This window comes from Lutra lutra, chromosome 4, assembly GCF_902655055.1.
Source record: "Lutra lutra chromosome 4, mLutLut1.2, whole genome shotgun sequence".
In the NCBI taxonomy this organism is placed as follows: domain Eukaryota; kingdom Metazoa; phylum Chordata; class Mammalia; order Carnivora; family Mustelidae; genus Lutra; species Lutra lutra.
In genome coordinates, this window is record NC_062281.1 from 96,282,899 (window position 1) to 96,571,256 (window position 288,358).

Below are 288,358 nucleotides of genomic sequence, written 5' to 3' on the forward strand. Positions count from 1 at the left end.
AGACTTTAAAGACCTCTGAGGCTCTCTGTCATAAAGTTATATTAATACGTAAACTTGACCAATAAAATTTCTGATTTAGTCATTTGTCTCAGATGGTGATTTTTGGCTTCGGCCAAACGCCAATGTTAGCTTCGCCATTTCACAAGCGTCATTTCCTCAAGTGGTACATTTTTAAAGACCTTGCTTGTCCTGAAAATGTCCTTATTTGAGCCTCATGCTTGACAGTGTGGCCAAATGTAAAATTCTAGGTTGGACATCGCTTTCCCACAGAATACGCTGGAAAGCAACGATCCATATGTTCTCTCTTCCAGGGTGATGTTCAGGAAATCCAAACCCATTCCTGGTCCTTTTAATATGACTTTTGTACTCTGCCTCTCTTTAGAAGCTCTTCAGGTTTTTTTGTTTGTTTACAGTGTTCAGAAACGTCGCAGTTTCAGAGAGGTAGTCTTTCATTTTTGTGACAGGCGCCGAGACCATCCTCTCAAATGTGTAAGTTCGTGTTTTTTATGTTGGGGAAATTTTTTCTCAGGAAAAAACCGGGGCCACTGGGTCTACACTGCCCACTGGGGCCTACACTGGAGAAAATCCGTGAAAATCCAAATGCAAGGTTTTATGTTTATCTCAAACTGTTCCTTATTTGTTGGGTGGGGAGGAACCCTTTACAAAAAGAAGTAGCAAGACTGAGTGGGAGGGGGACGATGGAAACAGAGACTGGAGTCAGCCCCATTCTCTTCCACTGACTCCCTCTTTTCACCCAGACAAGCTCATGCCTGCCAGCAGAAAGAGAAACCGGCCCACACCCCACAGGCCGGCTTCCTTGCCCTCAGCTTTGGGTGAACTCCGGCGAGCCACGTCAGTTTCTGGGTCGCTGTCTCCTCATCAGTGAAAGGAAATGTGAAAAATAATACCCGCCCAGCCTACTGAAATAATAGGACCGCCTATTATTTTCAGGTGAGGTGTGAAGAACTTTGGAGAGGAGGGACTTGGAATCAGCCAATCTTGGTTCATGTGGGAGGAATTTTTATTACAATAACAGTGGAGTCGGTTGTTTTTAAAACACTGTGTGTGTGTGTGTGTGTGTGTGTGTGTGTGTGTGTGTGTGAGTCTCCAGTGTTCATTTAGTTCCCGAGAGAGCACAGCCTCAAATGACAGTTGCCAAGAGGTTGGTTTTCAGCGGGAGAGACTGAACAGCCCCCTCCCTTGATGGCAGGATCGGAAGGCCCAGACTGCCTGGGGCACACATTATGTCACTTGTGCGGAAAAAAGCCCAGCCTCTCACAGTTCCAGAGGCCTTGATGTGGAGCTCTGCGTTCTGGCCTGGTTTTGGCACAAGCACTATTTCCTGGTTTGAGATCAGAGGCCTGTTGCTGGAAGGACATGGAAGGACATGGGCACTGTTGGCTTTCTGTCGGGATGACAGAGAAGACCTTTTCATCTCCACGGCCTGCCCGTCTCTGGTCACTGGTCCCTGGTCCCTGCCACAGCCCCAGCTCAGACCCAGAGCGTGGTGAAACTTCCTGCCCCAACCTTCTGGGTGCACCCTCCACGCTGGACAACCTCACGTTCCCCAAAGCTCTGGTCTGACCCACCACTATCTCATGGTAAACCCCTCCATGGGGGTACTTAACTTACGCCTTATCCTTTAGTCTCACCTTGCATAAATAGCCCATCCCTGTTTTAGTTGAAACTGACCATTCCTGTCATTCCTCATTCCGGCCTTTAGAAAAGAATCAAGCCGTTCCCTTTATTTCCTATTTTTCTGTCTCTCCACATTTGGAATGCTCGCATGCTATTTCTATGCTTCTGGTAGTTCCCTTCAAAGTTTACTATACGTATTTAACCCAAAATCTTACGACGGGGGTGGGGGCTCAACCTTCCTCCCCATCCACCCCATTTCTCCCTCTCTGAACCCTCACGCTGCTGTTCAGAATAGTTAGTTCCAGGGAAAAACCTGTTTTGAGTTTATGGATATAGTGACCACTTACTGGCTTACCGTTTTTTCTGGTTATATCATACCATCCTGTTGGCATCATTTTCTTCCTTGAAGTTTATTCTTTAGAATGGTTCTCTTGGTAGTAAATGCTCTCAATTTTGCATCCCGTAGATACTTGGCCCTTATTCTGGAAGAGTCCCTTTAAAAAAAAAAAATTTTTTTTTTTTTAAATTTATTTGACAAAGAGAAAGAGAGATAGCAAAAGAGTGAGCACAAGCAGGGGGAGGGACAAGCAGGCTCCCCGCTGAGCAGGGATCTTGACCTGAGCAGAAGGCAGACACGTAACAGACTGGGCCACCCTTTTGCAGAGGGCACAGATCTAGGTGGACAGCTCTTTTCGCTCGACGGGTTATGGTCAGTCTCCCGGCTTCCATTGTTCTGCTGAGAAGTTGGCTTCCTTCCAGCCGTCCTTTTCAGGGGATCTGTGTTTTCTCCCTGGTGACTTTCAAGGTCTTCTCTCTGTCTTTGATGTTTTGCCATTTCAATGCGGTGTAACTAGGCATGGATTTGGTTTTCGTTTATCCTGCTTCCCGTATGTTATGTGTCCTGGATCTGTGGGTTCACAGATCATTCAGTTTGCGTCATTTCTGGGATCTCCTCAGTAGCGATCACCTCTGCTCCATTTTATCTTGATTCTCCTTCCAGGACTCCAATCAGGCATAACAGGCCTTATTCTATCTTCAATGCCTTTAACTTCTCTTTCGTTTTCCCCATATTCTTGTATTTCTTTGCTGTGCTCGGAATAAATTCCCTTTCAATGTGTCATCTCATCTTCTGTTTAATTTAGTGAATATGGTTGTCATTGCAGTGGTTACACTTTTTATTTCGATAATTTCCATGTCTTTGTTTTTCAGATCTGCCTGTCATTTTTGTGGCCCTTCTGTAGTAAACTTCTCTTTGTAACTGCACCTTGCCAGGGATAAGACAGGAAGAGGGGGTCAAAGAATTTCCATTCACAATGGAAACTGAGAAATCCTCAGAACGAAATGACGGTGTAATCACCACATTTTAAAACTTGTGCAATGCTGCATGTGGGATGTTTGGAAACTTTTCTACCTGAAACACCTGCCTCAGAAAAGAGGAAAAGGTGAGAATTACTTAGGTGAGACTCCCTCCATAGCAGAACAGAACCCCGAAGGAAATAGGAGGTAAATAGAGATAAGCGTGAAAATTAATGAACTAGAAAACAAGGAAAAAGGGAATGAGGAAAGTTCAAAGCTGGTTCTTCTGGAAGCATGATCTATCCTCACTGTCTTACACCCACGATTTGGTTTTTACCTCATTAGGCTCCTGATGTTGCTCTGGCAAAGGAAGTCCTAATAATTTCCTACAGACCAAACCTGAATGAACTCCTGGGACTGCTCATCCACCTGGCCTTCTGCCTGGCCATGGTGTTTCTGACTAGTCCCTAAGGTTCAGATCCAACTGTCTGCTCGGTGTCTCCACTCAGGTTTGTCTAACAGGCACTTGAAATTTGGTATGCCCATACCCGAGCCCCTGACATCCCCGCCCCGAGCCTCACTCCTCTTGCTATTTCCCTATATCGGAAAGGTCAGCTCTATTTTTTGTTCCTCAAACTGAAAATACTCCCTAAGTCCTCCTTGCTTCCCTCCTTGACCTTTTACGGCCACAGTAATCTCTTCAACACACAAAGTCAGATGATCCAAGTCCCTGTTCAAATCCTCCCCTGGCCTCCCATCACTTTAGAATGCGACCCAGACTCCTCCCCTGGCCTCCCATCACTTTAGAATGTGACCCAGACTCCTCCCCTGGCCCCTCTTGCCTCTCCACCCACCATGCCCCTCATTCACAGGTGGCTCCTGCCACCTGGCCATCCGTCATGCTCCTACCCCAGGGCCTTTGTGCTTGCTCTCTGCAGGCAATATTCTTCCCCCCAGAGTTCCCAGGCTCACTCTCCTGCTTTATTCAGGTCTTTGCTCAAATGTCTCCACCTCAGAGAGGACTTCTTTAATGCTGTACTTGAAATGGAACACACAGGCCTCCCCTGTATGCAATCAGCTATGTGTCCCCCGCACCTTATTTTAATTTAGAACACTCACCATGGCCCATGGCTGACATGGCGATATGTTTATCCCCCCGTTGGCTGCTGTCTCTCGCCCATCCCCACCCAGTGGAATGCCTACAAGCACTTGGGACTAGATCTCTGCTGCTCTCACCCCTGGACTCTCAAGCCTAGCACAGTGCCTAGGACACCATGGAGCTTAATAAATATTTGCTGAATGTGTGCATGGATGATTAAGAGTGAATAAATAGACGTGCTTGGGATACGACAGAGATACAGAAGAGGGTGCAGGGTTGGGGGAGGAAGGGTTGTTTTAACTCTATAAGGCCACCTCCTGCAGAAAGCCTTCCTGACTCCCAGCTGAGGGGTCTTACCCTCGCTGCTCCCAGCACGTCATGTCTTTTTATGGCATTTACTCTACCTTTGGATGTGTTTTGACTGGGATCTTCTTGAGAACAGGGACTGACCTTGTTCCGCTCCGCACCCCTGGCGCCTAGCTGCGCTACAGGACAGAAGCTCGCTCAGTGCTTGCTGCCTCAATGAAACCCATACTGGCTACACTACGTCTGCTTGAACCTGGCTTTCATCTAATTGTTAGCCGAGGCACCTGCGCCAAAGCAAGCCAGATCTAAAATTTATTGACAAAAAGACTAGATGGGATAAAGCCCTTTCAAGGGTGAGTTCCCTGATTCAGATCATCTGAGAGCAAAGTAGAAATGGCAATATCATGATAGGTCCTCGAGGCCAGGGACTAAATATAACAATCTTTGTAAATCCTCCAGTAACTCGGCATTAATGATGACACAGTGTGCTTTGTCAATAAGCAAAGGTTGCATGAATGAATTTGACAAAATCTTCCTCTCTCTCTCTCTCCTCTCTCATTTTTTTGTGTGTTTGTTTCCTATTTGCAAATTGTCTCCAATGACAAACTCCAGGACCCCTTCAAGTTAAATTTTTAAAAAATTCTAGTTCCTTTTTAAGTGGAGGCTGTTGGTTCTTAGGCCCAAGGTGAGAGCTAAGGGAAGCTTCAGTCGCCCTGTGGCTAAATGGTGCTGGGGGGCTTTGTCCTTTGCAGCCTGTGCTCTCCTGATATTGCTGGGAACCGAGAGATCTCTTTTGGCATCTTCCGGCTCCTGGAGGGACCACAGAGACACAAGACTCCCTATCTTACTCTACAGCCTACTGTGCTGGGTAGCAAGCACCTGCTGTGGGCTCTTGAGGGCGCTGGTGGCGGACCTCTCCAGACACTCTCCCTGGGGCCCCACAACACATTGGAGCTGAGCCCATCCTGACCTGCACTGGGCTGCCGCCGGGGAGGAAGAAGGAAAGGACTAGAGTAAGGGAGGAGTAACCTGTGCTATATAAATCACAGGTGTTTGCCAAGTGGAAAAATACCCAACCCTTAGAATGTTTCATTTTATGTTTCTTAGAAACATTTCATTAGAGGAGGAAAATGAAACCATGCCCGCGGAAGCCAGGTGTGACCTGCTTCCCTCCATCCTGCAGGCTCAGGGCTGCCTTTCCTGGGCACTTGGGCTGAAGGGCACCAGGCCCTGAATGCCCAGGGCAAATGGCACGCCTTTGTGTCACATGCTGCCCTTGTCAAGAGGTTATCCTTGACGTGCCTGGGAGGCCTCTGGTCCTCTGCTCTTTCCAGAGCTCTCTGGGGACCACATTGTGTTCAGTGTAGCTTCTAGAAGGCTCCTCTTTTGTTGCTCCTTCCTCCAGGCCCCAAAGGAGGCTGTCTGAGCCGGGTGTCTGAGCTCTTGGCTGGGCAGCCCAGAGCTCCAGCAGGACTCCTCTAGCCCTGGCCACACACTTGGACCAGGATGGGGAAGAAGGGGCCCACCCAACTCTGAAGGAAATGGCAGGGTCCCTGTCACCTTCCCAGTGGGCACTGGCTCTGGGGGCAGGTTGGCTTCGTGCTGTAAGCTAAGGTGGCTGGAGCCGGGCCCACAGGCAGGCTCTGTCAGCCATCGTCGAGGTGGTCCCATCTAGTGGTTAGCAGTACACGCTCTCATCTCAGAGGACCACGGGGAAGTTACTTAGGCAGAGTCTCAGTTTCCTCATCTGAACACAGGAGTGACCCTAGCACCTACCTTGTGCTTTGTTGTGAGGATTACACAAAAGGATGCCTGTGATGTGATTATCGGGGTGCCCCTCATTTCAGAAGGCCATGGGATACAAGGGTATAACTGTCAAGCTGAATAACAGGGGCGTGAGTGACAGAGGGATTCCTTGTCCCCACAGGAGGGAGGCGGCCACCCTGGCCTGGGAAAGCTTCAGGAGGTGAGGAGTCTGTTGAGCAAGGCTGGGGCGGGGACTCGTCGGCCTGGCCTTGGGATGCCATGTGGGACAAGCTATTTGATCCCCACGGCCAACCTCTTAGAGGTGTATTATTATCCCATTTCTCACATGCAAAGATACCGCCTTCGGAATGGTAGATCCGTGGCCTGTGGTCACACAGTGAGTGCGTACCGGACCTGGGGTTTGAAACTCCAGGGTCTGACTTAAAAGATTATTGGTCTTTCCTATTGTTGCTGCTCCCCACACCCAGACGGCATTCCAAGTTTTAGGGAATCCCTTGAGATGTGAGTCCCAGTGGGCAAGGCTCCTTCTCCCTGCTTAGTCAGAGTGAGCCACTGGACCTCTCGTCACTATTTACCCCAAACACAGACTTCAAACCCCTCATGGGGTACCAGAGCAAGGGGTCACGAAGAATGAGTCGCGGTGGCCCCACAATGCGGGCTGTGTCTGCCAGGGGGCTCTTGTTGGGGGGTTTCAGAGCCCTGGCTTCCTGAATGCCTGGTTCCCACCCACTGTCCTAGCCTGTGCCTCCAGCTTCCTGCAGGTGGCCTGAGTCCCTGCATATCCTTGTCAAAAATATCCTTTCATTTAAGTGGCCAGAGTCAGCTCCTGGTCCTTGCATGGAAAAACACTGACGGACACAGGCCCAAAGCCACATCAGGTGGCTCTTCGTGGACGTCTGCCTACCTTGATGAGGAAAAGGAGTAGGGGCTGCGTCAGGCCCTCCGTGTAGGCCAGGGGTGTTGTTGGCTGCCTTTGACCTCATCCTTTCAGGCTGGAAATGCCCTTCACTAGGTGCAGGAGTGAAGGCGTTCTTGTTGGGCCCTGTACCCTGAGCTTCACTGCAGTCAGGAGACATGGCAGTTCAGGGGGTTAGGAACCAGCCCTGGACACCCACCCCCACCGCCAACAACCCCCTTTACCATATATATACCTCATGCTCTTCCACACGCACAATACCCACTTCCACACATCGTCTCCTCCATCCCCAGGCACACACTGCCTGTGTCCGTTCCAGGGCCCTCTGGCTCCTCTGGCCCAGGCTATTTCCCTGCCCTGTCAGCCCACTGAACTGCCCATTCTGGGGCCAGTAAAAGTGGGAGGGGTGAGGCAGGGCAGGGTGAGTGAGAGGCTGGAAAAATGAGCAGCCGTGGCGTGGGCATGGAGGGGCTTTGCATGCCCTGCTGAAGTCTGGCCTGTGAGCACAGAAAGCCTCTGAAGTGCAAGGTCAGACATGAGACCCTGGGGTGCCCCTGCCAGCTCCCGGATCCCAGAGGTCAACAAGGCAGAACCTGGAAGGCCCCGATCCTGCTTCCACCTGAGCCTGTGCTTTTCTTCCCCCTCCTCCTTGGGATGCCCCAGGGCTTTCTGCTTCCCCAGGGGATGTGGGGTTGTGAGGGGAGTGGATGAACCAGCATCCTGCGTGTTGTATTCTCTCCTGGACCTTCAGAGAGGACAGCCTGAGGTGCCCCTCCCCAGCCTGGGGTTGTAAGGAGAGACCTTGCCCTCATCCTGCCTCTTCCGTGCTCAGGGCAGCGCCCAGCAGTGTCCCACAGATGCGTGGAGGACTGAGGGGGAGCCCGAAGGACAGGGAACCCAGGTGGGCAGCTGAATTTGATGCCCCCTCCAGCACAGCGGAGGAGTGTCCCAGCTATTTCTTCCCTATCACCAAATGCCCTGCGGTCAAAGGCGGCCTTGAGTGTGGGCCTGATTTTAGGGTTTCACGCCTCCTAGATTTGGGTCTGATGATCTCCTGCTGGCTTCCAGTTCCCAAATGCTTTTAAAAGTGATTTTTCTTTCCTTTTTAAAATTCCACTCAGCATTTTAAATGGTCGCGGGTGTGAGCACTGATGGAAGCCAGCTGATGGAGTTGTTACCATAGATGATAAAATGAGGTGGTTTCCCTAACTTTCCATGTTCCCCCTTCTCTGTGAAACTATTTCTTATGCTTTCTCTTGTCTCCTTTCTCCTTAAATCCCCACGCCTTCTTCCCCATCCCCAGTCTGACTAGTGGCCTCCAGTCCTGGCTCACCGGGAGAACAGAAGCAGGAAGAGGACAGCCCCCACCCGCCCTCGCCTCCCAGTCTCCTGCCCACATTGCCCGACACCCCTGCCGCGCTCCCCACGCAAAGACCGGACTCCACCTTCTCCTGGGAGGGAAGCTGCGGCCTCCTCCTGCGCCCCTGACCGCACAACCGTTGCCCACCTAGAACCTGGCTGCATCAGAGTCTCCCTCTGTGGGGATGTTTCCGTGGGAACACGAACAAGTCGCAGTATCTCCTTCTCAAAGAAAATCTGTCCCTGATCCTGTCCCTCTTGTGTCTGGCTACTTCCTGCTTTTAGGCTCCTCACTGCAGCAAAAACTCCTTTAAAAAGTTGTTGACGCTGTGTCCTCCTCTTCCCCTCCCACTTCGTCTGGACCCCACCCCCGAGCTGGCTTTTGTTCCCCCCCCCCCCCCCCCACAGACGTGGTTTTGTCAAGGTCACCAATGATCTCCGTGCTGCTGAGCCCCGTGGTCAGTTCTCAGCCCTGGGTTTTCCTAGAGCCGCCCGGGGGGGCGGTGGGTGGCGTCTCACCAGCGGTGTTCCCTTGCTCTCGGGCTCTCCCGGGGCTTCCCGGGGACCCCAGCCCGGAGATCTCAGTGAGCACACAGCCCTTGGTGAGCTCAGCGCGTCTACCCGGCGCTGCGTGCACCACGCACGGGGACCAAAGTTCCGCACTGCACGCTGCCCCCACCACCACCCCCAGGCTCCCGCTGCCCACCATTTACATTCCCCGTTCCCCACGCGCTTCCATGTCCAGCAGGAACTGCATGTGCGCAAGAGTAGAGGCCTCGGTGTGCGCATCCCAGATCTTCGGCTTTCCCATTCAGTAAGTGGTAACCCCATTCTGCTGGGTGCTCAGGTCACATGAGCCGACGTTGACTTCTCCCATTCACCGTCATCACCAACGAGTGAACAAATCATGTTGGCTTCACCTGCAGAAGACTGACCAAATCACGGCCCTCCCTGCGGGTCTGAGTCGCCATGGTTCCTCACCAGGATTATTTCAGTAGATTCTTAACTGTCCCCAACGATGGGTTATCCAGGCTGACTCTTCAAAACTATAGAGCCATCCCGTCTCCCTCACTCAGTCATCCAGGGCTCCATCTGGCTTGGAGGAAAAGCCTAGCTCTTTGCAGTAGATCGAAGGTCTCAGGTGATGGGCAGGAGGGTAACTGTGGGGTCAGCCCCATGCTCACTGCCACAGACCACCAGGCAAGCGCACTTCGGAGGTCTGGTAGCTGGAAAAGTCACTCTCGTCCTTGCCTTAAATACGACCTTGTCTGAAATACGACCTTCCCTTTCCCTAGAATGCCTTTCCCTGTTTGCTGCAGCCAGACTCCTACCACATCCAATAAGCTTCTCCCTCTTCCAACTTCAGTCCAATGCTTCCTCTCTGTGAGCGGGAACTAGGGTGGCTTGGGTTCCTCTGCACTTCCCTGCGGCCCTGTCTACTCCCAAGGGTGGGATTCCTGCCCTCAGACCTCCTCCTTGCTTAGGAAAATTCACTTCCTTGCTCACGGACCTCCTTCGCAAACCACCCCCCCCCCCCCCCCCCCATCGCCCCAGAAATGCTCTCTTCCAAGCTCCGGTGGCAGCGGGTACACAGGTTTGCTAGAAAAACATGCTTTTTGCCTTTCTGGCGCACCTTCTTCTAGCCCAGCAGATCCACCCGCGTTAGAGTTGGTGTGGGATCTCCAGAGCCAGACATCGTTCTTGGCACATACATGCTCAAATGTTTCAGGAAAAAAATAATTCCAAAAGGAGTTAAGTGGAGTTGTATAAATAAGAAACATGGTGAGCAATTATCATATGACTTATAGAAGGTCATTACATATACTATTCTGCAATGTGTCCTATGGGAGCTAAAATCACTAGTAGGGTTCAAATTAGAATTTTTCTAGGTCTCTCTTCTGATCGGAGATATTTCCCATCTTTCAATAACTCGTACCTGTTAGGTCAAAGCCTTAAAGGAAGGGAGGGGTCATATTTGGCGGGAAATGTTAAAGGTTTTTTCAGGCAACATCTATCTTCTGTTTGGCAAACATTTCGTGGTGAGCTTGGTGTCGGTGGGGCATGAGCTCCGGGGCTGGCGGGACTGTGTCGGGGCCACTGGAGGTCCCAGCGAGTCCTTAGTCTCACTTTGCCCTGCAGCCAGGAGCTGTGGCATCCTCTGTTAGCCAACATTAAGGTGTACTGAAAAACATAAGCAAGAGGTTTCACCACAGCCCCAGCCTCCCAAGCTCCAGCCAGCTGAAGAGCAAATGAATAAAAAGAAAAGAAATTGAGATGACTGCCCTCTAGTGGCGTGCATTTCTGGCTTTCTACCTCTGAACTGTTTCAAAACAACCTGCCCACGCTCTTTTAGTTTGGAGTCATCCAAAGTTTTGATGAATATTTTTGAAAGCTATTTCCGGGGGAGTCCTTTAACCACTTCCTAAATACATTATTTTTTTTTTCTTTTTTTTCTCTCCTTGCAGATGGCTGAACCCAGGCTTTCAGAAGGGAGAGCCCCTGCCGGGACCTTTGGTGGGGGGGTCCCCATGGGCCTATCCTGGGCCATGTGCAGAGCAGTCTCGGGGTCTGAAAAGGACTGCAGGACAGGAAGGTTTTATGGGTTTTATGGGTCTCTGGGATATGCATGTCTTTTCTCAAGTTCGAGGCTAATCTTCCCACTTTTGAAAAATCATACCCCCTGGCTTCTTCAGCTATCTTTGCCTAATCAGATAGCTCCTTTCCCCCTTAGTTTCACTTCAGTTTAAATGTCAGTGACCTGAAGAAACGATCTTGACCATCCTCTCCCCTCCAAGCCTGTCCTAAGCTTGACTACACGCTCCTCCTACCACACAGAACACACAATGACTTCCTCTACTGGAGCATTTGTCATAATATTAAGCAGGCCAAGTCCCTCCCTAGATGAAGGTGATTTTAGTCCCTCCCTAGATGAGGGTGATTGATTGATTGATTTTTTAAAAGATTTTATTTATTTATTTGTCAGAGACAGAGAGCGAGCGAGCACAGGCAGACAGAGTAGCAGGCAGCGGCAGAGAGAGCAGCAGACTCCCTGCTGAGCAAGGACCCTGATGTGGGACTCAATCACAGGACACTGGGATCATGACCCGAGCCGAAGGTAGCTGCTTAACCAACCAATAGGGAGCCACCCAGGCGTCCCTATTTATTTATTTTGATTTATGTATCTTTGAAGCTTTTTAGAGCTCTGGAAACAGTGGGTAGAAGCTCGATAAATGTGTGTGGAATAACCATACCAATTATCTTATGCATCACATTCAAATTTTCTGGTCCAGCGTCCTGCTCCTGCTCCCTTCCGGCTCCATGTGGGTGCCAGTTGTACCAGAGGCAGGGGAAGCTGGGAGCCGACACTTGATTTGGTGTGCAGAAAACATGCCCTTGGGCATTGTTAGAGACAGAAGCCACCTCAGTGGCGAATGAATGGGAAAGGTGACCCTGCTAGCTTGAGGTCTGGGTTCTGGTTGGGACAAGCAACAAGATGGCAGGCACATTGGCCAGAAATGTCCCAGGGAGATGGATCCAGGGAATCTATACTATAGCTTGCCACACATCCCGAGCGGGCTGGAAGGAGGGGCACAAAAGCCATGCAGAGCACACATTCAGGGGAGACCAGAGGGAGCCCTGGACATTCATGGCTGAGTGACACAGGCAAAACACACATACAAGGGCCCAGGGTAAAAAGCTAGGGAAGACTTGTCAACTGCCTGAATGTTGAATGTGTTCCCCAACCCACACACAGATCCGGTGGCAAAGGGTAGAAAACCCTTACCAGCTAAAGGTATTTGAGGACAACTTTTGTTATGCAAATTGTTGACCGACCCCCAAGCTATGCTGACACAGAGATGACTCCAGGAAGCCAGATCTAAAAATACAAACAAGATTTAGGAGCGCTGGGTGGCTCAGTGGGTAAAGCATCTGCTTTCAGCTCAGGTTATGACCCCAGGGTCCTGGGATGGAGCCCTGGTCAGGCTCTCTGCTCAGCAGGGAATCTGCTTCTCCTTCTGCCTCTCCCTCTCCAATAAATAAAAAAAATTTTTAAATAAAAAATATATATAAACAAGATTTAAAAATACAAAACTGAGCAGAAACATAAGTGGCCAGGAAAGATCATCTCCACACAATTAGTCCAAGGAAATCATTGAACAAATAAAAACAGCAGTAGCAACAAGCACCTCCTCCTCAGGTAGAGAACAGAGCAGAATCCAGAGTTGCTACAAAATATATTACCTAAAATGTCCATTTTTTCCTTTCTTTCTCTCGTTCTAGGATTTTATTTAGTTATTTGAGAGAGAGAGAGAGAGAGAGGACAGAGGTAGGAGAGAGGAGCAGAGCAGGAGGGACAAGCCAACTTCAGGCTGAGCGCAGAGCCTGATTCAGGGATCAATCCCATAACCCTGAGATCCGCACCTGTGCTGAAATCAAGGGTTGGGTGCTTAACTGACTGAGCCACCCAGGCACCCTTAAAATGTCCATTTTTCAATAAAAAATTATAAGATATGCAAACAAACTTAAGAGTGAACTATTATGGGTGGGGGGGGGAAAGAAAGAAAGAATACTACCTCTGCCCCTGACATCCCTCCACTATGCCAGCAGCACTCCCTCTCCCCCACAGTCATGACAACCAAAAACACCTTCTAATATTGCCAAATGTCTCCTGGGGGAAGTAGGGCAAAAGCAGCCTGAGTGAGAACCACTGCCCTAAAGCAATACTAATCAACAGAAAGTGGTACTGGCACAAGGAAAGACATAGATCAGTGGAACCAATATTAAGAATCCGGTAATAAAATCTTACATTTATGATCCATTGATAGTTTACAAAGGTGTCAAGCAATTTAATAGGGAAAGAGCAGTCTTTTCAATAAATAGTACTAGGATAATTACTCACATGCAACAGTGACTTTAGACCCTTACCATACATGAGAAATTAACTCCAAATGCATCCTAGACCTAAATGTCAGAGCTAAAATTATAAAACTTTTAAAAGAAAACGTTAAATCTAAAGTTTCTGTAACCTTGGATTAGGCAACAAAAGGACAATCCATAAAAGAAAATCTTGATAAACTGCCCATTATCATAATCAAAATATTTTGTATTTCAAAATACACCCTTAAAAATGAAAGGACAAATCACAATGTTAAAGAAAATAAATACGGAATATATAAAGAGCTCTTACAATGCAATAAGATAAACAATCCTAGTTTTTAAGTGGGCAAAATATTTGAATGGACGTTTTACAAAAGATACAGGAATGGCTAATAGCATAGATATTCACTCATTAGTCACTAGGGAAATACAAATTAAAACGACACTGAGAGACAACTTCACACCCACTCAAACGGCTATAAGGAATGAAAGAGAACAGCAAGTGTTGGTGGGGATCTGGAGAAGCTTGAGAAGCTGGTGGGAATGTAAAAACAGTGTTGAAGACAATCTAGCAGTGCCTTAAAGAGTTATGGGGCGCCTGGGTGGCTCAGTGGTTAAGCCGCTGCCTTCAGCTCAGGTCATGATCTCAGGGTCCTGGGATCGAGTCCCGCATCGGGCTCTCTGCTCAGCAGGGAGCCTGCTTCCCTTCCTCTCTCTCTGCCTGCCTCTCTGCTGCTTGTGATCTCTCTCTGTCAATAAATCAATAAAATCTTTAAAAAAAAAAAAGAGTTATACATAACTTTACCATATTACCCACCAGTTCCATTCCTAAGTGCGTATCCAAGAGAAATGAAAAACTATGTCCACACAAAGACTTGTCTGCAAAATATTCATAACAGCATTATTCACAATAGCCAAAAGGGGAGACAATCCATGTGTTCATTCATTGGTGAGTGGAGACACAGTGTTATGTCCATACAATGAAGTTACTTCCAGCAATCAAAAGGAACACTGATAAAGTATAAATCAAGCAAGCAAGCACGCAGGCTTGAAAACTTTGTTGCGCTAGGTTAAAGAAGCCAAGTGCAAAAGACCACATGTGAATGATGCCATGCATATGAGATAGCCAGGAAAGGCAAATCTATAAAGACAAACATAGATCACCGGGTGTCAGAAGCCAGGATAGGAATGAAGGCTGACTGTAAGTGGGCATGCTGGGTCTTTATGGACTGAGAGTGTTGTATACCTCTGTAACCTCACTCAACAACCACCACTTCCCACTTGCGGTGGGAAAGCCTGATGTAAACTGCACCTCAAAAATGCTGGTATTAAAAAAAACAAATAAACACACAAAAAAAACCGCTTGTATTTTTTTAAAAGAAGCAAATATCAAAAAATGAATTCTTATACTCTCAACCCACAAAGATAATGGCCACGTTCAGTGTACATTTTTTGCTGTGTGTTTTAGGAAAAAAAAAATTATTTCTATAGTTTTTAAACTGCTTGGTTAAAATAAATAAACTGCTTGGTTCATATATATCATGAACATATTTGGTTGTCATTACATTTTTTATGACAAAACTGCACAAGCTTATTTCATAGAATCCTGAATGATAAAACTGGAAAACCGTCTTAAAGATTATCTAATGCCTTCATTTTACCCCTCTTTTGGTTTCAATTTCCTTATGTATAAAATAAGGAGGTAGAACTAGATGGTTTTTCTTGGGTCTCTTCTGGCCCTAACTGCCCTTCCCCACCTTTTTTTTTTTTTTTTTTTTTTTTTTTAAGTAGGCTCCACACCCTGAGTGGAGTATAATGCTACAACTCGAGGCTTGAACTCATGACCCTGAGATCAAGACCTGAGCTGAGATCAAGAATCAGACACTTGGGGTACTTGGGTGGCTCAGTTAAGCATCTGCCTTCAGCTCAGGTCATGATCCCAGAGTCCTGGGATTGAGCCCTGCATCAGGCTCCCTGATCAGTGGGAAGCCTGCTTCTCCCTCTCCCACTCCCTCTGCTCTTGCTGTGTGTCTGTCAAATAAATAAATAAAATTGTGGGGGAAAAAAAAAAAGGTCAGACTCTTAATCAACAGAGCCACCCAGGCAACCATGCCTTCCCCTCTTCATTAAAAATTTTTTCTATTCCTTTAGAAATTATTACTCTGATCTGCTAATAAAAATAATTAGAAAGAGTAACAGAATTTGTGAGCTCGTACCAGAGCAGGCACATGGATTTTTCTCAAGTGAAAATTCTCCTGAAAATCTTATATTATACTCTTTTTACCAACAAGAAAATTGTGATTTTCTGGGTTGTTAAGAATTGAAATTTTTGGACGGGGAAGGGAGAACAGGTTTAATGGTTACAGAGATGTGTTGGAAGTGATGAGGAAGTTTTGGAAATAGTGATGTTCACATAACATCGTTAATGTAACTATTAAGGCCAAGGCACTGTACCCTTAACACTGGTTAAAATAGCACATTTTATGTTATATTTTATCACAAAATTTTAAAAAATTGTGTTAGGTCGGCCAACAAGATGCTCTCATCTTACACATTATGCAATTCCATCTCAGTAAAGCTTTTTAAAAAAAGCATATGAGTTCCATGCTTTTTAAAAAACAGCTTTACTGGGGCACCTGGGTGGCTCAGTCGTTGAGCGTCTGCCTTTGGCTCAAGTCATGATCCGAGGGTCCTGGGATTGAGCCCCACATCGGGCTCCCTTCTCAGCAGGAAGCCTACTTCTCCCTCTCCCTCTGCTGCTCCCCCTGCTTGTGTTCCCTCTCTCACTGTCTCTGTCAAATGAATAAATAAAATCTGAAAGAAAGAAAAAACAGCTTTACTCAGATAGAAATGGCATAAGTGGGTTCAAACTTAGCTGCCTATGATTGATATGCAGTATGTATTGTGCAATGACCAGCACAATAAACTTAGTTAACATACCCACCATCTTACATACCTTTTGTGTGTGATGAGAACATTAAAATCTACTTTCTCAGCAAGTTCAAGTATGTAATACAGACCTGTCAACTGTAATCACCATTCGTACATTACATCCCCAGAACTTACCTTACAGACGTCTGGATCCTGTGACCAGTATTTTCATTTCCCCCACCCTTACCCCAGTAATCACTCATCTATGATGTTTCTATGACAAACCCATTCTCTTAACATGAATGTTATCTGCATGTGACAGTCTTTCTAACCTAATAAATTGTGATGGAAATTTCAGGTATCTGGCAGAGGCCCAGGTTTTATCAGTCCCAGAGACCTTACCCAGAGACCTTCTCTTTTTTTACCTGGTCCTGTTTTAGTTGCTCTTGAAGGGGTAAGTCTGCAATGAATTTGATATGGCCACAATGTATATTTCCTTGTTTGAAATTTTGATCAAGCTGAATCCACTGTGCTGGAAAGAACGAGACCCTGGTTGTAAACTAGTTGTTTCAGGTTTTACTGCCTACCTTATTTGATGCCACATGGGCTCAGGGTTTTAGATATCCTGTGTCTTTACAGTATCGAGAGATTAAACCACTATAGTCTAGCTGATCCTATTCCTCAAGCCCCCCCAAAGCCCGTCTTTGCTCAAGAATCAGGTCAGATTTTAATGTGACGGAATGAGATCCAGTGATTAAGGGAGCATTTAAACTTGATGACCTCAGAGAGCAGACTGGATCTTAGCGGTACCAGGCACGGTAACACTGGAAGATTGTCCGTTCTCAAAATCAGATGGGGTAAAAACTACCCCTTACAGGGGCGCCTGGGTAGTTCAGTCGGTTGAGTGTCCAACTCTCAGCTTGGGCTCAGGTCATGATCTCAGGATCCTGGGAATGAGCCCTGCGTTGGGCTGGCTCCCAAGCTGGGAGTCTGCTTGAGATTCTCTATTTCTCTCTTTCCTTCAGCCCCTCCCCGCCACATGCACTCTCTCTCCAAAACAAATAAATCTTTTTTAAAAAAATCAATAAACCAATAAATGTTAACGATTAGCTGAACCAAAAGAAATGCTCTCTGAAGCTAGGAGACTGGAGACTACCAGTTACTATAAAAGCCAAAGTTGTCACGCAAGTAGGAAGACTGAACTCTGTTGACATCAGTGGGTACGAATGAAGAGTAAACAGACTTTCACTTAAGGAACATCTTTATTTGATCTTTAATATACAATATTACCTTTAATTTATAAAATTACATATGGAGGACATGACTGGAAATCAGTTCAAGAGCGGCCAGTGGGTACCGATCTAGGGGGTTATACTCACCCCTCTTACTAAGGGAAAAATTTTATCAGTGAATTTGAGACCAGTGAGATTGAGGAATGGCATTTCAATTTCCAAATCCAGTAATTAAAATGGGGGATACCTTATTTAATTAATCCAACAAAAACTAATTTGTTTTCTAACAAATAATTTTTCCCAAGAGTGAGCTGAACTTCTCTCCATGGAATGTCCCGGAAAGCAATTTGCCGTAGAATTCTGTAGAATTCGGTAGCAGCAAGACATTTGCGATAAAAACCCTGTGCATATTAACATGCATAGATGTGGGTTTCTGTGTGTGTGTGTGTGTGTGTGCGTGCATGCGCGCTCACACTCACACCCATGGAACTGAAGCACTCTGCACAGGCTGGACCTAGAAAGGCAGCTCATCTACAGGCTTCCCCTCCTCTAGAATTTCCAGAGTTAAATGCCTATTTGATAAACCCATTAGTGAAATATCTCTCTGTCATGGTGGCTGGTGCACTGCAATGTATATACTAGTACTATGGTTTCGTGTAACTTGGGAGTAATTTCAGGAGCACTGCCGGGCTCAAGCAAAGTTTAAAAGAGATGAGCTGCTCAGTCATGGAAATAGACTGACGCTGAGGGATGCTTTCATTTAGATATGAGGCATACTGACATTCTGAAATAATGCAATGGACTTGTTAAGGATCTGAGGCAAGTTATCCAGTAAGAGAAAAGGGAACTCTCCTTCTGGATTTATCTTTCCTCTGCACTCAGATTTAGGCCGTTCTAGAGGGAACAGGCAGCACCATTCTGCAGTCTGAAAAAGGAAGAGTGGCTTGCCAAATGGCAAGTGAGGCACGTAACCCATTTTCTGTTGCTTCAAATTTTTCAAGATTGGCTTTTGCAGCACAAAGGTCAGAGATTATCATATTCCCCTTGGAGGGACCTGAGAGTCCTCAAGGGGTGGGGGGAGCTCTTGCATCTCCAGCAAGCCAGAGTCCTGGTCCAAAGGTCAATGAGCAGGCCCAACTTGAAGAAACTACAATATTTTGACACCAGAGACCCTCCTTATCACATGGGGTGTCTGGAACTACAGCATTAAATGACAAGGCAAGGAAACTGGCTGACAGCACACCCCCCAAACACCACCACCAGCAACAACAACAAATGCCTCTTTCACGATGGTCATATCAGATTGAAACCTGAACAGACGCCACAAGAGTAGATCTACTTTCAAGACAACAAAATACATAGCTTTAGGTTACACAAACCCATACAATCATACACACACACAGTCTTTTTGCTTTGAAAATGAATGTAACTCAGAGAAAAGATGCAGATCAAAGATTACATAAGGATCTTACAGAAATTAAACTTGGGATCAAAGGTTAACAACTATGACCCATGGGCCAAATCCAGCACTCTATGTTTTTATAAATATTTATTGGAACACAGCTACAGCCCTTCATTTACGTATCATCTATACCAGCTTTCATGTTCCAATAGCAGAACTAAGTAGTAGAGCTAGGCCACTGTATGGTGCACAAAGTCTAAAGTCTTTATTATCTGGCCCTTTACAGAAAAGCTTGCTGACCCTTTATAGATCAAAGAATGTTTCCATCATGACCTGAATGAGCTGAAGTAACAGAAGATCATCTTCACCTGTGTTCTTGAACCAGAAAAGTACATTAAAATATTTCCAGATCATATTTGGCTACTCAACCATTCTGCTTAGAATCTGTGTAGCCAAAACTAGTTAACAACTGTGTTTGTTAGTGTTTGTTAACAAACACAGACAATATTAAAAATCTGTATATAATTGTATTTATGTATAATATCTATGTAAAGAATGGAAAAAATAAGAGCTAGAGAATTTGAAGGAAAGGAGACCTAATGAAAAAGAAGAACTCAAAATACGATTACTAGAAACCTGTTATTTGGAACTTAGACATATTTTAGTATATTTTTCTTTATATTAAACAGCACGGGACCATGACCAGGACCCTCAGAAAAGCAAGAACAATTTACAACTGTAGATTTTACCCATGACTTACGTGACAAAATTTTTTGAATAGAAAATAACCAGCATTTCTATAAAACATTATTTTTTGATTATATAATTAAAGAGATATAGCAAAATAAGAATGTTATTTCTAAAGTAAATATTTTAGTCAATGTTGCATCAGAAGTATTTCTTTGACATTTTTCAAGAGACTTTAGTTATTAACTACAATTACAGTTGTTAGTATTATATAGTGACACATTGCTTAAAATATATTATAAACCATTTTTTTCCTCTTTAATTTAAACGAAATATAAAATTAAGGATTTTGTGACATAATTCATACTGGAAAACATTTAAAATGGTATGAATTACTCTTATACAGAAAATGCCAGCGGAATCACAAAACGTTCTAATGCTTGAGAGTGCCTGGCACGACGCTTGGCACAGGCCGAGGGACTCCATGTTTGTTCACTCATTCTCTCATTCATTCATGCATTCATTCACAGAAATTCAGGCTGAAGGAAAAACTGCGTAACGAGAATGGCAAGCACAGTCTTATCAACAAATCTGTAGCTTGGACAAGGACTTTGGCAAAAGAGAGTGGAGATGAGAAGCCGATGGTCACAGTTCCAAACTGCTTGGTTAAGATCTACCAAGGGCAGCCCAGGGGTGCCTTAGCTGACATCACAAAGAAATGAGAGCCGACATTTCCACAAAAGGAACACATTCCTCCAATATCCAGGCTTCACTTTTACATACAAGTAACTGCTCAAAGACAGGCGTTAAGTGGGTGTCAGACACAAAACAGTACATACATGCAACCCACCAGAAAACAAGAACCCTCTGACTGGGGTCTTACTTTTCTGCAGAGATGACTTTTTGGTTAGGGCTGCATTTGCTTGGCTTAAACAACTTTAGACCGGTTTCAACAAAAAAGTATGACTCTAAAATTGTAAAAGAGAAATGCAGGAAGTAGAGGGGGTGTTCAACACCTCTATTTTTCTTTTCTTTAATGTACCAACTGATCTATCTACTTAGCACATTTGTGCCAAAGGCACAAAGTGAGGTGTCAGCTCTCTGAAGAGGCACCCGGAAAGGAGCATCTGTAGGCTCTTTGTGAAGGTCTTATACATGTAACAAGTATTTTAACCTGAGTAATAGGTCTACAAAATGCAAAGGATGGTAAGGGACTGTAGAAAGTAAATATACTCTTGGAAACTAAGTGGAATATGGGATAAGGGTTGATCCTGCAGGAAATAATTTTTTAAATCTGTTAAAAAAAAAAAAAACAAAAAAAACAAAACATGACACTGGCAAGTCATTTGTAGCTGACTTTAATTGCCTTTGGTATTCAGAGAAAGAAATAATGGAAACATTGTGAGAAGTGCTAGTCTTCTCTCATCACAGGGAAGGGAGCTGGCGGTGGAGAACACCCATCCCCTGCCCCTCTCAGACTTTTCGCTTGGGCGAGGACTGGCCATGCTCTGGCAACTCTTCCCCCCCACCCCCCTTAAGCCCCAGTCAGCCCAGACCTAGAAACCCAGCACTGGCGGGGAGGCGGCTCTCTCTTCTCCTTCCTTGAGGGGCTCCTGGGAGCCCAAGGAGGCCCCTTTACTCTGCACACTTCTGAACAAAGTGTGGGTGGGCTCCCCGCCAGGCGCCCAGTGGCTGTTTGCTACCTCAAGTTGTTCACACTTTTTAGGGACTCGTAAGTGGACTTGTGCTATTTTTAGGAGGAAGGCCAACACATTTTGAGAAAAAAATACTCTCCCTTTCTCAAGTTAGTCATCTACCCTTCTCATTTAAAAATTTCAGTCTTTCAAATAGTAAAAGATATAATTTAAAAATGTGTGCTAAAATTTAACTCTCTTAAAAACATAAATAATGCATTGACTCCACATCCTTATTTTATAGATATACTGAGAAAAAGGGACATTTACCACTTACGGGTCATCTCCTAAATCGTGAGAATTGTTTGACTCTTGGTGGCATAAGATGATCACTCTTAGAAAATAATTATACTAATTTATTAAATCTTTTCTCCAATTTAAATCTAGTACATCCTAAAAGGTTACACAGAAAAGCTATCAAAATAAGAAAATATGTCTTCAGATTTCCAAGGTGGGCTTCGTCCCTAAACACTGTTTCATGAAATCTCCAAATTCAGAGTAAATATTAGACTAGTTACACTGCTCCCAACTTTTATTGTCAATGGAAGCTGTTTGTGTTAAATGTAAAGAAGAAAAAGTGTCTTGCACCATGACATAAACTCAAGGGACAGAAAATTTATAAGCATACTTATCTTACAATACAGTTCTTGAAAAAATTTAAGTTCTTCCCCCCCAAATATAAAGAAATAGTAATTTCTTTAAAAATAAGTATCACTGCAAAATCTATTGATGGTAAGAGAAACTGCCTTAGGTATATCCCGAATTTAGTTAATATGATTAATTATACCACATTTTTTTTCTATTAAAAATTACTTTGAAGCTGTTCTTTGGATTTCTATAAATACCCTTGCAGAAAATAAAAGCTGAATTTCATTTTTTACATAAAGTATTTGTGAAAAGCTCACTCATCTGATAATAAATAAAGGATCCCCTGTTACCGTTCCAGATAGAGCATTTAAGCAAGCTTCATTGTATTTTGTTTTTTGATTTAATAGGTTGTAAAAGAAATTTGGGTAAATTTATGTGTAATAGTATGGTGAATTTTGCCAAGCCACGTAAAGTCGTTAAGTTGAGGGATTTTACTAAATTTATAACAACGTTAGAGTGGATAAAGTTCACTTGGTAGATTTGCTGGTTTGGAAAAAAAAAAGTCTCCTCCCAACAAAACCAAGGCTTTCTCTTAGAACAGGTTTCAAGGCGACAAACTGTAGCGACCCCCACTTTTGGTCATGCTACCAACACTAGACTGATCAACATGCACAAAATCCCAAACCCAGGCTCTTAAGTAGTGGTTATGATAAATACCAGTTTCAATGATTCCATATGGAGACAAAGACTTGAAGAGTATTCTTTGTGAGATCGTGCCCCCAGAGAAAATTAAATTTAACCAGGAAATTTCAATGGGATCACTGGGATCTGAAATGGTTGCCAGTCTGGTCGTCCAATGGGGAACTTGAAAATTGAAACAGGGACAGGTACTCGGGTTTCTTTTTCCAGTCTTCATTGCTCTCGATGCTGTTCCACCGTTCTTAGTCTGTTCTAGTTCCTTCCATTATTAAAAATGGAGAAAAGGGGGAAAACCGGTAAGTAAATATTTGATTTGAAAGCTGCTCCGCTTTGAAAGGAACACATTTAGAATTGGTTCCCAAGGCCATTTCTCACTCCCACAAGGTGCTCCACATTCTTGGCTTATTCTTAGGCAGTCCAGACTCCAGACTCCAGGACTCTAAAACAATATAGTAATAACAGGCAAAATTTCCCTTGTGACCATCTCTTTACGAATCCAAGCACACCAGGTCTTTGTCTTACACATACCAGAATATGTTTTGGTCAGGTATAAAATGGAATCATTTCAAAGTTGAGATATCTACAAGTTGAAAAGTCCTGTGGGGCACAGTCATGTTTCACCCTGCCATGGTGACTTACGAGGTCCAGGTTTCCCAAAGCCCCCTCTCCAGACTAATTTCTGTAGTGGTCCATGTAAACAAAACACAGGTGAGAATGGTCTTTCTGGAGCTGCTTTCATCGAACAGCAGGATTTCCTGAAAGTGTGGTGTTGGCTAAATGTAACACAGGCAGAGGATGAGCCTCTGTATTGAATACCCAGTGGTCTAAAGGTAAAAGGTCATCACTGGAGAACAGCAGATACAAGTATCTGAAAATAAAAGGGAGAGAAATGAGCTTCAATTAGAGTTCAACAAGATCAAGTGAGCTAGTTACCGCAGCAGAGGAAACCAAAAGCCTATTCTGAAGAGCTCTAAGAAAAACACATCACAGAATGAAACTCACTCACACAATCTAAAACATAGTAACAACATGTTCTAGAATAGTGAGGTGCATAAGAAAATCCAGTAAGATGCACCCGTGGACTGCCGATGTGAGACAGTTAACAAAGTCCACACACCTGTCGGAAGCACATCAGACAGCAAAGCTGTAAGTTGGCTCCCTCGTGAACGAACAAACCACTTTGTGATTTTTCACAGACATTCTTTTAAAAGTCACACATAAGATCAATCATCTACTTTGGCAGCTTACAGAGCTCATAGTGCAAGTGAAGTGATTAATTCGCAATTATTAACAGACACTGAAGGAAATAACTAGCATATTATCTGGACCTAGCAGGGATTTTTATATACTGGTACGTTAGGAGTTTTTGTAGTCTTTCCAGTAGGTAATGCAAATTGTTTAATGAAGGTTTCAGAAACACTATGGATTATAAGAATTTTGTGCTTGCTCTCCATAGGTAATAGCATTGTGTATTCGAAGGCAAGGATTCCCAACCTCCCCATGGGCACTGGAAGCCACGGTGATAGAGCTGACACAAACAATAATTGTTACCTATAATGATGGGCATATTCCAATCTAAATTCTATTAAAGGGGTTTTTAAGGTGAGCATAAAAAAACCAACTCCAGAGAGTCAGGAAATCTGGGTTCTAACTCCTCATTAGGATTTGGTGAAGAACTCCTTTACAATGATTTTGCTGAAATTCCTTTATCTTAAAAATAGCATATTTATATCTTTTCTGATTACCATTACAGTTCCTAGATGACCGAGTAAAAACAGACAGCACTAAGGCAACATTGTAACTGGTAAAGCTGGAATGGAGAGTAACAGGGCTTCCAACCTCCCTGACCCTAGACCTTGAGACCTGCTTGACTCGAATTCATTCACCACGTTATGGGCGGAGAAGCTGTAACTGAAAAAAACAGACTTGGCTGGAGGTAGCAAGAGACTGCTGGGTCTACTGTAGGGAGGCCGGAAGCACAAGCTCTTGGAGTTCTGGGCACAAACATATCCGGAAGCGCTATGTTCTGTGCAATCCCATTTTTCTTGGTTAAATACGGGCTGATGGGTCAAGCTTGCTCTAATTTCATCACTTCTTGAAAGAGAAGAGAGAAAATTCAAAAGTGTCCCACATAATGATTCCTTTCCATGGGGGATGCTATGGAAGTACCGGATGTAAACACAAACACTACAAAAATTAAGAAAATAATGAATGTGCAGGCTTTAGATAATAAAAAGGGACATTATTTTAGTTTTTTAAGGATTATTAGTTTTAACCCATCATTTTAAAAAAGATCCTAATTAAGGGTGCCTGGGTGGCTCAGTCGGTTGATCCTCAGACTCTTTGTTTTTTGCCTTGGGTTGTGATCTCATCTGGGTCAAGGGATTGGGCCCCACATTGGGCTCTGTGCTCACCACAGTCTGCTTGTCCCTCTCCCTCTGCTCCTCCCCACAGCTCTCTCTCCCTAAAATAATAATAAAAGGAACCTAATTGAATACTACTGTAGTGGGTTGAACAATGTGCCCACCTCCCCCATTCACATCCATCTGGAGCCTCAGAATGTGACATTATTTAGAGACAGGGTGTTTGAGGATGTCATCAATTATGGATCTTGAGAGGAAATCATCCTGGATTTAGGGCCTACCCTAAATCCAGTAACTTGAAATTTGCAGGAGAAAGGAGAGGGAGATTTGGACCCAAAGGCACACAGGGAGGAAGGTCATGAGCAGCCAGAGACAAGGATTAAAGCTATGCTGCCACAAGAGGGAATGATCTTCAGACTTCAGGTCTCCAGAATCAGGAGAGACTAAATTTCTGTTAGCCATCAAGTTTGTGGTAATTTGTTAAGGCAGTCCTAGGAACTAACACAACGTCCAACCCGACCTCCAGGATACCTCTAGACCTTAAGCACTGCTGCTAGGTCCAAGGGGCCTGGAGCAGGACTAGAGAGCAGGGGTTAGACATACGGGGACACACACATACCATACATTCCCACAGACACACACACACTATGCACACTCTCTCTCCCTCACACACACTCCCATAGAAACACACAGAGCCCCCCACACACATTCCCATAGACACAAAGACCACACACACTCACACATACACACACTCCCAGACACACACAGACCACACACTCTCTCTCTCTCGCACACACCACACATTCCCAGACACACGCACACCACACCCTCACATACACATACCCACAGACACACACAAGACCACACACTCACACACACTCCCATAACCACACACAGACCACACACTCCTGTAGACACATACATACCACAACACACACTCATACACACTCTCACAGACACACACACACTCACATAAACACATACCACATACATATTCTCACAAATTTATAACAAAATCAATGTTTGAAATTAAAGTAATATAGCTAAATAACTCTTCTTAATTTTGGATTCCACATTCAGAAAAAGATGTAGAGGACATGGTATACTATTAGTGATTTAAGACTTTTAACCTGGATTTTAAAAGTAGAACTGGAGAAGTGTGATCTGTGCTGTGAAAGCTGAGAAAAGTCTATAGTCTAAATTAGCTACCGCACTACTCATTTTTCCTTTAGTATGAATTTTCTTAAAACTAAGGTTTATAGATGACAAGTGGTGCTGACAAAAGCCTACAGGCATATAAAAAGATGCTATTATGGACCTCAGTCTGAACAGATGTGTAGCTTACTTTTTAGAGCTATTTAAAAATGTTGTGCATATATGTCTCTCTGAGCTTTCTCTCATCTAAAGACAAGGTATTTCAAGGTGGTGATGCCAGGAGTCATCTCAACACAAGTGTTGGTAGTAACTGAACAGGCAAGTTTTCAGCAAGAGAAGTCAACCAAATCTGAGGAGAAAAATTTAAGTGTCAACACAGAAATGGTAAGGCTGAGAGAACCAACTGCCAAGTTAACATGTACTTACTTACTTGGGCCTCTATGCTCACTTATCAAACAAGCCTTGGTGACTCATTTATTCTTCTTCACAACTACCAATGGCAATGTTCCGTGTATCACAGAAAGATGTTACAACTCTAAAAAGGTTTGCATTTACTTGTATATCTAGCTCATTAAAAAAAAAAAAAAACCCTTAGATTGTTTGAAAAATAACTTACTTAAAACTTCCATTTCATTTATACTTCTAATGTTTAAACAATGTCTTTGGAACAGACTGGTTAGAAATCAAATTAAATTGAAACGTACTCAGTGGAAATTAAGTTCTAAAAGATGACACACTGGGACACGTGGGTGGCTGCGGTGGTTACACTTCCGGCTCTGGGTTTTGGCTCAGGTCATGATCTCATGGCTTGTATGATGGAGCCTGCACTGGGCTCCCCGGGCTCCCCGCTCAGCGAGGAGTCTGCTTGAAGATTCTCTCCCTCTTCCCTATCCCCGCCAAATAAATAAATCTTTTAAAAAAATTGCGTTAAAACATACAATTTTTAATCTCGCCAAAAGGACCTGCCCCTCTCTGCTTTTCCCCACATCTCCTCTCAAATCTTAAAGTGTTTTTTGTTTTGTTTTGTTTAGGGGAAGAGGTGGGTAAAGAAGAAATCTTAAAACTAATGTGGGTATATTACAAATCCAAATGCAAAATATACATGCATTTTTTTTAAAGATTTATTTATTTATTTATTTGACAGAGAGAGAGAGAGAGAGAGAGAGATCACAAGCAGGCAGAGAGGCAGGCAGAGAGAGAGGAGGAAGCAGGCTCCCTGCTGAGCAGAGAGCCCAATGCGGGGCTCGATCCCAGGACCCCGAGATCATGACCTGAGCCGAAGGCAGCGGCTTAACCCACTGAGCCACCCAGGCGCCCCACATGCATTTTTTTTTAAAGATAAACTGAAGAAAGCAGATACTTCTGATTACTGCAATGGTTTAGGCTTTGTCTTGCTGATATAAGGGAGCTGGGAGGGATTCATTTTCCTCTGCCCTTAGGGGCTGAATAAGTTAGGATGATTTTGCCTGCAGGATACAAGATACCTAAACTACCTGAACAGTGGGTGTTAGCTTCTACAACAAAAGCCCAGAGGTAGATGATAACAAAAGCTGGTTCATTTAACAGTAAAACACTATCAGAGCTCTGGGTTTTATAAAGTTTAATAAAATACTGAATTTTTCCTGGTGCCAAAATACCTTATCCTTCCTTCCCTCTTCTTAGCCCGCTGCCTTGAGAAAACCGTCCCTCTGAAATGTACATAAATCTTTTTAAAAGCTGAATATACTTCTTGCAGGCTGTACCATTTAGTTTCTCCTAGTGGCCTGCTTTTGCAATGTAATCATCAAGGAAGATGAACCCCAGTGTCCCTATCACTGTGGGACTCTAGCTCAGGTGGCTTTCTCTCTAAAGCTCGTAACTAACCCTTATCAGAGACAGAAGTGTCAGTTGTCCTTTGAATAAAGACAACTGATTAGCACAGATGGTCGCCCCAATCACCCCAACGTGAATTTAGAATGAACTATGTATAGCAAATGGTGCCGTGCAGGAACTATTCTTACATATGGACAAGTTACAATTTATCTTCAGAACACGTATATAAGGGATTGTATCTGCCTGGTTATATGGAAAGGTGAAATTTCTTTCAGCCTGTGATGCAAATTGCAGCCTGGTTTCATGCTTATCCAATGATAAAAATGTTTTCTAAAATGTTTTCTTTCTCTGCTATATTCATGAGAGGATTTTCTGGGTTGGCAGAAGATCTGGTTTCCAATTTTTCCCCCTGTCCTCAGGGTCTTCAAGATTTTCTTGACTTCTCAGAATTAGAAGATGCTCCATACCTTACATCTCCACTCAAGTCCAAAGCAAAAAAGTAAAGGGAGACCTGTCTGCAGGTGTGGGTCTATTCTGATAGTCTAATACATGTGTAGTAAGTAGTATTTCATTGTAGTTGCAATTTGTTCTAATCATGTCTAGCAGTTTTTCATGAGCTTACCTGCCATCCTTATATATTCTTTTATGAAGTATCTGTTTAATTCTTTTGCCAGGTTTTAAATTGGGTTGCATTTCGTCTTACTGCTGAGATTTTAGAATTTGTCATATCACCCAGAATTATAGAGTTTGCAAAAATTTTATCCCAGTCTGTGCCTTATCTTTTCATCCCTTCATTTTCTTTCATTCTTCTTCAAATGTCTTTCAGAGAGATTTTTTACAATTTTAGACCAACTGATCAACTCGTTCTTTTATGTATCATGCTTTGGTGTATATCTAAAAAAATCTTTGCTTAGCCCAAGGTCCCAAAGATGTTGTTCTCTGTTCTCTACTACAAGCTGTACTTTCAGGATTTTTGGTGGTTTTTTTTTTTATTTTTTAAGATTTTATTTATTTACTTGACAGAGAGAGACACAACGAGAGAGGGAACACAAGCAGGGGGAGTGGGAGAGGCAGAAGCAGGCTCCTTACTGAGCAGGGAGCTTGATGTGGAGCTCTATCCCAGGACCCTGGGATCATGACCTGAGCCGAAGGCAGATGCTTAATGAGTGAGCCACCGAGGTGCCCCTGTACTTTTAGGTTTTAAACTTAGGTCTATGATACATTTTGAATTGATTTTTTTGTATATGCATATAGAAATCCAATTATTCTATCACCTTTTGTTGAAAAGCCTATCTTTTTTCATTGCAATGCCTCTGTACCTTTGTCAAAAATCAGGTGTCCAAATATATACCAGGTTTTTCCTCTCTGGACTCTCTATTCTATTCCATCAATTTATTTGCCTAGCATTACACCAACATCACAATGTAATGATTATCACAGCTTGAAATCAGGCAGTGTTACGCTTTGAACTTTATTCTTTTTCAAACTTGTTTTGGCTTTTCTAGGTTCTTCACATTTCCACATGAAATTCAGAAACAGCTTTCTAATTTATGTAAAAAAGTCTCTTAAGATTTCAACTGGGACTTCACTGAATCTATAGATCAATCTGAAAAGAATGAACAATACTTAGTTTTCAGAACCATCAACAAAGTGAATCTCTCCATTTAATTAGGTCTTTAATTTCTTTCAGCAATGATTTTTAGTTTCTAGTGTACAGGTCTTTCATGTGTTTTGTCAAGATTTATCCTTAAGTATTTCATAATGTTACGGTACTGTGTTTTTCAGCTTCAATTTCAGTTCATGCTTAATACATAATTAATTTTGATATACTAATCTTGCATCTGCAACTGTGCTAAATGCTCAATAATTCTAGTAACTTTTCAGTAACTCCACAGGATTTCCTACTTTGATGACCACAACTTTTATGAAAAAAAGATAATTTTACTTCTTCTAGTCTGGATGTCTTTTATTTCTTTTTCTTGTCTGACTATACTAGCTAGAACCTCCAGTTCAAGGCTAAACTGAAGTGAAGAAAACAGAAAGAAATCCTTGTCTTATTCCTGATCTTAGGAGGAACACATTCAGTTTTTCAGTATGAGGTTAGGTGTAGATTTTTCATTTATGCTCTTTACCAAGTTGAGAGAATTCCTTTCCATTCCTGGTTTGCTAAGAGTCTTATCAGGAAGGGATGTTCGATTTTGTCCAATAATTTTTCTGTGTCTACTGAAATGATCATATGGTTTTTCTTTTTCAGTTCACTGATTTTCAAATGTCAAACCTCCATGCCCAGAGTAAATCTACTTGGTCATGATGTGTTATCTATTGAATAGGTTGTTAGATTTAATTTGCTAAAATCTTGTTTAGCTGCTTTATGCATATTTGTTCACGAGGGATATTAGTCTTGTTTCCAATGAGAACCCTGCCATCATTCTTGCATGTGTTGCTTTCTACCTAACTCGTTTTTCTCCTCTGATGGCTTTTCAGACTTTTTATCATTACCACCGGTTTTAAGCAATGTGATTATGATGTGCCCTTGGTGACGTATTCTTCATGTTTCTTGTCCTTCGACTTTGTTCAGTTCCTTCGAGTGGGTAGAAGTTTGGAAAGATTTTGGCCCATATAAATATATTTTTAATCCTTTCTTCTGTCCTCTCCACTTCAGACTTCACATATTTTAAGCAACCTACAGTTGTCGCACAGCTCACCGATACTCTTTGCATTTTTATAAGATTCTTTTTTGGCTCTTGTTTTCATTTTGATTTTAGCTGCAATGTCTTCAAGTTCACAAATCTTTTCTTTTGCAAGTTCTAATCTGCTATTAATCCTCTTAAGGTGTATTTTTTAATTCAGACTTTGCAGTTTCCATTTCTGGAAGTTTGATTTGGATTTTATTATATCCCATGTCTCTCTTTAATTTTTTTAATATATGGCATTAATTATAATTACTGTTTTAATGTCCCCTGCTAATTCTAACAGTTATACGAGCTCTGAGTCAGTTTCAGTTGATTATTTTCATTACTGGTCATCCCTTCCTGCCTGGTATACCATACATGGCATCCTTGGCTCGATGCCAGACATTAAGTTTTACCTGTGGTTGCTAGATAATTTTGTATTCCTATAAATCCTGAGTTTTGTTCAGGTATATAGTTAAGTTACTTGGAAACAATTTGATACTTTCAAGTCTTGCTTTTGTGACTATGCAGATCCAAAGCAAGAGATTATTCATCACCACTGAGGAAGGACTATCCTGAGTACTCTACTCCATGCCCTGTGAATTATAAGATTTTCCAGTCAGGCTCCTGGGAACAGGCACTGTTTCGGACCTTGTGTGGTCACCATAAACTGTTCCCTTTAATTCCTCATAGAGGATTCTTTCCCCCACTCAGGTATAGTTTCTTCCCTCTGCTAACTACTCCCAGAGGGATTCTCTGGGGTTCTCTCTCTGTGTAGCTCGCTGTTCTATGCTACTCTCCTGTAGACACCAGCTATTTTCATTTCCTTGGACTCACAACTCCGATCTCCTCAGGGAACCTGCTGCACTCAGCCTCATGTCCCCTTCCCTGTGCTGTGGGGAAGCTCTACCAAGGCAGCAAGCTGCGGCAAAGCCAGGGCTGCTGGTTTGTTTCCCATCTCTCAGAGACCACATTCCTTCACTGCCTCCTCTCCAGTTTTGAAAACCATTGTTTCCTATATATTTCATCTGTCTGCTTTGGGTAGAAGGGTAAATTCTGGGCCTTGTTACTTCATCTTGGAGGAAGAGTTGGTTCTTCCATTTTGAGATACTTTGTCAAACAATTTGCTGAACACCCTGTATTTTCATGGAATCACTTAATTCTCTATTATTAAACCAATCCAAAAAGAACATTAGAGTTAGTCCAGCAAGAACTTGTTCTGAGGAAGCCTTTCTGGCTCTTCTTGATCACTAATTTTTCTCCAAAGTCTTCCTATCTTCATATCAAAGTCTTATGACTTTCTAGAACTTTGTGAAAATGGACATTAAATCCATCTACTTTTATTTTTCTCAATCCAACTTTTCCCTTCTTTAAAATTAGCTACCTATTCTGTTTTTTCTCTGCATCATTCCTGAAAGAGTATTAATTACAAAATTACATGTATAGTAATATCTTGATATAAAATTTCTTAGCATCCTGGCAATCATTTAAAATAACAAGTTGGGACGCCTGAGTGGCTCAGTTGGTTAAGCAGCTGCCTTCGGCTCAGGTCATGATCTCAGTGTCCTGGGATCGAGTCCCACATCGGGCTCCTTGTTCTGTGGGGAGCCTGCTTCTCCCTCTGCCTCTGCCTGCCACTCTGTCTGCCTGTGCTCTCTCTCTCTCTTTCTGACAAATAAATAAATAAATAAATAAATATATCTATCTTTAAAATAACAAGTTACTTTTCTTCCTTTGGGACTCTAGTTTTCTCTCAGCCATACTTGTATTCCTTTAGTTTCCTTTCACCCCAGGTATAAGTTATAGGGGTTGGAGGAGGGGGGGTGGGATGGGAGTTAAAGTGTTGATGCTTTGCATTTTATCTTATGATTCCCTTTTGAGGAATGCCATTGCTTCTCCGATTTTTCATTGTGGTTAAAAAAAAAAACATAATATAAAACTTACCCCCTTAATCTTGCCATTTGTGACAACACAGATGGACCTACAGGTTATTATGCTAAGTGAAATAAATCAGAGTAACACAAATACCGTATGATTTCACTCATATATGGAGTCTAAAAAATAAATGAATAAACAAAAAGCAGAATCAGACCCATAAATACAGAAAACAAACATGGTTGCCAGGAGTGGGGGATGGGCAAAATGGGTGAAGGGGAGAGGGAGACATAGGCTTCCAGTTATGAAATGAGTAAGTCACATGTATAAAAGGTACAAAACAGGAAATATGGCCAATGATACTGTAATAGCACTGTGGTGACAGAGGGTGACAGATGGTGGCTATACTTGTGGTGAGCGTAACACAGACCGAGTTATTTATCAGTATGCTCTCTACACCTGAAACTAACAATGACACTGTGTGTCAACTATAGTTTAAAACAGAAACAAAGAAATTTACCATCTTATTTTTAAGTTCGGTAGAGCTATGTATGTTCACACAATTGTGAAACAGATTCCTGAACTCTAATCTTGCAAAACTGAAATTCTACACCCTTTCAAGCAACAATTCCCCTTTTCCCTTCCCCCAGTGCCTGATAAACCACCTTCTACTTTCTCTTCCTATCAGTTTGGTTAGAGGTACTTTATACGAGTGGAATCATAACAATCTTTTTGTGTCTGGCTCATTTCACTGAACATAATGTTCTCAATGTTCATCCATACTGTTGCTTCCCTGATTTTGATTCTAGAAGCCTATCTCCCATTACTTCTAATGAATATTCTTTAGTAAGTCCAGTTTCTTTACTGTCTTTTTGAAGAACAGTAGCATTTGTTTTCTCAAGCTGGATCCCTTTTCATGAAATGACTTTCTGCTTTACCTCACCTATTAACATGTAGCATTATCTCAAACTTTTTTCATGACTACTCCAGCCCACACCAAAGTTCCCTTCTTTGAATCTCTAAAACATTTATATTCTATTTAGCACTTGACTATACAGTTTGTACTTTTACTGAATTTGCCCAGGGCCAGAAATAAGAGATTTCTTAACTAGACTACAAGTTCCTCTACAGCGTTATGTTTCATACACTTTAATTTCCAAATAGCACAATTCTGAAAAGAGAGCAGTTACTTAATAAATACTTATGGATTTGACTTAGTTTGCAAATCAGCTGTCAGGGGAAGGGTGCAGAGAACAGCACAGAACAGGAGATTTAATGCTACTTTTCCAGCTGGAAAAATAGTCATTTTCTCATGGTAGGAGGTTAACTTTAGGATCTAGTTACAGACAAGATAAAAGATGAAAGATAAATGGAAGGGAATAGTGGCTTGGTTTTTCCAATCTTTCCTCCCGAACTGTTTTTTCCTTGGCTAAGAATCGTCACTCCAAAAATCTCATTGATTCCTCCCTCTCTCCCAAATATATTACTTGGACACTTTTGATTACAAATTTAGAAGTCATGCTACTCTTGATGCTTTACTGACAAAACTATTATCAGAACTGTCTTTGAACCTACTTCAAAACCTTCTTCACTAGGGGATTAGCTTTAATAGTCTGAGAGCTGGCTAACTGTGCTTTCATTTGCTTATGCTGAGAATAACTTGACAGGCAGGGGCAGATAACAGGGGCTATAAAAAGGAGAACCAGAACTACTGGAGGGCAGGAAAGCAACATCAATAACAATATCTGTCCTGGGCAACAATTTACTAGCTTTCCCTCTTCCCCTGCCCTAGTATTTTACTATAAAACCTTCACACCTCAGAAACTTTAAAAGAATTTTATGGTGAAACCCATACATGCTTACCTCCTAGATGCTACAATTAGCATTTCGGTATAGTTCTTGATTACAGGTCTATTACCCTTTCCTATTTACTTTTCTTGTATTACTATTACCTTTTCCTATATTACTAGTTTTCTTTATCATACTAAAATATTCCATCTAGAAAGAACAGCTAATTAGCAAACCTGGCCAAGTATCAAGAAAAACTTGGTCAATAAAATTGTTTGCAAAGGGAAAACTGGAAGTCTCACCAGAACTTGTTATAACAACTTTAGGCAACAATATTTACTTAAGTTTTGAGAGGAACACTGTTGCTACAAATTTTGGCTCCTATGGTTTCATCTATGCCATCTCTACTTTAAGAAGAAGATCAGAAACATTTAGAATTTTATTTAAAAATAGCAAATTATTTGGCAGTAACTATTTGATAATAGCCAATGAGGTACCATTACTTTTAAGGGAAGAATTAAAAACTTCCTGGAAAGAAAAAATTAAGAGCAAAATACTTACAAGTAGTCAAATGGTAAACAAACATAATTCCTTTTTTCCCCCTGATTCCTTTCAAAAGCATAGGGCACATGCCATCAAAAAGAGAATAACAGATACACAAAACATGGTATACCCTTACAACAGGATACTACTTACCAAAAGGAAAAAGTGAACTACTGATACATGCAACAACACTGACTAATCTAAAAAACATTATGCACAAAAGTAAGTACATACTGCATGATTGCAATTACATGAGATTCTAGGCAGGCAACCTACAGTGACCAAAAGCAGCTACGTATTTGGAGGTGGGGCAGAAATCACTCACTGCAAGACTAGGAACTGAAGTGTTCCAGAATAACTGGGATGCTAGTTACCCAGGCATAAATATCTGCCCAAAGACAATAAACTGCACATTTAAAGTACTTCATTAAAGTGGATTAAAAAAAAAAGACTAAAAGGAAAGGATGGAAAAGGAAATTAACCCCATTATGTGTTATTCCTATATGAATACAATTTGGATTGTAGCTCCCTCTACTGCAGAAAAAAAAAAATGGCAAGGATATTTCAAAGTAACAGGCTTGAAACTAAAAAAAAAAAAAAAAATGCTTTTATTAAAGAGTGCCAGTGAAATTCACTCTGTGTATGTGGGCGTACCTACCATTTAATATTTGGATTGCACTGTGACACTGTGGTGAGTCCTAAGAGGAATTAAAAACCATGTGGACCATGGTTTTGGTCCTCCAGTGGACCAGCAGTTGAGGAGACTGGACAACATAACGCAGCTAACAGCAATGATCTGCCCACCTGACCGCATGGGGTACTGGCTATCCCTTGTCAGCATAGGTGATTCCTTGACCCCTAGGTTCTGCCATAAATGGTGCAATGACTCACAGGGGTCAGCAGTTCCTCAAAGACCAGCAGCATAACTTTTTACAAATGCAGACTCTTAGACCCCACTCAAGATGTACTAATCAGAATCTCGGGTGATGGAGCCCAGCCATCTTGTGCTTTACCAACATTTCCGGGTGATTCTGATACAAGCTCAAGCTTAAGAACCACTGCCCTAGGTTTACCAACTTTATCTATCTTCCAACACCAGCTAGTTGGCACTATTTCTGCTTTTCTCCTTCATGTGGGCATTTGAACCTCTGATTCTACTGAAAACAAATCCACTGTCCTGACTCCCCCACTCTTCACAGCTTGCCTTGGGCGTTTTCTTCTTGCTTCATAAATTTCCTCACCTATTCACTGATAGCAATCTTCTAGCACAAACTTAATTTTGAGTTCAAGCCCGTAGCTTCAACCCCCCAAAATAGGTCTATTATTCTCTTCGCCCTCCTGCTCCCATTTTTGCAAGATCTTATAAAACAATTTTTTCAGCTGTCTCTCTTGGAATCAAATAATTCAATCCTTTATTCAACAAATACCTAATTCTGAAACAAGTATATGTGTTCCCTCCATAGATACTGGAGATACAACAATAACCAAAATATACAAAACACACTGCCCTCATGAAATTTATGTAAGTTGGGGAACGCCTATGGAAATTATATAGTATGTTAGAAGTTGGGTGCTATGGAGAAAAGTTAAAGGGGAAATGAGAGGGGGGAAAAGGGAGCAATCTGAAATTTTATATAAGATAAGCAGGGAAAGCTTTAAAAAATACAGTTAGAGGGGCACCTGGCTGACTCTGTTGGAAAAGCATGTGAATCTTGATCTCGGGGTCATGAGTTTGAGCTCCACAATGGGTGTAGAGATTACTCAAATAAAAACTTTAAAAAAATACAATTAGGGGCACCTGGGTGGCTCACTGGGTTAAGCCTCTGTCTTCGGCTCAGGTCATGATCTCAGGGTTCTGGGATCGAGCCCCGCTTTGGGCTCTCTGCTCAGCAGGGAGCCTGCTCCCCTGCCCCTGCCTGCCTCTCTGACTGCTTGTGATCTCGGTCTGTCAAATAAATAAATAAAATCTTTTAAAAAATACAATTAGAAGTGACAAAATATGATTAAAAACTACTTAAGAGCTGAAATTGCAAAAGTCCTAGAAGAAAACAAAGACAAAGAGCTCCTTGACATGTGTCTCAGCAATGATTTTTGGGTATGACACCAAAAGCACACACAACAAAGGCAAAAATAAATACATGGAACTACATCAAACTAAAAGGCTTCTGCATAACAGAACAAACAATAAAACAATAAAAACAATAAAAAATGGAAGACAACCTACAGAGAAATATCTGCAAGTCATATATACAAGGGGTTAACATAGAAAATATTCAGTAACTCATACAACTCAGTAACAAAAATGAGACAGTTCAATTAAAAAGTAGGCAGAGGAACTAAATAGACATTAAAAAAAAAAGACATAGGTGCCTCGTTAGCGCAGTAGGTAGCGCGTCAGTCTCATAAAAAAAAAGACATTACAGGCACATGCAGATGTTCAACATCACTAATTATCAGGGAAATGCAAACCAAAACCACAATGGTATCAACTCATACCTGTTAAAATGGCTTCATCAAAGAGAAAAGAGAACCATGGCAGAGATGCAGAGAACAGGGTAACACTGTGCACTGTTGGAGGGAATGTGAACTGGTATAGCCACTATGGAAAATTGTATGGAGGGTCCTCAAAAATTTAAAAATAGAACTGCCACATGATCCCGCAATCCTGCTTCTGGGTATATATCCACAGTTAATGACAGCAGGATCTTAAGAGATACATGCATCCCCATGTTTACGGCAACATTAACTAAGCTACACAATAGCCGAGATATGGAAGCAACCTAAGTATCCACCAACAGATGAATGGATAAAGAAGATACGGTGTGTACAAACGCACATGCGCACACGTGCACACACACACACACACACACACACACACACACACACACACACACACACAATACTACTTGGCCATGAGAAAGAAGGAAATCCTGCCATTTCCAGCATGGGTAGACCTTGACGGCATTATGCTGAGTGAGATCAGTCAGAAAAGAAAAGACAAAGACTATATGATATATGATATCCATATGTGAAATGCTCAAAGGCCATACTCGTGTAGAAACAGAGAGCAGAATGGGGATTACATGTGCCGGGGGACTGCACAGATGTTAGTCACGGGGGATCAAGTTTGAAGGTAAGTTCTGGGGATCTAATGTACAGCATTGTGATTGCAGTTAACAATGCTGTATTATATACCTGAAAGCTGCTAAGAAAGCTCCTACACGCTCTCACAACAAAGAAGATGTCAGCTGACATTGCAGGTGGTAATCACACTGCAATACATAAATGTATTAAATAATCACCCTGAAAACCTTACGCTTACACAACATCTTACGTCAATCAGATCGCAATAAAGCTGAAAAACAAACTACTACTTAAGAGCGTCAACATACAGAGGCAAACAGCCAACTTTTTCCTTACGTAACACTTATTTATTGAGTGCCTCATACACTGTGTGCTAGGTGCTAGGGAGGTGAGAGTAGTTAAAAGCAAAAGTTCCTGCAGTTATATGCTTACATTCTACTTAATGGGAGAGACAGATAAAAAAAATAAACATATGTATCAGGTGGTAACAGTGCTGAAAAAAAACAGAGCAGGGTAAGGGGAGAGCATAATGGAAAGTACAGATGATATATACACAAAGGGCCTATTTTTATGGGCAGGCACTCAAAAAAACTTCTAAGTTCCTTGACGTCAGCTTTGTTCTCTCCTATATTCAAGGATGCATCCCCAGCACATAAAATAGCAAAGGCACATATGAGGCACTTTAGTATCTGTTAGATGAACTACTTCATAGTACATTGTATCATTTGTATATTCTGATCACCATTTACTTAGTAATAAGGGCAAAGAGCTCAGACACACCTAGAGCAAAGAGGTGGAATTAAGGATCCCAGGAAATGACAGCTTGAAAGAGTGAGAAATGCTGAAACTTGTATCCCCATTAATTTCCTAAGAACCTGTTTATCTGTGTTCTTAACCTATAGAAAAAAATTTAAGTGACTTATCCTCTTGTCTGAATTTATTATGAATCATTTAAAAATTCAAAATAATTTAAGATTGATTTTTAAAAAGCCTGCTCAAAGCTTACTTCACCTATCAAGTAATATCTAAATGTTTTGTTACTTCTCAGAATATTCTCTTGATTCTAACGTTTCTGATCAGCTAATTTTCTAAAACATTTTCCTCCCTGAACTTCCAAAGCTATCTATGAGAAATTTTGTGAAGTTAGCACTCTAAAATGATCATAACTCAAATGCACATGCCCCTTGACCCAGCCATCTTTCTGCTAGGAATCTAGCCAATATTTACATTCGTACAAACAGCAGAATTATATGTAAAAGGGTGTTCACTTAAATGTTTTTAACAGCAAAAAACTAGAATAGAACCAACTTCTATATCTAACAATTACTGATTAAACAAATGACAATCCTCATTGGATTTATGTGTCCATATGGAAACCTTCTCTAAGTAAAGAGTAAGAAGAAAATAGCAAGTCTCAGAACAGTAAGTATACTATGCCTCGGTAGGGGGAAAAAGGCTATTAAAAAGATATACATTATAAATATAAATTTTTATATGTTTGGTTATATCTGGAAAACTCCTAAAAGGGATACAACAAGAACAGCTTTTAATAATTATCTCTGGGAAGTGAAACTGGATGTGGAAATACAGAGAAACTTTCCTTTTTCGTTTTTTATGTTCCACATTAATATTTAATTCACCATGCCATATCCACATATTATTTTTATAATTAAAAAATAAACTATATTAAAAACAACAGTAGTCTTGATTTTTGAGGAGCTGCACAATACAGAGGAGACAGATGTTTATACAACCAATTATAATATGGCAAGAATTAGCTGTTAATTCTGTACGGTTTCAACAAACATTTGTTGAGTGTATACTCAACCCAAACATGGAAACCAAGCCCCGAAGGTGTTAATGTTTCCTGTAGACTATCGGAGCCAGGGAAGTATTGTGAGTATACCTAAGGATGAACTAATTCTGCCTTAGGACAGGGCTTTTGAACAAGGCCTCAAGAAAGTAATAGGATTTTGTTAGGGATTTAAAAAAAAAAAAAAAAAAGGAATGAGCACCGCGCACAGAAGGGACAGCAAGAGTAAGGACACGGAAGTGAAGAGGCCTAACAGGCGGGCACAGATCACGCGCCTGGGGAAAGCGGTCTAATAGGAGATGTGGCCGAGAAGGTACATTCGGCACTTAATTATTCAGTACAGAAGCAAAGGTCAACGATGTGGAAGCAAGGAGCACCTTTTTCATCAGTCTTCCTCATCTGGGGGAGTACACCTGCAGGACATTTCTACAACAGAAGTAGGACTCCTGGAGCAAAATTTATGTGAACTTAGTATTTCAATAGGTTCTTCCCCAAAGATTCTATCACTCACATCAAACAACACACACTCCCACCTCCTGGGTAAATGACTAGATCTTTACATCCTTACCAACACCAGAACACAAATTTTTAAAATCTGAAGTGGACAGTAAAACATGGCATCTGATTATTAAGTTTACATCATTTCTCTGAGTGGGTCAAACATTTATTTTTCAACTGTTCATGCTATTTTCCATCTATATTTTCAGGGAAATGCCTTTACTTATTTTAACTTAGTATTTTTCCCTTAATTTCAGATTTTAAGTTTACCCATTGACTATCAAATGTTTTGCAAGTATATTTTCCCAGTGTGCCATTTTTTACTTTACTGATTTTTTTTCCCCCTTGTAGATGTTTTCCACTTCAAGTGGCTAAAATATTTTATCTTTTCTTCTATGGTTTCTGGGTTTTGTGCCATGCCATCTTCACTCCCAGAGTTGGGAAAAAAAACTTCCATTTTTTTTAATGATTTTATTTCACTTTTTATATTTAAAGCATGATCTATATTAAGATCAGTTTTGTTATTTACCAGGGATCCAGCTGAATTCCCAGGACTCTTTCTTAATGAACAGTTTTCCTAACATCACCTATTAACTAATCTGACTTTCCTTCAATGATCTGCACTGCTTTTCTTCAAAGATGAAATTCCCACATATAAGGGGGCCTATTTCTGAACTCTGTTCTGTTCTACTGTTCCATTTATTCTTGTACCACTACTCGTAGTTAGTATAGCTTTAAAACAGTTTTTCAATGGTCTTTTATATACAGATATTGCATACTATAGGATATAAAGTAGGTTTTAATTTCTTTCACTGTCTGGAAGGGCTTGTCTCCTGCGGTGATTGCGGGCTTGGCCAAACACAGCTAAGCTGGAGCTACAATTGTCAGAACCACCTTCTCTGTGTGGTTCTAAGTTAGGGCTGGCTACAGCGGCTCGTGCAGGCACGTGATGTGCAGGCTGCAGTAAGAGCGGCCTGCACTCTGCGTTCCGGGGAGTGCAGCACAGCCATGTGCTGATAACACTGTGCACATGCTGGGGATGGCCTGGCTCACCTTGGAGGGTGGGGCAGTGGCCCCACCTGCAGCACCTGCAGCTCCTGTTGGAGCTCCTCAGCAATTTTTCCGATTCCTAAGCCAGGCATGGATAGCCCTCTGGCAAAAGGTGCCAGCTTCTTCTGCAAATTAGCTGCTTATCAAAGCTGGAGTCCGTGAGACACAGATATGGGATCTTTTGTCCTTGCAAGTTCCAGTTTGTCCTTGTTCTCCTTTGCTTCACATCTAGCTTTTTTCCCTGGCTGCCAGCCCTCCTGTCCTCCAGCGACTTTCCACCTGCTATGCTGTATTTTGTGCCGGGTATAATTCTAAATGCTTTGCTATCTTCACCTCCATAACAACTCTTTCAGGTGACACTATTACTAATTCTCTTTTTACATAAGATAAAACTGAGGCAGAAAATTCAGTAACTTGTCCAAAGTCACACAGCTACTAAGGGGAAAAGCTGGGATGAAACAGATAAATATGTACTGGTTGAGAATACGTGGTTAGATGTTTGTATCATATAATTAACTGGGTATATATAGAGAAGACATATTTATTAAATCCCTGAGTGACACAAAGCTAGAATAGCTAAAACATTAAATGAAAAACTCAAGAGTTCAAAATTTCAACAAATTAGAGTATGTTAAACCTAACAAAATAAAGTTAATAAGGATAAAAATAAAATAAAATAAATTTCAGAAAAATTAACCATTCCAAATATAAGACAGAAAACAATTATCTTAGTTCATGCATTCCCTCCCTCCAACCCCACCCTCAAAAAACCTACCACAAAATTTCAAACTACACAGACAGGGTTAGCAGAAAATAGAAAACAGTATTATCTTGCACTAATGGGAGTATAATGGCCACAGCAGGGACTGGTAACCCGCCCCGGTTTAACCACATTTTAAATACAGTGTTCAGTCTAGAAAACCAAGCACTCATCTCCAGAGAAGGGAAGGAGAACGCTGTCATAGAAAGAACAGGACACAAACTTATAATGTTTAGCCTGGCAAATACAAGTATTTTTAGTGAACATTTATGCGGAAGATTGTATATTTCCAAAGGGCAAAACATGGATCACTGAATGGAACTCACAGTGAAGCAGATTTTAACTGAAAATAAGAAAGATTTTTTCTAATAAAAAAAGCTTTTGAACAGTGGCATGGGTTGGCCTTTTGAGGCAGCAAGCTGCCCATCAACTGACAAGACTGAGAAAAGACTTTATGACAAAATACTCTGTGTTGTAAAGAGACTTAGCATTGGGAATGTGTGTGGGAGGAAGAAATGGATTGTGGTGGTTTTTGTTGGACTGAATGACCTCTAGATTTTCTTGTAGCTCAAAAAACTTTCCTTTTGATTCTAGATACAAAAACAGCCACTAAATCTGATGCAGGAAAACTGATGCAGGCTGCAGCTTAATTTATTTAAAAGACTTTTTCTGATTACAAAAATAAAAACAGAATGTTTCTGGTATTAAAATACACATGGAGGGGCGCCTGGGTGGCTCAGTGGGTTAAGCCTCTGCCTTCGGCTCAGGTCATGATCTCAGGGTCCTGGGATCGAGCCCCGTGTCAGGCTCTCTGCTCAGCGGGGAGCCTGCTTCTCTTCCTCTCTCTCTCTGCCTGCCTCTCTGCCTACTTGTGATCTCTGTCAAATAAATAAATAAAAATCTTTAAAAAAAAAAAATAAAAAATAAAATACACATGGAGTTATTTATGTACACATTTTATTTATACCTATGTATATGTGCACATAATAGCCTACTTAATATCAATAGCCTTAATGGCCTACTTAATATTCTATTATGAGTTCATAACTGGCTCCCTAATATCCATGTGGACGTGCCATAATTTATTTAACTGTCCAACTACTACTGAACATGTAATAACTAATTTTAGAACAGTAATAAACACCCCTGTACATAAATTTTTTTCCATAGCTTTGACCAAGATCCTTGACATATTATATAGTTTTCCAGAATTTCGCTATTATATTCAAAGTTTGAATTTAAGAGATAGGAAGGAGGGGGAGTGCACAAGCCAGAGTCAGAGAAAGGCACACAAAACATTGTTTCTGTCCCAGATATTTTGCCAGTGGAAGCAGACAAACTGTGGTAGTAAACTTGGTCTTTATGGTATTTCTCTTTCAATAACAAACTTATTAAGAGGACTAGGATTCCACCTAACCTGTGATTTCTCATAACCATTTAATGTCAATACATCCGAACTCAGAAAAACAGAAATGTATCTTCAACATGTATACTTTTCTCAATTTCTGAGACCTTCCAATACAGATGCATCTCACCAAGATTCGGTGAGAGCTGAGTTAGGCCTAGGTTAATGGATGTAGATACTGAGGTACAGATACGTCTCTTGGATTCTTGTAGAATAAGGGACTTTGGATCAGCTCCTATTATACCAAAAACCAATGAGAAGAAAATTCTTGGAGAAAACAAGCCCATTATCAAAGAATATATTTCTCTTCCTACAACCAGACAAATGCAGCAGTGGTATTATTTACCTATTTTTGTAAAACAATCCAGACTCCAAACAAAAGCCTTCAAGTTAAGCAATTTCCCCTTAGCTGAAAGCTATTCACGGCTTTTCCTTTCTTACACAATTCCTCCCCTCACCTAAAAAGCAGACTGCCTTGTATTTATTACTAATAATACACCAAAATTTTCAATTGTCTAAATCTACTTTTAAAATATTCAGATAGAAACATCCTATAAATTTTAATCTGGAGAAAATCCCTCTGGAGCCTTCTGTCACATTCAGTCTAGACCAATAACCCTCTTGATCTTCCTTTCCTTTCACTTGTTCCCTACATCCCATGTCTTCTGTTTTGGTTTATACTCAGTTTTGATAGCATATATCCTCCAAGGCATTAACTTAGATAGTAGACCTTAGAGACTTTGCATGACTTAAAACTTGGCATTCTAAATTGGAATTAATCTTCTCTCATAATTTTGAATGAACCGATCCACCGCTTCTAGCTTTCACGACTGTTCTTGAGAAGTCTGAAGCCATCCTGATGTCAGATCATTTTCCCAAAACTTATTCTCCCTCTCTTTAGAAGCCAATAGATCTTTCCTTTACCCCAAGGGGTCTGAATACAGCGCTGTGTCTTGGTGTGAGTCTGTTTATACCCACTGTGCTGGAATCTTGATGGGTGCTTTCAAACTGGAAACTCATGTCCTTCACTTCTGGGATATTTTCTCAAATTACCTTGTTGTAGTCATATTTTGTTTTTTAAATAAACTTTAAAAACTCTAAGTATATATAGATAAACATCAGGCTTGATGATATTTCTAAGTCAATGTGCACATTAATATTTAAAAGCCAGGCCCCTAATGTGGATTAGAAACCGTAGGCATGTTGGCATTTACTGGTGGCTGCACCACTGGGGAACAGAGGAGGATGTGGCCATTTTTCTGTCGGAATCTCATGTAGCGTAGCTCTAGTTTTTCTTCCTGTAGGCTAATTCATTTCCTAGAAAGGAACCCTCCAATCTCCTGTCTGTTTTCAGCTGTGCGTGACATCACTAAGTCCATAGCCTCTATGATTCAACCTCTTCAGACAAGAAATCTCTAGTTTCATTCATGGTAGAGATGAAGCAGGGGTGAACCTGGGGTCTAGCTACTCCTTACATAAATTTACTTAAAAATTCTACAGTTGTCAACCCTACCACGCACCCTATAGTCTCTGGTCTTTCCAAGGTTCTGAAGCACTCACCAGTTTGTTTTCATTAACATCTCCCCATGCAGGTACTTTAGCTTCTTGTTTTCCATCTTCTAAAAGCAGACATCTCTTGTCTGCTGTTGATTTCTTTCTCGTTTATTTTGTGCTTGTTCTTTACACCTTCTTAGCCCTCTATAATCATTCTAATGGCTTTCAAGAGAGAGTGGAGATAAATGCACTCTACCAGGCTAACCTGAAACACCTCCTTTGTTACACGTAGGCATCTTCAAAGGATCAGATATATGCTTTTTCTCTACATCCTTAAAAATCTTCCTGAACTTGTATTTTTAGCTCCAGACCTGTATTTTCAAATGTCTCCTGGGAACACATGTCAAAAGTAACCCATTATCTTTTCTGGAAATCTATTTATTCTTGCAGCTTGGTGTCATAATCCTTACAGTTACCCACACTGAAAACTTTAATGTTATCTCCTACTCTTCCTTCTTTCCAAATCTCTGTATCTCATAAGATACTAGCAACCGTCAGTTACACTAAAGAGTGCTTATATCTCATCCTTAATATTTCATTGTCTGCCTTATAGCTACTCCCCAAATATGAACTCATCCTACTCTATTCATCTTGCTTTCAGGTCTGGTTTAAATGCCACCACTTTCAGGAAGTCTTTCTTTATGCTTTCTAGGTTAAGTAAACTCTTCCTCCTCCAGAAAACTTGGTTCACTTTATTAACATTTCTCTTATGCACTTACTATTTTTAACATTTTTTTACAAATCTGCACGTGTTTTATTTCCTCTAATAGAACGTAAGAGTTTTAAGGAAAGAGGCTTTGAAGGAATCTATCTCTGACCTTACTGATTACACAGTTTTTATTGTGCCATCAGTATATATGCTATAGGAATAAACAAATTGGCAACTACTAAGGGAAGCAATGAAAGAGGACACAGCATCTTATCTTCTGGGGGAAAATGTCTACCTACAGCTATAGTCCATCTACATATAGTATATCATCCCAGGTTAAATGGCCCTCAACTAGGTCAAGACCACAGGCTTTTACACTTAACTTTGCCACTGCCAAGCTAATCAGCTGCCATCTCTGGTAGCTAAAACTAATGGATTATTGCCCTGTAATGAATTAACAATAAATCTGAGCCACTAGATAGAATAGCAATCTTCAGTTAACAGTTACTCAGCTTCTGACAAAATCCTGTTTAGTTAGCATTTGAGAAAAATCTAGGAAATCATACTAGTCTTCATTGCTCTATAGAGTTTTAAGCTCTATCTTAATAGTAAGAAAACATAAACCTATATTAGTCTTCACAGAAATGTCTTCATTCAAATGCCACAAGTTTTTATAAAGAATAAGTCACATTAAGAGTCTGACATCTTCTATAACATCAATGTTTGAAGACATTTGGCATTTTGTACTAGGTTGAAACAAGTAAAATTCCCAATATTCAACTCTTTTTGACCTATAATAAGAGCATTTTTATGTGCTCATCTAGTAGTTTATGTGTCATCTAGTAGTTCAGTCTTTAATAATGAGCTATCAAATTAAGTCATCTTATAATTTAGCAGTTAAAAAAAAATTCGGTCTCATTTGTTACAGTAATACATTCTCCCAACTCACAAAGATGAGAATGACACTGAACAAAATGCTTTCTTTTTGCTTTAACTACCAAGAAGCTTGGTGCTGAATGTAGTACTCAACTGTGATAATTTCTTCAGTCTAGAAGTTATAATTACCTGTAGGATTGATCTTGTTTGATTTTTTTCATTTTTATTGATCCAAACATATATATGTGTTTTTCTGGGAGTATTATAGTTAGTATTGTAGTTAGTACTGGTGTGTGTGTGTGTGTGTGTGTGTCTATATATTTATTTATAAACAAACAAACAAACTGGTTACCTAGAGTGCTGTGTTCAAATGGATTCTTTCTGAACTTGGCAGTGAAAGTACCAAGGTGGTCAACTGGTGATCTGGAGATATTCCATACACGTACTGGAAAGGGAAAGGCAGCATGGCACAAATTTGCAGCCCTATCCCATGTACTAGAGTACTCAAGGTCTATATTGATGAGGAATCAGAATTATGAAAGCCAATCTGTAACACGTGAGATCTGAATTTAGAAATAAGAGAAGGGAATTGATAGAAATCGTAAAGATATTCCTACCAGAGCCAATGAAATATGAAATAGGCAATGAAATGCAAAGGAATATATATATTCCATATGTATATTCATATATATATATATATATATATATATATATTTGACTATAGCTTGATTTAAGGATAGAATCTATAGTAAAAGAAATGAGAAATGAAGCTAGAGATGAGCTTTTTGAGCTGTGGCTTTTTGAGCAGAAGAGTGATGTGAAGAAAATGGTAAACGAATGTTGAAAATCAAGTAATTTCTTTTTAAGACTAGAAGAAGCCTCAAAATCAGCATTTGACCACTACTACAGTAATAGTTCATTGAGTAAGATGCTAGTAACACTGGGTGAAAGACTATTGGAAAAAGGATATTTACCCAGTCAGGGAGTTACCAACCACTCCACAGATCACTTATTACTCACAAATACAAGAAAGATTCTTTTTTTTTTTTTTTTTTTTAAAGATTTTATTTATTTGTTTGACAGAGAGAGAGATCACAAGTAGGCGAGTGAGGCAGGCGGGGGAGGGGGGGGAAGCAGGATCCCTGCTGAGCAGAGAGCCCAATGTGGGGCTCGATCCCAGGACCCTGAGATCATGACCTGAGCCGAAGGCAGAGGCTTTAACCCACTGAGCCACCCAGGTACCCCAACAAGTAAGATTCTTTACGTTAATCGAATCTAACCTTATGATCAAACTTGGGAGTCACCAGTAATGGGTTAACCTGTTATCACGTGCCTCTTTGGAGGATGCAATGAGGACACATCATCTATACAATATCATGCCCAAAACATTTAACATAAATCCGATCACGAAGAAACAAAGCACAAATATCTAAACTAAAGGACATTCTCCAGAGCAACTAGCCTGAACACTTATGTCAATGTCACAGAAGACAGAAGCAAAACGGAACACTGCTCTAGGTTAAAGAAAACCAGAGAGACATGACAACCAAATGCAACAAATGATCCTTATTGGATCTGAGATTGAAGTTAAAAATAAACAGTTGTAAATACATTTTTTTGAACAAATGGAATGACAGTTTATGAAGCATTCAGGAATAGGCAGACAGGAAATTTATGAAATTTACTTTGCAGGTCCTTAGGGAAGCAGACACATTTCAAGTCTCCACCTTCTTCCAGGTCAGTTTATAGAGCTCTGCCTGGAGTTCTGAATAAACTCAAGTAATAGCTGTCTTCCCCCCTCCACCCTTCCTTTTATGTATATCTTTAGAGGAAACCTCACAGGGAGGATGCATGACTATGATCATATATCCTCTAGACCTTTAAAACTCCGTGATTATTCTGAACTGATTTCATTAGCCAGAGCAGGGAGTTCAGGTGTGGTCCCAGGACCAGCATCGTGAGTATCAGCTGAGAATCCATCAGAAATGCAGATTCTTAGGTTTGGCCTTACACCTACCAAATCAGAAACTCTGTGGGTATGGCCCAAGTGATGCATGTTTTCAGGAGTCTTCCAGGGGATTCCAATGCACACCACAGAGCCAAGGACAAAATGAAGGTACTAAACTCTTATTTGACAAAATATCCACCTCATAGTTAAAGTCACTCTTCTTGAGATGCAGCTAAAAATTTAAGACCCAATTACATAAAAAGATATTTGTAATAAAACCTAGTGTAACACACCACACAGTCATAATTCATCATGTAGTGATCATACAGCAAAACCAGCCCACAATAAAAACTTTTTAAAGGCATCTACTTACTTTAATGTCTCAGCAAGAAAGAAACTCTGCTGTACATCATCATGTGTGGGAGTAGAAGAATACACATCCTTCACCCCAGAAAAACCACCACTGACTCGGCAATACTTTTCAATAGCCTGTGAAAGAGATCAGACAAAACAATCAATTCCACAGAATATCAAGTTTTGAAGGACAAATTAAGGAACCGTAGTTAAAAGTTCACAAAGATCTATGTAAGAATTTGACAGGTTAAAGAATAAGATTTATTATCAAATGGAATATTCTCGCACTGGAAAATTAACCGAGGTATCCTGTTTCCTGTGGAACTTTTCCCTCTCCAAAACTCTTTCATCTTTTAAAAACATCTTACATTTTTCTCACTTGGGAAAGTCAAGTTTGGACTATTCACACTGAATTAGAGGCCTGTATAGCACAATAAATCCTTGTTAATTTTGACAAACCAGGGAAGGTTTGAATTAAATTTTAAAGACAATTCTTTCACTTCTAAGAATAAACAATCCAAAACATGCTTTGAAAAAAGTTATTACCTAGGAGCTTTCCCTAGTAATAGCAATAAGGTAATACTTACTGCAAGCGTACTGTATGACAGACATTATATTACAATCCCACAAGTTAGGCATTACAGGTGGTACCAACTGGCAGGATGTACCCACCCACATAGCTGTTACAATAATTACAATATTAAAAGCTGACCATTATGAAGTTTTTGCTACGTGCTGGAGGGTCTTGTAAGGGCTTCATATGTATTAACATTAAAATCTCTAACAACACATGAGGTGTCTCAGTAGGCTCTACTTCAGACAGGAAAACTAAGGCAAAGAGTAATAATTTGCTCCACATTATTAACTACTGTGCTCTCTACTGCCCCACTGTGAGCTAAAATTCTTAATTTAGATCTCTTCTTGCATCTCTGAACATGTCCAAATAAAATACATGGAATCAAAGGGTACCCACTCAAACCTGTTTTTAATTCAAAGGAAGCAAATATCCTGCTTATGCAGGTCTATCACTATAAAAATAAGCCATTCACGAGAAGCTGAATCACATGTGGTTCTTTTCTTTCTCTGCTCTACATAACCCTGAGACACTGTCATATGAAGGTACAGTTATTTAATCATCACCGCCATGGCTTCTTTTTCCTAATCTTGTTACCTTTCTTACTCTTCTGGTTTTCCTCTTCTCTAATGAAAAGCTAATTAACACTGAAAGTTTTTATTTAATCAAGCTGTTCATTTTTATATAGTTCCATTTTCACTATAGCTGGGTTTTAAAAGTCTTCTTACCAAAGAGTTTGGTACTTTATCTAAATTTTTTTCTTAAAGACTTATTTAAGAGAAAGAGAAAAAAAGAGAGGGGAGAGTGCATGTGCATGTGCACGTGCAGGGGGAGGGGCAGAGAGAGAAAGAGGAAGAAAGCGTTTTCAAGCAGACTCCCCACTGAACATGGAGACCAACACAGGGCTCGATCCCAGGACCCTGAAATCATGACCTGAGCTGAAATCAAGAGTCAGCTGTTCAACCAACTGAGCCACCCAGGGTCCCCTCTTATCTAAATATATTTTTTTTTTGGGGCGCCTGGGTGGCTCAGTGGTTAAGCCTCTGCCTTCAGCTCAGGTCATGGTCTCAGGGTCCTGGGATCGAGTCCCACATCGGGCTCTCTGCTCTGCAGGGAGCCTACTTCCTCCTCTCTCTTTCTCTCTCTGCTTGCCTGTCTGCCCACTTGTGATCTCTCTCTGTCAGATAATAAAATCTTTAAAAAAAAATATATAAAAAAATAAATATATATATTAATTTTAGTGATATTTATTCACAATGTTTGGTGCTTAAATCAAAGGTTTTTGTTTTTTGTTTTTTTTTTAATTTTCATGATTACTTCACCAAAAGCAAATTGAGTGAAAACTGCTTTTCTTAAGGGAACCCTGGGTGGCTCAGTCAGTTTTATCTAAATATTTTAAACATATTTGAATTCAAGAGTTTTTAAATACCATGTTCTATGTAATGATCATGTGTCTTCACCACCAGAAACTATCAGAGCAGTTTAAGGATACTGTGAAAGTAGCAGGGAGGCATGACTAAATCTTTAAGTCATTTGGAATAATTTCTTGAAGGCAAGTTTTCATGCAAATATACTCAAATTTGGAAGTCTGAAGATGTGAATGGAATAGCTAAAGCTACAGAAGACATAGAGACTGTCTCAGTCTGTCTTCTCTTTACCTTCTTCATATCCAACATGGGTATGTCCAGTGATGGACAAGAAAGCAACTTCTATTTAAAATGTGAATTAAGATATGAATCTTCCTCTTTATCTCCATCCCTGCCTTTCCTCATCATGGCATCTTCTGAAACTTGAATTTAAAGCGTAATTATTTCAGTTCACGTTATTTATACTCTGGTTGTGAAACCTTCTTTTTACATAAACTGGTCTACATTCTGCCCTAAAACATATCTTGCACATTCTTACCAAAGATATTTACTAACATTATTTACCTCCCCTACAATGTCATAATTCTGTCTAGGCTGCAACTTTTAAGTTAAACAACTGCAATATGAATATTCATCATAATTACTGTTATTTGTCATAACTAGTATATCTCAAAGAATAAAACACTCCCTCACTCCCAGGAATATGCTATACTTTCATGAGAAGACTAATATTTTTCTTCCTCTCTAGGTAGTGATAGCCATGGGGTTCTCTGAAAGGCTAGGATTTTAAGAAAAAAACCACTTGACTTCTTTACTTACTAACCAGTAAAAATGTCTCATAAATAGATAAGTAAATAAACAGTCTTTCAATCTAGAAAAATTTTAAACAATTCACTGATTCTTCTTATGATGGTCCACTAAGAATTACTTGGAACACAAGCTGAAGTGAATAGTGGGTAATCTACCCAGCTGTGAGTCTGGGCAGTTTTAGGATTTTTTTTTTTTTTTCCTAGAGGTTAAGCCTTACTGGCAAGTAAAGAAACTGTGTAATCATACTGAAACCCATAATGTCTTTTAAGTGATTTTTCATTATTAAGATAATGAGTGAACATCAGTAGGAAATAGTTTTAATCAAGAACTAAACTGGATTCTAAGGTTTACTTCTACAGCTTAAGTAACTAAATTAAGGGCCCCTGGGTGACTCAGATGGTTGAGCAAAACATGACTCCAGCTCAGGGCATGATCTCAGGGTCCCTGGGATCAAGCCCTACAACAGGGACAGGCTCTGTGCTCAGTGAGGAAGTCTACTTAAAATTCTGCGTCTCCCTCTGCCCCTCCCTCCCCTGCTCATGCTCTCCCTCTCTCTCTCAAACAAATAAAATCTTGAAAGAAACAAGAAAGAAAAGGAAAAGGAAAGAAGAAAGAAAAGAAAGAAACTTGCAACTTAAATTGAGTAACAAGAGTTTTTGCATCAGATAAATAAAGCCGCACTACAATTACTGAACATGAGGTAACATGGATGAGGACATGTGGCTCTGTGGGCAGGCTTGATTTAATGCTCTTGCACATAAAATGAAATATTGGCTTATTTACCAGTGCTGCTTCCCAGCCCACTGCCTATATCTTGGATCGTGAGTGAATCGCCATAGGTACCAATAGGTTTCAATTACTTCTGGACGGAGGATGTAATACTTTTCAGCCTGCCGGACTGCCACAGCCTCTACTGCCACCGTCAAACTTGAATGATTCAGGACCCAGCTTTAATGCTGTAACATGACAAAAGAAACAAATGAGCACAATAAACCATTTGTGTTTGTTTGCCAGAGCTTCTTTTTCCCCTGAAAGAATGGGGCATAATGTAAAGTTTATGTTCATTTTGTTTTATTTTATTGTGGCTGTTTTGCAAAATCAGTGACTTTAAAAGATCCACATTTGGTTTTCTATACTAGCCTTACAAATATTCTTATTATCCTGACATGAACTATTTCTCATACATAATGCACATCAACATACCGCTAAATCCAACGATACGACAAGAGTCTAGTAATCCTCTGCAACAATGCAAACTAGACATAAGCACATTACATATTCTGTTCTGTTCAAAATAAAAATAAGGCAGATAATTGCACTGTGCAGAAATTATTTAAGTCAGAACAATTTTAAAGTCCTTTTAAATATAACACACATATGTAAGAAACATTTTAGAGCTCAGATCTTGAATTAGATAAAGGTGTAGATTATACACTTTTCGAGCATCCTACAGTATATAAAAAGCAATGTATTTTCAAACTTAAAGCAGTTTTAAAGATAAACTCTTCTCTCCTATGGCCCCTGTATATATAGTAAGGAAGAGATTCAAACTGTCAATCACCAAGAATTTCATCAGTATTGCCCATTTATCAATTTGAATAAAACAGGGCCATTACACATATATTTCAACACTACATTCTATTTTTTGAATGACATGATTTCCATTCAGGCTAGAATACAGCACTACATTAAAGTCTTTTCAATAACCTCTTTCTAATTACACTGAGCACCTTAACTCTGATCAATGTGAAGTCATCTTCCACTGGGATGTTGGGCTCACACATAATTACCATTCTCAGCTGCCATTTCTCTTTCCTTTTAGGGGTAGTTTCAAGGTCTCTCATCTCTTCCAAAAAATGCTAGACATTTTTATATTTTCTCAGAAAAGAAAAGGTAAAACAAGAACTATAATGCTGGTAGACCATAAACAGAACCATGACACAATTGCTGGCACGACATGGGTTGCTGTAACAAATTTCAGCACTACAAGGGAGATACTATAAGCTCTAAGTAATCCCATACAAATGTGAAAAGCCAGTCTTTCTCACCAACCATCACCTCCAAGAAAAACCACAAAACCAAAAGCCTTGTACCAATGGTTGATAGTTCTACTGAAAGCAAAATACATGATCCAGAAGAGTTTACCACTAAGTCTAAGAGAACTAAAGCAGAACTCAAGCAAGAGATTTTCAACCTGAGAGTCATGAACTCTGTGACAGGCTCTGGAAGAAGACAGTGTTCTGCCAAGAAGCCTGTGAAACCATATGCATAACTCTGTGTGCACATAAAGCTTTTACCAGCTAGCTCTTCAATGGGATTTGAGGTTAGGATTAACAAACAACTCATCAATATTTTTTGTTAAAGAACATCTATCCTGTTTATTAACAAGGTCAGCATATGATCAAATATGATTTGGCATTTAATAAATGTTTTTAAAATGACGATAAAAGTTAAACGCCATAAGCAATGAGGTGATGGCAATTCAATAAAGAGGAGAATAAGTCATTTTATCTGAATTTCTCATGTTTTTCCTTTCTCAAAGAATGAATGCTAAGAAGTGATCATATGGAGTTTTCAAATGTTAAACTTAAGACTAATGTTAAATTAGATAGTAACTTCTGTAATGATAATACTGCCTGAACTGGAAGTAGAAATTGGGTGCATGATACTAATATTTTAAACTTCTCACTAAAAATTCTCTCTCTCTGACTGGTCATTCACAACTTCACAAAAAAGACATACCAGAAAGAGAACATATCTGCTTTGTGAGAAGTTGGTAAATAAGAATGTACAAGCCTAAATTATGTACCAATTATATCCATTAGGCTGGTCAAATCACTGGCTTTGTGTTTCTGAGGGCATTATTTCTTAGGTGTTCCTTTGTTTAATTATAAAAAATAATTTCCTAATAATCTTGCACTTAATTTCTATTTTCTAGCTTAAATTTCCCATTTACACTTGTACTTCACTTCCAGGAGGAAACTAACTAATCCAGCAAGTAAAAATGAGTTGAAACCATAAATAATTTAGTACCTGGGTAAAAAGAACTCTAAGAGGATGCCAAAATCATATAATGTAAGCAAACTTAAGAGACATGCACAAATAAAAAAAAAAAATCAGAATAAAATATCAAATGTGACAAAGGTCAATAGTAAGACAGTGAAAGATACATTTAAAGGCGGCATAGATTAGTTTGTAAGGCACAGGGCTCTTCCAGATAGGTAGAGTCTGTAGAGATGGGAAAAATAAGCATCTTAGGTCAAGAAAAGAAATCCAACAAAAGATAAAAAAGCATGAGGAATATACTGGGACAGGTGATTGGACTTCGTTTCAGAAGGCTAACAGTAAAGGAAGAACTTAAACTATTTCCCTATTAACTTCCTCTAAGGAAGAAAAGAGTTATGTCCAAAACTCCATGTCCAATGAATCTCTTGTCCATTGAATATGTTATATGTATGTAAACATTAAAATTTCTTCCAAAATGTAATATATTGCACATGGTCTAGGGAAGACCTTAGCCAACTTCAATAAGAAGTAAATTAAATTAAGTAACAGTCATTATTTTATTCATGTTCAGGAGTTTTGGGGTTTTTTGTTTTTGTTTTAAATCTAGAAACGGGGAGGGGGGACAGTACTCTATTTTGAAAGTCTAAGACCTCATTTGGCACCAATTCTGCCTTATATCTCAGAATAAACTAAAATAATGTATCAATCTAGCTTCCCATGCAGATACAATAGGTCTGAAACTAAGTTACTACTCGGTTTCATGAACAGATTCAGCATTGTTTCCTACAAACCTAGTTAAATTATTTAGCAGAAGACCATGCTCATCAAGGTGGTGAAATATGAGGACTACCAAATTTTGCATTAGTATTAATTCTAATTCCAATAACAAATGAAAGTGAAATTCCAAAGTCTTTATGGTATGAATTCAGCTAGAATCACTGCTAAAAAGTGAATGGGTATTTTTAAATAAGCCGGCCAAAAAATTCTAGCACAGCTATACCAAAACACAGGAGATGTAATTACCAAGTGGGAAGGAAGCAACACTAGGACTGTACCGTTTAATTAAAGGATTTAAGTCGAGATTAAAGATATGTAAAAACAGTGAAAGACTTGAAAATACAGGACACAAACCAAACAGTTATCTTTTGGGGCATACCATGGCAAAGAAGGTCACGAGCTCACTGACTTGCCATGTAAGAGTGACCATGAGAACCAACACACTGAGGAAGACAGGGTAGGTATTATTGTTCCAGTTTTTTGCAGATGGAGCACCTGAGTCTTAGGCAGGTTAAACGAGTTGTCTAAGGCTCGGAGATAATAAATAGCGGAACAGGGGGTTTTTCAATCCCAGGCACATTTCCTTTCTACAGTATCACAGTACTTCATATCAGCATCAACAATGTCTATGAAATGTGACAGTCAGGGAATCCTCTCCTAACTCTGGTATTCTATAATTCCTCAAAGGCAGGAGATAGGTCTTATTCACACTTTCATCTGTAAGCATCCAGTGTAAGGCTTGGCACATCAGAGGTGTTCACGTTCAATGGAGTGAATAATTAATGATAACAATAGTATATCATATTTTTAATATGTCTGCTCTGTAAAACCCTACAATTTTACATCTTTTATTTCATTTGTGGTCAAAACCTGCATAACAAGTCTCATGATCATAATAAGCATACCAAATATCCATTGTGGTCCTCAGTGTTTTATTGATTTTAGCTGTATTTTAAATATCTACTTGATACTTCATATGGCCAACATGTTAATATAATTTAGCTTCTATTTATAATTAGATCACCAACTTTTTAAGTACTACATACAAACACTAAACCACTCCAAAATAACATCTACTTCAATGTCCTTTTGACTTAGTTGTTTTTGTCAAGAAATGGAATCCCTGAGTTACTGAGGGAACTAAAAGGTCAATTTCACCATAAGTTCAATTCCTTATTATATAAATCCTAAAATGGAAATTCAGTTATTTCATAAAAGCAACAACTCAACTTCTGAAATCGCAAACAGAAATTACTAGTTTTTAGTCTTTCTGTGAACTCATTTTCCATTATTTTATATAGAAACGCTTTTTTAAAAGCAGGAAAAAAATCTTGGAAGGTCTACTTTAGTATTTCTCAATCCTTTTTGAAGTTTGTTAAAAAACCTGATTGCCGGGGCGCCTGGGTGGCTCAGTGGGTTAGGCCGCTGCCTTCAGCTCAGGTCATGATCCCAGGTCCTGGGTTCGAGCCCCACATCGGGCTTTCTGCTCAGCAGGGAGCCTGCTTCCTCCTCTCTCTCTGCCTGCCTCTCTGCCTACTTGTGATTTCTCTCTGTCAAATAAATAAATAAAATCTTTAAAAAAAAAAAAAAAAAACCTGATTGCCAGGGTGCCTGGGTGGCTCAGTGGGTTAAAGCCTCTGCCTTCAGCTCAGGTCGTGATCTCAGGGTCCTGGGATCGAGCCCCACATCGGGCTCTCTGCTCAGTGGAGAGCCTGCTTCCCCCTCTCTCTCTGCCTGCCTCTCTGCCTACTTGTGATCTCTGTTAAATAAATAAATAAAATCTTTTAAAAAAAAAAAACCTGATTGCCTTCTCTCTCCATGAAATTTTGATTAACCAACAACTCATCAATATATTTTGTTAGAGAACTTCTATCCTGTTCATCAACAAGGTCAGCATTTGATCAAATATGTTTATCTATCCATGACTGTATATATATCTAGTCTTTATATATTAAAAAAAAAAAAAAAAAGATTTTTTTTTTCCCCACCCCCAAAAACAATCTTTTTCACCAATGAGAACCATCTCATTTTCCAGGTAAGGACACTGCAACCCAGAAATATTATATAACATTACATATCTGCCTAAAGCAACAACAGAGGATCCTTTTTGTCTAAGGCACAATCAATCCCAAAATTATTGGTGAATTGACTCAGAGACTACTGAAAGACCCAGATACCAATTATACATTCAATATAACTACTATTATTTTTTGGTCATTCTTATTTTCACAAGAGGATATGCAAGGCATGTAACCCCAATCAGCCAATTCTGTGTTCTTTTAAGTAACTAGTTTTCCAGAAGCTGAAATGAATGGCTAAAATGGATTCTTACTATATTAAAATAAATAATGTCATTCCACATATCCTCAAATGCCCCACCTGACATCCTTAAAACAATTTCTTAAAAATCTTTATTAATAAAATCAGCAGAATTCAGAATAAGTTTTAAAAATGATGAACACATTTCCAGAATTAAAATTAAAATTCTTTAAAAAATGATTTACTGTATTAGAATAACTATTTTAAAGTGAAAAATGCCTATATATTTTCCTTCTAATTCCTGGATATATTTTTAACTTAGAGGTTGTTAGTCTAAGTGGTTAGTGTTATTAATACTCTTACCAGTTCTGTCATATGACTCATGACATGTACGTGCAATTTCTGCCCCTAGCTCTAAATAATGACCAGCTTTATCCATTCTGGAACCATCTGCTCCCAGTGCAAACATTCCCCCAGCAAAACAGGCCAAATGTCCCATCTTCTTTTCCAAGTGCCCATTTTTCCATTCTCCAATAAAGGTGAGACCTCCTCGGGACTTCTTAATAAGATGTTTCTCTATAGCCTGTAAGAAAGAGCAGAAATTCAAAATTTTAGAAGCAAAGTGTTAGTATTCAAACTTACTATATTCTTCCAGTTATCATAAAACCTTAATAGGTAATAGGATATTCTACAAATCAGTAACTTTCCCTAACTGGAAGAGTTAATTTATAAAAAGTAAGTTTTGGAGAGCAAATAAGTCGCACAGAATCTTGAATACCGCATCACTATTAGGATAAAGACAAGGTGGGAGAGAGAAGACTGACCTAAAGACATAACATGACCTGCATTACAGGTTTTCTTCTTCTTGTGCTAAATGGAATTCATAAGAATCAGTCAGTTGAGATCATGATGACAAGTTATAACCCAAAAGGTTCTATCAATCTATTTTCTATTTCGTACTATAAAGCTGAAGAGGAAGATACCTAGGTTAATCAGAAAAACATGATTTTGGTATTTAGTAAAAATGGTCTCTCCTTTTCCTCTTAACTACAGCTCTTGTCAAAGCACTCTAAAAAGACACTATTAGGTGAGGCAGCTTATATGTTATAAAGCTTTCAAAACTAGTTAGAAGTTTAAATGTCACCCCTCAGCCCCTTACTTTGCAAACTCAGGTATCTGTTTTGGGTGCTGTGTCATGGCAATGAGAGGCCATGTGAAAACAGAGTCCATCTTCCTGGAATGCCAACTTTACTCAAAAGATGTGGGGATGGCAAGAGAAATATTTTACATTCAACTTGAATGTAACACAACATAGTCTCCAACAAGTACATTTAACTTTATAAAAATTAGATTTTTTAGAAGCTCTGTTCCTTTGGACTATGTTCTCAGACTTTGCTAGGAGGGGCTATAAATTAATTCTCTGCCTTTAGAGATAATTCTATGGAAAAGCATAAGAAATACCATTAATTCAGTTCTCTTTGGTGAAAAGGATTATATACAATTAGAGACTACACTTTTTGGACAATAAAAAAGAACAAGACTTAACCCACATTTTTGTGTGTTGTTCTCTGACAAGTTTGGTAACAATCAGCTTTGGAAAAATTTATTGTGTATTCCTTACAACGATAATGTCTGTTTTACAGAATTGTAAGGACTATGCCTCATTCATCATCTTATACTTCATAAGGCCTATAAGTGTAGTACGCAGTCAATAAATGTTTAACTAAGAAGTCATTTTATAAATAAATGGTAGATACTTGTATTGGGGCTGTCAGGGGAATTAGGAATTGGGTCGTAAGGAAAATAAGAGACTACCACTGATTCATAAGTTTCGATTGTTGTTTTAACACCACGAATGGAAAGATTAGGTTTTCGAATACAAGGACAGTATTTTTCATCTTTGTGGGCCTCATGGCATCCGCTATGTTTTCCACAGGAAAGGCACTCAATAGACGCCTACCCAAGAAACATTTACTGAATGCCTACAATGGACTAAACACTAGATACCAAATTATCAGCCTAACATCTGTGCATTCTATAAACTATAGGAAATTAGTTCCCCCCAAAGTAAGGCTATAAAAAGAATAAGATTCTTGCTTTAATTTAAAAACACAATAGCTAGAACTCTAACTATTGATCATCAACCACACTCAGAATGGTGTTGTTATATACAAAATTATACAAAGTCAACAAAGCCTAAATGTGTTTCTTTGAAAATCCAAACAACTCTGATGAAGAAAAACATAGAGAAAACAAAATTTAAGAATATCAAGAACAGGAGAGGAGGGTGGGAGGTTGGGCAAAATGGGTGAAGGGTAGTTGGATACAGGCTCCTAGTCATAGAACAAGTAAGTCATAGGGATACAGGGAATACAGTCAGTGGTACTGTGATAGTGTTATATGGTGACAGGTGGTGGCTAGGCCTGCAGTGAGTACAGCAGTAAGGACCTGTTGAATCACTACGCTGCACACCTGAAACCAATGCAACATTATGTGTCAACTATATAATTCAGTGAAAATAATAAAATTAAAAAATATATAGAGAGAGAAAGAGAATTTTAAAAACTGATTTTTAAAAAAGATTTTATTTATTTATTTGGGGAGGGGGACAAAGGAAGAGGGAGAGAGAATCTTAAGCGGGCTCCACAGCCAGTGCCGAGCCCAACAGGGAGCTTGAACTCATCCCTGAGATCATGACCGGAGCCAAAACCAAGAGTCAGACGCTTAGCTGACTGAGCCACACAGGCGCTCCAATACAACTTTAAAAACTGATTAAAATCACTCAAGGGCTTTGGGTTTGTACTGGATCAGAAAGCAAATAACTTAATAAGCGGGTGACACACTTCTCTATTTCACATTTTTTGCTTGGAAATATCACATATAAGTGCTTCCAAGACTGAAACCTTTTCCCATTTTAAACTATCACAGCTGGTAAGAGGTGATAGACATTTATATCTATTTTATGTAAATATGAAACGATACAGTAAAGTGGCTCAAAGCACAGGCCCTGGAGCCAGACTGTTTAGTTCTAGGCTCCATCACTTACTAGCTATTGTGAACTTTAGCGAGTTACTCAACCTCTTTGTGCCATGAGGTTCTCAAGCATAAAATGGTAGTAAAGATGAAATGATTTCATTTCATGTAAAAGGGGTTACAACAGCTCCTGGTGTGTGGAAAATACTAGGTAAGTGTTTTGCCCTTATTATTGATCCATAAGGCTCTCCACGAGTAGGTTCAACGTCAGCTGAAAGAAGAAATGTTTATGAAAATATATGTAAAGTCAGAAGTTCTTCTAGTCTGTGTAGACAATAACTAAAAGTAATTATAATAAATGTTCATACATAAACAATTACTTATTTATTCTTCAACAATTTCTTTAAAATGCCACAATAAAGGGGGACGCCTGGGTGGCTGAGTTGGTTAAGCGGCTGCCTTTGGCTCAGGTCATGATCCCAGCATCCTGGGATCGAGTCCCACATCGGGCTCCTTGCTCAGCAGGGAGTCTGCTTCTCCCTCTGCCTCTGCCTGTCACTCTGTCTGCCTGTGCTCACTCTCTCTGACAAATAAAATCTTTAAAAAAAAATGCCACAATAAAGGAAAACAATACAAGACTTTTAGATTAAAATACTAAAACTCTATAGTGAGGGCAAAGAATCAAATGCACATAGGTGGTCACTGGTCACTACAAAACACACTGTATATTCAAAGAATGTTAAGCAGGTAAATGTTCTGGCAAGAATTACCTCAATAGCATCATCATACATTGTTCTTGCCTCGTGGTCTGTTTTATCTGACATCAACCATGCTTTCAGTAGGTATTCATAAAAACTGTCTCCCAGCCCACCAACTGATGTGTGATCTGAAATAAAAGAAAAAGGGAAGGATGAAGGCGGAGGAGAAAGAAGACAGAAGACAATGAAATAATCTTTTTCAAGTATAATGACTAATACTGGTCAGTAATTTAAAAATTAGATTGACAGCCTTATTTGCAGCATACTTCAAATTTAGTCTAGTAAAAATATGCCCTTATCACTTCCCTCTGCATGTATCCAACTTTCCAGAAACCCCTTTCTGGGGACGGGGTATTTCACATACGTAGGAGTCTTTCTTCAGCCACAGAGTTTGTATACCATCACACAATCACACTTTTCCAGAAGTGAAAACAATTATCTTTCATATATTAATGACTTTAACTATACAAGCTATAAGATTAAACACGAGATACACTTGAATCTGATGTTAACTAAAAAGAGCCCATTTTTCTCTAGGATGATTAGTGATGATTTCTGTGCCATAGACAGTAAAGTAAAATAAATCTAAAAGGTGAAAAAGCCCAAGAATTTCTTTGTAGTAACACTTTGCATACTATAATAAGCTACTGAATGGATACCCTTGATTGCTATTTATATAACTCTTACTTCATATGTCTGCCCTATGTGTATTCTTATTCTACCCCATCTATACTTTTTTTTACTGTTTTTTTTTGTAATTTTTTTAAATTTTATTTTTTATAAACATATATTTTTATCCCCAGGGGTACAGGACTGTGAATCACCAGGTTTACACACTTCACAGCACTCACCATAGCACATACCCTCCCCAGTGTCCATAACCCCACCCCCCCTCCCAAGCCCCCTCCCCCCATCAACCCTCAGTTTGTTTTGTGAGATTAAGAGTCACTTATGGTTTGTCTCCCTCCCAATCCCATCTATACTTTTAATCCTAACTAAGGCAACAGCACAACCCCAAGGCAATGCTATTCTTCTACCCCTTTCCATGAGCCCCATTCTACATTCTTAAACTTTGCTTAAAAACTCACATCCTCCCTGCCCAAAAAAGAAAAACAGCACATTTTTATGACTTGTCAATCATTCACAGAGTACTAGCACTGGTTCCCTACTTTAGTGAGGAAACGATGGACTACTGGATGGTTTATGGAACAGCTGGCTATCTGTTTGGGGGGACATGCATAAGCTCACAAAAATAAATTTGTGGTGGATCAATGATTTAAAGTAAAACACAAAACTGTAAGTATTCCAGAAGAAAATACAAGAAGATGTCTGCCCTTCCTAAGCAGATAATGTTCTTAGGCAAAACAGAACGAAGGAGCCACAAAAGAAAAGATTTATAGCATCATCGGGTACAAGCTACTATAAATGAATTTATAAGACAAGAAATCGAATAGGGTATTTGCAGCATATATAACAGAAATAAAGATTAATACCCTATACAAAGAACTCTGATAACTAAATAAGGAAAACTGCTTTAGAGCACACACAAGTTATTTAAAAAAAGAAACACAAATTGGTAATTAAAATAAGAAAGGAAGATCAACTCCATTAGTGATCAGAGAAAAGCAAATTAAAACAATAGGTTCTGGGGCGCCTGGGTGGCTCAGTGGGTTAAGCCACTGCCTTCGGCTCAGGTCATGATCTCAGGGTCCTGGGATCGAGTCCCACATCGGGCTCTCTGCTCAGCAAGAAGCCTGCTTCCCTCTCTCTCTCTCTCTGCCTGCCTCTCCGTCTACTTGTGATCTCTCTCTGTCAAATAAATAAATAAAATCTTTAAAAAAAAAAATAGGTTCCATTTTTGTCTATTTAATTGGCAAACATTTTTAAAAACTCATAGCATCCAATGTAGATAAAGTTATGGTTCACAGGTCCTGGGAACAGAGGGCAATTTTTGTAGTAGCTATCAAAATGTAACTAGGTTTTCTACTTCTGGAATTATCCTCTAACAAACACTTGCACAAATACACAAGTATAGATGTAAAAAAAAAAAAAAAAAAAGGTCATCAGAGCCCTGTATCCATTAATAAAAACGTCAGATAACCTCAAAGGTCTAGGGATGTAGCTACATAAATTACAGTATAAACAGACTGTAAGAGAACACGTAATCATTAAAGAGGATCAGGTTAATCTTTCATCTGCTACTGGGAATACATCTATTATATGCTGTTAAATAGAGGGAGGGCAAGTTTCAGAAAAACACAGTTTGATACTACTAAAAATTTGTATGTTTAAAGAATATTATTGTACACATAGAAAAGGTCCGAAAAGACAGCCGTGCACAGTGATTGCCTCTAAGTGGCCCTTCAATTTTTACTGTATATATTTATGCATTATTGGAATACATGTAACTCATGTGGTTAAATCATCTTCTATTATAGAAATAAACAGGGGAAAGTACCGCCATTCACTTTAAACATGATCTGCTAATACTTTAGTACTTCGCTTGTACCCTCAACGGCCTGCATCTCAAATGCTCTTATTTCTCACATTTTTTCCTTTAGTCCTAAGTGTACACTTGAATGAATTCTTACATATATACACCCACAAATCCGCCAAAATAAAAATATAGAGCATTTCCAACATTCCAAAATCTCCCTCATGTGGCCCTCCCAATCAATACCCCAACTTCTAAAGATAACCATTTTTCTGACCTCTATCACTAAATGATCTGTCAAGTTCACATAAAATAGCCATTCATATGAAGTGGCTTTCAAGAATGATTTGGGAGCTTAATGATCTCCTTTGTTTTCCATTTAAATATCTAGAAGAAGCCCCCTGCCTTATGTAGGCTTCTGAGTCTCTAACATTTAAAGTGCTTGGGTATTAGGGAAGACACTCAGAGGAAAAGAACACAATTTTCTCTCAGACTGCACAAGAAGATCACAATTAGATTTCTAACAGCTTTCAATACTTGTCATACTTATATTTAAGAATTTCATAATGATGGTTAATATATGACAATGGGTTTAGAGGCTAAGTTACACTCAGATGCTAAATTAGTTCCAACAGACTTAAATATTTTATAGTTACTGGAAATCATAAAAGATAACACATATTTGTAAAATATTAAAACAATATGGAATTGAGTAGACAGGGGAAAGTCCCTCATATTTAGGGACAGAGAATATATGTAAAACAGAAATGTTGAGGGGTGCCTTTTGGGTACATTATTTGCTAATGAACCAGAAGACAGCAATTTTTTATTTGGCGAGGAACTATGTTAAAACAGCTGCATAAGGGCGCCTGGGTGGCTCAGTTGGTTGAGCGACTGCCTTCAGCTCAGGTCATGATCCTGGAGTCCTGGGATCGAGTCCCGCATCGGGCTCCCAGCTCCGCGGGGAGTCTGCTTCTTCCTCTGACCTTCTCCTCGCTCATGCTCTCTCTCACTGTCTCTCTCTCTCTCAAATAAATAAATAAAATGTTAAAAAAAAAAACAGCTGCATAAAACAACTATGACAAAATATCCCCATCAAAACTGTTACTTCAGTGTTGTGGTCATGTCATGATGTCTTGACTCACTGGGTGAATGATATCATTACTATCTTACCAGCTGCCCAGTCTTATCTTGGGCTTCTCATCAACTGCTTAAAAACGTGCTTGTTTCAGTTTTCCTCCTATTTGCCTGTCTGTGGTCTCCCCTATTTTTCCTTCATCATTTTTCTTTCCAGCCCCTCAGGCGTGTCACTTCCAAGTACACTGAGTCCCTCCTATGTTTATTTCACTGCCCCTGAGGCCTTCCTCCCCAAGCTGGTTATTCTCTCAGGGATACTGTACCTGCTTTCCCAGGTTGTACCATGGTTTCCTCAACATGTCGTCTTGTTTACAGTTGCTTTACTGTCATATTCTTATATAATTTCCCAGAAAGAACTATGCAGATTATAACTATACCTTTATTATGCTCCCCTTCCTAATTTTATATTGTAAAGGTATCAAATTCAAGGTTGGAAATCATTTTCCCACAGAGGTTCTCAAAAGTACTGCCCCAATGTCCCGTAACATCGTGTCATGGGTGAGAGACATCAGCAATGGTATTTTATAGGCTCAACGTGTCCTCTTTTCTCCAATCCCCTTCCTCACACTCAACTGGCCTTTCTAAGCTATAGATCTGCATTTTGATACTGCTCAAATGTTTTCTTACATTCATTGTGCTGGGCACTATTCCAACAATAGATTTGCGTCTTTCAACTCTGAGAAAATTCTCTTCCATTGTTTATTTTCCTCACTTCACCTGCTTGTTTCTCTCTTCTGAAACTCTTGCTAGTTGGAAACTGGACCTCTTGGATTGATTTTCTATTATTCTTTACTCTCAAATTTTAGTCTCTCTTAGTCTTCGTCCTCTATATTCTGGAATTATTTATTTTTAAGGATTTTATTTATTTTTTGACAGAGAGAGATCACAAGTAGACAGAGAGGCGGGAGGGGGGGGGGGGAAGCAGGCTCCTCACTGAGCAGAGAGCCCAATGCGGGGCTCGATCCCAGGACCCTGAGACCACGACCTGAGCCGAAGGCAGAGGCTTAATGCACTGAGCCACCCAGGCACACCTGGGATTTTTTTTTAAATGTTTATATTTTAGTCCTTTCACTGTGGTTTTACTGTAAGCAATGATACTTTTGGCCTCTGAGCTCTTCTCTGTTCTCTAATTGTTTCTTTTATCATAGTACCGTATTCCTATTTTATGAATACATCATCTTCTTAGAGTTCTCTGAAAAACTAGGTATGCTTGTTTATGGAATTGCTTCAGTCTCTTCCAGGATCCCCTTTTGACTTTAAATATTTTTCACTGTGAAATTTAACATACACATGGAAAAGCATATAAAATTCATTACACAGAATATTTGTATAATCTCTACTCAGAAGAATGCTAATGCCCAAAAGCCTTTCATGTACCCTTTCTCAATTATTATTCCCAGATCCCCAAAGATAACCATTATCTTAATTTTTGGTAAAAAAAAAACAAAAAAACAAAAAAAAAACGCAATCACTTTTTTATATGGTTATCATCTAATACCCTCTCCCAACCACTACTGTTTAACTTTGTCTACTGGTATATTTAATAAATGTTATATATCCTCTTGCGGCTATCTTCTGTATCTCAATACTCTGTGAGAGTCAACCACATTGTTCTATGTATGCGCTGCTATTTGATATCCCACTGCATCAACCAACCACTGTTTATTCATCTGTGTTAAGACTGAAATTCTGGGTAGTTAGTGGGGGTTTCCTCTACAGAACAGGGGGTATTCTTCCACTGAGCAGACTTCTGCATCACTAGGTCTCTCTCCTGAGTGGGAATTCTGACTGGATGCCTTCTGTGTAGGCAAAGTTGAGGAAAGGTGGGCCAACTGCCAGGTTTCACTTTAGAGTCAGGAATAGGGTTATTTGTTGTGAAACTGGATCTGCTTGAATTTTAGAATAAAGGGAGGCTTTATTCTGGGGTACTAACATCCACATGGAAAATTTTAACTTCTTCTTCAATGAAATCACTCAACTTTTTAAAAAGAAGTGCTACATAGTTTTATCTACAAGAAAATTCCAGGATGAGCTGGTGCGTAAGAATTTCAAGTGGAGCACTTGTTCCCTATAACGACTTTGAATAAATACCTACTATTAACTCTACTCCTCACTTATTTATTCAATTATGTGTACCTATTATTTATGAACTCTAAATCATTCTGGAATTTCATCAGTCACCCTTTTGTAGTGCTCTTTTACTATATTCTAGGTTGCGCCTTTCTCAGGTCTACTCATACACTCCCAGCTACAGTGCATTACACTAATTTCTTTAAGCAAATTTGTTTAAATAATCTTGCCCATTATGATCTCCCATTTACCTCCAAATCTCCTTACTCCCTTGAGTTAACTGCTTTCTACATTTTTCTTTACTTCCATTTCACTGTGGTCTCAAGAAAGATGGTTGGCCACAGTAATGAAGTTATAGTTCAATCTTCTACCATGAAGCAGAAGTCCTAATAAAACTTTCTCAATTTGAGTTCTTTCTGGATAACTCTGCAATTTGTTAATGCTATATATGTATGACTTCTCCTTCCCTGTCTCCTGATCTGCTCTCACTTTTGTCCTATCATCAATAAAAATCAAAGAAGATAGGAACTTAGGGCATCTTGGTTTACTCCAGTATTTCTGGATGGTGTGGGACTTGTAAGCTTGTTACCGCTCTGTAATTCAGGATGATTTTAGGGGGAACATAGAAAAACCTTTAAAAAATTGTCATAGTCATGGGGTGCCTGCTGGCTCAGTTGGTTAAGTGTCCAACTCTTGCTTTTGGCTCAGGCCGTGATCCAGGATTGTGAGGCTGAGCCCTCCATCAGGCTCTGCAGTGGGTGTGGAGCCTGCTTAAAATTGTTTCTCTCCCACTTCTCTCTGTCGTCCCCTCCCCCCACGCAAATAGTTTTCATAGTTATATAATGGCTATTGTCAAGATGATCTTTTAACTTCATACAGATCACCCCCTCCCCCCGGGGCACATACCAACAACAAAGGATGAAATAATTATTTAAAAGGTATTCCACACTTGAAAACAAAATAAAATTGTAGTAGGTAAGAAATACAAAGAAACTCAGTGTTAAAAGCAGGAATTCTATTTTTTTGTAAGTAAAATAAAGACATCCAGAAGTTTACTTCCTCCAACATAATTGGGATTCAAAGCACTCACTCATGTGGGACTCTGGATGTGAAATTAGTTTCCCAGACTAGCAAAAGGAAGCAGAAACAGCTGCAAGACTGAGACTAGGATAAACTGCTACATATTTGAGCAAACAGATGTGTTATATCCTTGGGGAAAACTGACATTCCAGTATAAAAAAAGACCCAAGTTCTGAATGATGAGCCAATGGAAGCATTAATAAAACTGCCAGGAATGGAGCAGTAAGTAGTGAAAGTGGAAAGAAAAACGTACACGTCATGAAGCTCTCACTGAAAACTGAGCTTACAAATGAAAACTCCAATGCACATAAGGAAAACTCATCAGGAAAGAACTCAACTATGCAAATGGGAGAATGTACTCACCATGAAAAAGTAAATAATGAATGCAAGTTGGTGCAGCCACTTTGGAAACAGTGTGGAGATCCTCAAAAAATTAAAGATAGAGCTGCCTATGACCCTGCAACTGACTACTGGGTGTTTACCCCCAAGATACAGATGTAGTGAAAAGAGGGCCACTTGTACCCCAATGTTCACAGCAGCAATGGCCACAATAGTCAAACGGTGGAGCCAAGATGACCTTCAACAGACAAATGGATAAAGAAGATGTGGTCCATATACACAATGAAGTATTATGCCTCCATCAGAAGGATGAATACCCAACTTTTATATCAACATGTATAGATCTGGAGAAGATTATGCTGAGCGAAATAAGTCAAGTAGGGAGAATCAATTATCATATGGTTTAACTTGTTATGGGGCATAAGAAATAACACGGAGGACATTAGGAGGAGGAAAGGAAAAGTGAATTGGGGTAAATCAGAGGGGGAGACAAAGCATGAGAGAGTGCACTATGAGAAACAACTGAGGGTTTTGGAGGGGAGGGGGTGGGGGGATGGGCGAGCCTGGTGGTAGGTATTAAGGAGGGCACATATTGCATGGGGCACTGGGTGTGGTGCCAAAACAATGAATCTGGAACACTGAAAAAATATAATAAAATAGAAAAAATAAAATGTAAATTAAAAAAGTTTTTAATAAAATAACTTGAAATTCTTTAAACCAAATAAATAAATAAATAATGCAGCTACCTTCTGAAAACAAGTTTAAAATAAGTATTTATTTAAAAAATGTACCAAGAGAGGGGCGCCTGGGTGGCTCAGTGGGTTAAGCCTCTGCCTTCGGGTCGGTCATGATCTCAGGGTCCTGGGATTGAGCCCCGCATTGGGCTCTTTGCTCAGCAGGGAGCCTGCCTCCTCCTCTCTCTCTGCCTGCCTCTCTGCCTACTTGTGATCTCTCTCTGTCAAATAAATAAATAAAATCTTTAAAAAAAAATGTACCAAGAGAAAAAGTGTATAAAGCCCAAAACTGATCAATTTGCACTGAAAAGTTGGCAAACATAGAATTTAATACAACTATTTGAAAACTGATAGATCAGAAAAGAAAATTAGACAATGAGTCTGATAACAGTCTTGTTTAATATGCTGATAAGTCTGAGTTGCCTTAAAGGAAAGCAGACTCTGCAAAACTATGAGCAGCCTGAGAAGAGACACTCATTGGCTTGTTTCTTTATATAATACCCTACAATGCTTTGCACAATTCTTAGAGAGTGCTCAATAAGCAATTATTAAATGGCTGACTTCCCATTTTCAAGTATGAATAGCATTTCACAATTAATACTTGAATTTTTCTTTTTGGGGTGGGCACCTGGTTGACACAGTCAGGTAAGCATCCAGCTCTTGGTTTTGGTTCAGATAATGATCTCTGGGGTCATGATATCAAGCCACATGTCAGGTTCCATGCTCAGCAGGGAGTCTGCTGGAGATTCTCCCTCACCCTCTCACACTGATGCACGTATTCACTCTCTCTCCATAGATAAATGAAGTAAATAAACCTTTTTTTTTTTAAAGGGGCATTTTTTCTTTTTTAAAATGAATTAGATCATGTTTTAAAAAAAAATGATTCCATTTTCAAAATCTCTCACTCTTTTTCAGTTTAGGGCAATAGTTGTAAGATAATAATAATACCTAACACTTAATATTTACAAGTCCAAAAAAAAAAGTTTATAGAATGAATGCATTAACTACCTTAAGTACTCATTCTTTCAAGTTTCAATAAAATTTACACGTGTACATTTTAAACTTTCCTAATTCCAATACTAAGAGGTCTATAATTGTAGTATATTCAATTGCTTATGTGAACTATCCACTGAAATTTTAAAAACCTTACAAAACTTCATTCATGTGAATTATCAGAAATATACACAAAAGTCTTGATATTAAGGTTTTCCTTAATATTTATTTTCTTATAGCTCCGCATCCAGATATAGTATTTCAACTACTCAGGGGACTGTAGTAAGAATGTATTTTCTTTCCTTTTTTTTTATTATGTTCAGTTAGCCAGCATATGGTACCATCCTAAGTTTTTGCTGTAGTGGTCAACAATTCATTAGTTGCATATAACACCCAGTGCCCATTCCAACACATGCCCTCCTTAATACCCATCATCTGGTCAGCCCATCCCCCTACTCCCTTCCCTTCTATAACCCTCAGTGTACTGGCCCCAGAGTCCAGAGTCTCTCATGTGCATTAACATGGGTGGAACTTGAGGGTATTATGGTAAGTGAAGTCAAGCAGAGAAAGACAATTCCCATATGGTTTCACTCGTAAGTGGAACATAAGGAATAGAGCGGAGGACCACAGGGGAAGGGAGGGCAAACAGGGAAGAAATCCGAGAGGGAGACAAACCAAGAATGTACTTTCTAAAAATAACCAAATACCTAAACCTCGTTCCTCTTTTCTCTTAAAAGAGTTTAAATTTACTCTTGCTTCTTTCCTCCTCACCTACTTGCTTCTTGTCCCCTATATTCTGGCTTTGGCCTGCAGCACACAGCCAGGCCAAAATGGCCTTCTACACGCCCAATACATCGAATAAACAGGACATTCAAGAGATGATTAGACCATAAAACAGCACTGCAAAGGGGGAGGCAGTAAGGGTGATACTGAACTGAGGGAGAGAACAGAAGGCCCAAATTAACCAAAGGGAAGAAGAAATGATTTTGGAGTTACTAAGAAGGTAAAAACAACAGGACAGGAATCTGGCCAGACTGTGAAGTTTCTGGCACAGGCCAGATTATGCAAAATACGGACGAAATAAGGAATCACAATGAAAAATAAATTTTAAAGAAGAGATCATAAGCTCAATTTTGTACCTACTGAGTTTCAGATACCTACAAATAACCAGGAGACAATTATCCTGTATGTGGGGAGGGGGGATATAAGTTTTAAAAACCCAAGCAAAATTAGTATGAAATACTGATTTACATCAGGAGTGGGAGTGGAGGGGTGATTTTTTCTATAAAGGGGCTAGATAATATATAACCTTTGTTGCATGCTCCTGTTTTGTTGTTGATAATGATTGTTTAAGCCCTTCGAAAATGTAAAAAAACATTTTTAACTGGTAGGCCATATAAATGCAGGCCAGAGACTAGCCTAGTTGGCCAGCTGCTGATTCGTATTTCACAGACATACAGGACACGGTTTGTCCTGTTAAAAAGAGAGGAGGGTACGTGAGGCAAAAAATGGAAAAGATAAGAATTCCTAGGAATATGAACATTAAGAAGCTAAGTGAAGAAGAATATGAAACCAATTCCCATCATTTTAAAGCAGACTGGTATTGTACTTGTTTTATCTAACCGAATGTGGTAAAAGTAACATCGTGCCAGTTTCAAGCCTGATCCTCAAAGAGGACTTATGTGCTTCACTTCTTTTTTATGGGACCTTGTTACTGCCATGGAAATAAGCATGGTGTATAGCCTGATAATGGTGAGAGACCGGAAGTAGGGCTGAATCTTCCCAAGTGGGGCCGTGCTAGATTAGCCAGTGTCCAGACAACCTGCCAGCTCACTTGGACACATGAGTAAGTCCAGACAAGACCAGCAGAACCTCTCAGTCAACCCGTAGATTTGAAGAAATAATACATTCTTTTAAGTCACTAAATTTTAGAGTGGTTTGTTATACAGAAATAACTAACTAACCACATTGTTCTTTTTTGGATCAGTCTATAGGACAGTCGCTGGGCCAAATAAAAAGTTACTTTTAGTGGAGTGGTAGAAAGCAGAGCCCAGAAGGCAATGCATTAAAAGAAGTGAACAGGGGTGCCTGGGTGGCTCAGTCAGTTAAGCAGCTGCCTTTAGCTCAGTTAATGATCCCAGGGTCCTGGGATCAGCCCTGCATTGGGCTTCCTGCTCCATGGGGAGTCTGCTTCTCCCTCTCCCTCTGTCTGTTGCTCTGCCTGTTTGTATTGTCTTTCTCTGTCAAATTTAATAACTAAATCTTTCTAGATAATAAATAAATAATAATAAATAAATAAATAAATAGGGTGAACAGAAGGCAATAAGAAAAACCAACAATATAAACATTTCTTCAAAAGTCTTTATCATGGTAGGAAGAAGAAAGCTGGAGTGTCTGCTAGAAGGGGCTATGGCAATGAAGAAGAAAAGAGTGAAATAGAAGGGCTTTTTGGCAATGAGAAAGGAACCAGAAGGTTTAACACATGTATAATCACAATGGGAATACCAAAAAAGAAAGACTTCAGGAGTTCAAAGAAGAGAGAATATAAGACCCAGGTCAAAGAAAAAATACTGGACAGGATCTCAGACTGGAAAATAGAAATAAAGTCCAGTGACTCTGTAAATGAACTTACAGGTAGAAAGATCTCCTAAATAAGGATCTTCACTTTCACTCCTTACTTAGGAAGTAAGGTCGTCTAGGTAGCAGTGAGGTGGAGGTGTATTGGTGACCAACTTTTTTAAAAACTACCAAAGAGGCAGTCCGTGAATAATAATATTTTTTAAAAATTAGGAGCATAGAATGGGTCATACAAGAAGCAATAGTGAACAAAAGAAATTAACACTTTGAACCACAAGGTTATGATGAGGTTAAGCAATGGAGCATATAAGTATACTAGATTTCTCATCTTGCTCAAAGGAGATCCAGTAATGATTAATTCTAAATGTCATTAGAAAATATAATAATCAGGGCATAAGTTAAAATTCAAGGGCATTGTTAGAAAAGATGAAAATATATATATATGAATTTTAAACAAGTAGAGAAAAATAATATGAAACAAAAGACATAAGGCAACATGGGAGGATAGTTTAAGAATGCATAATAAACAGGGGAAAAAAAACAAACAAAATAAAAGAAAATAGACTTAGAAAAAGACTTGGGTTTTAAACCAGGATGAAGTAATAATTTACCATAACCTAAAATAGCCAAAAAAACAAAACAAAACAAACAAAAAAAAACAAAAAGCCAAACAAACAAGAAAAAACCTGAACAATATACATGAAATGATGGTTTTCATGACACTGAACATCAGGTTATAAAGGACAGTGATCTCTGAGATATGGAAAATAAACAAGGGGAATTCTAGGACTGCCCCCAGAAAGTTTCCAGGCAGAGGCACAGGGAGGAGAAAATAAGGCACAGCTCAGAAAGTCCAGGCAGCTAGGATTCCAGACAGGATACCAGAGAAAAGAGACCTGCACAGAAAGAGAAATCAGATATCTGTAAAGGATTCCCTTGAATATCCAGTGGGGTACTGAGCAGCACACATGGGTGGGAAACTAACCTGAGACTGGAAAAGAACCAGGTGAAAGGTCTGCAGGGGACACTGCCTAGGGCTCACAAGACCCTACTGGTAATAATGCCCTCTTCCCATGAACCAGACAAGAAAAATTCATACTTTAAGGGCAATCAGAGAAGAATATGCAGAAGATAATTAGCCTTAGACTGAGCAATGTATCAGAAGCCCCTAATAAATCATAAAATTAAGACAGGAAAAGGTCTAAGAGTTTCCAAGTTACTTAACTGTATCCCCCCAAAAAACCTCAAGATTTCTAGGAAAACAAAAATATCTGGCACTCAAACAAGATAAAACTGACAATGTCTGACATCTAGTCCAAGATTACCAGGCATGCAAAGAGGCAGGAAAGAAACAACTCACAATGACGAAAACAAGGAACCAGTCCAACCTGATCCAGAATTGACACAAATGGTAGAATCACCGGAGAAGAATATTATAAGTTACTGTAACTGTGTTACCTATGTTCGAACAGGTAAGCAGAGACAAGGAAGATATAAAGAGATCCAAACTGAACTTCAAAAGATGAAAACTACTGTGTTAGATACAAACAAATACAGTGGAAGGGATTAACAGCAGATTGGACCATACATAAAAGAAGATTAGTAACTTTGAAGGCACTGCAACAGAAATTATTCAAGATGAAACGGGGTGGGAACAGAAAGAAGAAAAGAAAGTATCAGCGAACTAAGTGGCCTATTACATGGATAACTGGAATCTCTGAAGGAGAGACATGACTGAAAAATTATTTGAAGAGATAAGGGTTTTAATTTTTTAATTTTTTTTGGCAACAGTTTGATTTATATAAACTATTTTTGTTTTAATATTTCAACTGGATATATCTAATGTGAAGTATACATTATTAATTCTTCTCCACTAATATTAGCTTGCCTATAGTGCTGTATAAGATAGAATATAAATATTCTAATTATAATGTATTAATACACTAATTTTGAGTTTTATAAGCAAATGTATGTTGCACGATAGAGAACACTTTTTTCCTTGCTTTCACTAAGTACCCAATAGGTTTCTTAATTTTAAAAATTTTATAATAATGTTATGGGATAGGAAATATTTCTATTATCAATTTGTTATGGGATAAAAGCCACTTGATCAGTCACAGAGCTAAAAACTTCTACAGTAACTGTATGGGTGCATTTCCAAGTTCAATTATTCCATTATTCCACTCTTCATTATTTCAGTAAGAAGTTTACCTTACAAAATATGGTATGCTGATGGAATCATATCAAATCCATGGATTTGTAATTTAAAATTATTACAAGCTTGTACATGACTGCAGGAATTCATTCCATGAATATTAAGAAAATATTTACATACTAGATACTTTTATACCTTGGAAATTTGAAAAATAAAATAGAAGACTACTTGGCTATTACTTTTTCTAGGAGAAAATCTCATCTAAATCATCTGTTCAATAGAATCTGCAAATGCAATTTCCAAATTTTCTGCATTTTATTAAGTTGAACTAGCAGGGGAAATTAAAATTTTAAATTATTATAAAATAAGCCTAGGATTATCCATTACAGAAAAACCCCAGTCATTTAAAGTAATAAATAATCAAGTAATTTCATGGAAAGGGCCATTATGAAAAATAATTTTTTTCATTAACACTCTAGTTGCAACTAATATTAAGCTAAAATAGTTGAGTTTTATTTTAATTAGGTTAAACATTTGCTTACAATTATGTTTGAATATAACATAAATATTCTTAGCGGGCCTGTTCTTTCATATGAATTAAACTCTAATTGGCTTCAGGTCAAATTTTCAAAAGAATCTGAATTAGTTGATGCTACATCTATGTGTATATATTCTTTGAAGGGATAAGGGCTTAAAAAAAAATCTCCCAATTTGATAAATAACTATAAACCCACATAAAAATGAAAACACAAGATGCCAGAAACATAGCCCTAAGGCAGTACTTAAGGGTAAATTAATAATATGAAACCTTTTTAGAAAAAAGAAAAAGGTTTCATATCAATGACTTCAGCTTCTACCTTAGAAGCTAGAAAAAGGAAAGCAAATTAAACACAAACTAGGTAAAAGAAAGCAAATAATTAACATTAAGGCAAAAATCAATGAAACCAAATCTACAGATATTGAAAGGACAATAAGAGCATATTATGAACAACTTTATGCCAACAAATTAGAAAAACTATATGAAATGGACAAATACTCTGAAAGACAGAAATTACCAATACTCTCTCAAGAAACAGATAATCTGAACAATCTTCTGTCAAAGAAATTGAAATTATACTTTAAAAACCTTCCCAAAAGAAAACTCCAGGCCCAGATGGTTATGTTGGCAAATTCCATCACACATTTAAGAAAGAAACAATTATCAATTCTGCACAAACTTTTATTTAAAAAAAAAAAAAAACTGAGAAGGAGGGAATACTTCACAACCCATTCTGAGACCAGCACCATAATAATACCAAAACAAGAAAAGGCAAAAAAGAAAGCTACAGAGCAGTATTTCTCATTCAACAAATCAATTATAGAACATACTGAAGGCTAATACACATCATGAATAAGTATGACTTATTCCAGAAATACAGAGCAGGTTTAACATTTAAACGAACTAGTGTAATTCACTATATTCAATAAACCAAAGAAGAAGAAATACACACACACACACACACACACACAAAAATTTGACAATCCATTCCTGATAAAAACTCTCAGCAAACCAGGAAAATACACAAAGGGCATCTGCAAGGAAATCAACAGCTAGCAGCATGCTTAGTAAAAGACTAAATGCTTTCTCCCAAAGGTCAGAAGCAAGACAAGGCTGTTCATTTTCACCACTTTTCTTCAACACTGCACCATAGTTCCTAGCAAGTGCAATGAGGTAAAAAAAGAAATGAATTAAATTTAAATAAATGGCATTCATGCTGGAAATAAAGAAGGAAGCTATGTTTACTTAGATATAATGATTGTCTATAAAGAAAATTCAATGGAATCTACCAAAAAAAAAACCTACTAGAACTATAAAGTATAGAAAGTTGCAGATACAAGCTTAATAAACTAAATCAATTTTATTTCTATATATTAGCAACAAAATATAATTGAAATTTAAAAAATCATTTTTAATAGCATCAACAATAAGAAATATCTACAGATAAATCTGATGAAACATGTGTGAGACCTGTACACAGCAAGCTACAAAATATTTTTGAGAGAAATTATAAATAATACCTAAATAAATGTAGACATAAATAGAACTTGTTCAAGAACTGGAAGATATCAACTGTCAAATAGTGTTAAGATGTCAAATTCCCCCAAATGTTCTATATACTTCCCAACCAAAATACCTGCAGGCTTTTCTGTAGAAAATGACATTGTGACTCTAAAATTAATACGGAAATGCAAAGAACCTAGATAACCAAGACAGTTTTGAGAAAAAATTTAGAGCTAACACTACTTGGTTTCAAGCTACAATAATTAAAACAGCATGGTCCTGGCATAATAACAGATAAATAGATCATTAGATCAGAATAGAATTCTAGAACTTATATCTATATGTACAACTGATTTCTGACAAAGGTGCAAAGACAATGCAGTGGAGAAAAGACAATCTTTTCAACAATTATTCTGGGTGCTGGAATAATCGATAACCATGGAGGGAAGGGAGGGAAGAAGTGAAGGAGGGAGGGAGGGATGGAGGGAAGGAGGGAAGAAAGAATTGTGATACCTATATAAAAATCAACTCAGAGAAGATCACAGACCTAAATATAAAACCTAAATCTCTGGGTGCCTGGGTGGCTTAGTGGGTTAAGCCTCTGCCTTTGCTCAGGTCCAGGGTCCTGGGATCGAGCCCCACATCAGGCTCTCTGCTCAGCAGGAAGTCTGCTTCCCTTTCTCTCTCTGTTTGCCTCACTGCGTACTTGTGATCTCTCTTTCTCTGTCAAATAAATAATAAAAAATCTAAAAAAACAAAACAAAAAACACCCAAATCTCTAAAACTTTTAGAAGAAAACAGGAAGAAATCTTTGTGACCTGTCTTGGGCAAAGCTTTCTTAGATATGATATGAAGGAATAATTCATAAAAGAATAGACTGATAAAACAGACTTCATAGTTGGGAATCTTTTGCTAACATTGCTAAGGAGAGTGAACTAACATCTTAAATAATCTTTCTTAACAATACTATACTCTTTCAGTTTGATACCTATCAAGTGTGTACCGAAGTAAGTGAAGAAAGAATCACAGATGTCGTCTAGATTTCTGGCTGGGCAAATGGGGGGACCAATGAATGGTGCTCTTTGCAGAAACTGGTAATACTGGAGAAGGTTTAAAGTAGGAGTCTGAATTGGGCGCCTGTTGAAATAGAGGTGCCAGATGGTTATCTAAATGGATATGACAAACAGGCAATCAGACATGTGGAAATCCAGGGACTGGGGGTATACACCTCGGAATTAACGATATATAAAATTGATTTGAGCCATGAGCATTTTCATGGAATGATTAAAGAATACAAATGGTACTTTGGAATAGGACATGTATAGAAGAGTCATTAAAATAACACATAGGTTATTTTCTATTCTGCTCTGGCCTCACACATATTTCTGGGCATGGTACAGACCTGTAGAAAGGGATTAACAAATGAACAGGAATGAAAACAAGATAACGAAGACATAACAGAATTAAAAGATGTGAAGTAACAGGGTAAGTATCAGGGAAAGGCAAAAGTCTTTGTCACCATGGCTTAGGGGAAATGTTGTTTAAGTATGTGAATTATTGCCAGGGTTTATAGATTTAGTTATAAGTTACCTGAGTACTAGGACAATAAGTTCTCTTTCCAGCTCTTCTAGACTATTGCTCTAGTAGAAGATTATATGCTTAATAAATAAGCAGCAGAGGCCTGAGATCCATGGTAACTATGGAATTTATCACTCAGTAGTCTGACTTCCTTACTTTAACCACTGAATCATGCCTGCCCCAGTGTCAAATCTGATGAACCATGTCACTCCAAGGTCCTTCAGAGATGCAGAAATTGATAACACATTATAAAGCACTACTAAACAGCAATGATTCATATGATCTGTCTCAGCATGTTATGAAGTTAATGGCTGGTTTCTAACAGAAGCTATTTCTTAAAGCATTCTTACAGGAAATTCTAGAATAATAGCTACTATTTGTATCATGTCATGGTTTATGAAACATTTTCAAATATAGCATGTCATAAATAGGATCTACATGATCATCCTCTTAAATAGGTCAATTAAAACACATAAAGAAACAAAGGCACGGAGAAGTTAAATAACTCACCTATGTTTTTATGTTAAATTATTAAGCAGGAAAGCCAGGGTTAGTCTTTTAACTCCAAATATTATACCCATCCTCGTTTTTTCTACAATCTTTTAATTTAGTGGTATAAAACATAATGAATCAGTAATGATGAATTTCCTATGTTTTCTTCACTTTAGTCATTAAATAGCATAGGCTAAGCACTGTGCTTAGAAAACTAATGAAAAAACAAAGGAAAAAAAGAGAGAAAATATTAATAATGTGCCTTTAAATCTAGGTTCTTTTCTATATTCTTTTATATCTGTTGCCAAGTACTTTTCCTGAAGGTAATTACCAATAATTATTCTCTGTGATCGCTATGTGCATGTCACAGACATTACCATTATTCTAATTACAATACAGTTAGCCAAAGCTGGATTGTTAGATTTCAGTTCAATTCACTGTTTGTTTTGCAGACTATTTATAGATATGACAGATGTATAGCACTCAAAGATAATAATGGATCTGATATACTTTTCAGAAGCTGATATAAAATATACAAAAACATTAAAAGGAACAAATTGGACAATTTAGTCAAGACTACAGCTGCTAAAAGAATATCAGGATGGCTTCCCTAGGATTTTAAAGTCCCTTGCCAAGATAACCAGTGAAGATCTCTTTCTGTAACATTCTCAAAATTAACAACTGCTAAGAGCGAATATATTCTGAAAAAGTAATTTAAATTTATTGTGAGAAGAAAAACAAGGAAGAAGGTACTGTTTTTTGCAATTTCTTAATTGTGCTGAAATATATGTAACATTAAAGTTGCCACTTTAATCATTTTTCAATGTACCATTCAATGGCATTAATTACATTCACATGGTTGTACAACTGTTACTATTTCTAAAACTTTTTCATCATCCCTAGACTATGGAGTAGTAGTAACTCTCCATTCCCCTTTCATTTAAGTCTCAACCTCTAAACCACTCTGTGTCTGGACTACTTCAGATTGGGTAAAGTGGAATCATACAGTATTTGTCCTTTTTTGTGACTGGCTTTTCTCATTTATCATGATAGTTTCAGGGTTCATATGTGTTGCAGCATGTGTCAGAAACTTCATTCCTTTCACAGCTAAGTAATATTCCATCGTACGGACAGACCACATTTTGTTCATCCATTCATCCGTCGGACACTTTGGTTGTTTCTACCTTTAGGCTACTACAAATAACGTTGTGTGAACATTAGCATACAAGTATCTGCTTGAGTCTCTGCCTTTTCAAATCTTTGGGGTACATACTCAGGAGTTAAATACCGGACTGTATGGAATTCTACATTTAACTTTTTGGGGGAACTACCAAATGGTTTTTTAATTTTTTTTTATTTTTTATTTTTTTTTAAAGATTTTATTTATTTATTTGACGGGGAGAGAGAAAGAGATCACAAGTAGGCAGAGACGCAGAAAGAGAGAGAGGAGGAAGCAGGCTCCCCGCAGAGCAGAGAGCCCGATGCCAGGCTCGATCCCAGGACCCTGAGATCATGACCTGGGCCGAAGGCAGAGGCTTAACCCACTGAGCCACCCAGGCGCCCCCCAAATGGTTTTTTTAATAGTGGTGCACTGTTTTACATTCCCAACAGCAATGTACAAGAGTTCCAGAAAATGATGTCTTTTGATTACAGCTGTCCTAGTAGGTGTGAAATGGAATCTCAATGGGCTTTTGACTTGGATTTCCCTTGTGACTAATGATGATGAGCTTCTTTTTCACGTGTTTTATTTTCCATTTCCATATCTTCTTTGGAGAAATATCTATTCAAGTTCTTTGCCCATTTTTTAACCATCTTTTTGTTGTTGAGTTGTAGAAGTTCTTTGTAAATTCCAGATATTAAACCCTTATCAGACATGTGATCTGCAAATATTTTCTCTCATTCTATGGCTTGTCTTCCTATGTCATGATAGCCCTCTGACTCACAAGTTTTTCATTTTAATAAAATCCAATTCATCTATTTTTTTTTTTCGTTTCCTCTGCTTCTGAAGAAACCATTGCCAAACACAAGGTCATGAAGATTTTTCCCTCTCTTCTCCTAAGGGTTTTTTAATTTTCGTTCTTAGATTTAGAGGGTTTGATGCATTTTGAGTTAAGCTTTATATATGATAAAAAGGACCAATTTCATTCTTTTCCATGTAGCTATCCAGTTTTCATAATACTGTTTATTTAATGAGAAAAAGTTACATTGTTAATAATTAAGATGCTATCAATGCTCTATGTTCATTGCAAAAGCTAGCAATTCACAAACACTAATTTTTTTAGGTATTCTAAGATTTTGATGTGGGAGATGACATCCTCTTTTTATTTAAAAAAAAAAACACTTGGGCACAGGGAATGAAACCATCAACAAAATGAAAAGGTAACCTACTGAATGGAGAAAATATTTCCAAGTGATATACTTGATGAGGGTTTCATATGTAAAACACATAAAAGAACTGATACAACTCAGTAAAAAAAAAATAAAAAGTAACACAATTAAAAAATATACAAAGGACCTGTACAGACATTTTTCCAGAGCAAACATAAATGGCCAAGAGACACATGAAAAGATGCTCAATATCACTAATCAGCAAGGAAATACAAATCAAAACCATAATGAAAATTAATGAAAATCAAAACCATAACCTTACACCTGTCAGAATGACTAGTCTCAAAAAGATAAGAAATAACAAGTGTGGGCAAGGATATGAGAAAACAGAGCCATTGTGCATTACTGGTGGGAATGTAAATTGGTACACTATAGAAAACAGTATGGAGATTTCTCAAAAAATGCAATCCTATCCAAAGAAAACAAAAACACTAATTCAAAAAAATGTATGTGCCCCTATGTTCACTGCAGCATTATTTACAATCACCAAGATATGGAAGCAACCTAAGTGTCTATCGACAGATGAATAAAGAAGATGTGGTGCACATATAAACAATGGACTATTACTCGGCCATAAAAAATAAAATTTTGGGCGCCTGGGTGGCTCAGTGGGTTGAGCCGCTGCCTTCGGCTCAGGTCATGGTCTCAGGGTCCTGGGATCGAGTCCCGCGTCGGGCTCTCTGCTCTGCGGGGAGCCTGCTTCCCTTCCTCTCTCTCTGCCTGCCTCTCTGCCTACTTGTGATCTCTGTCTGTCAAATAAATTAAAAAAAATCTTTAAAAAAAATTTAAAAAAAAATAAATAAAAAAAATAAAATTTTGCCATTTGTGACAACAAAGGTGGACCCGGAGGATACTACGCTAAGTGAAGTAAGTCAGAGAAAGACAAATGCTATATAATTCCACTCATATGTGGAATCTAAATATCAAAACAAACTAAACAAATAAAAAGTGACTCATAGATACAGAGAACAAATTAGTGGTTGCCAGAAGAGAGGGAGTTGGGTGAATGGGAGAAATTGGTGAAGGGGATTAAGCGGTACAAACAGCCCATTATATAACAAACAAGTCATGGGGATGTGATGCACAGCAAGGGAATACAGTCAATAATATTGTAGTAACTTTGTATAGTGACAGATGGTAACCAGACCTACCAAGGTGATATAAAATATAGAAAGAATCACTATGTTATATACCTGAAGCTAATATAATATTGAATGTCAACTACGAGTCAATTTTTTAAAAAGGAGTAATAGTGAAAAAAACAAAACCCGCAGAAACAACCCCAAAGTCATCAACTGATGAATGGATAAACAACAGTGGTAGATTCAAAAAATGGAGTATTATTCAGGCATAAAATATATCCAAATACTGATACATTCTATAATATGGAAGAAGCTTTAAAACATTTTGCTAAACGAAAGAAGCCAATCACAAAGACCACGTAATATGTGATTTTTATGAAAAGTTCAGAACAAGCAAATCTATAGAGATGCAGTATAGATTAGTGGTTGTTTAAGGCTGCAAGGGGTAGGAGAACCAGCAAATAGGTAGGTGATAGCTAAACGGCACAGTATTTCTTTGGGGGGGGGTTAAATGAAAATCTTCTAAAATTGATGTTGGTGATTGTTACAAAACACTGTGGATAGACTAAAAACCATTCAATTGCATACTCTGGGTCAAATATATGGTATAGGGGTTATATCTCAATAAAACTGCTTTAAAAGAATGTTTTTATTCTTACTTCAAAAGTGGATAGATGTTCATTATCAAATTTAGATTAATAAAGGAAAACAAATAGGAGAAAATAAAAACAAACATTAAGGAAAAAACACAACATATATTTATGTCAAGTATTCTGTAACATCATTTTTTTTTAAAGATTTTATTTATTTGACAGAGAGAGAGATCACAAGTAGGTAGAGAGGCAGGCAGAGAGAGAGGAGGAAGCAGGCTCCCTGCTGAGCAGAGAGCCCGATGCAGGACTCGATCCCAGGACCCTGAGATCATGACCTGAGCCAAAGGCAGAGAGGCTTAAGACACTGAGCCACCCAGGTGCCCCTGTAACATAATTTTTAATGGCTGCATAGTATATTGCCACTGAAGGTGCAATAATTTATTTAACCAAATCTCTTTCATAGGTACAGTGTCCAGGCAGTAGGCACTAGACACAAGCAGTTATTAATTAAAAGTAAATAAAATTTAACATGGAGTTCTACAACTGCACCAACATTTCCAATGCTCAACACCATATGTGGTTAGTGATGCTTGTACCGACAGCACAGATACAGAAGATTCTCCTCATCACAGAAAGTTCTATCGGACAAGACTGCTTTAGAATGTTTCCAAAGTATTCCTGTTATAAAAAAGTTCAAAGGTACAGTACATAAACTTTTTATACATACAGCTGTGCAAATTCCTTTGGAGTAAATACCTAGAAATGAGTCACGGGTTCAAATGGCATACAAATTTTCACCCCCTTTGAAGCTCCGGATACAAGGATGTGTCCAATCCCTTACTAATTTAATAGATAAAGAGTAGTGTCTTCTGTTTAAAAGCTGCATTGAGAATCATTATGTTGTAAACCTGAAACTAATAGTTGATCCTTGAACAACATGGGTTTGAACTGCATCGTCCCCTTACACACAGATTTTTTCAACAAGGTCTAATACTATAAATGTATTTTCTATTCCTCATTTTTTTTTAAGATTTTTATTTATTTATTTGACAGACAGAGATCACAAGTAGGCAGAGAGGCAGGCAGAGAGAGAGGAGGAAGAAGGCTCCCTGCTGAGCAGAGAGCCCGATGCGGGACTCGATCCCAGGACCCTGAGATCATGACCTGAGCCGAAGGCAGAGGCTTAACCCACTGAGCCACCCAGGCGCCCCACCTCATGATTTTCTTAACATATTGTCTAGTTACTTTTTTTGTATAAGAATAACACAAAATATGTGTTAATCAACTGCTTATGTTATGAATAAGGTTTTCAGTCAACAGTAGGCTCTTTGTAGTTAAGTTTTTGGATGGGGAGTCAAGTTATATGCAGATTTTCTACTGTGCAGGTGGTCAGTGCCCCAACCCCCCCACATTGTTCAAAGGTCAACTGTATTATACTGTCGTGCTGTATGTCAACTACACCTCTATAAAATAAATCAAATAAAAGCTGCACTGATTTGGTCAGGGTGGTGGTGAAGTGGAACAAGAGAGGGACAAAGATCTCCAGTGACCAGTCTATGGAGACGCTACCAAAAGGATACCAAAGATGGCAGTGTTTGCACATGCTACTACAGTGGCATAGCACCGGTTTGTACAGAAAGTGGGTGGTGCCACATTACACTGCCTCCATGTACTGTTTATCTTCAGTAATACCACTTTCAGGGTTAAAAATGAACATATGCTTTTTTCCATTTATGTCTGTTTTTTTCCATGAACCAACTTTTCTCAGTGTATTGCTCTACTGAGATGATAATCTTTTTTATGATCTTATAAGAGTTCTTGAGAGAAGATATGAAAACTCTGTTTTCCAAATACATTCAAATGTATTTCTTTAGCTAGTTATTTGCCTTTGTTATGAAATTTAAGAGGTAAACGTTTACATATAGTAAAAACTGATAATCTTTTTCTTTATTGAGAGGGCTTTCCTGATTATTAAAAAAAAAACACTTTTTAAGTATTTTCATACCTTTTTTTACAGTTAAACTTAAGTTTTACCTCATAGAATATACACTGGCATATGACATAAAGACCAAAGATAATTTTTTCCTGTTAGAATATTCCCAAATCTTAATAAAACTTTAGGGGGTGAAGTATACAATAAAATTCACCCAAATTACTAAGCAAACACCCTTATCTAGAATAAGAAAATTATATTTTTATATTTTAGAAATGCTGCCCTTGGGCTTTGGTTTTTTTCCAAGTATCATTTTCACCCAGTCTAGGCACAGCTCTTATATTTTCCTCAAAATAAAGAGAAAAATAAGCTGTATGTAAAGAATTTCAAAAAAGTATATAAGAGGAGCCAAAGATTGAGATCTATTCCCAGGTCCATGAAAGACATAACTGTATTGACCAAACTGCTTTCCTTTCACAAAATAAAGGACAACTTCCTTGAGAGGAGCCCCTAATTCCATGACAAATGTTTTCCTCCTCTTAGTAGCAACATCAGCATAATTTCTCATGGACAGATTAACTGACTGTTATTTTTACCGCTTTTTTACTAGTTCATTATGTTTTTATTAGTCTCAAAAATAACTAAAACATGTTACACCTTCTAGTTTTTCTTCCAGTTCTACCTTTTAAGAGAGAATACTATTCATAAACCCCTATTTTATTTCAATTCTTTACATTCCATATTTCTTAATAAATATGTTATTTTTAAAAAATCTATTCCTTTAAAGATCAATTCGAAAGCTCTAGTAAGAAGATCACCCTCTCCCCAAACAAAACACTTTCTCCTCACAGAGGAAAGTCGCTTCTGTCAGTCTCACATCACAACTGGCGCATGCCTCTACCATAACATTTACCACATCTTATTCCAACTACATTTAACTGTGTCTGCTTACCCTTCTAGCCTGTGAGCTCCCTGAAATCCCACCAAGTTCTATATGATCTTTCCCGAACTCCACTTTCATCCAAAAACTTAGCACGGAGCCTGATAAATAAAACCTGGTATCCTCTGTGAAAATGACGGAACAAAGCTTGCCCAAGAGCAACTGCCTTCCCTTTTAATCATTTGTTCTTCAGATTCCTTTAATAAATACCTATCCCAAGCACGCTCTTATTTACATGAAGATATGCTTTATAAATAGGGGCAACCCTCTACAAAGACTGCACTATATTTTAACAAAGTACTTATACATGCATGAAATAAAATACCACTTGTGACACAGGTTATTCCTGTTTGCATTTACAGGTAGAAAACTGAAGCTACAGAAAGATGAGAAATTTGTCAAAGGTAACAGCTCTAGCAGACCACAGAGTTTGATGCTGAGGAATTCTAGCCCTTCGTGTAGTGTACTTTTCACCACATCAAGAAAGTTTTCAGATGAATAATCTTTTAACATAGCATCAGCTGTATAAGAAATACTTACATTGACCCCAGCGACCTGTTCTTGGGTTCAAATAATTTGGATAAAGACCATTTGGACGATCCATCTTCTGAAGTAGTTTCCGAATGTGCATTACCTTAACACAAATAAAGAATGCAATTAATAAAATAAATGTCATCAAGGCTTTATATTAACCTAAGCTTTGTGGGTTTTCCTCACTCAGAAGCTACACCATCTCCCCCCTGCTTTTTTCTGTGTGTGGTCAGGAAAGGCTTCTAGTTTATAACTGATTCATTATTTTTACAAGATTATATATGACCATTAATTAAAGATCAAGCAACAATTAAAAACATGCAGAAAAGAGCATAGGAAAAACCAATTTAAATGCCAACATTTTACCATCCAGAAATAGCCATCAGAAACATCAGTGATAAACATCATTCCAGACATATTCACTATATACACATCTAAATATAAGAACAGATAATTTCATAGAAATGGAAACATAAAATGACATAGTAAACTAAATTGCTGAACTCTAAATATTGATTCCACAAAAGCTATCCCTGAATTCCTAAAATCCCAAAATTTCTGATCCCTAAAAGATCTCCCTAATACTAAAAAAGGAAAAAAAAATCATAAAATATACTAAAAAGCTGGAAACTTTTCCAAGGACTTTATCTGCATTCATCTATAGATTGGATGGATTTTGTCAGTGCTTACCAAAAAAGGCACAAATGTATTCTATTCCTGGTATTCTTATTTGAGAATGTTCTCTTTACATCTGAAAGATAACCTGCTTGGTATCCATGTCTTGGGGAAATAATCTACTTCACTATTTTGGGGGCTGGAACACAGCACACATCCTTTGACGACAATGTCACAGTCATCTCTCCTTTGGCTGGACTTTGAATTGAGGTGGTTTTAGGAACGGGCTCAGGGATGCTGTGACCCCCCTGTTCTTTCAAGGCTGAGACCAGCTCTATGTACAACAGTCTCAATCTGAGTAATTCCATGAACCAAGGTTCATCAGTTTGAACTGATGCTGCTTAGAAAAATGAAAAATTGCACTCTTTTGTCTTCTAAAAGTTATCCACACATTGAATCCTCTGTACCTCTTCCACATCTAACATTTCTTCTCAGAATCTTTCTATCCATCTCTTTTCTAATGTCTGTATCTCTACTAGCTTGTCTTGATTTGGTCTTCTAAGTCCATCACTGTATTTTCAACACCTCCTTTGTATTGCTTCCAATTTGGCCTTCATTTTTGGTGATAACTTTTTCTTGTAATTTGTTACTGATAGCACATCTTACTGTATCTGAGCACTTGTATTTCTGCTCATATACTTGATTTACAGAGAGGAGGGCTCTATTATCTTACCCCTCATGGTGATGTTTGGTCAGGATTTAACTGCAATTTTCTGAGAGGTATTTTTTTGTTATTACTTACATATCATGTTCCTTCCCTCTTTTTTTCTGATAATATCTTTGTATAAATTGTACACTTGGTTCTTTTTTGATGAATTACTCACTACTATTTTTCCTGAACCAGCTAGTCACACAAGAGTTTTGACATAAAAGCCCAAGGAGAGTCAAGATGCCTTGCTTCTCCCCAGATAACTGACACTAGCCATGCAGCACTGCTCATAAAAGAAAATCTGTCACTCATTCTCTTCCCTCACCAAAATTTCCTCACAATTCTTTTATCCCAGCTTCTCAACATACCGCATGTTTAGTGAGGTCCAAAAAAGCACCATCATCAGCCCACGACCCTACTCGCAGTGTTGCTCATGAGGACTATGATTTTGTACCTCAAGACATATCACTGATTTCAGAGAACTGTACTCTCTTTTTATTTTTGAAATCTATGGCCACAAATAACCTCTCTTATTTCCCAAACCTCGCTATTGATGGGTTATGCCATTGATGGCTTGCTGGCTTGTGCCAATCCTTCTTGCTATTTTGTGATGTGATAGACCAAGTATCCCTTAATTTTGTTAAAAATAGAGTTTGCAGTTCTGTTTCTCCTTCCTGTCACTTTCAGGGGATTCCTATGTGTCAGGTCCTCCACTTCAGAAATACTGCGCTAGATCATCTTCACTTTGCAAATGTATCACCCTTTCAAACTCTTTATGCTCTTCTTTGTTTCCACCATGATTGTCTCTTGCTTTTATTCCATGTCAGTAAATTGGTTTTCAATCACGTATAGTCACTTTTGCTGTTTTCCATTTATGTATTCATTATAAAAACACAATGTCTAAGGTCTCAATTTCTTTCTTCAGTTCCACAATATATTTGTATCATTTTATGATTTGTTTTGAGTTCTAATTTTACTGAGTTCAATTGCTATTATTGTATAAATTACTCATGGTGACTTTATACAATTTGAAATGGGATTCTTTTACATGCTATTTACCACCATGCTTTTGTTACATCCAAGTTGCAGTACTGTTTGCGTACTTCCCATGTTTTCCCTTTTCATCCTGCTCACAATGAACAGGGTCGGTTCTGACCTAGACTTTGATTTGATATGGCACAGCTGTACTTAACTGTCCCTGAATTCCTTCCTACTGTTTGTCTGGGGAGAGAGAGGCATTCCTCCCCCCGCTGGACACAATTTGAGATCTGGAGTACTAGTGTTCAAGAAGGATAGAGGTGAGAAGCGCCCCCCTCCACCCCACCTGAGCTGTGGACAGTCATGTACTCAACAAACCCCAGCACTGATCTCCTCTGTGAGATTAATGGGGAGTACCAAGAATTTGTTGACTTGCTTTCTTGGCCCAGTAACGATTCGGTGAGAAACAGACTTAAGTACCATACCAGAAATCTTTTACTTTCTTTTTTTTGGGGGGGAGGCTGTCACATACTAGTGACATGAGACTGCAGCCTTTCCTCCTTTCATTGCTGTTGATAAATTTTTGCTGGTTTTTATTTACTGTTTTTGTTGTTACTGTTCATCTCATCAGGGAAGGAAAAACTCTGTGGTCAGGCTCCACTGCTGTCTTTACCTGAAAATTATTCTCAACAGAAGAAATAGTTCATACATAGAAAGGACTATATATAGATTCTACTCACATCCCACTTTAAGAAATACAACACTACAAATACCTTTGCTGCTCTGCTTATACATTCACACATCACTGTCTTTGTCTTGGCTATATTCATAGTCCTCAATTTTATGTCCACCATTGTCTTAACTCTACTGAAGTCACTTCTGAATCCCTAAACCAAGTATATTATTCAGTTCTGCTTGTGTTGAAATTTTTTTAAAGTTGTATACTATTTTTTTTTCTTTTTTTAAGAAGGAGAGAGAGAGATGTGCAGGGGAGGGCTAGAGAGAGACAGAGAGAGAACCTTAAGCAGACTCCTATGTCCAGTGCAGAGCCCAATTCAGGGCTCAATCTCCTAACCCTGAGATCATGATGTGGGCTGAAATCAAGAGTCGGACGCTCAACTGACTGAGTCACCCAGGCACCCAGTATATTATTTTAACTGATAAATGTAACTACAATTCCTTCATTTAACTGTTGTATTGAATTTTATTATATAAAATGCTAATACAAACAATGCTTCTATGTATATAATATAAATGCACACATCAAAGAGTAGAACTGCTGGGCCATAGGGTATATGTATTTTAAACTGTACTACATTTGTCTTTTAAATATAGGCCTTTAATGCTCTTAGAATTGTTAGAATCCACAATGCTACCCTTGTCATAATGGTTGCACGTAAGATCTACTTACGGAATGTCTATTCCGTTCATCAGTCTGCCTGTCTTATGCATCAATAATTCCCTGTCTTATGCATCAATAATTCACTGTGAGTGTTGGAAACTGGGTAATACAAACCCACTCCACATGTTTTTCTTCAGGAGTGCCTTGAAATTTTTCTCTTCTATATAAATTCTACAACAGTCTTGTCAAGTTTCATTTTTGTAAAAGAAGCCACTGGGTTTTGACTGCCATTGAATTGATGCCATAGATCTATCTGGATAAAACTAAAATTTTTATGATATTCCTTAGCTCTACGTGAACATAACATACCTCTCTGCTTACTTAGGTCCTCTTCAGTGTCATTTAATTGTTTTGAACTTCATTCATCTTTTGTTAAGTTTATTTGTAGGAAACATAAACTCCTGTTTCAACCACATGTTTTTGTAAAGTGATACTTTCTTGCTGGTTGTAGCTGGTGCAGAAAAATGCTGTTGATGTTTCGTATCTACATTGGTCTTTTATTCAGAACTACATATATGTTCTTATTTCTAATAATTTAAATACAGATTATCTTAATATTTTAGATAAATAATCATGTAATCTATGCATAATTACTCTTTCCTTTCTTCCTTTTCAATCCAATTCAATTCTTTAACTTCTTGCTCATTTTGTTTTTCTTGTCTTACCATGCAGGCTAGGAACACTGCAGCACAATGCTGAACAGAATGGAATTTTTGAAAACCCACTAATGATTACAACTTCTCAGACAAAAGTAAATATTTTAAACAGAAAGGACATTTCTTTAGATAATTTAAAAAGAAAAAAACGGGAAGCCAAAGTCCTGATAAAGACATTTCTAGAAAGGTAAAATTTTCTGAGCATTAATCAAGTCTCTTGGCAAATCTTAAAGAACTCTTTTATAACAAACACAGAAAAGAAGGCAAGAAGACCAACCTTTTTGTAGTAAACTGGGTCCCCTGTCAAGTAGCTGAGGTGGACAAACTCCATGTGCAGTGTACCAAATTCAGCAAGAATGCTGCTACCCGCAGATGCCCAGCCCCAGTTTCGCCCTACTCCACTGAATGAAAGCAAAGGTAAAAGGAGACAGAATAGGAAAAAGACCAAACATTTTTTTAATGAATACATAAACTTTCATTCTCTTAATTAGACTTAACACAACAGCTTATTTGTAGCTAATGGCTTATTTTATTACTTAAAACTTTTTGAATAGGTAATGTTTTAAATATCAAAACAATATAGAAAAGTACATACAGTAAATAAATTTTACCCCAGAAATCGCATCTCTCCTCATCCCACCAGGCCCCACAGATAATCACTTTCATTAGTTTCTTATGTATTACTACAGAAATTTTATGCACACATAAGCAACCCAAATAATATTTTTTTCCTTTATTAAACAGAATACAGCAAAGTACACATACAGCTCGTTATCCTGCCTTTTACTCTTAAGATGCACTGCAGTGGACTTTCCAGATCAGTTCATAAATGATTTTCTTTTTTACAGCTGCACAGAATTCCATGATATTAATGATTTTCAACTGGAATGCCACACCCCAGGGGTATATGAAAGTGTGTGTGTGAGAGCATTGCAAGTTGTATCAAACCTTGAAGGTGCAATTAGTATTTATTGTGCTAGGGCCAAAGATGTAACATGTCCAACAATGGTCAGCACAGTGTCACACAATAAAGAACTGTCCTGCCCCACATGCTGATAGGACCTGTGTAAAAAATTAAGTAAATTATGAACCAACATCATTATCAATCATCTGCTGGTGGTCCTTTCGCATTTTTCTAATATTCTGCTATTAATAACAACTTCCACAGTGAATAATTTTATGTACATTTCTTTTGTGTAGATATATCTCTAGGGTATTTTCCTGCCTTTTTCAGCCTGCCTCATAATTTATTGGAAGCTATACAATATAAGTGAAAAAGCATAGACCCTTTGAGCATTACACCCTTTCTAAAGGTTAAGTTTCTTCTGAAACACAGGGCGAGTACACAGGGTGAGTACAGGCAGACTACTCAGGTGTCAGGCTTTGCTAAGCGTAGTCTACTTCCATTTTACCTGCTACTTCTAGGGAGTTCCCTCTGGGATCTCATTGGAAGCCTGAGGTGTTCCCAAGGGCCCTTCACCTTTGCAGCCTTAAACACTAACTTTTGCCTTCCCCGTACCATGTGGCTGTTAATTTTTTTTTCCTTGACTCTTGCCCTATGCATGTAAAACTGTAGAAACAGTCAACAACTTGAGGGAAATTTGTACATAAACCACTGGGCTTTTCTCCTCTGCAATTTCCTCCTGCCTTGAGATTTTTGTCCCTCATGCCTCAGCCACTCTGACAACTCTAAGACCTGACCATAGTGCCCTCTGACCCAAATAACCACCACTTCAGGCTTGGCCTTTATGCCTGCATCATGATTTGGAACATGCTCTCAGGGAAAAGGCCAATGTTTATATGGAGACAATGCTCTCCTAGGAAGTTCTGAGTTAGTTGCTCTCTAAGACCACTGAACCATTTTATCTAGCTTCTATGATTGGTTTTGGTAGGAAGATTGGTCTGATACAAGGTATTCCATGGTTGGAACTGGAAGTCTAGATTAATTTTTCAAGTAGCATAGTTCATGGGTTATTCCTATGAGAGCTCTAAACCATTCTTCAGGGTCTTTTCTACTTTTAGGAGGAAGTAAAAATATAAGTCTCTTATTTTATATCCACTTGTGTACTGCCAATTCAATACACCTTTATTATTTATCTGTCTTGAGAAAACATTAAAATAGATATTAAGACACTACTACCTTGCTTAAAGTTCTTTAATTGGTTGGTGCTAATTTTACACTGTCTTTGAAAATATGATAGGAAGGCAAATACCACACACAGATTCTTTTGTAACTAGAAGTCAGAATCAAGGAAGAAATATGGATACAGTAACTATACAGTCATTCATTTCCAAATATTAAGAGCCTAGGGGCACCTGGGTGGCTCAGTGGGTTAAGCCTCTGCCTTCAGCTCGGGTCATGGTCTCGGGGTCCTGGGATGGAGGCCCACATCGGGCTCTCTGCTCAGCAGGGAGCCTGCTTCCCCCTCTCTCCCTCTGCCTGCCTCTCTGCCTACTTGTCATCTCTCTCTCTCTCTCTCTCTCTCTCTCTCTCTGTCAAATAAATAAATAAATAATAAAATGAAAAATCAAGAGCCTATCATGCTCTGGGAGATAACAGTAGTGAACCTGACCTAGAACATTCCTACTCCTAAACTAAATAAAACCATTTGAAATAGTGATAATTGTTATGAAGAAAATTTACTAGAGAAATAGAACATTAAGCACTTGTGACAGAAGTTAAAAGAAAGGCTCTTTATGTATAACGGAGAAATTGTTTCTGAAATGACACAATTTGCGCTGAAATCTACATTAAGAAAAGGAGCCAGTGATGAATAGCTCTGGAAGAAGAGCATTTCCAGTAGAGGAAACAACAAATGCAATGACCCTGAGGAAAAGGAAGGTGGCTGATGTGGCTACAGAGCAGGAAGGGGAAGTGAATGATAGAGGATGAGGTTAGAGGGGTAGGCATAATTTAAACTACACAAGAATTCTGTAAGGCCATGCTAAATTTAAACCATTTTTATTCTAAGTGTGATGGAAAGTCACGGGGGATTTTAAGAAACGTAACATCGTATTTAAGGAAGAAAGCATACTATTTAGAAAGATTACAAAGGCATCGGCATGATGAATGGATTACAGTGTGGTCAAGTATAAACACGAAGTCCCTAGGAAGTCCAACAGCTTACCCTTCCCTATAAAAACTTCCTGTCCAAAGGTCCCAAAGGAAAGTTTCATTCAAAGTACCTTTAAACAGTTTTCAAAACACTAAATGCTAAACAAGATTTTTCATGTACTTCAGACACAACTCACAGAAACAATTTAAAATGTTAAATTTGATACCTGTCTACATTTCAACAACTCGGAAAAATTAAAAAAATCCCTAAGAAGAAGATATAACACTGATGAGAACAGAACAGCTCCAACTATACAAAGGTGATGAGGTGACAAAAATAACCAGATCATAATTCCATGCAAATGGTGTAATTTTTAACTGATCAAAAATAAAAGGTATAGATATTAAAATGTACACATATACAAGCATGATCTCTCTTGACTGACCACCAGCAAGTGAGTTATCTATACATTGTTTTTATTTTACTCAAAGTCTGTTGAAAATCTCTAATGGATGAATTCAAGGAATAAAGTAAAGTTTTCAGTATACTGCAGTTATTAAAAACAAAGCACACAAAGAGTCTGACACTGATGTTTATCTCAGAAAAAGCAGAGAGGGAAATAAAAAACTAATAAAAAACTAAGTGACAAAACTTCAAACAATTTTAATTCTTACATGGGAATATCTTGACTTAGAAGAAGACTCTTGACAGAGCTCCTATTTTTTTTTTTTTTTAATTTGACAGAGAGATCACAAGTAGACAGAGAGGCAGGCAGAGAGAGAGAGGGAAGCAGGCTCCCTGCTGAGCAGAGAAGAAATACTGAAGTAAATTAAAAATAGAAGTTTGAGAGGCACCTGGGTGGCTCAGTAGTTAAGTGTCTGCCTTCTGCCCAGGTCATGGACCCGGGGTTGTAGGACTGAGACCCACAAATAGGGCTCTCTGCTCAGCACGGAGCCTGCTTCTCCCTCTCCTTCTGCCTGTCCCCCAATACTCATGTTCTCTCTCTTGATCTCTCATATTAAAAAAAAAAAATTTTTTTTTTTAAAAAGTTTCACACCAAAAAAAACCTCCAAATAATTCAATTAAAAAAATGAGCAGAGGACCTGAAGAGACACTTTCCAAAGGAAATATAATGATAACAACATGAAAAGATGCTCAGCATCACTGATCATCATGAAAATCAAAACCACAATAAGGTATCACCTCACACCTGTCAGAATGGCTAAAACCAAAGACACAAGATATAACAAGTTTTGACAAGGATGTGAAACAAGAGGAACCCTCGTGCACCATTGGTGGGAATGCAAACTGGTGCAGCCACTGTGGAAACAGTATGAAGGTTCCTCAAAAAGTTAAAAATAGAGCTACCCGGTGATCCAGTAAATCTACTACCAGGTATTCACCCAAAAATAGAAACATTAATTCAAAAAGATATGTGCATCCCCTACACCTACTGCAGCATTATTTGCAATAGCTAATATAGGGAAGTAACCCAAGTGTCCATTGATAGATGAATGTATAAACAAAACGTGGTGTATATATACAATGGAATATTACTCAGCCATCAAAAAGAATGAAATCTTGCCATCTGCAACAACATAGATGGAGCTAGCATGTATTATCCTAAGCGAAATTATGTCAGTCAGAGAAAAACAAACACCACATGATTTCACTCATATGTGGAATTTAAGAAACAAAACAAATGAACAAAGAAAAGATGAGACAAAAAACAAAAACTCTTAAATAAACAAACTGGTAGCTGCCAGAGGAGAGGTGGGTGGGCAGATGGGTTGATGAGCACAAAGAAATGTATAGAACTGCTGAATCATTTTACCTGCAACTAACAATGTATGCTCATTATACTTGAGTGGAAAAAACCCAGGAATTTTATGTAGAATGTACTCTGAATGAAAGCAAGAGAATGGCATTTGTGAAAATACCTAGTCAAAATATTAGCATAATCTCCTCCAGTCCCATCCATGTTGATGTTGCCCCCCCCCTTTTTTTTTAACATAGCCCCTCAGCCAACCCTAGGATGTGGTTTATTTTTCTTTTCAAAGAAACACACTGAAGTATAATTTAATACAAAAATGCATCAATTCAAGCACACAGTTTCAAGAGTTTTGAGAAATGAATGTACTGGTATAAGAATTAAGCCAATCTCCATGGGGCGCCTGGGTGGCTCAGTGGGTTAAAGCCTCTGCCTTCGGCTCAGGTCATGATCCCAGGGTCCTGGGATCGAGCCCCGCATCGGGCTCTCTGCTCAGCAGGGAGCTTGCTTCCCTTCCTCTCTCTCTGCCTGCCTGTCTACTTGTAACCTCTGTCTGTCAAATAAATAAATAAAATCTTAAAAAAAAAAAAAAAAAAAAAGAATTAAGCCAATCTCCAAAACCTGTCCTCATGCACCTTTGCAGTCTCCTCCACCCAGTCTCAATCTACTTTCTCTATTACTAGTTTTGTATGTTCTAGAATTTCATGTGAACATAATCACACAATCTATACTCTTTTGCATTTGAGTCTTTCATGCACCCTATCCCTGGGATTCATGCACATTGCGATCTCAGTAGCTCAGTTCTTTTTACTACAAGGTGGCGGTCCATTGTGTGAATACAGCAACTAGTTAGTTATGCACCTGGTTAGATAAACACCAGGGCTGATTACAGTTTGGGGCTATTATGAGTAAGGCTGTTATGAACAACCTCTGTTCAGACATAGGCTTCATTTCTCTTGGGCATGTGAATATTTTGGAAATACAATGTCTGGGTTCTGTAATAACTCTATTTTAACTGTAAAAACTGTTCTCCAGGGGCGCCTGGGTGGCTCAGTGGGTTAAGCCGCTGCCTTCGGCTCAGGTCATGATATCAGGGTCCTGGGATCGAGCCCCGCATCAGGCTCTCTGCTCAGCAGGGAGCCTGCTTCCTCCTCTCTCTCTACCTGCCTCTCTGCCTGCTTGTGATCTCTGTCAAATAAATAAATAAAATCTTAAAAAAAAAAAAAAAACAAAAAAAACCTGTTCTCCAAAATGGCTGTCCACTACATAGGTCTATTATCTTGATTTTTTTTTTTTTTTTACCACCTACTTTTTCTGATTAGTTCTTTAGTCCTCTTTCCCACCTTCATTTGGATCGAGTATTCTTTAGTATTTCCACTGGCTTATTTTTGTGTGTGTGACCGCTTTATGGACTAGAGTATGTACAACTAATATATCGCAGTATACCTTCAAGCAACACGCCCCTTCACATGTAAACTAACAACATGACAACAGTATACTTTCATATCCCCATACCATCCTTGGTGCTAGTGTGGCTGCACACTTCTCTTCTACATATATTACAGACCTCCAATGTAAACTCACCACGTTTGCTTTAAACAGCCAATTATCTTTTAACGAAAACTCTAAGACCAAAGAAAACAAGTATGCCTTTGATACATATTCATATATTTACTCTTTTGCCTGCTTTACATTTCTTTATGTAATGACATTAAAAGTTCCTATAACATTTCTGATAATAGAGGCCTGCTAGCAATAAATTCTCTAAGCTTTTGTTTGTCTAAAAATGTCTTAATTTCACCTACAGATTTTAAAACTATTTTTAGTGATTAGAGAATTCTAGATCGACTTTTCTCTTTCAGCACTTTCAAGATGCATTCCATTGTTTTCTGGCTTGTACCACTTCAGACAAGAAGCAAATGGTACTTCTATCCTTGTTCCCTGTATATAATGTCTTTTCCTCTGGTGTTAAAGAAATTTTTTTTCACTGATTTTTAACCATTTATTATGTTTCTTTATTTTACCTTGTTTGGGTTTCTTCAAGTGTCTGAAATCTGTGGGATTACAGCTGTTCATCAGCTTGGAAAATTTAGGGCCATTCCCTCTTCAGTTTGTCTGCCACTCCTCCTGCTCCCCACCCCCAGCCACTCCCTTATATGCATGCTAAACATTTAATATTGTCCCATCGGTCACGGGCTTTGCTCCTTTCATTTTTCTTTGTGCTTCAGTTTGGGTGGTTTCTACTGCTATGTCTTCAAGCTCATGGATTTTGTCTGCTGCAATGAAGAATGTACTGTTAAGCTAATCAAGTGAATTTTTTATTTCATGTATTTCTCAGCACTAGAAGTTCCATTTAGTCCTTTATAAAATCTCTCTTCTGATTATGTTCATATTTCCCTTTAAATACCGAGCACACTTTTATGATAGCTATTTTAAAATCCTTTACTGCAATCTCCATCACTGGTTATTCGTGTATGTTTCTACTGATAATTTCTTTCCTCCTGATTTTAGGTTGCATTTTCCTGAATCTCTGATTTTTATTTTCTTCATTTAAAGCATTTTCAGTTTTCTTTTGACAGTTATATAACTTGTGGACAGCTTAGCTCTTGCAAAGGCTGTTTTCAGGCTTTGCTAGGACAGATCTACATTTGACTTTACTCTGTGGCTAGTTCAGTTCTTTACTAATAAGGCATGACCTTTCTGTACTTTCAACCTAATATCCCTAGTGTTCAAAGAAGTGTTTTAATTTTTAACAAGCCAATGTATTCAACTCCTTTATTATTCAGATGGTTATTTAATTGATCACTTTCTTTTTCTTCCAGGAAGCAATCATATGATCTGTTATTAATTATAATTTTGTCTCCAATCCATATATTCACTTTATTCTTTTTTCTTATTTGGTTACACTTGTTAAAACCTCCAGAAAAATGTGAAATACTTTCTTGCTCTTAATTTTAATGTGACGTCTTCAACATTTCACTAATTCTTTTGTTTAATTAAAGATGTACAACTTCCACACTTTTTTTCATGTTAGAAATCTTTTGGTACCTAGATGATATAAATAAAACCATTCTCTCTGTTTTCTTCTAGTACTTACACCCCCAAAAAAAGTACCAATAAAAATGTAAAAGCTTAAGCATTTTTAAGTGAACTTAAACACTTTTTACGTGAACTTCAGAATCTATATAAAAGAAGCTGTATACCTCTACTCACTTGACAGAGAATAAAATTTAAATAAATGAAAAGACATAAATTATAGGAAAGGGAGATTTCATGTGAAGATGTTCCCTAAATTAATTTCTAAATTTAGTGCAAACCCAACTAAACTATAAAATATGAAGAAATAAACTAGACACAGTAATTCAAAATTTCTTATAAAGAAAATGAATATGTGAGAACAGCTGAAACTGAGAAGCAGGATACTAAAGGGACCAGTCCAACCATACAATAAAGCAATTATAAGTAAGTAAATCAATGCAGAGTTAAAATAAACATACTAATTACTGCAACAGAAGAAAGTCTAAAAAACAGTCACATATATTTGGAAATACTTTTTTATATCTCATTATATTTATCATAAAATTGTGACTTCAGTAGGCATTGAGAAGTTACTCAGTAAGTAATGTCAAAGCAATACCTAAGTATCTCAAAAAAATAAAGCTTGATTTTTATCTTTCTTCCTATACCACAATAAATGCCAAACGGATCAAAGGTATAAAAGAAAAATTAAACCATTATTGTCCTAGAAAATACATAAATCTTTGAAATAATAGAAATAGCAAAAAGTATTTGCAACATATATAACAAAGTACTGATTCAGCTAATATACAAAAAGATCTTAAGGATTCATTTTTTTAATATCCACTAGAAAACAGGAAAGGATATAAAAAAGCTGTGCACTGAATAAAATATACCCAACTTACTCCAAAGCCAGTGAAATGAAAATTAAAATAATGTTTCATTTTATACCTGATAAATAATACACAGTATTTGCAAAATGTTAAGTAATTCTTTGACCCAACATTTCTACCAAAGACATACCAACACATATACATGGACACATATGTACACACACACACGATTCCCAACATATGCAGGACCTTTCTTCTAGCATTTTTTAATAGCAAAAATTGGGAAATAATCTAATAGTTCATTAATAACAGATCTATTTTAAATGAACTATGGTGCCTTCATAATCATTATTATAAAGTTCTTAAAAAGAATGAAGTTGGGTGCCTGGATGGCTCAGTGGGTTAAGCCTCTGCATTCCTCTCAGGTCATGATCCCAGGGTCCTGGAGTTTCTCTGCTCAGCAGGGAGCCTGCTTCCCCCTCTCTCTCTGCCTGCCTCTCTGCCTACTTGTGATCTCTCTCTCTCTCTGTTTGTGTCAAATTAAAAAAACAAACAAACAAACAAAAAGAATGAGGTAAATAACCCTAAGAGTTGATATGGAGTAATTTTCAAGACCTACTGATAAGTGAAAATGACAAGAAAACAATACATATATGCAAGGGTATGAATGCATCTATAAATACTTTACATGTCTGGAAGGACACTCAAGATCTTAATTTGTAATAGTGGCTTCCCTAAAGAACAAAGGGTTTGGAACTGAAGGTTTACTTTACAGCTGAGTATATGCTACTTCAATACATGTATATTTACCCAATACAAGTAGTTTTTTTTTTTTTTTTTCTTAAAATTTCTAGCTAAATAAAAAGAGACAAGACAGTAAGGGTGGGAGGAAGAAAAGGGGAGAGAGAGGGGGAGGAAGTGGGAAGGGAGAGAGAAAAAGGAAGAAGGAATCTATTTTACTGTTGCTTTTGAGTCTTAGGAGAAGGAAGTAAAGAAGATACAGTAAGAAAGCGAATTCTGATTCCTACTTAGAAGTGATACAGCGCTTTAACAAAAATAGGGTCATATTCTTGTATATACTGCTTTTTCACCTAACAGATTACAAGTATTATCTTTCTTCAAAACTTCACTTCCCAGAACATCATTTCAAATGTCTTTGTCACATTTCACTCTATAAACATGCCACTCCTTTGAATTTAATTACATTCTATATTCATTAATATAAACTTCACTGCTATGAGCATCCTTCCAATTAATGCTCTGTAAACACTTACAATTACTTTGTATTAAGATAAATTTCTAGAAGTGAAATTACAAGGTCAAAAGGCAGGTATATTTCAAAGTTTCTGAAACCTACGGCCAAGCTGTCTTCCAAGTTACTCAAATTTCCAATTCCAACAACTCTGAGTAGTTCTCATTTCTTCACTTTGCCAGTCCTAAATAATACCACTCTCTTTATGTCAATTTTCTAGGTAAAAACATACAATCTTATTCAAATATAAATGTTTCTGATTACTAAAGTGGCTGAAGATTTTTTGTTTTTTAATTACCCATTCATGTATTTAGTAGCTTTTTAAATAATTTACTGACTTAAATAATTTTAAGTCAGTAAAAGCTATTTATATATTAAGAATGACACTCATATGCTATCAAGACCAGTACTGTTAACATTGTTCTAGTTTGTTATTCCCCTTAAATTTTATTCATGGTATATTTTTATAAAAGCTTTAAGTTCAACATGATTGAAAAATTCAAGAGAAGCAAGCATATGCTTTAAATTTAAATATTTCCTGAAGTAAAAACTTTGTTAAATGCCTGTTTTCTCTGCCTCTTTGACAGAGCTCTGCGAATTTTAAGGTATGCAATCTTTTGTTTTAAAATTCCAGTACAATTAGCGTACAGTGTTATCTTTGATTTGGGTATACAATATAGCGATTTAACAATTCTACATATTACTCAGTTGTCCATCAATCATAAGTGTACTCTTAATCCCCATCACCTAATTCTCCCACCGCCCCTCTGATAACCAGCTTGTTCTCTAGTTAAGAGTCTGTTTTTTGTTTGTTTTTCTTATTCATTCTTTCTTTGTGTTTTAAAGGTCCTAATTTTTAACTACTTACTCCTTCCTCAATAATGAGAGAGCAACCCAAGCTAAGAATTTATCCAAAATCAGAGCAGACAATTCCTCTTAGAAACCCTTTACTGAACCCTGGGTGATAACACAACTTCCTTCCTTCAGTGACATACCGGTTTGAGGGTTATGTGGAGGATACCAAAACTGTTGGCCAGGAAACTTCATCTCTGTGTGGTTCCTTCTGCTCTCTTTTTAATGGAGTCTTCCATGGATGGATTTTCTGCTGGGCTCAGCTTTTATTTTGCATATTCGGTTTACTTCATTTACTGTGCTTCTGCCAACCATGTAAGAATCATACCATTGCTTATGAGACTTCTGTCTGGGATAGGTGTTATTTGAATGCAGTCACCATGTTCAGTGTTAAGAATATGGTGGTGAACAAAACAGGCATGGTTCTGTGGGATGGATGTACACAGCAAGACAATTCAATCTAATGTAGGGGTTAAGCAACATTGCCTTTGAATGTTGTTGTCTTCAGGAGGGCAAAAAAACTCCAAGAAAGTGCTTCCAATCTGTTCCATGAGTTAACCCCCCAGAAATAAAGTAACCTCCTTTACTCATGCCCTATGAATGTCTTGCTACTTTTTAGAGAAGAGCAAAGAATTTCAAATACACTCTCAAGATCTTCCTTCAATCTCCTGATAATAAGATTTATCTCTGTAACTCTAAGGCAAGCTTTCCAGTTAAAGGTTAAGCCTCTTTACAAAATGGCACTTCTGCCCTTTCATAAATCTTCTTACTTAAAGGATTAGCTGAGGCATTTGGAGGTTCATATATACTGGTTCCCCATATTTCATCACCAGCCCTTCCTCTAAAAGTTCAATCTTCTCCCCTACAGTTTCTCATCTCCACATCTCTTTTTGGTTAAACTATTTCCTCCATTCAAAATGACCTACCCATCTGTATCGCCTCTTAGTATCTTACTCCTTTATAATAGCAATTCAATTCAAAGCACTCCATGAAAACTCCCTGATCTTTCTAAATAAACAGAAACTTCCTTTTCTCTGATGATCTCATATCATGTTGACTGTACACTAATGCCTTCTACTTTATAACATAATATTTGGGTAACTGCCATGTATCATTCCACTGAATATCACAATCCAGCCCTGGCTTGTCCTCTGAAAGTAAAAAGTGAGTGAAATCTGTTGCATTTCTAAATACTAATAATGAAGCAGCAGAAAGAGAAATTAAGGAATCAATCCCATTCATAATTGCACCAAAAATAATAAGATACCTAGGAATAAACCTAATCAGTAAGATCAAAGACCTATACTTTTAAAAGTATAAAACACTGATGAAAGAAATTGAAGATGACCCAAGAAATGGAAAAACATTCCATCCTCATGGAATGGAAGAAAAAATATTGTTAAAATGTCTGTACTACCCAAAGCAATCTACACATTCAATGCAATCCCTATCAAAATCCAACAGCATTTTTCACAGAGCTAGGACAATCAATCCTAAAAATTTGTATGAAACCACAAAGACCCTGAATAGCCTAAGCAATGATGAAAAAGAAAAGCAAAGCTGGAGGCATCACAATTCCAGACTTCAAGTTATATTACAAAGCTGTAGTAATCAAAACAGTATGGTACTGGCATAAAAACAGACACACAGATCAACAGAACAGAAAAGAAAACCCAGAAATGTAGCCACAACTATATGGCCAATTAATCTTCCACAAGGAAGAAAAGAATATCCAATGGAAAAAAGACAGTCTCTTCAATAAATGGTGTTGGGAAAACTGGACAGCTCATGCAAAAGAAAGAAACAGGGCCACTTTCTTATACCATATACAAAACTGAATTCATTTTTTTATTATGTTAGTCACCATACAGTACATCATTAGTTTTTAATTAGTTTTGATGTAGTTTTGATTTCATTGTTTATGTATAACAACCAGTGCTCCATGCAATCTGTGCTCAAAATGGGTTAAAGACCTAAATGTGAGACCTGAAACCATAAAAATCCTAGAAGAGAGCATTGGCGGTAACTTCTTTGACACAACTTCTTTCTAGATACATCTCCCAAGTCAAGGGAAACAAAAGCAAAATTAAACTATTGGCATATCACCAAGATAAAAAGCTTCTGCACAGCAAAGGAAATAATCAACAAAAATAAAAAGCAACCTATGGAATGGGAAAAGGTATTTGCAAATGACATGTGATAAAGGTTTAGTACCCAATATATAAAGAACTTCTAAAACTTGACATCCAAAAAATGAACAATCCAATTAAAAAATGGGCAAAAGACATGAATAGACATTTTTCCAAAGAAGACATACAGATGAAAAGATGCTCCACATCACTTAGCATCAGGGAAATGCAAATCAAAAGTAAAATGAGATGTTACCTCACACCTGTCAGAATGGCTAAAATCAAGACCACAAGAAACAAAAGGTGTAGACGAGAATGTAGAGAAAGGGGAAACCATCATACACTATTGGTGGGAATGCAAACTGGTGCAGCCACTCTAGAAAACAGTATGGAAATTCCTCAAAAAGTTAAAAACAGAACTATCTTATGATCTAGCAATTGCACTACTGGGTATTTACCCAAAAAGCTCAAAACTACTAATTCAAATTACTAAATCAAAATTACTAATTACTACTGTTTAGAGCAGCATTATCTACAATAGTTAAATTATGGAAACAGCTCCCCCCCCCGCCACACACACACAATGGAATATTACTCAACTGTAAAAAGGAATGAAATCTTGCCATTCACACAACATGGATGGAACCAGATAGCATTATGCTCAGCGAAATAAGTCAGAGAAAACCAAATATGATGTGATTTTAATATGTGGAATCTAAGAAACAAAACCAACAAGCAAAGGGGGGGGGGGAGAGAGAGAGGAAAACCAAGAAACAGACTCTCAACTACAGAAACAACAAGCTGATGGTTACCAGAGGGGAGGTGAGTAGGGGGGTGGGTTAAAATAGGCGACAGGAATTAAGGATGTGTTGTGATGAATACCAGATGATGTTCTATGAATTCAGTATATGGTACACATGAAACTAATATTACACTGCATGCTAACTAACTGGAATTTAATAAATAAAAACTTAAATGACAGAAGCAGACTGATCCATTGTCAGGAGATAGACCCAGGTATGACCTTTTGATGTCCAATTTCCTTATCTATAAAACAAAGATAACATTTCCTTCATATCTATTTCATATGGATATTGTTAGAATAAGATCATGTTTATAAATGTAGCTGGTGCTAAATAATTTTTTGTGCTTCCTACTAAAAAAAAAAATTTAAAAACTATGTGTTATCCACCCAAAATTTCTATAATATGTTGCTTAGGAGTGTACAGCAAAAATTTAAAAATTTAAATGCTATCCTTTACTGAATATATGATACCAGTATAAAAAGATACATAACAGATAAAACAGAGAGTAAACAAGTGACACAAGGATATTTTTATTGTGCCTGATGGACAGAGCCCTAGAAATGCATAAATTATTAAAACTTACTTAAACAGAAAACAAATTATCTAACATAACTTATTTAAGTGATAAAAGATATTAAATTAAAAGTATAAATACTTATTAAAAATGAAATTGTAGACCCAAGTAACTACCAGAAGATTCTATCAAGCATCTCAGAGGGGAAAGAAAAAAAAACAAAAAACCTTTACAAACTCTTTGGGAGAAAAAGAAGAATCACTATCCAACATGTTTTGTTAAAGGAGAACAACCTAGCTAGAGGTTTAAAGGTTTAAAGTTTAAAGAAGTTTAAAGGTTTAAAGAGGTTGAAAAAGTCCTAGCAAGAGTATTAAAAAGTTCATACAAATCTCATGTATAAAAAAGATACAATGATCCCCCAAAAAATCAGCAAACAAAATCCAACAATATATAAAAAGAATAGTATAACATGGTCAAACTGGATTTATTCCTTGAATACAATAATGGCTTCTCACTGGAAAACAAATAATGTAAATGCCTACAATAAAAAGATCTAGGAACAAAATTCTTATAAACATTTCAATAACTACAGAAAAATTGCTTGGAAAGAAGTTCAACAACATAAAATTTTTAAATAGACCTCTTAAAATATTAGACATATAGAAATGTCTTATAGTAACATCATATTTAATGGTTAAAAACTCACTTTCCACTAAGACAAGAGTATCTTTGGTCACCACTTCTTTTCAATACTGTGCTGTAAGTTCCAGCCAGTATGATAAGGGGGTGGGAGACAGAATGGATAAAACTAAAACCATCCTTATTCACAGATCAGATGATTTTATATGAAAAAAATACAAAATAATCTCAGATAAATTACTTTTGTTAAGGAGAGAATTCAAATTCAGCAAGATTGCTGAATTCAGAATAAGTTTAAGATTTTATTTATTTATTTGATGGACAGGGATCACAAGCAGGCAGAGAGGCAGACGGGGGTGGGGGTGGGAGCAGGCTCCCTACTGAGCAGAGAGCCAGATGTGGGGCTCAATCCCAGGACCCAGGATCACGACCAGAGCCGAAGGCAGAGGCTTTAACCCACTGAGCCACCCGGCACCCCTGAATCCAGAATAAGTTTACAAAACAACTATATTCTATATTCTAGCAGTAAAGAATAAAAATTTATAAATACCATTTATAGCATTTTTTAAAAGATTTTATTTGAGAGAAAGAGCAAGAACGCTCAACTGACTGAGCCACCCAGATGCCCCTACAGCACTTTTAATAACGAAGAATCTATGCATAAACTAACAAAAATTTTCTAATTTCTGCTCTCATTGTGACCCCTGAAATCTACTAATGACTGAACTAGTCTCTCCTGAAGAAAAAAAGTTATAACCTCTGAACAAAATACAAAATGACAGCAGCCTAAAGTCCCTGAAGAATAAACAAAAGTGGTCAGATTCCAAGGACAGTGGAAACTAGCAAAAACAGGCTAGCATGAGATTAAGTTTCACACTTTCTCATAGCTCTTATCCCAAAGTCTAAAGCCCATATAGGCAGAAGAGTGAAAATCTGATAGAAAACTGGTGTCTTAAAGAATCAGACACCAGTTTTTGCAGCAATTACAGCTACTAAAAAAAGAAGGAAGAAAAAGTCCTGAGGAAGAGAGAGAGCAAGAGAAAAGAAGCCTCTAGTTCTGTAATATGAAGTCTTTGTCTCTGACTGCCAAGTGAATTGTTAATGCTTGCAAACAGACTCAAAGCAAACCAGTTAAAGATAAAGAAATGAAATGAACTGAGACACTGTTTGACGTTTGAATCCAACTAAGAAGTAAAATGATTACTTAATCTCAATCTCTCTCTCTCTCTCTCTCTCTCTCACACACACACACACACACACACACACACACGCAAACACACACAACCCCTGTGAAAACTGTAACAGAATCCAGAATTTCCACAACAGAACTTTCAGAATATCTAGGATTAATCAAAATGTTACCTAGCCTCAAGTGAAAAGATAACCAACCAAGACCAATTCCAAGATTACCCAGGTATGAAATAGAGAAAATGTGTTCACAGTGAATGAAAAGACAAAATCTCTATCTCAGAATGAGAGAGCATCAGATCAAAATTCTAAAGATTCTGCTAAATGGGCTTAAGAGCAGATTAGATTCTAGCAACATAAGAGTCAGTGAACATGAAGATAGATTAACGGAAATTACTCAGTCTGAAGAAAACAGGAAAAAAAAAAAAGACTGAAAAATATAAACAAAGGCTTCAGGTACCTGTGAGACAGAAATACAAATTCTGAAATACAAGTAAATGAAATTCAGAAGGAGATGAAGAATAGGGCAGGAAAAAACATTTGAAGAAGAATTAATGGCCGAAATTTTACCACTGTATGTATGTAATGAAAGACCCAAACATTCAGATTCAACATGCTCATCAGCAAAGCCTAAGGAGGACACAAAAGAAACAACAACAAAAAGGAACTTTCCTTTTTGAGGAAACACTAAGAGGCATATTTTAGTCAAAACACTGAAAACCAAGAATAAAGAAAAAAAAAACCTTAAAAGTATTCAGAAGGGAAAAAAAGAATATGTATACACACATACACAGAGGACAAAAATCATTTAAATTCTGACTTATCAGAAACAATGGAAAACAGATGAGAGAAAAACGTTTTTAAAGTGCAGAAAGAAAAATTCACCAATCAAAAGTTTAACATTCACTTAAAAAAAATTCTTTGAGAATAAATGCAAAGTAAAAACTTCTTAAAGAATACAGTGAGAATTCACCCCTATAGATGAGCACTACAAAGAAATGCTAACTAAAGTTCTTTAGGCTGAAATGAAGTGGTATCAGACTAAAGGTCAGATCTACAAAGAGAAATGAAGAGCACCCGTTAATCCCCTCCATTCTATAAAGTAAATAGATCTATTTAAATTAATATTTTAACAATGTATTTTGAGATTTAGAGTGTATTAAATGCAATTCACTTCACACCTATGGCATATAAAGGATGGGAGAGAGGATAAAAATGGACAGATATAGCTGAAATATTACTGCACATAAGTAGTACAATATTAACTGTTAAATGGAAAATTAAGTACGGTGTGATTTCTATAGCAACCACTCCAAAAATGTATTAAATAAGAACACTAATAAATAAACCAAAAGAGAATTCTAAAACATCTACCAATTCAAAAATTAGGACAGAAGAAACGAAGGAAGGGAAAACAGAGAATTTAAATCAGATTGCATCAATAACTACATGTTAATGGTCTAGTATTTTCATACTGGCAAAATCCAACTCATGCTGTCTCCAAAAGGACTAAAACTATGATACAGTTAGGTTGAAAATTAAAAGGATACACCAAAAAAGAAGTAACCATAAGAATGGGGGAATAGCTATATTAGCATCTGATCAAACACACTCCCAAGTAAAAATATTACCAGAGATGAAGAGGGGCACATCATAATGATAAAAGGGTGAAGTCATCAGAAAGATGTATCATAAACATGTAAGTACCAAAAAGTAAAGCCTCAAAATACAGGAAGCAAAAACCTGACAGAAATAAAGAGTAAAGTAGACAACTCCACAATCACAATTGGAAATAGTTTAATACTTCATCTCAGCAACTCATAAAAAATTATATCATTAACCTCATTAAGTTAATTAAAGTAATTAAAAATCAGGAAAGGCAGATAGCTAAACACCATCATCAACTAGCTTAACCTAATATTTATAAAACATTACCCCACCAACTGCAAAATACAGATTCAAGTGTATTTGCCAAAAAAGACCACAAGCTGAGCCATAAACAAGTACAAGAGATCTAAATTGATTTAAATTAGACAGAGTATCCTTTATGATCACAAATTAAATTAGAAATCAAAACAATAAGATATCTAAGGAACGCCTGGGTGGCTCAGTTGGTTAAGCACCTGCCTTTAGCTCAGGTCAGGATCTCAGGGTCCTGGGAATGAGCCCCATGTTGGGCTCCCTGCTCAGCAGGGAGTATGCTTCTCCACATTCCTTCTGCCCCTGCCCTTATACACATGCATACATACTCTCTCTCAAATAAATAAAATCTTTTTAAAAAAAGATAGCTATCTTCCTGTTTCTAAAATTTGGCAAACTAAACAACACAATTAGAAATAAGTGATTTTCATAGAAGATATCCTAAGGAAAATTATAAAATTTTTTAACTGAGTAATAATGAAAAAAAAATTAAAATTCCTGGGTCATTAGAGGGAAATTTAAAGTTTTAAAATTCTTACAGGAAAAGAAAACAACAGATAAACAAATAAGTAAAATTCTTATAGGAAAAAAAAGCTTACTAGGAAAAAAAGAAAAATATAAAAATCAAAGACCTAGAGTTCCAATGTAAAAAGCTTTTTAAAAAGAGCTAAATAACTCTAAGTAAGGAAAAGGAAGGAAAAAGTAAAAATAATGAAACAGAAAACTAACAGAGTTAATGTTACTAAATGCAGCTAAAGACAAATGTTAGTTCTTTGAAAAGATTAACAAAATCAAAAAATGCCTACCTAGATTGAGAAAAAGAGAAAACAAATTACCAGTATCAGGAATGAAAGAGGGATTATCACTACAAAGCCTAGAAAATGAGAGGCATAAGAAAGTAATATGTATAATTGCTCACCAAGAAGTTTTATAACTTCCATGAAATGGAGAAATTCCTTAAGAATACTATCAACTAAAATTGATAAAAATGTAAATAAAATTTGAATACCCATATATACACATATATTATATGTATATATAGGAAAGTTGAATTTGCTATTAAAAACCTTCCCACAAAGCAAATTTTCAGCCCAGGTAGTTGCTTAGGTAAATCTATCAAACTTTTAAGAAGTAACACTAATACAACACAAATGCTTTCAGAAAATAAAGAAGATTATTTTCCACTTCATTTTATGAAGGCAGATAACTCTAATACCAAATACGGCTAAATATAAAGAAGATAATACATTATGGCCAAGTATTATCCTAGGAATTCAAAGTTGATTTAACATTTGAAAATCTAACAAGTAATTTACCACATTAACAGAACAAAGGTGAAAAATGTTATCATCTCTACAGATGAAGAAAAAGAGTATGTGGCAACATTCAACACCCATTCATGACAAAAACTTAAGTGAAATAGGGAGAAAGCCAAACATCTTGAACCTGGCAAAGGCAACTGATGAAACATCTACAGCTAACACCATACTTGATGAAATTTTCTGTAAAAAGCATATTATAGGGGCGCCTGGGTGGCTCAGTGGGTTAAGCCGCTGCCTTCGGCTCAGGTCATGATCTCAGGGTCCTGGGATCGAGTCCCACATCGGGCTCTCTGCTCAGCAGGGAGCCTGCTTCCCTCTCTCTCTCTCTGCCTGCCTCTCTGTCTACTCGTGATCTCTATCAAATAAATAAATAAAATCTTTAAAAAAAAAAAAAAGCATATTATAAAAACCTTTAACGGAAATCCAGAAGACTTATAAAATACAGATGGAGACAATCTTTTTAACAAAAATTATAAACCCAAAAGTTATAAAAGATTTATTTGAATATATAAAAATTTAAAACATATGAATAAAAAATTATAAATAAAGCAAAAAAGTACATTTAAATGTCCAATATATTTATGAAAAGGATGTTCAAATGTGCTAACCAGAAAATACAAATGAAGATAATAATGAGTAACACTTCAGAGTTATCAATCTATCAAAAATTAAAAAGAACTTAAACACCTACAGACATTTAGGTATCTTACACACTATAGGTAGAAATATGATGAAATAAAGTCTTTTTGGACAACATTTTGGGAATACTATTAAACATAAAATGCATATACCCTTTGATCCAGCAATCCCACACTTGAGAATAAAAAGACACACACAGTCTCTGATCCAGCAATCATATTCTTGAGAATCATTTTCAGAGAAAAATCCCCATTATACAAGGACATATTTAATAGGATACTATTGTAACAATGTTTATGGTAGCAAAATAAACATCACTGATATGGAAATGATGGAATAAATACAGTATAAACTACATACAGCATTATAACCAATGTATTACAGTATGTTTCATTATGTAGTCATTGCAAAGACTGATTCAGATCTGTATCAGATGATATGGAAGAGTACTTCCAAGAAATACTAATGAGAAATAACTTAAGAAAAATAAGAGGCATAAAAACAAGCATCCAAAAAACCCATTCAAAATTTTAAAAGCTGCACCAGAACATGTTTGTGTTTCTGTATGCTGTATCATATTACAGAAGATAAATATGCCTGGTTGTTAACATGGGTTGGCTTTCAGGCAGCAAGAGAGGAGGAAAGTCTATGTGTAAGACATCGGCAGACCTCAACAAAAGAGAAAGAAAAAAAAAACTCTGAAAAAATAGGTAAATAATTACATTTATGATCTAGAAACTAGATAAGATATGTATTTGTATGAATACATATGAAGAAGCTAAATGAAAATTAAATTTATAAAAATGTTCAAGACATGACTGTTGAATACCTTTCTACTTTCATCTCAATCTGGGTTTGAAGTTTTGTGATGTAAGCTAGAATTTTTTCTTCCACAGAGACAAAAAGAAGTCCTGCATCCTTTCTTCATCTCAGAACTAAATTTTAAATTAAATTTTTCTTTAAGATTTTATTTATTTGAAAGACAGAGATCGCAAGTAGGCAGAGGCAGGCAGAGAGAGAGAAAGGGAAGCAGGCTCCCTGCTGGGCAGAGAGACTGATACGGGGGTGGGGGGGGGGGGCTAGATCCCAGGACCCTGGGATCATGACCTGAGCCGAAGGCAGAGGCTTTAACCCACTGAGCCACCCAGACGCCCCTAAGTTAAATTTCTTATGTAAGAAAGTTACAAGAGTCTGGCAATGGTACTGAAGGAAACATCAGAGAAAATCTGTCATAAAACTAAGAATGAGAACAGGTGCATTTACATCATTTGGCCATTTCCTTTTGTGCAAGTTGCTCTGGAACTCCAGCCAACTTATTCCCCTCACAAGGAGGTAATTTATATTACATATAGTGCATGAAACTGGAGAAGAGTAAAGTTAAATTTAAAGTTCAGTATTAAATACTAATTTCTCAGTGGAAATCTAAACTCTATAACTCTCCATTACAAAGAAGTGACTAAAATAGATTAGTTTTTCAGATAAGGCTGTCACAGAATCACAGCTCCAGAAAAATAAATTCTCCTAACTTTCATTCTAAAGGGCCTATGGGTAAGGAGAACAAGAGTCAAATTTTCATGTAATTCCCAAGCTCTAACATTAAGAGCAATAATAAATTTCATTTGGAGAAAAACCAAAGTGGCAAAAATTTCTGTCAGCATAAATTATTTCAATGCAAGTTAAATATGTTGACATTATTCAATTTTTTAAATATTAATTGTATACCTTTGCATGATTTATAAAGTTAACCTAAAATTTTTTTCATCTAAGTGAAAACAGTGTTTTCTATCAGAATGAAACAAAGTGCAAAGAATGCTGAGTTCACTTTGAACATCAATAGTACAAATACCATAATAGGGACCCTATAGTCAACATCATGAATTAGGTCTGTCTTTATCGTTCAGCAATAGGAAGCCCTGATTTTAACGCATATTTATGTTCCATTTTGACTCAGAAGATCAACAGATAGTGTACAAAAAGTTAGAGAGGGAAAGCACTCTGAATCCATTATAGCACAAAATGGAAATGAATAAGCAAATTAAACAAACAGGTGAGGAAAAGAAATAGCCTTGGAGAAACTGGAATAGAGTTATGGCAAGTGAACTGTGAAAAAGTAAAGCACTCGAAAAAAAAGAAAAAAGAAAAAAGAATGCTTTAAAGAAATATATTTCTGCATATACAGGAGAGAAAAACAACTTAAGTCTTAGAAAGTATGGTGGCAGAAGATTGTTAGAAATTTCTAACATAGGGGGCGCCTGGGTGGCTCAGTGGGTTAAGCCACTGCCTTCGGCTCAGGTCATGATCTCAGGGTCCTGGGATCGAGTCCCGCATCGGGCTCTCTGCTCAGCAGGGAGCCTGCTTCCCTTCCTCTCTCTCTGCCTGCCTCTCTACCTACTTGTGATCTCTGTCTGTCAAATAAATAAATAAAATCTTTAAAAAAAAAAAAAAAAAGAAATTTCTAACATTAAGTTAATCTAATTCTTTCAGAACAGGAATAAAAAATTTACCTTTTCAGATTCACCATTGCCCAAGGAATCCCAGTAGGCGTGTTGAAGGCAGGAAGGAGTTTCTCAGCCAGTTGAACTGCTTTAATCTTGAATATCTGAGATGAAAACATAAAAACATTTTTTATTAAAAAAAAAAAAATTAGAGCCACCCATGCATAAATTATAGCCATTATCATCTGATGATCTCTCACAGGTTGCACACTATAGGGAAGAAGTCCAAGGGGGAATAATGGCATCTCTTTCATACCATGGAGCATACAGCAATCAGAGAAGATGTCTGTAAACTAGATACTAGGAAAACTACCAGTGTGTAATATCCTGAAATTATAATTACTGAAAGGGAAGGATATGGTTTTGGTGTTAATATTACCTGTATTTTCAGATGGCAAAAGTCTTAGAGAAAATATCAGGTTATGAAATATCCATACAATGGTATTTAAGCTTAGTAGAAATATTAAAACAAAAAGATGCAACCAATGTGGATAAATGTTCTTGAGCCTGGGTGGATCAGTGGGTTAAAGCCTCTGCCTTCAGCTCAGGTCATAATCCCAGGGGTCTGGGATCGAGCCCCACATCGGGCTCTCCGCTCAGCAGGGAGCCTGCTTCCTCCTCTCTGTCTGCCTCTCTGCCTACTTGTGATCTCCATCTCTCTCTGTCACATAAATAAATAAAATCTTAAAAAAAAAAAAAGGTTTCAGTTCGCATTCCAAATTTACTTGGAGAGTAATAAATGCTTCACCGTGAACCTCAGTCCTAATTACTATTATTCTGGGTACCAAAACAATAAATTTCCTTAATATCAGTGATTTCGAAACTTTTAAAATCATGTACTACCACCAAAATATACATAGTAAAATTTCTAATATTCTTGGAATGCCCAGAGAGATCACTTTGGAGACCTTTGACATAGAGGCTCCAAAATGAGACTGGGTCATAATATCCAATTAGGAAAAGGAGTATGTTCTCCTATATGCTTCAAACCTATCTTTTCTCCAGTTGATTCCAAACTGATCAGATACTTAAGCTCCCATCACTTCACTGCAGTCAAATGTTTTTGATAATATATGAGATCCTTCAAATAAGTAAGTAGTTGATGGTCTGGAATGGATCAAAGTTCTACACTGAGGTTACACTGAACAAAGCACCCCAACATTACTGGGGGTTCAAGGTATTAGAAATATGTGCAAGCTGACAAAGAAATAGGACATTAAGATGTTTTGCAAGGTTCCTTAAATGAAGCAAAACCTCTTTGCACAACTTTTAATTAGATATTCTCATACATCAACAATTTACCGTTTCCTTGAATACCTATTTTGGCACAAAAGTCTCAATGAAAAATGTAACAATTTAAGGTTAAAGTTTTAATAATTTTCTCATATTCATCTCATTAATTCAGAAAAGCAAATATAAACTGTTCTCTTTATATTAACATTTATATGTTACACAAGTCAAGTTACATTATATAGTGAACAGCAGTACTGCTTATGTTTACCATGAAGATGAAAGGACTAAGGTCTTACCTAATATTAATATTATGGATTTATTGATCACATATTTTTTATTACATCTTTTCTACATATAAAAACTGATAGTCAAAATGGTAAAATGACTTACAAACATAAACATTTTCTAAGTAGAAAGCATTCTCATTTCACTTCTAGGACTAAATTTCCCAAAGATAGTTTTTAATTTTCACATTCTTTGCACTGTTAGTAACAGATAACATATATAGTAACCAGTTATAATACACAACACCCCCAAACCCTAATATTAATATCACCGAGAACAATTTCCTTATATAGTGTACTTGTCTTAATTTCTTCACAAAGATACAAACTCTTCAATGTTAAATAAATCATTGCCCTACATAACCTATTTTCAGAAACATATTTTGGAGGCAACAGCTAATTTAAAACACATTATTTTTTAGCATGCAAAATCCAAAATGTATCAAAGCAAGAAAATAAGTCTCTTTTCCAGTCCTATTTCTCAACCACACAATTCCTACGACAATACAAACAGCTTCAGGTTCTTAAATATCTAAGTAACTATTTTGTGCTAAATCAGTTCCACAATGTGCATGGCTCCTAGCCTTGTCACATCAAATCCTCATTTTCTGACCCTCCCAGAAGTGGAAATCCTGTTACAGTTCACACACACACGCACACAAACACACAGTTTTTGTCTTTGTCTTTCTCAAACATGGAATAGTACGTGCTCTATTCTGAACTTGCTTCTTTCACTTCATGGTACCGTGGAGATCTTTCCAAATCTGTCCACTAAAGTAACAACCTTTTCTTTAGTGGCTGCAGAATTTCTCCTTGTATGGATATACTGGAATTTATTTAGTCAGTCCCCTATGTAACAGATATATGTCTCCAAACTATGTGACTATATAAGATAAATTCCAAAATGGGAAATGAAGTATCAATTGGTGTATTCATTTGTAATTTCGACAGTTAGTGCCAATTTGCCTTCCATGCGTTTTACTAATTTATATTCTTACCTGGAAGTATGAGCAGCCATTTTCCTGTGTTCTTGTTAACACAAAAGTTAGCAATTTTAATTGCCGCCTATCTCTTACAGTCCCCAATTTACAATGGCCCAACCAAATGATGGACACCTCACAATTTTTCGGCTTTACAATGGTGTGAAAGTGATATGCATTCAGTAGAAACCAACTATAAATTTTTATCTTTTCCCAGGCTAGAGAAATGTGGTGGATACTCCCTCATGATACTGGGCATAGGCAGTGAACCACAGGTCCTGGTCAGCCATGGGATCATGAAAGTACCAGACAGCTATTCTGTCTTTCACTTTCAGTACAGGATTCAATAAACTACAGCAGATATTCAGCACTTTATTATAAAGTAGGCTTTGTGTTATGATTTTGCACAACTGTAGGCTAATGGAAGTGTTCTGATCACATTTCAGGTAGACTAGGCTAAGCTACACTGCTCAGTAGATTAAGTGTATTAAGTGCATTTTCAACTTACAATATTTTCAACTTTCGATGGGTTTATCAGGATGTAACCCTGTTGTAAATCAAGGAAGATCTGTAGTTGAAAAAGGAGACTGGTGTCATTTTTATTTTCATTTCCTTTATTATAAATGCAGTAGATAACTCAACACACATTTCAAGCACACCTTCAAACACTGCAGAGGATGGAAAACTACATAACATTTCCCTGAGTCCACTCCACCTACGGTTCAACATATGGTAAAGCCACTGCCGAGCATACTTAAATATGCAGCATTTGGAAGGAAGAAGTAAGCGATCTGAGGCAGTGGCCTTGCAAGCAACATGGTAAAGGCATCTGACTCTTTTGTGGTGGCTCTAACTGAAGTTCTCATGACTGGTCCCCATCTTCATAGAGACCATGCAGACAATAAAGACAATGGATGAGATACAAGGTATGGCATGCTTGGGCATTTCTCCTGACTGTATGGTTCTAAGGTATATAACAAAAAAGTGTCTCATGTCACGGCCCGCCCCAAGATTCAGTTAACTATCAGTACCCTGTAATAAACCACTAGGTAAAACAGATTCTGCCAATTTTACTGTAATTCCTAATGGATAAGATAATGAGAGCAACTCAATTATTCATGTTTGAGAGGCTCAATTGTATTAAGACTCTACAACATTTCACTTATTCACAGAAAAAACTTTTATGTGTTCAATGTACATTATGTAAAATCTCCCAGTTATTTTTACCAGAAAATAATGGTAGGCAATGGAACTAAAACTAGTTCAAGGTTTAGAAGAATTAATACTGGAAGAACTATTCCTAGGTGTGGAAGAATCAGAAGAAACGAGGTTAAACAGATACAATGTGGCAAAATTACAAAAAGCTTTAAAATAAAACTGATGAAACTTAAAGTAACATAACCGAAAACACAGAGAACCACTGTAGATTCTTGAGGAGGTAAGTAATATTAGAATCCATGGGTGCCAGCAAAGTAACAGTCAACAAAACCAAAAGACAACTGACAGAATAGGAGGAGGTATTTGCAAATGACATAACAGATAAAGGGTTAGTATCCAAAATCTATGAAGAATTTATCAAACTCAACACCCAAAGAATAATCCAATCAAGAAATGGGCAGAAGACATGAAAAGACATTTCTCCAAAGATATCCAAATGGCCAAGAGACACAGGAAAAGATGCTCAACTTCACTCAGCATCAGGGAAATGCAATCAAAACCACAGTGAGATACCACCTCACACCAGTTAGAATGGCTAAAATCAACCAGTCAGGAAATGACAGATGTTGATGAGGATGCAGAGAAAGGGGAACCCAACTACACTGTTGGTGGGAATGCAGGCTGGAGCAGCCACTCTGGAAAACAGCATAGAAGTTCCTCAAGAAGTTGAAAATAGACCTATCCTACAACCCAGCAATTGCAGTACTGGGTATTTACCCCAAAGATACAAATACAGTGATCTGATGGAGTACCTGCACCCCAAGTGCTTATAGCAGCAATGTCCAATAACCAAACTATGGAAAAAGCCTAGATGTCCATCAACAGATGAATGGATAAAGAAGATATGGAGTGTGTGTGTATGTGTGTGTGTGTGAGCGAGAGAGAGAAAGAGAGGGAGGGAGATGGAATATTACGCAGCCATCAAAAAGGGGAATCTTGGCATTTGCAGTGATGTGGATAGAATGAGAGAGTATCATACTAAGCGAAATAAGTCAATCAGAGATAAGACAATTATCACATGATCTCACTCTAGTGGAATTTAAGAAACAAAACAGAGGATCATAAGGGAAGAGAGGAAAAAATAACACAAGATAAAATCAAAGAGGGAGAAAAACTATAAGAGACTCTTAATCACCGGAAACAAACTGAGGCTTGCTTGAGGGGAAGGAGGTGGGGGGATGGGGCAACTGGGTGATGGGCATTAAGGAGGGCATGTGATGTAATGAGCGCGACGAATTATACTAGACTGATAAATCACTGACCTCTATCTCTGAAACCAATAATACAGTTTACGTTAATTAAGTGAATTTAAATTTTTTTTAAAAAGAACCATGGATGCTTTTGGTTTCTTTATTGAATTAAATTACTAATGTAATACTCCCAACAGCCTGTTTTCAACCTAGCAGAGAATATAGAAGTGAAGAGTTCAGAATGCCCAAATGACTCCCCATCTCACTCAGAGGAGAAGTCCCTTAAGAGGCTATAAATCTTTACAAGCGATGAACCTCTACGACTTCTATGCCTCACTCTCTCCTTTCTTTCCCTTCCAACAACTACTTCAGCCCTACTAATTGTTTTAGTTGTTTTCTAACAATGCCAGTTATGCTTTTGCGCTTTGTTTCAGTGGCTTTTCGTCTGCTGTTCCTTTCAACTAAATGCTCTTAGAAAAAGGCTCTCTCTTCTCCTTCAGGAGAAGCCATTCTCATGGCCCTCTCTTATCTCCTTCAGGTCCCTATACAAATGTAAACCTTGCACATACTCCCTGACCATCTTATTTGAAATTAAAGCCTCTTGATCCCCTTCCATGCTCTACTTCTCTCCTTACCGCTTCTCAGTAACAGTGCACGTGCGTGTATGTGGGCTCTCACATATCTTCTCCGTTCATTGCCTGTTGAATGCCTGAGATTTATAATAAACAAGTAACTATCTTATTTCTCTTCCATACCAACTTCATATCCCCAAAATACCTGACATTAACATGCAAAGGTTTTAAGACTTTCAAGATATTCTACAGAAAGGTTGGGATGATAACAATGATGATAATGACATACACATATATTAACCGATTTAATTCTCACAACAACCCAATGAGATAAATACCCTTACTCCCATTTTACAGAGTAGGAAACTGAGGTTTAACACAAGTAAGTTCATTTGCCCAAGGTCACATAACCAGTCAATGGTAAGCCTGAATTTAATCCTAGACAGTCTAGCTCCAGAGTCCATGATCTTGCTTGACAATTTCACTAATTAGATAAAGACAGAGATTACTGACATCTTGATATAGACACAAATGTAGACAAAGACCTTCCTACACCTCTCATTATTTAATCTTACTTTTTGTAGTCAACAATTAAATTCCTCAAGGTATTTGACTAATTCATTGCACATCTCTTTGCCCTGTATCTTACATCCCCCCTTTTGAATGACAGTTTAGCTAATATAAAAATCTGAGTTGGCAGTTATTTTATCTTTGCGATCTAAGGATATCACTCCAGCATCTTCAGGTGTCTATTGCTACTGGCCACTTTGCTGTCAGCTGTCATCCTTCTGTAACTAATCAGCCCTTTCTCTTTAGAAGCCTTAATATTTTCTCCTTATTCTTGATATATTTTCAAATATTGATTCTCTATCATTTATTCCATTAAACTCGTCTAACACTTCTAAACATCCTTTGAAACCTCTCATTATTTCATATCTCTCAACTCTTTTCCTTAATTTCTCTTTTTGACTTTCTACATTGCATTCTGGATGAATTTTCATCATCACCATGAACATCCTTAAAGGCTAGACAGGTGTTCATCAGGATCAAGTGAAGGTTACTACAAAACTGCAGGTTAACATATTCGCACACACCTCTCCCTCAATATGAGCCTAAACAGTATCTAAACAGTATCTAAACTCACAATGAAATGTAAGATTTATTCTTTTTTTTTTTCTTAAAGATTTTATTTATTTATTTGACAGAGAGATCACAAGCAGGCAGAGAGGCAGGGAGAGAGAGAGGAGGAAGCAGGCTCCCTGCCGAGCAGAGAGCCCGATGCGGGGCTCGATCCCAGGACCCTGAGATCATGACCCGAGCTGAAGGCAGCAGCTTAACCCACTGAGCCACCCAGGTGCCCCTGTAAGATTTATTCTATTTACAAACTAACAAGTTAGCATACTACATTTTCAGTAATACCCAGAATCATAAGTATCTCTGACTAGTGGGTCAGAGACCCAGAGGACTATTTTGTTCATGGCAAAGTATCAGCCAAAGATTTGAGTTAATCTACACTGCCTGTACTTGCCCCACCTGCACCCCCACCTAAATCTCAGGAGAGATGATTCAAAGAGTCCGTGGTAGATTCCTGCACACATGGTGGGTTGTGTTGCAGAAAAAGAACATTGAGCTTAGAGAATCTCTTTTACAGTAAATGAAAGCAAGCCCATTTGAGGACCTTAATTCATCCCTGCAAGTATAACCCTAACGACCTAAGTAAAGAGCAGTCAAGGCCTTGTAACCTTGGTATTCCTGGCAGAAGTGTGCAGGGACACAGGCACTATGGTGTTTTGCTTTCCTACCCCTTCACATCAGCAGCAGCACTGCCTTCCTGTAGCAGCAGCTAAATCCACTTTTTTCTGATGCTAGCAAAACCAGCTTCATGACCCTCAGCCCTCATTGGAAAGACAGCAGCAAGAGGACCAACCTGCCAGCACACTTTCATCAGAGGTCTGAATTTCAGCACTGCTTAGCCCTTCCTCTTACAGTTTCTAACATTTAGTCATTAAAAACTCATCCCCATGTTCCCTCAACCCTGGTTGCTTCCTGTAGGAGGTACCTCCATGATACTTCAGAATATTCTTTTTAATCTAGCACTTACCTAGTGACTTTGTGCCTAGTTAATAATCTGCATATTAAATTCTCTCTGTTCAAATATTGGCATGGTTTGTCTCTTAACTGGATCCTGATGGATAAAAAAATAATCCATGTTTTGTTACATATTTAAAAAGAAGGAAAATAAAAATAAGGAAAATGAAAATTCTTAAAATCATACATAGTTCCTATATTCTGAACCAAATAGTATTATGATATATTTCCATCCTTCTTGCTCTACGAACATACAATTGCTAAGTAGATTTTTATTCTGTCTTTTCCTGCTACTAACATAATAACATAAGTATCTTTGCAATTTTCACAAAACTGTCCAATTTATTGTATCCATTTCCTCTCCTCCCACTCACTCCTCATCCTATTCCAACATGGCTTCTGTCCCCCTTATTTCATTGAACTACATCTTGCTAATGATTAGTCACACACTTGAGCACAGATCATTATGATGAGGGAGCAGAAGGCTGGCTGAGGACAAAGCAAAAGCTGGCACCTTGCACCCCCTCTCCACCCACTCCCCTCGGTAATATGTGTGACATTCCTCAGACACCCCTGGCTGCCCTAAAAGAAAAACAAATGGTTAACTTGCAGAGATCACAATCCGCAAGACAGGAGTCTCCCTTGGTTTACAAATGTCCTACTGATTTACAACAAAGAAGCTATTTTATCAATAGCCCAACTTCCAGAGACAAGTAACTCAGTTCCTCAAGCCCTAGCATTGCCCTCCCCTCCACAAAACTGAATGAGGCTGAGGCGGAAGAAAATGGAAATAAAGTTAAACCTAAATCTAACAAGGAAGCTTGATAGAAGAAATGTGACATTCCACCAGGAAACTCCCAATTGTCTCCATGTTGGTGCCTCATTAGAGGGAAGAACGGCCTTGGCTTGACAATAACCAGGCCTCCAATATCCTGACAGTCTTCTTTACCCTGATAGCCCTTCTGAACACCTGCTTTGTCCTCACCTACCGCCTAGTCCACCCCTACCCTGCCTTTAAAAACTCTGACCATAATCTGGTTCAGGGTCCAAGTCCCTACTCCACGTGTCGGGTATACATGGGCCCAAGTTTAAGCTTGTCAAATAAACCCTCATGTGACTGCATCAGTGTTGGCTCCTTGGTGGTCTCTCGGACATGAAAACTCAGGTACAACAATTACTGACCAGTTCCTTCTTAAAATACTTCCTTCCCTAGTGTTCAGTAACCCCAAAATCTCCCTACCTCCTTCACTGACTCATTCTCCTTATATCTGACCTTTAATGCTGTGTTCCTCCAGGCTTGATTCCTACCTCTTCCTATCTTCCTATCCTAAATTGTCTCCCTGAGCAACTTCACATGTGCTTGCTTTCAATTATCAGGTACACAGCAGCTGACTCCCACATTTATATTTCACATCAAGACTTCAATAAGCACCAGCTCTGTTACATCTGTTTACTACCTACTTCCACATAAATATAGCAAAATCCCCTCAAACTCAAAATACTTATAATGAATTGATGATCTTCCACTCCCAATTCAATGTTATTAAAGTGCTCAATTTCTAATACTGTCCTGCCATCAGTACCAAAACCCTGAAACTGGAGATGGGACCAAGTCCTCCTTCTGCCTCATAACCCCTTACAAAGTATCTCCCAATCCTTTGGAATTTACCTCCCAAATCTCCTGAAATCCTTTAATCTCTCATTTCTACAACATCTGCATCCAAGCTGCCATTTTTCTTGCCCCAAGTACTGCAATGGCTAACTAACTAGATGAACAGAATATATACACACACGCAGGCAAGCAGGCACATACACCCTCCACGCTACAACTATAGGTCTATAATTTGCTTTTGTCATGGAATATACCAAGCATATTTTTCTTAGATAAAATATATCAAACTTAGGTTCACGGTTGTATAAGTGAGAGATGAATTATTCAAACATTCCACTCTAGATGAATATTCAGGTCTTCTCAAATATTGGCTACTAAAAACACTATTGCAAAAAAATATCTTTCTAAATACTTCTTAAGTATCCACGTTGTTACTTTCAGATAATATATCCCTAGAGGCAGGTTACCGGGTCAAAGGGAATTGTACATATTAAATGTTTTCTTGACACCACCAAATTATTCTCCAAAAGGTTGTCTCATTTGTATTCCCTCCAACAGCTTATCACACATTTGTTAAAATTTAAAATACACATTTAAATACATCCTATTTAAAGTGAATGCACTTTATTGTATGCAAATTAGCCTAAGTAGAGTTGCTTAAAATAACCTTTAAGCTGGGCCTTGAAGTTCTTTATCAGACAGAGAATGTGGAAGGGTCTATTTTAGGCAGAAAATTATGGTAGAGGTCTATAAACATGCAGGAAATAAAACAATGTGGTCTAAATTACAGTTTCATGTATGCAGAATTTCGAGCTTCTCCTCTGTGGATCCCTCCTATACTGGATTTCACTTCTAATTTCTAGCTTCTGTGTTAGCTCCAAACTCTGTCTTCTGATCTGAAAAACCAATAATCATAACTATAATTAACTATGACTGGTACTGGTTATAACTTTAAACAGGTAAGAATGTGTACAGATGTAGCAATGAACTCACACATTTAATAGGAAAATGTTGGAGAGTGCATTTAAAAATGTTATCTGAGGGGTACCTGGGTGGCTCAGTCGTTAAGTGTCTGCCTGCAGCTCAGGTCAGGATTCTGGAGTCCTGGGATAGAGTCCCACCTTCAGGCTCCCTGCTAAGCAGGGAGCCTGCATCTCCCCTTCCCATTCCCTGTGCTTGTGTTCCCTCTCTCGCTGTGTCTCTCTCTGTCAAATTAATAAAATCATAAACAAATATGTATATAAATGTGTGCATGTATATAAATATAAATATATATAAATTAAATATAAATATATTTCTATATAAATATATAAATATTTATATAAATATAAATATAAATATAAATGATATCTGAGTCAATAAAGCAGTAAAGCTTCTTCTGCCCAATTACCAGCATACCTCTAGAGAATGAAGAGGTTGAACCGTCAATGGAAATAGCAGCAATTTATGGAGCAGTATCAGGTTTTCCAAAAACAAAATGAAAATTAGTGCAGTAAGGGCAATAATAACTGATATTTAAACCAGGAAATAGAAAAAGACTATTCTATTTGTCTTAGAAATATACCTGAACTGATTCAGAAACAATCTTACACTACAGGCAATAGAGTACATTTGTGTTTAATAAAGAAAGATTTTGTTGTTGTTGCTTTTACTTTTTTTTATTATCTGTAAAACATGTATTAAATTCCACATAACCATTTCTCTATTTTATCTGACAGATTTCAGATGCAGTTATCCATACGAATTATGTTATTATCTTACTAAGGAAGGGCTATCACTTTGATAACCATTTAAAAGAATTAGACAATCCTATAACAGAAATGTCATATATGAGAGATTAACATCAAGTAAACATAATAAATCATCAGGACATTTTTAAATTGTGAATATTTAATATAAATACCCTTGTTCTGAGAAAATAAAATGATAAAGTTTCACATTTATTATATTAATAAATCAATAGGCGAGTGGAACATTTTGTTAGGATGGCATGTAACCCTCATTTGGTTTCCTGTACCAGAAAACAGAATGCATGTAAAATGTTCTTTATTCTATCTACATACTACCTTAATATAAAAAATGCACTCTGCCAAGTTATAAATTAGAGTTAATTTCCTGGCTTATGCTGAGATGTAGAAATTTACTGTATATCCTGCATTATAATAATGTCATATTCAAATTATTTTTCCATGTTTATTTTTAGCAGATCTGAGATTTATTATTGGTTTCCCAGAATAGATATGGATCACATATTTCAACATAAAATGATAAAAAAGAAAAGTAAAAAAGGTCAGCAAAATTCTACTGTATGAGAAAGTCAGAAAAGTAAAAGATGTTCTCTTTATACTTCTTACCTGAGTAGACTAAATTCTAAGAAATTAATTTATGATGTCTATTTTTAAATAAGTTAAAGGAAAATGAAATGACGAAACCAGAGAGGGAGACAAACCATAAGAGATTCTTAATCAGAGGAAACAAACTGAAGGTTGCTGGAGGGGAGAGGATGAAGGGATAGGGATGGGGTAACTGGGTGATGGACATCGGGGAAGGTATGTCTTGTAATGAGCACAGGGTGTTAATGTAAGACTGATGAATCACATCTGTACCCCTGAAACAAGTAACACATTATATGTTAATTGAATTTAAATTTAAAAATAAATAAATAAAAGGATTCCCCACCCATTTGAAACAGAGTATTTACCACATTGGAAAAAGTCAAAAGAGGAAGAAAGGTAAAGTAATACCTGTTGAGGCAGGTACTGTGTTAGGTACTTTCATGTAACTTGATCCTTACAACTCTCAAGTGAACTCTCATATTTTCATAGAGAAGAAACTTACAGAGATATATAGCTTGCCAAATATCATTATGAAAAGGAGGCAGAATAGGAACCCAAGCCTCTAAACTCCAAAGCATATGTGCTTCCCTCCACTTCAAAATGTTTATTCTTGAAGTATGATGCATAAGAACAGCAAAAATGGAAATACTGGTGACATAAACTTTTTCAGCATTTTAATGTTTTCCTACGACAGTAATTTCAAAATTTCAAAAAACCAAAATTTCAACATTTAGTTTCCAACTTCAGATAGGGAGTCTAATGTGAAACAGACAAGGCCGACACATCTCTTTCATAAGCTGTTCATAATTAACTTTTAATCATATGCCTTTTGGTATGAAAACTAATCAAGTTTGTCAACTACACCCAAAAAAATTTAGCACTTCCTCTACATAGCCAGAGAGGCATGAAAATAAAAAAAAAAAAGAATGCTTTCCTTTCTCAAGGACATCTTATAATGTCTAATCTGGAAATAAATCTGAAACTGAAGACATCAAAATAGTTCCATTTCCTTCCTCCTTTCATTATTTAATATTTCAATCCAGAAGCTCCTAAAGTCAGAGGTCTAGTGCCCAGACAGTATGCCTAGGGTGGGCAGCACTGTCTGGAGAGGGCCTAAGACCAACATGAGGAAGGTGAAGCCAGCCAGACAAAGGGGACTAAAATCCCAGAGGGGTCCATGTGAGGAAGATGCACTGACCAAGGCTGCACCTTGGTGAGGGCAGGAAAGTGGTTACACAAAGTAGGAGGAATAGTAGTGAGCAGATTTCACACTGCCACAAAAGAGAAATATGAAAAGGCAGAAAGCCAGAATAAACCTTATGGTGTTGGGCTGAAATCAGAGCTATTAGTGTGAATTCATGCTGCCGATATTTAGAGATAAATTAGAAAAGAGTATGGACATAAAGGTTAGGAAGCATGGAGTAACAACAGTCCATGCCTGGGGGGAGGCAAGGTGGAAAGAGACCCTCTCTGAGGAGCAGGCACATAGGAAATGCCTGAAGTGGAGGGAAGAGCCAGAATGTCAACAAAAACTTGCCTGCCAGGTGCACTCTAATTACAAGGTGATGTTAGAGGAATTTGAAACTATTGGTACATTGTGGGTAATCTCAGCAGTAAAAAAACAAAACCTGGTTTAACTCCAGACTAAACTGACTGAACCACTGACACTAACAGCACAGGCATAAACAGTATCAACCTCAGTCTTTACTGTCCTATACTTGATATTTGGCATTCAGTCAAAAATTATGAAATACCTAAGGAAGCAAAAAAAAAAAAAAAAAATCCACTTTCTAGAGAAAAAGCAAGTGGCAAACCGAGCTCGGTGAGATTAAAACAATTTGAGAATTTAAAATAATTTTGATTAACATGGTAAAAGACCTCGTTAGTGGATAAAGTGGAAAACATGAAGACAATGAGAAATTGTAGCAGAGAAATAGGAATTATTAAAAGTCAAATGAATACTAGAAATAATTTTTCAGAAATCAAAGAAACTGAGATAGAGAAAGTCTTCAACAGGCTTAATTAAAAGTAGATTCAATGGAACGGACAAAAAAAATAAATCAGTGAACTCAAAGACAGGTCTATAAAAATTATCCAAACTGAAACACATGGAATAAAGAGTGTGGGTGGTATAAAAAAGAACAGTGAATTTAAGAGCTAAGAGACAATTTCCAACAATCTTATGTATGTATGATTGGAATTCCAGAAGAAGAGGCAGAAAAAATATGTTAAAAGATAGTAACAACTTTTCAAATATAAAGCTACCAAACCATACACCTAAGAAGCTCAGAGAACCTCAAGCAAGATAATTAAGTCTACTTGCCCCTCCAAACGCAAAAAAGTAAAACCACTGAAATTCCTCATATGAAATAAAATATGAACCGATTATCTTAAAGACAACCAAAGGAGGGGGTAAAGACACATTACATATAGAGGAACGAAGAATTAATACACACTTCTCAAACTATGCAAACCTTAAGCTAATGCAATAAGCTCTTTAAAGTGTTAAAAGGGGGATGCCTGGGTGGCTCAGTTGGTTAAGCTGCTGCCTTTGACTCAGGCCATGATCCCAGGGTCCTGGGATCGAGTCCCACATAACAGCTCCTTGCCCCGCAGGGAGCCCGCTTCTCTCTCTGCCTCTGCCTGCCACTCTGCCTGCTTATGTGTGTGTGCACGCGTGCTCTCTCTCGCTCTCTTTCTCTGACAAATAAATAAGTAAATATCTTTAATAAAATATAAGGTGTTAAAAGAAAAAATACAAAGAAATTATCTTTCAAAACTGAAGAAGGAACTTTCAGACCAACAGAAACTTAGAGAATCTACAACCAGGAGACCTGCAGTAGAGAAGAAGTTAAAGGGAGCTCTTCACACAAAAGGAATACATACCAGATAGAAGCTTAAATCAACAGAGAAATGAAAACCAACAAAAATGACTGAAAGATAAAAAAGGCATTTTTTTTCTTATTTTGAATAGCTCTAAATAATAACTGACCACCTAAAGCAAAAATAGGTAGTAGCAATGCCCTATGGACCTGTAACGTAAGAAAAAACAGCACAAAAGAAGACTGATAAGAATTAAGAATATACAGTTGTAAAGTTTTCACAGTACAAGCAAAGCAGCATAATACTGACTCATGGTAGAACCAGTATGAACTAAGATACACAGTAAACAAAAAGAGCAGCCACTGGAAAAAAAAAAAAGAAATATTGAGAACAAATAATAAGTCTGTCATGGAGATAAAACAATCACAAAAATAATACAAAATTAGGCAGGAAAAAAAGAGGAATGAGGAGCAGATGGGACAAATAGAAAATAGCTAACAATGTGGTAGATTTAATGCAACTCTATCAATAGCTTTACTGAATGTAAAGGGTCTAAACACACAAATTAAAAACAGATTATCAATCTTTCTTCAGGAAATCCAACTTTAAATATAAAAACATATAGGTTAAAAGATATACCAGGCAAACACTACATAAAAGAAAGCCAGAGTGATTATGGCAGTATCACACAAACTAGATTTAAGAACAGAGAATGTGAGGGCACCTGGGTGTCTCGGTTAAGTGTCTGACTTCAGTTAAGCATCTGCCTTTGGCTCAGGTCATGATCTCAGGGTCATGGGACTGAGCCCTGTGTCCGGCTTCCTGCTCAGCAGGGAGGGGAGTCAGCTTCTCCCTCTCCCTCTACCTCTCCCCTCTTGTGCGCTTGTGCAGACAAGCATGCTTACTCTGTCTCTCTCTCTCTCATATTAAAAAAAAAAGAAGAAGAAGAAGAAGAACAGAGAATGTGACCAAGGATAGAGAAAAACTGTAAAACAATAAAAGGATCAGCCAAGAAGACCTAACAATCCTAAGTGTACACATATCTAAGAATAGGCCTCCAAAATACATACAGACTCCTCACCTAGTATTTGACAGACCAAATAGACACAAAATTAGTAAAATTACAGAAGATCTGAGCAAACATTATTATCTACTTTGACTTAATTGATATTTTAACAAAACCACAGCAGAATACACAATCTTTTCAAGCACACATTCTTTTTAAAATAGATCATAATACAAACCTCAACAGTTCAGTAGAACTGTTCTCTAATCACTGCCTACCAAAAACTTAAAACTAGAAATAACAGAAAAATCTGTGAAATATTTGAAAATTTAAAAATGTATTTCTGGGATACCTGGGTGGCTCAAGTTGGTTAAACATCCAACTCCTGATTTCATCTCAGGTCTTAATCTCAGGATTGTGAGTTCAAGTCCCATACTGGGTGTGAAGGCTACTTAAAAATACATATATAATACATATACTTCAGAATAACTCAAGAATCAAAGAGAAAGAAAAAAATCAGAAAATATTTTGAACTAAATGAAAATGAAAATATATCAAAATTCATAGGATGTAGCAAAAGAAGGGCCAAGAAGCAACTTTATGACACTGTTCTTTTTTAAAAGGTGTCATACTGATGATCTAAGCTCCAAACCTAAGAAACTAGAATAGAAAAAAAGGAACAAACAGAAGGAAGTAAATAAGTATAAAAGGAGAAATGAAATTGAATGCACAAAAATAGAGATAAATCAATAAAACCAAAAACAAGTTATCTGAAAAAAACAAAAATACCAATACACCTGTATCCAGACTGACAAAAAAAGAGAAAATGAAGTAGGGCACACTACTAACGATCCTACAGATATGAAAACAATAAGGGAATATTACAAAACCTTTATGTCAACAGTTTATACAACCTAGAAAAACAGGCAAATCCCTAGAAATACACAAGCTACAAAAACTACAAAATCCACTCAAGAAGACATAAACTGAACAGTACTATATCTACCAAAGAAATTAAAGTTTTAAAACTTAGTTGAAAAAACAGAAACAAAAAGCTCCACAACCACATGACTTCAGAAGGGTATTCTACCAAACAATTAAAGAAGAAATAATACCAATTATACAAAAACTTCTCCAGTAAAAGGAAAAAAAAAAAAGAAGAAACACTTCCAACTCATGAAGTCAGCATTACTCTTAAATAAAACACAGATGAAGACATTAAAACTACATATAGACCGATATGCCACATGAATATAAATGCAAAAAAATTCTCAACAATGTATTATCAAATCAATCTTAGCAGCAATATAAAAAGGATAATACCCCATGATTAAGTGGGAGTCAGGTTTCTTCCTGAAAATGCAAGGTTGGTTTGACATTCAAAAATCAACCAATATAATCTGCAAATCAACAGAGAAAGAAAAAACATCAAAAAGAACAAAAAAGCCTATGACTAACACTTACATGTAATAGTGAAAGACTAAATGTTTTCCTATAAGATCAGGAAACATATAAGGATGTAAGGCAAGACAAAGTAATAAAAGAACTACACATAGGGGGCATGGGAGGTGGCTCATTTGTTAAGCATCTGCCTTCAGCTCAGGTCATGATCCCAGACTCCTGGGTTCCAGCCACGTCGGGTCTCCCCGCTCATTGGGAAGCCTGCTTCTCCCTCTCCCACTCCCCGTGCTTGTATTCCCCTCTTTCTCAGTCTCTCTCTCTCTGTCAAATAAATAAAATCTTTAACCGAAAAAAAAAAAAAACCTACATAAATAAAATTGTTCTCCATACAGAGAAATGAAACTATTCACTGATGACATGATCATTTACAAAAGAAAATCTCAAAGAATCTATTAAAGCTATTTAAAAGCAACTAGAGGGGCGCCTGGGTGGCTCAGTGGGTTAAGCCTCTGCCTTTGGCCCAGGTCATGATCTCAGGGTCCTGGGATTGAGCCTCAAGTCAGGCTCTCTGCTCAGAAGGGAGCCTGCTTCCCCCTCTCTCTCTGCCTGGCTCTGTGCCTACTTGTGATCTCTCTCTCTGTCAAATAAATAAAATTTAAAAAAAATAAAAGCAACTAGAATTAGTGAATTTAGAAAAATCTCAGAGTACAGGTCAATATAAAAATCAACCGTATATTGCATAATGTGAACGCTGCTCTTAATATCACTGAAATGTAATGGTAAATGAAAAACTTTGTTATGTACATTTTATAATATTTTTTAAAATGACAGCATCAGGAAGTTATTTGGTGATAAACAAGATATACTAAGCCAGCTGAAAATTTAAGTCTTTATTTAAACTTTCTTTTAAATCAATTGTATTTATATATACCAGCAATAAAAAATTAGAAATTGAAGTAAAAAATACGACTTGTAATAGGACCAGAAAGTATAAAATACGTATAAATCTACCAAAATATGTAAAATATCTATATGCTAAAACTAGAAACACCAAGAAAGAAAATGAAAGAACTAAGTAAATGGGTAGGTATGTCATTGTTCATGGTTTGGAAGGGTTCATATTTGTTAAGAAACCAATTTTCTCTAAAAAGTCATCTATGGATCCAAGGTAATCCCAGTCAAAATCCCAGTAGAATATTCTGTAGAGATCAACAAACTGATTCTAAAATAGAAAATAAAGTAAATGGAATAGCCAAGACAATTTTGAAAAGGAACAAAGTTAGAAGACTCGTACAACCTGATTTCAAGACTTTCCATAAAGCCACAATAATGAACAGAGTGTGTAGTTCACTCACACAGTGTGGCAAAAGGACAGACACAAACAGCAAGGTTAGAGGTCGACTAACACCTATATGGTTAAGTGATTTCAACAAAAGTGCAGTCAGTTAAACAGAGAAAAGGAGAGGCTTTTCAACAAATGTTAGAATTTTTTAATATCCAGAAGGAAAGAAAGCAAGCTTAACCTATACCTCAACACATATACAGAATATAACTCAAAATGAATTACAGACTTAAAGTAAACCTTAATATTCTAGAAGAAAACATAAAAGAACATTTTTGTGACCTTGGATTAGGCAAACATTTCCTAAACACCAACAACAAAGAAACCCATCTTTACAACACATAGAACAAAAGATGAATTTTCTTAAATTTACAAAGAGCTCTTACAATCATTTAGACCAACAAACCAGTCAAATATAGAAATTCTTCAGGAAACAAACAGAAATGACTTATAACCTCTTCCTTTAGTTTCTCTTTCTCCCACTCTCCTTTAAACCCACATGAGCAGTAAAAAGGGATTTCCCACACCCGCTTCCCCATCACAGCAAGTCTCAAATCAATCAATTGTATTACATACACTAAGACTTCCAGAAAGGAGAATTCAGAGTTGTTGCTGTGTTCTTTTCTTTTTTTTTAATTTATAGCAAAAAAATCTCATCTGATTTCCAAACAGGCAGTTTTCATAATTAATTTTTGGTCTTAGGAGGATCCATATTAATTCTTCCTGATTCATTCCTAATTCTGATTTTATTAATCACCCCCCGACCTTGTTTCAACTGTGTAATTAATCGCAGCGGCAAAATCCTGGAGAACAGCTCCTGCAAAGGAGAAGTGGTGTATACACAGATAGAATCTGTGATGAATTTATGTTTTACTAAAATTCTCAAAACGGAAAAATCATTATTCCCAAGGACAGTTCTACCTGAAGCATCCAGTTCTCTCAGCAAATCTTTACAAGAGCTCAATTATTAAACAATTAAGAAAAACAATATGCTGTTAGGGAAATCTTTCATTTTATTAAAGTCCATTCAGAGCCCCTTCCCCCCAAACAAAGTGTTTCACTTGAGTGGCTCACCTCTTCTCCTGAAAGGTAGTAAGCGGCAAGCAGGCCTCCAATAAATCGAATGTTGACTTCAAACACAGACACCTCTGAATTCTGTGAAGACATGTTGAAAATATTCACATATACATAAAACTTCCAAATTTTCCAAATATTTTCAGTACTTCCTACGTTTCTCACAAACACCCTGCAGAGAATGTTTTTCTCCATTTTCCACACCTTCATTTCTCATGTAATTGCGATCTCATTCACCATTTATTAATGTTACTGAAACTCCTCTATTATGCCACGACAGGTTCTTACTGGCTAAAATCATTTTTATGTGTAGTACCTATCATTGTGAAATTGTCAATATATTTGATGCTCTTGACTATTTTCTCTTCATGAAACCCTCCACTTCTTGAATTCTGGAACAGCAAGTCTCTCTGTTGGGTCCTTTTTCTTCTGTTCTAGTTACTACAGCATACTGTCCCATTTTTACTTATATTTCTCATGAATTTAAAAAATTTTTCCTTATATAAAAATTTAATAAATATTAAAAGAGGGACCAAAAATGATAGGATGATGGATTACTCAACTAATAATGTTGAGAAAATGGACTCCTAGGTTAGAAATTAATTTGGATACTAATTTCAGATATCTTTCTCTCAAAATGAAATCCAAATAATTTAGATATAAATGCAGAGAAAATTACTATAAAAAAGTAGAAGGGGGTGCCTGGGTGGCTCAGTGGGTTAAAGCCTCTGCCTTCAGCTCAGGTCATGATCCCAGGGTCCTGGGATTGAGCCCCGCATCAGGCTCTCTACTCCTCAGGGAGCCTGCTTCCTCCCCTCTCTCTCTCTGTCTGCCTCTCTGCCTACTTGTGATCTCTCTCTCTGTCAAATAAATAAAATCTTTAAAAAAAAAAAAAAAAGTAGAAGAAAATGTAGACAACATATATAAATTTCCTTGACAAAACAGGTACTTTATAATCATAAAATCAACTATACTGACAACAAATTATGATAGAAAGACTTGAATTTCCCCAAAATGAGAATTACCTATAAGGAAAAACAATTATGAACAAAATTAAAAGGCAAACAAAAAAAAAAAAAGGAAATTTGGCACAAATATAGCAGTACTAATAACCTTAGCATATAAAGTCTATATGCTTGTATTTAGATAAAGATACAGATATTGCTGAGAAAAATTCTAATACATGGAAAGAAAAGTAGAAGTGGCAAAAAAACATGACCAAAGAATCCACAGGATATATACAACTGACTAGTATAAAGGTAACATTCATAACTAATTTTTTAAACAAAATTTAAAAGGAAATATATATTATCCAGAAGTCTTTCTAACATTCACAGGCAGAACACATAATTTGCTAACCCAAGTGTGTATCTAATATAGAATTTTCACTATGGAATTTTTTTTATTTAAATTCAACTAACCAACATATAGTACATCATTAGTTTCAGATAGTGCTCAATACTTTATCAGTTATGTATAACACCCAGTGCTCATCACATCACATGCCCTTCTTATTGCCCATCATCACCCAGTTACCCCATCACCCCACCTACCTCCCTTCCAGCAACTCTGTTTGTTTCCTATAGTTAAGAGTTTTTCATGGTTTACCTCCCTCTCTGATTACTTTCTGGAATTTTTTAGTAACACATCTATCATCTCACCCCATCCACGACAGCAAAATGCTTTATATCACTTCATATATTCCCAACATATAGTATATTGCAGGGCACAGAACAGACATTCACTAAATACAGAGAAGCCTCGAAAGAGGGAGAGAGAGCAGGCCTCTATCACTCACCGAAATAACCCTCTAATCAGTTTCCCTGATTTCAGCCTTTCTCTCCTTATACTCCATTTATGCAGCACCCTGTAGGCAGAGTGAACCTCTTACATTTTAAGTCAGGTTAGGTTACTGTTGTGTAAACTTTTACAACGATTTCTGGTTACACTCAGAGCAAAATAACTGTAAGACCCAATGTAATCAGATTCCCCACTACCTGTCTGACATCATCTCCTACCAATAGGAGTCCTCTCAACTTATTTTATTATTACCAAATGGGTCTACTTGCTGTTCTAGAATTACCGAACTCATTCTTGTATGTCAGTCTTACCCTTAACCTACAGGTCTCTGAATAGGAAGCTTTTCCAAACACACCATACAAAATAATGAAGTCAGTCCTCATCACTAATCTCTCTTAACCTGCATTATTTCCCCAATTAACACTTAACACCATTTAATTACATATATTTATTTGTAAAATTCAGAACTTCCCTCACAAGAGAGGTAATAGAAGAGTTCTAGAGGGAGAGAAGGGACAAAACGGAAGACAGGCATTATTCAAAGGAATAGTGATGGCAAATCTTCCAAAACTGATGGGGAGGGGAAATGGATTAAAACAAGGGGAAAACAAGATAGATTAGTTGTGAAAAATTAGACTGACAGCATGATGTCCAATAGTATAACAGGAAAAGGAAGACAATGGAACTGTACCTTTCAAAGCTTAAGAGAAAATAACCAACCTCCAATCCTATACTCAACTATAATATCCAGTACGAGAGAGTCTTATATCCACATGGCTTCCACTGGGTCTCTTCTCAGAAACGTCACCGTAGCAGAGAGTCCTTCACTAGCCACCCCATGTAAAATGGCAACCCCACACTACTTGCTCCAATCCTACCTGCTCTTCTTACAGTTCTCCACAGCATTTATCACCATCTGATATACTATATATGAGTTGAATATTTATTTACTGTTTTCCTCCCAAAATTAGAGTAATAAGACTGTTTTGCTCATTACTGTATCCACAAAAGCCAGAACAGTGTCTTTCCCAGAGGAGGCATTCAATAAATTTATTTATTTATTCCTTCATTCAGTCATCCATTCATTCATTAATCTGGAAGTTTCAAATAAAAGTCGGAACCAGCTAGACAACAATTACACATAAGACAAGAGGGAGATGAGCTAAATTAAAGCATTCTAAGAGACTTATGTTCTTCAGAAGGATAAAGAAACTGATTAATTTTAAACTTAAACAGTATAAATATAAAATTTTAAGGATAACCCCAGAATGAATGGAAATGACAAGTATAAAAGTCAATGTAAAAGAGGGCAAACAAGACATAAGATAACTTAATCTAAAATAAAGGAAGCAGAAAATAAAAAGAATGAAAGTACAATAATAACATAGGTTGAAAAACAAAGATGGAAGGCCCAGCTCCAAATATATGTTATCACAACAAATGTAAACATTCCAAACTTGACAGTTAAAAGACTCCAAGACTGGATAAAAATAACAAAATCCAAAAACACATTAAATGCAAAATATACAGCTAAAATATATGACACAGAAAGGCTAAAAGTAAAGGGATGGTAAATGATTGTGCTGATTATTAAGCTCTTTTGTCCTCAGATTTTCAAATCTATCCTTCTATAGTCTACTTGGTAAACTGGAACTGGACTCTACAAATGTGTGTCTCATTAGTCAGCTGGCTCCCTTATGGGCCATGCCAACAGGAGGTTTTAAAAAGCTAATACAAGGCTGGAGGAAGGAGAAAGGACTTATTCCTTCCAATTTACTTCTGGTTTCTGACAGTGTCAAATCAGGCATGGTTCTTTGCCCTGGCAGTGGCAGTTGGTTCCACATTACAATTCAGCTGCCACACACACACATTCTCCAAATCAGCCTCACTATGGCCCACCAGCTAGGGACCCTCTCCTCAGAGGTCTGAGTCCCAGCTCCAAAAAAAAGCCCTTTTAAGAGCTCCTACATACCAGCAGCAGAGTTCCAAATTACTAAATTTTTGTAATCCCCACTTCTTCCCACTGTTCTGACAGTCCCAGGGAGGTAGATATTTACTGTAGTTACTCCCTCTTGTAATACCACAATGTTCTCTTTCTGCCTTTTCAGTTCGCTGTTATTTGGTTAACAATTCCAAACATGAAATCCTCTAATTAAAATAAATGGCACGTACAGTTCTGGCTCCTGATTGAATGAACTGATAAATGATATATCAGTGGATGGATTATTAGGCCCAATAAAGCCGACACGTTAATGGACAGGAGTATTTGAGACTCTACAAGACACCAATTCTCTCCAAATTAATCTGTAAATTGAACGCGATCCTCATCAAAATGTCAACAGTACTCCAGAGCTTACAGGAACAAAGAGTTGAGAACTGCTAAGATAATTTCCTAGTAGAAAAAAATCGGATATCAAGCTTCCTATAAAAATATTGTAGTTAAGACAGTTTAGTATTGATGTAAGCAGAAAGAAAAAAAGTGAGCAGAAAAGAATCAGCTCAAATGACTAATGTGGCATGTACAAATAGCAGGGAAATAAATGGCTAGGATCAACTAATAGTTGTCTATCTCACCCTAAATCAATTTCATATGGATTAAAGTCCTAAATGCAAAAGCCAAGCTTTAAAACACTCAGAATGAAATATAGGACTGTATCTTCAATAAAAGTAGGGATTTCTTAAATAAGATGCAAAAAGCACATCCTATAAGGACCACATAGCCAAAGAGGGGGAAAAAAAAAAGAAAAAAAAAACACAACTATTTCTCAGCCATCCTTTACACTAAGGCTGGGCTGTATGACTCTGAGCCACTCAACAGTATACAACCAAAACTGAGGTAACCGATACCTGTAAAGTAATACAGGAGAGTCATGTATCTTTCCCTTTTCTGAAACTGGAAGGTTTATCTGCCTTATTGAGGAACCATCTTGGACCGTGAGGCTGGAGCTATAAACTGAAGTTGGCAGAGCAACAAGACAAAGGATCCCAGACCCCTGAGGAACAAGGAGCTACCCAAGCCAACCCTAAACTGCTCATCTCTGCACTTAGTTTACACGAAAGGGAAATAAACGTGTATCTTGTTTAAACTATTTTATAGTAGATTTTCTGCCACTGACAGACAAATCTAAATCGAACTGATAATAAAAATTATTCTAACTGATATATGTCCAAAATGTTAGAATATAAATAATCCATTTTCATGTGGGTAGCATCAGGAAAGCATGAGAAGAAATAATTATGGATTTAAATCACAACTTGAGTGATGCAGTCTGCCAAAGAGAAAAACACACAGTGAAAGAGCGACTTCTGACCACAGCAAGAAAGAACAGCAAGCACAGATATCATCAGAGATGATAATGAATATGACAAAATAGGCCATACAACTTGTGGGTGAATACTGGTAATAATGAAAATAATTCTTACCATTTACAAGCACTTAATGTGTACCAGATTATGTCAAATAATCCTTACAATACTGCAGTGCGATAGTAATTTTATGACAGGTTTAGAAAAAATAAAGTCCCACCGTGAGAATGTAGCTGTGCTGGGCTTCAAACTTTAGCCACACAACTTAACAACTACACCAAAATGCTGGAAGAAGGGGCATTGGCCTAGTTATGAAGGTTCATCAAAGCTATACCAGATTACTGAATCTTTAAAAAATAATAAAACACTTATTGTTTATAAACTAGTTCATGTTTTCCTGGTATTTCTACCCCCATGTGTTTTTTTCTGTAAGTATGCCTTAACACACTGAACACACTGCCTCAAAAAAAAAAAAAAAAAGAGAGAGAATGAAAGAAAGATGGTGAAAAAGGGCTGTATTTTACGCAAAAGTTAAATGACAATCCTAATTCCAAAAGAATAGAGGGAATTTAGGATTTCCTTAAACTGGGAGTGTAACGCTCAAAACTACTACAGTTAGACACTGTCTTTTCAAGGTCAATCAAAGAAGTCATCAATTGTATACTCACCACACTGAAATCAAGGCTGTCTTCAATCCATTTTTGCCCATCTCGGAACTCATCATGAAGTCCCATGATATAAAGGGTATCCAAAGCATCTACTATGGTAGCACCCATTTGCGAACTTCCTGTATTTGGGGTAGAGAGAAAACTCATTAATAACACGCCCTTCATATAAAGGCTGTTCTGTTTTAACTTTTTAATATATAAAAAATCAAAGTAGAAATATAAGGACCAAAAATAACCCCCAACATGGTTCACTCTTCCTTAAGAACAATAATAAACACTGTTTAACATATTTTCCTAAAGATGAAATGTTGACAACTAAAAGGAAGGTAAAGGAAAACTAAAATAGTAATTCTCCTTTCATTTTCTTCCTGGTCACAGTATGAGATATCCATCTGTTTAAGTCCAAAAAAAAAAAAAGGAGGGGGGAATTAATTCAAGAAATGGGGAGGGTGGTTCAAGATGTCAAACCAAGTCACAGGACAACTGTGCTGTTCTGCTATAAATGCATAGAAAGGGCAAAAAATATACTTAGAAATAATAGTAAAAGTGCAATAAGCCTAGATGACCACAGTAAAACAAACTATAAAAACCTTACCAATCAAAAGCAGGTTAACCATACTGAAAAAGAAAGTAAATATGAAACAAAATATGAGTAGAAAAAATCAAAATAATAAGATTTACACCCATCTTCAAGAGAGAGAATTCTGATGTTAAAGGGAACAATTTCGGGAGGGAAAAATTTAATTCAACAAAACCAGTTGGTAGCAAAACCAGACACTATAAACACATGACAAGAAAACGGGTCAATCTTACTAATGAAAAGAACCGCAAAATCATGAATACAATCTAAAACAAATCTAATAGCATGTAGAAGAGTAAATAACATGGAGCAGATGAGTCGTCCCCAGCCCCAGGAACACAATTATTTCCACCTTCTGAGAATGAAAATTATCCACAGTTGTTATCATCTATACTGAAAGGGTTTTATTACTGTCTTCATCAACATGAGTTTACTGTTACCCTGGCCCAGAAGGATAAAAGTTGTAAAATAATTTTACTTTTCATTCCAGGAACTTCCTGAAAGACCTATTAAAACTCTGAACTGAATACCTCCAAATTCTCTGCTTACCAGTCCTAAAGTGTTATATTATGGCCCTCACCCAATCATAACCAAGTACCCCCACCCCAACTGAAAGGCCCATCTTAACCTAACTGTGTCCTCCTCCATCTGACAGGCTACTAAGGCTCTGGTGAGGTAGTGATCTACTGTACCACAGTAAAGCACTAAACTCAGCTTTGCCTTATCAGCAAGTCACATTTGACACTGCTTAGTTACTATTCTTTCTTTTTTCTTTTTTCTTCCATCCCTTTTTCCACTGGGTAAACAGTGCTTTCTTCTGACACTTTAAAGCTATACAAATTCATTCTTAAAATGTCCCTAACTTACATCACATTTTCTTCTTCACATGATTCTAATAAATTTTTCAACTTATCAATAAGTATTATCTTTCCACTATAAAGACAAGCACTCCATCACACTCTGATAAGCTCCTGGGTCTTCTCCCCACTTAAGTTCCCTAGACATTAACTAGAATATTTGTTCTGGGTTATTACAGACATACTTTCCTTTTACTTTTCTTTGTCCCTCAGCTTTTTATTAAGATAATAAATACTTTATCAAGCCTTTAATCACCCATATATCCCTCTCTCTCCCATAATCACTTAAATATGTATCTTTTTATGTATTCCATCCAAAATATTACCATGCTTATTTTAAATCCCTAAGAGTACCTATTTCCGTACTTATTTCAATTTTTATAGGTAGTTATGCTTCAGTTCTCTAGTTATTTATAGAGTCCTGGGAATGCATATTGCTCTAAGGTGCAGACAACTCTGGAACGGAAAAAGGCCTGACCCACCTGCTCTGTACTAATTCCGGTTAGTTTCACAAGAAGGTTTGTACCATGGGCAAACAGACCAAAGAAGAGAAAAGCAAAACTGATGTTTCTGGCTATCCCTATGATTGTTTACCTAGACAACCCAAGATTTCAAACGGAAAAAGTTAAAAGATCTAAAACTACCCTTGGGACAATGCCCCTGGGTGGGTCAGTGGGTTAAGTGAGTGCCTTCAGCTCAAGTCATGATCCCAGGGTCCTAGGACAGAGCCCCACATCGGGTTCCCTTCTCAGCATGGGAGTCTGCTTCTACCACTCCCTCTCCCTGCTCATGCTCTCTCTCTCTCTCTAATAAATAAAAAAAATCTTTAATCAATTAGTCAATCTGCCCTTGGGTCAAAGAAGTGAAACACAATACTGAAGAATCTATAAAATATTAATAAAATTTTATGAGAATGCAGGATTCAACTAATGCAGTTCTCAGAAACTCATAACCTGAAAATGTTATGTTATTTAATGAGAACAAATGAAAATAATTGAATTCACAACATTCTACCAAGGAAGGAAAAAAAAGAATGATAAAACCTGAGGAAAAAGTTCAAAGAATCAGAAAAGTTAAGGGCAAAAAGTAATTACAAATTTAAAAAACTGTCAAAAATATAAATTCAAGAGACAGTTCTATTAGAAGAACTACATAATGAATCTACCACTAACCAAAGTTTAAAAAGTATCCAGGAAATGCAAAAACACAAAATAAGAAATGACTGCATCAACTGGGAGGAAACTAAGAAAACTATAAAAAGCCCATTTTAGTCATATCATACCAATAAATTTGAAAAAATGAGTGCAACTGATGATTTCCTATGAATATATATCATATATTTAATACTATATATAGTATCACATAAAATAAAAATATTACTTATTTTTATATGTAATGAACTTTGACTTTGAAAAGAAACTTTTCTAAGTTTGAAAGAAAACTTTGACGTAGAAGAAAAACTCTGACTTAGAAACTTTGACATAGAAAGAAACATAAAATCTAGACAACAAAAAAGACCAAGAAACAGAAGAAATTGAGAAGTTCTCAAAGAACTACCAACCATAAAAGTAGACTCTGGAAGTCCACAGAATAGATTCTACTTTAATTTTAAGAAGAGTAACTCCTACACAAATTTTTATAGAACACAGGAAGAGATCTTAAAATTCAATTTACAGATTCTGCATGCCACTGATGTAAAAATCTCAGTAAGAAAAATAAAACTACTCTCTGATCTCATTTGTGAGCATCATGGAAATATTTAAGAGTGAAATTGCTGAGCTGTATGGTAAGGTTATTTTTAACTTTACAACAGACTGACAAACAGCTCTCCAGAGTATACCATTTTATACACCCAGCAATAATGCAGAAGAGTTCTGGTTGCACTACCATCCTTGTCAACATTTGATATTGCTGCCCTTTTTAATTTTAGACATTCTAATGAGTGTGTAGGATATTGCATTATGGGTTGAATTTTAATTTCTCTGGCAACTGACATGCTAATTGGCTATTCATAAATCTTCTTTGGTCTATAAATCACTTATGTATTCTAAATATATTCATGTGTGTATACCACAAACATTCTCTACTTTTCACTTTAATATCTTTTGGAAAGCAGAAATTGTTAATTTTTATGAAGTCCGATTTATCCATTTTTTCCCCTTTTATAAAAGGTTTATGCTTTTTGTATTCTAAAAACTTAAGATTTTTATTTATTTATTTATTTGACAGAGAGAGAGAGAGACACAGTGAGAGAGGCAACACAAGTAGGGAGAGTGGGAGAGGGAGAAGCAGACTTCCCGGCAAGCAAGGAGCCAGATGTTTAGAACTCAATCCCAGGATCCTGAGATCATGACCTGAGCCGAAGGCAGATGCCCAATGACTGAGCCACCCAGGTGCCCTAAAAACTCTTTTCTTACCTCAAAGTCACAAAGATTTTCTCCAAAGCTTCCTACCAAAAAGTTTTACATTATCTGCTTCCAGGTTTAGACCCATGATCCATTTCAAGTTAATTTTTATGTACAATGAAAAGTCGAGTTTTGTTAATTTTCTACACAAATACATACCTGACCCAGCACAATTTACTGGACAAACTATCTTTTTAGCCACTGAATTACCTGAGCACCTCTGAATCAACCATGTATGTGCAGACCTAGTTCTGTTCTTTTCCACTGATCTCTCTGTCCTTAGGCTAAAATAAGAAGACTGCATCATTAAGACTGTCCTCATTACTGCAGCTTTACAGTAAACCAAAAAATTAGGTAATATAAGTCCCTCAACTTAGTTCTTCTTTTAAAAAATTATTGTATTATACATGCTTTGCATTTCTATATAGATTTTTGAATCAGCTTATTAATTTATGCAAAGTCATTTTGATTGGGATTTCTTTAAATTTAAAAATGAATTTTAAGAGAACTGATATCCCCATAGTACTGAGTATTCCAATTCATGAACATGGCATTTCTCTCCATTTATTTAAGTCCTTTGAAATTTCTCTCAATAATCAGTTTTAAGTGTATAGGTTCTGCCCCTATTTTGTTAAATTCATCCACACGCAGTTCATATTTTTTGATGCGATTGCAAATGATATGATTTTTAAATGACACTATGCTCATTGCTAGTATATAGAAATACAATTTATTTTGTACATTGACCTTGTACCACGACCTTACTAAATTTTATTCAATCGAGTACTTTGTTGGTGTTGATTCCTTAAGATTTTCTTCATGGACAATCTCATTAGCTAGAAGTTGTGCTTCTTCATTTCCAATCTTTACACCTCTTTTGTCTTTTTCTCACATTAGTGTACTGGCTAGGACCTCAACTCCACTGCTACACAAAAGTAAGAGAGCAGACATCCTTGCCTGGTTCATAATCTTAGGGGAAAACATCTCATGTTCAAATATTAAGAATGTGGCAAACTTTTTCCATTTGTTTTATTTTTGGGTATCTGTGTGTCTGTGTGTTTTAATGCCTTTCTTTAATCATACTGAGTAAGTTCCCTTCTATGACAGTTACCTGAGAACTTTAATCATGAATCAATCTTGAGTGTTGCTAAACCAGTTGTCTGCATCTACTGAAATGATCATAAAGGTTTTTCTTTGATTCCCGTAATATTATTTTTTTAAAGATTTTATTTATTTACTTGAGAGAGAGCAGGCGAGCACAAGCAGCGGGGAGCAGGCTCCCGCTGAGCAGGGAGCCCTATGTTGGGCACAATCCCAGGACGCCGAGATTTTAACCTGAGCCTAAAGCAGACGCTTAGCTGACTGAGCTACCCACACGCTCCCCCTTAATATTTTCAATTACACTGGTTAACTTCTCAATATTAAACGAACTATGCAATAGTCATAAGGTATTATTCATTTGAGGTATTCCTGAATTAGATTTACTAAGATTTGGCTAAAGATTTCTGTGTCTATATTCATGACAGGCACTGGTCTGTGTTTTCCTTCCCTTGTAATATTGTTGTCTGCTTTTGGTATTAGGGGTTTGGTGGTGCTACCAAGAAGACATAAAACAATCCTTAATGTGTAAACACTTAACAAGAATATATGAATAAATGAAATATAGGAAGCAAAAACCGGCTGAATTGAATGGGCGAATAGAGAAATCCAAAATTACAGTTGAGGACTTCGACACCTTTCTCTCAGGAAGTGATAGAACTACTGGACAGAAATTTAGCAAGCAGAGAGGGAGCCTGAACAACCCCACTAATAACCAATGGGCTCTAACATCAATAGAACATTCTATCCAGTATCATCAGATGACATTTGTACAGCTTCTTTTTAAGTACAAATGGAACATTCACCAAGACAGACCATATTCTGGATCATAAAGTAAACCTTAAACAATTTAAAGGAAGTAAAACATAGGGGTGCCCAGATGACTCAGTCGGTTAAGCATCTGCCTTCAGCTCAGGTCATGATCCCAGGTCCGGGGATTGAGCCCCACATCAGGCTCTTTGCTCAGCGGGGAGCCTGCTTCTCCCTCTGCCACTCCCCCTGCTTGTGCTCTCTTGCTCTCTCTGTCAAATAAATAAATAAAATCTTTAAAAAAAGACCCTGAAATATAGCACACTCTCTGACCATAATAGAAGTAAACTAAATTTCAGTAATGGAAAGAAAAAGAAAATCTCTAAATGTTTGAAAATTAAACTTACTAATGGAAAATATGGTTTTTTCCCATGTGCTTCTATTTTTTTGAATTAAATTCCAGTTAGTGAACAGTGTACTGTTAGTTTCAGGTGTACAATATAGTGATTCAGCACTTACATACAATACCCAGTGCTCATCACAGCAAATGCACTCCTTAATCCCCATCACCTATTTCACCCATCCCCCCAACAACCTCCCCTCTGGCAACCATCAGATTATTCTCTATAGTTAAGAACTTATTTCTTGGTTTACCTCTTTTTTTCTTCCTCCATGTTCCTTTGTTCTGTTTCTTAATATCCACATCATGGTACTTGATGATCATATGGTACTTGTCTTTCTCTGACTGACTTATTTCGCTTAGTTTAATACTCTCCAGATCCAACCACATCATTTCAAATGGCAAGATTTCATTCTTTTTTATGGTTGACTGATATCCCCTTGTATACACACACATTTGTTTAAATTTATTTTTAATTTAAATCAAATTAACATATACTGTATTATTGGTTTCAGACCTAGAGGTCAGTGACTCATCAGTCCTATGGGATACCCAGTGCTCATCACAAAGTGTATGCTCCTAAATGTCCATCACCCAGTTATCCCATCCCCCTACCCCAATCCCCTATAGCAACCCTCAGCTTGCTTCCTACGATTAAGAGTCTCTTATGGGGGCGCCTGGGTGGCTCAGTTGTTAAGCTTCTGCCTTCAGCTCAGGCATGATCTCAGGGTCCTGGGATGGGTCCGAGGACCCATCAGGCTCCCTGCTCAACGGGAAGCCTGCTTCTCCCTCTCCCACGCCCACTCCCCCTGCTTGTGTTCCCTCCCTCACCGTGTGTCTGTCAAATAAATAAATAATATCTTTTTTTTTATTATTTTTCTTTTTATTGACATATATGGAAGAAAAGTATGCATATCATAATTATACAGGTCAATGAAATTTGCAAAAACTGAACAGGCTCTTGTATTCCACACTGAGCTCAAGAAATTGAGCAGGACATGCACCTCCCCTTCTACTCCTTCCTGTCACTCCCACTCCCAGGGGCAAACCACCTTCCTGACTTCCAACACTACTGATGAGTTTTGTCTGTTTCTGAACTTTTTGGAAATGGAATCATAGAGTACACTCTTTGGTGTCTGACTTCATGTGTTTTTTTTTTATTTTTTATTTTTTTTATTTTTATTTTTATTTTATAAACATATATTTTTATCCCCAGGGGTACAGTCCTGTGAATCGCCAGGTTTACACACTTCACAGCACTCACCATAGCACATACGCTCCCCAATATCCATAACCCCACACCCCCTCTCCCAACCCCCTCCCCCCATCAAACCTCAGTTTGTTTTGTGAGATTAAGAGTCACTTATGGTTTGTCTCCCTCCCAATCCCATCTTGTTTCATTTACTCTTCTCCTACCCCCTCAACCCCCCATGTTGCATCTCCTCTCCCTCATATCAGGGAGATCATATGATAGTTGCCTTTCTCCGATTGACTTATTTTGCTAAGCATGATACCCTCTAGTTCCATCCACGTCGTTGCAAATGGCAAGATTTCATTTCTTTTGATGGCTGCATAGTATTCCATTGTGTATATATGCCACCTCTTCTTTATCCATTCGTCTGTTGATGGACATCTAGGTTTTTTCCATAGTTTGGCTATTATAGACATTGCTGCTATAAACATTCGGGTGCACGTGCCCCTTTGGATCCCTACGTTTGTATCTTTAGGGTAAATACCCAGCAGTGCAATTGCTGGGTCATAGGGTAGTTCTATTTTCAACATTTTGAGGAACCTCCATGCTGTTTTCCAGAGTGGTTGCACCAGCTTGCATTCCCAACAACAGTGTAGGAGGGTTCCCCTTTCTCTGCATCCTCGCCAGCATCTGTCATTTCCTGACTTGTTAATTTTAGCCATTCTGACTGGTGTGAGGTGATATCTCATTGTGGTTTTGATGTGTATTTCCCTGATGCCAAGTGATATGGAGCACTTTTTCATGTGTCTGTTGGCCATCTGGATATCTTCCTTGCAGAAATGTCTGTTCATGTCCTCTGCCCATTTCTTGATTGGATTCTTTGTTCTTTGGGTGTTGAGTTTGCTAAGTTCTTTATAGATTTTGGACACTAGCCCTTTATCTGATATGTCATTTGCAAATATCTTCTCCCATTCTGTCAGTTGTCTTTTGGTTTTGTTAACTGTTTCCTTTGCTGTGCAAAAGCTTTTGATCTTGATAAAATCCCAATAGTTCATTTTTGCCCTTGCTTCCCTTGCCTTTGGCGATGTTCCTAGGAAGATGTTGCTGCGGCTGATGTCGAAGAGGTTGCTGCCTGTGTTCTCCTCAAGGATTTTGATGGATTCCTTTCTCACATTGAGGTCCTTCATCCATTTTGAGTCTATTTTTGTGTGTGGTGTGAGGAAATGATCCAATTTCATTTTTCTGCATGTGGCTGTCCAATTTGCCCAACACCATTTACTGAAGAGGCTGTCTTTTTTCCACTGGACATTCATTCCTGCTTTGTCGAAGATGAGTTGACAATAGAGTTGAGGGTCTATTTCTGGGCTCTCTATTCTGTTCCATTGATCTATGTGTCTGTTTTTGTGCCAGTACCATGCTGTCTTGATGATGACAGCTTTGTAATAGAGCTTGAAGTGCGGAATTGTGATGCCACCAACTTTGGCTTTCTTTTTCAATATGCCTTTGGCTATTCGAGGTCTTTTCTGGTTCCATATGAATTTTAGGATTATTTGTTCCATTTCTTTGAAAAAAATGGATGGTACTTTGATAGGGATTGCATTAAATGTGTAGATTGCTTTAGGTAGCATAGACATTTTCACAATATTTATTCTTCCAATCAAGGAGCATGGAACATTTTTCCATTTCTTTGTGTCTTCCTCAATTTCTTTCATGAATACTTTATAGTTTTCTGTGTATAGATTCTTAGTCTCTTTGGTTAGGTTTTTTCCTAGGTGTCTTATAGTTTTGGGTGCAATTGTAAATGGGATTGACTCCTTAATTTCTCTTTCTTCTGTCTTGTTGTTGGTGTAGAGAAATGCAACTGATTTCTGTGCATTGATTTTATATCCTGACACTTTACTGAATTCCTGTACAAGTTCTAGCAGTTTTGGAGTGGAGTCTTTTGGGTTTTCCACATATAGTATCATATCATCTGCGAAGAGTGATAGTTTGACTTCTTCTTTGCCGATTTGGATGCCTTGAATTTCCTTTTGTTGTCTGATTGCTGAGGCTAGGACTTCTAGTACTATGTTGAATAGCAGTGGTGATAACGGACATTCCTGCCGTGTTCCTGACCTTAGCGGAAAAGCTTTCAGTTTTTCTCCATTGAGAATGATATTTGCGGTGGGTTTTTCATAGATGGCTTTGATAATATTGAGGTATGTGCCGTCTATCCCTACACTTTGAAGGGTTTTGATCAGGAAGGGATGCTGTACTTTGTCAAATGCTTTTTCAGCATCTATGGAGAGAATCATATGGTTCTTGTTCTTTCTTTTATTAATGTGTTGTATCACATTGATTGATTTGCGGATGTTGAACCAACCTTGCAGCCCTGGAATAAATCCCACTTGGTCGTGGTGAATAATCCTTTTAATGTACTGTTGAATCCTATTGGCTAGTATTTTGGCGTGAATTTTTGCATCTGTGTTCATCAAGGATATTGGTCTGTAGTTCTCTTTTTTGATGGGATCCTTGTCTGGTTTTGGGATCAAGGTGATGCTGGCCTCATAAAATGAGTTTGGAAGTTTTCCTTCTATTTCTATTTTTTTGGAACAGTTTCAGGAGAATAGGAATTAGTTCTTCTTTAAATGTTTGGTAGAATTCCCCCGGGAAGCCGTCTGGCCCTGGGCTTTTGTTTGTTTGGAGATTTTTGATGACTGTTTCAATCTCCTTACTGGTTATGGGTCTGTTCAGGCTTTCTATTTCTTCCTGGTTCAGTTGTGGTAGTTTATATGTCTCTAAGAATGCATCCATTTCTTCCAGATTGTCAAATTTGTTGGCATAGAGTTGCTCTTAGTATGTTCTTATAATTGTCTTTATTTCTTTGGTGTTCGTTGTGATCTCTCCTCTTTCATTCATGATTTTATTTATTTGGGTCCTCTCTCTTTTCTTTTTGATAAGTCTGGCCAGGGGTTTATCAATCTTATTAATTCTTTCAAAGAACCAGCTCCTAGTTTCGTTGATTTGTTCTATTGTTTTTTTTTTGGTTTCTATTTCATTGATTTCTGCTCTGATCTTTATGATTTCTCTTCTCCTGCTGGGTTTAGGCTTTCTTTCTTGTTCTTTCTCCAGCTCCTTTAGGTGTAGGGTTAGGTTGTGTACCTGAGACCTTTCTTGTTTCTTGAGAAAGGCTTGTACCGCTATATATTTCCTCTCAGGACTGCCTTGTTGTGTCCCACAGATTCAGAACCGTTGTGTTTTCATTATCATTTGTTTCCATGAATTTTTTCAATTCTTCTTTAATTTCCTAGTTGACCCATTCATTCTTTAGAAGGATGCTGTTTAGTCTCCATGTATTTGGGTTCTTTCCAAATTTCCTCTTGTGATTGAGTTCGAGCTTTAGAGCATTGTGCTCTGAAAATATGCAGGGAATGATCCCAATCTTTTGATACCAGTTGAGACTTGATTTAGGACCAAGAATGTGATCTATTCTGGAGAATGTTCCATGTGCACTAGAGAAGAATGTGTATTCTGTTGCTTTGGGATGAAATGTTCTGAATATATCTGTGATGTGTATCTGTTCCAGTGTATCATTTAAGGCCTTTATTTCCTTGTTGATCTTTTACTTGGATGATCTGTCCATTTCAGTGAGGGGAGTGTTAAAATCCCCTACTATTATTGTATTATTGTCGATGTGTTTCTTTGATTTTGTTATTAATTGGTTTATATAGTTGGCTGCTCCCAAGTTAGGGGCATAGATATTTAAAATTGTTAGATCTTCTTGTGGGAAAGATCCTTTGAGTATGATATAGTGTCCTTCCTCATCTCTTATTATAGTCTTTGGCTTAATATCTAATTGATCTGATATAAGGATTGCCACTCCTGCTTTCTTCTGATGTCCATTAGCATGGTAAATTCTTTTCCACCCCCTCACTTTAAACCTGGAGGTGTCTTCGGGTTTAAGATGAGTTTCTTGTAGGCAACATATAGATGGGTTTTGTTTTTTTATCCATTCTGATACCCTGTGTCTTTTGATTGGGGCATTTAGCCCATTAACATTCAGGGCAAGTATGAGAGATATGAATTTAGTGCCATTGTATTGCCTGTGACTGTTATTGTATATTGTCTCTGTTTCTTTCTGATCTACTACTTTTAGGGTCTCTCTTTGCTTAGAGGACCCCTTTCAATATTTCCTGTAGAGCTGGTTTGGTATTTGCAAATTCTTTCAGTTTTTGTTTGTCCTGGAAGCTTTTAATCTCTCCTTCTATTTTCAATGATAGCCTAGCTGGATATAGTATTCTTGGCTGCATGTTTTTCTCATTTAGTACTCTGAATATATCATGCCAGCTCTTTCTGGCCTGCCAGGTCTCTGTGGATAAGTCTGCTGCCAATCTATTATTTTTACCATTGTACATTACAGATTTCTTTTCCTGGGCTGCTTTCAGGATCTTTTCTTTGTCACTGAGACTTGTAAATTCTACTATTAGGTGATGGGGTGTGGACCTATTCTTATTGATTTTGAGGGGGGTTCTCTGAACCTCCTGGGTTTTGATGCTTGTTCCCTTTGCCATATTGGGGAAATTCTCTCCAATAATTCTCTCCAACATACCTTCTGCTCCCCTCTCTGTTTCCTCTTCTTCTGGAATCCCAATTATTCTAATGTTGTTTCGTCTTGTGGTGTCACTTATCTCTCGAATTCTCCCCTCGGGGTCCAGTAGCTGTTTGTCCCTCTTTTGCTCAGCTTCTTTATTCTCTGTCATTTGGTCTTCTATATCGCTAATTCTTTCTTCTGCCTCATTTATCCTAGCAGTGAGAGCCTCCATTTTTGATTGCACCTCATTAATAGCTTTTTTGATTTCAACTTGGTTAGAATTTAGTTCTTTTATTTCTCCAGAAAGGGCTTTTATATCTCCCGAGAGGGTTGCTTTAATATCTTCCATGCCTTTTTCAAGCCCGGCTAGAACCTTGAGAATCGTCATTCTGAACTCTATATCTGACATATTACCAATGTCTGTATTGATTAGGTCCCTAGCCTTTGGTACTGCCTCTTGTTCTTTTTTTTGTGGTGAATTTTTCCCCCTTGTCATTTTGTCCAGATAAGAGTATATGAAGGAGCAAGTAAAATACTAAAAGGGTGGCAACAATCCCAGGAAAATATGCTTTAGCCAAATCAGAAGAGATCCCAAATCGTGAGGGGGGAGAAAGGGGATAAGAAGGGGTTCAGAAAGAAAAAAGAAAAAAAAAAGAAACTATTAAAAAAAGAAAGCCGATAAAGAAAAAATATAAAAAGAGGAAATATATATATATATATATTAGATAAACTATTTAAAAAACGTTAAAAAAGAAAATGGTAAAAGTTAAAAAAATTTAGCAGAAGAAGAGAAAAAAAAATTGAAAAAGAAAAAAAAAATTAAATTAACTGCAAGGCTAAAAAATCATGGGGAGAAAGCCATGAGTTCCGTGCTTTGCTTTCTTCTCCTCTGGAATTCTGCCACACTCCTTGGTAGGTGAACTTGGTCCTGGCTGGGTTTCCAGTTGATCTTCTGGGGGAGGGGCCTGTTGTAGTGATTCTCAAGCGTCTTTGCCCCAGGCGGAGTTGCACCGCCCTTACCCGGGGCCCGGGCTGAGTAATCCGCTCGGGTTTGCTGGGGTTGCTTTCGGGAGCTTTTGTTCTCTGAGCGCTTTCCGTAGAGTTCCGGAAGACGGGAATGAAGATGGCGGCCTCCCGGTCTCTGGCCCGGAGGAGCCGAGAGCCCGGGGCCCCACTCCTCAGTGCGCCCTCAGAGAACAGCGCCCAATGACTCCCGTCACCCTGGCCTCCAGCCACGCTCTGAGCTGACCGAGCCTGCGACCGGTTCAAGGCAACCCCGAGCTGAGAGTCACTCCTCGGCTCTGTCTCTATAGCCGGCTTCCCCGTTCTAATACCGGTAAGCTCTGCGACACTCAGACACCCCCGATCCTTCTGCGACCCTGCAGGACCTGAGGCCGCACTGACCCCGCCCGGGCTTCACCCCAGTTAAGCCTCTGGAGCGATGTCCCTCAGTGGAACAGACTTTTAAAAGTCCTGATTTTGTGCTCCGTTGCTCCGCCGCTCGCCGGGAGCCGGCCCCTCCCCCTGCGGTCTATCTTCCCGTCGCTTTGGATTCACTTCTCCGCCAGTCCTACCTTTCAGATAGTGGTTGATTTTCTGTTTCTAGAATTGCTGTTCTTCTTCTCTTCAATCTCCCGTGGATTTGTAGGTGTTGCAATCTTTAGATAAGCTATTTAGCTGATCTCCCGCTACCCGAAGTAGTCTCAGCCTGCTACTTCTCAGCCATCCCTTGACTCCTCCCCCCCAATAATATATCTTTTAAAAAGAAAGAGTCTCTTACAGTTTGTCTCCCTCTCTGATCTTGTCTTCTTTTATTTTTCCTTCTCTTCCTCTATGATCCTGTTTTGTTTCTTAAATTCCAGAAGATCACAGAATTATCTTTCTCTGATTGACTTATTTCATTTAGCATAATACCCTCTAGTTCCATCCATGTCATTACAAATGACAAGATTTCATTTTTTTGATGGCTGTGTACTTTTCTGTTGATGGACATCTGTTGATGGACATCTGGGCTCTTTCCACAGTTGGGCTATTGTGGACACTGCTGCTATAAACGCTGGTGTGCAGGTACCTCAGATGACTACATTTGTATCTTTGGTGTAAATACCCAATAGTATGATGGCTAGGTCATAGGGTAGCTCTATTTTCAACTTTTTGAGGAACCACCATACTGTTTTCCAGAGTAGCTACACCAGCTTGCATTCTCACCAACAGTGTATCAGGGTTCCCCTTTCTCCACATCCTCACCAACATCTGTCATTTCTTGACTTGTTAATTTTAGCCATTCTGACCAGCATGAGGTGGTATCTCATTGTGGTTTTTGATTTGTATTTCTCTAATGCCAACTGATATTAAGCCTTTTTTCATGTCTGTTGGCAATTTGGATATCTTCGTTGGAGAAATGTCTCTTGAAGTCTTTTGACCATTTCTTGATTGGATTATTTGTTCTTTGAGTATTGAGTCTGGTAAGTTCTTCATAGATTTTGGATACTAGTCCTTTATCCGATATGTCATCTGCAAATATCTTCTCCCATTCCACAGGTTTCCTTTTAGTATTCTTGACTCTTTCCTTTGCTTGATCTTGATGAAGTTCTAATAGTTCATTTTTGCTTTTGTTTCCCCTGCCTTTGGAAAAATTTCTAGCAAGAGGTTGCTATGGCCAAGATCAGAGAGGTTGCTGCCTATGTTCTACGCTAGGATTTTGATAGATTCCTGTCTCACATTTAGGTCTTTCTTCCACTTTGAGTTTATCTTTGTGTATGGTGTCAGACAATGATCCAGTTTCATTCTTCTGCATGTGGCTGTCCAATTTTCCCATCATTTGTTGAAGAGACTCTTTTTTCCACTGGATATTCCATCCTGTTTTGTCAAAGATTAGTTGGTCATAAAGCTGAGGGTCTATTTCTGGGTTCTCTATATTGTTCCACTGATCTATGTGTCTGTTTTTGTACCAGCACCATACTGTGTTGATGATTACAGCTTTTAATAGAGCTTGAAGTCCAGCACTATGATGCCACCAGCTTAGGTTTTCTTTTTCAACATTCAATAGATCTGTTAAGTCCATCTGGTCCAGTATGTCATTGGGTATTCAGGGTCTTTTGTGATTCCATACAATTTTAGGATTATTTGTTCCAACTCTGTGAAAAAAAAGTTAATGGTAGTTTGGTAGGGATTGCACTGAATGTATAGATTGCTTTGCATAGCACAGACATTTTAACAATATTTGTTCTTGAAATCCATAAGCATGGAACTTTTTTCTACCTCTCTGTGTCTTCCTCAATTTCTTTCATGAGAGTTCTATAGTTTTTTGAGTATAGATCCTTTGCCTCTTTGGTTATGTTTATTCCTGGGTACCTTATGCTTTTGGGTGCAATTATAAATGGGATCAATTCCTTAATTTCCATTTCTTCTCATTGTTGGCATATAGAAAGAAATGCAATGGACTTCTGTGCACTGATTTTATATCCTCTCATTTGCTGAATTCCTGTGTGACTTCTAGCAATTTTGGGGTGGAGCCTTTTGGGTTTTCCACATAGAGTATCATGCCATCTGCAAAGAGTGAGACTTTGGCTTTGTTGCTGATTTGGATGCCTTTTATTTCTTTTTCTTGTCTGACTGCAGAGGCTAGGACTTCTAGTACTATTATTGAACAACAGTGGTGACAGTGGGCATCACTGCTGTGTTCCCGACCTTAGGGAAAAGCTCTCAGTTTTTCCCCACTGAGAATGATATTCACTGTGGACTTTTCATAGATGGCTTTTATGATATTGGTATGTTCCCTCTATCTCTACACTGTAAAGTTTTCATCAAGAACAGATGCTGTACTTTATCAAATGCTTTTTCTGCATCTATTGAGAGGACCATATGGTTCCTGCCCTTTTATGTATGTAGTGTATCACACTGATTGATTTGCAGATGATGAACCACCCTTGCAGCCCAGGAATAAATCCCACTTGGTCGTGGTGAGTAATCCTTTTAATGTACTGTTGGATCCTACTGGGTAGTGTCTTGGTGAGAATTTTTGCATTCAAGTTCATCAGGGATATTGGTCTATAATTCTCTTTTTTGGTGGGGTCTTTGTCTGCTTTTGAGATCAAAGTAATGCTGGCCTCAGAAAATGAATTTGGATGATTTCCATCCATTTCTCGTTTTTGAAAGAGCTTCAGAAGAATTTATTAATGTTTGGTAGAATTCCCCTGGGAAGCCATCCAATCCTGGATTCTTGTTTGTTAGGAGATTTTTTTGATTACTGCTTCAATTTCCTTGCTAGTTGTGGGCCTGTTCAGGTTTTCTATTTCTTCTTGTTTCAGTTTCGGTAGTTCATACATCTCTAGGAACGCATCCGTTTCTTCCAGATTACTTAATCTGTTGGCATATATTTGTTCATAATATGTTCTTATAATTGTATTTCTTCAGTGTTGGTTGTGATCTCTCCTCTCAATCATAATTTTATTAATTTGGGTCCTTTCTCTTTTCTTTTTGATAAGTCTGGCCAGGCACTTACCAATCTTATTAATTCTTTCAAAGAACAAGCTCCTAGTTTTGTTGATCTGTCCTACTGTCCTTTTGGTTTCTATTTCATTGATTTCTGTTCTAATCTTAGTAATTCCCTTCTCCTGCTGGGTTTAGACTTTATTTGCTGTTCTTTCTCCAGCTCCTTTAGGTGTAAGGTTAGCTTGTATATTTGAGACCTTTCTTGTTTCCTTAGAAAGGCTTGTGGTGCTATCTACTTCCCACTTAGGACCACCTTTGCTGCATCCCAAAGATTTTCAACATTTGTGTTTACATTTTCATTTGTTTCCATGAATTTTTAAATTCTTCTTTTATTTCCCGGTTGATCCATTCATTCCTTAGTAGGATGCTCTTTAGCCTCCAAGTATTTGAGTTCTTTCTAAATTTCCTCTTGTGACTGAGATCAAGTTTCAAAGCACAGTGGTCTGAAAATATGCAAGGAATAATCCCAATCTTTTAGTACCAGCTGAGACATGATTTGTTGACCCAAGATGTGATCTATTCTGGACAATGTTCCATGAGCACTCGAGAAGAATGTGTATTTTGTTGCTTTTGGACAGAATGCTCTGAATATATCTGTTATATATATCTGTGTAACCTATCTGTTACATAGATATATCTGATATATATAATATATATAAAACAGGCCCTTATTTCCTTGTTGATCTTCTGCTTACATGATCTATCCATTGCAGTGAGGGAGGTGTTAAAGTCCCCTACTATTATTTTGTTACTATCAATTAGTTTACTTTTATTATTAATTGGCTTATATAATTGGCTGCTCCCATGTTAGGGGCATAAATATTTGTAACTGTTATATCTTCTTGTTGGACAGATCCTTCAATTATGATATAGTGTCTGTCCTTCCTCATCTTTTATTAGTCTTTGTCTTAAAATCTAATTTGTCTGATATATGGATTGCTACCCCAGCTTTCTTTTGATGTCGATTAGCATGATAAATGGTTGTCCACCCCCTCACTTTCAATCTGGAGGTGTCTCTGGGTCTAAAATGAGTCTCTTGCAGATAGCATATCAATGGTTTTCCTTTTTTTTTTTTTTTAAGATTTTTATTTATTTGACAGACAGATCACAAGCAGGCAGAGAGGCAGGCAGAGAGAGAGAGAGAGGAGGAGGCAGGCTCCCTGCTGAGCAGAGCCCTATGTGAGGCTCGATCCCAGGACCCCAGCACCATGACCTGAGCCAAAGGCAAAGGCTTTAACCACTGAGCCACCCAGGCACCCAGTTTTCCTTTTTTATTCAATCAGTTACCCTGTGTCTTTTGATTGGAGCATTTAGCCCATTTACATCCAGAGTAACTACTGAAAGATAGGAATTTAGTGCCACTGTACTACCTATAAAGTCACTGTTTCTGTAGATTATGTCTTCCTTTTTGGTCTATGTTACTTTTGGGCTCTCTCTTTGCTTAAAGGATCCCCTTTGATATTTCTTTCAGGGCTGGTTTAGGGACCACAAATTCTTTTAGTTTCTGTTTGTCCTGGAAGCTTTTTATCACTCATTCTATTTTGAATGACATCCTATTAAACATTCTTGGTTGCATATTTTTTCTCATTTAGCACCCTGAGTATATCATGCCATTCCTTTCTGGCCTACCAGATCTCTGTGACAGGTCTGCTACCAGTCTAATGTGTCTACCCTGGTAAGGTATGGACCTCTTATCTCAAGCTGCTTTCAGGATTTTGTCTCTGAGATTTGCAAGTTTCATTACTATGTTGAGGTGTTATCCTCTTTTTATTGATTTTGAAGGGGGTTCACTATGCCTCTCGGACTTGAATGCCTGTTTCCTTCCCCAGATGAGGGAAGTTTTCTGCTCTAATTTGCTCCAATATATTCTCTGCCTCCCTCTCTCTGTCTTTTCTTTCCTGTTCTCCTGGGAAACAATGTATTCTAATATTATTTCGCTTTATGATATCACTTATGTCTCAAATTCTCCCCTTGTGGTCCAGTAGTTGTTCATCCTTCTTGACTTCTTCTCCATCATTTTGTCTTCTATACCTCTAATTCTCTCCTCTACCTCATTTATCCTAGTAGTCAGAGCCTCCATTTTTATTATATCTCATTAATAGCCTTTTTTATTTTGACTTGATTAGATTTTAATTCTTTTATTTCTCCAGAAAGGGATGCGCTAGTGTCTTACATGCTTTCTTCAAGCCCAGCTGGTTTCTTTATAGTCATTATTCTGAATTCTAGTTCTGACATCTTACTTATATCCATACTGATTAGCTCCCTGGCAGTCAGTAGTACTGCCTCTTACTCTTTTTTTTTGAGGTGAGTTTTTCCATCTTGTCATCTGTCCAGAGAGGAACAGATAAAAATAAGAGAATAAAATTCTAAAGGGCATCAACAACCCGAGAGAAATATACACTAAACATATCAGAAAAGACCCGAAAACAAGAAAAAAAAAATTTAAAAGAGAGTGAATATAATCAGCCATGTGAACAGAAAAGAACAATACACTGAATCCTGTGTATATTTCAGTCTGTTTGATAGAAAACTAGATCCCCAAAATTTACAAAGAAAAAAAAACTTATATATGTACAAAAATACAATTAAATACAATGAAAGGACAGAATGTAACTGTAAAAATGAAAATTAAAAGCCAAAAAAAAAAGGACTATAAATAGATGAACAGAACAGAGCAAAACACTATATCCTGAGTATATTCTGGTCTGTTTGGTAGAAGAAATTACATCCCAAAACTGTAAAGAAAGAGAAACATATAAATACAAAAATAAAATTAAATACATTGAAAGGATAGAATGTAACTGTAAAGAGGAAAATTTTAAAAGACTTAAAAAAAGAAGAAGAAAGAAAATATGATCAGACAGGTGACAAGAACAGAGCAATACACTAGATTCTGGGTGTATTTTGGTCTGTTTGTTAGAAGAAACTGCATCCCAAAATTGTAAAGGAAGAAGAAGGGGAAAAAAAAAATATATATATATATATACATATATATATGTAATTAAATACAATGAATAAAAGGATAGAATGTAAATGTCAAGATGAAAATTCTAAAAGGTTAAAAAAGAGTTAATAAAATAAGAAATTGGTTGAAAAAGGAAAGGAAAAAAACTAAAATTGAAAGCTAAAGAATCGTGGGGAAAAAACCATGAATTCTATATAGCATTTTCCCCTAGCATTGGAGTTTTACAGTTCTGTGTGACTAGTGAACTGGGTCTTGGCTTGCTGTTCTTGCTGATCTTCCGGGGGAGGCACCTGTTGCACTGATTCTCAGGTTTCTTTGCCCCAGACAGAACTGCACCACCCTTGCCAGGAGGCCTGGCTAAGGAAGGTCCTCAGGATTGCTCTATGTGGCTTCTGTTCCCTGAAGGCTTTCCGAGCCACTGTAGAGGATGAGAATGAAAATGGCAGCCTCCCAATCACTAGACCCAGAGCTGAAAGTTTAGGCCCCCACTCTTCAGGCACTCTCAGGGAAAAACTATCAATCACTCCCCTATCTTCCTGGACTCCATCTGCACTCTGTGCTCACCCAGCCTGTGACCAAGCATTTCTATCTCAGTCATGCAAGCCCCATTTGCGTCTCCAAACCTTGCTGAATCCTGCAATGTGCGTCTGTGCCGCTCTTCCCAGGGAAGGGAAGGGAAGGGGGTCTCGCCGTGGTTCTGCCACTTGCTGGGCCCTTGCTCTGAAAGCAGTCACCCAACTATGCAGAGGTTCACGGTTTACAAGAGCAAGCTAAAAGACCACTCCTGGGCTCATCTGATTGCAGCCGGCTTCCCCACTTGGACACCTGGCAACTCTGCTGCACTCAGGCAACCCTGATCTTTCTGTGACCCTAGAGATCCTGAGATCACACTGTCCCACCTAGGATTCCACCCTGCTTCACCACCTGACAGCCTTTCAGGTAGGGATGTCCCTCAGTGGAGCAAACTTGCACAAGTTCTGATTTTGCACTCCACTGTTATATCACTTTCCATAGCTGGCTTACAGAGGATCCCTCCCCCTGTGGTTTATCTTCCCGGGTATCACCTCGGATTCACTTGTCTACACCTCCTACCTTGCAGAAAGTGGTCACTTTACTATTTGCAGAATGGCAGCAATTCTTTTCTTAGATCTCTGGTTGAGTTCACAGGTGGTCAGAATGATTTGACAGCTATCTAGCTCAATGTGGGACCAGACAAAACTAAGATCTCCTACTCCTCCACCACCTTGGACTATCTACACCATATCTTCTTCATCCATTCATCAAGTGATGAACATCAGGCTCTTTCCATAATTTGGCTATTGCAAATAATCCTGCTACAAACACTAGGGTGCAAGTATCCCTGTAAATTAGTATTTTTGCATCCTTCATATAGTACCTAGCAGTGCAATTGCTGGGTCATAGGCTATATTTCTATTTTTAACCTTTTGAAGAACCTCCATACTGCTTTCCAAAATGGTCGCACCAGTTTGCATTCATGGTCGCACCAGTTTGCATTCCTGCAAACAGTGCAAGATGATTCCCCGGAGGAAATTTTAAAACATATTGAATTAAATGAAAACTAAAACACTCGTATCAAAATCTTTGGGATATAACTAAAGCAACATCTCACAGTTAATTTATAGCATTAAATGCTTACACTGGAAAAGAGGATCTCAAATCCATACTCTAGGCTTCCACTCAAAGAAGAAAATTCAAGCTAAATCTACCCAAGTCTGTGGAAGAATCAAAATTGTAAAGAGCAAAAATCAAACTGAAAACATAAAGAAAATAGAAAAAAGATCAACAAATAGCTATTTTTCCAAAAGAGACATCTAGATGGCCAGCAGACACATGAAAGGATGCTTAACATCACTCATCATCAGGGAAACACAAAACAAAACCACTATGAGATTATCACCTCACACCTATCATGACTAAAACCAAAGACACAAGAAATAACAAGAGTTGGCAAGGATGTGGAGAAAAAGGAACCCTCAAGTACTGTTAGTGGGAATACAAGCTGGTGCAGCCAACTGTAGAAAACAGTATGAAGGTTCCTCAAAAATTAAAAACAATTACTATATGACCCAGTAATTCTACTACTGGCTATTTACCCAAAGAAAATGAAAACAAATTTGAAAAGACAAATGCACCCCTATGTTTACTGCAACACTGCTGATAATAGCCAAGACAGGGAAGCAATCCAATTATCCACTAACAGATAAGTGGATAAAAAAAGATGTGGTATACATATACAATAAAATATTACTCAGCCATAAAAAAATAAAATCTTGCCATTTACAACAACACGGATGGCTCTTGATATAATGCTAAGCGAAATAAGTCAGCCAGATAAAGACAAACATCATGATTTCACTCCTATGTGGAAATTAAGCAACAGAACAAATGAACATGGGGAGGGAGAAAAAAAAGGTAAACCAAGAAACAAACTCTTAACTATAGAGAATAAACTGACGGTTGACAGATAGGAGGTAAGGTGGGGGTGGGGGTGAAATAGGTGAGCAAGATTAAAGGCACCCTTATCATAATGAGCACTAAATAATGTACAGAATTTCTGTATTGTACACCTGAAACTAGTATAACACTCTACGTTAATATTTCTTGAATAAAAAAAAAAATAAAGTGAACCATGATAAATTATTTAAAAAGATCAATGAAACCAACCTTCTAGCAGGACTGACAAAGAAAAAGAATAAACATGAATTACTACTATTAGGAATTAAAAGGGATTATCACTACAGCTGCCACCAAACAATAAACAGCTACCTTTAGCTCAGGTTGTGTCATGATCCCAGAGTCCTGGGATCAAGTCCCATTGTAGCGCTCCCTGCTCAGTCGGGAGCCTGCTTCTCCCTCTCTCCCCTGCTCGTGTTCCATCTCTCATTATATCTCTCTCAAATAAATAAAATCTTAAAAAAAAAAAACCTCAATGATAGAGAACAATCTGAGGGTTGATGACAGGAAGTGGATGGGGCTAGATGGATGATGGGTATTTAAGGACGGCACTTGTGCTGAGCCGTTGGTGTTTAAGTGATTAATCACTGGATTCTACTCATGAGACTAATATTGCACCGTATGTTAGCTAACCAAATTTAAATAAAAATTTGAAAAAAAAATCATAAAAGAAAGTATATTACTTTCTAGAGCATACTTCTATACTGTATTTTCCCAAAAACCCACATATAAGTGGACTTACACAGTTCAAAGCCATATAAATACAGATAAACTGATTGGTCCTTACTGTTGGAGAAACTGAATTTGCAGTTTAAGAACCTCCCCCCCAAAAAAAAAATCTCCAGATGCCAATGGCTTCACTGGTGAATTTTACCAATACTAAAGCAGAAAATAAAATCAATGTTAAAACAATCTCTTCCAGAAGTATGAAGAGCAGAGAACACTTCCAAATTCACTTTATGAAGCCAATATTACCCTGATACCAAAACAAAACAAAGATAATGCAAGAAAAATATAGAATATGAATGCAAAATATAAACACAAAAATCCTTGACAAAATATTTTAAGTCATAACCCAGTTAAGTTGAAAATAGCAAAAAGAATTTATACACACACGTACATAAAGTCACATACATAGACACACATACAGAAAATAAAAGCATACCTCAAAAAGCACTGCAAAGTTAATAACACTCTTTTCCAAATCAAAATTCTTTCTTTTAAATATGAAAAGACCTATCCATAATAAAACTTTTTATTCTCCAGAATGTCTAAGTAAAAAGAATTCATTCCATGAATCACTGTTGGAACAATTAATACCAGTGCTAATTTACACCCAGCAACATTTCCTTCCTCTCACTCACTAGCTTCAAGAGTTTGCCTTAACTGGGTAAAACCAAAGGAATATACATCACCCTTCTGGGAATAGCATTTGGTTCAAGAATGGGCACATAAAAAACAATGAGTCTTTCTATGAAGTTTCTAAGAAACTCAAGTGTTCCCCCTTTTCTACGTGTTCTCTTTTCTACAGATGTGGTAATATGAACATATAAAGCTTCGAGCTGAGGCAGCCATCCTGCTAAGAAGCCAATCTGAAGATATCAACACACACAGGAAAACAGAGGAAAGACACAAAGAAAAAGCTCAGCTGGACTCCAATCTATGCTAGAACTTCACTGAGCTGATTAAATTTCTTTTACTTTAAACCATTTTGGAATGGGCTTTCCGTTATCTGCACATCAAGAATCATATAATGCCAAGGCTATTAGAAGGCAGAGGAACACTGATTTCAATTACCATATAAAAGAATTTTTTTCATAATTAAAGGTAATAAAATGAAAAAGGATACATTTTAAGTTATTTTCCATATAAACTCAAATACTGCAAGTTTCAATACTCGCCTCTATGTTCCTATATGTCCAATACCAGTCTATACATTCTGTAATAGAGAGGCCAGACTTTTAAAGTTCCTTTCAACTCTAAAATTTGGATTCTGTGAAGGCAAACTGAATTTGGGATGTCAAATGAGACACTCTGAACATTACCCTTTGGTTAGACTTCTTCTATTTAAACAACGAGAAAGTTAAAAAATATATATATATATATTTTTTTTTAAACTTCCAAATCATACTCCTAGCAAGAATATGAGATTTAAAAAAAAAAAAAACCAGAATACATGGAAAACAAAGTCCTGAACTTTGTTTATTAATCCTTTAATAAACTGTGTATCTAAAAATAGAAAACAAAAACAATAAAGGATCCACCCCAACTTTGCTTATTTGGTGGGAAAAAATTGTAACCACTCAAAAATTTTAATAAAAGACACAAGCACCTAATTTTGATTACTGAAAATTCTATAGGTTGCATTTTCACTTTTTCTACCATTTCATTAGAACTTTCTTCTTATGGTGGGTTTTTTTTCCCTGTGTTCTGCTATTTATGTTTTTCTGTCTTTAGAGTCTACTGAAACAGTGTGGAATGGTGATTAGAAAAAGGGATCATGGCACTAAACTGCTGGGATTCAAATCTTGCCTCCATTATTTACTAACTGGGTGACACTGGGCAAGTTAGTTAACCGTAAGTGTGCTTCAATTTCCTTATCTGTAAAATGGAAACAGTAACCACAGCGCCTGCCTCTTAGGGTTGTTTTGAATGCAAAATAAATTCATTCACATAAATCTCTAAAACCAGCCCTCAGTATATAGTACACTTATTACTCTGTTTGGGCAGCCATAATGAAATATATAGACTAGGAGGCTTAAACAAGAGAAATTTATTTTCTCATAGTTCTAGAGGCTGTAAAAGTCCAAATAAAGGTTCTGGATTTCGGTGAAGGCTTGTAGACATCCATATTCCTACTATGTCATCATATGACCTTTCCTTGGTGCATGTGCATGGGGAGAGTGAGCTCTGGTGCTTCCTCTTCTTAAGGGCTCCTGCCCTATTGATCAGATTACGGCCCCACACTTATGACCTCATTTAACTTTATTAACTCCTAAAGGCTCCACCTCCATATATACGGACTTAGGGGTTAGAGCTTCAACATATCAATGTATAGGGGACACAATTTAGTCCACAGCAATATGAACTATATAAATACTATTGAGTTTTCTATTAATGTGCATATGACTATTGTTCTAAAGGAAAATAAATAGTCTTATTTACTAACCAAATTATAGAATCCCTAAAGTTACTGATCTCTTGCCAGACTGGTAGCAAGGAAAATAAAACTTTTTATTGAAATCTGTTTAAACTGTGCTCTCTGTCAAATAAATTAAATCTTTTTAAAAAAAAATGTGTTTAATCGCTTTCATTTACATGGCAATCCCTCGGAAATGGAGGACCACTGGCAAAACCTTGCCTCTGTACCTAGTTAACTCAGATTGAAAGGGCTCATTTTGTAAAGCCTCCCTTTCCAACTCTAACTTCCTTTAACTTTTAGGATCTTACAGACAACTCTCAGTTTACCCACTAAATCAGCCTAAGTGCTCTATAACCAACCAGCCAGCAAGAAATCACCTGACAATTATTTGAACTTGCCATGCCCCAGTCACTTACCAACCTAACCAAAGAGTGATCCACAAAGTTTACATTTGAAGAAGTCTGACAAAATTACCACAAATCAAAACCACCTTTCATAAAATATATATATTTTTTAAAAGAAAAAAACATTAAGTCAAAACCGCTCCATTAGGATTTTAATAAAATGTTCAGTTAAGAAAGAAATACCCCTTTTGCTCGTTAAAAGACTTATATTGATTTAAAAGAAATGGAATTTTTTGTTACCTGAAAACTCATTTATATTCTGAATTTAGATTCAGCAAACAATCCTTCCTTAGACAGTCATTGCTATGATGATTAAATGACATAATATATGTTATTTACCTACTACCTTGCCTAGGACCCGTATCTCTTTGATAATTTTTAATACAGTAGATGTTCTGAGAAATAAGGTTTAAGAAAATGAGTAGAAAATTAACACCCAACCTTTATTTTCAGTACACAGTTATACTCCAATCCTTTAAAAGGACTCACAGTTTACCACTGAATATAAAGAAATACTTACTTGAAGAGAGGATCTAATTTTAATTAACCATTAAATATAATGTCTTTTCCTGCACTAATGTCTCACAATGGGGCATCCACAAAGCAATGAGGACTGCTGCTTTCTTTTGCATCCCCTCCTCCTCTATGAGGAGTATCAGAACTGTGTTGAAGAAAAATTACAAATAGGTACCAAACTTCCCTGATACTAAAAAAAGAAATGGCAGAAAAAGCTGCAAAATACTCAAATAAATGAATGGCATCTATATATATATAGATATAGATATATATATCTATATCTATATATATATATAAAATCTACCACATCATCTGTATATTCCAAAGTAACGATCACTAAATCTTGACTGAAACTTACAAAAAAAAAAAGTACATGTTATGTACTTATTATAATTCAAATTATTGTTACATAGAAATATTCGGGTTTTATAAAGTACTTAAAAAGTTAGATTCTATTTTAAAGATGGAGATAGAAAATGGATATAGTAGTGGATGTATAATTAGAAGAAGTAAACTTACCAAATATATTAGTGGAGTGTCCTTTCCGTGCAATAGGTCTGAGTTCATTATGCCCCCATCCATATATCCTATAATTATCCCAGGCATGTTTCATCATCTGAGAAAGGAAAAATTATAATCCAGCAATTTACATTACTCACAGACTGTTATTTCATCTATCTAGATCATCTATCACTATAGCCTTACCTATTCTCCTGTATCTCCTACATTAGGATATTATTCTATTACCATTTGTACCAGTGTGACAACACACATAACCATGTTTAACCTCAGTCTACACAACAGAAAAAAACAAACAAACAAACAAACTTGGCCTGCAGGCTGTATTTTGCCAACCCCTGACCTAAACAAAGTGACTAGGTGTGATTCAAGTAGCAGCAATCAAGTCCCTTTATGCATAAAGGAAGGGGACTCTCTCGATTTGTAATCTCAAGGTGTACATAATATATCATCGTGGAGCCGATGGAGGCTAACATTCACCCAACATGGAGAAACTAAACAACAAAAGGACAGAGGTGCCTATTTTTTTTTCTTTTTTTTTTTTTAATTTTATTTTTTTATAAACATATATTTTTATCCCCAGGGGTACAGGTCTGCGAATCACCAGGTTTACACACTTCACAGCACTCATCATAGCACATACCCTCCCCAATATCCATAACCCCACCCCCCCTCCCAAACCCCCTCCCCCCATCAACCCTCAGTTTGTTTTGTGAGATTAAGAGTCACTTATGGTTTGTCTCCCTCCCAATCCCATCTTGTTTCATTTACTCTTCTCCTACCCCTTAACCCCCCTTGTTGCATCTCCTCTCCCTCATATCAGGGAGATCATATGATAGTTGTCTTTCTCCGATTGACTTATTTCGCTAAGCATGATACCCTCTAGTTCCATCCATGTCGTCGCAAATGGCAAGATTTCATTTCTTTTGATGGCTGCGTAGTATTCCACTGTGTGCCATCTAAGATGTGGACTTAGCCAAGCCAAGCTTGAAGCCCTCGTTTAGAGCCACTAAGCTAATAAATTTTTTTTTTATCAACTAGCTTGAACTGCACTTCTCACAACCCAAGGTGCTCCAAGCTATGCAACAGCAGAGTATTTAATTATATAACAGTTTTTAACAGTGGACTGTGGTATATCAAAAATCTATTCAATTATCAGTATACTATTCATTAAAATATTCCTCAACTTGTTTTTTTGCAGCTTGCATTATTCAGAAAACAAACCGGACAAAGACATTACAAGGAAACTGAAAACCAGTATCTCTCAAAACACAGATTCAAAATTCCCTAACGAGGGATGCCTGAGTGACTCAATAGGTGAAGGGTGTCCCTTCAGCTCAGGTCATGATCCTAGCGTCCTGTGATCAACTCCCCCATCAGGCTCCTTGCTCAGCGGACAGCTTGCTTCTCTCTATGCGGGCTGCTCCCCTGCTTGTGTGTTCTTGCACACGCTCTCCCTCTCTCTCTTTCTCTCTCTCTCTCTCTCCCTGGCAAATAAATAAATAAAATCTTTAAAAAACAAAACAAAACACAAAATTCCTTAACGAAAATCAGCAATAGAGAGAGGATACTGCATAATGATCAAGAACAGTTTAACCTACAAATAGAAGACTGATTTAACATTCAAACATCAATTAATATAATTCAGAATAATATAAAAGGAAAAACATCAATCATTTTATACCGGTAGACAAAGCACCTAACAAGATTCAACACCCATTCATGATTTAAAAAAAAACTCACAGTAAACTACAAGGAAATGTCTACAACCTAAAAAAGGGGATCTTCAAAAAACCTATAGCTAACATCATACTTAATGGTAAAAGACTAAATGCTTAACCCCTAAAGTTGAGATCAAGTATGTCCATTCTCACCATTTATTTTCAACAATGTACTGGAAGTCCTAACCAATGTAACAATACAAGAAAAAGAAATAAAAAGCATAAAAATCAAAAAGGAAAATGGAAAAGTACCTCTATTCACAGAGGACATTACTATGTATAAGGAGAATCCTAAGCCATCTAAAAAAGAAAAATCCACAAGAATAAATTACTTCAATAAAGTAACAGGGAAATAAGTTCAGAAAGCTAAAACCAAATATATTTCTATATGCTAATAAGCAATTCCATTTATATTAGCATCAAAAACATGAAATATTTCAGAACAAATGTAACAATATGTACAAGAATTATATACTGAGAACTATAAAAAACACTGCTGAGAAACCAAAGAAAACCTAAATAAGTGGAAACATGTAACATGTTCATGAACACTGGATATTGTTAATAATTCTTCCTAATACATCTACAGATTCAATAAGATCCCAATCAAATTCCAGCAACCTTCTATTTTCATAAAGAAGCTAATTCTAGGGCGCCTGGGTGGCTCAGTGGGTTAAGCCGCTGCCTTCGGCTCAGGTCATGATCTCAGGGTCCTGGGATCGAGTCCCACATCGGGCTCTCTGCTCAGCAAGAAGCCTGCTTCCCTCTCTCTCTCTCTCTCTGCCTGCCTCTCCATCTACTTGTGATCTCTCTCTGTCAAATAATAAATAAAATCTTTAATAAAAAAAAAAAAAAAAGAAGCTAATTCTAGAAAGGCAAAGGACCCAGAAATGCCAAAGCAATTTTTAAAAAGAACAAAGTTGGAGGATTTAACCTGACATCAAAGCTTACTATAAGTGTAAGAATTCAATAAAGGGTCCTTCTGGCATTAAGGGTTATGGAATAGGTATGAGTCCAGAAAGAGGCTCAACACCTACTGATTTTATCACTGGATCTTGAACAAAAGCGCCAAGATAATTCAAAAGGAAAAGGATAATCTTTTCAACAAATGATGCTGAAACAACTAGAATGCCCTATGGGCAAAAACTGAAGCACGGCCCTTACTTCAACACAATAAACAAAAAAATTAACCAGCAACAGATCACAGACAAAAGGTTAAAATTAAAACTAAAATATGTGCCCATACAAATACTTGTACACAAATGTTCACAGCAACTTTAACCATAACAGCCAAAAACTGGAACAACTGTTGAACAAATGTTCAACAGGTGAATAAATAAAACAAGTTATGATATACCCATATAATGGAATACTACTAAGGAAAAAATGACCTTCATGTGCAATCTACATAGGTTAATCTCAAAAAAATTATGCCACACAAAAGCTCAGAAACAAAATATCACATACTTTCATACTTTATGATTCCATTTGACTGAAACTCTAAAAAAGACAAACAACCTATAATAACTAAAAGTAGATCAGTGTTTGCCTGTGACCAAGGAATCGGGTGTACTGACCAGAGAGGGGCACAAGAAAAACGTTCTGAGATTATAAATATCTTGATAATAGTTGTTATACAGGTATATACAGCTGTCAAAACCCATCAACAAGCATACTCTTAAAATAGGTACATTTATTTTTTACAAAATCATGTCTCAAAAACCTCATTTTTTTAATATTTTATTTGGCAGAGAGAAAAAAGAGCACAAAGCAGAGGAAGCAGCAGGCAGAGGGAGAAAGAGAAGCAGGCTCCCTCCTGAGCAGAGAGCCCAGCATGGGACTGGGATCATGACACGACCTGAACTAAAGGCAAATGTTTAACCAGCTAAGCCACCCAGGCGCCCTTCACCTATTTTTTCTATTTATCACTGTATTTTGAAATACAGTCTATAGGGCTAGTTCTTAATTTCTTTTTCTTTTTTTTTTAAAGATTTTATTTATTTATTTGACAGAGAGAAATCACAAGTAGGCAGAGAGGCAGGCAGAGAGAGAGGAGGAAGCAGGCTCCCTGCTGAGCAGAAAGCCTGATGTGGGGCTCGAACCCAGGACCTGGGATCATGACCTGAGCCGAAGGCAGCGGCTTAACCCACTGAGCCACCCAGGCGCCCCTAGTTCTTAATTTCTAAAAAAGGTTTAGGTATGTACCATATTCCCCTACAGTTAACGATAATTTAGCTCTTTTATGCCACTACCTCAACATATACTTCCCCACTTATATTTCTCTGACCCACATCCTCCCAATGTAATTAACATGTTTTTCTTGTAATTATTATATTACCTTGTGCAACTTTTGTTTGTCCGGCTTTTAATTACTTATCTGAGGGTTTGGGGTTTTGTTTGTTTACTTAAGTTTTTAATGTAACAATTCTGAATTTACTTCCAAATTATAGTTGAGCTTCAAAACCTGTCTCAGTATATAATCCAACACATCAGTTCCATTTTATTCTGATATATCCTTCCTGAAGCTCTCTATCCCTCCTGTTCTGACCTCGACTTCTGTTCTCTCCGCCTGAAGCACAGCAGTCACTCTGCTGAGTCCCTTATTCAGAATCCTGAGAATGCCCTTCCTTTCTCTCTCTAGTGACAGATCCCTTGTTGCCAAAATCTCCTCTTCCTATTTTTGTGCTGAAGCATATTTTTCAGTAGCAATCTGAGAAAATGACTAAATTTACCCTCAGATTTGATTCACAATTTGGCTGAATATATAATTTTCTAAGCCATTGCTCCACTCTCTTCCAGTTTCCAATATTATGGTTGAGGAATCTGAGGTGCCATTAAATACAATCCCATCTTTTGAGCGGAACCTTTTTTTCTCCTCTGTAAATTTTTAGGATCTGTTTTTGAATGCCTGTTTTTCTAAAATTTCAGAAGGAATCTTTTTTTTTTTTTTCCTGTTTTTTTGCTCATTGTTGTTCCATGTCTGGTAGGTCCTTTCAATCCCTAAGACCCACATTCTTTAGCTTCAGCCAGTTTTCTTAAATTGACTTCTTCTCATCTATTTTCCTCATCTAATCACTTGTTAAATGTTCCTGACTAATCTTACCTTCTTGTTTGCTCAATCTCTTTCTTGTTCTATTGAGAGATATGCTCAATTTTATCTTCCAACTCTTCTACTGAATTTCAAAATTACATTTTTTAATTTCTAAGAGCTCCTTCATATTCTATAAATGTTCCTTTTCATAACTTCCTGTTCTCATGAGTTCCATTTTTTGTCATGCCAATGACAATTTTTCTTTCTTTTTTGGTCCACCCCGTATTGTTTCTATATTCTCTGAATTCCTGAATTCTTCCATCTGTTTTTTTTTTCTAATGTAAGCAGCTTTCCTGAAATGCCTGGTGATCTTTGGTTTGTTCTTCACATCAGAGGGAGGCACTTACAAGATAATTAAATGCTGTCAGTGAATGAGCCAAACTTGAGCTGAGCCTCATCTTAGGGACCACAGGTGAAACCCAGGGGTTTTCACTGAGGAACACTGTAGATCTTTTCTCTTGGGCCAGTCTCCCCAGAGAAGTCTGTCCGTCTTCTGCTTATTGAATATAAAAACCTGGCTGCCAGAATTCGGAGAGTTGAGCAGGAGAAAGTGGTCTCAATATTCAGAACACTTTTCACTTATTCCCTCCACCCTGACCACCTTTTTTGTGTTTTCCCTCAGCCATAACTGGTATTCCCAAATCCACACCTCTTCTAATTTATCCCTCAAAAAGGTATAGTATACTTTAGTCTTCTGTTGGGAAGGGAAGACAGCAGCTAGGATGCCTAAGCTGGAGAACTGGAGATCTAGGAGTTACGAGCACTTTTTAAAATGTTCAAATAATCCCTTTCTAATGTTGTTTTATACCCCTTCCTTTAGAAGTAACCAATGTCTCTAATCCTTGAAACTTTCAGGTATTCCTCAGTTCACATCATCTTGCCTCTTGTTAGTTTCTTCCCCTATAAGCTTAAGGTTCAACTTTCTCTGCCTGCTAAGCCAGTGACCATAATGTTTAACAGGAGCCTACCTGTACAGGAGGTCTTAATATGTTTCATGTTGACTTGTAAGAACACTTGATATATGGATGTTAAAGGGTTAACTCACCAGGTCTAGGTTATCCAAACCCTGTAAGAAAGATGTGCCCTGTGCCAGACTCCTAGAAAATAACCACTAAATCTTATTATCCTGCCTTTTAGAGTACCTTCGTTTAAGTGTAGCCTTGGGCCATGTGAACAGTTTCTGTTTACAATGTGATTTATGGTGGGGGGCCTTGGGTCACATGATATCAGCCTGACCTCTTGGAGGTGTTAGAGAACTAAGGTCAGCCACGCCTACATAATGAACCTCAAATAAAAGCCCTGGACAGCAAGGTTCAGGTGGACTTCCCTGGTTGATGATACTTCCTTACCATACATCATTGCTGGGACAGTTAAACACTGTCCATACCACTCCACTGAAAGAGGACAGCTAGAAACTTGCATCTGGTATCTCCTGGACTCTGTCATTATGGGCCTTTCCTATTACTAATTTTAATCTGCATCCTACTGCTGCAATAAACCCAAACCATGAATACAACTGCTTTGCTGAGTTCTGGGAATACTTCTAGCAAATCACTGAGGCTGTGGTGGTCTTGGGAGTCCCCTAAACACACACTGTTATTTGAATTATTATGTACATAAGAAAGTGTTTCAATGAATTCTAATTACATCTAAAAACTAGCAGGTCATCTCAAAAAAACAAAAAACAAAAAACAAACAAAAAAAACTATCAATGTTTCTCAATACAGTCCAAAGAAAGTGCCTATAGCAGCCAGCACAGTAAGACAGTCTCCAGAGCTGAGGTAACATCAGAGTACAGCTCTAGTTTAATTCCATCAAGATCAAGGTTTCATAATAATTCATAAGGCCAAGCTTTAAGTACCTGCTAAGTCTTTCATAATCATTACTAGAATATTTCCAATAGATATTTAACTATTCAAACTAAACTTACCATCTTCTTTTATGATAAATAATCCCTTTGAAATATTGCTGATGCTGTTACAACCTGACAAAACCTTTTTCTTCACAGGCAGTACTTATCAAAATCAGCAAGAGTTCTAATTAACAAAACTTAACTGTAGTATTCACTAAATTCCACCCCCTCCCTACACACACACACACACACACACACACCATACTACGGCATTCTCTTTACCCTCCAAGTAATTCCTAGAATAACAATTTGAAAGACTTCTGAGACTAAACATTTAAAGAATCCTGAAGTCAATCGTTCCCCATTCTTTAATCTTTTGAGACTCTTTGGAGGATATCTGCAGTATGGGCGAAGGGTTAGATGACCTATACTTTAAAAGATGGCAGATAAAATGCTAATTTTTCAGAGGCATGTTTATGAGGAGATTTGCATAGCATCTAACAGAGTCCCTTGTAACTGAACACTTCAGAAATTTCTTATTCAATGATAATTATTTACAGATCTATTCTATATTATTTATAAAATGTTGAATATCAAAAGCTCCCTCAACAGAGTGGTATAATGATCCAAACAACATTATATCAAAATTTCAAGTGTCCAATAATTATCTTATAATCCCTATTAAGAAAGATTATTGCCAACTTGGAATCTGAACTATGAGCATGACCCCAAAACAAACAAGAACAAAGTATGACACCATAGATGATACAAATGTATATACATTTAAATCCAGTCAAATACCATAACCTCTCCACATCATAAATCTTGTTTTATTACCTCTTTAATTTTTTCCCTTTTCTTTCTTATGTCATTATCTTCTGGGTCTCCACCATTTATTCCTATTAGATTTGGTATAGGGACTGGTGGCAGTGGCTTCTTCTCTTTTGCCTTCATCTCTTGGACTACCTTATTTTTCTCTGTCTGAATTTCTGCCCGAATTTCCTCTCTTGACTTTTTTAATTTTTCTTTTGCTTCTTCCAAGGCCTTCTCGTGATCTGCTCGAATTTTATTTCTCAAACGTTCCTCTTCTTCCCTATAAGAGAATAAAAAAAGGTCTGGTAAGAATGATCCTTAAGAACTTTAATCTTTGAACCTAAAATTTAAAGTTTCCTGAGCCAAACCCTGTTAGATGTTTCCTACTACAGCCATTAAAAGGTAAGGATGATCTGTGAGAGAGACTCAGATATATCTGCCCAAACAGGATAAATATAACTTATGAGCCCTGGATGCTGAAGACCAAACACTTTACAAGGTGGAAGAAGAGGGAACCTAGAAGGAAAGTTACAATTGCAGGAGCAGTGAGAACAGAGCAAAGAACAATCAGTAACTTATCAAAAGACATGAAGAAAGAAAAGGGAGGGGAAAGAGGGAAAAAAAAAGAGCAAAAAACAAGACGGGGGAGAGAAAATTAAAATAGAATTAAGTATGGGGAAGGGACAAAAATATAAATACAGGGTCAGGGAAAGAGATAAGTGGAAAAGAGAAGATCTAGGGAAATTTTTCATTATTATTATTAGTACATGATATGCTTCTAAACTTTTATATTTGAAAATCCTACAGATCTTAACACAATTCCCAAGTGTTGTGGGAATTGAGAGAACAGATTCCAATTCAGTAGGTCTCTATGAAACCCATGACTGTGTCTTATGAAGAGCTCCTCTGATGAATTCTGGTATGCACACAGGTTTGGACACCACAACCGCAGTGGACACCGACAGGGTTTTCTACCCTGGCCTACTTTTGTGAGAGCTCAATCTTCTCTCCACTTCTACCCCCATCCACATGAATGAATACAGGAGTGGTAGTTACTGTATTCTACATCAGCCAATGATGACTGCTCTAAGGGTAAATATCTCAGTAGTCACCAGAGTCAACTCTCTAGAAATTCAATTCAAACTCTGCCAGACCTACGACATTGCTGGTGGAAACAGAAAATGGTACAGCCAGTTTCTTAAGAAATTAAGTATGTAACTACCACAAAATTCAGCAACTACACTGGAAATTTATCCCGGCAAAGTGAAGGTGTATGTTCATACAAAAACCTATTCATAAGCCCATCACAAAAGGACAAGTACTATATGATTCCACTTACGTGAGATATTTAGGATAACCAAAATACTACAGAGTAGAATGGTGGTTGCCAGAGGATGGGGGGAGAAAGGGAAATGGGAAGTCACTGTTTTAATGGGTAGAGCTTCAGTTTTGCAAGATCAAGAGTTCTGGAGATGGTCACACAACAATACGAGTGCATTTAATACCAACACACTGTACACTTAAAATTAGCTAAAGTCATAAGTGTTATGTGTATCGTACCACAATTTCTAAAAAAACTGGAGGGGAAATCCTATACAGAAATGTTTATAATGACTTTACCCATAATAGGCAAAAACTGGAAACCACTGAGGTATCCTTCACCAAATAAATAAACAAACTACTGTTTATGATGTGGTCTAGCCACACTATGGAATACTACTCAAAATAAAAAGAAACTATTCATACACACTTGAATGAATTTCAAAGGTATTACTCCATGAATGAAAGAAGCCCATCTCAAAACATTACATTCCACTTTATTCCTTTTACATGACATTCTCAAAAAGACAAAAATCTAAGGATGGTGAGTATGTCAGTGGTTGCCAGGAAGTATGGATGGGGGAGAATTAACTATAAAGGAATAACACATAAGAGAGTTTTGGGGGATGAAAGCAATGTTATGTAATCCAATTATAGTGATTATGGGAATACAAATATGTGTTTAAAAATCACAGAATATCCAGAGAAAAATATCAGTTTACAGTCTAATATTAAAAATAAAATGTTGGGGCGCCTGGGTGGCTCAGTGGGTTAAGCCGCTGCCTTCGGCTCAGGTCATGATCTCAGGGTCCTGGGATCCAGCCCCGCATCAGGCTCTCTGCTCAGCAGGGAGCCTGCTTCCTCCTCTCTCTCTGCCTGCCTCTCTGCCTACTTGTGATCTCTCTCTGTCAAATAAATAAATAAAATCTTTAAAAATAAATAAATAAATAAATAAATAAAATGTTAAATGTTTAGAGAAAAAACTGGATTGCTAGCAGTAAAAAGGGGCTGATGAGGGAAACAGGAGAGAACACCAGATACAGGGCAAACACAGAGGCACCTGAAGGCAGGGAGAAAGAATCCACGGGGCCTCCAGACAGAGTGGAGGTGGGAAAATTGCAGTCTTTTGGCAAGGATAAGCCAAAGCTAGCCCGTGAGTGAATTAATGAGCAATTCTGGGCTGCTCCGTTCAGGAAACTCGGGCAAAAAAGGGCATCATCCGCCTTCCAAACCGCCCCCCTCTCCTTACCAACAGAGAAACACTGTGCCCAGCCCACAAATAATGCGTCTACGTCAACCAAGTCTTTCTCAAATGCCCCTGCAGCTAGGGGTGATCACACAACCCTATTCCAACCACAGAGGCAAAGGAGGACTACTAGGAAATAATTTCCTTCTGGAATTAAAAAATGGACAGAACCATTTGAGAAAAGGGCCTGTGAGCTACTAAGACCAAACCTACCGAAATACCTACTCCTATCTTCAGCTGTGGTTGTGATGCCTAAAACTGTGACAGCCATTTTGCAGGCAAAAGGCCTAGGGATAAATGGCCAACATGGTTCAGGAAAAGAAAAGAAAGACGTAAAGTGCTACTGCTATCGTTAGGTTGCTACCAGGGCCTTCAACTGCCAGTCTCCAGATTTCCGGCTCTGTGGAGCTGAACCAGTTAGGTGTTCTGTCACTTCCATCTGAGAATGTTCCCAACTCCCTCACTCAGTGAGCAAACAATGCACATAGAGTGAGGAAAGCAGAAGGCCTGGGACTAAGTCCCAAAGAAGAGTACCATCAAACAGGAAGGACTGGTTCTTTCAAGGACAGTTTCTGCCTGATGAGTGGGAGAGACTCCGTCAGGAACAATGCTTCCCCTTTCTAGCTCCAAGCACCATGTTACCATTGAAAGGCACATGGAAGCCCCCACCATGTTTGCAATGGCTCACCTGGGCATCACTTTAGAAGCACCCTCATGCACCAGCAAACCTCCACAAACAGCTGGGGATTACATGTCGCCTTCTCGAGCCCATCCTAAGGGCCACAATACATTCGATGTCCCTCTCCAAAGCTTCACAATGCACATGGGTATTTCAAAGGCTCTGCGAAGTTCTGCAATAAAGGTGCCTAGCATAATACTGCCCAACCTTTTTTAGTCACAATCCCCCTTCTAGCACACCCCTTTTAGCATGCCATGAAACACTGTCATAAATGAATGTCCTCAAACTATGCCATCAACCAACTAAGGCTTTGGTAGAACCCGCCACTTTTTCGCTGTGTGATATTAGATGTGTATCACCTCTCTGAAGCTCCTTTTCCCATCTGTGAAGAGTATCCCCACCAACCTTGCAAGACTGTTGTGAGGAATGGATGAGATGACACAGGAGTCTAAGAGTACAGAGAAGTCCTTATCAACACAAGTTTCCTTCCTTCCCTCACCACCTATCCTCTTCCTCACCACACACACACACACACACAGAGCCATTTAATGATCTGGGATAACATCGGTGTCCTCAGACACCAGGGACCAACACCCAGGGACACCTTGCAACTTTTCAGCATCCCTGCACTGAATGACATAACACTTATGGGCAAACCCACAAGGATTTAGAGGGCACCAAATGCTCTTAAAATGTGGCGAGCCTCCTGCAGAACTAGCAGAGAGCTATGCCCTCTCTTTTCCATCCCTGACTCCTTTGCCCATATGCCCATAACGGCAGCTGGGGCCTTCAAGATCACCTTAGAAATAAAAGGCACAATGAGCATGAGTACCGGGAAGCCCATTTTCATTTACTATTTTTACTAATTAAATGCTAGTATCAATTATTTCTCTAAAAGCAAAGAAGTATATTTGAGAGCAACACGTATATGTAAACAATCTTCAGATTACACAATTATTTTTAAAAATTAAAAAACTGAACCATCTAAATTTTAGTACTCTATAAGAAAGCCCCCAGTCACTTTACCCCACTTTTGTTATTGTTATGACATCCAAACGTTGTTCAGCAGAACCTATACTGTTGCAATACTTGTGCAGTCTCATTCAGAAATATTTTGAAAACCTAGGGGCGCCTGGGTGGCTCAGTGGGTTAAAGCCTCTGCCTTCAGTTCAGGTCATGATCCCAGGGTCCTGGGATTGAGCCTCACATCAGGCTCTCTGCTTGGCAATGAGCCTGATTCCTCCTCTCTCTCTCTGCCTGCCTCTCTGCCTACTTGTGATCTCTGTCAAATAAATAATAAACTCTTAAAAAAAAAAAAACCTAAAGATCTGTAAATTTGCGTCTGTCCCTCAAAATAATTTTTTGTTTAGCAGTTTAGTGAATACAATCAGCATGGACTAACCACCATAACCTGGAATTCAAAGAAAGACCAGTCTAGTCCTCAACAGGAACTCCGGAGTCCCAAGGAACTGAGCTAGATCTCCCATTAACTGGGTGCCGAGAAGAGTCATTTTATAGTTGAGGACAAAAGCACCTAAGGTAAAAGTACTTAATCCAAAGGCCAGGAGACAATTCTCTTTCCAGCTCTGCCCCAACTTACTCTGCAATCTGACACAAATCATTTAAAAACCCACAAGATCAGTACTTTCTGGGTAAACACATATTAATACTACCCCGACTACACCACTTTGGCTACTGGTATCCAAGGTAAGTAGAAGTACTTCATAAAATGTAACCATTAATTATATCAAACACCCTAATCTCTCTGATAGTTTTCTTCTCTCTATATACACATATCAAATTTTTATTTTCATTTTAGTCTCCTTTCAAGGGGCTCCTCAAATTTTTAGTGGCCAAATTTCCAGATCTGCCATTACACCAGCTAAATCAACTCTTTTGGATGTTTATTTTCACTTAGTTGATCTTTTACTTATGTATTTTGAAGATTTTTTGTAACTTTGATATCTTCAACAGATATCAACGTTGAACTTGCACCTGTATATGTTTCCTTTACCTTTCCATCAGTGCCTGGTATCTTTCTGTGCAGTAAACAATCTGGCCCCCTCCAAAGAGAAGTCTGGCCTTTATCCTCAACTTCTGGGAGGTTATCTTTCATATCTGACTAAAGCATTCTTCTTCATGGTGAGTGCTGGTCATACCCAATCTTAGGATGGGGCTGGCCACATCTGAGAGTCCTAGAGTTAGGGCAAGCCACACTAGAACCACCAACTATATGACTTTGGGTGAGGGTTCTGGGTAAAAGAGTTTCACTGAGAATGAGTTAAATCATGTGGGCAATCAATTAATTGTGCCTATTTAATAAAGCCTCAATAAAAACTCTGAATACCTGGTTAGCAATATGTACTGGCAAACTCTGGGGGGAGAAGACACTAGAAGCTCCACATCTGGAAACTTCCTGGACTTTACCCAATGTGCTTCCTCCTTTGGCTGACTGTAAACTCTATCCTCTCCGTATGATCTACAATCCTTCCGTGAGTATAACAGCTTTCAGTTAAGCTCTATGACTGCTAGCAAATTACCAAGCCTGAGGGTGGTTGTGGGAGATCCCTGAAATTGCAGGTGGTGTCAGAAGTGAGGTAGTCTTGTGGAGAGATGGGACTTCAACTTTGAAGTTGTGCTAACTCTGGGCACCTTCCAAGGTTTCCAATAAAATCCAGTCTTACATATACTGGTTCTCATGAAATCTGAAATTGCTTTCTATCAATTACATCTTAATGTGTAATATTTAACTCACTTTTTGATACCCTATACATAATATAAGGTTTTATTGTTGTTGTTTTGTTTTTGTTTTGTCCTTCCATGCACCCTTGGTCCTTGAAAAGCAAAGGCAAATGACAACAGCTGTTGTGGCTTAAATCATATAAGACATTGGTTTAGTCAATGACTTAGATTATCTTATTTAATTCTCACACCAATTTATGAGGTACCCTCTATTAAGCACTGTTCACCATCTTATTAGAAAAATACTATGGCACAAAGAGAAAAATTAAGTAATTTGTTCAGGGTCATAGAGCTAGTAAGTTGAGAGGCTAGACACAAGCATATGCATTTTGACTTCTTACACATTTATGCAAATAGCACCTTTCATGTAAGAAATGAATTGTATTTAAGACTGTCTCTTACTGTGTAGATACAAACACAATTTCTCAATCTTTCCTCCCTTTTTCTTTCATCCTATAGCCCTCACTTTTTAGCTAAACACATGCTCCTGATAAAAATAAAATCTATTTCTCAGCCTCCCTTACTGAAACTGCCCTATAGAATTTGTGTGATCACAAATAAGCTTTTATCTTGCTTAAGCCACTGTTGTTTTGTGACTTTCATGCTTGGTAAAATGACCTAATATTAACTGAACTACTCACTCTCCAACCTAAATGTTCTCTTTCCCTGAGGCTTTCATTAGTATCTGAGGGCTGATTTTCCAGAAAGAAACTAACCAGGTGATAAATTTCCCTCTCCAATTAGAGTACTAAAATAAGTCATGTTTGGAAACATTCTGAAGGGCAAATACAATCCTCAATTACATAAGGATACATAAAATTACACTGAAGTCTTGTTTGGCAAAGATTGAGGCAGATATACGAATACTCTCTCCCCCTCTATGCTTCACCTAAGAAACATGAAGTCTCATCCATCCTTAAAAATAAATCAATATAAACTTCCCTCAAAACTGCCTGTGCCACCTTTACCGTGCCCCCCTTCCATCACTGTACTTTTTCAAAAGCACTACACTTGCCATTTCTACTTTCCTTAACCTCACATCACGCTTCTATCCATCACAGTTAAAAACTGATAACCAAGTTTATCCATCCTTTGAAACCACCTCTTCCTCACACTTGCCTTTCCAACAAACTGATCACTGGCTTTACCACAACCAGTTGGCCCAAAAAATGTCATATTCCATCCCCACTTCTGTTCTCACTCTATGTACTCTTCCTAGTCAACATCAACCAACTGTATTTTCTCAACTATTATATATACGTTTCTGTGTATATACATATATGTATATACACACACACACACACATATATATATATAACCTGGGAAAGGCTGACTATGTGTGTGTGTGTGTGTATACATACATATACATATATACATACATATATACATATATACACATATATACATATATATACACATGTATACACACACACACAGTCAGCATTTCCCAGGTTACTAAGTACTCCAAATCCAAATTCTAACAATATGGAAGACAATGCCATCGACTATTTGCCAGTTCAACATGTCCAAAACAGAACTGAATGATTACTATGGAAAAGGGACAATCACAGGCTAAGTTCATTCACAAACACAGATTTTTTTTTCTTTTTAAAAATATCAGCAAAGTTAACAACAATAATAAAACATGGAAAAAATAATTCATAACTAATTATGATCAGTTATAATCATAACTTACTCCAGAAACAATAGCTTAACATTAGAAAATTCCATCCATTAATTTACCTATTATTAAAGAATAAAATTATGTAAATCACTCAGTAGAAACAGAAAAGTAAAGTGATAAAATTCAATATCCATTCCTGATTTTAAAACCTTAGAGCAAGGGGCGTCTGGCTGGCTCAGTCAGTAAGGCCTGCAACTCTTGTTCTTAGAGCTGTAATTCAAATCCCACCTTGGGCAGAGGAGATTACTTAAAAAATAAAATCTTTAAAAAAATAAAACCTTATAGCAAAGGAGAAAAGAGACCTTTTTCAACCTAATCCAAAACCTAGAGCAAATAGCAATCTTAAGAGTGAAACCTTAGGGGTGCCTGGGTGGCTCAGTGGGTTAAAGCCTCTGCCTTCGGCTCAGGTCATGATCCCAGGGTCCTGGGATCGAGCCCCGCATCGGGCTCTCTGCTCAGCAGAGAGTCTGCTTCCTCCTCTCTCTCTCTACCTGCCTCTCTGCCTACTTGTGATCTCTGTCAAATAAATAAATAAAATCTTTAAAAAAAAAAAAAAGAGTGAAACCTTAGAAGCAGTCCCTTCAAAATGAGGGAAATTCGTAAGAAAGCTCACCATCCAAACTTTATTTGATTGTACTATATGTCTTAGCCAGCAAAGTAAAAGATGATGAAAATGTTAAGAAAAAGTTCAAAGTCTTCTGTCATAGATAATATGATTTATACATAGGAAACCCAAAGAACCTACAAATTATCAGAAATAGAGTGCAGCAAGGAAGGGAAGGAAATGAACAGAAAGCAGGCACCCAATAAACATCACTGCCTTTTCTTTCTACCCTTTTTGGGTCTCACCTTTCTAGACTCCAAGCATTCAAACTTCCACTGATACATTCTTTTCTCTTAAGGTAAAGCCACTATTTACATCAGCTTTCATTCACACCCATTATTTCACTGCTAAGATTTCCAGGCCGTGTCTTCCAATTTAGATTTAAGAAGCATAAAAGCCCTTAAAGACTTTATCAGATAACTTTTCTAAAGCATTAAAAGTGAGGAATTTTGCGACAGTGACTCTTACTAATCTCCAAATTTTAATAACCCTATGAGCGGACTAAAAAACGTGCTGAATGAATCAAAAACATAATGCTATATTCCAAAAGATAAATGACAATGACCTATATGATGGCCTTTTAAAAAAAAAAAATTTAAGATTTTATTTATTTGAGAGAGAGACAGAGCACAAGTGGGGGAAGAGGGAGGATGAGGGGCAGAGAGAGAGGGAAAAGCAGACTGCCCGTTAAGCAGGGAGCCTAACCCAGGGCTCAGTCCCAAGATCCTGATTCCAGGACCCTGAGATCATGACCTGGGCCACGGCAGCCACCCAACCAACTGAGCCACCCATGTCTCCCATGATGGCTTTGTTCTTAATTATAAAATACTAACCTTTCAAACATCCTATATTTTAAAAACACTCTAAAGAAACTTCAGGATCCAAGAAAGCACAAAAAAATCTGTGAGGTGATTATGTAAATAGCTATTAGTGCACAATCACAGGCCAAGAATGGTTTTAGGAAACAACCACAAGATACTCAGCAAGAGGTACAAAATATACTAGAATAACAATATTCTACCAGGCTTAGTGACAAGTGCCTAGAAGAATTTAAGACCTTCCAAAAAGAAATGTCACTGCTTCAAGGTCATAAAGGTTGAACTCCTTAAACTCAAGCTAACCAAGAGATAAAACCATGCTAATTATTTTCCAAGGGTTATTCACAAATATGGTGTAGGATAATTCTTCACAGCAAATGAATGCACTCTATGTGCACAGAACACATTACCATACAAATGACAAAGAACTTTCTGAATGTTACTCTTTTAAGCTAAACTGTGTACCTTCTGGTGTACTGATTTGTAGTTAAGAACCAAAAAGCATGAATTCTATCACATTTAGGTTCCCTATTCCATAAGTGAATCCATTCTTAAGAAAACACATTAAAAGGAAAGCCCAACTGTTCATCAGTACAAATGGTCAGTCACCTGAAAAAAACTGAAAGAGATTCAAAGTGAAACAAAATTCCCCAAGAAATCCAATGACCCTCAAGTCTCCATACCAAATCTACTTACTTTGGTCATGTGCACCCATATAATACCAAGTTCTTTCATGTTCCCATTTTAATAACGCAGCTCATGAACCATCAACACAACTCACTGTCTCTATCTTAAATTTGGTCAAATATAGGTCATCCATATGGTCATCAAAAAGAAATTGTTTACAACAGAGAACTGTTATAGACCAATCTGACTACATTTTAGGGAATTTTAGTTTGAGTTAATGGTAATTTCAGATTAAATCACTAGTTATCAGTCACTGAATTAATTTCAGCTTAACTCAATAATAATAAACATTTACCAAATGTGAGGGGCACTGAGCTAGGTGTAGGGAATACAAAGAAAAATAAAATATTATTTGCCCACAGGAGTTAAGAATCCAGTAAAAATGCGAACTAAGTAAATATAAATTGAGCAGATCACAAAAACGTGAATAACTACAGGTGGTATACCAGGGACTGTAGGTTAGACTGAAGTAGTAAGATATCCCCAGAAAAGGTATTCTCTAAGCACACAAGTATACCTTGAGAACATTTACATAGGAAAACAGCTTAGAAATACATGATCTTCAGGGTACCTGGGTGGCTCAGTTGGTTAAGCGTCCTGACTCTTGGTTTTGGTTCAGATCACTATCTCTGGGTCGTGGGATTGGGCCTGAGGCCCGCATTAGGCTCTGCTTGGGATTCTCTCTCCCTTCCCCCTCTGCCCCTCCCTGTCCCTCTCTAAAATGAATAAAAATAAATATTGGGAGTAAAAGAAAAAAGAAATGCAATATCTCCAAATCCAAATTAAAATGAAAAACATGAGTTTGACAGGCAGATCAAGAAAATAAGAGCATGCTAGGCACAGAAGGGATAGTATGTAAAGATATGGAAGAAGTGACCTGACACCCCAGTTAGCAAATAAGTTGCTGTATCCACTAAATGATAGTGTGTGTGGTAGGAGGTGGTATGGTACAGTAGAGTAAAACAGACTGGACATAACAAGGAAGCTGGAGAAGACAAAATCTTAATCATGAAGAGAGCTTGCATTGCATCCTGATGACAAAAGGAAGCCACTGAAGGACTTCTACTTGAAAATGGCATACCTCTAACTTAAATTTTAAAAACAAAAAAACAACGCCTCCGGAGGACTAATGTGGGGGAAAGGGAGTTAGGAAGGAAGATGAAACAGGAAATGGGAGTTAGGAGGTCACCCAAGCAAAAAATGTTAAGGACCTAATAAAAATCCATCTAAAGTAGATATGGAGGGGTGCCTGGGTGGCTCAGTGGGTTAAAGCCACTGCCTTCAGATCCTGGAATCGAGCCCCGCATCAGGCTCTCTGCTCAGCAAGGAGCATGCTTCCCTTCCTCTCTCTCTCTCTGCCTGCCTCTCTGCCTACCTGTGATCTCTGTCAAATAAATAAATAAAATCTTAAAAAATAAATAAATAAAGTAGATATGGAGAAGCGGGACTAAATATCAGAGACCTTAGAAAGGCAGGACCAATAATAAGGTTAAGTAAGTGATTAAACATGAATGGGAAAAGGGAGTTATAGGACAGGTTTTTCACTCTACTGACTGGATAAAAAGGGGTAAGCATTAACAGAAACTAGAGAAAAAGTTGACTTGGAGTAAAGGAAAAAGTGAGAAAGAAATTAGTTAGTATGGTTTTACACACGCTGTGTTTAAAAAGCCAACAAAGCAGGGGCGCCTAGGTGGCTCAGTGGGTTAAGCCTTTGGCTCAGGTCACGATCTCAGGGTCCTGGAATTGAGCCCCGCATCGGGCTCTCTGCTCAGCAGGGAGACTGCTTCCCTTCCTCTCTCTCTGCCTGCCTCTCTGCCTACTTGTGACCTCTGTCTGTCAAATAAATAAATAAAATCTTTAAAAAAAAAAAAAAAGCCAACAAAGCAAGCAGATTAAGATCTCCAGGGCTTTCGACATGCATTCAGAAAATCATCAGCCTATAGGAGGAGCCAGCTCCCACCTAACTGTCCACTTATATGGGTGAATTTTATGGTATGGAAAGTAAACGTCATAAAGATGTTTATTAAAAAGCAGGAGCAGTTATGCAGATATCAGCTAGTAGTTTGCAGAGCAGGGATAAAGAGGGTTTTATTATAATAACAGGGTCAATACATCAAGAGAATATAGCAAGAGAATATAAAAGAATGTAAACATCACACATCAGAGGGTTTCAAAATATATGAAGCAAAACTGACAGGAAAAAAAAGGAAAAACAGACAAATCCACAGCATATTAGGCAAATCCAACACCCTTCACTCAATAACTGATAAAAAAAGAAGGAAAATCAGTAAGAACATAAAAGACAATACAGCATCAATCAACCTGACCTAAATAACATTTATAAAAACACACTACCCAACAGCAGCAAAATGCACATTCCGTTCAAATGCAAACAGAACATTCACCAACACAGACCATTTTCCGAGCTGTAAAACAAGCCTTAATAAATTGAAGAGGATTTAAACCATACAGAGTGTTTTTTGCTATACAAGGATTAAAGTGGCAATCAATAACATGAAGGGATCCAGATAATCTCCAAATATTTGAAAGCTGAGTAATACATCTCTCAATAATTAAGGGTCAAAAAGAAATCAAAAGTGACACTAGATGACTACAGTGGTGGTTGCATATAAGTGTGTATAATTAAACACTACTGAATGTACACTTAAATGGCTGAGTTGTATGGTATGTGAATTCGATCTCAATAAAGCTATTTTTAAAAAAATTAAATTAGAAAGTGGCTTGAAATCAGACAACAAAAGGAAATTAAAGGCATCCAAATCGGCAAAGAAGTCAAACTATCACTCTTCGCAGATGATATGATACTATATGTGGAAAACCCAAAAGACTCCACTCCAAAACTGCTACAACTTGTACAGGAATTCAGTAAAGTGTCAGGATATAAAATCAATGCACAGAAATCAGTTGCATTTCTCTACACCAACAACAAGACAGAAGAAAGAGAAATTAAGGAGTCCATCCCATTTACAATTGCACCCAAAACTATAAGACACCTAGGAAAAAACCTAACCACAGAGGCTAAGAATCTATACCCAGAAAACTGTAAAGTATTCATGAAAGAAATTGAGGAAGACACAAAGAAATGGAAAAATGTTCCATGCTCCTGGATTGGAAGAATAAATATTGTGAAAATGTCTATGCTACCTAAAGCAATCTACACATTTAATGCAATCCCTATCAAAATCCCATCCATTTTTTTCAAAGAAATGGAACAAACAATCCTAAAATTTATATGGAACCAGAAAAGACCTCAAATAGCCAAAGGCATATTGAAAAAGAAAGCCAAAGTTGGTGGCATCACAATTCCAGACTTCAAGCTCTATTACAAAGCTGTCATCATCAAGACAGCATGGTACTGGCACAAAAACAGACACATAGATCAATGGAACAGAATAGAGAGCCCAGAAATAGACCCTCAACTCTATGGTCAACTGATCTTTGACAAAGCAGGAAAGAATATCCAATGGAAAAAAGACAGTCTCTTCAACAAATGGTATTGGGAAAATTGGACAGCCACATGCAGAAAAATGAAATTGGATCATTTCCTCACACCACACACGAAAATAGACTCAAAATGGATGAAGGACCTCAATGTGAGAAAGGAATCCATCAAAATCCTTGAGGAGAACACAGGCAGCAACCTCTTCGACCTCAGCCACAGCAACATCTTCCTAGGAACATCGCCAAAGGCAAGGGAAGCAAGGGCAAAAATGAACTATTGGGATTTTATCAAGATCAAAAGCTTTTGCACAGCAAAGGAAACAGTTAACAAAACCAAAAGACAACTGACAGAATGGGAGAAGATATTTGCAAACGACATATCAGATAAAGGGCTAGTGTCCAAAATCTATAAAGAACTTAGCAAACTCAACACCCAAAGAACAAATAATCCAATCAAGAAATGGGCAGAGGACATGAACAGACATTTCTGCAAGGAAGACATCCAGATGGCCAACAGACACATGAAAAAGTGCTCCATATCACTTGGCATCAGGGAAATACACATCAAAACCACAATGAGATATCACCTCACACCAGTCAGAATGGCTAAAATTAACAAGTCAGGAAATGACGGATGCTGGCGAGGATGCAGAGAAAGGGGAACCCTCCTACACTGCTGGTGGGAATGCAAGCTGGTGCAACCATTCTGGAAAACAGCATGGAGGTTCCTCAAAATGTTGAAAATAGGACTACCCTATGACCCAGCAATTGCACTGCTGGGTATTTACCCTAAAGATACAAACGTAGTGATCCGAAGGGGCACGTGCACCCGAATGTTTATAGCAGCAATGTCTACAATAGCCCAACTATGGAAAGAACCCAGATGTCCATCAACAGATGAATGGATAAAGAAGAGGTGGTATATATACACAATGGAATACTATGCAGCCATCAAAAGAAATGAAATCTTGCCATTTGCAACGACGTGGATGGAACTAGAGGGTATCATGCTTAGCAAAATAAGTCAATCGGAGAAAGACAACTATCGTATGATCTCCCTGATATGAGGGAGAGGAGATGCAACCTGGGGGGTTAAGGGGGTAGGAGAAGAGTAAATGAAACAAGATGGGATTGGGAGGGAGACAAACCATAAGTGACTCTTAATCTCACAAAACAAACTGAGGGTTGATGGGGGGAGGGGGATTGGGAGAGAGGGGGTGGGGTTATGGACATTGGGGAGGGTACGTGCTATGGTGAGTGCTGTGAAGTGTGTAAACCTGGCAATTCACAGACCTGTACCCCTGGGGATAAAAATATATTATATGTTTATAAAGAATAAAATTTAAAAAAAAAAAAAGTGGCTTTAACTAAAAGACAATGTTAACATCAAAATTTGTAGATGAAGCTCAAGGAATCCCTACAGAAAATTCACAGCACTAAATGCCAGCATGAAGAAAAGAAGAAAGGTTACAGGAACAGTTCTAGCATAACCAATCCAAATTAGAAAGATCTCATATGAAGGACCTCAGGTTCAAGCTTAAGAGAAAAAAAGAAAATTAAACCTAAAGTTAGCAGATGAAAGGAAATAACAAATGTGAAAAGAAATAAAAGAGAAAACTGAAGATTGAGCAAAACCAATAAAACAAAGTTTTACTCTAAGATTTAAAAAAAATAAATAAATTTCTGACAACACTGATAAGAAGAGGGAAAAAGAAAGCCACAAATTATAATAACTGGAACAGAAGCAGCAGCATAACTACAATACTACAAATATTAAAATTATAGTAAGGGACTATTTTTCACAAGGTTACACCAAAAACTCTGTAATTTACATTCCTTGCTTAAAAAAAGAAATACTCCAGTGGACTCAAGAGGACCTAGACTACTACCTGAACAGCCAGTATCTATCAAAGAAACTGAATATGTACATAAAACTTTCCAGAGAACTCCACCAGTTCAGATGATTTCACTGGTGAACTCCACCAAGCAGGGAAGAATCAGTATCAGTTCCTCAGAAACTCAGGAAACTGAAGAGGGAATACTTCTCTACTCAATTCATGAGGGCATTATTCTGATACCAAACCAGATAAAAATAATAAATAACCACTCCTCATGAACACAGAAAAGCACTTCTATGATTTAAAAAAATAGTAATAACTGGAGTTAAAATTCAAAAATCAAGTGATGCAAGTCACCATATTAACAGACTTTTGAGAAATGACTATATGATCATCTCAGTAGATAAAAAGAATTTGGCAAAATCCAATTCTTATTCCTGATTAAAAAATAAAACTCCAAGCAAACTAAGAATGTAATGCAGCATCCTAATCCAATAAAGGGCATCTATGAAAAACCTACAGCTAATATCATCCTTTTTTTTTAATAAATAACTTTTTTTTTTTAAGATTTTACTTATTTGACAGAGAGAGAGATCACAAGTAGGCAAAGAGGCAGGCAGAGAGAGTGGGGGAAGAAAGCTCCTACCGAGAGAGCCCGATGTGGGGCTCAATCCCAGGACCTTGAGATCATGACCTGAGCTGAAGGCAGAGGCTTAACCCACTGAGCCACCCAGGCGCCCCAGCTAACATCATCTTAATGGTGAAAGGCAGAATGCCTCCTCCTGAAGATAAGGAACAAGGGAAGCAGGCCCACTTTCACTACTTCAATTCAAAAATGCATTAGAGATTCTAGCCAGCGCAAAAGGGTAAGAAAAAATAAGCAACCAGTTCACAGAGAAGAAAGTAAAACTGCATTTATTCACGGACAGGACTGGAGAAACTATAACTCTAACCATATTTTGCACCTTTCAGACTATGCACACGCTAACTACCCCTCCTCTGGAATATTCTCTGTTCTGCCCTGATGAGCTCATATGCATTTGTAAAAATCCCACTATCGATATCCAGCATTCTCTATACTCCCCACAACAACTGACACAGAACACTGTATAAATTTCAAGTGCACTAACATGCTGATTTGATAGAACTATATATGGCAAAATGATAACCACCCAGCATCAGCTAACATCTCCATCATGTCATACATTATCATTTCTTATTTGTGATAAGAACATTTAAAATCTACTCTCTTAACAACTTTCAAGTATGTAATACTGGTAAATATAATCACCATACTATATATTACATCCCCAGAATGTGTTCATCTTATAATTTTAAGTTTGTACTCTCTGACCAACATCTCCCCATTTCCCCCACTCCAGCCCCCAACAACCACAATTTTAAGTTTCTGTTTCTATGATTTTGGCCTTTTTATATTCTACTTACAAGTGGTGTATTTGCCTTTCTCTGTCTGATTTACCTCACTAAGCATATGGCAGTATGTCCTTTGAATGAAAGTATGTCCTTTCACATGGGATAATAACATTCCACTGTGTGTATACATACATCTTCTTTACCCATATACCCAAACTGACAAGCACTTAGGTTGCTACCATATCTTGGTTATGGTGAGTAACACTACAGTGAACATGGAAATGCCAATATCTTGTTTTTAATATAATTTTATTAACATATAATGTATTATTAGCCCCAGCGGTACAGGTCTGTGAATCTCCAAGTTTACACACTTCACAGCACTCACCATAGCACACATCTTCCCGAATGTCCATAACCCCACCACCCTCTCCCTATCCCCCTCCCCCTGGCAACCCTTAGTTTGTTTTGTGAGATTAAGATTCTCTTATGGTTTGTCTCCCTCCCGATTCCATCGTTTCATTTATTCTTTTCCTACCCCCCAAAACCCCCACATTTCCTCTCAACTTCCACATATCAGGGAGATCATATGATAACTGTCTTTCTCCGATTGACCTACTTCACTAAGCATAATACCCTCTAGTTCTTTCCACGTCATCGCAAATGGCAAGATTTCATTTCGTTTGATGGCTGCATAGTATTCCATTGTGTGTGTGTGTGTGTGTGTGTGTGTGTGTGTGTATGTATGTATATATATATACATACATACATCTTCTGTATCCATTCATCTTTTGATGGACATCTAGGTTCTTTCTATAGTTTGGCTATAGTGGACATTACTGCTATAAACATTCGGGTGCACATGCCCCTTCGGATCACTACGTTTGTATCTTTTTTTTTTTTAATTTTTTTTTTATTTATTATTTATTTGACAGAGATCACAAGCAGGCAGAGAGAGAGAGAGAGGGAGAAGCAGGCTCCCCACTGAGCAGAGAGCCCGATGTGGGACTCAATCCCAGGACGCTGAGACCATGACCTGAGCCGAAGGCAGCGGCTTTAACCCACTGAGCCACCCAGGTGCCCCCACTACGTTTGTATCTTTAGGGTAAATACCCAGTGGTGTGATTGCTGGGTCATAGGGTAGCTCTATTTTCAACTTTTTGAGGAACCTCCATGCTGTTTTCTAGAGTGGCTGCACCAGCTTGCATTCCCACCAACAGTGTAGGAGGGTTCCCCTCTCTCCACATACTCACCAATACCTGTCATTTCCTGACTTGTTAATTTTAGCCATTCTGACTGGTTTTGATTTGTATTTCCTTGATGCTGAGTGATGAGGAGCATTTTTTCATGTGTCTGTTGGCCATCTGGATGTCTTCTTTGAAGAAATGCCTGTTCATGTCCTCTGCCCATTTCTTGATTGGATTATTTGTTCTTTGGGTGTTGAGTTTGCTAAGTTCTTTATAGATTTTGGACACTAGCCCTTTATCTGATATGTCGTTTGCAAATATCTTCTCCCATTCTGTCAGTTGTCTTTTGGTTTTGTTAACTGTTTCCTTTGCTGTGCAAAAGCTTTTGATCTTGATAAAATCCCAATAGTTCATTTTTGCCCTTGCTTCCCTTGCCTTTGGCGATGTTCCTAGGAAGATGTTGCTGTGGCTGAGGTCGAAGAGGTTGCTGCCTGTGTTCTCCTCAAGGATTTTGATGGATTCCTTTCTCACATTGAGGTCCTTCATCCATTTTGAGTCTATTTTCGTGTGTGGTGTGAGGAAATGATCCAATTTCATTTTTCTGCATGTGGCTGTCCAATTTTCCCAATACCATTTGTTGAAGAGACTGTCTTTTTTCCATTGGATATTCTTTCCTGCTTTGTCAAAGATCAGTTGACCATAGAGTTGAGGGTCTATTTCTGGGCTCTCTATTCTGTTCCATTGATCTATGTGTCTGTTTTTGTGCCAGTACCACGCTGTTTTGATGATGACAGCTTTTAATAGAGCTTGAAGTCTGGAATTGTGATGCCACCAACTTTGGCTTTCTTTTTCAATATTCTTCTGGCTATTTGAGGTCTTTCCTGGTTCCACATACATTCTAGGATTATTTGTTCCATCCATTTCTTTGAAAAAAATGGATGGGATTTTGATAGGGATTGCATTAAATGTGTAGATTGCTTTAGGTAGCATAGACATTTTCACAATATTTGTTCTTTCATTCCATGAGCACGGAACATTTTTCCATTTCTTTGTGTCTTCCTCAATTTCTTTCATGAGTACTTTATAGTTTTCTGAGTATAGATTCTTTGCCTCTTTGGTTAGGTTTATTCCTAGATATCTTATGGTTTTGGATGCAATTGTAAATGGGATTGATTCCTTAATTTCTCTTTCTTCTGTCTTGTTGTTGGTGTAAAGAAATGCACCTGATTTCTGTGCATTGATTTTTTTTTTCTTAAAGATTTTATTTATTTGACAGAGAGAGATCACAAGTGGGCAGAGAGGCAGACAGAGAGAGGAGGAAGCAGGCTCCCTGCAGAGCAGAGAGCCCAATGTGGGACTCGATCCCAGGACCCTGAGATCATGACCTGAGCTGAAGGCAGAGGCTTAACCCACTGAGCCACCCAAGTGCCCCTGTGCATTGATTTTATATCCTGACACTTTACCGAATCCCTGTACAAGTTCTAGCAGATTTGGAGTGGAGTCTTTTAGGTTTCCCACATATAGTATCATATCATCTGCAAGGAGTGATAGTTTGACTTCTCTGCCAATTTGGTTGCCTTTAATTTCTTTTTGTTGTCTGATTGCTGAGGCTAGGACTACTACTATGTTGGACAGTACTAGAATAGGTGAAAATGGACATCCCTGCCATGTTCCTGACCTTAGCGGAAAAGCTCTCAACTTTCTTCCACTGAGAATGATATTCGCTGTGGGTTTTTCATAAATGGCTTTGATGATATTGAGGTATGTACCCTCTATCCCTACATTGTGAAGAATTTTGATCAAGAAAGGATGCTATACTTTGTCAAATGCTTTTTTCAGCATCTATTAAGAGTATCATATGGTTCTTGTTCTTTCTTTTAGGGAATGCCAATATCTTAAGATCCTGTTTCCATTTCCTGTCAATGTACACCTAAAAGTGCAACTGCTGGATCTTCTTATGGTAGGTGATTTTGCTTTTCTGAGGAACCTCCATAACATTTCCCATAGTGGTCATACCATTTTGTATTCCCAACAACAGTGTACAAGGCATCCCTTTTCCCCCACTATCCTCACCAACACTTGTTATCTTGTCTTTTTGATAATAAACCTCTAGCACCTGAAGTGATATTTCATTGTGCTTTTGATTTGCATTTCCCTAAGGATATTAAGCATTTTTCACATATCTTTTGGCCACTTATAGGTCTTCTCCGGGAAAAAAAAAAATGTCTATTCCTTTCCCCTGCCCATTTTTTAGTTTCATTGTTTGCTTTTCTGCTACTGAGTTGTAGGGAGTTCTTTATATAGTTTGGATATTCCCTTATCAGCAATATAATTTCCAAGTATTTTTGCCCATTCCTTAGGTCACCTTTTCATTTTGGATTAATGTTTCTCTTGCTGTCTAGCTTTTCAGTTTGATATAATCCAGGTATTAACGTTTGCTTTTGTTGCTTGTGCTTTTAGAATCATTTCCCAAAAAAAATCACTGACAATGACAAAAATGTCAAGGATCTTTTCCTGTTTTCTTCTACAAGTTTGATCATTTCCGGTCTTATGTTTAAGTCTACAGTCCACTTTGAGCTAATTTTTATGAGTGGTGTTAAGTCCATTTTTATAAGTGGTATATGCAGTTATCAAGTTTTCCCAGCACCATTTATTGAAGAGAGTATCCTTTCCCACTGAATATTCTTGACTCCCTTGTAAAATATTGTGAGGGTTTACTTCTCTTGATTCTGCTCCATTTGTCTATGTGACTATTTTTATGCCAGGACCATACTGTTTTGATTGATTACTATAGCTCTATAGTATAGTTTAAAGTTAGTAAGTGTGATATCTCCAGCTTTCTTCTTTCTTAGGATTGCTTTGGCTATTCAGGGTCTTTTGTGGTTCCATATGAATTTTAGAATTGTTTTCTCTAATTCTGTGGAAAAAATGCCAGTAGAATTCTGACAGGGATTGCACTGACTCTATAGATGGCTTGAGGTGGTACGGACATTTTAACAATATTAATTCTTTTAATCTATGAGCAGGGGTATCTCTCCAATCTCTTTTATCAAAGTCCTGTAGTTTTCATCAACAGATTTTCACCTCCTTGATTAAATTTATTCATCAGTATTTTATTCTTTTTGATGCTATTGTGAATGGGTCTGTTTTACTTCTTTTTCAGATTGTTTGTGTATAGAAACATAACTTATTTCTACATGTTTATTTTATATCCTGCAATTTTCCTGAATTCGCTGATTATTTCTAACTTTTTTATGATGGAGTCTTTAGAGGTTTTCTAATACATAAGATGGTACCATCTGAAAAGACAATTGTATTTCTTCCTTCCCAATTTGGATGCCTTTTATTTAGTTTGCCTGCCTGCCCTGGCTACGATTTCCAGTACTACGTTGAATAGGAGTGATGAGTGAGCAGTCTTGCCTTATTCCTGATCTTAGAGGAAAAGCTTTCAATCTTCCACTGTTGAATTGATAGTTGTATGCTTATAATATATGGCTTTTATTATGCTGAGGCATGTTCCTTCTATACCCAATTTACTGCGAGTTTTCATCATGGAAGGATGCTGTATTTTGTCAAGTGCTTTTTCTGCATCTATTGAGATGATCATATGACTTATCTTTCATTCTACTAATGCAGTGTATCGCATGTATTGATTTGCATTGTGGGGGCCACCTCTGCATCCAGGAACAAATCCCATCTGATCAAGGTGTGTGATATTTTTAATGTGAGACTGAATTTGGTTTGCTAATACTTTATTGAGACTTCTGCAGTTTTTTCATCAGGGATATTGGCCTGCAGTTTTCTTTACTTGGAGTGCCCCTGTCTGGCTTTGAAATCAGGATAATGCTCCTCTTATTAAATGAGTCTGGGAGTACTCCCTCCTCTTCAATATTCTGAAGAGTTTGAGAAGGACTGCTCACATTAATTTTTCCTTAAATGTCTGGTAGAGTTCACCCATGAAACCCTCTGGTCCTGGGCTTTTCCTTGTTTTTTTATTACTGATTCAAATTTCCTCTTTCTTCATGATTCAGATTTGATAGGTTGTATGTTTCCAGGATGTATCAATTTCTTCTCCATTATCCAGTGTGATGGCATTTATTTCTTAGTACTCTCTTATCCGTTGTATATCTGCAGTATCAGTTGTGTCCTCTTTAATTTCTGATTTTATTTGTGCCTTCTCTTTTATGCTTAGCAGTATAGCTGAACACTTGTCTGTTTTATCTTTCCAAAAACAAGCTCTTAGTTTGGCTGATCCTTTCTATTGGTTTTCTGGTCTCCATTTCAGTTCCTTTTGCTCTCATCTTTTTGATTCCTTCTCCTGCTAGCTTTAGGCTTCATTGTATTGTTTGTTTTTTTTTAGTTCCTTGAAATGTAGTTAGGCTATTTATTTAAAAATCTCTTTTTTTTTCCCTTAATATGAAGGGGCTTATCACTATAAATGTCCCTCTCAGAACTGCTTTTGCAGCATCCCATAAGTTTTTGGTATGTTGTGTTTCCATTTTCATATGTTTCAAGGTATTTTTGGATTTCCCTTTGGACTTCTTTAATCCACTGATCAAGTGTTGGTGAATTTCAACATATTTATGAATTTTCTGGCTTTTGTTCTGTAATTGATTTCTAGTTTCAGACCACTGTTATTGAAAAAAGATACCTGGTATGATTTCAATATTCTTAAACTTATTAAGACTTGTTTTGTGACTTACCATATGATCTATGCTGGAAAATGTTCTATGTACACTTGAGATGGATAGGTATTCTCCCCCCTTCTCCCTCTCTTCTTCTGTAACACCAATAATTTGCAAATTGGTTCTTCTGATAGTATCCCAAAGATCAGATAGGTTTACTTCACTTTTTCTCATCTGTCTTCTTTATTCTATTTCACCTGTATAATTTCAAAGCTTCTGTCTTCTAACAGAATCATTCTTTTGCTTGGTCCATTCTGATACTGATTCCACCTCATTCCTCCTTTCTTTCATTAAAGTCTTAAGCTCCAGATTTGGTTCTTCCTTATGATTTCTATCACTTTGTTAAATTTCTCATTTTGCTCATGTATTGATTTTGTTCAATTTCATTCTGTTTTCTCATAGCTCACTCACTTTCCTTAAAACAGCTTTTTTTGAATTTTTTATCGGTTATTCATAGATCTCCATGTCTTTGGGTTTAATTACTGGAAGTTTATAGTGATCACTTGGTGGTGTCGTGTTTCCCTGGTTCTTCATGTTCTTTGGGAGTTTCTGCATTGCTCTCTTTGCAGCTTAAGTATCAGTCACCTCCTCTAGTCTGTACCAGCTGCCTTCTGGGGAGAACAAATATACCTTTCATCAGCCCTGTTAGAAATTCTGAGGCTTTCTCAGACTTTCTATGGATATACCTGCTTCATACTTCTTGTTCCCATTTGTGGCAGAATTCTCATTTTGTATGCCTTTTCTCAAACCTACAATATACCAGGCAGAGTGCTGACTGCCTCTTTCATTTTTCTAAGGGTGGCATGACAGCACAAGTGTGTGCTCTCTCCCTGAGCCACAGGTTTGGGCTGTCTTCAGGAGCTCAAAGACCTGGCTGCATAGTGGGAGGAAGTATAAGGCACAGGGGATGTTAAGGGCCTCCCATGGAACAGCTGAGGAAATCTACAGGCAAGGCTTTTCCAGCAACTCGGGGGGAAGTTCTTGATGGGAGTCCGTGAGGCAGTTAAGAGAATCTACATCCCTTGAACATCCAAGAGTCCTATCTGCCACTATCCCAGTCCTTCGTCACATCTCAGCCAGGGAGCTCCCAATTTAGCACTCTAGATGGGACGAGAGAGAAATGCACCTCTTGAGCAGCATCCAGCATGGCTGGGGAAGCTGGATGTTCACTTACCCGTTCCTCCTCTCCCCTGTGGGAAAAATCCTGGGCTGAGATGGGCTCTGGTCTGAAGTTGTGCTACTTTGCAGGAGGGCTGATTCAGGTAAGGCCAAGCTGTTCCTTTTACCCACTCCAGTAAGTCCAAACTCCTCCATTTTTTTGCTCCCACAGAGCGCTGGAACTTCTCTTCTAGAAACCTGGATGCCCACCAAGCCTCTCTTGTCCATGGGCAACATCTCAGTGTTCTCCAGGGGCTTCAGCCTGCAGCTGAGAAAGGCTAGAGCCAGGTCACAGGCCAGCTGACAGGGTCCACAGCCAGGACAGAGGTCTCTTTGCCTATTATCTGATGCACGGGTGGGAAAGACTCCTCCTGGTTCCTTTGGTGTATAGTGCTAACTGCAAAGCCCCCACAAAGGCACTTCTGTTCATGGACAGATGCTGATGGTGGTGGAGGACAAAAATGAGGGACATCTTCTACAGCCATGATGCTAACATCATTCTTCCCATAGCCCTTTATTTATAAATCTTATTTTCATATTTATCATTTTTCTCTAAGTTTGGTAAACTTTTTAAGTCTACGACATTATCTTACTCTATGTTATATTCCCACTCTTTAAAACACACTATTCAATAAATACTTGATGAATAAATGAATGAATGAATGATCACATGGAAAGCCACCGTAATCTTCATGTTTCTCAGATCCTGTTGTTTCCTGCTGATCATCTATGTTGATCATACTATTTCATCCCTCAACAATATAGTGCTGTGTAAGTCTATTTCCTTCATGTGATCATTTTGATTATCATCTCTCTCTCACGTATCTTGTTTTTAACCCAACCAATTTTCACGATTTATTCTGAAGGCCAAAAAACCCCAGTTTGTCAATTTACAAACCTCTCCCTTGAAGTTTTGCTATACTGAGATTACAATCTAGGCACAGATAGTGTGGACGCATAGACAACCAAATCACATATGCAAAAATCCACTATAAAACAAACCTTACAGGAAATTCAAAGTGTTTTCTTATCATTTAAAAGTATGTAACAAAGAAATAGTAAAATCTCTATCCCAGAATAAAGGTTCTAAATACAACAAACCCTGGTCATCCTGCAATGAACCAGAAACTGAAAACGGGTATAAAACTCAAAAGAAAAAGAAGAAACTATTATGTACACAGTACACACAGCCTCTTCTTTCTTTCAGCTTCAATATTTTGTAAGACTTTTATTTCATAATGTGCTTTTGTCTTAGAAGGTGACTTATTATTTTAAGTAGTCCTTTTAACTGGCTGAAAAAGTATAAAGAATAAAAGTTGATGGTTTTCTGACTATTATAAAGATCCTCTCCACAAAAAATCATTATCATCAAAAAGTAACCATTAAACGGAGAGAAGCTGGCGACAACACTAATACGATAGACTGATTATAAGAAATCATCAAATCATATATGCGCCCCTATGTTTACTGCAGCATTATTTCCAAAACCAAGATATGAAAGCAACCTAAGTATCCATCAATAAATAAATGTGTAAATGTAGTATAAATATACGATGAAATATTAATCAGCCACAAAAAGAAAAAAAAAAAGATCCTGCGATTTGCAACAACATGAATGGGCCTAGATTATAAGGTATTGTGCTCAGTGAAATATGTCGGACAGAGAAAGTCAAATACTATATGATTTCCCTCATATGTGTAACCTAAAAACAAAACAAATGAACAAACACAAGAAGCAGAAACAGACCCATAAATACAGAGAACTGGTGACTGCCAGAGGGGAGCAGGGTGGGGGATAGACAGAATGAAGCAGAGTGGCAAGTACAGGTTCCAGTCATGGAAGGAGTAAGTCACCGGGATGAAAGGCACAACACAAGAAATACACTCAATAGTACTGTAATAGCATTGTATGGTGACAGATGGCAGCTCCACTTATGGCCAGGACATAATCACTATGTTGGACACCTGAAACTAATGTAACACTGTGCGTCAATCATACTTAAAAAAAGAGAGAGAGAAAAATCATGTGTCCAAAACAAAACTATAGGTCACTATAGGTCGTCTGTGAAAACACAGAGTTTACTCTAAACGTTCTTTTTTAAAAGGTTTTGTTAAATTACTCATTACTTTCCTGTGGAGTGAAACATTATCCATTCAGATTCTAGTGCAGTTCCTGGCCCAAAGCTGCTATTTTCACAATAAGCATTTTTACCAAATACTCCCTGCCTACACCTAAAATATAAGATTCAGAAACAAATGCTGTAGCCACCTCTCTGCATTTCCATTTTTTTAGTTTTTGAACCTTCCTTCTCTACTTTAATTTTTCTCTTGGCTCATATACTCCTTCTCCACCTAGCCTCTTCAAACTGACAACTTGCTTCTATGGTCTAAGTTTATTTGGTTTTTCCCAAAGACACTACATCTTAGAAATGAATGTGTCCCTAAAAATTCACATAGACTGAATGTTTGTAACACTAAAAACTTGTATATTGAAACTAACCCTGAACATAACAGTATTTGGAGATGGAGACTTTGGGAAGCAATGACAGTTTAGACTGCATAAGGATAAGGCTCTCATGATGGGATTAGAGGCCTTATAAGGAGAGAGAGAAATCTCTTTTCTCATCTACCAACCTTTCCTACCCTACCCTTACCCTAAGCAGAAAAGAAAGGCCATGTGAGGACACAGCAAGAAGGCAGCCACCTGCAAGCCAAGGAAAGAGTCTACACCTGAAACCAAACCCTGCTGGACCTTGATCTTGGACTTCTAGCTTCTAAAACCGTGAGAAATAGATTTGTTATCTAAGCCATCCACTTTAGCATTTTGCTATGTCAGCCCACAAATACAGACATCCCCTGTCCTCACCTCCAAGCCCTAATGATATCTCAAATGTTTTTAATTTTTTAAGATTTCATTAAGCAATCTTTATACCCATTGCAAAGGCTTGAATTCACGACCCCAAGATCAAGAGTCACACGCTCCACCAATTGAACCAGCCAGGCACCCCCAAAAGTTTTTAATTTTAATGAAGTCCAACTTACCTATTTTCTTCTTCTGTTTCCTTTATTTTTGGTGTCCTACCCAAGAAATCATTGCAAAATCCTACATCATCAAGCTTTTCCCCTAAGTCGTCTTCTCAGAGTTTCATAGTTTTAGCTCTTACATTAAGTCTTTGATCCATTTTGAGTTCATCTTTATACGTGGTATTGAAGATTTTATTTTTTATTTTTTTTGGCTTGAAAAAGAATAAAATCCCTGAACTAAAGAAAAGTACCAAGAAGCAAAGCAAGGAAGTAAGAAATAAAACTCAAACTAGAGGGTGCAGACAGTGAAGTAAAAGAGGCCAGTAACAATTTGCAGCCCTTCATTAAAATAATCCATGTATCATCCAGTGTTTCCCAAATGCACTAAGGGCATTTGGGGCAAGATAATTCAATTCTTTGTTGTGCAGAATACCAGGGCACTGCAGTGGTTAGGATTCCTGTTCCCCATCCACTAAATGCCAATAATGCTACCCTTTGCATCAGTGTGACAAGCAGAAAATGCCCCCGTGTTTCCAATAACCCTCTAAGGGGAAAATACTGCCCCCTGTTTTAAACCACTGCACAGAAAGTACAGAAAGGGTAGAGTCTAGAAAGACAGTTTCTATCTACATTTCCAAATAGCACAGCACAAGTAAAAATTTCATCCCCAACTACAATACAAGTCAGTGTAATAAAACTTACGGCTCTTTTCAATTTACTTTATGTTTCTTATTATGTTAATATGTAATCTTTTATCTAAATTGAGGAATCCACCATTATACTGAAAGGAGAATCCCTTCTCTTCCCATAGAAGCCAGAAGGTTCAAGATAGTTTGTCTATCATCTAACAAGACAAGAGGCTGTGTGTGACCCACACTTAGGCAATCAGATGCTCTGGCTGGGACTACAGAGCTGAAATAAGTGACACAGAGAAACAAGGACTCAATTTTGGAAATAACTCAGGAAGCAGATCCAGTGTCAAAAGGTAGCAAAGCCATAACCAGAGCTCAGTGACCAGCAGCAGTGACGTGGTACACTATTTGTTAACTCTCACCATGGCTCTGCATACCCAGCTTCCTCTAATGCCTATTTTCTAAACCTAGTTCTCTAGCCTTGAAAGCCAACAATTATCCTTCCAATAAATACCTTTTTAAACATGCATTACACTTGGTTTCTACTGTTTGTTTTTTAATGCAGACAGAAGAGGTATTCTGGTACTATGACCTAAGTTCATATCTTCGACTCAATCACTCTCAAATGTTGCTAAGGCAATTCCAACCAATGCAGAATGAAAAATTCTGACGAACCACCACCACTGAAAAACAGAGGAGTTCCACCTAATGCTTAAAACTCCAAGTTATTCTGAATATGGCATAAATGAGAACAAGTTGGAGATTAGGAAGGCCGTCAACCAACCCATAATTCCTAGTTACTATTACGCACTGATATAGAAAGTACTTTCAGGAATCTGGGAAGAGACCTGGGACTTGGCGACAGAGCCAAGGCCATAACCAATATAGCCTGCTCTCCTGCAAAGCTATCCACAATCCTGAGTTGCCGACTGCTATAACTTCCAGTATAGGCTAAAAGGGCCCGCCGCAATCACTCCTGTGAAGAGGTCCTCCTGATCATCTGCCCAGTTCAAAACCATCAGACTACAAGGTTCTCCAGAGAAAAGGCCCATCCCAAAAGAGATCCATTTTGCCTCAGGTGAACTACTGGCTATTCAACTCCAAGTCTACAAAAAAGAGGCCCCTTACAGATGCTCCACTGACTGCTCATCTGGCCCTAATTAAAGTTCACACACTAAAAGGGGTGCCTGGGGGCTGAGTCAGTTAAATGTCTGCCCTCAGCTCAGGCCCTGATCTCAGGGTCCTGGGATCAAGCCCTGCACTGGACTCCCTGCTCAGTGGGGAACCTGTTTCTCCCCCTCCCTCTGCCCACTCATGCTCTCTCTCTAATAATAAACTCTTTAAAAAAATCAAAAATCGGGGCGCCTGGGTGGCTCAGTGGGTTGGGCTGCTGCCTTCGGCTCGGGTCATGATCCCAGGTCCTGGGTTCGAGCCCCACATCGGGCTTTCTGCTCAGGGGGGAGCCTGCTTCCTCCTCTCTCTCTGCCTGCCTCTCTGCCTACTTGTGATTTCTGTCAAATAAATAAGTGAAGTCTTTGAAAAAAAAAAAAAATCAAAATTTTTTAAAAGTCCATACAAGGAAGCCAGACAGCACCAGGGGGTAAACCCAAATCTTCAATTTCAAATCTATTCTTCTATACTTTCCTTCATAATACTGGGGCTTAGCCTCTGCAAATTACCTCTCTCTTTTATCAACTGGCTTCCTAATAGGTTCAACCAATAAGCGGTACTAAAGGGAGACTGGAAAGCAGGAGGATGGGATCTTGGTAACCTAATTCTAAAATAATTACTGATGTCAATTCATCAAGAAGATGTAGCAATTATAAACATACATGTAACAATTATAAACACCAAACAACAGAACCCCAAAATATATGAAGCAAGCACCTACAGAACTGAAGGAAGAAACAGGCAATTTTACAGTAATAGCTGGAGACTTCCATACTCCACTTCCAATAATGGCTAAAACAGAGATAATTTAAATAAATAAAATCAGAAATAAAAACGGAGACATTATTGCCGACCTTACAGAAATAAAAAAAAGATTCAAAGACAGTATTATAAATAAGTGTACACAACCAAATTAGAAAAACTAGATGAATTGGACACATTCCTAGAAACACACAAACTTTTTACAAAAAGTAACTCGAGCAAACACAGAAAATCTAAATAGACCTGTAACAGGTAAAGATCTTAAATCAGGAACCAAAACCTCCCAACAAAGGAAGGCCTAGGACCAGATGGTTCCACAGGTAAATTCTACCATGTTTAAAGAATTAACACCAGGGGAGGAGTTAAGATGGCGGAGAAGTAGCAGGCTGAGACTACTTCAGGTAGTAGGAGATCAGCTAGATAGCTTATCTAAAGATTGCAAACACCTACAAATCCAACGGGAGATCGAAGAGAAGAACAGCAATTCTAGAAACAGAAAATCAACCACTTTCTGAAAGGTAGGAATGGCTCAGAAGTGAATCCAAAGCGACGGGAAGATAGACTGCAGGGGGAGGGGCTGGCTCCCAGCAAGCAGCGGAGCAACGGACCATTAAATCAGGACTTTTAAAAGTCTGTTCCGCTGAGGGACATCGCTCCAGAGGCTAAACTGGGGTGAAGCCCACGCGGGGTCAGCATGGCCTCAGGTCCCTCAGGGTCACAGAAAGATCGGGGGTGTCTGAGTGTCGCAGAGCTTGCAGGTATCAGAACGGGGAAGCCGGCTACAGAGACAAAGCCGAGGAGTGAGCTCTCAGCTCGGGGTACCTTGAACCGCTTGCAGGCTCGTTCAGCTCGGAGCGCGGCCGGAGGCCAGGGTGACGAGAGTAATTGGGTGCTATTCTCTGAGGGCGCACAGATGAGGGCGCACAGAGGAGTGGGGCCCTGAGCACTCAGCTCCTCCGGGCCAGAGACCGGGAGGCCGCCATCTTCATTCCCGTCCTGCAGAACTCTACGGAAAGCGCTCAGGGAACAAAAGCTCCCGAAAGCAAACCCGAGTGGATTACTCAGCCCGGCCCCTGATAAGGCTGGTGCAATTCCGCCTGGGGCAAAGACACTTGAGAATCACTACAACAGGCCCCTCCCCCAGAAGATCAACAAGAAACCCAGCCAGGACCAAGTTCACCTACCAAGGAGTGCAATTTCAATACCAAGGAGAACAGCGGAATTCCAGAGGAGGAGAAAGCAAAGCATGGAATTCATGGCTTTCTCCCCATGATTCTTTAGTCTTGCAGTTAATTTAATTTTTTTTTCTTTTTCAATTTTTTTTCTTCTTCTGCTAGATTTTTTTAACTTTTACCCTTTTCTTTTTTAACATTTTTTAAATAGTTTATCTAATATATATATTTCTCCTTTTTTATATTTTTTCTTTATTCGTTTTCTTTTTTTAATTGTTTCTTTCTTATTTTTCTGAACCTCTTTTTAACCCCTTTCTCCCACCCACGATTTGGGATCTCTCCTGATTTGGCTAAAGCATATTTTCCTGGGGTCTTTGCCACCCTTTTAGTATTTTACTTGCACCTTCATATACTCTTCTCTGGACAAAAGGACAAGGCAGAAAAATTCACCACAAAAAAAAAAGAACAAGAGGCAGTACCAAAGGCTAGGGACCTAATCAATACAGACATTGGTAATATGTCAGATCTAGAGTTCAGAATGACGATTCTCAAGGTTCTAGCCGGGCTCGAAAAAGGCATGGAAGATATTAGAGAAACTCTCTCGGGAGATATAAAAGCCCTTTCTGGAGAAATAAAAGAACTAAAATCTAACCAAGTTGAAACCAAAAGAGTTATTAATAATGTGCATTCAAAAATGGAGGCTCTCACTGCTAGGATAAATGAGGCAGAAGAAAGAATTAGTGATATAGAAGACCAAATGACAGAGAATAAAGAAGCTGAGCAAAAGAGGGACAAACAGCTACTGGACCACGAGGGGAGAATTCCAGAGGTAAGTGACACCATAAGACGAAACAACATTAGAATAATTGGGATTCCAGACGAAGAAGAAAGAGAGAGGGGAGCAGAAGGTATATATATTGGAAAGAATTATTGGAGAGAATTTCCCTAATATGGAAAAGGGAACAAGCATCAAAATCCAGGAGGTGCAGAGAACCCCCCTCAAAATCAGTAAGAATAGGTCCACACCCCGTCACCTAATAGTAAAATTTACAAGTCTTAGTGACAAAGAGAAAATCCTGAAAGCAGCCCAGGAAAAGAAGTCTGTAGCATACAATGGTAAAAATATTCAATTGGCAGCAGACTTATCCACAGAGACCTGGCAGGCCAGAAAGAGCTGGCATGATATATTCAGAGCACTAAACAAGAAAAACATGCAGCCAAGAATACTATATCCAGCTAGGCTATCATTGAAAATATACGTAAAGATAAAAAGCTTCCAGGACAAACAAAAACTGAAAGAATTTGCAAACACCAAACCAGCTCTACAGGAAATATTGAAAGGGGTCCTCTAAGCAAAGAGAAAGCCTAAAAGTAGTAGATCAGAAAGGAACAGAGACAATACACAGGAACAGTCACCTTACAGGCAATACAATGGCACTAAATTCATATCTCTCAATAGTTACCCTGAATGTTAATGGGCTAAATGCCCCAATCAAAAGACACAGGGTATCAGAATGGATAAAAAAACAAAACCCATCTATATGTTGCCTACAAGAAACTCATTTTAGACCCAAAGACACCTCCAGATTTAGTGAGGTGGTGGAAAACAATTTACCATGCTAATGGACATCAGAAGAAAGCAGGAGTGGCAATGCTTATATCAGATCAATTAGATTTTAAGCCAGACTATAATAAGAGATGAGGAAGGACATTATATCATACTCAAAGGATCTTTCCCACAAGAAGATCTAACAATTTTAAATATCTATGCCCCTAACGTGGGAGCAGCCAACTATATAAACCAATTATTAACAAAATCAAAGAAACGCATCAACAATCATACAATAATAGTAGGGGACTTTAACACTCCCCTCACTGAAATGGACAGATCATCCAAGTAAAAGATCAACAAGGAAATAAAGGCCTTAAATGATACACTGGAACAGATACACATCACAGATATATTCAGAACATTTCATCCCAAAGCAACAGAATACACATTCTTCTCTAGGGCACATGGAACATTCTCCAGAAGAGATCACATCCTCGGTCCTAAATCAGGTCTCAACTGGTATCAAAAGATTGGGATCATTCCCTGCATATTTTCAGACCACAATGCTCTGAAGCTAGAACTCAATCACAAGAGGAAATTTGGAAAGAACCCAAATATATGGGGGAATGGGTCAACCAGGAAATTAAAGAAGAATTAAAAAATTCATGGAAACAAATGATAATGAAAACACAACGGTTCAAAATCTGTGGGACACAACAAAGGCAGTCCTGAGAGGAAAATGTATAGCGGTACAAGCCTTTCTCAAGAAACAAGAAAGGTCTCAGGTACACGACCTAACCTTATACCTAAAGGAGCTGGAGAAAGAACAAGAAAGAAACCCTAAACCCAGCAGGAGAAGAAAAATCATAAAGATCAGAGCAGAAATCAATGAAATAGAAACCAAAAAAACAATAGAACAAATCAACAAAACTAGGAGCTGGTTCTTTGAAAGAATTAGTAAGATTGATAAACCCCTGGCCAGACTTATCAAAAAGAAGAGAGAAAGGACCCAAATAAATAAAATCATGAATGAAACAGGAGAGATCACAACTAACACTGAAGAAATACAGGTAATTATAAGAACATACTATGAGCAACTCTACGCCAACAAATTTGACAATCTGGAAGAAATAGATGCATTCCTAGAGACATATAAACTACCACAACTGAACCAGGAAGAAAGAGAAAACTTGAACAGACCCATAACCAGTAAGGAGATTGAAAGAGTCATCAAAAATCTCCAAACAGGGGCGCCTGGGTGGCTCAGTGGGTTAAGCCGCTGCCTTCGGCTCGGGTCATGATCTCAGGGTCCTGGGATCGAGCCCCGCATCGGGCTCTCTCTCAGCGGGGAGCCTGCTTCCTCCTCTCTCTCTACCTGCCTCTCTGCCTGCTTGTGATCTATCTCTGTCAAATAAATAAATAAAATCTTTAAAAAAAAAAAAAAATCTCCAAACAAACAAAAGCCCAAGGCCAGACGGCTTCCCGGGGGAATTCTACCAAACATTTAAAGAAGAACTAATTCCTATTCTCCTGAAACTGTTCCAAAAAATAGAAATGGAAGGAAAACTTCCAAACTCATTTTATGAGGCCAGCATCACCTTGATCCCAAAACCAGACAAGGATCCCATCAAAAAAGAGTACAGACCAATATCCTTGATGAACACAGATGCGAAAATTCTCACCAAAATACTAGCCAATAAGATTCAACAATACATTAAAAGGATTATTCACCACGACCAAGTGGGATTTATTCCAGGGCTGCAAGGTTGGTTCAACATCCACAAATCAATCATTGTGATACAACACATTAATAAAAGAACAAGAACCATAAGATACTCTCAATAGATGCTGCAAAAGCATGTGACAAAGTACAGCATCCCTTCCTGATCAAAACTCTTCAAAGTGTAGGGATAGAGGGCACATACCTCAATATTATCAAAGCCATCTATGAGAAACCCACCGCAAATATCATTCTCAATGGAGAAAAACTGAAAGCTTTTCCGCTAAGGTCAGGAACACGCCAGGGATGTCCATTATCACCACTCCTATTCAACATAGTACTAGAAGTCCTAGCCTCAGCAATCAGACAACAAAAGGAAATTAAAGGCATTCAAATCGGCAAAGAAGAAGTCAAACTATCACTCCTTGCAGATGATATGATACTTTATGTGGAAAACCCAAAAGACTCCACTCCAAAACTGCTACAACTTGTACAGGAATTCAGTAAAGTGTCAGGATATAAAATCAATGCACAGAAATCAGTTGCATTTCTCTACACCAACAACAAGACAGAAGAAAGAGAAATTAAGGAGTCCATCCCATTTACAATTGCACCCAAAACTATAAGATACCTAGGAAAAAACCTAACCACAGAGGCTAAGAATCTATACCCAGAAAACTGTAAAGTATTCATGAAAGAAATTGAGGAAGACACAAAGAAATGGAAAAATGTTCCATGCTCCTGGATTGGAAGAATAAATATTGTGAAAATGTCTATGCTACCTAAAGCAATCTACACATTTAATGCAATTCCTATCAAAGTACCATCCATTTTTTTCAAAGAAATGGAACAAACAATCCTAAAATTTATATGGAACCAGAAAAGACCTCAAATAGCCAAAGGCATATTGAAAAAGAAAGCCAAAGTTGGTGGCATCACAGTTCCAGACTTCAAGCTCTATTAAAAGCTGTCATCATCAAAACAGCGTGGTACTGGCACAAAAACAGACACATAGATCAATGGAACAGAATAGAGAGCCCAGAAATAGACCCTCAACTCTATGGTCAACTAATCTTTGACAAAGCAGGAAAGAATATCCAATGGAAAAAAGACAGCCTCTTCAATAAATGGTCTTGGGAAAATTGGACAGCCACATGCAGAAAAATGAAATTGGATCATTTCCTCACACCACACACGAAAATAGACTCAAAATGGATGAAGGACCTCAATGTGAGAAAGGAATCCATCAAAATCCTTGAGGAGAACACAGGCAGCAACCTCTTCGACCTCAGCCACAGCAACATCTTCCTAGGAACATCGCCAAAGGCAAGGGAAGCAAGGGCAAAAATGAACTATTGGGATTTTATCAAGATCAAAAGCTTTTGCACAGCAAAGGAAACAGTTAACAAAACCAAAAGACATATCAGATAAAGGGCTAGTGTCCAAAATCTATAAAGAACTTAGCAAACTCAACACCCAAAGAACAAATAATCCAATCAAGAAATGGGCAGAGGACATGAACAGACATTTCTTCAAAGAAGACATCCAGATGGCCAACAGACACATGAAAAAATGCTCCTCATCACTCAGCATCAAGGAAATACAAATCAAAACCAGTCAGAATGGCTAAAATTAACTAGTCAGGAAATGACAGATGCTGGCGAGGATGCGGAGAAAGGGGAACCTTCCTACACTGCTGGTGGGAATGCAAGCTGGTGCAACCATTCTGGAAAACAGCATGGAGGTTCCTCAAAATGTTGAAAATAGGACTACCCTATGACCCAGCAATTGCACTCCTAGGTATTTACCCTAAAGATACAGACGTAGTGATCCGAAGAGGCACATGCACCCAAATGTTTATAGCAGCAATGTCTACAATAGCCAAACTATGGAAAGAACCCAGATGTCCATCAACAGATGAATGGATAAAGAAGAGGTGGTATATATACACAATGGAATACTATGCAGCCATCAAAAGAAATGAAATCTTGCCATTTGCGACGACGTGGATGGAACTAGAGGGTTTCATGCTTAGCAAAATAAGTCAATTGGAGAAAGTCAACTATCATATGTTCTCCCTGATATGAGTAAGTGGAGATGCAACATGGGGGGTTAAGGGGGTAGGAGAAGAATAAATGAAACAAGATGGGATTGGGAGGGAAACAAACCATAAGTGACTCTTAATCTCACAAAACAAACCGAGGGTTGCTGGGGGGAGGGGGATTGGGGGGGGTTATGGGCATTGGGGAGGGTATGTGCTATGGTGAGTGATGTGAAGTGTGTAAACCTAGCGATTCACAGACCTGTACCCTTGGGGATAAAAATATATTATATGTTTATAAAAAATTTTAAAAAATTAAAAAATAAAAGAATTAACACCAATCTTCCTCAAACTCTTCCAAAAAAAAAAAAAAAAAAACAAACAAAAGAGGCAAGAGCACTTCTTAACTCATTCTGTAAAGCCAGCATGACCCTGATATCAAAGTCAAAGATACCAGAAGAACACTAGATATCCTTTAGAAATATAGATGCAAATATCCTCAACAAAATGTTAGCAAACTAATCCCAACAGCATATTAAAAGGACTATACATACCATGAGCAGGCAGATTTTATCCCAGAAATGCAAACGTGGTTCAACACAAGAAAATCATAAAATGTAATACACATTAATGGAACAAAAGGAATAAAATACATGACCATCTCAAATGATGCTGAAAAAGCATCTGACAAAATCCAACACCCTTTCATGATAAACACACAGCAAACTAGGAATACAAAGAAACTTCCCTCAACATGACAAAGGGCACTTATGAAAACTTCACAACTAACATCATACTCAGTGGTGAAAGACTAAAAGCTCTCCCCCTAAGATCAGGAATAAGGCAAAGATGCCCACTTTCACCACTGCTATTCAATATTATACTATAAAGTTCTAGCCAAAGCAATTAAGCAAGGGAAAAAAAATCAAAAACATCCAAATTGGATAGGCAGAAGTAAAACTCTCTCTATTCACAGATGACATGATCCTATATATACAGAAAATCCCCAAGAATTCACAAAATTACTGGAGACAACAAATGGTCTTGGTAAAACTGAGAGCACAAGCTCAACACAAAAAAATCAACACATTTCTATATATCACAAATGAAAAACTCAAAAAAGGAAATTAAGGAACCAATTCCATTCATAATAGCATACAAAAGAATTAAATACTTAGGGATAAATTTAACTAAAAAGGTCAAATACCTGTGTACTGAAAACTACAAATATTACTGAAAGAAACTGAGGAAGACATAAATGATGGAAAAATATTATAGCCATAGATTGGAAGACTTAATGTTGTTAAAAAGATAAGACTGCCCAAACCAATCTACAGATTCAACAAAATCACTATCAAAATTCCAACAGCTGTTTTCGCAGAAATTGAAAAGCTGATCCTCAAATACATAAGGAATTGCAAGTGGCCCCAAATAGTTAAAACAATCCTGAAAAAGAATAACAATGTTTGGAGCACTCACATTCTCAATTTCTAAAGCTTGCTTTAGAGGTTCAGTAATCAAAACAGTGTGGTACTATTCTAGGTCATAAATTCCTATCTGTGAATGCATTTTCGAGATTATGTTCTATTCTATTCTCTTCCATGTGAGGTGTGTGCAAACCCAGTGGTGCAGACTCATGAGATACCTATTTAAAATAATGTCTCTCCCTCTGTCTGCATCTCTTTGATGTTTTCTAATTGCTCTTCCTCTTTTTTTTCCTTATCCCCATTCTAAAATGTATGTACATTTTTTGAGTACTTTAAGTCCTATTAAGCTCAGATCAAATGGCCTTTCATACCTATGACTGATGCCAACAGAAGGTCCAATTTTTTGTATATTAAGTAATGATTTTCTTTTTATGATAATGTGGAACTAAATGGGTATAAGCTATGTAATTTTTTTTTTTTTTTAAAAAGGGGGTGCCTGGGTGGCTCAGTGGGTTAAAGCCTCTACCTTCGACTCAGGTCATGATCTCAGGGTCCTGGGATCGAGCCCCGCATCGGGCTCTCTGCTCAGTGGGGAGCCTGCTTCTTCCTCTCTCTCTGCCTGTCTCTCTGATTACTTGGGATCTCTGTCTGTAAAATAATTTTTAAAAATCTTTAAAAAAAATAGTAATAAAAAATAAAGAAAAATAAAGTGTGGTAATGGCATAAGGACAAACATACAAACATATATAGATGAAAGGAACAGAACTGAGTGTCCAGAAAAAGACTCATACTAGTACAGAGAACTGATTTTCAAAAAGGGTGCCAATACTTGGGAAAAAAAGTTTCTTCAACAAATGGTGCAGGAACAAATGAAGAGCCACACACAGAATAACAAAGCTGGACCCCTTTCTCACACCATACACCAAAAGTCAAAATCAATCCACAACCTAAATATAAAAGTTAAGATCATAAAAGTCTTAAGAAAACAAGAGTAAATATTCATGATCTTGGCTTGGTAATAAATTCATAAATGACATCAAAAGCATAAGCAACAAAAAGAAAATAAATTGGGCTTTATCAAAATTAAAAACCATTTATATGAAAGAACACTTTCAAGAAAGTGAAAGATAAAAAAAAAAGAAAAAAGTGAAAGATAATCTACAGGAAGGGCAAAAATACTCACAAGCCATCAATCTGATAAGGATCTAGTATCGAGAAGATTATGTCTTGTCTACGGCCATACCACCCTGAACGCGCAGGCCATACCAGCCTGAAGGCGCCCAATCTTGTCTGATCTCGGAAGCTAAGCAGGGTCGGGCCTGGTTAGTACTTGGATGGGAGAAGATTATGTCTTAACCTGACTCAGTAACAAAAGGCCAAACCACCCAATTTTTTTAAAGGGACAAAGTACTTGGGTGGACATTTCTCTAAAATGGCCAATAAGCACATGGTAAGACATTCAGTATCAGTAGTCCTGAGGGAAATCCAAATGAAAACTACAATGAGATACCACTTCACACACACTAGGATGGGTATTTTTTTTTTAAATGTTGACATGGATGTGGAGAAACTGGAACCTTCAGAAGTTACTAAAGGGAATGTACAATGATTCAGCGGCCATGGAAAACAGTTTGGCAGTTCCTCAAAAAGTTAAACACAGAATTACCATATGACCCAGAAATTCCACTCCTTGGTTCATACCCAAGAGAATTAAAAACAAGTACTCAAATAAATACACACATGTTCACAGCTGAATAGTGAATAGTGGTAGAATAAAAGGTGGAAACAGTCCAACTGTCTGTCACCAGAGGAATGCATAAACAAACTGTAAATTCTCTATACAAATGATGGAGTATAATTCAGCCATAAAAAAGGAATGAAGTATGACACATGCTACAATGTGGATTAGTCTCATAAACGTTATGGTAAGTGAAAGGCAGACACAAGATGTCCTACATAGCATGATTCCCTTTATGTTAAAAACATACCACATGGGTCATAACATTTACCAGAACAGGTAAGTCCTTAGAGACAGAAAGCAGACCGTTTGCCAGGGGCTGGGGAAGTAACTGCTTAATGGGTATGGAGCTTCCTTTTAGGTTATGAAAATGTTTTGGAACTAGACAGAGGCACAACACCAGGAATGTATTAAATGTATTAAAATGCCACTAAACTGTTCACTTTAAGATGACTGATTTTACGTCATGCAAAATTTACCTTGATTCAAGAAATAAATACTTACGGAAGAGCTTAGATTCAAGAAGGGCAAGCACAATTTGAATAAACAAGGTAAACCCACCCTATCTGTCTCTGTGTGGCTATAATAAAGTACCATACAGTGAGTGGCTTTTAAACAACAAAAATCTATTTCTCATATTTCCGGAGGCTGGAAACCCATGATCAGGATGCCAGTATGTCAGGTTCTGGTGAGAACCCTCTTCCAGGTTGCAGACTGCTGACTCCTCACATGGTGGAATGGTAGAAAAAGAAAGCAAGCAAGCTCTCTCACATGTTTTTACAAGGGCACTAATCCCATTCAGGAGGGTTTCACACTCATAACCTAATTACCTTCCAAAGGCTCTACCCTCCTCATACCAGCACACTGAAAACAGATCTCAACATGTGAATTTTGGGAGGACAGGAGCATTCATTCAGTCCATGGCATTATCTGATATCAAGAGTTATGTAAAGCTACACTCGTTATTACACTTACTAAAAGAGAACACCATGCTAATCCAAAAGAAATACACAGAAGGACACAGAGCCCAGAAAAAAAAAACTATGAAAATATGAAAAACTGTTTTATGGAAGAAACAGCATTACAAATCTATGGGAAAAGACAAATTCTTCAGTAAGTAGCACAGGGAAAACTGGACACCTGTACAAAAAATTATGAACTCAATCCCTACCTCATCACAGACAAAAATCAAAACCAAGTAGTAGATTAAATCCCTAGATGTGAAAAACAAAACCTTAAAACTGCCAGAACTGAAAATATAGGTCACTATAACTTCACGGTTTAAAGCATTCCCCTAAGCAAAATTCAAAAAGCAACACCGTGAAGAAAAATATTAACAATTTCAATTACATTAACATTTTAAACCTCTGAAACATTAAAGAAACCATAAACAAAGTTTAAAAATAAGGCATCCATTTCAAGAATATATGTGTAATACATATCACAAAGAATTCAGTCAGAATGTAGAAATAATTCATACAAATAGGAAAAAGAAGAGGGCGCCTGGGTGGCTCAATGGGTTAAAGCCTCTGCCTTCAGCTCAGGTCATGATCCCACCCGGAATTGGGCTCTCTGCTCAGCAGGGAGCCTGTTTCCCCAGCACTCTCTCTGTCTGCCTCTCTGCCTACTTGTGATCTCTGTCAAATAAATAAATTAAATCTTAAAAAAAAAAAAAAAAAAGAAAGAAAGAAAAGAGAAGAAAAACCAAAAAGAAAAATTGAACAAAAAATGTGAACAAGCAACTCAAAAACTGGGAACTCCAAACAACTAATGTTAAAAAAAAAAAAAAAAGTTCCACCTACTAGTAAACAGGGAAATAAAAACTAAAACTGACATCAGATTAGTAAAGATGTTTAAAGTCTAACACCACCATGGTTTATGAAGATGTAGGTAGGAATGCAAATCGGTACAACCACTCTACAGACAATTTAGCAAAAAAATTTTGAGTCAATGGTACATCAACTTTACAAACCCCGCAGTTCTCAAAAAAATGCCAATAGCCTAAATACATACACCAAGCCTCATCTAGGAGAGGTCTAAGACCCATAGAATCTGACTCCAAAGATGCTAATATATACTTTAAGAATGATGTTAAGATCTGAATCTAAGATTTAAATTTTTCAGTAGTGTCCAAGTCAAAATTAATCTTCTATAATCCCCAATACTTAGTATAATGCTTAGCACATAATATTCAAAAACACCTGAATTAATGAATGGACCAATATTCTTTAATAGTAATTATTACCACAAAGAAGAGGCCAGGAGACCTGCGTAAGTGATAGAGGTTGATTTTATAAATATGTAAATGTCAAAAATGTAAATGGAAAAACAATAAAGACATTGTTCTTTGTGGTCTCCAGATTACTTCATATCCTTTTGTTTAACTCATTATATAACTTGTCCCTAAAGTTCTTGTTAAGATATGGAGAATAAAAGAGAACAGACACTTTCAATGGCATCTCTCAATATTATGGTTAGGAAATCAAAGAATATTTCGCATCAAGAGTAGTAAAAGCCTTCACAGATCTGAGGCCTCAATTACTCAGCGACTCCTGTTACCCTCAGCATCTATACTAAAGACTTAGACAGCAAATCAAGAGATAGGATTATTAACTGGGCTCAAAAATGACACCTGGAAGTACTTTCGTAAATATATCTATTACCTTCATTCAGGCCAGCACATAAAATGTTTCAAAAAAATGTTCAATAAATTATACTTTCAAACTTACGAGAATCAAGAATATATAACAGTATTTTATTCATTTACACTTTTTAAATTGGTACAAATTTCAATACATAATCATAATATTATATAAGTGAATTATAGCCACACATGAAATGGTTTTTAACCTTTATTTTTATATATAAAAATGACACTGCTAATTCCTATTTAGAACACATTTTGTTTTCACAGTATTTATAATATCTTGAAGTAAATTACTGCACACTTTTCAGTTCCCTACTTCATGAAATTATTAGTATTTCATATGTATGAGCTGGATTCAATCAATTCCCTCATTTCATAAATAAGGCACAGGGAAGTTAAACAGCTTATCTAAATATACTCCAGCAAGTAAGGACAAGGCTGAAACCAGAGCCCCTATCTCTTAACACTGAGCCCAAGGTTCTTTTAAATATACAATGATGTCTTCCTTCTGGACTACATAAAATTCCAAGATAGACCATTGAAATAAATGCCCTTTTGAAGGAGATTTTTCTTACAATAAATCCTAAAACCAAAGTGTAGGTAAATCTCCAGTGCATTCTTCATTATAGCCATGTTCTAAAAGGAAAAAGTTCCAGCAAAGGTTCAATGGCAATCAAAATAAACTTTTCTGACAGAATTTGCACAATTATGGAAAATAAGAACAGCAAATGACTGTCCTGGCCAATCAATATGTAGTCAGCCCAAACCATACACTAATTTTTTAAATAATTTTCAAACAACAGTAAACAAAACATTTGCCCAGTTAGCTAATGTTTACCATGAACTACTGATTTCAAAAAAAGTCCGGGGCGCCTGGGTGGCTCAGTGGGTTAAAGCCTCTGCCTTCGGCTCAGGTCATGGTCTCGGGGTCCTGGGATCGAGCCCCACATCGGGCTCTCTGCTCCGCAGGGAGCCTGCTTCCTCCCCTCTCTCTCTGCCTACCTCTCTGCCTACTTGTGATCTCTCTCTCTCTCTGTCAAATAAATAAAATCTTTAAAAAAAAAAAAAAAAAAAAGTCCTCCTCCTCTGTGGGGGTAAGTTCCAAGACCCCTAAAGGATGTGTGAAACCACAGACAATAACAAACCCTATATACACACACCATTTTTTCCTATACATACGTATGATAAAGTTTAATATATAAATGAGAAATAGTAAGAGATAAACAACATCTCATAATAAATTAGAACAATAACAATATCCATGAATGTGGTCGCCCTCCCTCTCTCTAAATACCTTGTTGTACTGCACTCCCCCTTCTTATGACGACGATGATGTGTGATGATAAAATGCCTACATGATGAGATGAATGGAGGTGTGGAGGTGTTGTGACCTAGCAGGAGGCTGCTACTGACCTCACTCATCAGCAGGAGCATCAACGGCTTCCAGAGGGCGGCTGAGTGCCGCTGACTGCAGGTAACTGAACCAGGAAAGTGAAACTGCCGATGTGGGGGAACTACTGGAGATGTTAGTTTCTCAGGTGCCAACTTTCAGCACGATCTAATTTTATAGCTATATTTTTAAAAATTATGTTAGTAAAACCTAACTTACAGGTCTGACATAAAGACTAAAGGTTAAATGTATGAAAACATCTTTCACACAGGCTATTGTTTTCTTCCTTTTTTCCTAAAGGAGAAATTCAATGTGGGGGCATGCAAAATATCTTAGATACATTTATAGGAGTAAGTATGTTGTAGATAAAGCCAGCAGGAATTATTCCCTAATTTTTTTAAATTGTTTTTTATAAAGGGCCTTTATTAAAGACTACGCTTCTCACTGTAAGACATCATTCCTCCTACTTCTGCATCTTAACTCTCAATTCTTGTGTTTTGTTTATACCTTCTCTCAGGGAACTGGCCACCTTGCCATGGACATCATTTATTCAACAGGTATATACTTTTATTAAGGGCCAAATGTACTTCAAGCATTGGACATAAAAGATAAATTAAAGACAGTTATTTGCCCTCAAGGAGCCCATGCTCTTTTAGGAGAGAAAGAGAAGTAAGCAAATAGACTGTAAATATGCAATCACAGACATACATGAGAAAGATAAAGTATAAGGGAAAAACACTACCTACAGACAGTGGAGGTAAGGGAATAAACCCGTAAGTGGATTCGGGCAATCTCAGCTCTAATGGGTAAATTAATATTAACAAGAACCCTGCAGATCAGAAAACACTATCAGGAAATAAGATTAAATGCAAATCACTCAAAGTAACTGAAGCATGGAATTACAATAAATGATGCTGATAAAAAATAAAATCTAACTTCAAATTCCATGTTACAGAGACTACATACCTACATAAGACAATGTTAATAATTTAGAAGAAATATTCTTAGATTGTTTGATCCTTTAAAATAAGAAAATCCAAAAATATCACACATTTCATAGCCCTAGAACACTTCTTTTAAAACCCAAGAGAAATTTTGGAAAGGCTATTATAGCTCTTAAAGCAAATAAACAAACTAATGCTTGAACAAATTTGATTTCCTAAAAATATTTAACTTGATCCTATAAATGCTGTTTAACATATTAACATTCAATTTCTGGAGCACCATCTCCTGGAATTCCCAACATTCACTGACCAACATGAAAATGAGAATTTATGCCTTGGTATCCTACATTTTAACCATACCATTCTAATACTTTATTCATCTCTGAGAAGAATTAAAAATATACTGACATACTGATTTGATAATGCTGCACCAATAAAAGCAAGGTCACCATCACTTGGTCTAGGATCAAAATTTGACTTTAAATAAGAACATACCAAATGTCATCCGGTTAGCATTGCAAAATACAGCCTCTTCTAAATCACTATCAGTACTTATGAAAGATGCTGAAAATTATGAAAACTCAGACTATCAAAGAAATAAGAGCTATGGGGTGCCTGGGCAGCTCAGTGGGTTAAACCCTCTGCCTTCAGCTCAGGTCATGATCCCAGGGTCCTGGGATAGAGCCCCGAGTCGGGCTCTCTGCTCGGTGGGGAGCCTGCCTCCCTCTCTCTCTCTGCCTGCCTCTCTGCCTACTTATGATCTCTGTGTGTCAAATAAATAAATAAAATCTTTTAAAAAAAGAAAAGAAAAGAAAAAAGAGCTATTACTTCAGAATTTGGAAGAATTCTTTACTAACTGGCAACTATACTTAGATTGTAGAGAATCAAGCCTTACCTCTACCCCAATTGTAACTGATCACAGAGACCAAGGGTCTGTCCCAATAGGAAAATGGGACAGAGACCTCCATAAAGTCAGAGCCTTTCCCCACCATCTCATCCCAATTCTTACCCTATTATCTAACTAATCAGGTTCAGTGAGAAAGCAATTCCTGGAGGATGGGGGAAGTGCATGGGAGACAACAAAAAACTGCTTTCCAAGTGGTAATGGACAAGACAACAATTTCAGTAGCTGTCCATGCAGCCAACTGTACAATGAATTTAGGAATCACACAAAAATGTACTCTAGCACCAAAAGAGTTGAGAGGACTAAAGATGCTACTATCACAGCAGAGTAGAGGAAATTACACTGAGAGGTAAAGATCAACTTGTTCTCCAACTATGGAAATGAACGGTTTTCACTCAATAAAAGTAAACAAAGTCTATATACATATATACCCATACAATCAAGGCGTCTATATCAGACTGTTAAACAGACATTACTTTATTCATATCTGAGTAAAGGGAAGTGGGAAAAACAACTAAGGGCCAAAGAGGGTAAATACATTACAAGGGAAGCCCAGCCAACTTAAGAGGATAAAATGATGTGACTTCCCCCAAACAGGAGCAGAATGCCCTAACAGGATAAGGGGGAGAAAAGGCATGGAAGAGGGATGAGAAAATGAAGGATATTAAAATTAAAATGATGATAGTGAGATTTAAAATTTCTACTCCTGCAATAAAAAGCAAAACTGAATCAAGCAAAAAATGCAAATCATGACCCGAAAATCTTAAAAAACTCTCACTAATGCACACTGCAATCTGGACTAGACACATTTCAAGTTCAAAAGTGACGCGTCATTAGTGACTAAACACACTGGACAGCACAGGTTTAGAGTGATTATGTCTAGTACAATGTCTCACAGCTATTTAGTAAAACCAAGATGCAACTTTAGGTCCTTCTAACTCCAAAGCCTGTTCTTTCTGTTTGAGGAAACTACCAGAAGTTAACATATCTTCAAGTATTCAAGTTATACTAACAAAATCCTGACTAGAAGATGAAACTTACTGGCAATTCAATTAAGTATTAAAAAAAAAAAAAAACGAAGCCCACTTTTATAATGCTAGCATATAAAACAAATGTCAGTTTTAAAAATGAAATAAATTAGTAAGTAAAATTTCAGTGGACTAGATCTATTACGTACATAAATTGTGAACATGATACTTTATGTGTATCAGCGTATATTTATAACAACATCCATGTGTTTGATGACCAATACCTGTTTTGGTTACCTTGAAATCATAGATGTTAAAATGACTGTCATCAACATCAAACCATGCATTTTACATTATTATCATTTGAAAACTACCAATTATTTGTGAACCATTTAAATGAAGGGAACACACAGGTTTTCTCATTAAAATGCTTTATCTTAAACTCATGTAATATCAATTATATAAAGTATTAATTCCATATGGTATATATTTCTTAGTAACCCATAGCCATGTCACCCAGAAACTGGGGGTTATCCTGGACTACCTCCTCCTCCTACCTTAGCCCCATATTCAATCAACTACCAATTTCTGTGAAACTTAACACATTGACTAACATCTCTTCAATCAACCACTCTTCTCCACTAACTTCTCTCCTTCTCCATTATCACTACCGTGATCTAAGCCAATCTCTTCTCTGACCTAGACTCTCCTAATTTCACATGTCCTCCTGCTCCTCTCTGATCCAGTGTTTACAATGCAACCATAGTGATTATTTAAATTTTTATTTAAATTTTTAAAAAATGATTATGTCATTGCCTTGCTTTAGTGAAAACCCTTCACTGACTTTCCATGGTACTCAGGATAAAGACCAAAATATTTGACTACGGACTCTCCAGGATCATGCCTAGGGATTCCCAACTCAACAACAACCAGGTGAAATGCTGATTCATTAGATTTCCTTAACTGGCAGCTTAGTGGAGTGGCATAAAATGAAAAGCACATGCGCCTCTAGAGGGAGCAGCTCCTGCCCAGATCCAGCTCAGGGCTGCCATCCAAAAATACAGATTTGGGTGTTGCCAGATCCTCCGATAGTTTCAAGAGAAATCAGAAGTCCAGACTTTCATGTGAAATCTCCTGACATGTGAAGGCTAGCAACTAACTCATACTTTCTGAACAACAGAAGCCAAATCTGACCTCTTGTGTAGTAGTCTCTTCGCCTAGCCCCACACTGCTAAATCTACACCAGCCACACTGGACATTTGTCAGCTCCTCCATGATGCCAGGCTTTTTTCTTAGGGTTCTCACACACGTGGTGTCCTCGGCTTTGACTACTTTTTTTTCCCCGCATCTCTACTTCACTCAGCAATCTACTTGTTCTAAATCTCTGAGTCACTCATTGCTTCCTCCATGAAGCTTTCCCTACTCCCACAACCTGCCCACCACCTCCCCCCAACCTCAATCCACAGGATAAATCACACCATCATGTGCTCTGACAGCACTGAGTACACTTTCATAATACTTACCACTCTTCGAAAATAAAGCTATGTATTTAATGCCCATCATCCCCCTAGATGAGAAGCTCTATTAAAGCAGGACCTGACACTCAGTGGACATGCAATACACATTTGTTGCTAACTACTTTGGTTATAAAATGTTCCTTTAGACAACAAGGTTTGGGTATGCTTTTAAAATACTAATCTGGGGGCGCCTGGGTGGCTCAGTGGGTTAATAAGCCTCTGACCTCCGCTCAGGTCATGATCTCAGGGTCCTGGGATGGAGCCCTACATCCGGCTCTCTGCTCAGCAGGGAGTCAGCTTCCCCCTCTCTCTCTGCCTGTTGCTCTGCCTACTTGTGCTCTCTCTCTGTCAAATAAATAAAATCTTTAAAAATATATGTATATATATTACTCTGTACCTAACTTTTCAGAAACATGTACAATACATAAAGTAGCCTCAAAATTAAAATAATTCCATTAAAACTACAATCACCAATAGCAATAACTGCTCATCCTTACGAGCACTTACTAAACACCAGGAAATATTCTGAGCACCTGCCTGTACCATCTCATTCACTACAACAATCTGTCAAGTAGATGCCAATGTCATCCAGAGCAAGCAGCTTAGGCACAGAGTTTAAAATTTTCAAGATCATACATCTAATAAGTGACAAAATAGGCCATAAATCCATGCAGTCAAGACTCCAGAACTTAAGCACCTAACTATAATACTAAATTAACTCATTAATAAAGAAAAGTCAATTCAACAAGTACCCCTTAAATACTGTGAATAAGAAATAATGGCCATGATTCATTTTCCATTACGTATCCATTAAAGGTTCCTCACCCCCTACCCTGCTCCCTTCTACATACGCACAAAATAAAGATAAATTACGAATTTGTATTTTTCAAATTAAGATTTTTTTGAACCACACCCAAAATAGGTATGATTCTAGAACCAACCAGTTCTGTTGAAATGTTATCTTTTTGAATGATTTTTAAATGAGCTAATGCGCCTACATTAGCTTGATGTTTAACGTCTCATATTTTAAACTTATTATTTGAATGATCTCTATTTTGAAATGTATTTCATCGCCCACATTAGAAATTGCTGCAGACTTTGCCTTCAGATATGAAAAGCAACAACAGATAACATACCAAGAAAATATAATAAACTGATACAGCCACAGAAATTATGTACAGAGGTAACACAGGGATCCCTCTTCACCTAGACCCTCACTATTTGAATCCTTGCTTTCTAAAATTCAGGAACTAAGTAGATTCAAATAAATTCTCACATGTATCATTTGCTACCCAGGCTCTTACTCTAAAATTCACGATCTAGCTCACAATCCCTTACTATTAGAACTCAAAACCAGCCAAAGCTCCCAACTCAGGAACCCAATAGTTTTGGGTAACAATACACGAAGCATATGCATTCAATTTAAAAATTCTTGTTTAAGAGATCTAAATAGGCTTTCTTAAATGTAAGTAAGATGGACATACCTGTATTCTCATTAAAATCTTATTTTTTCCAAATCTTACATTTTAACTACACTACTGAGAATTTTTCTAATGTATGTTTTAAACTAGAATGTTGCTATATATTGTATATTTTTTAACCTTTAGACCACACTTAAAATATAAACTGTTTAGTATGTGACAGATTAGTGTAATAATAGTTAAATAACGTGTGGCTCTCAAAGAAATCTGAAGCCAGTATTACCACCCTTTATTTTCAAATCTTTATCATAGTTTGTATAAAAATCATAGGAAATAAGGTTCTCCAGGAAAACAATACTTGCAGTGTTAATTTTTCAGCAACATATTTCACAGATCACATCAGAATTTTCTCAAAGTCACAAAGAGCAAAGGGCAAAAATAAACTGACGTGAAAGAGTACAGAAGTTGAAAATGATGGCAAAAAGTCCAAATTTAGTTACAAAATAATGGCTTGAAACAATTTTAGAACTACTCCATAAGGTTCAGCCAAAAGTCAAAGAATAAGGAAGCAAATAATGAATTAACAAGATTGAGAAAAAGGAAAAACCAGCTGTCATTTCAACACCACTTTATCCCAATTATTTAACTTAGGCTCACACCTGAATCTAAGCTTCTTCAAACACCTTGTGCTTAATTTAAAAAGTGAAAACTAATGTCAGCTGAAAACAGAATTCAAGTATATGGGTTTTTTTCACATACTCAAAAATTATTTTAAGAAACGGGAAAAGGAGGGGATTTAACAGGTGAAAAAAAAATGTAGATTTGAGAAAAGTAAAATACTTTCCCAAACTCTTCTTTTGACACAAATTGCATAATGATTTAAAGAGAGAGTTACTAGAGCTCCTATTTTATCCTAATTCGGCAAGACTCACCCAAGCTCTCCTCAAATTTGGTGATTTGAAAGAATGTGAACCCTTTCATCAATCAAATTGCACAAGTTAGTTGACACAATCCAACCCACATATTTAAAAAATAAGAAACTTAAAAACATAACCAAATCTACACACAAAGTGAAATGCCTGTAAGACTCAATGATATTTTAACAAAACTGATTTCCATATGGAGCACCAAAACAGATCCCTGAACATAACAGAAATCAAGGTATTTTTGTATGCTAAGAAAGGACAGGTACATTCTGCCCATCGTTGGTCTTCCTAAAAATCTAAGATTCACTACTAATCTTTAACTACAAGCTAGAGAATAAGAGCCCTTTGGGAGAGAAAAACTCATAGAAGCTGTCAGGATTCAATGAGTCTATTTCACAGGGTGGCACTAACACTGAATGCAATACATTCTAATAAATAAAGAAGCAGCTTATGTGATCATTACTTTAAATTTTCCTATCTCCCAACTGCTCACATCAGACCTAACATCTCTGAGCACAAATGTTTCTCCTACATAAAACAAAGGAGTTGCACTTTAGACTGGGCTCGAGGAGCCCTTCCAGTCCATGGTTCTATTCTATCAATTTTGAAATAACCGTAACTCTAATGACTTAGGGAAAACTACACCTTACTGAAAAAAGAAAAATGTAAGACACGTTTGGTGCAAAAACCACACCTTGCTCTGCCAAATGTTAATAATAAACTTCTGATATAAACAAACCTGGTCTATGTTCATCAGGTCCATGGATCAGGAAGACTCCAGGGTTTTTAGCCCCTTTGCTGGCATCAACATGAGGAATTAACACATCTTCTAAACCCAGGTCAAAGCGTTTGTGTTTTGAAGAGTCTGGAAGGAAGAAAAATGCCCCAAAACACAGGGTGATGAAGGCACTTAGAATAAGAAGGAGGATAAACTTCTCGGAAAGTCTCAAGGTAGCCCTGTGATGTGGGAAAGAAGGTGGCCCCAGGTTCAGAGGTGGTATCCTTCGTCCAGATAAGGGCAGCAGGGCTGGGGTAGTCATCGTTTACGCTCTTGGACAGAATATATTATAAAGTTCTCATCTTATATCAAATGTACAGTACATTGAACAGTCTCCAAAATCTTGGCAAAAAAAACCTCAATTTTGTTCCTCTTAAAGGACTATTGTGCTTTTTATTTTAATAGGACACCTCTTTCACGCTCGTCCAATTACATTCAGAAACGTGTGGCCCCCACACGATCACTAGTTTGTGTTTTGTGATATTTTCTCTGCCATTTGGTTTTCAGTACCTCATCGGGTTATCCCAAGTCTCCTCTTCATTCCTAAGAGTGGATGAGGCAAGCAACACTGCAGAAACGATGCAAGGTGGGGTCTTCCATTCCTGCACCCCAGAGAGACGCTCCAATGTGGTCTCCCGCCCCAAAAGTGAGCCTGCCCAGATCCGAGGAGTTGCAGAAGGCTCACTTAACCACCTCTGGTGCTCCACTTTCAGGACCTCTTCACCTCGGTGGTGGAAAAATAAGGGGCTCCTCGGAAGTCTGCCAACAGGGAAGGAGGGCGGTCTCCCGCCTCGCCTGGAAAGCGAAGCGGCGGCGCCCGGTGAAGTCGCAGGAAGGGGGTCTCGCACGCCCGCGCCTCCCGACGCCGCCCCCAGGCTCCAGGCTCCGGGGAGAGCTCTGCCGCTGCCCCCTCGACGGCCGGCGCGAAGGGCATTCGCGCCCCCCAAATGCCTGCGCCCTCGCAGCTGCCGCCGCCGCTGTTGCTAGCGCACGGGTCTGGCGGGGAGCGGAACTTCCTCCTCTGGCGGCCACTGAGAAGCCCCGGCGTGTGCGGGGGGGAGGGGAGGCGCGGCGGCCACCCCCGCCCGGCTCCTCCTCCCGCTCGCCACCGCCGTCGCAGTTAACCCCGGCGCCTGCTGTTCGGACGAGGCCGCCGGTGACCCCGCCGCGCCCGGCCGCGGTGACCGGGCCCCCGCGGCTCCGCAGCGTGGGAAGAAGACGAGCCGCGGCCCCTCAGTCGGAGAGCCGGGGCAGGCGCCTGCTCATTCCTCGCTCCGCCCTGGGGAGGCGGCCGCCCCGGGCGCGCAGGAGCGGCCGCGCCTCGGGCGGGCAGAGGTCGGCTCCGTCTCCGTCCTCGCCCGCGGCGGGCCGCCGAGGGGGCCTCCTCGGCGCCGCCTCCGGTAGCTCGCAGCGGCTTGCTCTGGCGGCGGCGGGTGCGGGAGAGGCGACGCGTCCACGCGGTGCGGGGCTGCGGCCCGGTCCTCAGCCCCTGCTTCCTAGGCCCGAAGAGCGCAAACAGCAGAAGGCCGACGCCCGTTGGGCACACGCCTGCAAGGGACCGGGAGTACGAGGGTGGGGGTGGATGGCGCGGGCCGGCCTACCGCCCCGACTCGCGAGTGGGCGTCCCCGGGCGCCGGAGTGTGAGGTGCGCGCGCACGCTCCCGGCCCCGCCCCGCCCGCGCTCAGGCCTCGCGCCGCTGCGGGCTCCGCCGCCCGCGCGCCCCCCGGAAGCGTCCTGCTGCCGCTGTCTGGGCGCGCTGTGGGCGTGGGTCGCCCCCTGCTCCCGGCTGCCAAGTTTGCCGCTGCCAGGCGCCTTGCCATCGCCAGTTGCTGGCATTGACCCGGCCTTGAGGAGCGGGGGAGAGGGCTCGGGTCGCGAAGGTTTTCGCCGCAGTTAAGGCTTAGCGGAATTAACGGGCTCTGTGGAGCAAGAATTAATCTTGCTCCGTGGGAGTCTTGGCTTCTGGTATAGACCGTCGGGCCCTAGGGCCCAACAGCGGGATCTCAGACTTCTTCCCTGTAGCCCACGGGCACGTTGCTGGGCACCCGAGACTGGAGACTCGATCATCAATACGGAGCATCAACCATGTGCCAGGCTCTGTGTTAAAAATGGCGACCTGGCCTTTCCATTAGGTTTCTTTCCTGAGGAATGGGTGACACCAGCCTATATGACCCTGTATGAAAGCAGCCATCCTCGTGATTCAAATACTGCAATACGTTTTCCAGTCATCCCACTCCTAACCACCACCACTCTTGTTAAAAAAAAGGATAAGTATGATCGAGGAGGTGCTAAAACCCAGAAGAGCAATATTGTTTAAGTTCAGGCTTAAAAACAATCTAAATAGTCGATTCCTTCATCCATAATATTGAGAACCATGTTGTGATTAAGTCTGAAAAAAATGTTATATCTATGTATTGTCGCTTGCAACTTACTTTCACATTGAGTTTTATTCTAATATTAAGGTAAATTCTTATTCCCTCTATGCATCCTTACTGATGGCTGGGGATTGGAAAGGAGGCCCTTAAATGTCAGGGAAGAAAAAGACGGTCTTAGCTCAAAAATCAAGCAAAAAAAAAAAAAAAAGATCCTCATGCTCACTGGCACAACTCTAAGTACATTCCAGTCTGCACTATTTTCAGAAGCTCTGCATATCTAACTACCTACCATATGACAAAAGAAGTCATTGTCGTTGACCATGCTTCACCAAATCAAACAGAGAAAAATGTTAAGGGAGGGCCCCCTCTCACGAGTTCACGCCCTCATGCTGGCAGTAAAGTGTGCTCAATCCAAAATGAGGTTTGTGTTGGACACTTGTGAAGGATATGTATAAGAAAGGCCCTGCCTTCCAGAAGTGTCTTTATAAAATGTGCCAATTTTATGAATAAGTTTCTAATCCTGAGCCTCTCCAGAAGCCAAAGGAGAAGAAACATGGGTTTCCTGCTGGTGAAGTCATTATTTCCCATAAAAAGATGAGGGAAAATAAATATTGAGCTGTGAATGACATAGCAAGTTATGTGATTCTTGAAAAGTAAATATCTAAGTTGACACCAAATCATTAACCACAGAGAGATCAATCATAGGAAACCTGCCACAACCTAGTGTGACTTTGGCAAGCTCAACCTCATAGCTTCTGGAAAAGGCTTATACATGATCCTTCTTTCTCGCTCTTGCCTTTCTGCAAAATTCATTTTTCCTTCACAAGAGTAAAAACCTCTATTTAAATTTGGATTTATTTAGATTTAATTTTATTTAATTTGGATTATTATAGATGTTTAAATGCGGTCTAAATGCAATTCTAAAGCTATTGATGCTATCAGTTATTATAATCTTACACAAGCGTCACAAAGTAGCATGTAAAAAAGTAGCATGTAGTGTGTGCATATAGTCTCTTCTAGAGACTAGGTCACTTTCAAATAAGTTGTAAAAGGATCAGCATTGTTTTGTTGGGTTTCTTTAAAGCAAGTTGCAAGTATATTCATATATATGATTACAAGTATATAAAAATATACATAAAAAGATTAAAGGGGAAGATTTGAAAAAAGAAGTATGGCTGTTGTTAAGAGGCTGGTATTACATTTGATTTTCCCCATATTTTTGTTTGTGTTCCTTTTATTATTAATTAAATAAATAAATAATATTAAAGAAACTGGTACTTGAGAAAGTTGAGGTCATATTTCTTATAGGTGGATTCAGTTGTACCAAAGTGAAAACACATCTGGGGGCAGTCAACAGAAAGCAGAGAGTATATATAAAACAGGGAAGGATCTCATTCTAGAGAGTGCAAAGAGAATATCTCATTTCTAAAGAGTAGTTATGCTTTAATCAAAGGCATAGGTAAGATTCCAAAGTGGCAGATAAAGTGTTGATTTCCCCTTTATAAATCCATATACATTAATTGATATTTCAGTAAATATGACTTACTAAATTACTAACAAAACAAAATTTACCTCTACATATTTTGGATTTATAGGACCATTACTTAGATCCATTTATATATTACAATGTAAAGGTTATTTGTGTTCAATCATATGTTAACTTTTCCATTACCAAAACAATTTTAAGACCTATTACACACACACACAAACATATCATCTAACTCTGTTTACAGTAAAATTGAAGTTATAAGCTAGAGAAAAAGATATACACCTGATATGCCAAAAAAAGCTTTTGTTTTACTTACATAACCTATTCCTTCTTATTTTCAACTGGTTCCCCAATATCCAAGAAAGATGTTAGAGGAGAAATTACCAGACATGGCCACTAAATGCATAGAGAATCAGGCTTTGGTCCTGTTCTTTCTGTTTTCACATTATTCTTTGAAGCCTTCTTCCTCAGAGGGCAGGAATAAACTGAAGTTCAATGTTATGAAACTCTCAGGTTAGCTCCATGAAAATCAGCAAAGCCATAAAAGCTTTAGGTGTCTCACTGAACCAAAGTCTTTGAGGTTCTTTGGCCCATAAAAGACAGGTTTGTTGAAAGACTAGTATGTGACATACCCTACGAGGTGCTAGAGATTTGGAAAAAAAAAAAAAAGTCAGAATCCCTATTTCAACCAGATCATGGTCTAGTGTGGAGAGAGAGCTGAACACAGACAATTACAAATTGTGGGGGGGGGGGGGGGGTATTAATGTCAGAATAAAGCCCCAGGGTTTCCTGAGAACACGGAAAGGGCACCAGAGTAAGGAGAGGGAGATTGGGAGTGTGTAGGGGAAGGTTCCTGAATCAAGTGCCACCTGAAACTGAGCCTTTAATTAACCAGGAGGAGAGAAGGAGGGTGCCCCAACCTAGGGAGCAGATTATGCACAGGAACCCCTTGCTGCTTTTTCCTGCCACTTATCTAGAACCCTTCCCTGCTTGCTCTTCCGAAAAATAGCTGCCTGGCCCTAATCCCCCAATACTCTCCAACTGAAAAGTAGGAATTTTCAAATTTTAGAAAAACCTGTTCCTACATAAATTGCTAGGGCCTCTCCCAGAGCCCGAGATGGAGCCAGGCAAGGAGGAACCCAGAAGCTTAAACTTCACTGGGCTCATATAAATTACTTCTGCTCTGAATCCAGCTATATCCAAGGCTAGTTCATCCTTTGACCTTCTCCGTTACACGAGCCTATAGATTTCTTTTTTTCATCAGAATCAGTTTCTGCAGGTTTCAGTGTGAAGTGTTGTCTGATACTCAGCATGTCTGCATGGAGGTGCTCTGCCTGCCTGTAGTATGCAAAGAAGCATCAGTAGTCTCACCAATGTAAAGGACCATTATTCGGGTGGCCAACAGGCTTGGGCCAGGGACAAAAGTGGGATAGAACCAAGAGAGAACAACGGTCTTCTTGAGCAGCTAGAGGAGGAGGAGAAGACCTAAAATTAAAAGGGCTGGACACGAGTGACAGCAGACCTTAGCAGCCCCCTACAGAGACCTTCCAATGGATGCTCACATCCACCTTTATAAAAAAGCAGCCTGACGCTAAAGGAAGCTAAGCATTCTTTATAAGTACTCATATTAAAGTTGTTTTTAATCTAGTCAAGGCAGATGACTTTGAATATGTTTCATTGATTTATATGCTCATTCATTAAATATTATTGAGCATCCACTGTCTACTGATGCTATGGCATGTTCTAAATAATCTAATGGGGAATAAAATATGGGGGGGTAGCTGCATAGAATGAAAAGTATATAGGATCTGGAACTAAGAATCTTGGGCTTAATCCTGCCTCTGCCATTTACCTGTGTGAACTTGGAAACATTGGAGTCCTTCCTTATGTTTAGTTTCTTCATCCTTAAGATTAATATAAAAGTACAGACCTCATAGGTTGTACTTCCTCATTGTGGGGATTCAGTAAATATTAACTACAGTTTTTATTATAGGCATTGGGATGAGAAGGTGTTGGCAGGTGAAAGGAAGTCTTGGAAGAATAACAAAGAACATGGTGTGTGTTAGGGGCACCTCCTTTCCTCTGGCCCCATTTTTCCAGGATGTGGGTAGGAGGGTGTTCCATGAGAATATGACTTTTGTCTCCTTACACCACTATCCTTCACACTCAGGGGTGAGTTTCTTGATTGGTGAATACCATTACATCCATTGGCTCATAGTTCTTAACTGAATGGAGCTAATCTATTAAAAGGCCCTAGTTAGTTAGTGGGGATTCATCCTTTTGTTCCTTTTCTGCCCCAGAATAGTGCAGACAATGATCTTGGGTAAACAAGTCTGCTTTGCAGATCCAAACGTCCCCTGTGGTTGGCTGTTCTGAGGCTACATTCTGAGGAATTAGGAGCTGGCATAGAAAATCAGCAAGCCCTTTTGGGTTACAGATCCAGAACCCTGTTCTTTATTAGCTTACCTGTATTAAAGCTAACATTTTAAAAAATCTCCACTTGACTGTCCTCTATGTCTTATTTCATCCAAAATTGAGGGATGGGATGGGGAGAAAGAGCATGCAATTTATTGATCCTCTAAAGTAATTAATTATGGCCAGAACAAAGATGGTAGAGGGAAGGATGGTGAAAGATAAAACCAGAGAGATAAACATGGAAGGATTTCTGCTCAAGTGGTTGGCACAGTAAGGTCACAATTTGCTCCCTTTACTCCACACAACTAGTAATGATAGTTAACATATGGAAAGAGAAAACAAAAAAGACACAACCAGGCTCAAAAACAAATAGCCCTTCTCATAGGTCAGAAATAGAAGGAAAAGTCTGAAGCAGTCTGAAGCCACAGGCCTACTGAGGTCTCAGGTTTGAAAGCCGATTTGTGTCTCCTGCAAGGTGACAGGAACTCAAGATACTCCAGATAAGGTGGAAGGCAGGAACCAGGCTTGGTTCTTGAAATCAGGAGCTCCCGGAAGGAGGCTGAAAATAAACTACTGCCAGCCAAGCCAAACAGCTGGCCAAGTGACAGGTTTCTGCACTATCTCCAATATCACTGTGGGGTCGAATCCTCAAAATGCCAACATGACACCCGATTCTCGAATGGAGATTCAGGGAGGCAGGTGGAGATGAAAATCACTGACCATGGAAGGGTGAGCACAGAGTGCGTGAGAGGGAAAAACAAAACAAAACAACAACATGCAGAAAAACCAGCACTAAACTCAAAACAGAAAATAGCAAGTGAAAACTTCCTACTCAAAACGAGCCTGACCACCAAGCTCCAAGCATATATTGATATCTAATACTAAGAGAGATAGATGATCAACAGAATGAACACGCAGAACATGAATTACACCAGATAAAATTAACTCTATGGACCTGACTGAGATCTTTATTTTTTTTATTTTTTTATTTTTTTTAAAGATTTTATTTATTTATTTGACAGACAGAGATCACAAGTAGGCAGAGAGGCAGGCATAGAGAGAGGAGGAAGCAGGCTCCCTGCTGAGCAGAGAGCCTGATGCGGGGCTCGATTCCAAGATCCTGAGATCATGACCTGAGCCGACGACGAAGGCAGAGGCTTAACCCTCTGAGCCACCCAGGCGCCCCCTGACTGAGATTTTTAAATTAATATTTTTGTATTCTCAAGATGATAAATGACAAGGAATTAGGGACATTTTAAATGGACAAGAAATTAGGGAACAAATACAAGCTGAGTAAATAATAGATGAATGTGAAAAAGAACTAATAGAAATCTTAAAAACAAAAATATGGTCACTGAAACGAGAAAATCAATAATAGATGGCATTAAGTCTGGTTCTGGCCAAAGTTGAAGAGAAGTAATGAATTAAAGGGAGGTACGGAATAATTCACCCAGAACACAGTATAGAAAAATAAAGAGATTGTAAAATGGGAGCAAAAAAGTTTAGATTCATGGGAATTCTTGGAGTGGCTCCAACATATGTCTAATAGGAGTTCGAGAAGGAAAAACTGAAGGGCAGCACGGAGAAACTCTACTTAAAAGAAATGAGAAATAACTGAAGGTTTTCTAACCAAAACATCAGAACACCTTGTGTAGCAATCAAGATAAATAAAAGTTGGGGCGCCTGGGTGGCTCAGTGGGTTAAGCTGCTCCCTTCGGCTCAGGTCATGATCCCAGGTCCTGGGTTCGAGCCCCACGTCGGGCTTTCTGCTCAGCAGGGAGCCTGCTTCCTCCTCTCTCTCTGCCTGCCTCTCTGCTTACTTGTGATTTCTCTCTGTCAAATAAATAAATAAAATCTTAAAAAAAAAAAAGATAAATAAAAGTAAACTCACACTTTGGTGGCATTATAGAGAAACTACAGGGCTATAGGAATGATGATAAAATCTCTCACGTTACCAAGGGGAAACATTCGTTATCTACAAGTTACCAAAGGGAAAACATTGGTTATCTACAAAGAGACTATAACTAGAGTTCTCAAAGGCAACAACAGAAACGAGAAGACAGTTGAATATCTTAAAAGTTGAATGGAACACCATCAAGCAAGAATTTGATTTCCATTTAAGGGAGAGGTCAAGATGAAGACATTTCCAACCTAAAAGACTAATAGCATTTATCACCCTCAGACCTATAGCCAAAGAACTACTGAAGAACATCTTTTCCCAATAAGAAAAATAAGCCCGGAGGGAAAGCACAGGATACGAGACACTAGTGAAGGAGGGAATTAATAAAATGTGATGATAAAATTAAAAATAACTACTTTAGTGTTAAAAAAAAGTGACAAGAAGAAAGGAAATGTACAATGGATGACTAAAGTGTGCTAAGTCCCTTGGGAGATGTATAGAAATAATGACTTTGAATGCTTTGTCTATAGGATATTTTATACTAATAAAAAGCTGATCTAGAGCTTCTAAACCTGCAGAGAGAAAAGAATGGCCAAAGGTTGAGGAAATTCAATATAGAAAGCTGATCACTGAATAGAAGGAGAAGGAGGGGGGAGAAAAGCACACACAAAATAGAATAGTAAAATTAAGCACAAATATATCAGCAAGTACGGTAACTAAACAGATTTAAATTACTTATCAAAAGACAGATTATCAAGTTGGTTTAAAATAACATTCAGGGGGCGATGGGTGGCTCAGTCAGTTAAGCAGCTGCCTTTGGCTCAGGTCATGATCCCAGTGTCCTGGGATCCAGTCCTGCTCAGCAGGGAGCCTGCTTCTCCCTCTCCCTCTCCCTCTGCCGGCCGCTCTGCCTACTTGTGCTCTCTCTCTGTCTCTCTGTCAACTAAATAAATAAAATCTTTTTAAAAAATTAAATAAAATAACTTTCAGGTATGTAATGCTAGCAAATGACACACTAACTAAACCACAGAAATATTGGACATAAAAGGTTAAAAAAGATAAATTATCAAAATGCTATCAAAAAGAAAGCTGATGAAGCATTATTAATATCAGACAAAAAAGTCTTTTAAACTAAATGAAGTAAAGAGGGTCACTACCAAGAAGTTGAATGCACCTAATAACATAGCTTTCAATTACAGAAAGCAAAACCACCAGAATTACAAAGAGAAGTTGACAAGCCCCGTGTCTGAGTGGGAGATTTTAACGATCTATCAGACACAGCTACATCAAGCAGACAAAAACAGAGGTAATAGAGATCGTATCATGAAGGGCCTCTAAGGAGGCCACATTAAGGAGTTGGGTTTTATTCTAAGAGCAATAGGAAGCCATTAAAGGGTTTTAAGCAGGGGAATGATTAGATCAGATGTGCATTTTTAGAAGGATTGCTCTGGCTAAAAAATGAAGAGTGGACTTCAGGGTGGTCAGACTACATAAAGGCAGGAAGACCTTTTAGAAAACTCTCTCTACCATCTAGCCAAGAAATATTAATGGCCTGAACTACATAGTGGTATTGGTGATGAACAAGAGGAAGCATTACAAGAAGCGTTCAGATAGCATAGTTGATTGGGTGGCAGGAGAGAGATGAAAGATGGTGTCTGTACATCTGCCCTAGAAAACTTGATGCATGAAACTGAAAAAGAAGAAGAAGAGGTTTTTTGGTAGGGGGGAGATAGTATTTCCTTCTTTCTGATTATACCACTTAACATTCAGCCCATCAATGTAGACGTTCAAAATGGTTCATTAAAAAGTTAAATTATATTTGAGGTGCCTGGGTGGCTCAGTCAGTTGGGCACCCAACACTTGATCCGAGCTCGGGTCTTGATCTCAGGGTCATGGATTCAAGCCTTGCACTACTTTAAAAAAAAAGAAAATTAGATTAGACATTCTACGAGGAATACGCAAATCAATTTTAAATAACATCTATCAAAAAGTATTCTGCTTTTAACTGCTGGTGCTTAGGGAATGTTTCAATAATCTGGGGGGAAAATGACACTTTCACAATACCAGAAAATGTGTATATATTCTACATAATCATTTTCCACATGATAATAGTCCTTTAGGATTATTTATATTTTTATTGCAGATTTTCTTACTTTTCTATACATAATAGTTTTCAAACACACCTATATGCCTAACTACTGAAGTGGTAAAGCAGTCATGGCTTTCCTTAGTGTACAGCTGGTATTAAAACAAGTAAATCCGAGGGGCGCCTGGGTGGCTCAGTGGATTAAAGCCTCTGCCCTCGGCTCAGGTCATGATCCCAGGGTCCTCTCTCCTCAGCAGGGAGCCTGCTTCCTCCTCTCTCTCTCTGCCTGCCTCTCTGCCTACTTGTGATCTCTGTCTGTCAAATAAATAAAAATATTAAAAAAAAAAACAAGTAAATCCGATATGTTGACCTATGAATATTTACACGGAGTTAGAGGTTTCAAGGCATATAACTCCTTTCCTTTCCCTGGTTGTCGTTAATTACCTTAAACTAATGTTTCAGTTTACAATGTGTGTCTATCCTTCAGAGAGCAATGATTTTTGCATTGACAGAAGTTAGGACGGGTGTATATATTATACGATCAAACTGAAGTTACTTATAAATGCTGAAAATTAAGGAGTTATTATTGCAAAGGCAATTTAGTAGCTTCAAGCATGAAAAAAGTTTAAAGGACTTACAGATTTCCAATTATGAATTTTAGGGTTTTGTATTTACTTTACAGCCATTGTGAAAGGCAAATGAGATTTAATTTTAAAGTTACAAACGTGTTGTGCGATTTCAGGCTAACATCCTAACACACAGAGTTAAGTCTGAGCCTGTAATCCACTACAGGGTTGCTCCAACAGCCAAGAAACCTTTTGGAGTCCTACAGGGAATCTGCCTGGGTGTCTGCACATTGGAAGTTTCCTGGTTGTAATAGAGCCATAAGGAGCTGTGTGACTCTAGCATTGCCTCTTAAATGATGGCAAGGATGTGTTTTGAAAAGACAGAACCTTTTTTTGTGTCCGATTTTTAAAGCAAACACTTTCTTTATTTGAGGGCAAAAATTACATTAAATTTCACACATGGAGTCTGCTCTTTATTACAAGCCATTATTGGATAATTTCACTTCAGACCATATTACTTCTTCAAATGCAGACCTCTGCATTCAGGGGCAGAGCAAGCAAAACTGTGAAGTGGGCTCTTCTCCTTTAAGGGCAACTGGTATACCACTCAACTTCCAGCATGATTTGGTTACCGTTATGCTATTTGGACACCTCTCCCCTTCATGGAAAAATGCTAAAATCTCAGAGGTCCTGCTATCATGCTGCTGGAGGAGTCTTCTTCCCTATCATGGAAGCTGAAAGAACTGATACATGATGCTTTTCTGATATTTTGCAAAATTATAACTACTTGTTAGTTTTAAACAGCACGGAAATAATTAGGACATTGAAATAAAATTATAGTTTGTATTTCCAGCTGAGCCAGATATGTTAAAGATGAGGGGGTTTTTTTCTTGCTTTTGTGTTGGTGGTAAGCTTTTTTTTCAAATCCTTGTACTTCCTAGAAACATATATTGAAGGAAAGAAGGAAGAAGAAGGAAGGAAGGAAGGAAGGAAGGAAGGAAGGAAGGAAGGAAGGAAGGAAGGAACAGACCAAGGAAGGGAGGGAAGTGGAGGAACTAATGTACCAGTAGATATGAATAATGCTCAAAAATTACACACACTGCACAGAAAGAAAGATTCATCAAGATTTGAAGATAGAATCAGCACCTAACAGGAAAAAAAAGTAATTGTATCATTTCCACAGCAGTAATGTTAATCATTATAATAACATAACAGCAAGGAACTTGGAAAGGTTTTCTCTAATTTTTTAAGCAAAATACCCACAGTGTCCCCACAAGACACTATCTTATTTTATGATTTAGGGGAAAATGAAGATTCCTCAAATGTCTGTTTTGCTGTTTCATACAAAGTCATTCTCTGCATCTAAACTAAACTTCTCTCCTGCCTTAACTTCTCTAACAGTGATTTCTGTAGGCAGTGGGGAACATGAAAGCCATAGCATCTCTGGGGCCACGGGTTCCCTTATGCTGATATAACAGGAGAAGCAGAAACTCCTCATCTAGGTGAAAACAGGGCTAGGGAGTTACCTCTTAGCCCAAGGTAAGCCATCAAACTAATTACTGCATAAATATAGAAAAAAGAACACTGGGGAGCAATCTGAATACAATCTGGAGGGAAGATAGAACATGAAGTCGATTATGAATAAGGGACACAGAGGTTCTGGGTTATAACTTTCCGTAATAGAGATGGGTGTCTTGAAAAGACCATGGCTTGCAAAGGCAAGGAACTATATTATTTCTAAGGAAATAGCCAAAGAGTCTAGAGGCACTTACATCCCAAGGCTTTGTGGAATCATCACTTCATCATTCATTCATTCAACTAATCTATTATTGTCATCATCATCACTGATGTCAGACATTCTCCACCTTTCTCTGTTAACCAGATTAATGCCCCACATTTGACTGACCCATTCCAGTGGTTCTCAGTTCTAGTCGTATATCATAATCACCCATGAAATGTTGTTTTTAATCTGTGTGCCCCAGTCCCTTCCCTGGACCACTAAATTAAAGTCTCCTGGGGTAAAATGTGGTCATGTAATGAACCCTAAGGAGCTAAGCTGGGAACAAAAGCCTGCTACAGCATCCCGGCTATCTACCTTAGGTTCAGTCTTTCTGGAGCTCTCTGAGGAGGACCCACGGTTCAGGCTTAGGTAAAGAAAAAAACCTACAGGGTTCCAGCAAGATGTCTTTGCTCATGGCTCCACTGAAGGTAACGAGCTTTACGACGTCTGGTTTGGTGAAGGTATAGAGGTGATGAGTCAAAAGCACTGGGGGCGGGTGTGGGCAGTGCTAGATTCATCCATGAGATTGCCCATAAATGGTTTCAATTCATGTACTGCCAAGGAAAGGAACCATGGCTTGTCTTCCATAATTTGCATAGATGATTTCATGAGTTTTGGCAAGTCTAATACAATTCTAACAGTTGGAAGGAGGAGGGGGTAAAGACTGGGAATAAGAGCACAGACCCTAGGGTCATGCCACCCCAGGTTTACCTACTCGTTGTATGAGCCTGGGTATCTTCCTTATTTAAGTGCTCTGTGCCTCAGTTTCCCCATCTGAAGTCTTAGCGTAATTGTTCCTACCTCACAGGGTCATTTCAAAGACTCAGTAAGTCAGTACCTGTGCAGCTCAAGAACACAGCCTGGTACAAAGTGGTAGGTGTACAGGGTCAAGGGGATTTACTCAGGGAAGATGTTTTGCCTACTCCCCACCACCCCTGAGACTGACTGAGATGTTAGGACTTTGCACTGAGCCACAGACACACGCTCTGTCTTGTTTTGATCATTTCTTTAGTGAATTTGATGTGCTGTGACCCAGGCAGCGCTGCCCCTCAGCTTATATTGAGCCATAAGAACAGGGACCAACCCTGAAGAAACCTTGAGTCCTACCCTTTCTTGGAAAATTTTAATAGAGAAAAGAAACATTATCATCCTGAGAGCTCTATTATTACTGCCTTGGGAATCTCCAGAGTCTGACAACATAATTTGTGAAATCAACTCAAATTCAGTCTACCTCTAGTGCGCCCCTTCCCCGAGAGCCCCCAGTCCTCTGCCTGTACATTTATTTATTATATAACCCTTAACACTTTAGTAAATTCCTTAGAGCTCCCCCAACATGCCTTGCTCTTTTCAGCCCCTGGGCTTAGCAGAGGACCTTACCAACCCACGGCCTGTGGTTTTGTTTCTAAGATTTTATTTATTTATTTATTTATTTGAGAGTGAGAGAGAGAGTTTGTACAAGCAGGAGGGAGGGGCAGAGGGAGAAGCAGACTCCCCACCAAGCAAGGAGCCTGAGGCTCCTTGACCAGGATCCAGGACCCCAGGACCCCAGGATCACGCCCTGAGCCTAAGGCAGATGCTTAAGGGACTGAGCCACCCAGGCGCCCCACACCCTGTATTTTTTGATATGGGCTTGAAATGGCCTTTTTATTTGTCAGCCTTTCTCTCAGGGCTGGAAGCTCTGTGAGGATCAGGACTGAGTCTGCCTGGCTGACCATTATGTCCTTGGCACTGGGCGCTGCGAAGACATGGTGCAGGCACTCCACAAACATGCAAGGAGTGAACAGCGAGATCTCACTATTGATGGAACAGGACTTGACCACTTGCAGCTGTGCAACTTGGGGCAGACTACTTGACGTCTCTGATCCCCAGCGCAAGCATTACTTCCTCAGAGGTTCTTGCAGCGACTAAAGGATGGAGCCCAAGGAAAGAAGCTGGCACCGTGCCCAGAGCAGAGTTAATGCTAATAGTTAATACTGTTTAAAAAAGAACCACATCCAAGTGCACCCAAGCCTTTCATTTCCCTAATTTTGCCTCTTTCCTTATTCAATAAAAATAGATGCTACAACCATAATTGTCACTATCAAACCCCCAGAAAACAGGGGAGACGGGATGAAAGGTCAGAGGGTACCACTCAGCAATTCTCTCAGGCAGACATTTATTAACACTAATTCATTAATATTCATTAGACAACTTATACAGACCGGGTAGAGCATAAAGAGAAAATGGTCAGCTGAGAGCTCAGCCTACCTCCACGCCAGTCCTCCACACAGAAATTAATCCAACACAAAAATCAAACATTTGCAGAGCTGAAGCAAAAGTCAGAAAGTCCAGCTACATGGGCCCCTCTCCTTGCCTCACCCCACCCAGGAACCTGGGCTCAAGAACAAAAGAATCATCAGTTCCATCTCAGATGACATTTGAAAAATCTGTATTTGGATTAAAAAAAAGAATAATATTAAGGTGTTCTTATTTTTCAAGTTTATCCATTCCGTTTTCTCCAGTTTTATTGAGACATAATTGACACACATCACTGTATAATTTTAAGGTGTACAGCATGATGGTTTGGCCTGCATATATCATGGATCTGTTTTGCTTTTGATGACAGTAATAGCTAACACCTATTGAGCGTCTACTGCCTGCCAGACAATTGGCACACATTATCTCTTGTAATTGTCAGAACACAGTCATTTCCACTTTGGAGATAAGGAAACTCAAGTCTGCCTTTGAAATGGGAGAGGTTTAGAAATGTGCCCAGGATCAAGGGGTGAGCAGAAACCAGGCTGTCTGAGCCCACAACCTTCACGTGATGCCACGGACCTGCGGCCAGAGATGCCAGCCTTCCCTCCCATTGCCTGGCAGGTCTGGCCCCATCCTGACTTCTCATCTCATTCTGGTCTCCTGAGGCGTAGCTCTTCTAGTCCCTGAGCTAAGCAGCATCTCTCTCCGTCTGATGAATCAGGGTGATATTTACTGCTGTTCCCATAACATCTGAATTGTAGGGAGCCTGGCCCTTGCCCTTCCCGCAGGGAAGAGAGTGCTGTGATTTCGTGGCAAGATTACAATGGGGTAACTCCTCTCTCTACTCCTTTAGGCACGCAGGCCCCAGTGAGCTCCCCCACGGAGGGGAGTCAGCCACTCAGGCAGATTCGAGAGTCTATTAACAGACAGCATGAGCTCTGGGGGAGAGAGCGCGCCAGGAAAAAGGCAGGCTATTAGGGACCTGTGCTCACTGCATCTGGCTACAAGATGTGCGTTGTATTTGGTATTAAGCTGCCACTTCATTCTACTTGGGCACGGGGTCTTCCCTACTTAAAGGCCCAGTCACTCCTGATCTCCCTCCCTAAGAGGGAAGGTGCTCTGGATTTCATACTGCAGATGAACCTTATTTTGCAGAAATTCCAGGAACCTTAATTAAGAGCTCTCAAAACATCGCAACAACCCCATTTTCTTCTATCTCATCCACAACACGCTTAAATGATACTTCTGTCTGTCCTGACAAAATTATAAATTTGTAAAGCTTCTACACATTTGAAGGCTATTTTCTTTTTTTAAAGATTTTATTTATTTATTTGACAGAGAGAGATCGCAGGTAGGCAGAGAGAGAGAGGAGGAAGCAGGCTCCCTGCAGAGCAGAGAGCCAGATGCGGGGCTCAATCCCAGAACCCTGGGATCATGACCTGAGCCGAAGGCAGAGGCTTTAACCCACTGAGCCACCCAAGCACCCCTGAAGACTATTTTCAAAAACAAGAATAAGAATATCTAAATATCAACCATTTACACTCCCCGCCCTTCCCCAGGCTCTCCCTGATGGGAAGACAAGAATGGCCATTTAATGTTTTAAGAACACTCTGTAAGCCACGGTGTGTACTGATTCTGCATGTGGAATGTTTATTTGCTAAGAAAAACCTCATTTCATTCCAATCATAGGTTGCCTCGGTTCTATTTCCTAGGATGAGCAGGAGGAAACTGAATAAAATATCACTGCGTTTCCCATTTTCATTTTTTCTGCATGAGGTTAGCGGTGACGGGAACCTGCTTTTCAAAGCAATTGCGTCTGTAGCAATTGGCCTGTGGCTGAGACTGTCGGTCCCCAGCTGGCCTCGAGGTAGTCGCAGAAGCAGTGAGCTGTGGCCAAGACCTTTTCCTGATTTAGCTGTTATTCCAGAGAAACCCACATAAGGAAGGATCATAGCAAAGGCACCGACAACAGATTTTTTTTTTTTTTTAGGGAAGAGGGTATGGGGTGTGGGAATAGGGATGCAGAGATTGAGGAATTTAATCACAGATTTTTTTTTTTCCCTCTCTTCAGAGTTGCACAACAGCAAAGTGGGCTGAAAGATAGGTTGATGTTGCTGCTGCTAAATCCAAGAGATAATGGAAGAGCGCCCCTCCCCCTCTCCTACACGCATTCCCACCTCCCTCCAACACCCAGCTATTTCTGCTTGAGATTTTTGCTTTCACTTTGGAGGAATATTTTCTGCCGTCAGGTGCATAAATACAATTATGAAACACTGCTTGTTTCCCTAGTCTCACGGGCGAAGCTACCTTCTCCTAAAACAAAAGGATACGTGGTTGTTTGGTTTCCCCTGCAGGTGTAGTAACATTAGTTACTGAATTTCCTATTCTCTAAATTGTTTAATGGCAGTGCTTTTTGGAGTCTTCATAAAAACAAGCCTCATTCAGCCAGAAGACAGCCCCTAATTGAAGTAAATCTTAACTTGCTTAAAGTGATTAAAGATAAGTGAGTCTATAGTTTGACTTCCCCTATTTGAAATTCTTCTCTGTCCACAAAGTATATATAAATCTTTATGGAATGACCTATTAACTGCCTGCTGCGGGGACCCAGCTTTGGGCTTTGTTTCAGCTATAAAATAAGGTCACTCTGCTTTTGGTAAAAACTGATGTCGCTGCTTTGGTAATTAAAATCTACAGGGTCCTGAAGAGATGATATATTTAGACCTCTAAAACATAATGTGGAAGCTGTAAAATTACAAAAGGAGAAGGGATCTGGGCCCCCTATGACTGCTCATCAATTTATACATTAGTAACAGGGTATTTATGTCACCCTTAAAAAAAGAATTTCCGAAAGTTTTCTTAGAGCTTTAAATCCAAGTCCTGAACCTCTCCTTGTCTGGCAGACCCACTCCACTCCAGCGGGTCACCTCTAGAGAGGGCAACACTTCAGAGAGTATCATTCAAATACCTACATAAACTCACTGACTCTGCTAGGAAACCCATACTCCAAAGGAAACGACCTGGACTTTAATGTAGATTTTTTTGCACCAGCTGAAGAGGCGGTACCTAGATGAAATCAAACAAATGATTTACTTGTTGTGAGGGCCCAGTGTTCCCACAGGCTAGGATCTTTTTTTTTAAGTTACTCTTTGAGCTAAAAGACTCTTAAGCTAAATCTTTCAGCTTTTTATAACAAAAGTACCCCAATAACAAAACTATAACAAAAGCACCTCATTGGGCAAGATACTTAGCCTCGCTAAGCCTCATTTTAATCATTTATGAAAAAAGCATAATCATAATTTATTTTATGAATCATATGATCATTATTAAGTATTAAAAACAATGGTGCCTGTAAAAAGAACAGTAAGCATAGTCCTAGCAGCTGGTAAGCACTTAAGAAATATGCGGTATTCAAACCAGAAAAAGACACTAGAAAAAAAGAGAACTACAGGCCAATATCTCTGATGAACACAGATGCAAAAATCATTAACAAACTATTAGCAAATCACATCCAACAATACATTAAGAAAATCATTCACCGTGATTGAGTGGGATTTATTCCGGATATGGAGTTCAAGAGCGGTTCAATATTCACAAATCAATCAACTGATACATCACATTAACAAGAGAAATGTTAAAAACCACCTGAGCCTTTCAATAGATGTAGAAAAAGTATTTGACAAAGTATAGCAACGATTCATGATAAAAACTTTCAACAACGTAGTTTTAGAGAGAACATACCTCAACATAGTAAATGCTATATATGAAAAATTCACAACTAATATCATACCTAATGATGAAAAAATGAGAGCTTCTCCTCTAAGACCAGGAACAAAACTAGGATATCCACTCTCACTACTTTTATTCAACATACTACAGGATGTCCTAGACATAGTAATCAGACAAGAAAAGGAAATAAGAGTCTTCCAAAGTGGCCAGGAAGAAGTAAAACTTTCATTGTTTGCAGATGACATGACGCTATCTGCAGAAAGCCCTAAAGTCTCCAGTAATAGTACTAGAACTGATAAATGAAGTCAGTAAAGCCACAGTATACAAAATGAACATACAGAAATCTGCTGCATTTCTATACACTAACAATGAAGTAGCAGAAAGAGAAATTAAGAAAACAATTTTATGCACAATTGCCTCAAAAATAATGAAATACCTACAAATAAACCAAGGGTATAAAAGACTTATACTCCAAAAACTATAACACACTGAAAGAAATTGAAGATGACACAGCATGTAAAGATATTCTCTAATCATGATGTGGGAGAACCAGTATTGTTAAAATGCCCATACTACTCAAAGCAATCTCACAGATTTAATGTAATCCCTATCATAATACCAACAGCATTTTTCACAGAGCTAGAACAAAGAATCCTAATATTTTGAAAGAACCACAAAAGACCAAATAGCCAAAGCAATCTTGAAATCAAGAAGAACAAAGCCATAGTTTTCAAAATTCCAGATTTCAAGATATACCACAAAGCTGTGGTAACCAAAATGGCATGTTACTGGCACAAAAACAGACACATAGATCAAAGGAAGAGAATATAAAACCCAGAAGTGAACTCACAATTATGTGGTTAATTAACCTTCAACAAAGGAGGCAAGAATATGCAATGGGAAAAAGACAGTCTCTTCAACAAATGGTGTTTCTTATTGAACCACTTTCTTACACCATACACAATAATAAACTCAAGATGGATTAAGGACTTAAACGTGAGATCTGAAACCATAAAAATCCTAGAAGAAAATATGGACAGTAATCTGTTTGACTTCAGCTATAACAAAATTTTCTAGCTATGTCTCCCATGGCAAGGGAAACAAAAGCAAAATTAAACAAAAAGCTTCTGCACAGCAAAGGAGACCATCAACAAGACAAAAACACAACCTACTGAATGGGAGAAGACATTTGCAAATGATATATCCAATAAGGGGCCAATATCTGAAATAGATTTAAAAACTTATGTAAGGGAACTCCAAAAAAAGAAAAGACCCCAAGTAATTCAATTAAAAAATGGGCAAAGGAACTGAATAGACATTTTTCCAAAGAAGACCTACAGATGGCCAACAAGCACATGAAAAGATACTCAACATCACTAATCATCAGGGAAATGCAAATCAAAACCATAATGAGATATCACCCCATATCTATTAGGATGGCTAAAATCAGAGACACAAGAACTAACAAGTGTTGGTGAGGATGTAGAGAAAAAGGAACACTCGTCCACTGTTGGTGGGAATGTAAATTGGTTCACCCACTGTGGAGAACAATATGGATGTTCCTCAAAAAATCAAAAATAGAACTACCATATGATCCAGTAATTCCAATCCTGGGTATTTACCCAAGGAAAATGAAAACATTAAATCAAAAAGATAGGTGCACTCCTATGTTTATTGCAGCATGATTTATACTAGCCAAGATATGGAAGTAGGCTGTGTGTCCACTGATAATGAATGGATAAAGAGGTTGTGGTATATATATAAAAATAACATATTATTATGCATAATAATATATTATAATATATTAATATAATAAGATATATATATATATAACAATGGGATATTTATTCAGCCATAAAAAAGAATGACATCTTGCCATTTGCAACAACATGGATGGGCCTAGAGCGTATTATGATAAGCACCAATAAGTCAAAGAAAGAAAAATACCATATGATTTCATTCATATGTGGAATTTAAGAAACAAAACAAAGAAAAGAGACAAGTGAAAAACAGACTCCTGGGGGTACCTGGGTGGCTCAGTGAGTTGAACCACTGACTCTTCATCTCAGCTCAGGTCCTGATCTGGGGGTCGTGAGTTCAGACCCCATGTTGGGCTCCACGCTGGGCGTGGAGCCTGCTTTAACAAAAAAAAAAAAAAAAAAAAAAAAAAAAAGCCTCCTAAATACAGAGAACAAACTGATGATTGTCAGAAGGGAGGTGGGGGTGGTGGTGAAATGGATAGAGGGGGTTGAGAGCAAACATCTTGATGAGCACTGAGAAATGTATAGAACTGTTGAATCATTATATTGTACACTTGAAAGGAAAAAAAAATAGAAGAAAGACATTTGTTATAACACTGTATGTTAATGATACTTGATTAAAAAAAGAAATATGAGATATTATAAGGAAAGTAGACAAGTAGTTTTAGTTGCATTTTACAGATGGGGAAACTGAGGTTCAGAGAAGTTAAGTGATAATGTGTTGTAGTTAGAAAATGAACAGTGAGGCCAGGATCCTCACTGTGATACAGTCAGTAGGCACTTCTGAGTGATATGGGCTAGATTTCACTGCTTGTCATCAGTTAGTCTGCAAATCCCCAAATGGCAGATTTAGCTGAATCACACATGGGAAGCTGCTGGGATGCCTGACTGGTTCTCCCCGCTGCCTCACTCCTCCCATCTCTTCCCCCAGAAGAACAGCCCCACTCCACAGGGTAACACAGACCAAGCAGGGCAGTAGAGCCTCAATCCTGCCCTGGAAATTTCTCACCTTGAATTATATGAGGTGCCCCTGAAAGTGTTGAGATCCTCCTTAATTAGAGTCTGTATCCTGGCCCTCCCTCTCCTTCCCCTCTGTCTCTTCCCTTCCTCTTTCCTCCTTTCACCATCCCCTCCATCTCTTTCTCTTCCTTTGCTCCATCCTACCTCTCCTCCCTCTCCTCTCTCCTCCCCTCACCTTCTTTTTCCTCTTCCCCCTTTCCCACATCCCCATCATCCCATATAATGGCTACCCTGCTCCCTCCAAGAAGGTCTAAGAACCTTGAAAGTAGATAGACCTGGATTAGAAACCCGTCTCTCATACTAGTTGCACAACTTTGGTGAGTTAATTCAACCCTTTGTAACTAAACTTCCTCCTTCTAGAACAGGCCAGATGATGGTAATAAGTACTGGTAATAATGGAATTGCTAATAATACCAATAGGCCCACTGTAAGTGTCAATACATGTCATTTTCCTCCTTGCCCAGTCCTCACCATTGGCCCCCCTCCCTTCATGCCCAGCATTCAATCTCACGACTGTGTTTGTCTCCCCATGTAATCCCCACCAGGAGAGAGCACGCTGGTGTGCCAGCAACTGCATTCTGTCTGGTTCACGTAGCAGTAATGTTTCTCACAACAAATTTACCAGCCTGCTGGTGGAGACTTCAGTCCTTTACGGGTTTGGTTCCGGGGCTTCCGTTGACTTTGAGAGCAAAATTCTGGGGCTTTGACAAGCTAAGGACAGATCTTGCAACCTGACAACTTAGTGCGATAAGGTCTCTGAGGAGACAGCCAGTCTCACCTCCCCTGATACCACACGGGCTTTCAACTCACTGCCATTTTGGATGTCGACTTCATTTACCAGCTCTGCGTGCTTGGGCAGGTCATTTCATCCTGTTGAGCCAGTTAACGCCTCCATAAAGTCTACCTGTCTTGAAGGGACATGGTGAAGACCAGTGGGGAATAAGTTACATGTGGGAAAATAAGCTATAGACCGCAATGCACTATATAAACGTGAACTGTTATTTTCTGAAATGTTACATGAAAATCTAGGGAGCCTTATCATCTGCTTCGTTCTGTCAATGAATGTGAGAACAGACCACACTTGGAAGGGACTTCGAGAATTCAGAAAATTTTTTATATATTGACCTATTTTCTCATTATGCATATACTAAGTATATTATTACATGTTTATGTTTATTAGGTTGAGTCACTGTTACGATGCAGATGGTAGAATTTTTTAAAGCAACAAAACACAGTGTTATGTTAGTTAGCATATGTGTAGCTTCTGATGTGATCTAAACATTGCATTTACCTTGAGCTTTATTGCTCTTCTATTTATTTACCCTGCCCAAATCATTAGAAATTATTTTCTGAGGCATAAATGGTAACTATAGGAGCCCCAAGTGACCCATCTTTGCTTTGCTTTAAACTAGATTATGCAGCGGAAAAGCAAAAGGTACTGAATATCAATGCTTTGGGTTCCGAATTTTATCACTCTCTCTGGCCACTAAACCTACCAGTTATAAATTATATTTTATTACCTTCTAGAAAAAACAAATTAAGTGATGGGCAATTCACACTCCAGCTCTCTGAGAAGTAAAACTCTGGCTGGACAAATTCCCCTCTTTTATTTTCTGGGGGATGGGGGAGGCAGGATGAAGAACATGTTTGTTTTCAAGTATCTGAAATTCCTGACTTGCCAGTTGGTTCTTCTCCCCCAGCCGGCTTGTTCAATCAGATGGTGATCTAACCATGAAGGATGAGAGGCCTCTGTTGGCCGTGGCTCCTACACCCCCTCCACTTTCCCACAAGACCGGAGGTCAATGAGGAGCAGCTGGCACAGCCCACGGAGTTGGCACACGGGCTTATTTGGATAACTTGCTGCATTTCTGCTCATGCTCATCTCGACTGGATGGGACGCCATTTTATCATCTCATAGCCACTTTCAGTCTTTAAAGAGCTTGGCTTCTTTTGTTAGTTGTCTTGGCTGACATTCAAATGCAAGTTCATCCTTTTGCCTTTGTTTCCCCTTCATCATTTTTATAATCCCCTCTGCAGACCTTTTTCAGACCTTCTTCCTCTGATTCCCCATCTTACTTCTACTCCATTTGGGGCAGATGGGGTTTCTATCATCTTGGGAGGGTCAAGAACGATGTTTCCTAAAGCGTCCAGCACATGAACTGTGATCTGGGCTCATGTGGCCCTGGGGACGATTAGCACTGCTACCCAGACCCCAACATGAAATAACACTGAGTCACATAGCAAAAGAGTCATTCCCTTTGCAATTCTCTCTCAGTCTTCTTGATTCCTTCAAGGGAAGAGTTTCCATTTGGTCCTTATATGTCCATCACTCACTAATGTCCCTTTGGAAAGGGGAGAGAGCAGGCCTTAGCTGAAAGCCTTTGGCGTGTAATTGAATCTAGCTACAGTTTTATAGCATTACTTTGGTTTTTATTACATAAATACTTGTTTTTATTTTTGCTTCCTATTTATGGCAAGTGATCCTGGTTTTCTTTTTATAGTCCTAATATAAAGTTTCTTCTGTAAAAAGCCATAGGTAAGTTTAAGGTACACATCAGTTTAAAGGAAAACATTACGTGAAATAAGTTTAAGTAAATGGCAAAAATGTTGAGAATGCTGGCACGGGAATGACTGAAGTTTGGGAGCCTAGAACAACTCCAACAACTTTTGTTATTTTCTTACTGTTTCATATGGGTTTTTTTTTTTTAAAGATTTTATTTATTTTTTTTTACTGAGAGAGACATAAAGAGAGCACAGGCAGGGGGAGCAGCAGCCAGGGGAAGAGAGAAGCAGGTTCCCACATGGGGCTCAACCCCAGACCCTGAGATCATGACCCGAGCCAAAGGCAGATGCTTAACCGGCTGAGCCACCCAGGCGCCCCTATATGTTAGTTTTCAAAGCATGTTTGTTAACAATGTCTAGGCCTACACACAAGTCAACCTACTTCCCAATATCTCTGACTAAAATTATACACAGATTATTTCACAGTGTCTTTTAATTCCCTTTAGTCAGAGGGTTTTCATAAGCTTGTCCTCAAATAGACGCTGAAAATCGCTGATGTTCCAGCTGGCAGTCTGGGGAAAGTATTACGTATAGTGGGCTGAATCAATTACTCTATTAAGAGTGCTAAAGTCTACACCAATTTTGTTGACCCTTTCCCCCCACCCCCCATCCCCCACCCCGCTGCCAATAAGAGAGAGAGACAGGCCATGGGACTTTAAGACTTGGGCCTGTGTTAATGAGGAATTATTCAAGGTGGTCTCATTAATCCCAAGGAATGCAATTTTTGCAAACGCTCTCAAAAAGGAAAAGGGTCCTGCAGCTCTCTCTCATGCTGTTTTCCCTGAAGACCCCCATTCACAGAAAGGGAAAATTGGGTCTCAGGGAAAGACATTTCCTCAACCTCTCCTCTCACCCAGTGTGGCATGCTCTAAGATTTCTCAGTTTATTCTTGGGGTCCCAGTCAGCACATCATCTAGAGCAGGCCCTTTGGCTCCTTCCCAAGCCCGGAAGCTTCAGTCTGCCGGGCTGCAGGGGAGAACGTCTGCTCTGTTCCAGCCAGCTGCCCACAGTGAGGGGCAAGCACTTTGATTAACTGGAGCAGGTTCTTACCAAGCAGCTTCTCCCCAGTTCTGCCTTCTCATCTCAGACACACACCCACTGGCACCCACGTCTACCCCCTTCATTTTCTTCAGAAAAACTCAGACCTTGTGCTCACACTTCCAAGGTGAGTAGGGATCTAGGGAGGCTAAACCAACAAGCCTAATCTCCCAATTCTTGTCATAGGAAGTGGATCGGGTGTAGGGCATGGAGTGATTGAGAAGTCATGACTGTGACCCACTGTTCTGTACCGCCTGAACACCAAATCCGTCCTGTACATTTCTCCTCTACCCCTGATGTCCTGAAATCCCTGCCTGCCTAGTGACTGCTGTTGTGGGGACAGGGCCAGTTCCTGCCCGGGGCTGCTTGGCCATGTCTGACTCTCTGGGGATATTCTTTACCTTGGGAATACTAGAGATTGGTGTTCTTTTTTTTTTTTTTTTAATTTTATTTGTTTTAGACAGAAAGAAAGTGTCAGTGGGGAGAGGAGAAGACAGGGAGGGAGAAGAAGGGGGAGAGAATGTCAAGCAGACTCCATGCTGAGTGCAGAGGCTGATGTGGGGCTCTATGCCAGACCTGATCCCACGACCCTGAGACCCTTGGATCATGACCTGAGCTGAAACCAAGCGTCGGACACTTTAACTGTCAGAGCCACCCAGGCGCCCCTGAGACTAATGTCCTTTTTTGTCCTTTTTTGATCACAGCCTTTTTGCATATAGCCTTGCTCCCCACACTGATAGCCCATCGAAGGGCCGGTTCACTTTGTACTTTTCTGGGCACTGCTTCCTGCATTTTTTCTTGGAAGACGGTGGAGCCTTGTGACTGGCAAGAGGCCACCCCTAGGTCTTCTCTGGATCTGGGTCTGAAGTGAAGCCCCTGCCTTCCTGGCAGTTCAGCAGCTGTTCCAGTTAATCTGGATGACTCCTTGCTTCCTGTCTCTAGTCTCAGCAGCCAGAGGGAAGTCGGAGCCTACTCTTCGACTGGCAGTTTGGGTGGAAATACTCTGATCAAGGCAGCCCCAATAATTGCTTGTTGGCGGTGAGCCCGATCTGTTCCTTCTTCCCTACCATTTTCCATCACAGGGTCCTCCAATTTTATAAGTAAGCTTTTTTTTTTTTTTTTTTTTCTTGTTTGGCTCCCTGGCGATTTAGCAATTTCACCGTGGAGCACTTTAGTTGATAAAATCCCCAAATACCTGCTCAAGTGTTCTCAAACATTTAGCCACTCTTGCCAAAGTACCACATGCCTGAAGATATATGTGAGACCTCAATTGTCGAGGCTCTAGGCTCTCCATTAACCTCCTTCAATCTCTCATAATGTTTGTAAAGTGCTTTGCACAACGCACGACACCTAGTAAGCAATCGGGAAATGGGACCCATCGTCCTGGTTGTGTCTGGTGTCATTACCTCGCTTCTGGCACCTGCCATGTTTGCTGTGCTAAGTGAATTTCCTCGCCAGGGCTTAAACGTTTGTTCCTCTTGTGTTGTGGTAATACCCTTGAGGAACACACCAGTTCTTCCCCCTGACCCCACCCTCCCCCTCCACCCCTAGCCCCACCCCCACCATGGTTTGTTTCCACCAGGAGCTTATGGATTTATAGCCGGCAGCCTGCTGAGGGTTAAACCCACTGGGTGACCTTTTACCCAAGGCTCTAGTCCCATCTGACTTTCGTGGCCTGTCTTGACTTAGTTCAGTCTCTACAGAAATTCAGTATTCAAGGTAGAGAGGACAGAGCTGAAAGCCTACTTTCCAGATACTTACCTCCCCAGTGAATGCAAAATAATTAAGCTCTAGGAAGGCAGCATTGGCTTTCTCTTCCTTCCTGAAAAACTTGCCAAGCACTTTATCCCTTTCCAGGGTCCTTCAAGAAGCCTGACTGGTGTTTTTAATTTCAGATTCCTCACCACTCACTGGCATTCACAAACAAAATGAGAAGCCACACATATATTCACGTGTTAGCCTTCTACAATATCATTGCCATTTCCAAATACCAGTGAACTAAAACTTTTCAAGGTCCTTGGTACATATGTGTACGGCATTGGGACTCATGAAAATCCTGGAAGGAAGCCGGGAAGGTAACGGTATTCAGACTTCGCCGACCTGCATGGCCTCATGTATTTATACCCAAATTGCAATGGCTCTGAGCACACTCTTCTTGCCATTACCCCCTCTCCTGCCTGATTTGCCATTAGTCCAATCTCTCCTGGATTCCGCTCTTTAACTGTCTCCATGAATTCCTGTGAGTGTCTGCACGCTTCCTCTCTGGCTTGCTAATGAAACAGGCCCTCGGAAACTGCCCACCTTGATAGTACATGCTTGAGTCTCTCTCTCCCTTGCCTTCTTCAAGGTTCCAGGTGTAATGATTACCTTGTCCTCATTGTCTCCTCCTCATCTCATCATGTGTCATTGTCAGGGTAGGACAGGGATCTTTCTGGAAGCAGAAAGAAGATTGCCTCATGCCATCTTCCCAGGGTCATGTTCAGATAAGAATGTCCCATGACAAAGCTGCCTGGGCCCCAAAGTGTTACAGTTCTTTAATTGTGCTGTTCTTTCAACACACACACTCTCTCTCTCTCTCTCTCACACACACACACACACACACACACACTGAGGCTCCATCACAAAGCAGAGTGCCTAGACTAGGATGGGTCAGCGACCTTCCTGAATACATGTCTTCCTACTGTAAACCACAGCACCATTCAAAATGTCTCAGTAGAAAATGACCAAATGGGCTCCTGGGTGGTGCAGTTGGTTAAGAGTCTGACTCTTGGTTTCAGCTCAGGTCATGATCTAAGGGTTGTGAGATCGAGTCCCAAGTCAGGCTCCGCACTCAGTACAGAGTCTGCTTAAGACTTTCTCTCTCTCTGCCCCACCCCATCCCTGCTCTCTCTCTCTCTCAAGTAAATAAATAAATCTTTTTTAAAAAGAAAAAGAACCAAATGACTATGGAGAATAAAAAGCACAGCCATATTAAAAAAAAAAAAGTCTGTTGCCATTGCCAATGAGCTCAGTTTTGTCATGCTTAAAAAATAGCTTATCAGAGGATACACACTTTGCAAATATAAATGTAACACACAGAGAAATTCCCCTGTAGACCTCTAACCCAGTTCCTAACGTTTCCTAAATGGATACACTCCATAATTTTGCGAAGGGAAGTCACATAAATTCAGTCACAGCTTCCCTTCAACTAAATATCTCTTAAAAATAGCAAAGCCATACCTTGCACAGAAAATCCAGTTTCATCGGAAATCAAACAGATTTCACCTGCCTTCTCATGCTGGCTTTTCTCCTTCTTCTGTGCCTGAGACCCACCTCTGAGAAGGAATGACTGGGAGCTCTAGAGATTGGGTGGCTCAAGGCCATCACCTGAGTCCTGTGTCAAACAGGCCACAGGGTGCACTTTCGTGTCCATTCTACCCATCTTTGAAACCTCAGACCTCACTTTTCCCTACATTAAGGTCCCAAGGTGGTAATCTGTGAATTACTCTTTACTGAAGATTGGGAAGAAACAGATAGTTCAGGATGCAGTTTACTGAGGCTAGTCCTGGTAGTTGATTGGCTGTCATCTCTCACTTGAGGTTGTCAGGCAAGACTGATACACAGAGGACACACCAGGCTATGCAGTCCTGTATTGCCAGCAGGCATTTGGCTCCAAACCTTAATGCAGTCCAGTGGTGAGATCCACCTTTTGCCTGCTTGCTTGTTTTTCTTTCTTTCTTTCCTTCCTTCTTCCTTCCCTTTTTTAAGATTTTATTTATTTATTTATTTGACAGAGAGAGAGAAAGAGAGAGAGAGAGAGAGAACACAAGCAGGGGGAGCAGCAGGCAGAAGCAGAGGGAGAAGCAGGCCCCCAGCGGAGCACGGGACCCATCTCGGGGCTCAACCCCAGCACCCTGGGATCACAACCTGAGCTGAAGGCAGGCAGATGCCCAACCGAATGAGCCACCCAGATCCCCCTTTTTGCCTTCTTTTTAAGGGAATAAAGTCTGTTATATGGAACTCTAATTTGGGTGTACTCAAAATTATCAATCTTTTCCTTTATAACTTCTGGATTTTGCGTTATATTTTAAAAAGTCTTGCCCATTCTGGGATTATAAAAATATGTATCCATGTGTTCGAGGATGTCTGTGATTTCATGTTTTACATGTAAATCTTTGATCCATCTGGAATTTATTTTGGTATAAGAAATGAGATAAGGATCCAGTTTTATTTGCCTTTTTCTCCACAAATGGCAAATCAGTAAATCCAATTACCATTTATTGAATAATCTACCTTTTAAAGGAGCCCTGTAAAAAGCAACTTCTCCATATACATTTTAAATATGATTCAATTCATACAAAATCTCTATATACACTTGTAAAAGTTCTATTTAAATTGTGGACACTTGTTTAAACCCTGCTCCCCAGGTCTGTTTCTCCATCCATAAAAATGAAGACAACCATATCTAATTGCAGTGTTCTTGTGAAGATTTTTAAAAGTAAAGTATGGGGTGGCTCAGTCGGTTGGGCATTTGACTCTTGATTGCAGTTCAGGTCATGATCTCAGGGTGGTGAGATCAAGCTTGCATCAGGCTCTGTGCTCAGCATGGAATCTGCTTGAGATGCTTTCTCCCTCTCCCTTTGCCCCAGCCCACCCCCAAAAGCATGTGCTCAAGTACACTTGCACTATCTCTCTAAATAAATAAATAAAATCTTTTTTTTTTAAAGTAACGTGTGTAGATACCTCTACCTCCATAAATATGAGTTTCTTTCTGTTCAATTTTCTGTAATAAAGCAACATGGGCCCTCAGTTAGAATAAAGATCCAACTTGGGCATAACACTAGGTTTCTACATTTATTTCCTGAGTGTATAGGAATAGCAAAGGGGGCCATGCCTAATTCAACAGTAACCATAATTTTTTCCTCTCTGGAGAGGTACCCTATTTAATCTTCTCGGGGTACCAAACTTCTCTTTTTCAGTTCCACAACTATCTTAGTGAGGCAGGATGCTAGGGACAAGGGGTACCATGCAAATTTGTGCTTGAATTCTAGTTCTGTCACTTACCAAATATGTGGCCATTCTTGAGGAATAATTTAAACAGAGAGAATAGCTCCTATGCCATAGGGTCTTGATAGGATAAATAAGAATCCTCCTGGGAAGCGAACTGGATGAGTGTGAGAAATCCGTCCTGTGAATCACAAGATCTCCAGTGCTAGAACAGTGCCTAGTGTGCAGGTGGCCCTTAGTAAATCAATATAGAATGAATGAAGTAAGGAAAGAGTTAAGGTATTTTGCAAGGTGTCCAAGTTAACTAAAGGCGTAAGGCAGAGGCAGCAGACATGGTCCTGCCTCCAGGACATATAATCGAGATCTGAAAACTAAGGACTAAGGACACTTACATATGAGGTATAATGAAACACATCATTTAATGCAAGCACAAAGGGCTTTGAAGACAACTGGGAAGTAGAAAATCCCAACTGAAGAAGTAAAAGCACTCCATAGAAGAGGATTATGTTCAAGCTGGACCTTAAATAGATTGTCTTAGAATAGATTTTCCAGATTGGGCAAAAAAGACAAAAATTTGGAAATTATTTGGCATATTCCGGGACCAGGGCTTAGAATAATCGATAAGAGCACAAGTCCGGTAGGAGAAAGAATAGCTGGAAGGTAAATTACCACAATCTGGAATGTTCTGCCATGGTGTTTAAGACAGCACATAAACTGGAAGGTTTTTGAGTTGCAGAGTCATAGAGACAGGCTCAGATTATTATTAATATTATGTATTACTTATTATTTGTATTCATTATGCAGAAATCAGTATGAAGAACAAATTAGAAGGGGAGAGGCATTTAAAGGCTGTTGTAACAGCTCAGGGGAAAAGTCATGACAGTATAAAGTAAGGAGTTGCAGAGGAGAGGGAAAGAAGGAGAGATGATAGTGAGAAGGGAGTCAGGATCTTACACAGCTGAGAGTCTGTCGGGCCACTATGCTGATGGTGATGTTGTTTCCTGATGTCAAGAATACATGAGGAAGGGGCATCTGGGTGGCTCAGTTGGTTGGGTGTCTGCCTTCGGCTCAGGTCATGATCCCAGGGTCCTAGGATCAAGCCCCGCATCTGGATCCCCATTCAGCCAGAACTTGCTTCTCCCTCTCCTCTCCGTTCATGCTCTGCATCACTATCTCTGTCTCTCTCTCTCAAATAAGTAAATAAAATCTTTATATAAAAAAAGAAGGGTGCTTGGGTGGCTCAGTGGGTTAAAGCCTCTGCCTTCAGCTAAGGTCATGGTCTCTCAGGGTCCTGGGATCGAGCCCCGTTTCGGGCTCTCTGCTCAGCAGGGAGCCTGTTTCCCCTCCTCTCTCTGCCTGCCTCTCTGCCTACTGTGATCTCTCACTCTGTCAAATAAATAAATAAATAATCTTAAAAAAAAAAAGAATACATGAGGAAGACAGGATCAGTTTAGTCTCAGAAATGTTGAGCTTAAGGATGTCTTTTAGATGCTTTGCCAGAAAAAAAGCAATTGACATCCCAAAAGATGTCAGAGTGGAAGAAACGGAGATGTGTCAATAATGCTTCCTTGTTAATGAGATGATCAAGGTTGATTTCCTAAGATGTTTCCAGCCAACATAATATATGGAAATAGAAGCATCTCTGATGGGGAAAGATGAATTATTTAATAAATAGGGTTGGTGAAATTGGCTGGCTATTCAGTCAGAAAAAAACACGGCACCCCATCTCACAGAGTACACAAAAATAAACCCCAATGACGTAAATGTTGAGTTGAAAATATAAAACAGTTGGAAAATTTTTTAGGTGAGGAATATGTATGTATCTAAGTATATACACACACAAGTATATGTACATGTATGTAGACTTAGACATAAACAAATTTATGTCTAAATTTATTTCCATTTCTCTGTATATCTACTAATCTGTGAGCTTATACTGCTACCTCTAATATCAGTTCAATACCACAGGGTTCATTCTTCCCATTCCTTATTTCTAATTCTCTTATACAACAGTAAGAAACCTGGCTGCCATTATTTTTAACATATTTATTCATTCAACTCTCCGTATGCTGGCTGCCCCTTTCCCTGAATAGAGTCCTTCTTGACCTACTTGGGCTCTGGGCTCTGACACCCCACACCAGACCACCCATCTGAATAATGCTTTGTGCCATATAACGGCTTTAGGACTGCATTGTTCAGAAGGGGAAAGAGAAGAGGAAGAGGAAAGGAAAGGAAGAGGAGAAGACCCTTTTGTTCTTTATTTATTAAATATGTATCAGTGGGGTTCACCTTGGTACTTTAAGTCCCATACAAAAAATATATACCTTGCAACATCATAGTGTGGCCCGGCATAACCAAGACACTCCAAACATGGCTTTTTGTTGTTGTTTTTAGACAGATCCTAGTGATCTATTTTGAATGGGACACTACCTTAAAGTGATGGATTAAATTATCAATGCAGTGCCCATGGTACAGCCCACTGCCCATTGGCTACAACAGAAAATAAATTCCAATTTTTGCCAAACCATTACACAAACCATTTACACTTGCTGTGCTTAAAGAAATATGTAAGGACATACTTCCCAGGCCATCAGAGATGTCCAGGAGTTTACAATCTCACTGGGGAAATGAAACACAGAGACTTAAAGCAGATAAATAACACAAATCAAAAATAGCAGTTCAACACAATACCGGTGCAAGAAAAAAGTGCCAGATCCCCAATTCTCATGGATCCGAGTGGATGAAGATGTAATTCCTGCAAGCGTGTCTTATCTAGGTCTGGACCCCGACAGAATTAACCTACCCAGGTTGGGCAGTTGGCAGACTCACCCTTACTAAGAGGGAGATGGCCCATAAGGGCAAGGGTTCTTTCAAAGGACATTTTATCATAACCACTTCTTCCCACCAACCACTTAAAAATCACTACCATCCCATATTATGTGCAGAACCATCTGCAAATCCTAACGGATCATTGCCCCATTCCCAAATAGAGCAGAGTGTATGATCCCAAGACCTCCAGCATTCAGACTCCAAATGAGAGCATCACCAGGAGAGATGAACATAAAATTCTGACAGACTCCCTTTGCATTTTGTTACATAAGTCATAGATATTCATTTTTAGAAGTGATATGCAGGCAAAAGAGCAAACATCACCCACAATAGTCTTACAACTTTTAGAACAAACACTTCCAGAAATTTCTTTCTACATATTTGTATAACCTCAGGTAAGCTATATAATCAATGGCTGTGTGTCAGTTTTCTTATCTGTAAGATAAAAATAATAATATTATCTACCCCATGGAGTGACTGAGGGCCAAACATGAGTAATATACACAAAGTGTTCAGAATATTAATAGTGCCTGGTAAGATCTTAAAGAGTAATATCTATATCTAACATTTGACTACCTAGATTCAACTATATGTTTTTATAAGACAGAGAGGAAATATTCACATTTCTTTGTAGCTTACTTTTTAATAACATAGCATAATAATATAGCATAAATATAGCATATTTAATAATATAGCATGAACTTCTTCCCTCGTGTGACAGTTTTAAAAGTGCAAAGAGACTGTTAGATAATTTGAGTGATTTTCCAAAAGTAAAAAGTAACGTAGGGAATGGTGCTGGTCCTGCAAGGGTATTTGTTCAAAGCGATGAGCAAGGTTAGAGCAAGCCTTCTTGGAACTTACGAGTATGGAAATGCTGCTTGTATATAATCTGAGTCTGACTGCTGAGCACAACACTGAAGCCTCCATTGCAGCTCAATAATTTTCGAAATGTTGTCATGGTTTCAACAGCAAAGCCATGTTTCTTTTTCCCCCAACAAAATCTTCTATGGCGTTCTATCCAGGAAATGAAACCATGTTGAAATAATCATAAAACATAAACTGAGTTTGTAAGTTCAAATGTATAATGTTTGCATGTTGTAAAGCTTATCAAGAAGTTCCTGAAGGCTGTCTGAGAAGAACTGGACCTCCAAGGACATGGATGGTAATCACAGTCTTATGTCAACACCAGGTTCCATGAAATGGGAGAAGATGTTTACGAGCTCTTGGAGCCCTGGTACTATAGAATCAAGTATTACAACTGGTGTCCCAACACCCTTATTTTATAGACAAGAAAATGAAGCCTAGAGGTATCGGATTCTGCTTGGGCTTTTAATATTAAAAATAACACATATAGGGGACGCCTGGGTGGCTCAGTTGGTTAAGCAGCTGCCTTCGGCTCAGGTCATGATCCCAGCGTCCTGGGATCGAGTCCCACATCGGGCTCCTTGCTCATCAGGGAGCCTGCTTCTCCCTCTGCCTCTGCCTGCCATTCTGTCTGCCTGTGCTTGCTCTCTCTCCCTCTCTCTCTCTGACAAATAAATAAATAAAATTTAAAAAAAATTATAAAAAAAAATAATAACACATATAGTAAATAAAGTTAAAAAATGTTTTAAAATAGAAAAGAAGGAAAGAAAGAGAGGAAGGAAGAAAGAAAATAATCTGATAACAGGATGAAAATGCCTTACTGAAGAAAGTGTCTGGAATGGTTACTGTATTACCCACGAAATAGAGTTCTTTTGAATTTAAGTGATTACCATATAGTTCTCCAATTAATAGAAATGGAAATGGTCAATTAACTTGGCTGCTGTTCTTCATTGTTTTGTATTATCCTTGTAGCTTGTAAGCCCTCAATTGTGCTGACTGTGTAATTTATGTTTTATCCCATTAGTGGATGTAAAGATTTACTGATTATCTCTAATAATTAAATTCTGCATTTCAACTTATCAATCAGCCATGGAAATATCTGGGGGAGGCGCATTTCTGGCAGAGAAAACAGCAACTGGAGATTGGCTGCTGGGAGGGAGAAGTGGTCTCTTCCTTCTGAGGTCACTGCTCTGGGATGACGCAAGCGTGACATGCTCTGGCACGTCTCCCTTTCCCATTCTAGATTCCCTTGCTCCCACCTTCTCTGCAACTGGAAACAAGAAGGCAAATACCCAGAAGAAAGCTGAAGGACAAAGAGGGAAATAAAGATGTAGTGCTGGCACCTGACAGCACTTTCTGACTCTCAGGAATCTGGGGCCAACTCCTTCCTGGTCTTCCTGGTTACAGTGCCCCTTTTTGCTCAAGGTCGTTTGACTCCACTTTCTGTCTCTTGCCCTAAGAATTCTGACCAGTGGGGCGCCTGAGTGGCTCAGTGGGTTAAAGCCTCTGCCTTCGGCTCGGGTCATGAACCCAGAGTCCTTGGATCTCTGCTTGGTGTGGGGCTTGCTTCCTCCCCGCCGCCGCCTGCCTCTCTGCCTGCTTGTGATCTCTTTCTGTCAAATAAATAAATAAAATCTTTGGGGAAAAAAAAAGAATTCTGACAATTACAGCAGGTTGAAGAGGGTAAAGGCAAGTCAGATAACACAGACACACCCTGGGTTAACACTGACACGCCCAGGGCTCCCTGCAGAGCTCTTCCCATCACTAGAAATGGAGATATGTGGGCAACTGGAGACATCGGCCCTCTCCCCCGCCATGAAGAAACTTACTATTTTGTAAATGTTTCCATGACCTCCCACACTCGCTCCCTTGCCTTCCCTCTAGCGGTGGTGTGGGGGGAAACTGTACTCTTGAAGGGGGCGTGGGGTAGGGGAGAGATGCTGCTTTGTAACACTTGGCAATGTCTGTCCTATAGATTCTTCCCCGGCAGATGGAGTTGCCTGCAGCTTGATAACCAGGGAGCAAAATTCTGAATATGAGAGGGTTAGCGTAGCCTTCAAAACACTACCGCTTCCCTGTCTTTGTCTTCCTGGCCCCTCCCTGCTTGTCCCAGTCACCTTCCCTCTCTGCCACACGTTGACCCAGTTACACCCAGGATTTCCTGCAGACCTCTGAATGTCATGGACATTTTCCACCTATCTGATACCAGCAGCACAGGGTTACTGGAAAGAACAGAGGCTTTGGAGTCAGATTTAGATTCGTGGCATTGAGTAAGTTACATAATTACATTGAACCTCTGTATCCTAATCTATAAAGTGATTAAAAAAAATCGTGCCAGCAACAACAGTGCCTCCCTCATAAGGGAGATCATGAGGACTAAATGACACAACTGAACTAAGAAATGCCAAGATAAAGCTTTTGTCTTGCTCACCGCCCTCAGAGGGAGTGACTGCCCCACCCCCCACCTGCGCCCCCAGCGCATCCCCACTGTTGTTTCTCACTGCTTGGCTGCAGGCATCTCTCCCATCACTCAAAGCTCCTTGAGTGCAGAGCTTTTGTCCTACTCATCTTCCTACCCCAGATCCTAGCCCCATGCCCAGGACCTGGGAGATGCCCTGTCTGTAAGAAATGAATGCTGTCTTTCTTACCCACTTCCTATTGGGTCACAAGAAGAGCTGGGACAGAAAAGATTGGGCTGGAGAAGGAAACCAGAGAGGTTTAGGGACACTGGAGCTTCGCTGGTCTGGATGTGGGCCACCAGCGCAGCCATCAGGCAAGGGCTCAGGAAGGATTGCAAGGAAAGCCGATTCGCCACTCTCGCTGGCCCAGCTCTTCGTTTACTTGGTACCCGGAGCTGAACAGAGCCCAGTGGAAAGATAATCGACTCCACAACATTCGCTCTTTCTTCCTTTCTTGTTTATCTTAGTTGCTGGGTGCTCATGTCATATCTTTCAGTTTCTTTCACTGGATGCCTTTTTGGTTTAAATCTTTAAGTTATTTTTTCCTTCCTGTCCTGGAGATAGATGAACCAGAGCCAATAAAATAAAGGCTCTCTTTTTCCTTCACAGCTCTGAAAGCTTTACATAAGTGTTTCTTCACTTCTATTTTATGGCCAGGACCAGATGCAGAAGTGCTAAAATATTTTGATAAGAGCTGTCCTGGCAGGACTTCTTGCTTTTATAGCTATCCAGAGGGAGAGAAATCGCTAGGAAGTCAGCCCACAGAGAGGAGAGAGAGAAGATCTGAAATGTCTCTACTGACCGAGATTCTCAATTAGTTTCCAAGATCAGTGGGATGAGGAGAGAAAGAAAATGTTTAGGCCATGTCACTGTCTAAATGACAAACAGCATGTCAGTTTGAAGGCCATAATAATCCCTAATGGTTATGGGGGGGGGGGTCCCATGGAAGTTTGGGATAAGTTCATATATGTGAACTGGTATTCTGAGACCTCGTGTGTTGTGCTCGCGCTCCCCGACCCCATAGTACCGATAAGGTAGAAACTACCAGCATTCCCATGGAGACTTTCAAACTAAGTCCCAGAGAGGTTAAATGACTTACCCAGAGTCACGTCGCTGGACAGCGGTGATGCTGGAATTTAATCACTGTGCTTGACTGCCTCTGGTCTGTTCTGCAGGGAAGGGGTCCCAAGGTGCAGAGAGGTCAAGGGAGCCACACAGGCCACACAAAGCCACATCACTGGGCTTCAGTTCTGTTGCTCCCCACTCTGCCACGGAGTCACAGCCTCACTCTGAGCCACACGTTTCCTCATATTCTTTTCCACCTTATGGCTTTCCCTTCATTGTGCCCATTCTTTTATTTCACTCCATTCTACCTCACTCTGCCCTCGCCGTGTCCTTTGGGGGGCTCCGCTTTCGTCCCTCCTGCTGGGTTCCACATACGTGACGGGCTTTCACCAGATGTACCTGACCCCGGTCCGCCTGCACGCAAATACGAACTCACTTTTATTCCCCACCACAAACCTGGAAAGCAGACGTTATGATTATCTTCATTTTACAGATGAGAAAACCAAGTCACCTTACTTGCCCAAGGTCACATGGCTGGTTGGAAAGAGCCAAGATTCCCAGCTGAGCAGCCTGGCTTCAGAGCTGCATCCTCAATCAATCGGCTCCAGCTGCCTCTCATTTAGGCCTTGAACACACGTACCTCTCTCTGTCCTTCAGGATATGTTCTCACCCAGGTTTGCCTGAATGTGGCTGGCGTTGTTCTCCACTCTTTCAGCCTTCCGTGTGAATTTAGACAGCGTGGGCTGGGACCCTGGGAAGGGACTTTGGAGAAAGGAATTTTTTCTACGGGCTATAGACGAGATGAAATTAAAACTCTGGTTTTCTGAGTCTCCGAGCCTGGGTTTCTATTTATTTATCGGTTCGTTCATCAGCCTGATGCTGCCTGCCACTCTCTTAGGAATAGCAGCAGAAACCGAACAATTAGGCTACTTAAAAGGATGGGTTCCTAGCGATGAAATAAACTATTTAGTGAATAGGCCATGATATGTTTGAAACTAGAGAAAACAAGTCATTTTCCAAAGGGAGAAAGGAATTCATCCCGACAGAAGGGAGGATAACTAACATAGGAATGGTAATAAAAATGAAAACTCTGAATCCAATTTCCTTTGGTGAGATGTATTAGATTTTAATCATCGAAACCAAACGGCTGAAACCCATGGAAAGCCAGATCAGCAAAATTCTGCCGTGTATTTGCTTATGTAAGTGTCTTCCTTCATTTGCCATGAGACTAAAAGTGGCTTGTATATGAAACTGAAGGTTGCTCATCTTAGTATCCCCCCAAAAGCCTGGCACTTAGCAGGTGCTCAATAAATGTTTATTGAATTGAATTAAAAAGCAAACATTCGCTACCTATCAATTCTACACTCACCCCAGGAGAGAAAAGAATGAATGTGATGTTATGCTCTATTAAGTGCAGAGATGAAAACAAATGCCATATCAAGGTTGATAATTTAAGAATGTGAGGACTCTGAAATAAAGCCTCTCCACGATGGAGAATTGCTTGCCAAGCACTTTCTATATCAAGGTTTACTATGACAATACCACGGAATAGCCCAGAGCCTTTCTATTTTCATTCCAACTTGTCCAAAAGCTGAGAACAAAAAACTCTAGGAAAAAAACACAAATAGTCATTCATTACAACTGATCTCAATTTAATGTGGTTTTTTGGGGGGAGGAAGGGGGTAGGCGATATATAATATCCCTGTCCTTCCCATGGAGAGAACCAGTTGTGTAAGAGGGGTCAGAGAGATGTAAATCAAAGATATTATCTTTATTATTCATAAAGAAGGAATTTAGAGAAGGTGGTTTAAATCAGTTAACAAGTGTACTTGCCAGTACTCTGCCCCCAAATTAAGCTCACTGCCACCCCCTACAGCAGCCTTGCTTGGAACTGAACAGCCTCAAACCTGTTAGTGGGACCTGCCCCTTAAAGTCTCATGGCATGGCACTATAGGAGGCTGCATACATGCTCCCTGCAGGCATACAGATCCAAGGGTATAGGCACAACCACTTTAGTTTCCAGATAGAAAGTCACTCCATGGGGTGCCTGGGTGGCTCAGTCGGTTAAGCAGTTGCCTTTGGCTCAGGTCACGATCGTGGAGTCCTGGGATCGAGCCCTGTGTCAGGCTTCCCATTCTGGGGAACCTGCTTCTCCCTCTCCCTTTCCCTCCCTGCCACTCTGCCTACTTGTGCTCTCTCTCTCTCTCTGTCAAATAAATTTAAAAAATCTTAAAAGACAAAAAGAAACTCATTCCACTTTTCCTGGAAGAGGTAAGGAAAGGGCTGGAACGAGAGTCTTATTCTTATAGGTGTGGTCCTACCACACAGAAGAGTAGGGACTAATTGTTCCCTCCAACTCATGACATGTTTTATGACAGATGTACTCCATTGCTGATAGCTTGTAAGTAATTTGAATTATACCTTTTAGCAATGATTTATTGAGTCCTATGTGCCAGGCACTGTATTAAAAGCTTTACAAATGCATTGGCTCATTTGATCCTGGAAATTACCCTGAGAGGAAAAGAGTTTGGCTACTCCTCAATGAGTTAAACTTGGAATTCCCATATGACACAGCAATTCCACTCCTGGGTACACACCACAAAGAATTGGAAACAGGTGCTTCAACAAAAAATCGCCCACCCGTATTCAGAGCAACACTATTCACAATAGCCAAAAGATGGAAACCACACACATGTATATCAACAGATTCCATTCCTATGAAATATCCAGCATGGGTGAAACCATAGAGACCAAAAGCTGATTTGTAGTCACCTGGGGCTGGGAGGAGGAGAGAATGGGACTGACTACTTAATGGGGACAGGTTGCCTTCTGGGCTGATGAAAAGCCCTATAACTAGATAGTGGTAATGGTGGCATGACCCCTTGAACTTAATGACACTTAATAGCATACTTTAAAATGGTTAAAGTGGTAAATTTTGTTATGCATATTTTACCAAAATGGAATATAATCTTGGAAGGTACACATAATTATTCCAATTTTACAGATCAGAAGACTGAAGGTCTAATAGAGATCAACAACCTTACTATCAGACAGGGCATGGATACAAGTTTCAGGTGTTCTACATATTTTACAATTTGGGGATCCCTATTTAAGAAAAATAATACAAAATTTTTATGACAAAATTGCTAGGGTCCCTCCAAGTTTTCTTGCAAAGGGTCTTTGCAATGGAGGAGTCTGAAGCTTAGGCTTTATTAACTCCAAGCTAAGTTCATATTTGCTGTTAGGAGCTAGAACTGGAAAATGAAAAAAGGATTAAAACCTATAATTCCATTTTCAATAACAAGCAAAAATATACAATACTCAGGAGTAAGTTTAATCCAAGATGTGCAAGACCTCTACAGTGGAAATTACAAAACACTACTGAGAGAAATTTAAGAAGACCTAAATAAATGAATAGATATACCATGTTTACGAATTGGAAGACTCAGTATTGGTAAGACATGGATTCTTTCCATATCGGTTTAGAGATTCAAAGCAGTTCTTATCATAATCCTACCAGGGCTTTTGGTAGAAATTCTCAGGCTCACTGTCTCATTTATGCACAAACAACCTAGACTGCCCAAAGAAACACAGAGAAAGAACAGAGTTGGAGGACTTGCATTGGCTTCAAGACTTAGTTTAAAGCTATGCCATCAAGACAGTGTGCTGTGAGGACAGACCAATCAATCAATCAAAGAAACTGAACAGAGTGCCTAAGAATAGACCATTTATAAATGCAGTCAAATTATTTTCATCCAAGGCACTGAAACAATCCAATGGGGAAGGAAAAATGTTTTCAGGAAATGGTGCCGGAACGACTGGATATCTAAATGGAAAAGAAGTGGATAGAGTAGAATTTGACCCTGGGTCTGTCTGCCTCTTTCTGCTTCCCTTCAGCACACCTGTGTTCCCACCCTTGCCTTGTCCTTGCCCTCCCCACCCTCTCTGGCCACAGTCTTTGAGAGAGGTGAATCTAAAGGCTGAGACTTTGGAGCAACCAAAGCAATCACAGTGTCAACTATTTGCTTAGGAAATGGAGGGAATGGAGTCTTGACCATGACGTTTGCCTGCCTGAGGGCTAGAGGTGCCTGGGACCCTACAGCTTGTCGTCAGAGAGGGTGGTGAGAAATCTGCCTGAGTGGTAAACTAGAAAAGTCACAGTACCTTTCCACTGTCAATGGCGCAGTCAAAGCCTGCTATCAGAGGTCACCTGTGCTCCCCTGGAAAGAATGCTGAACTTGCCTTCAAATTCTCAGGTTCTGCTCCGTCTCTGCCTCTGGATGATTTTGGATCACGCTAACCTCTCCGATCCTTAATTTCCTCATCGGAAAAGAGGGGAGGTAATAAATACCTCCTCTATCTCCCCCTCGGGTTGCTGTTAAGTTCAAATGAGGTATCCTTCGAAAACTATGAGGCTACACACACACACCCTTAAAGAGCCAACTATGGTATAACGTGGTGGCTGCTATCAAGTCATATGCGTGGGAAGGCAAGGAAAGCCATCATTCCAACGATCTCAACAAGACTCAGGGTGATAAGACTGGCCAAGAGGAAACAGATTGGAGACTTACTTAAGAGCCAGAACACACAGGATTTAACAATTGAATGTAATAGATGAGAGAAAGAAACTCCTGACACCATCCCCTTCTTAGTGACATGGCCTTGGGTACAGTGCCTGACCTTTCCGATTCTCAGTCTCCTCATTTAGAAGATGGGGAGTAATAATACCAAATTCACGGGGTTAAGATCCTTAAAAGGGCTCCCTGTGAAAGCACTAAATACAAGGCCTTACACAAAGCCTATTTTCCACAAATGCTGGTTTTCTGTCTCACTTCCTTTTCTTCTCCTCGGGCCATAATGCAGAAAGGCTCTTCTGAACTATGAAGACTGGCTCTAGAGATACTCATGTTGAACACTAAGAATGAAGACCATCTGGGGTTTGAGGCTTTGGCGGGTAGCATGCCTTCCCATCATACATCTTAGAATTTTCACCATAAAGCAACTTTCAGGATTCGTGGATCTTGTTTTGGCCCCTGTGGCAATTCTTACATTCTTAAGCTAGCTGAGAAAGCAACTAAAATTTCCTGGTAGGGCTCTGGAAGTCCCAAATGAGGCATGACAGTGTGGACCACATACTCCAGACCTCTGTGATACAAGGCGATGGGAGCCAGGATCCCATAGTTCTCCTAGTTTCTGAAAGTGTTCTTGGTCTCTTCTACTCCAACTTGGGCGAAATGAAGGCCTCTGGAATTTCCCTGTAGCCCCTGCATAAGATCTTGTTACTTGCCATTTAGAGATCCCCACTTTTCTCATTTTCCTACCATGATAGATGCTACCAGGACCTTGAACATGACTTTAGGAAACCATTCCAATCCTCCCTTTCCCCCGATTGAGTAGAAATAGAAAAATCTGCAGGTTCCTCCTCCTAGTGTCCTGGCTGGATGACCAGGTAGCTTTAGAGAAAGCCACACCTGAAGACAGACAAGCTGCCATGTGAGACATCCCTGAGGAAGCTGACTTCGGAGAAAGTAAGTTGACTACAAAGCCGCTGCCTGGAGAGGTCTGCAGTCTTCAGAGGCTAAGCTAATTAAGAATTTAAGAGCTTTCTTAAATTAAATGTCCCCTTTATTTCTGACTGGTACTTCCTGGGTGTTACTGCTGAAAAAGAGAGACTTGTGGGTAATGCATGATGTTCTTATACATGAATAGTAATGAACTACCTCCAGCCTCCATGGGCACTACCTGATTGGGATTTATGCCATTCCTTTTAAAACTAGAGCAAGTCTGAAATTTTTCCTTTGTCAACCCATTTCCCTTTACTAGGCAGATTAGCACTACAGACCACTCAGCTCCCGAGCTCCTGGGAATCCTATTAAGACACACCAGAACAAAGTCATTAATGATCCGTCTGCAGAAAACCTAAGCTCTTCTTTGCCTCCCTGGCGTCTTCCCTTATGCTAGGACCTTGTCTAATGGTGTGACATAATGTGCCTCAACTCAGGGAGATATGGCGTTCTCCCAAAGGGACTCTGGGCTGAGACGCAGTTCAGGCTCCTGAATGATGTCTCTGGAGCAGGGACACCTGGGGACACTGCCCCTTCTAGATAATTCCAGTTGGGGAATCATGATTAAATCAGGAACAGTGTAAGATGGGAGCAGTCCTTAGCCAGCTACTCAACACCCCACCCACAGATATCATCAGAATGAGTAAGTCTGTGGTCTTATAGGAGATGTAATTCAGGGCAGTACAAGGAGCCAAGTTATAATTATTATAATAAAATTCGCATACAATGAATTCTTAATTATCTGATAATGAAGTTCAAGAGAGGACACCAGAAATTGCAGAGCACAGATAATCCAAAAAGCTCATTTCAGATACACGTTCTTTTTCATCCAACATTTATCGAGAGAAGTGAATTTACCCTGTAATGATAATAATTCATGTTTATCCTCCCAAGAAAAAAACTTTTGTAACTATGAAGGGTGATGGATGATAACTAGACTCATTGTGGGGAGCGTTTCATAGTGTATCCAAGTATAGAACCATTATGTTGTACACCTGAAACTAATATAATGTTATGTGTCAATTACACCTCGATAAAAAAATCATGTTTATGTATGGCCCTTTCACATATATCAGTGGTTTTCAAGGATGTTTTCAGCAGTAGATACATAGTTTCAAACAAAATCTCCCTTGGCAGTGTGCCTGGGTGGCTTAGTTGGTTAAGCGACTGCCTCTAGCTCAGGCACCCAGCTCCATGGGGAGTCTGCTTCTCCCTCTGACCTCTCATGTTCGCACTCTGTCTCTGTCTTTCCCTCTCTCAAATAAATAAATAAAATCTTTTTAAAAAAAATCTTCCTTGGCAGCTCAGTATTTACAGCAGATAAAAGTGGAGTTGCTCTGGTGGGGGGGGGGGGTCAGAGCTCTGTCCCCAAGGGTAAGTCCCATCCTCCCTCCCCCTTGTAGCTATGGCCTCCAAGGGAGCACTGTGAAAGCCCAGAACTCTGAAGAACACAATTCAAAAAACACACGAAAAACAGACATTTGCTCTTGATGCTCATGAGCCTTGTGAGGTAGTCAGATCAGGAATTAATATTCTTATTTTGTATACAAGAACGGGTTCAGGAAGGCTGTGTCACCCAGGTATTACCCAGTGGCCCTGGGACTTGAACTCAAATCTTCTGATCCCAAATTTAATACTCTTTTAACTAAACCTTAAACCCTTTTCTCTTTGCTCACTTTCCCAGCAAGTGTTTCCTCGTGTGGGAGATACCAAGAGAAGAAAATTCACCAAAGGAGAATAAGGGATAAGGTAGACATGATCAGTTAAATAGAGAACCTTCCATATTTGTCCAACTGTGTTTTCTCTGTTCCAGAAGTGACGAATCAACCACAGTCTGAAGAGAGTCAGGTTGGAATGAGAACTGTTCTCTGTTTCACTGATCACCTTCAGTGATTGGAATTTCAATTTCTTTTTTTTTTTAAGATTTTATTTATTATTTGACAGAGAGAGACACAGCGAGAGAGGGAACACAAGCAGGGGGAATGGGAGAGGCAGAAGCAGGCTTCCCGCTGAACACGGAGCAGGGTCCAATCCCAGGACCCTGGGATCATGACCTGAGCCGAAGGCAGATGCCCAACCACTGAGCCACCCAAGCACCCTGGAATTTCAATTTCTTAATAATTTCTGTCACTGCTTGGCTGTGTCTAAATATTTAGGCAGATCTGTGCAGAGTGGATTTGCCTGTTTGATGTGTTACATATATTTTTGTATTCTGATTGTCAGTCAGTGAGGAAACCACGCCACAGAAAACAGATGTGATCTGACAGTTGCCAAATGTGGCTCTCCCTTTTTCCGGCAGACCCTGAGCCTCTCAAAGGCAAGACTGGATTCTGCCTTTGGACGACAGACTCCTGGAGAACTCGATCACCTGCTGCTTACCTTCCAAATTCATTTTCTTTGTGGTCTTAGGCACTTCAGTTACATTCCCAAACTCTGGTGATTCCTGATTCTGTATCCCAACTCTAACCTCTCAAGGTCCAGATGACATTTCTTTTTCTTCCTTTCTTTCTCTCTTTCAGAGAGAGTGTTTGTGTGTCTGAGTGCATGAACAGGGGTAGGGGGCAAGGGGAGGGGCAGAGAGAGAGAACCTTAATCAGGATCCACACCCAGCTCAGATCCCAACATAGGGCTCAATCCCACAACCCTGAGATCATGACCTGAGCCAAAGTCGAGAGTCAGACGCTTAACAGACTGAGCCACCCAGGCTCTCATCCAGACTATACTTCTAATTACCCAATGGACGTGTGTCATTGAAAGCATCCATATTTGCATATTTGAAATTAAACTAATTTCTGACTAGAACAGTGCCCTCTGAATTTCCTATCTTGGGTAATGCTGCTACTATTCACCTCCAAACAAAACCAGACAACTCCGTTTTCTTGAACCCTTCCCTTCCTTCACCATTCAAAAACCTACTGAGTCATTCAAATTCAACACTTTTAACATCTCCTGTCTCCAACTCTTCTCTTCCCGTCCTAATACCCACAGTCTTGGTTCAGTCCTTCAGCCTGACTGTTGTAATAGTTTAATGGGTGTTTCTACAGTGAGCTTAATTGGCCTCTTTCTTTTCTGATTCATCCTGCCTTTCTATGATTAATTTCCTATAAAAGCTTGCACAGTCTATCCCTGGTCCATCTGGCTGGCTCCACCTCCCAACACAGCCCATTCTTCTCTCTCCCTCAACCCCTACATTCATCGAGTTGGAAATTCCTCCTGTCATTCTATCAAAGTTGCCTCATAACCACCTTTGCTATTCTACCAAGATAGCACCAAGCCTCTTCATACTCTGCCTGCCCTGTGGCCACCACTGGGGGCTGCAGCTGAGTACAATGCCCCCAGTATACACTCATGGCTGCCTCCTCATGTAACAGTACACTTGTCTACCTTAGAAACCTTTCCAAAGGAAAGCTTTTGTTTTTCTTCTCTATTACATTGTGTTTCATTCCTAACAACAGACTAAATAAAATAAAGAATATACTGAATATTCGAAGTATGCTGAAATATGTACGCATATATTTGGTTTTCTTTATAATATTTAACTTTTTGAGTTGATTAACTTGACTCATTCCTTTTTTGGTGCAGCACTATTTTTAGGAGCGATTCTTGTATATTAAGGCTGCTGTAGCTTTGTCTACTGAAGAATGTCTGTATTAAATCCTCACCTTTAAATGGGATTCTTTAGCTCTAGTTAGATGCTCTTTTGAATTCCTTAAAACTAATACTGCATTGATTTCAGTATCACAACTGAGAAAGCTGATGTCAAACTAATTATGAACTTTCTACACGCTTATAAGATTGGCTTTTTGAATTTGAAGTTACTGTGTTACACTATAAATCCTAGATGATGATTTTTTTAAAAGATTTTATTTATTTATTTGACAGAGAGAAACACAGTGAGTTAGAGAGGGAACACAGGCAGGGGGAATGGGAGAGGGAAAAGCAGGCTTCCTGCCTAGCAGGGAGCCCGATTCGGGGCTCAATCCCAGGACCCCGGGATCATGACCTGAGCCAAAGACAGATGCTTAACAACTGAGCCACCCAGATACCCCTGATTTTTAATTTTCTTTTCTTTTTTTTTTTTTTTTTTGTTCACCCTTTTCACACTGGACTAGCCTTACAGTCAAAAAAGTATTTATTTTAATCTAAAATCTTACACCCTCAAAAAATTTAGGTCATTATTTCTCTGTACCTCATATCAATTATCTATTGCTACAAAAAATGATAAATTACCCCCAATATAATGGCATAAAAGAGCAACAATGATTTCTTGTTGTGTGTGTGAGTTGGCTGGGTGTTCTTCTATCAGGCACGCTTGTGTGGCTGCTTTCAGCTATCCGAAGTTCAAAAATAACACAGGTAAAGCCAATGAGTCCCTGAAGCAGTAATTAACAAAAGTTTACAGGGCACAGATCAAAAACAGTTTGGTCAGCGATTATTTCCTATCAACCTTGGGAAACAGAGTAAGATTTGCTTCTGATTTTCAGAGGCATAAGCCAGAAATGACCCAGGTCAAATTAGTCTTGTAAAATAGCTAAATAAAGCTTTGCTGGTATGATGAAACTGGTTTCATCTGCTCAGGCAATTTTCAAGGTTGGGCTCCGTTTGTTTTTGGTGTTCTCCCAGCGGAAGAGAATCCAGGGCGCTGGGCTCCTCTGGACAACTGGGATGACTGGGCCTTTCACTCTCCAGGGGGCTCCACGAGGCTGCCTCACAGGGTCAGAGCAGTATCCACCCCTTCAAATTTGCTGATGTCCCATTAGTCAAAGTAAGTCACATGATCACACCTGCCCGAACTCCCCCGCTCCGCCCGCCCGCAAAGCCCATGTACTTACATCTCCGCTGGCTTCCTGTTTATCGAGATCCCACTAGTCAAAATGGGGGCAGTGCATCAAGCTCAGTGTGAGAGGATAGAGACTGTTGTGGGAGCTGTCGTCCAAGGGGGCCATGGTGTTACAACCCGCCATGTTTCCCTCTGTGCAAATGTTTTTCCCTTTCCTTCTGGAATGCTTATTACGTGGATGTTAAAATTTCTACTTCTGGCTTTCATTACTCTTACCTTTTCTAATACATTCACTTTATAATACATTTACATTCTTTACCTTTTTTTTTCTTCCCAATGCTTTGGGAGATAGTTCCTTAACCTCATCTTTCGCTCACCAATTCAAATTTGTCTGTATCTACTCTGTTATTTATCTCTTGGATTCAGTTCTTTGGTTAAACAGTTATGTTTTTCCTACCTGGTATTTTCACTTGAGCTTTAAACAGAAATTATCATATTTACTTCATGTTAGCAATATCCTCTTTGATAATATATTTTGCACTTACTTCAATTTCTTTTTTCTGTCTACCCCATCTAGCATGGATAACTCAGTGGATCCCCTTTCCTTTATCAGTGGGCACGCTTCTCCACTATCTGGCATTTTCTCCATGATTTTATCTTTTTTTTTTTTTTTTTCATTCCATATAGGTGTCAGCTTCTTGGCTGTTTGTGTGCCTTCAGGTGTGGGAAGAAGCCTAAAGTCAGCCTCTCATGTATGTCATTCCTGCTGCCTTAGAGGAGATGGAAAGAGCTCCCCAGGGAGGTGACTCAATGGATCAGAGTTTGGGTTTGACCATCCCTGACTGCAGACTCCTCATAAGACGACCTTGTCCCCCTGGGCCCCCTGTTTTCTCTTAGGAGTTTTACTCCCTTGGCAGGAAGGCAGGAATAAGAATCTCCCCAGTGTAACCTTTGCTTCTGCGGCCATCCATTCACTCCTCCTCACATCAGGCTTCCAGACTCACATAATGCTGATAGACCAACCCTCTGCTGGCCCGGGGAGTGGGGGAGGGGACTCTATTTTCTGGTCCTGCAGTAATGTCAGGGTGTGTAATGATCCATCTCGGGCACTTCTCTTTAAATCTTAGAAGTCTTTTTCAGTTTTGGCTCTCCCTGTAAAGAGGAGCTGGCCACACGCCAACTACAAAGCCCCACTCGGGACCTGCGTAGACCTTTCACAGGCTCAGCTGGGCCTGTTGAGCTTCAATACCTTTGTGAAATCCCCTCCTTTCCATGGTGAGTCCTTATTAGGAATCTCTAGGTTCTCTGGCTCTTAGAACTGTCCTCCTTCCGCTGCCTTCGGGTCTGGCGGCCTCCTTCTTGTTTGTTTGCTATGGTAGTTACTGTCTTTACTTCTGCTGGGGGCAATGGGAGAGATTAAAGCTCACACGTCATAGCCACCATCTTGCCTCAATTCCTCCACCTCAGTCCACCCTTCACTCTCATCAACAGGGCAGTTTTCTGACACACTAAGCTAATTAGACTCTCTGTCAGCTCAAATACATTCAAGAGCTTTCTTCCCACAATAGGACAACAGTCCAAACACCCGAGGCCCTCCACTGTCCCCGGTCCCTTTCTTAGGCAACTCTGTCACTTCACACGCAGCCCTCTCTTACTTGGAGAACCGAGGAGGCTCCTTCCTGCCTCTGCCCCTGCCTCTGCTGAGAATGTTTCCCTAACCCGGAGTCTCTCGGCCTTCCCCTCCTGCTCTCTGAATCGTCACCATTCTCCGGGAACCAGTTCGAGTCTTTCTTTCTTTTTTAAGATTTTATTTATTTATTTGACAGACAGAGATCACAAGTAGGCAGAAAGGCTGGCAGAGAGAGAGAGAGAAGCAGCCTCCCCGCTGAGCAGAGAGCCCGATTCAGAGCTCGATCCCAGGACCCTGAGATCATGACCTGAGCCGAAGGCAGAGGCTTTAACCCACTGAGCCACCCAGGCGCCCCATCCAGTTCCAGTCTTCCCCAAGTCTTCCCTTCCCGGGCTTCTCCTTCTCCAACATCTCATCCATCACTGTCAACATTTTCATTGTACCAGTACCATTCATTGTACCATGGTACCATTGTACCAGGCACGAGTCCTGCAATATGCTCTCCATACATCCATTATCCTAGTTAACCCTACCACAACCCTGTGGGATGCTACAATTACTACCCATTGTAAGAAAACAGGAACTTGGGGAGCCTGGATGGCTCAGTTGTTAAGCGTCTGCCTTTGGCTCAGGTCATGATCCTGGGGTCCTGGGACCGAGCTCCCTGCTCAGTGGGAAGCCTGCTTCTCTCTCTCCCATTCCCTCTACTTATATTCCCTCTCTCTCTGTCTCTCTCTTTCTCTCTCTGTCAAATAAATAAAATCTTAAAAAAAAAAAAGAAAGAAAGAAAACTAGAACTTGAAAGAGGCTGACTACAACATGCACGAGTTTCCAGGATCAGTGGCAGAATTGGGATTTGAATGGACTTTGTGTCCTCAGAGACTATACTCTTAATCATTCTGCTACACAGGTGTCAGAGACGGCTACAACTAACTTTATTAGTTAGTTCTAGTTAGTTATTCTAGACATTTCTTTTTCTGTCTTTCTCTTTCTAGATATACAGACATATGTGCCCTTCTCTCTCTCCCTCCCTCTCTCTCTGATACACACACACACACACACACACACACACACACACACTTGTAGTTAGAAAAGGTTTTTCATACATTTTATATAAAATTTGCATAAATCACTCCCTGGATCCTTAAAGCTATTAGTGATAGAACCAGGAGCAGTCCTGTCTAGTCTTGCCTTCCAACTAGATTTTAAATTCCTTGGTAGCCTCTTGCTTCTCGGTGTCTCTCTTCACTGCAATGAACTCAGTACTGAGCACTGAGCAGGTGTTTTATAAATGCTTGTTGATGGACTAAACTGAGAAAAGATGTAACAGAGAAAGGTTCATTTGCAGATAGGGTTACCAATATATTGTCACGAGGGCCTAAGAGGCGGAGAGAAATGATTGCAGTCTCCTGCTGGTCACACACTTCTGGGTGACTTCAGGCAAGACACTCAGTCAGGAAGGCAAAGCAGTGACGCTCTGGTCTCCGCAGCCGTGAAGGAAAGCCAGGCACATCCATCATGGTCATCAGACCCCCTTCCACGGAGCAAGGTTCAGAGGAAAAGCGAGGTAACATCTATCAACCGCTCAGAGCCTCCCACAGAAGCTGGACCACACATGGACCGAGGATAATTGCTGGGGAGAGGCAGGGGGCAGGCGCAGGAGAGCTGGTCCTTGGGCTCACCCAGCAGGATGTGAAAAATTCAGCTGGGTTCTTTTTATAGTTTCAATCATCCCTGGTAATGAAGATTCTGCAATTAGAACTCAGCTGGCTGTTGTGCTAGGGATGTGTGAGGCAGAATAGAAGCCTGGGTCTGCGGGAGGCCAGGCCTGTTTGTCAGGAAGGCTTGAAGGCACCGCTGGGAACAAGAGATGTGATGTAAGGACAGGAGCTATTTTTACAGACAATTTTCTAGCCATAATCACTCCTTAAATAAGTTCCACTTGGGCATTGCATTTTATTTAGACTACATTCAGCTCTCAATTATCGGTACAAATGGAGGGGTATATTAACACAGATAATAGAAAACAACGACGCTGCATCTATTTAAGTCACCGCTAATTTGGAATTTATGATAATTTCACCTGGGCTTGATGAGCGTTTCCTTGTATACTATGAAGAGGGAATTTGTTGAGAAATATTCAAGGTGGATTAGCCTGTTTAAGAGGACATACTGTTTTCAAATACTTAAGAATCCTAAGTCAATTTGTATGAAGCGCTTACTATGTGCTAGGCACGGCGCTAAACCCTTTACGTAGATTACTATCCATAATCCTCTTAGACACCTGCTTAGAGAGGAGCTGTTAACAGCCCCAGTTTGGAGGTAAGGAGACCGGACTCTTGTCTGAGGCCAGACAGCCATGAAGGGGCAGGTCCTCCCTCCAAACCCAGCCGGACTCTACGCGGCGACTCCTGCCCTCAAGTGTGACACCACAAGCTGGTTATAAGCCAGGCTTCGCTAATCGCAAAACAACTCGGGTCACCTCTGCGTGGCATTGCCGTTCACAGCTGGAACTGTCATCGCTGCCTTTTCAAACTCTTTGCGGGCCAGGGTGAGGGGGAAGCGTCGGTTTCTTGCTAGATTATGAAATGCCTTGCTCATTCCTTGCTTGTGTACACAGCGCCTGCTTAGTTCCCTCTTGAATTTGAAACTCTCACTCAAACTCCTACACTATGACAACCATTCCATCTCCTTAAATTGTATTATAAAAACAGAAAACACATCTGCTCCAACTGACATTTCTATGCCGATGAATGTATCTGGTGAGCCCCAAGCTGCAGTTTGCCGTTACAGCCCCATGTCGGTGTGTGGGCGGGACTAAAGCCACATCTACTGTCCCCAGCATGAACTCTAGGGTCACTTGTAGTACATACACCTGCCAGGTGTGGGGGAGGGGAGCCCCCATGGAAACAAGGAAAAGAAAAAGACAGAAAACTTAATGCATCTCCATGCTCCAACAGGCGTAAAAAATACTATTCTATTTTGTACTTCTTAGAGGAGGGGTCATATGCCTTGGCCCTTCCGTGAAAATGGGAACTTAATTCTTTGGATATGTGCTACTCTGATAAAATGTGCCATTCTTCTACATCACGCATAACCAACACAAAAGATGAGTGAACATAGTGCACATAATTAATATATTGGAAAACGCATCCTCCTGGTACCCTGAGCCTGAGAGTCGACAATCGCAACATGAAGTTCTGATTGTGTTTGTAGCTATGACAATGCAATGAGCCTTACTAATGGTAATATGATCCATCATCCTAAAAGTTCATAAGCTCATGATGCCCACCTCTGAAGATTAGACCAGAGAAAGCAGATGAAGCTGACTTAGAGTTCAAGCGGTTACTACTAAAATAAGACGAGGTTTGGGATGCTTTGTAAAATCCAATTCACTAATACTCCACCCAACACACACATGCACATTTTATTAAAGGTAAGAAAATATTTTCAAGAAAAGCTATTCTGGCCTTAGACTGAATATTTAGTTTTGCAGAAAGGCTGCTATGTAACAACAGGAAAGGAGACGTTAAGTGTGGTTGTTGATAGAGTGAACTCAGTGCTCCATACAGATTATCCAAATAAATCTTTAATCTCTGATTGATTTAATCTCTGGTGATTTGCTGCATGTTCTTTCAGTCTGACTACATTCCACAGATCTGAAACAGAAAAAACAAATTGATTTTAATTCTATCAGACCTATGGTAGGGAAAAAAATTCTATATTAAGAAACCACTGATCAAAAAGGTTTTGCACAGCAAAGGAAACGGTCAATAAAACCAAAAGACAGCCGACAGAATGGGAGAAGATATTTGCAGATGACATACCAGGTAAAAGGCTAGTATCCAAAATCTATAAAGAACTTATCAAACTCAACACCCAAAGAACAAATAATTCAATCAAGAAATGGGCAGAAGACATGAACAGACATTTCTGCAAAGAAGACAACCAAATGGCCATCAGACACATGAAAAATTGCTCCACATCACTCAGCATCAGGGAAATACAAATCAAAACCACAGTGAGATACCACCTCACACCAGTCAGAATGGCTAAAATTAACAAGTCAGGAAACAACAGATGTTGGTGAGAATGCAAAGAAAGGGGAACCCTCCTACACTGTTGGCGGGAATGCAGGCTGGAGCAGCCACTCTTGAAAACTATATGAAGGATCCTCAAAAAGTTGAAAACAAAGCTACTTTCAACCCAGCAATTGCACTACTGGGTATTTACCCTAAAGATACAAATGTAGTGATCCGAAGGGGCACGTGCACCCGAATGTTTATAGCAGCAATGTCCACAATAGCCAAACTATGGAAAGAATCTAGATGTCCATCAACAGATGAATGGATAAAGAAGATGTGGTATATAAACACAATGGAATACTATGCAGCCATCCAAAATTGAAATCCTGCAATTTGCAATGACGTGGATGGAACTAGAGGGTATTAAGCTAAGCAAAATAAATCAGAGAAAGACAATTATATGATCTCTCTGATATGAGGAATTTGAGAGGCAGGGTGGGGGGTTGTGGGGGGTAGGGAGGGAAAAAAATGAAACAACATGGGACCAGGGAGGGAGACAAACCATAAGAGACTCTTAATCTCAGGAAACAAACTGCAGGCTGCTGGGTGGGAGGGAAGGGACAGGGTGGCTGAGTGATGGACACTTGCGGGGTATGTGCTATGAGGTATGTGATTCACAGACTCGTACACCTGAAGCAAATAATACATTATATGTTAATAAACAAATTATTTAAAAAAAAAACAAAAACAAAAATCACATTCTAAGGACAACTATCCAAAGCCCTAATTTTGAGATCACCTGTTGTTTTGGCTGCTATGTGCCAATGTTCACTGCCATTTGTGCAGTTAATCAAGGGCCGACTGTCCATAAATGATGCATGATAAATATTGGCACACACATATGCCGGAGTTGGGGCATCATGAATATGTTTGCCTGGCTTCACTCCAGGGAAGTCAAGTGGGTTGGGTGAATTCAGGTCTAGCTGTACATGGCGGTGGATGGATCTGGAGTTTGACTGAAACCTACATTAGGGGGCAGAGGATCAGGATGTGAAGGATGGTCTGAAGAGGTAGGTTGAGGGGTCACAGGTTAGGAGCAAGAATCTAATCAAACTGTGCTGGAAAGAAATGGCTGCCAGCAGTGAAAGGAAACATCCAGAACTGTGTGGCGCTGCCACTGGCCCATAGGGTGGCATTTGGGGAATTAGGGAAAGATGTGCGTCTGGGTTTATGCAACCCGGGTTTATGCACCAGGGTTCACAGCTAGGCAGGCACACCCCACGTTGGATTTCAGCCCCCACGTGTCCCCTGGGCTGGGTGCTTGTGTTCAGGGTATAGCCTGTACAACCACAGAGGGTTGCCCTGGAGTCAAGAGGAAGAGCCTGGAAAGATCCTCCGAGGGATGGTGAGGGAAACTTTGGAATAATGTTGTAAAGATAAAATTAAGAGCAATATATAATTAGCATTAAAAAAGAGATGGAAAGAAGTCAAAGGAAAAAATCTCTAGCTCCCAAAAGGAAACCACTGTTGAAGCTTTCTTGAAGATTCTAGAAAAAAATTTATGAATGTACTAGTGTGTAGATATGCGCACACATATATATTCACATATTATTTTGTATTTACATAAAGTGTTCCTATTATACATATTTTCTGCACCTTGCTTTTCTCACCGCACATGTATTTTGAAGTAATTTCATATCAGTGTAAGTTCACCAGCTTCTTTGTTCTCACTGGCTATATGGTATCCCATTCCATAGATTATAATCTAGTTTATTTGACCGGTTCTTTTGTTATTGGATATTAGATTCTTTCTGAATCTTACGATTCTGATACTTCAGTAAGTGTCCTTTAGGTCTCTCTCGGTACGTTGCTCCAGGCAGGAGAATGAAACAGAATCAGTGCAATGTCCCATTCAGAGTCTTGGAACCTCAGAGCCCCAGCGGGACATCTGGCGGACACATCTCTCGCCTTCTGCGAACTTGACTTATTGATGGCTGCTGATGCTAAATGGACTCTGGGGGTGAGGAGGAGGTGGGCAGGCATTGGAAAGGTGTGTTTTGCTTCTTGTGGGTCTGACATACGCCGCAGTCCCCTTTGAAAGAGATCCTTAGGATGTTACATGAACTCGCCTCGGGAGTGTCCACCGGCTGTGAGATGGAGAAGGGCGTCCTTTACATTTTACTGCCAGATAGATGACAAAGCAGGTAAAGTTGCCAGAACAGCCCTCTGAAGAATACAGACCTTGAGGAGCAGCCGTGGATCCAGCCCTACCTGGTGGACTTATTTCCCAGAAATGGGTCTTTTGAGAATTTCTCTCTGTAGTTACAATCCATTTCAGAACTTCTGTGCTCTGTTTATATTTTCTGTGCTGAGTGGCTCAGTGGGCTGAAATATACTGAATTATGCCTGGCTTGGCTCTCAGATTCCCTAAAATAAGAAATTGAGGAAGAAGGTACATTAATGACCTTCCTTCTTCCTGAAGGTCCAATCAAATGATAGGAAAGCAATCTGCATAGTAATTGTAACACTTCTCCATGTGAATCCCTCTGCCCCGGTGGAGGAGAAGAGCATGGAAGTCATATCTATAATGAAATTCAGACCTATCAGCTTCTAAATCACGAGGAGGTTAATTCAGCCCGCACAATCACAATCAAAGGTGGCATAATATACTGGTCATGGGATGGCTCACATTGTTCTCAAAAGCAGACGGCAACAGGAAGCAAGCTGTCACGTGGACAAGGCTTGTGCTGACAGAGACCTTCGCCTAGGACTGCTGGGTCAGTGCTTTATGAAGGTACCCCTGACCATTGTGAATTATAAATGGAAGTCTTGCCTTTTCCAATGTCTGAGCAGAAAATCTAACAGCCAGAGTCCTTGCCTTGAACCCTCAAACCAAAGGATCCCAAGACTGTTGGATACTAATGGTGTTAATGGGTAATCCTTCAAGGGAGTTAGAAGTGTTTGGAGGAAGATGTGCATATCCCTAAACTTTTTTAAAAATTTTATTCATTTGTTTGCCAGAGAGAGAGCGAGCGCGCTCACAAGTAGGGGGAGCAGCAGGCAGAAGCAGACTCCCTGCTGAGCAAGGAGCCTGATGCGGGACTTGATCCCAGGACCCTGGGATCATGACCCAAGCCGAAGGCAGATGCTTAACCGACTAAGCCATCCAGGTGTCTCATATTCCTAACCTTTTGAGAGTATCCACCTACAAACCTCCAGTCGGGGATGCCGAGTGGGTTTATTCATTCTCCTGACTTAGCATAGCATTTCTCATGCTCTCATTGATAGTGCTCATGAACTCAAATGAAGTCTCTCTGTGGTTAAGTAATATTTACTTTTTACTTATTTATTTATTAAAAAAAATTTTTTTTGAAGATTCTATTTATTTATTTGACAGACAGAGATCACAAGCAGGCAGAGAGACAGGCAGAGAGAGAGGGAGAAGCAGGCTCTCCGCTGAGCAGAGAGCCTGATGCGGGGCTCGGTCCCAGGACCCTGAGACCATGACTTGAGCTAAAGGCAGAGGCTTAACCCACTGAGCCTGAGCCACCCACTGAGCCACCCAGGTGCCCCAAATATTTACTTTTTTTTTTTAAGATTTTATTTATTTATCTGAGAGAGAGACAGTGAGAGAGAGCATGAGCGAGGAGAAGGTCAGAGGGAGAAGCAGACTCCCCATGGAGCTGGGAGCCCGAAGCGGGACTCGATCCCGGGACTCCGGGATCATGACCTGAGCCGAAGGCAGTCATCCAACCAACTGAGCCACCCAGGTGTCCCAAATATTTACTTTTTAAAGATGAAATAAATCTTCCCTCTCCTCAGGGCTCTGATGCTAACATCAGAGTCTATGGCCTGCCAGCATGTGGCAGGAGTCCTCAGCCCCAGGACGCCCCCCTGGAGCCCACTCCCCTCCTCATGGCCAGGTTACCTCTAGCTCTGCCCAAGGCCAGCAGATCCATGAGGTCCTGGCTGGCGCTTGTGTACATTGTCCAGCTGGGCTCTTCCAACAAGAGGTCAGGTTTTTTTCCCCCCTTTTCTGTTCCCCTCTGACAAGTGCTCCAGCCCCTGTAATATTGCCAAGAATGGCTTCCTTCTCAGAGCCTCAGCCCAACCCTTGTCTTTGTTGGGCTCAAGGTTCCGCATGATCCTCGTGCCGGGCCTTGTCACCACAAGCGGTTATGTGCAAGTGCCGAGTGGGAAGTAGTCAGTGATCACCGCCAGTTCCTCAGGAACGAGGCCACCTGCACATCAGGTTCTGCTGCTGGATGGCCTGCACTTCAACGCTGGGTTTCACCTGTCACCCTATCTTGTTTTATTTCAGGATGCGTGTGTGCGTGCGCATGTAAGCCAGCAGAACTCCACTCTCCTCTCCCTTGGTATGGACTGTTTCCAAACTGTCACAGGCTTTATCAGTTTCCTGTGGCTGCTGTGACAAGTAACTCAAATGTCATTTAGCAATTTATTCTAGCACTGTTTTGGAGCTGGGTATCAAGGCATTAGCGGGGCCACACTCCCTCTGAAGGCTCCATGGAAGAACCTGTTCCTCGCTTCTTCCAGCTTCTGGTGGCTGCCACCATTCCTTGGTTTATGGCCGCATCGCTTCCGTTTTCAGGCCAGCAAATATCTCTGTTATGTCGTCATCACCTTCTTCTTTGTGTGTCTCATCTTCCCCATCCTCCCTGTAGGGGGGCACCTGTGTAGGGATACATGTGATTACAGTCAGGGCAAACCCAAAGAATCCAGGAGAATCTCCTCTGAAGATCCTTCATTTAACCACATCTTGCAAAGACCCTTTTTCCGAACAAGGTAATAATCCAGGCTCTTGGGATCAGGACCTGATATCTTTGCGGTACATTATTCGGCCTATGACTCAGGTTTCTTCTCTATATTTTCTGTTGCTCTGCGTATACACAACAAGCGCTTTATAAATATTTCTTTAATGGAATCAAACTTCCATTGGAATGGGCCCCAGAAGTCTGAAAGAGAACCCCATGTGAACTCACTGGACAGGACCTCACACCAGATTTCCCCCTTCAGGAGGAAGGAAACCAACACACCTTGCCTGTGAGACACTGACTGGTCTTTCCCCATCCTGTAAGTTCCCAAATTCTCACTCTAGCCTCCACCTCCGACTGCACTGAACCTCAAGAAGGAACGGCGAGAGAACAAGCTAAGTAAGTTAGAAGGTGGCCCAGGGTCATTTTTCTCTTGCTGGGAAAGTGGAGGATAAAACCAAAGCCTTTGAGAAAAGGACTAGAACCCAGATTCACATTCGTGCTGTGCAGCCCCCTGTCAGGGCACATGAATAGTAACATGGAAGGGTAAGTCCCATGGACACAGGAACCTCTGAGCATGAAGGTCATGGGCATAGAGTGCACGTCAGGCCCCTGGACAGGTTTCCTCTCAATGACCAATTAAGAACCCCAATTTCCTGTGAGTCTGGAACAGCCTCTGAATCTTTAGCCTTCCTCTGTGTAGTTGATATGTTTATAAGTCAACAGAATGCATCTGAACCTCCCCCAGGAGAGAGAAACTGGCTTTGGCTTTGGAAGGTACTGAAAAGTCCAAGGGGAATCTGAAATTCAGGGCTGAAGGAAGAAAACGTTTAGGATGAGAGAAAGACTGGGAATAATTCAGAGCTACTGGATGACAAGGGGTAGGGAAAGTTACCAGACAGAGGGGAGAGGAGAGTAGTATGTTGCCTGAGGGCCCAAGGATAACTGGGCACACAAAGACAGCCATTTAGACCGTAAGAGGTAAGCTTAGGCAGCCAAGTGGGGAGAACTGTTGTCTGTTCTTCCGTTTTAAGCAGAATTACCTTCATGATAATAAGACTCTCTGGACCAGTTCATACAATGTTTCCTCCACCTGATTTGGCGTGAAACCGCACTCTCTCTTGACATGCACTTGGACTTCCATGACCTCCTGAAGAGAGGCTGAGAATTTTTCTGAGCCCCATGTACCGTAGAGCTGGAAGATGGGTGGTCAGTCCTCTCCCAGACCAGAACTACTCTATGTTCATGCCCTTTCGCTATACTGTTCTCCCCCATTCCTTACCACTACCCCCATCCACCAAAATATTTTTTGTACTTTCTTTTATTTTATTCATCTTCTCCAAACTCTGCCATTTTCCTAGATGCTATCCTTGTGGACAACCCATCTCAGACCTGAGGGGGCCACTGATTCTGCTCTCAGCAAAGTCACTTGTGACCCAGCTCTCACACACCCAATAGAGACTTCTGAGGCCTTAACTAGATTTTTCTGGCTCTCAGACCCTGTGGTCCATTCCTGCCTCTGAAAGTCTCTTTCCATGCTTTCCCTACCAATGCTCTTAGGATGCCTTCACCTCCGTCATGAGCTTTCTTCCTATAAGTCTTGGCAATCCTCCAGTTCTCTCATCACACCACTTTGTACCTGTCCATGGATGACTTCATCCACTCCCGTGGTTTCAATCACTATCAATACACTTATGAGTCCCAAATATCTCTCTCCAGCCCAGCTCCCTCCCTTGATCCCAGGACCCATGTATACGACTATTTGCTGAACAACTGTACCTTGTATCCTTCCGATTTCAATATATTCAAACTGAACGCAGTGTCTACCACCTCAACATAGCTCTAATCCTATATATTTTACTGATTTATATATACTCATTAACATCATTATGAATTCTTGAATTCATGATTCTTATCACTATTTTTTTTAAAGATTTTATTTATTTGACAGAGATCACGAGGAGAGAGAGCGAGAGAGAGGAGGAAGCAGGCTCCCTGCCTAGCAGAGAGCCTGATGTGGGACTCGATCCCAGGACCCTGAGATCATGACCTGAGCTGAAGGCAGAGGCTTAACCCACTGAGCTACCCAGGCAGCCCCTCTTATCACTATTTTGAAAACTAAACTTTTAAGGCGCTTGTGTGGCTCAGTTGGTTAAGCGGCTGACTCTTGATTTTGGCTCAGATCATGTCCTCAGGGTTGTGAGATGGAGCCCCTTGTCGGGCTCTGCACTCAGTGCGGAGCTGCTGCAGGATTCTCTCTCTCCTTTCTCTCTCTGCCCCTCTCCTCCTGCTCTCTCTCTCTCTCTCTCAAATAAGTAAATCTTTTTTAAAAAAATAAACTTTTTATTGATGTGTAAGATCTGTACAGAAAAATTCACAAGCCCTGAGTGTTCATCTTGATGAATTATCACCATCCAAAAGCACTCATGTAATCATCAGAAGTGAAACACTCCTCAGTGCCTCAAGTGTACCTTGTACACTTTCCCAACCACTAACTCCTGCCTAAAGATAACCGGTATATTGATACCTAATATCATAAATTAGTTTCATCTGTTTTTTTTTAACTTTATAAAAATACAGTATACATTCTCTGTGTCTAGCTTCTTTGGCTTAACAACCAGTTCGTGAGATTCACCAGAGTAATTGCTCTAGTTTAATTCACTTATTTTCCTTCTTGTATAGTTCTCCATGATGTAAATATGTCATGATTAATTTGTCCATTCTACAACTGATGGACATTTGGGCTGTTACTAGATTGAAAAGATCATAGCTAATGCCACTTTACATTCTAGTGCATACCTTGTGGCACATATACCTCTCTTTTTTTTAAAGATTTTATTTATTTATTTGACAGAGAGAGAGAGATCACAAGTAGGCAGAGAGGCAGGCAGAGAGATGGGGGGAAGCAGGCTCCCTGCTGAGCAGAGAGCCCGATGTGGGACTTAATCCCAGGACCCTGAGATCATGACCTGAGCCGAAGGCAGAGGCTTCACCCACTGAGCCACCCAGGCGCCCCAGGCACATACCTCTTAAAGCTTTTCTGTCCTAGAGTCTGCCATTTCAATGCTTTAATTAATAAACATCAAATCCATGCATCACATTAGTATGTTAGCAAAGTCAAAATTCAAAAAGCTATTAATGTGTTGCAATAACAAGCCAAAACTAATGAAGTTAAATGTAACAGGGATAAATGTACAGTTTTACATTTAGCTTTAATGAATGTATCATTGCACACATTATCGGTTAACACTGGAAAAAGATCTAAATACCCAATAATATGGAAATGGTTAAGTAGGTTATTATTTATCTTCTCAACGCAATACTGAATATCATCCTCAAATGAAAATGTTGAAGGTTTTTTAAGCACCAGAAAATTATTTCTGATACATAAAAAACACAAATGTGCATATATATTATGACTACTGCTCAGAATAATTTTACATATATGTGGCAGAACCTTGGAAAAAATTTTTAAAGGCTAGAATGATACGATTAGAGATTAAATTTACTTTCAAAGTTACTTTTAATACTTTTATGGTGTTATTTCAGTGAAAATTAAGAATAGATATTTTAAAAATTAGTGGGCATGTCCGGGTGGGGGCAGGGAAGCAGAGACATGAAAGTGAGGTACATCACTTTCTTTAGCCCATTTGGGGATAAAAATGCACCAGCCTTATAGGTCATTATGAAGGTTAAAAATGCTAACAGCCCAATAAATCATTGGAGAATCCCCTACTTGCTGGCACTGGGGAGGTGTGAATGACAATATGAGTATGATGCAGGAGGATTCCGTGGTCTGAGCATCATGGGGAAGATGTGAGGAGCATGCCCATGATAGGAACTTTCCCTTTCCTAGTGAAAGCCAAACCAACCAACCATCAAACCCCCTTCGTAGCATGAAAGTTGTGGGGAGGATACAGAGGATGCGAAAGGGCAGCCTCACCAGAGTGTGGAAGGTGCTAGCTCAAGGCAGAAATGATTGCAGTTCCCACTGGACCAGCTATGGCAGCTGGGGAGCAGGTCAGTTGCTTGGGGACAGTAAACAAGGGTCGTGCTAGGAACTGATTGTGTCCAATCGGCAGAGACTCTGATGATCGGTACTCTCCATGCATCCCTTGAGTTTCCCCTCCACCAACTGTAAATTTGTGGAGCAAGGACATCCACTTCCAGATGGAGGTTCTAGGATACTGTTAGCATTGATAATTTGTAACCTATGGATTTAATGTTTGCTACGTGTTTTCTTTCTAATTAAACCCTTGGGGCGCCTCGTGGCTCAGTGGGTTAAAGCCTTTGCCTTCGGCTCAGGTCATGATCCCAGGGTCCTGGGATCAAGCCCCACATCAGGCTTTCTGCTCAGCGGGGAGCCTGCTTCCCTGCCTCTCTCTCTGCCTGCCTCTCTGCCTACTTGTGATCTCTGTCAAATAAATAAATAAAATCTTTTAAAAAAATAAAACTAAACCCTTTTCTATAGTTATAGTAATGGAATGTGTAATGTGGTTAGGCAAGACATCACTGGCCCCATTTAGAAGCAAGTCTCATCAGTGTTTGCTCCAGGATGGTGATCATCCTCAAACTGATGGCCTCGCTTAGAGATCTCTGTGACTTTGGGGCTCCTGGATGGCTCAGTGGGTTAAAGCCTCTGCCTTCGGCTCAGGTCATGATCCCAGGGTACTGGGATCGAGAACTGCATCGGGCTCTCTGCTCAGTGGGGAGCCTGCTTCCTCCTCCTCTCTCTCTCTCTGCCTGCCTCTCCACCTACTTGAGATCTCTGTCAAATAAATAAATAAAATCTTTAAAAAAAAAAGAGAGAGAGAGAGATCTGTGACTTTGGACTTGAATGATGCTACTCCTGATCTTGCTGTGTTAATTTCTGTCTCTGTCCAGTACGTCTGCAGGATACTTACTTATGTGTGAGTGTGTCTAATATAACAAACATACAGAAAGCTTTAAAAATAAAGGACTTAACAGTGTGTAAAACAAATCTTTGTGGAACCTACTTGTGAAAAGACATAGAGCATTACTGACACCCTAAAAACCTTTCCTGAATATTTCCCCTTCCTCCCCTCAGGCTAAATACTCCCTTGATTTTTGTAATCTTTCCTTCTTTACTTTTCCTTATAGTTTTACTACTAAAAATTATTTAATTTTTCCTTTAAAAGTGTTTATATATACTCCATCATACAATGATTTGTACTGTTTGGCTCTTTTCCCTCAACATCGTCTTTAAGATTTGTCTTCTACATGTCATATAGTTCCTGCCCATCTCTCATGGTGTAGTATTTCATAATATGAATATAACACAATTTCTTGTTTACTCCACTCTTAATAGACATTTAGGTTCTTTCTGGTTTGGAGCTACTATTCAATACTGCTATGAACATTCATAAATATGTATATTGACACACATATGTTTTATGGGGACGTATGACTTGGAGAGGAATTTCTGGATCATAAATTATTCATATCTTCCATTTTGCTAGATGACGTCAATCTGTTTTCCATAGTGATGTGCCAGTTTACACTTCTACCGCCTGTGTATCAGAGTTCTTGGTGTTCAATATCTTCACAACACTTGGTGTTGGCTCTCTAGTGAGCATGTAGTGCCGTATCAGTGTGATTTTAGCGCACATTTCCCTGCTAACTAATGAGGCTGGTCACCCTTTCATGTTTGTCTCTTTGGGTATCTCTTTTGTGGAGTGCCTGTTCACATCTTCTGGCCATTTCCCTTGTGCATCGTCTGTTTTTGTTTTTTATTTACATATTTGTAGGAATTCTTTATATATGCTGGATATAAACCCCTTATTGATTAGACTCATTGCAAAATGTTCCCCCTTTGATTTGCCACTCACTCTTTTGGTGGTACGCTTGAATGAATGGAAGTTCCTAGCACAGTCAACTTTTTCAAACTTTTTTTAATTGAGAATGATTTGGTACCATGTATAAGAAATCATTCCTGATCCAAAAATCATAAAGATATTCTCTAATATTATCTGTTAGCCTTGCAGTTTTTGTTTTTCCCATTTGATCTGTGATCCAGCTGGAAATGATTTTTGTGTATACTTTATTGATCACTTTTAAAATGAATCTTCTAGGGGCGCCTGGGTGGCTCAGTGGGTTAAAGCCTCTGCCTTCTGCTCAGGTCATGATCCCAGGGTCCTGGGATTGAGCCCTGCATCGGGCTTTCTGCTCAGCGGGGAGCCAGTTTCCCTTCCTCTCTCTCTGCCGGCCTCTCTGCCTACCTGTGATCTCTGCCTGTCAAATAAATAAATAAAATCTTTTTTAAAAAGTGACTCTTCTATCTTTTGGTGAAACTGAGCTTCTGCACATTTCTACATACTACATACTCCAAATTTGAGGCTAATCAAGATGTCAAGTCTACCAAATACCTAGACAGTAAAGTGACCTACCAGCTCTTTAAAATGCTAGAATGTATACATATAATACAATTCATATGTGCAACACACACGTATACAAAAATAACAGTGATAAACGTCTACCAAGAACAGAAAAAGGTATCCCTTTGCAAGGAGACAGAGATATGATGGTAAAGGTGACTATGCTTTGAGAGAAGCAAAAGACAAGAAATATAAAGGACTGGTTATTGAGAGAAGTCAGTGTCTAGGGGGTGCCTGGATGGCTCAGTTGGTTAACCATCCTACTCATGATTTCAGCTTAGATCAGGATCTCCTGGGTCATGAGACTGAGCCCCACAGCAGGCTCTGCACTCGGTGCGGAATCTGCTTGAGATTCTCTCTCCCTCTGCCCCTCCTCTTACTCACGCATGCGCGCACACACACACACACACACACTCTCTCTCTCTCTCTCTCTCCCTCTCTCTCTCTCAAATAAATAAATAAATCTTAAAAAAAAAAGAAGTCAGTGTCTAATACTTGGTCTAATAGTTATTGGCATAAGTCAAGCATAATGCATGTCTATTGTTTCTTCTGTCTAAAACAATAGCCGTCTTCTAAAAGCCTTATTACAATATATGCTTCCTGAGATCAGGATCTTGTTCAACACTCTGTATTCTTCAAATTTGTACAGTGCCCAGCACAGCAGAAACACTCAGTAATATCTGTTGAATGAATGAAATCCTCCTTCCAATATCATGGATCCAAATGGGAGCTATGATCTTTTCACAGATCACCTCCATAGCCTCATGAGATCTCTTGTTGCATGCTTCCTATGGGCCAGGCAAGATGCCAAATGATTAGCCTTTCTCATCCCATTTATTCCATGAAGTGCCCTGACAGGGCAAGAACTAACTATCATCGCCCCCATTTTATAGATGAAGAAACCAAAGACACAGAGCAGTTAAATAAGTGGCACGACCTCCTAACACTCCCAGAGGAACCAGGAATGGTTGATTGCTTGCCTTGTGGCAGGTACCACATAAAATTCTTTATGTGTTTTATCTCATTTAATTATCACATAAAGCCTATTAAGTAGATGCCCTTATTATCATTTTACAGATAAAGAAACTGAGGTAAAGAGCTGAAATAACTTGCCCGAGATCATACAGCTAGAAGGCAAGGGAGTCAGTATTTGGACCTCTCACCTACCATGGTCTCTGCCTATAAGGTCCTCTGGCCCTTGTCTCAGAAAGGAACATCTCAACACCTAATGCCGGTGACAGCCCTTCTCCAGGACTTTTGAACATTTCCCAAGCATAGACTCTTCCTTTCTGGAGGGGAAGACATGAGACTATGAGCCTATGTTGGCCATAAGCCCCATGGGGTGGCAGATCCCATCCGCAGTAGAAGAGAGTAAACTGACCAACAGAAAAGCACATTCCAAGAGAAAGAGGGAGAATCCTGCTGGCTCGTTCACCTACTCGGCAGCTCTTCCTTTTGTGATGAGAGCTTTCCAAAAAATTACTCCTTTCACTCCTTTTTGTTCTGCCTAAGCCAGTTGCATCTGGGTTCTTGTCACTAGCAACCAGAATACTCTTAGCTAATATAGAAGGCATGGTGCTCTCCCAAATGGGCTAATATTTATGAAAAAGCATCAAAGCACCTCGGAATTTAACACAAACTCCATTTCCTGGCTTTCCATTCGATGTTTGCATGAGGATGATGACTTTTATGAATGGGCATCCTCTGAGTTTATAAATGAACAATAAATCTGATCTTGTTTTGTCCAATGCTGCAGAATCTTTCCAGTGAAGGGGATGGCCTGATAGATGCTCTTCTAAACTATGTTTTATTTTTCTACCTACTAATCCAATATGCAAAAATGCAGACTCTTTGCAATGGATGGTTCCTCTGGGCAAAATGGTCACAAGTCCTGGACTCCCACAAACAGATATTATCATTGTATTTCTTCATGGATTTTGACACTATACATTCTCTCTAGTGCTCTGAGTCTGTCTTCTTATCTCCAGAC

General features: G+C 39.0%; 1 protein-coding gene across 1 annotated transcript; it reads right to left on the minus strand.

Annotated features, from left to right (window-relative positions):
* Positions 1-18,773: 18,773 nt before the first annotated feature.
* MAN1A2 (mannosidase alpha class 1A member 2) lies at positions 18,774-223,155 on the minus strand. Its single transcript, XM_047724606.1, is given in 15 exon segments — positions 18,774-23,300; positions 48,651-48,766; positions 52,166-52,182; positions 52,185-52,299; positions 52,301-52,338; positions 57,788-58,007; positions 61,168-61,283; positions 86,262-86,355; positions 90,890-91,013; positions 113,056-113,150; positions 132,206-132,286; positions 137,980-138,098; positions 164,347-164,443; positions 171,848-172,107; positions 222,005-223,155. Coding segments are annotated over 15 exon segments (1,923 nt in total). The 5' UTR covers positions 222,303-223,155; the 3' UTR covers positions 18,774-23,167.
* Between the last annotated feature and the right edge of the window lie 65,203 nt (positions 223,156-288,358).